Source organism: Lipophrys pholis (assembly GCF_963383615.2).
Source record: "Lipophrys pholis genome assembly, chromosome: 8".
Taxonomy (NCBI): Eukaryota; Metazoa; Chordata; class Actinopteri; order Blenniiformes; family Blenniidae; genus Lipophrys; species Lipophrys pholis.
The window spans coordinates 29,810,458-30,090,200 of NC_137630.1; the positions used below are offsets into that span (position 1 = coordinate 29,810,458).

General features: G+C 44.3%; 24 protein-coding genes and 1 long non-coding RNA gene across 40 annotated transcripts in view; 15 read left to right on the forward strand and 10 right to left on the reverse strand.

Annotated features, from left to right (window-relative positions):
• The window catches only part of acvr1ba (activin A receptor type 1Ba), a 13,009-nt gene extending 6,369 nt beyond the window's left edge, over positions 1–6,640 (forward strand). Inside the window, exons 2-9 of the mRNA XM_080470167.1 lie at positions 1,572–1,808; positions 1,902–2,162; positions 2,251–2,481; positions 2,574–2,741; positions 2,828–2,984; positions 4,034–4,158; positions 4,259–4,389; positions 4,768–6,640. Of these exons, the coding sequence (XP_080326293.1) occupies positions 1,572–1,808; positions 1,902–2,162; positions 2,251–2,481; positions 2,574–2,741; positions 2,828–2,984; positions 4,034–4,158; positions 4,259–4,389; positions 4,768–4,893 (1,436 nt within the window). The 3' untranslated portion in view covers positions 4,894–6,640. The remainder of the gene's footprint in view (positions 1–1,571; positions 1,809–1,901; positions 2,163–2,250; positions 2,482–2,573; positions 2,742–2,827; positions 2,985–4,033; positions 4,159–4,258; positions 4,390–4,767) is intronic.
• Positions 6,641–8,454: 1,814 nt separating this feature from the next.
• Positions 8,455–35,621, reverse strand: kmt2d (lysine (K)-specific methyltransferase 2D). The gene is made up of 55 exons (XM_080470535.1): positions 35,523–35,621; positions 32,742–32,824; positions 32,516–32,627; positions 32,222–32,424; positions 31,971–32,080; positions 31,708–31,870; positions 31,174–31,345; positions 30,924–31,038; positions 30,610–30,788; positions 30,223–30,524; positions 29,997–30,104; positions 29,093–29,877; positions 28,840–28,953; positions 28,594–28,707; positions 28,386–28,490; positions 28,123–28,304; positions 27,685–27,849; positions 27,403–27,512; positions 27,236–27,280; positions 26,959–27,147; positions 26,709–26,879; positions 26,491–26,613; positions 26,167–26,288; positions 25,939–26,074; positions 25,756–25,842; positions 25,588–25,665; positions 25,333–25,488; positions 25,143–25,212; positions 24,730–24,968; positions 24,548–24,621; positions 24,248–24,298; positions 22,493–24,139; positions 22,226–22,411; positions 21,937–22,073; positions 19,941–21,733; positions 19,612–19,735; positions 19,304–19,385; positions 19,145–19,211; positions 18,805–19,037; positions 15,854–18,685; positions 15,629–15,778; positions 15,380–15,544; positions 15,149–15,296; positions 14,975–15,056; positions 14,721–14,893; positions 14,305–14,429; positions 14,073–14,208; positions 13,741–13,862; positions 12,263–13,646; positions 12,049–12,185; positions 11,775–11,905; positions 11,378–11,663; positions 11,208–11,281; positions 10,409–10,517; positions 8,455–10,314 (listed from the first exon to the last, which is right to left on the reverse strand). The coding sequence occupies exons 2-55, from the start codon at positions 32,788–32,790 to the stop codon at positions 10,222–10,224; spliced, it is 15,045 nt and encodes a 5,014-aa protein (XP_080326661.1). The 5' UTR covers positions 32,791–32,824; positions 35,523–35,621; the 3' UTR covers positions 8,455–10,221.
• Positions 35,622–40,832: 5,211 nt separating this feature from the next.
• Positions 40,833–46,008, reverse strand: dhh (desert hedgehog signaling molecule). The gene is made up of 3 exons (XM_080469511.1): positions 44,904–46,008; positions 42,321–42,582; positions 40,833–42,233 (listed from the first exon to the last, which is right to left on the reverse strand). Exons 1-3 carry the CDS (start codon positions 45,210–45,212, stop codon positions 41,413–41,415), a joined length of 1,392 nt encoding a protein of 463 aa, XP_080325637.1. The 5' UTR covers positions 45,213–46,008; the 3' UTR covers positions 40,833–41,412.
• A 4,646-nt stretch (positions 46,009–50,654) lies between these two features.
• Positions 50,655–65,590, reverse strand: lmbr1l (limb development membrane protein 1-like). The gene is made up of 17 exons (XM_080469510.1): positions 65,375–65,590; positions 59,657–59,741; positions 57,799–57,832; positions 57,276–57,415; positions 56,805–56,908; positions 56,580–56,703; positions 56,410–56,478; positions 56,244–56,308; positions 55,506–55,578; positions 55,324–55,410; positions 55,137–55,213; positions 54,977–55,054; positions 54,806–54,879; positions 54,025–54,115; positions 53,862–53,928; positions 52,841–53,002; positions 50,655–52,219 (listed from the first exon to the last, which is right to left on the reverse strand). The coding sequence occupies exons 1-17, from the start codon at positions 65,435–65,437 to the stop codon at positions 52,134–52,136; spliced, it is 1,479 nt and encodes a 492-aa protein (XP_080325636.1). The 5' UTR covers positions 65,438–65,590; the 3' UTR covers positions 50,655–52,133.
• A 4,075-nt stretch (positions 65,591–69,665) lies between these two features.
• Positions 69,666–72,409, forward strand: dnajc22 (DnaJ (Hsp40) homolog, subfamily C, member 22). Its single transcript, XM_080470242.1, has 4 exons — positions 69,666–69,741; positions 70,679–71,288; positions 71,447–71,739; positions 72,176–72,409. Exons 2-4 carry the CDS (start codon positions 70,739–70,741, stop codon positions 72,350–72,352), a joined length of 1,020 nt encoding a protein of 339 aa, XP_080326368.1. The 5' UTR covers positions 69,666–69,741; positions 70,679–70,738; the 3' UTR covers positions 72,353–72,409.
• Positions 72,410–75,091: 2,682 nt separating this feature from the next.
• Positions 75,092–78,736, forward strand: ikzf4 (IKAROS family zinc finger 4). The gene is made up of 8 exons (XM_080468854.1): positions 75,092–75,163; positions 75,284–75,338; positions 75,435–75,542; positions 75,649–75,951; positions 76,058–76,225; positions 76,971–77,123; positions 77,218–77,349; positions 77,580–78,736. The coding sequence occupies exons 1-8, from the start codon at positions 75,158–75,160 to the stop codon at positions 78,392–78,394; spliced, it is 1,740 nt and encodes a 579-aa protein (XP_080324980.1). The 5' UTR covers positions 75,092–75,157; the 3' UTR covers positions 78,395–78,736.
• A 13,502-nt stretch (positions 78,737–92,238) lies between these two features.
• On the reverse strand, positions 92,239–95,451 carry wnt1 (wingless-type MMTV integration site family, member 1; the record flags this gene model as incomplete). The annotated part of the gene is made up of 4 exons (XM_080469655.1): positions 92,239–92,730; positions 92,828–93,093; positions 93,301–93,554; positions 95,351–95,451. The coding sequence occupies 4 exons, from the start codon at positions 95,449–95,451 to the stop codon at positions 92,239–92,241; spliced, it is 1,113 nt and encodes a 370-aa protein (XP_080325781.1).
• A 3,128-nt stretch (positions 95,452–98,579) lies between these two features.
• wnt10b (wingless-type MMTV integration site family, member 10b) lies at positions 98,580–101,803 on the forward strand. The gene is made up of 4 exons (XM_080469654.1): positions 98,580–98,784; positions 99,324–99,586; positions 99,755–100,206; positions 100,311–101,803. Exons 1-4 carry the CDS (start codon positions 98,711–98,713, stop codon positions 100,809–100,811), a joined length of 1,290 nt encoding a protein of 429 aa, XP_080325780.1. The 5' UTR covers positions 98,580–98,710; the 3' UTR covers positions 100,812–101,803.
• Positions 101,804–105,291: 3,488 nt separating this feature from the next.
• arf3a (ADP-ribosylation factor 3a) lies at positions 105,292–109,758 on the forward strand. Its single transcript, XM_080470210.1, has 6 exons — positions 105,292–105,340; positions 106,442–106,614; positions 106,701–106,811; positions 107,247–107,371; positions 107,463–107,671; positions 108,775–109,758. Exons 2-5 carry the CDS (start codon positions 106,467–106,469, stop codon positions 107,622–107,624), a joined length of 546 nt encoding a protein of 181 aa, XP_080326336.1. The 5' UTR covers positions 105,292–105,340; positions 106,442–106,466; the 3' UTR covers positions 107,625–107,671; positions 108,775–109,758.
• Positions 109,759–116,378: 6,620 nt separating this feature from the next.
• erbb3b (erb-b2 receptor tyrosine kinase 3b) lies at positions 116,379–129,732 on the forward strand (the record flags this gene model as incomplete). The annotated part of the gene is made up of 28 exons (XM_080468574.1): positions 116,379–116,391; positions 116,438–116,592; positions 116,671–116,857; positions 118,414–118,539; positions 118,637–118,699; positions 118,839–118,957; positions 119,682–119,823; positions 119,959–120,072; positions 120,160–120,277; positions 120,358–120,431; positions 120,753–120,843; positions 122,158–122,360; positions 122,522–122,654; positions 122,731–122,824; positions 123,765–123,922; positions 124,010–124,066; positions 124,826–124,967; positions 125,036–125,155; positions 125,244–125,342; positions 125,426–125,611; positions 125,693–125,848; positions 125,943–126,018; positions 126,104–126,250; positions 126,350–126,447; positions 126,518–126,694; positions 126,770–126,841; positions 128,062–128,359; positions 128,436–129,732. The coding sequence occupies 28 exons, from the start codon at positions 116,379–116,381 to the stop codon at positions 129,245–129,247; spliced, it is 4,230 nt and encodes a 1,409-aa protein (XP_080324700.1). The 3' UTR covers positions 129,248–129,732.
• A 1,219-nt stretch (positions 129,733–130,951) lies between these two features.
• Positions 130,952–137,232, forward strand: LOC308113347 (proliferation-associated protein 2G4-like). Its single transcript, XM_080469570.1, has 13 exons — positions 130,952–131,191; positions 132,422–132,550; positions 132,649–132,754; positions 132,981–133,050; positions 133,362–133,454; positions 133,541–133,604; positions 133,688–133,766; positions 133,886–133,964; positions 134,051–134,184; positions 134,344–134,438; positions 134,529–134,656; positions 134,787–134,840; positions 136,293–137,232. Exons 1-13 carry the CDS (start codon positions 131,104–131,106, stop codon positions 136,350–136,352), a joined length of 1,179 nt encoding a protein of 392 aa, XP_080325696.1. The 5' UTR covers positions 130,952–131,103; the 3' UTR covers positions 136,353–137,232.
• Positions 137,233–138,347: 1,115 nt separating this feature from the next.
• On the forward strand, positions 138,348–139,420 carry LOC308113570. Its single transcript, XR_013935568.1, has 4 exons — positions 138,348–138,397; positions 138,490–138,516; positions 138,716–138,738; positions 139,154–139,420. It is a non-coding gene; the product is annotated as an uncharacterized lncRNA (long non-coding RNA).
• A 3,894-nt stretch (positions 139,421–143,314) lies between these two features.
• eps8l3b (EPS8 signaling adaptor L3b) lies at positions 143,315–151,869 on the reverse strand. Of its 3 annotated transcripts, none has more exons than XM_080468820.1 (20): positions 151,657–151,869; positions 150,877–150,950; positions 150,588–150,703; positions 149,670–149,734; positions 149,425–149,583; positions 148,514–148,657; positions 148,270–148,355; positions 148,087–148,187; positions 147,879–147,997; positions 147,398–147,527; positions 146,465–146,535; positions 146,313–146,387; positions 146,047–146,192; positions 145,484–145,661; positions 145,256–145,290; positions 144,836–144,923; positions 144,480–144,596; positions 144,302–144,390; positions 143,829–143,961; positions 143,315–143,743 (listed from the first exon to the last, which is right to left on the reverse strand). In XM_080468820.1, exons 2-20 carry the CDS (start codon positions 150,912–150,914, stop codon positions 143,702–143,704), a joined length of 1,932 nt encoding a protein of 643 aa, XP_080324946.1. In that variant the 5' UTR covers positions 150,915–150,950; positions 151,657–151,869; the 3' UTR covers positions 143,315–143,701. The 3 variants fall into 3 exon arrangements, with proteins under 3 accessions (XP_080324946.1, XP_080324947.1, XP_080324948.1); XM_080468821.1 differs by having other exon boundaries at positions 151,759–151,856; XM_080468822.1 differs by having other exon boundaries at positions 150,836–150,950; positions 151,657–151,805.
• Positions 151,870–152,120: 251 nt separating this feature from the next.
• Positions 152,121–158,628, reverse strand: atp5pb (ATP synthase peripheral stalk-membrane subunit b). The gene is made up of 7 exons (XM_080468825.1): positions 158,490–158,628; positions 156,852–156,888; positions 156,599–156,744; positions 154,688–154,851; positions 154,463–154,588; positions 153,450–153,629; positions 152,121–152,375 (listed from the first exon to the last, which is right to left on the reverse strand). The coding sequence occupies exons 1-7, from the start codon at positions 158,515–158,517 to the stop codon at positions 152,298–152,300; spliced, it is 759 nt and encodes a 252-aa protein (XP_080324951.1). The 5' UTR covers positions 158,518–158,628; the 3' UTR covers positions 152,121–152,297.
• A 1,460-nt stretch (positions 158,629–160,088) lies between these two features.
• Positions 160,089–166,569, forward strand: traf3ip3 (TRAF3 interacting protein 3). The gene is made up of 14 exons (XM_080468826.1): positions 160,089–160,346; positions 160,777–161,214; positions 161,288–161,423; positions 161,505–161,610; positions 161,962–161,989; positions 162,184–162,213; positions 163,103–163,198; positions 163,781–163,852; positions 163,970–164,110; positions 164,735–164,875; positions 164,952–165,087; positions 165,164–165,309; positions 165,871–165,987; positions 166,258–166,569. The coding sequence occupies exons 2-14, from the start codon at positions 160,810–160,812 to the stop codon at positions 166,456–166,458; spliced, it is 1,755 nt and encodes a 584-aa protein (XP_080324952.1). The 5' UTR covers positions 160,089–160,346; positions 160,777–160,809; the 3' UTR covers positions 166,459–166,569.
• A 1,997-nt stretch (positions 166,570–168,566) lies between these two features.
• On the forward strand, positions 168,567–171,709 carry dnase1l1l (deoxyribonuclease I-like 1-like; the record flags this gene model as incomplete). Its single annotated transcript, XM_080470168.1, has 8 exons — positions 168,567–168,710; positions 168,809–168,897; positions 168,973–169,059; positions 169,405–169,526; positions 170,895–171,007; positions 171,133–171,290; positions 171,381–171,477; positions 171,564–171,709. The coding sequence occupies 8 exons, from the start codon at positions 168,567–168,569 to the stop codon at positions 171,642–171,644; spliced, it is 891 nt and encodes a 296-aa protein (XP_080326294.1). The 3' UTR covers positions 171,645–171,709.
• Positions 171,710–172,143: 434 nt separating this feature from the next.
• LOC308113793 (uncharacterized protein) lies at positions 172,144–175,387 on the forward strand. Of its 8 annotated transcripts, none has more exons than XM_080470261.1 (8): positions 172,144–172,273; positions 172,363–172,541; positions 172,631–173,362; positions 173,462–174,328; positions 174,411–174,477; positions 174,560–174,626; positions 174,720–174,839; positions 174,925–175,387. In XM_080470261.1, exons 2-8 carry the CDS (start codon positions 172,502–172,504, stop codon positions 175,039–175,041), a joined length of 2,010 nt encoding a protein of 669 aa, XP_080326387.1. In that variant the 5' UTR covers positions 172,144–172,273; positions 172,363–172,501; the 3' UTR covers positions 175,042–175,387. The 8 variants fall into 8 exon arrangements, with proteins under 8 accessions (XP_080326387.1, XP_080326393.1, XP_080326389.1 ...); XM_080470267.1 differs by having other exon boundaries at positions 174,557–174,626; positions 174,925–175,383; XM_080470268.1 differs by having other exon boundaries at positions 172,158–172,273; positions 172,634–173,362; positions 174,557–174,626; positions 174,925–175,383.
• Positions 175,388–175,894: 507 nt separating this feature from the next.
• Positions 175,895–181,520, forward strand: LOC308113098 (uncharacterized protein). Its single transcript, XM_080469073.1, has 7 exons — positions 175,895–176,262; positions 176,525–176,623; positions 178,492–178,523; positions 178,795–178,823; positions 178,895–178,972; positions 179,052–179,132; positions 179,695–181,520. Exons 1-7 carry the CDS (start codon positions 176,181–176,183, stop codon positions 179,903–179,905), a joined length of 612 nt encoding a protein of 203 aa, XP_080325199.1. The 5' UTR covers positions 175,895–176,180; the 3' UTR covers positions 179,906–181,520.
• An 88-nt stretch (positions 181,521–181,608) lies between these two features.
• Positions 181,609–188,490, reverse strand: LOC308113879 (uncharacterized protein). 4 transcript variants are annotated; one of them, XM_080470415.1, is made up of 8 exons: positions 187,989–188,490; positions 186,386–186,424; positions 185,991–186,299; positions 184,634–184,942; positions 184,105–184,419; positions 183,234–183,383; positions 183,076–183,149; positions 181,609–182,028 (listed from the first exon to the last, which is right to left on the reverse strand). In XM_080470415.1, exons 1-7 carry the CDS (start codon positions 188,017–188,019, stop codon positions 183,106–183,108), a joined length of 1,197 nt encoding a protein of 398 aa, XP_080326541.1. In that variant the 5' UTR covers positions 188,020–188,490; the 3' UTR covers positions 181,609–182,028; positions 183,076–183,105. The 4 variants fall into 4 exon arrangements, with proteins under 4 accessions (XP_080326541.1, XP_080326542.1, XP_080326543.1 ...); XM_080470416.1 differs by having other exon boundaries at positions 181,609–181,962; positions 187,989–188,399; XM_080470417.1 differs by having other exon boundaries at positions 181,609–182,071; positions 187,989–188,399.
• Positions 188,491–193,098: 4,608 nt separating this feature from the next.
• Positions 193,099–201,270, reverse strand: slc25a33 (solute carrier family 25 member 33). Its single transcript, XM_080468921.1, has 7 exons — positions 200,933–201,270; positions 197,936–198,109; positions 196,342–196,419; positions 195,359–195,459; positions 195,206–195,272; positions 193,999–194,267; positions 193,099–193,892 (listed from the first exon to the last, which is right to left on the reverse strand). Exons 1-7 carry the CDS (start codon positions 200,971–200,973, stop codon positions 193,693–193,695), a joined length of 930 nt encoding a protein of 309 aa, XP_080325047.1. The 5' UTR covers positions 200,974–201,270; the 3' UTR covers positions 193,099–193,692.
• A 4,925-nt stretch (positions 201,271–206,195) lies between these two features.
• spsb1 (splA/ryanodine receptor domain and SOCS box containing 1) lies at positions 206,196–216,247 on the reverse strand. 2 transcript variants are annotated; one of them, XM_080468923.1, is made up of 3 exons: positions 216,053–216,247; positions 210,115–210,999; positions 206,196–207,381 (listed from the first exon to the last, which is right to left on the reverse strand). In XM_080468923.1, the coding sequence occupies exons 2-3, from the start codon at positions 210,806–210,808 to the stop codon at positions 207,254–207,256; spliced, it is 822 nt and encodes a 273-aa protein (XP_080325049.1). In that variant the 5' UTR covers positions 210,809–210,999; positions 216,053–216,247; the 3' UTR covers positions 206,196–207,253. The 2 variants fall into 2 exon arrangements, with proteins under 2 accessions (XP_080325049.1, XP_080325048.1); XM_080468922.1 differs by having other exon boundaries at positions 206,202–207,381; positions 210,115–211,008; positions 216,053–216,245.
• A 23,683-nt stretch (positions 216,248–239,930) lies between these two features.
• On the forward strand, positions 239,931–244,963 carry gpr157 (G protein-coupled receptor 157). Of its 2 annotated transcripts, none has more exons than XM_080470371.1 (4): positions 239,931–240,532; positions 242,616–242,829; positions 243,684–243,878; positions 244,241–244,963. In XM_080470371.1, the coding sequence occupies exons 1-4, from the start codon at positions 240,162–240,164 to the stop codon at positions 244,436–244,438; spliced, it is 978 nt and encodes a 325-aa protein (XP_080326497.1). In that variant the 5' UTR covers positions 239,931–240,161; the 3' UTR covers positions 244,439–244,963. The 2 variants fall into 2 exon arrangements, with proteins under 2 accessions (XP_080326497.1, XP_080326496.1); XM_080470370.1 differs by having other exon boundaries at positions 240,039–240,568.
• A 5,159-nt stretch (positions 244,964–250,122) lies between these two features.
• Positions 250,123–257,352, forward strand: LOC308113856 (solute carrier family 2, facilitated glucose transporter member 5-like). Of its 2 annotated transcripts, XM_080470383.1 has the most exons (12): positions 250,123–250,449; positions 252,287–252,385; positions 252,464–252,624; positions 253,149–253,273; positions 253,351–253,503; positions 253,664–253,789; positions 253,867–254,054; positions 254,303–254,413; positions 254,499–254,600; positions 256,129–256,204; positions 256,317–256,444; positions 257,026–257,352. In XM_080470383.1, the coding sequence occupies exons 1-12, from the start codon at positions 250,441–250,443 to the stop codon at positions 257,248–257,250; spliced, it is 1,503 nt and encodes a 500-aa protein (XP_080326509.1). In that variant the 5' UTR covers positions 250,123–250,440; the 3' UTR covers positions 257,251–257,352. The 2 variants fall into 2 exon arrangements, with proteins under 2 accessions (XP_080326509.1, XP_080326510.1); XM_080470384.1 differs by lacking the exon at positions 252,287–252,385.
• Positions 257,353–259,156: 1,804 nt separating this feature from the next.
• Positions 259,157–269,108, forward strand: LOC308113380 (solute carrier family 2, facilitated glucose transporter member 5-like). The gene is made up of 12 exons (XM_080469637.1): positions 259,157–259,207; positions 259,340–259,438; positions 259,517–259,677; positions 260,313–260,437; positions 260,515–260,667; positions 261,945–262,070; positions 262,148–262,335; positions 264,055–264,165; positions 264,251–264,352; positions 266,375–266,450; positions 266,782–266,909; positions 268,743–269,108. The coding sequence occupies exons 1-12, from the start codon at positions 259,166–259,168 to the stop codon at positions 268,965–268,967; spliced, it is 1,536 nt and encodes a 511-aa protein (XP_080325763.1). The 5' UTR covers positions 259,157–259,165; the 3' UTR covers positions 268,968–269,108.
• Positions 268,992–275,012, reverse strand: ca6 (carbonic anhydrase VI). Its single transcript, XM_080469636.1, has 10 exons — positions 274,649–275,012; positions 273,994–274,173; positions 271,930–272,078; positions 271,546–271,641; positions 270,767–270,833; positions 270,533–270,690; positions 270,327–270,453; positions 270,145–270,228; positions 270,032–270,064; positions 268,992–269,958 (listed from the first exon to the last, which is right to left on the reverse strand). The coding sequence occupies exons 1-10, from the start codon at positions 274,737–274,739 to the stop codon at positions 269,324–269,326; spliced, it is 1,620 nt and encodes a 539-aa protein (XP_080325762.1). The 5' UTR covers positions 274,740–275,012; the 3' UTR covers positions 268,992–269,323.
• Between the last annotated feature and the right edge of the window lie 4,731 nt (positions 275,013–279,743).

Below are 279,743 nucleotides of genomic sequence, written 5' to 3' on the forward strand. Positions count from 1 at the left end.
TATCAGGTCCTGCCTGCTTCACCTCTGTGTAATCTGCAGGAAATTCCATCTGCATGCAAGCTTCAGTGAGTTTGGACACAGTCAGCCGAGAGTTCCTGCCACTTTCTCTCTCGCCTCCTTTAAGAACAAGACTCAGATAAACACCACACACACATGTGAAATATTACAAGTGTTTCACATTTCCAGTTACCGCTGAGTGAGCGAGCGTCATCACGTCAGTTCCCACACACAAATCGACGTTCAAGAGTTCAGCCTTCCTGTGACAATCTGGGATTGTGGTTTTGGACACTTGCACGTTACATGCTGATGGTGCAATCGGTGTATGAGGCATTTTTAAGCATTTGCTAATCTGAACCGCCCTGAGAAACGGCTCCGCTGGTTAAAGATTGTTTAGCAAGCGGAGAGATCGGTGGTCACAGAAGTCCTGAGTGAAAGACGCGGCGGATTAGTGGACTCTCGCCACTCTTAAAACCCGTCTTCTCTCTACTTGACCAGACACTGTCAGGAGTCCAAGTGACGCTGAGCTTCTTTCTTCTTCTTTCGCTGATTCGACGGCGACTGAAGTGTTTTCAGTTTCTCGGCTTGTTGGGTCTCACTCGCAGCGCAGTTGTCAGTCACACAGTTCAGCGTTTGTGTTTCTTTCCCACGTGAAAGAAAAAGCCAAGCATCCTAGTCACACCACTACCTCATCGTGCCGGCCCCCCGCTGTGCATTGTGGCGAGAAGAGCCCCCCCTTTGTGCCGGCCTTGTTCTAAATGAGAAGCATGTGTGCTATGACTCAAAATCACATTTCGCTCCAAATCGAATCAGTTCTGCAGTTCCTGGCTCTGCGGGTTAGACCTGCCGGTGCTGGTTTTGTTTTTAGATGTGGCAGATTTGTGCCGGCTTTCTTGCACTGACCTCATTTGAGCGTGTAGATGGACCGGAGTCGTTTTATTACGGCGGCTGCAGAAGTTCCATTGTGTCACATTTAATAGGCCGCCGTGGTGGCGGGTGCCGCGTTTAATGAAACTCTTATCTCATTAGCTTAAACAGTGGCTGCTCTCTGTGTCAGTCGGAGGAAGACGGAGGAGAGGAGCAGGATGCTGCGTCGGGCGTTTGGCAGGAGCCCTCTCCCCTCGTCGGGTTTCACTTCGTGTCCCACTGGGCAGGTCCGTCTCCACCCTGCGTGTTTGGGTTCATCTGCAGTGAAGGATCTGATTTCAGGGCCGCCGGGGCCGTCTGGCTGTTTCTGCTGAACTCAAAGCTCTGTGTCTGCACGTCATGAAATGCCCACAATTGATTGGAAGAGCTTTTCATTTGGTCGTGAAATTCTGGGATCAGTTTGCCCCCTGCTGGACAAAACCGAGAAGTGAAGAAGGGAAAAAAAAGAACCTTTTGTTACTCTGTTGCATGGTTTTATTTTGGTAATTGTTGACAGTTGTACAATGAGGGAGTGCTCCTCCCAGAAACTCTGGCAGATTAAATGATTCAGGAGTTTTGCAAACGGGAAGAAGCAATGAAAAGTGTTCATCTCTATTCCTTTATCAAATGAATTGCTATTTACTCTGCTCTCCGCTCTTCCCCCTCAGCTTTACGTTGTAACTGCACAAACTGTGAGAAGACGGGCTACGAGTGCGAGACGGATGGCGCCTGCATGGCCTCCACGTCCTTCATCCAGGGCGAAGAGCAACACGTCCGCATCTGCATCAACCAGGAGAACCTGGTTCCCCCCGGGCAGCCCTTCTTCTGCCTGAGTGCTGAAGGCCTCCTCAACACTCACTGCTGCTATGTCGATTACTGCAACAGTATTGACCTGAAGGTCCCAGGTACGTCGCCGCCCGAGATGTCCTCTCAGCAGCTGCTCTTCAGTCTGCAGGGTTTGAATGAATGAATGACCAACACGTCTGTTTCTTCTCCAGTCCCAACAAAAGGGGGGGACTGGTCGGGCTCGGGAACCAGCTGGGGACCCGTGGAGCTGGTGGCGGTCATCGCGGGGCCCGTGTTCCTGCTCTGCGTGCTGCTGATGGTGGGCGTGTTCCTGTTCCAGTATCACCAGAGGGCCTACAGCCACCGGCAGCGGCTGGAGGTGGAGGACCCGTCCTGCGACCATCTCTACCTCGCCAAGGACAAAACACTACAGGACCTCATCTATGACATGTCCACCTCAGGATCGGGCTCCGGTCAGTCGACGCCACCCATCCAAATGGGTTTTTTTTTTCATGAATTTATCGCAGTCTAACGTCCTTGTCTTTCTGCTGCCCCCTGCAGGTTTGCCCCTGTTTGTGCAGCGGACGGTGGCCAGGACAATCGTGCTGCAGGAAATCATAGGAAAGGGTCGCTTCGGGGAGGTGTGGCGGGGGAAGTGGAGGGGAGGAGACGTGGCGGTGAAGATCTTCTCGTCCAGAGAGGAGCGCTCCTGGTTCCGGGAGGCTGAAATCTACCAGACAATCATGCTCCGGCACGAAAACATCTTGGGCTTCATTGCAGCGGACAATAAAGGTGAGGGAGGCTGTGCATCACAATGAAAGACACTTTGTTTTGGGGAATCCCTGAAATAATCCTGAACCACTCCTCCTCCTTTTGTTCCTCAGACAATGGCACTTGGACTCAGCTGTGGCTGGTGTCGGACTATCACGAGCACGGCTCGCTCTTCGACTACCTGAACCGATACTCCGTCACCATCGAGGGGATGATCAAGCTGGCGCTGTCGGCCGCCAGCGGCCTGGCACACCTCCACATGGAGATCCTCGGCACTCAGGGTGAGACGCCCCCTCGTATCAAACAGACCAAAAGGCAAAGTGAAAAAGGCGCTGACGTTCTCCTCTGCTCCCCCCCCCCCCCCCAGGTAAACCCGGCATCGCTCACCGTGACCTCAAGTCCAAGAACATCCTGGTGAAGAAGAACGGCATGTGCGCCATCGCCGACCTGGGCCTGGCAGTGCGCCACGAGTCCATCACAGACACGATCGATATCGCTCCCAACCAGCGCGTGGGCACTAAGAGGTAAGTGTTTCCAAATGGATACGGTACACCGGGGATCCTTCTTAGCCGTTAGCACTCTGCCCACTTTTCTTCCCGTCGGCGAATCTCCGGGATCGACTCCGAACAGTGAACATGATGGTTGTAGTGGATTCTGAAGAAGCGGTAATAAATCTCTCCCTGCTGCAGGATCCACATGAAATAAGACGCCGTCTTTAAATCCACCATTTAGAGTTTTTTTTTTTTAGTTGTGGCGAGTATTCGTGATGAAAGTGTTTATTTTTATTTACTTTAGTGAAAATGACTCAACATGAAGCCAATTTGAATGAAACCTTCTGCTGCAAAATCCAGTGAAACTCCAAAATCCCTCTATGGATGTTTTTACAAACTCAAAAGTTTTATTTAAATTCTCTTGGTGGTTTTGGATCGGAGCCTGTTACAGGCCGGTTTTAGCCCGTGAGCCTTATGTTGGACACCGCCGTGCGTCCCGAGCCCACTGCTGTTTTGTCATTTTTTTCTCTTTTTGATTCGTCAGCAAGGCGACTTTACATGTACGACACAGGTGCTTCACAAAAGCAAAGAAATATATAAAAATGCCATTAAAATCGTAGAAATACAAGATATTGAGAAAATAAAAGCATTTAAGTGACGAAGGGAATTAAAAGGGGAGTTTTAAAAGTAAACACTAATAAAAATGCATTTAGAATAGTGAAGAATTAGAATGATTGAAAGTCAAATCACAGATATTCTATATTGTTATATTCTTTAGAATTAAACACGAACCTGGAAAGGAGACGTGATGCTCGGTATCTGAGCGGTGGGTGTTTGTGTTGCGGCCGATCCAAACGAGACATTTCAGATCCTCTCCTCGGTGTCCCTCTGTCGGTGTTCCTCTCCTCGGTGTTCCTCTCCTCGGTGTTCCTCTCCTCGGTGTTCCTCTCCTCGGTGTTCCTCTCCTCGGTGTTCCTCTGTCGGTGTCCCTCTGTCGGTGTTCCTCTCCTCGGTGTCCCTCTGTCGGTGTCCCTCTGTCGGTGTTCCTCTGAGGCTCTAACTCCTCGCCTGCTGCCGTTCAGGTACATGGCTCCAGAGGTTCTGGACGAAACCATCAACATGAAACACTTTGATTCCTTCAAGTGTGCCGACATCTACGCGCTGGGCCTGGTGTACTGGGAGATCGCTCGCCGCTGCAACGCCGGAGGTAAAAGCACAAACATTCCCTTTTTTTTTTATATATTTAAAAAAAAAAAAAGGTTTGAACTCTTGTTTATTGACGGCGGGTCTCGGTTCCCGTCCCCCAGGGATCCACGAGGAGTACCAGCTGCCGTACTACGACCTGGTGCCCTCCGACCCGTCCATAGAGGAGATGAGGAAGGTGGTGTGCGACCAGAAGCTGAGGCCCAACGTGCCCAACTGGTGGCAGAGCTACGAGGTATTTCTCACTGCCGACGCCAGCAGCTGCTGTTTTCTAAAAATATTGGGCCTCGGCGGCTTTGGCTGAACAAAACGTCCCGAGCAGGAAACCAAACCTCCGGCCGTCTTCGCTGGTCAACGGCGGCGCCGCCACGTTTCTCTTGGCGTGATTTTTACCGTTTACTGAAGTTAGTGACGGCGACCTTTTGCATCGAATGTTCAATAAAAGGTTTGAATAACAAATCGCCTCCCGGGAGGATTTGGATCATGTAAATAAACGAATACTTACGATCATGTTTGATCTCTTAGTTGAAGGAACTTCAGAGGGAGAAAATATCACGACGGGTCTTTTCGATTTGATCAAAACAAATTCAAAGTGTGACCGTTTCCTCTGCAGTCGCTGCGAGTGATGGGGAAGATCATGAGGGAGTGCTGGTACGCCAACGGCGCGGCGCGGCTCACGGCGCTGCGCATCAAGAAGACTCTGTCCCAGCTCAGCGTGGAGGAGGACGTCAAGATGTGAGCGTGCGGCGGCGGCGGCGGGACGACGCGCTGGAGACGCACAAGCGGAAAACACTCCCACATAGGAAACAAACACTAAAGACAGACGTGAAGTGAAACCCTGCCAGTTTTAAAGCCACACTCCAAGTTGTGACAAGGCCTACCTCACCTTTTTAGCCAAAACTACTGAGAATCAAACCCCCGTCCCCGACCCCCCCCCCCCCCCCCCCCCCATGTCTCCTCCGCCCCTCCCCCTCCCCCTCCCCCCTCCACAGGCCACAACACTACACCTTCTACCACTGTTAATATCATGACTTTCCACCTCCTTGTGTTTTCGTCTCCCATGGCAGGAATTCTGACTCTTGTACAGCGACAGGAACTTTTTAGTTTATTTTTATTAAACCTCAGAAATTTGAGAAGTGGCGAAGGAAGGGTGGAGCTCGCTGCAGGTTTTTCCCTCGTTAGGAAGAGAAAATGTCCCACGTGTCTCTGAAATGTGTGAAAGAGAGGCTGTAGCTTTGTAACCCCCCCCCCCCCCTCCCCTGGTGTTAGTATGACTTGTGGCAGGGAAACAGTTTGGGATGGTTTTTGTTTTGTTTTGTTTTTTTATTTATTTGTTGATAGTTTTTATTACGTTATTGATGAACACTGTGAGATGAACATTTTTAGTGGTTAGTAGTTCAGTCCGATCGGGGGGGGGTCGTTTCCATGGCGACATCGTGCACACTGAGCAAATAAGAAGCGTATGAAATGGCAATGGAACATAGTCTTTCTTTCTTTTTCTTTTTTAAATGTGTTTGTAGAGACATCCTGATGAGACACTACTGATGATGGGTACATATGATTTGTATATAGAACGTGTGTTTTATTTTATTTTTAATGCCACAAGCTTTTTTGTTTTGTTTTTTTTTTTCTCGCCTGGACGGTACTTTCAGAAGTTTTGTTCTGATCTTGGAAAGGAACTGCTGGAATTTATTTCTCACTTGCTCCTCATTGGTGGTACTACTGATCCCAGATTATTTTTGCTGCAATGTCTTTTTTTTTTTCTTTTTTTAAATACGTGTATATCTATCTGTAAGAATACATCTGTTGGAATCCGTCTTTATAGACGTCCTCTGGGGTAACATCTCTCTCTCTCTTGTCGACACTGGAATACTTCAGAGCGTCCTGTAAACTCTTGATTCCGCCTGCGGGTGTTTGTCGCTCGGGGACGCAGACGGGTCAAACATTCAGATGTGAAATGTAGAAACGTTTTTTTATTTTTTTCCTCCCCAAAGACAAAGTGAACCTGCATGTTTTTCGTTCCGTCTGCAGACTATGAAAGTATTACACTGACGTTTGTCTCCCGCGGGGCTTTGCACTGTTCGTCCAGGAATCGTGTCAGTACCGGGTTCTGCATGCCGTCTCAAACACTGGCGCCTCGGCAACGAGGTTGAGCAACTTTTTTTTTGTTTTGTTTGTTTCCGTTCAAGTCGTTGTCTGCGTACCCCCCCCCCCCCCCCCGGAATGTTGCTGCTACTGTTGACACGGGGAGAAGTTCAGCAGCCGGATGGAAGCGGAGGCGAAACCCGTCGAACCAAAACTGTCAAAAAGAAAAGAAAACACTCCTGTCCGTGTTTGGTTTGTTGCCATGGTGATGTGACCATCAAGACATCCTGTTCATAGGTAATAACTAAGATTTCAAAAGTAATATTGTGCAGATCTTTTCAGAATTAGTTGAAAAGTGTGTATATAGATGATATACAATAAATTCCTCTTTCTTTTTTTCTTTTCTTACCCGTGTCTCCGTCTGGTGTTTCTTCAACGTCTCGTCTGCTTAAAGGGCCAAAGTTCATTTCATCGATTCGTCACATAGAGATGTGATGCAGCGCTCACTTCTGGGAAGAAGAAAGGGGAAAAAAAAAAAACTAGAGAAACTTTCTCATTCAGCTCAAATGTGATTTTACCTCGTTTTAACTTTTCAAATAAAAGTTTTTGATGTCAGATTTTCACAGCATGATGTATAAATTAGATTTTTATTTAGATATTTTCTTCTGGTTCAGGTTCTACAAACCTAATGATCATAAACCAGGGAGAACATGCAAACTCCAACTCCCAGGAAGTGATGTCAAACGTAAACATAAATCAAGTCCAAATTTTAACTTTAGATTCTTAGATCATGACTCTTATTGTGTAATCAGTTGAGAATTTACTGATTTAAAAAAAAAAATTTTTTTAACCAAAATGAGAAATTCTACATAACCGGACGAGACGGCACGTGTATTTAAAATGCATTTTTATTTTCCTTTTACAAGAAACAAAAAAGCAGACAAAGAAATAAGATGAGGGGGGAGAGGGAGCGGGAACCAGTATATAAAGAGATGCAACCTCTGGCGTCCTGAAAAAAATATGTACAATTCAAAATAATATCCATACAAAACATGCCACATACAATAAAAATGATCATTATATTTATTCATATTCCCTAAAAGTATCTCTGCTGTACAGATGCAACATCTTTTTAAAAAGTAGGTTGAGGTTTTAAAAAAAAACCTTCAATTTTTGAGCAAACCTTTTAAATCGTATTTAAATTATAAGATATGCAGAGAACTTAAATTAAGATTCAGAGAAGTTAAAAATCATTTAGGCTAAAATCCAGTGAGCGTCATGTCTCGTCATGGTTCTTCCCTTGAAATAGAAACATACCAAAAAATATATATATTTATATATATATATAGAATATCAACTGCTTCGGATACTTGATCAATATCTACCACTTTTAGAGAAGTTCTCTGTTATACTATGAGAGTGCAATTCATTACCAGGTTAAGTATGGGATTAACTTTGAGTATTACATCATAACATACATTAGGCCAAGTAACCAGTTCACGAGGTTTTACCAACACATTCACTTCTATAGGGAAGATATATATATAAAAAAAAAAAAAAAGAAACATCCAAAAAAAAAAAACACTAACGATATTCTAGGGAGTTCAAGATTTTCCATTCAAGACTATAATAATCATCCAATTGTGACCAATCGAGGGTTTTGGTAATCGACAAGCAGTAGCATAAATAAAGAGGAAAAATAAACACGAACAATATTACATAAATACAAATGCTATGCACCATTGTACTGCTTTATGCAAGAAGTGACTTCTTTTTTTCTTTCTTCCATTCATTTTAATTTATTCATCTCTAATTGACGACTCTCCAAGCGGTTTCGGTGATCGACGGCTTCCCGTCGACTCGACTGGAGAAGAGCAGACTTCTTCTCGCACCCGGTTTTATTTAATGTTTTTTTTTTTTTAAGTTTTTTTTTTTAAACAAACTCGTCTCTCAGAGCTTATAGCAAAAAACACTAAATAGAAAAAACAGGTCAAATGCAAAAAACACTCTGGTTCATATACATAAAGATATTAGTTTGCCATTTTACATATATTTATATTTATATACAGCTTTATCTTTGTTAAAATGATATCCAGTGGTTGATTTTTTTTTTGTTTTCTTTCCATTTTTTTTTCTACACTTTCAACTTTATTGATTACAAAGGGGTTGAATAAAGAAGTTGCTGTCCCCCTGAATGCATATACGATATTTACAGTTTGTACAACTTTTGCATTTTTTTCTTTAATTCTTTTTTTTTTTTTTTTTAAATCACGTGAGGTCTCAGTTTCTGGGGGGTGGGGGTGGAGGAGGAAACAAAGTAGTAATGGGAAGGTGGAGTTTTAGTAAAGCTCCCTTTAAAGAATTTTTTCATTCATCTTTACACAGAAATGAAAACAAATGCCCTTTTTTTTTCCCCCAATAAGTCTTTCCCTGCCATCAGTTCAGCCTCGACGACAGTACCAGCACTAGAAAAGCAGAATGCAGGGTGGAGGTGGAGGGGGGGGGGGGGGGGGGGGGGGGGGCATAGAAACACTGCAGGCTGGACTCAGGCGGAGGAAGACTTACTACAGTAAATTTTACAACAGTCCATTTAAATAATACAGAGAAAGGAAGAGGCATGATTCCGATAAAAAGTGTTAAACGGGACAGTAGTCATGCGTCCGCTGGCGGCGGCGGCGGAGGAAGCGAGCAGTTTTAAAAATCTTCTGCACCGTCACCGTCTCAAGCAACTGAAAAGGTGGATGTTATTGTGCTTTCACACAGCTAATCGCATGGATCCAGATGCATAAATTATTTAAAAAAAGAAAAAAAAAAAAAAAAAGTAAAAGCTACATCAATATCCAGGATGATTCGGTGGCAACACGACACCCACTAAGCTTGATTGTGATTTTAATGCAACATCTTATCAAAAAAACGGTTTCATATATTTCCTCTGTATAAATAATTATGTTGGCTCATTATTGTAAATCATCATCATCATCATCATCATCAGCATAGAGTAGATAGAGCAAACCTGCTGCTTAAAGATTCCCTGCTTGTCCGACAAGGCGAAGCCCGTTTAAAAACACCCAACACACACACACACACACACACACACACACACGCCCCCCCCGCCTCCCCCCCCAGCCCCTCCCCCCACAGAGTAATTCCACAGTAGCAGTTAATACGTTTTTATACAAAGCAGTCACTTCCCGCTAAATCAGTGAGGTAGACTTGAGACTCCGCAGTCAGCAGATCTGGAGCCACAGATCAATAAGCAACTCAAATTTTTTTTGTTTTTTGTATTAGCTTCTGTCTGTTTGTTTGTTTCTCCGTTGATCAACGTGTAGTTCTTACAGAGCCACATCAAGATTGTCTAGCTAGCCAATATCCGTGTTGTTGTCATGAGTCTTTAATGGGGGGGGGGGAAGTGCCTTTTCTGAGAGGTGAGGCGGCGGTGGTGGGAGGGGAGGGGAGGGGAGGGGAGGGGGTGTGGTCAGGAGGAGGGTGGGACAGGAAGTAGGTCCAACCTGAAACAGGGAAAAAAAAAAAAATAAAATAAAAAATGCATCCTCGGTTCAAATGGCTTTTTCTTTTTGTTTGTTTGTTTGTTGACGTCGGAGCTCCGGCTGAGCTCAGCGCCGCGACGCCGGAGGGTCGGGATCATTTGGTAAAAATGTGGAGGATTGTTTTCCAGCTTATTGAGACGAGAACAGTCCAGAGGGTCGATTGGCTGAGAGAAACGAGTCCAAAACAACGACAGTCGGTCGTCGCGGAGACGCGGCGGCTGCTTTTAATGATTAATGCTCTTCAAACCTTTGGCTACAGGTATCGTGACTATGAGTCTCTCAGTAGCGGAGGGAAGCCTTCCTCCGAGTCTCTCCGAACAGCTTATGCACTGGCGATGTAGGATTCAAAGGCTTTGGCGCAGGAGTGCTCTGGTACCAGCGAGACGGCCGTCCTCCTCCTCCTCTTCTTCTTCTTCTTTTTTTTTTAAACTCTCCTAGTTCATCCACTTCCGGCAATTCCAGGCTCCACAGTGACAGGGGATCTTGTGCTGATCGTCCTCAAAGTCAAACTGGTAGTCGTACGTCAGCTGGAGGGAGCAAAGAAAAAAACTGTTAAAAGCTGCAGATTAAACTAAATAAAAGAATAAACTGGTGGAGGTAAGTTTCTTCAATGTGCTGCACCTCTTCTCCTTTCGGGATCCTGCGGCTGGAAATGATGATGATCTTGTCTTCTTTGTCAAATGTTACGACCTCGGCAACACAGTTGGGGGCGCAGGAATGGTTGACGTAGCTGAAGAAGAAGAAGAAAACCGGTTTGCTGGAGACATGATGGGATCCCGTTTACAATATAATTTATGCTTTTCCCACCAGCTCCTGCTCAGCCGTACTCGCCTATAGTACCACCGCGGCGTGGGCGGAGTCACCGGAACGTTTCCCCGTCGTGTACACCCCGATATGATGCGGAGCGAACGTGCATGGGATATCAGCTCAAATAATAAATAGTATATATATATTTTTTATAATATTACAAAATGTGGATTGTTACGATCGTGCTTCACTGTCTGGTGTTTCGGTTTCACTGGTCCCCCTGTTAACTGGTGACTTTGGCCACCAGTCGTTAGCCACAGCTCATGTTAGAATAAGAAACAAACGATACGATACTCTAAACTTTAATGGGAATGCAGATAAACGGCGTTCAGAGAACAAAAGGCTCTAAACATTAACAATAAGAGAACACGGACATTCTAGTGGACAGACGACCAAGTTGGATTGTTATTACAGTGACTCAAAATAAAAGTACCACGTCCAGGAGAATCTGGGAGTCATGACACCACGGAGGTAAACAATGTTGTTATTGTTTATCTACTGAGCATGTGCAGAACAACTAGCTACTACAGCTGTGATGCGCATGACCAGTAGCAGCGTTTTAAGAAAAGCAGAGTTGTCTATGGCTGCATCGTTGTCGTGGAAACAGACTCACCGAGCCGGGCCTCCTGTCAGAGTGGCATCGATCACTTGCTCGTTGTTGATGCGGAACATGTAGATTCCACGGTTCTGACAGGACAAGAAGAGAAACTTTCACTCTCACACACATTATTTCCCTCAATGATTTTTTTTATTTTAAACCTCCTTCTGTCCGCTCTTCAGTACCTGCGACTCGTAGATCTTCTCCCGGCGGTTGGCCACCTCGTTGCGTATGACGGTGCCGATGTACTCGATGACCATGGTGTGCTTCTCCAGGTCCTTGGCGGCGTACAGACCAAGGCCCTGGATGCGGGAGCGGGCCAGGTACACGTTGTTCTTCCACTCGGTCTTGAGGCGGCGATACTGAGATGACTTGGAGTGGACGAACTGCTTGCTGTACGGCGTGTTGAGCTCCCCGGTGAACGTGCTCTGGTAGGCCTTCGACACGCTGGTGCTGTTCAAGGTGTGAGGCCTGAAGACGGTGAGGAGTCGAAGACGAGTTGCATTATTAAGTCACTAGTTTGCCGGCCCGGCCGACTCAGGATGAACTTGGACTGTATATGAGCCCTGATATGAGCGTTACCTCTTGCACTGTGTGGGGACTTTGGGCTCGGAGCGAGCGCTGCCAGTGGGATTGATCATGAGCGGGAGCTCCATCAGAGGGTGCCGACCGTATCTGAACTGGTAGTTCTGGCAGTTCTCCACTCCGGGCAACTAATACATAACAGAAACACACAGATTTGTGCTCAAGAAAACCGCTTCAAACCCGAGAGTGGATCGGTTTCTGCCACCCAGCTTGAGATAAAAGCAAACGTGAGGAAAGATGTGGAACATCAAGACTTTCCTAATGCTCTTACCGACTCGGTGATTCTCATGACGGCGTGAATTGTGAGGCCGTACATCTCCTCTCCCTTCACATGTTCGGTGAACAGCTTCAGCATGGAGGATTCGTCTCTTAGTTTCGCCACCTGATGAACCACCCGCTCCCAGATCCCTGAACACAAACGGTGAAATACATTTAGAAACCAGATCTTGTTTATTTAAAGAGAAGCGGTACAACAAAGTTTTCACCCTCGGGAGTTGTGGCGCGGTACTGAAGATCCTCCATGCCGTGCTCCAGGACACGCACTTCAAACAGCGGGCGCCCGTCGTCCTCACTGATGCGGCAGCGGTAGCGGCAGCGCTTGTTTGGGACTCGCGTGCTCCAGTAGATCCGCGTGGCCTCGTAGCCGACGGGAAAGATGGCGGTGGCCGAGTGGAAGTTGGCCATCTGAGAAGGGAGCAGCTGGCCGATGGCGTGGAAAATGAGGCCGCCGACACGGAACAAGTGGATCCGGTCCCCTCGCTGCAGGATGCTGGCGATCTGCTTCACCTCGTCTCGCTCGATGTAGACGCGCCGCAAGACGGCGAACGTGCTGAGCTCGTCGTCGCTGGGGCCCTTCAGCTTGTGCTGGGTGCACAACATGGTCTTGTCCTTGAAGAACATGCAGCGCGCCCGGATGGCGCAGGCGAAGTGGTAAACGTTTGGGCACCGCAGCCTGTTGCAGCTGTTTGTGGCTCCCGTCTTCTGGCAGTATGCGCAAAGCGTCCGGAGTCCTCGGCGCAGCGCAACCTCCACATTGATCAAGGCCCCGCCCTGCGTCTCGTACACCTCCGTGGACCACAGAGCGCAGTTGAGGTGCACCCAGAGGTCCACGTCGATGTTGAGCAGGCGGGCGGGCCCGTCCGTGGCACCGTCGCCCTCCTCGTGGCAGAAGCAGCACTTGCGTTTGTCCCGGGGAAGCTTCTCTGGACGGAGTGTAATGCGCAGACGCTCCATGAGCTCCGACACCTCGCGGCTGCTCTCCTTCTTGGAGCCACCTTTGCGTATCGTGATGACGATCTGAAGCCGCTTCCATCGAATGCCCCTCCACTTCTTCACTTTGGGCTGAACCACCTCCATGTCGGGCGACAGAGGCCTCCGCTGCTTCACGGCCTTCGGGGAAGACTCCATGGTGCAGGGAGAGCCTTCAGGAGGCTGAGCTACATCAGAGGCCACGTCCTCCTCCTTGACAGCAGCACACAGATGTTCAGCAGCAGCAGCAGGATGCTCTGAAGCTTCAGAGGCAGCAGCTGGATCGGCCGCCGCCTCCGGAGCGGCCTCCACAGACGCCGTGATGTCAGCTGTGACGTCGGCTGGCTGAGCAGCATCAGTCGAAGGCTCGGCATCTTGCTCAGGCTCGGTCTTGGGCTGGAAGACGGTGGGAGTGGCAGGCGAGGGCGACGGGGGAGCAGACTTTTTGGAAGGTTTGGCGTCACTCGCTGGGACTGGGAGAGGCGTTGAGGGTCGAGGAGGCGAGGGCGACGGGGGTGGAGACTCCTCCACGGGTATAACAGGAAGGTGGCGCACATCCAAATCACTGACATTAGTTGTGTAACAGTGCTGCACAGGTTTGTCCTCCTTGTCTGGGAATTCCTGAGGGGGGGAAAGAAAAAGAAACATGAGATCCACAACTTTGAAAGCTTAATCCCAAAAGAAGAATGATTCACTCGGTACCAGTGAGGCCGACCTGTTTAATGAGTGACAGAATGTCCACCTGTTTCTTCAATGTACAGCCGGGGAGAGAAACGTCAAACTGCCGCAGCCACTCGTCCTGACTGGGTGAAGCACTGTTCTTGGTGCACAGCACCCCTGGAAAATATCAACAAAACAACAGATATATTAAATGTATATTGTCGGACTGGTTCTGTACCACGACCCTCATGTTTGACACCCCTGCAATAAATCCTAATCACCGAGCACAGAGCAATCAGATTCTTCATTGCAGCGTCGTACCCTGAGGTTTTCCCAGTAACAATATAACAACAGTAAAAAGTAAGAAAGCAGGCTGGAGACAGTTACCTGACTGTCCGGGTCCTTTTCCGGGCTGATCCACACCAGGAAGATCAGCGTTTTGTGGAGGGAACGTGACCTCGTAGGAACCCGGCATCCTGATGTTCAGCAGCTGGGCCATGGCCAACATCACGTGATTCAATTTCTGGAGATGTTAAAAGTTTGTATAATGTTTATTCAAACAATGAAACGGTCAAAAAAAGAAAATAATCTGTTGTATGGTTTATATCTAGTTTGGTACCTTGGCTGCAGCGGAAGTCAGCGTGAAGGTAACAGACACCTCGTTGTTTTTGGTCTTATCCCACTGGTTGGATGTGGAGAGGACTTTCCCATCGGGAGCTTCGAATGGTTTGTTTTCAGGGAAAGCTAAAAACAAGAACACAAATTCCAACTTTTACGGGCATTCAATTCTAGTACTACGAATTTATTCCTGCGGTCTATCAATTTCAAAAGTAGTAAAACACAAAATGACACAATTCAGGTAGATTGTTCCAAGAAGATGATGTAATAAATCAACTGTCAACATGCTCCTGAGCTCCTCCTGATATCAGCTTGGACAGTCTCAGGCTCCACAAGCATAACTTGAAGAAAGTGTTTATAGTGTGTGATAGACGACTGCTGATCTAATGATACGACATTCACAGGACCATAAATTACCTGGTATGGCAGTGCGAGGAATGAGGGGTATGATGGGGGATATCGCCCTCTCCGTCTCCTCCTCTTTCGGCTCCCGCAGGTTCGGGAAGCGTGGCGTCTCATCGCCGACGTTGCTCTCGGGGGACGATGCCGGGATGATGCTTTCAGGTGCATCTTCATCATCACTCTCCATCCTATTTTTTTCAAAGACCAAACTAATCAGTGAATTCTCAAAAGACACGGTGGAGAACAGAAGTCAGACTGAGCAGCTGTACCTGATGTCCTCGTTCTGGTTATGTGGTGGTGTGGGGAGAGCTGCGAGAATATCTACACTTTTTACCTCCTCTGTAACAGAATCTGCAGAAGGAGGGAAAAAAAAAAAGATTATTGAGGGAAGTTCCTGACGCCAAACTTGTTTGGATTTAGAGCTTAAATGAGAGCAAGTTTACCTAGTGGCCCCTTTGTTGGCTCTGTAACTTTCTGCCCGTCAGGCAGATCCTCTCCGGGGGTTACGCCATTCAGCAGTTTGTGTTGAACCGAGGGTGGAGGAGTCGGTGGCAGGGAGGATGGGGGTGTTGGGGGGTTGCTGAGATTACTCTGTGAGGAAACAAACAATAGATCAGTTCAGAAAAAGCATTACACAAAACAAATACATAGCCCACGTGTTGACTCATGCATACCTTGGTGAGCAGCTGAGAGTAGTAATCTGGAATATTATCCAGCACTGCATTTCCAAACGATCCCTTGAGCTGGGCTTTGCCGTTGGCCGGGCTACTTCCGAACGGAGCGAATAGATCCAGACTGGCAGTGATTGAAGGCTCCATGAGGGGAAGCAGAGAGAGGCCCTGGAGGGGTACAAGCCCATTCACTTACATGACGGAGAATAAATCCTCAAAACTTAAGAAGTCAGAGGCATTTTATCCACTTACCTGTTTGAGTTGTTTGATCAGGGCTTCTGCACTTTTTCCAACTTCTTCCTTCTTATTTTTTTTCCGTGAGTTCGGCCCTCGGTCTCCAGAAGCTTTGTTAGTGCGCTTTGGCTTTTGAACAGGAGCCCTTTTTGTCAGAGACTGTAAATCCTGTGGAGTTTGAAAAAATTAAAACAAAATGTTCCCTCATAAAACAGTGAGAGGAAAAGTAAAGAATGCACGTACCTCCATATTGCGTGGAGTCCCTTGAAGTTTCTGCTCAAGCATCGCCAGTTTGCTGTTGATGTGCCCATTGATCTCATTGTGAATGCCCTCTGATGGCCGCTGGCCAGCGAGCTGGAGGTTTTTGGTTCTCAACAGCTTCTGGAGGAGCTGCTGTCCCGTCTCAGACCTGGGGCCTTGAGTCCCAGAAGCGACCATCTCGCCCATCATCTCTCGCTTTACAACCCCGTGATGAGCCTCTGCGGCACCGTCACACTGGACCTCTCTCGGCTCCTGTTTGATGTTTTGCAGTGCCATCTTGCAGACGGTCCCTTGTTGTGTTTGAGTGGCATGGCTTTCTGTGACCTTTTGTGGCCCATTAGGCATAACTGGTGCTGCTGAGGATGCATCCATCCCTGAAGTCTGAGTTTCTACTTTCAGTCCTGGACAATCCAGTGGGCTCTTGGCTCCGGGTGATCTGAGAGGAGATGCCCTAACTTGGCTGTATGGACTCCCCCTGCCAGCTCTATTGTCTGCAACAGATGGTGAAGAAACGTGATGGGGTGAGGCTGCGTGAGCCGGGCTCATGCCAAAAGGTCCTCTTGGAGAGTAAGCCTGGGATGGAGATCCCTGCACACGGCCCGCTACTGCTGACATCAGTCCTGGCTGCTGGTTCTGGTTGGGAGTGGGTGGACGCATCCCCATAGACTGATTAAACATGTGTCGCTGATGATCCCCAGGGGAGCTGGGTAACGGCTGCCGTGGAGATGCGGGCCTCATCATACGCCCCTGGTCCATAGGGGAGCGTGGCATCGATGTCTGCCCTCTCATGTGTTGCTGCATCATCTCCCCAACTTGTGGCTGTTGTCCAGGGACCATCAGGCCTTGCTGTATCTGAGGCGCAACACCGGGTTGTTGGTTGATCATGTTTGGCTGCTGCTGACCACCCACTGCAGCAGAGTTCCCCAAGGCTCCATATTGCATCTGATGGGCTTCCATACCGTGCATCTGCTGGCCAACATGTGGAGCTTGTGGCCTCAACTGACCTTGCTGGCCTTGGCCTATCGACATCCGCAGCATCTGCCCTTGCTGGAGCTGCCTCTGTGCTATCATGGCTTGAATATGTTGGATCTGCTGGTTTGGGGGAAGATTGCGGAGCTGAGGGTTCTGAGCAATAATAGCCTGGATATTAATCGGCGTGCGGATCTGTCCAAGTGGAACTCCGGGTCGTTGTGCCATCATCCCCTGCTGCTGGGCTCTCATCATGCCCATCATAGCCTGTTGTTTCTGCTGCTGGGCCATGAGGGCTTGCTGTTGGGGATTATGGCCCATCACAACAGGCTGTACCTGGCCGGGGTGATTCTGGGCTATAACCTGCTGTGGCTGCTGAGTGGGATTCTGAACAGTTTGCGGTTGTTGATGAGATAAGAAATCAACAGGTTTCCCTTCCTCTTTAATAACCATCAAACTGGGCTTGTCAGCGGTGACAGATCCTTGTCTCTGAAGAGTAAGTGGAAGTTGCTGCTGCTGCTTTTGTTGCTGAAGTGAACCTGTTTGGGGCTCGTGTACAGATTGAGGATTTGATTGTTGCTGCTGAGTTATATAAACTTGGTTCTGAAGCTTCTGCTGTTGTATCTGTTGTCGAGCCAGCTCTGTTTGATGTTCATTTGATGAGCTTATCGGGGGCATTTGATTGGGGGTGGAAGGCCCAATTTGCTGCGGAGGAGTTTTTGAATGAGGGCTGAGGAGTCCACTGTCTTTGGGCCCTGAGTTTTGGCTGTCTACAGAACCCTGTGGTTGCGGTGTGTTGCTGCCTGCTGAAGGCGAGGATCCCATTTGAGGAGTCGAGGGTTGGGAAAGTCCTCCTTGCTCCTGGCTGGACTGATTTGTCAACTGTGGTTGTTGTCGTTGCTGCACCATTTGCTGTTGCTGAAGGTGAGCGAGATTCTTTGCCACATTCTGTTGTTGCTGTTGGGATACAAGCATACGCTGAGCGAGGACATTCTGCTGTTGTGGAGTTAACTGGGCTTGCGGTGCCCTGAGGCCAGTATGATCTGGAGAACCAACTACACCCTGCTGACCCATCATGAGCAGAGGTCTCTGTTGCTGTGATGGTACGATCTGCTGGTTACCCATAATCCCAGGCTGGGCTGCGATCATTGCTTGAGTGTGGTTAATGGGCTGCCCTCCGACAAGATTCTGGGGTGGTGGAGCCACAGATGGGCCTCCAACCATTCCTTGGGGAACCTGCACCATGTTCTGCTGAGTCGCCTGATTGGGTAACATCACCTGCTGTGCATTTACTGGTTGTTGCGTCATTAATTGATTTCCCATCATTCCAGGCTGCGGTTGAGGGATTAAACCAGGCTGCTGATTTGGATGTGGCATTGGCTGCTGACCCATCATCACCTGCTGCTGCTGCTGCTGCTGCTGCTGTAACTTTGCCATCTGCATCCGGTGTTGCATCTGCCTCTCTTGAAGGAGCCTGGGGTCTGCGTTCTGCATCCCTTGTCCCTGCGGGAAGAATCCTGCTGGAGCTCCAGGAGGGCACGGGGCCCTGGCGTTACCCGCTCCAAGAGCCGCAGGAAGCTGTGACGGGCCTCCTCCGATGAAGGGTTGCCCCTGGGGCATTCTGACCGCCATTCCACCTTGGGGCATCATGGCTGGGTGCTGGCCCATTACAGGTGCTCCCTGCTGGCCCATCAACATCTGACCGGGCATCTTGGGAAACACGTGAGAGGGGCCACCCTGAGCAGAATGTCCCGGGGCAAGAAGACCTGAGCCCTGCTGATGCTGCTGCTGCTTGCTTCTGTACTCCGCAATTAGGTTAGTATGCTCCTTTTGTTGCTTCCGTACCTACAGGATAATGATAATCGAATATCATCATGACATCGAAAGTCAGTGAGACAGGTGATTTTGTTGCATAAAACAAGCTTTTTCAGGTTGTTCTTCATAGGTTTTTAAAAACTACATACCTGGTCAAGTTGTTTCTGGATTTTGCTTTGCTCCTCTGTAACCATCTTCAGTTTCTCTGCATCGGCCTCAGCAAACTCTCTGCCAGCTTTCTTAGCCGTGCGTTGCTTAGCACACAGCGCCTTGCGTGATTTACGGTGAACTCCGATCTGCTCCTCCAGGAACTTTAACTGCATTTGGAGTAACTGCTGCGTATGAAGAAGCCATTCTTCATATTGGTGCTGTTCTGCGTCGTCTGTGATAATCAGCAAAGGAAGAGTTACATCATCTCTAACAGGTGAGACAGCGACACAGCATTTTTTTTAAATGACAAACTATATTAGTAGTATTGGTAAGACATACTGATGATTCCTTGCACAAACTGAGGAGGGTTGGGTCTTGTCTGAGTGGGCTCACTTGTTTCTCCCTCCTACGCACAAAAACAATGCACACATCATTATCAATATAAAACCTTCAAATCATATTCAATTAAAAATGCAGGGAAAAAAAATCATGACATACTTTTGGAAGTCCAGATGCAAGTTGAGCCTGGTCTGTGCCTGGGCCAGAGGCCAGCCTCTGTGCCAGCAAAGAAACTTGCTGCCTGAAGTTAAAGCAAAACAAAAGTTAATTTGTACCTCAAGCGTAGACCCTAACAAATGTAGACATAGTTTGAGCTGTACTAAGACAGTTAGCAATGCTACTCTAATAGCCAAAAAAAAAACAATTCTGTCAAGACTACTGTAAGTTTTTGTATTTTATAAAACTTTAACAATATTGAAAATGAACTTTAAATAAAAATCATCTCCAGCAGTGTAATCTAAACATACCTGTTAATACCAGGAGGACCACCCATTGGATCTTGTGCCAAAACTCTCTTAATACCTTTAAGTGCAACCATTTTTGCTTTGGCAATAGGATCCATTATGTCATCAGCAGCAAATTTGTCCAAATCTGCAAATTATCAGACACATTTGAACAATTGTAAATGGAATTTAAAAAGAGCAACAAAGAAAACAACATCTGCAGCCTCAAAGCACTTTACAAGATCAAATGTTCAGACTGAAAGACAACCTGTTCTACCAAGTGAGCAGCAGAACAACACAGAAAATCCACAACACAGTACTTAGTGATGACAATTAAAGGCTGTGGTTCTTACCTTTATCTGGGAAAAAGCTGTTGGCCAGTGGCGACTGTTTAACCAAAGTTTGTGGCTGATGACCAACACCTGCGTGGGCCCCTGGCTGCCCCGTCCTCATCATAGCTTGTGGCTGTGCCATGGTCATATGCGGTGGCTGCACCATTCCAGCTGCCATGAGCCTTTGCTGCTGCTGTGGTTGTGTCTGTGATTGTTGCTGTAGCATGTGAGGAGGACGGGGTACCATCCCAGACTGAGTCATCATTCCTTGAGGTGGCGGACGATGGTGGTGTGGCATCATTATTTGCCCAGGGGCCTGGGGATTCGGATGTTGACTTGGGATGACAGGAAAATGAGAAGCCATACCTCCCTGGTGGAGGGAACTGAGTTGTTGCTGTTTCTGTTGTTCTTTCTTCTCGTGTTCCAGCAGATCTTGTATCAGCAAAGGCAGTTCACCATCTAGTGAGCTCTCGACCTTTGCGAGATCTACAGCTGGTGAGTGCTGCCCACCTACATCGGGTAGGCCTAGCGGGTCATCGACAATATCGCCATGTGGGGCAGCTGGGGCAAATGGCAAAGGCTCAGCTTGGCCTGGTAGGGGGTATGAAAGCCCTCCTAATCGAACAGAACTGAGTGAGGCAGACTGGCTTTCTGTTTGGCCAGACTTGTCTGTTGCTGCAGTTCCAGCAAGTAGCATTGATACGGCTTCTCCCATTTCATCTTTGACTACAGTTTGTCCCGGCTGCAGCTGAGCAGTCAAACCTTGGTCCTCCACTTTGATGTTGGAGGAAACAGTAGTTTCTGCAGAAGGTAGCAGCTGAGTGGCGGAGTCCTGTCGATTAGCAGGACCTGGTGGCTTCTGGGCCGAATCCATTTTGGGTTTCTTCTCCATCTTAACATGTGCAGCTCCAGAGGAGGATGAAGGCGTTTCACTTTCTGCTTCTACTAATCGAAGCTGGTCTGAGAAGACATCTTTAGGATCTCCTTGGTCAAGTTCTGGATCGGTGTATGCGAGCAGGTCAAACTCATCACTGTTTAGCAGATCATCTAGATGTGGGTCATTTGTTTCAAGGTTGTCCAGGTTGCCCAAGTCATCATCGCCTTTGTCAGGGTCCAAGTCAAGAGCCAAATCATCTTCATCCTCTACACCTCCATCGCCTGGAGCATCTCCCAGTCCCTCAAGGTCAGCCTCTGGCAGTTCATCACTGTTTTCTACCCTTGCAGTCTGGGGCTCTGTGACTAAGTTTGGTTGTGAAAGTCGATGCTGCTCGGTACCGGAAGAGTTCGAAGTCGAGGTAGCTGCCTGAGGCTGCAAGTGGGGCTGTTGGGGGACTGAACCTGGAGACTGTTGAGGCAGTAAAACTGACATCCCACTCTGTGGTAACCCCATCCGTGAATCACGGGTTCCCTCCGTTGGAATTCCTCCGCCTTGAGAAATGGGGTGGTGCTGAACAAAAGGTTGCGTCATGTCTTGCTGAGGGACGAAGAGGCGCGGTCTGGGCTGGGGACCATGGGGCATGAATTGGGGTCGTAGTGGGAGCCTCTGTGAATTGTGCCTCAATTCAATGAAATGTGGTGGGGGTCCCTGACCCAGTGGCTGTACCGTCTCTCCTCCATGTCCTGGCATCATGGTGTGAGGGTTAGCCATGCCTTCCATACCCTGAATGTTGACACCAGGATTAGGATTGTGCCTTATGCTCATGACCTCGACGCCAGGCTGGGGGAACCTCCTTGGACCTGGAACCTGCCCCTGCCATTGAGGAGGGAATGGTGGACGCGCAAACATGCCCTGAGGTCTGGGGGGCCCAGGAAGCCTGTAAAGAAAGGACGACACAAAGTAAGACACAAGTACAATTTGCGAGAGGTTACTCGATAGGTTGGCCAAGATGTATGAGGTTGCGACTAGTTTGAGGTGCCATTTTGTTTTTGGGTGCAAGGGATCTTTTGGACAATCATTTTGTCCTCATGGGATCGCTGTGTTTGTTTATCATCAAAGTTACTTGAGTGACAAGCTTGCCTTAGTGCACTAGGATCCACAATAGCAGGCGTTGCTGTAGGTGGTGGACGAATGATCTTATCATCCATGCCTCCAACAGCAACAGGCATCTTCCCAGCCACAGGGGCGGGAGCTCCAGCGGCAGCAGGAACACGATCCTAAAGGGAGGATTACAAGCAAAAAACATAAGTGCGATTCCATTTTATTTCCTATACTTTTCAAAAGGAAGATGATTCTTTATACAAGACATATTCCTATTCATCTGCGAGAACATATGTAAGGTTTGTGCCATATTGCTCTCGCTTTGTACCTGTGGATATGGTGGCGGTGCTCTGTTTGCCTTATCTTGCTGAAAGGCCCCCATCTCTCCTCCAGACCAGCCTGGAGATGCACTGCCAGCAGCGGCGGCTGCAGCAGCAGCCGCGGCCTCTTTTTCTTGTCTTATTGAATTCCTCTGCATTTGTTGTCTGATTAAGAATTCTCTCAATTTTTGGCGCTGAAAACAACAAAAATCATGAATTAGAAAATCACATAAGAGATGCAGAGATGGACTTTCTAATGGCTATTATTTTCATACCTGTCTGTGCTTCTCCAACTCTGATGGGCTGAGACCTACTAATGAAGGGTCCTGCACTGTGGAAATGTCAGGCATTTCCTGGGTGCTGGGCAAGGACTGTTGATGAGGTGTGTCTGGAGGCTGGACAGCTGGTAGTTCTTGAGCTCCAGAGGGAGGTGGCACTCTGGAACCGAGGCTTTCCCCTCCTAGAGTCAGCTGAGTTTGTGGCTGTGGCTGCTGATGCTGCTGACCCTGAACCATCTGAGTCTGCTGTTGGGTTATTTGGAAGCCTCCCGCACTGGGGCTGCGGCTGAAAGTAGGAGGTGTTTGGTTGGAGGGTTTACCAGAAAGGGGATCCCCTATTGAGCTGTTGGTGAGATGGGCAGTCGGAGACTGATTAGGATGAGGTGAGGTTTTGTAACTTGCAGTTCCCTCGGGACCCAGAGAAGAAGCACGAGGGGGTTTGTGGATGTTAGCATAAGGGTCTCTAGACTGCGGTCGGGAAGGTGGCTGAGAACAAGGATCTGGGGAGTGAAAACGAGGAGTAGCGGGAGACTGAACAGAGTAGGCATCATTGGACAAACCACCCGGAGTGTGGGGAGACTGAGAGCTGCCCTGGGACTGCGGGCTGGAGGGGACTCTGGGACATTGTTCTTGTTGAGGTACAGGCTGTCTCTGGGGTCCGAGGGAACAATTATCACCTGATTGCGGTCTGGGAGTCAGCGGTTGATGGGCATGGGGGTCAGAAAATGTGTGGGAGGGGGACTGCCTGTAGCCTTCAGAAGGGTGGCCTGGGGAAGCTCCAGGATGAAGTCCTCCACCCTCTCCTTGGTGCATCCGTGGTGTCATGGGTGCCTTGAATAAGCCGTCTCCTGACTCCATCATTCCAGCGGGCGAGCCAGCGGAGAGCTCAGGCCGTCCAACAGCAGAGGAACGTGGAGAGGGTGCGCTCATGTCAGCCCTGTATTGCCCTGTGCTTGCAGGTGAGGAAGCCACTGCCGAGGGTGACGGGGATGAACCATAATCTGATCGCCCCATCCCTTGTTGGCCTCTGAAAGGTTCTCCATAGTGAGTGTTGTGAGATGGTGAGAACATTGGTGAGTCCCCAAGCCCAGGACCTCTTGAATGAGGACTTTCTGGAGGTCCTAAGGACTCGTGGGAGCTTTGCTGTGATTGTGGTAGATGACCCTGTTGTTGCTGATGCAGCTGTGACCTGAAGTAGGGGTCAACCTGCTGAGCCCGTCTGGGGGTTCCAGGAGTTCCTGGTTGCATGTCAAAAGGGCCAAGACTGGCTGGCCGTCCCTGAGGAGGACCCTGTGGGCCGGAAGCGGAATAACCTGAGGAAGAGGCTTGTAAGGGGCTGGCCCCAGCATGAGAGAAGGGCGTGGATGGGTGTGAGTGAGAATGAGGTGACTGAGGAGGAAGCTTGGTCAAAGGATCAGTTCGTATTTCAGCTGATGACGGGGTCTTAACAGGTCCATCTGAGAAAAAGACTGAGGATGATCCGGAATCTGGGGGGAAGGGAAATGGGCTTTCTGCAGAGCTGGGTTGCGATGATATCGACGTGGAGCCTGAAGGTGGAGGGATCTGGAGGTGGAGGTTTGGCCGTTCGCCTTTCACACGCTGTGGTTCTGTCTTGATTGGCCTGCACACCTGACTTTCTGCCTGCTGTGAGACCAACAGGACGCAAGACAATCAAAACATCAAATTACCCCAATCAATCGAGAATTGAAAGTATTAAGACATCACTTCATGCAAAACACATATTTAACTCACCTTCTGTGCCTTGTTGATTCTCTGAGCTGCTCGATTATCTTTGGCCTTTTGCTACAGAATAGCATACAGCAAAGTATTAATTGCAGAAATGTATTACGTTATGCAAGTTAAACTTAATCTTAAGCTCTACAACTTAAACTGGTAAATGTCATATCAATGGTTCAAGAAACTTTTGTGTTTTTAATTAATGTTGCAGAACTACAACCAAACAAAACGTTTACAAACTGGCAACATTTTCGAAATTTGAGAAGAACTTTAGGGAACAGAACCAACTGTGAATTAAGAATAGAGAGAACCTACCAGATATGGAGCCTTGTCAGCAGCCGACACCTTCCGCCAGATCTTCATGATCTGCTTACAGCGACTTGCCCAATCTGTGAAGGAAGAAGTACTGAGCAACTTCCACTAAAATGAATATGTGAACCTGAATTTGAAAGTTATGTTTCTAGGAAGCTTGATTTAAAGACTTATTTGACACTAACCTGGGTAGTCCTGTTTGAGATTAGGGAAGTTGGTATTAGCATAAAGCACAGGGGAAATGGTTGACAGCTCTCCCAGCTCCTCGTCTTTCTCCCAGCGCTGAAGACTCCGCTGGTTGTAAGACAGCCCGTCACCCTCTGCCTCTGTGGGGGTCGGTGGAGAGGAGGGGGTCGCTGGGGTAGACGGGGTGGCCCAGGGGCTCTCGTCACCCCCATCTGGACTGAACAATCCTCCTCGGTCCCTGGATATCAAATGAAAAAGCAACTTTTTAAAAAAATAAATAAATAAAAATAGGGCTTTCAAGTTTATACAGAAATTAAACAAAAGAAGCTATAATAAAAAAAAAAAGCTGCAAACCATTTGATGTACAAAGATGATCCACACGGTATAAATGACAATAGTAATGAAGTCTTACCGAATATCATAGAATGGTGACTGTGAGAGGCCTGGAAAAGCGTCCATCATTCCAGTTGAGGGAAGGGACCCTGCACAAGAATTTCCAAATTTGAATTCTAAGCCAACCACAGTTCTCAAGCACTGCACAACATGTATGGTTTCCATGGTTGGTAGTTTGTGACAAAATGAGCCTAAAATATTGTGCACACCTGAGAGGAGAGCTCTTTGTGGCAGAGCACTACGATTTTCTCCCTTACTGCCCTCTAAGATGGGCTTCATGCCACCCAAAGAGGAGCCATCAGACACTCCCAAAACTTTCCTAAAGAATTGCTCAGAGTCCTGACTCTCAACCCCTTGTGGAAGACCTGTCGCACAACGACAACAGGCAGAACGTTAAAAATGTGTGTTCTTAAGTTAAGCCTAGCACACTAGAGAAGAACCAAAGTAACACATCAGGTAATTACCTTCACTTTTTTCTGCATCAGAGTCATGAAGATCAGTTGACATCTGGTCCTTTTGCGATGAGGATGGAGTTGGAGTTGCTAAAATTGAAACAGACAATAAAGAGAACTCTGTATTTTTCGGAAAATTGAAAACAATTATGCAGCTCTGTGGCATGTACAAATACTTACCTGTACTATCTCCCTGAGCCTGGGGGGCCTCGCCCCCTTCTTGCTTGAGAGGAAAATTACTTTCCATTGTCTGATCCTTGGCTTCAGCTAGTGAGAGAAGCACAAACACTTTGTACCACCACATTCGACATGTAGTACCACAAGTAATTTGATGACTGTCATTGATTAGGTTAGTGTTCCTACTCTCTGGGCCAGTGGACTTCATCCCTGCCGGTGCTGGTAGCGAAGGTCGGACAAGGCATCCACCTGGCCTCTGCCCCGGAGGAATCATCACAGCCTTCTTGCTCAAGTCTATTAGTGTCTTGCCAAAGAAAGCCTCCTACAAGGAAATTCAAATAAAACAAGTATTAGGCAACCTAATAGACTTGAATTCCAATACTGTTAAAAACAGTGATAATAAAGAGTAAGAACCTGGAGATATGTCGGGAACATGTCTTCAAGTTTACTCTTCTTACGGCCCCGACGTTTCTTGGCCTGTTCTTCACCTTCCACAGGCTTGGGATCCATGATATTATCGGTATCGGGGTGGGGTCCTACAAGGGCAGAACCATAAAGCTCAAGTTTCCCAGCTTTATAATATTCACAAAAAAGATAATCCGGTTCACATGCACATGAGAACTGAAAATATTGACAGAAAATTCATACTTTTCTATTGAATGATACCGATTCATTCACTAACCAATATCTCAAATTGAAAACAATTTTAGAGTTGTTCAGTTAGCTGCTGGCACGAACCTTCTTCGATGGTTCGCTCTATTGGCTGACCATCCAACATCGTCTCTCCAGCCAGCTGGGCAAAAAACTCTTTCTTCATCCGTGTGTGACACTTCCTTTGTCGCACCATGAAGCCTCCAATTCCTGAAACAAACAATTTGGATAAAAGTTTATAATTCAATCGTTCAATTATCCATTTAGATGTTAAAAACTAGGGTATAAGAGTCTGTATTGTTCACCTGGCCTGTAAGGTTTTCGCTTCCGTTTTTTGCTGTCTTCCATCTCCTCAGCCCCGCCTTTAAGACCCTCGCAATCAGCCATGCCCTCGGCACCTCCCTCTAGACCCCCGTCTCTGTCTGGACTCCCAGGTGGCTCCATCTTGGTGTCACAATCCATCGGTTCACCACAACCTGGAAGTATAAATGAGTGTTAACAAAAAAAGCAAAACAGACATGAAAATCACCCACATACGAACAATCAAGTTCCAACCTTTTCCGTCTTCCACATCTCCTTCCATCTCCCTGAGATCCATCCCATCAGGACCTCCTTCGCTGCACAGAGTGCCGAGACGGGAGCGCCGCTGTCGTCGCTTGTGCAAAGGAGACATGGAGATGCTGCGCAGCAGGGACATGCCCGATTCCGTCAGCCACACGCCCTCCAACCGGTAGAACTGGGGTTCTATAACGTGACATTTGCAAACCTCAGTGACTCAGCCATTAAAAAAAGTGTGTACAAGGATAATTAAAAGTAGGAAAGATCCACCAACCTGGCTCTTTGATTTTTATTGAGGCCATAATTGCTGACTCTACTACTGTGAGAAAGGCAAAAAGCAGAAAGAGAATGAAGAAATGGTGTTTTGTGAGACATTCTTTGCACTTCTGGAGCCGTAATGTTTTCAGTTATAACACATTTAATAAACGTTCTGTGACTTACCCACTGGTTTGGGAACATATGGGCTGCAGGAGGTGCATGCAAACCCTTCGTCAGAAGCCTGCTCCACCTCATCTTCTGTATACAGACTCTCACAAACAGCATGGACCCATCTGCAAAGCCACACAAAAATACAGCTGAGCACATTCTCGACCAAAAAACAACTGATAGAGCATTTTAAGATAGTGAAATCACATAATTGAGCATTTCCTGACTGTCTTCATTAACAGGGCTCTGAGGAACATCAGGGTCTGAGTATGAGTAGTTTTGATAACAGAAACCCACCGATCACAATATTGACACTGCAGGAGCAGTTCCTCCTCCATGAAGTTCTCACGACACACTGGACAAGTGACGAGGCTGGCACAGGGGCCACAGTGAGTGTAGTTGTTTTGCCACTCACAGTGGAAACCTGGTGAGTTGGAGCCACACTGCACACAACACACACACCTGGACAGAGAGAACAAAAAGGGTTCGCTAGATTTATCCACCTACTCTGCACAATTTATAAAACAGAGATGCAAATGTGAGCAGTGTTCTATTTCTTGTGTTGCTGCCGAAGTAAAAGGGAGAAGGGCAGGCCTGTGAATCGCTTCTGTGAGGCTGAAGCAGCAGAGTTTTACATAATATGCAAATATGCATGTATTCATTTCCATTTGACCTAATTCAAAGCTACAAGGCTGAACAACACAAAGTGCACTTAAAGAGGCTTTTTTTTTTTACCATTTGCACTTCCATCCACCCTTGGGTACAGTGTGCAGGGGTGGGTCCAAGCAGTAGGTGTGATAGCTGACATCGCAGTCGTCACACAGCAGCAAACGGGACGGATCTGACGCCTTGCCACACATCTCGCACACAATACATTCCAAACACCGCCAGCCTTTACGGAGCATGGTCTTGGTGATCTGAAAAAGATACTGAGGTGAAATGAGCTGGACTGGCCAAAAATAAACTCAGGAAACAGAATCAGAAGACACTGATCGTACCTTGCTGTTCACACAATACGGGTGATAACACTGCGCGCACTGAGCACAAGCCAGCAGCTGTCCCTCCGCTCCTTTTCCAAAACTGCCACACACAACACACATATCCTGAAAAAGAAGAAAACAACGCAAGTTTTCAATGAATTCCAAAATGCAACTCTTGGTGCAGCAAATCGTCAAACTGTCGACTAAAGGAAGTCAAGAGCTGTACCTGGAGAAGGACAAATTTATCAGTGTTTGAGAAGAGAACCACTGTGTTCTGCATCGTATCATCTTCCTCGTCTTCTTCCTCCTTATTTACTCCAGTGTCTGTAGTCATGCTCAGCTGCAAAGGGATTACAAGTACATCAACAATTAATAATAATAATTTTTAAAAATGAGTGAATATGACAATTTCATGCATGTAACAAAAAACCCCACAGGGAGATATTTGATTGATGTGCAACGAAGAGCTCACCAAGAAGGCATCAATGCAAGAGGCCATGGCTTTGAGGCGTGATCTTCCTCCTCTTCCTCTCCCTCCACCACCCCCTCGAGGTCGACGCTTGCCGGGAAAACCACTGCTCCGCCCCTGTAAGTCAAGGAATACACACTGCTTTTCAGTCTGGAGTAATGGAGAGACCTCTTTACCTAATGAATGAAATAAAGCGTGTTTTTGCATGTTACATTATCACCCAACAGACGGGTTAAACTGCACAAAGTGAACTCACCTGTTTGACCCGCGAACGGCCCGGGGATCCTCTACGTTTTGCCTTCTCCCCGTCACTCCTGAGGGGTTCGAATGGAAGCGAGTCATCAGTCTCAGTGAGCAGGTTATCCGTGTGTGAGCGACCTGCAGGCACAAGACCAAGCTCCATGGAGAGGTGAGATTCGGGTTCTCCTGGCGAGCCCAGAAAGCCGCTGCTGCTCTCATCCCCGTGGCTCATATTGGACATTTCATCCAGCAATAATTCAGGCTTCACGTCTTGCTCCTGCGGTTCCTGCTTTATGTCAACAATATGTCCTTTCATTTGCTCATCGTCCTCCTCTTCCTCCTCCTCGTCAGAGTGAGGCATTAACCTCCCCTCCGTGTCCTCACCAGAAAGGCTCTCGTGTGTGACTGCTGATAGAGGAAGTGGGGGAGTCAGGGCTTCCCGACAGGGGCTTCTTTCCTGCCTGTTGTCCACAGAGAGTGTAGATGCTGGCAACCTTTGTGGAGCATTGCTCGTTGGTTCTGCAACGGAGATGTCATCAGATCCAATCCTTTCATGGCATGGTTCTTGCTTCACTGAGAGAACAGCATCTTGTTTTTCCTCCTTTGTCTCCACCTCCATGTGTTCAGGGCCTTGCTGTGACACTGATGTGAGCTCAATTTTTGAGGTGCTTTTAGAGTGGGTCTCCACCAGTGACTCTTGGGAAGGGGAGGCTTGAATCGTGGGGTTGAGGACTTCTTCCGTCTTCTTTTCATCAGCAGGTAAACAAGAGCCTCTCTGTTCTGTTGTTGCATGTTCTGCATCTGAGGTGAAAGAACATGTCAATATTATTATCACTTATTACAGCGAGTACTAGTTATGGTATTTGCAAGAAAACTTAAGACACTGCTTCATGAATATCTATGACGACTTCTGAGTGTACCTTTGGATAACAGCGGAACAGCTGGTCCCTCAGAAGTGGATCCTTCTGTCGCTACCTGTGGCTCCGCCTCCCTAACATCTGCTGATTGAACATCTTCAGACTCTTCTCCTAAAACCCAAAATAATGACTTTAAAGGCAAACCTTTCAACCATAAGACAATTTTTTATAAAAATTACAAAAACAAATCTTATGTGAGGGCAGATATTTATTTATTGTTTTGACAAACCTAAATCCATTGGTGTCTCTTTTTCAGGTGCCTCTTCAACTTGAGCCATATCCGACGTGCCTTCCTGTCCTGGTGTCACCTCTTTCTGCCCCGTCTGCTCTTCCCTCACAATTTCAGCATCCATTTGGATTGTCATTTCCACCAAATTTTCGTGCCCTTTGGTCTCTTCAGATGACTCATTGGCCTTTATCTCTGGCATTGATGGTTGGGCACCAGGCTGCTGATCCTCCTTGCAAAGCTGGCATATCACCTTGGCGTCTGGGAGTTCCCCGGCTAAAGAAGCACACTCACTGTGCACAGATCTAAAGCAAATAAAAGTAAATATATTAAGAAATCATTGCCACAGCAGCACAGAAAAATGCACCTTCCCATGTATGACAAACTGACCTCTGGCACGTGCTGCAGCATTGAAGAGGAAGAGATGGGTTGGCAGCTTTACTGCACACACCACACACAGAACTGCGCTGTTGCTGACATCCCTCACACACGGCGTACTTATCGAACCACTGGGCAGAACCCGGTAGCGCCAATCCATGAACACCGCACTCCGTGCATACACGACACCTCTGGCGTGACAGATTACAAAGACATTGAGTAAACCACATATAAGGAAAAAGATCTCATCAATGAGTTCTATTAGGAATTTGAGAGAGAACTAAGAATTCTATAAACTGTATTTTGGTAAAAGTCATGAAACTCACTCTGCATTTCCAGGGGTCAGACGGAAGAGAATCCATGGCTGGCTGGAGACAGAAGGTGTGGTACCCCTTATCACAAGAATCGCACACCAACATTTTGGAGTCTTCCCCAGGTTGTCTATAAAAGAAAAGCCAAAAAGAAAACTGAGAACAAAGCTCAAGTCAAATCGAACAAATGTACTGAAAATGTATGACAACATTCACTGTCTTGTGTGGCACTTTGTTCCACTCAAAGGAAATGAATAGAAGTCACCTGCAGGTCTGGCACACTTTACACTCCGGGCACTGCCATCCTGCCCGTTGGATGGGCGTGGCACCAATCTCCAGACAGGCCGCATGATAATGTTGGCCGCAACTTGTACAAAACAGCAAATCTGTGAGCTCTCCAGCCGAGTCGCACACTGCACACCAAGCCTCTTCACCAGCTGTGAGACAAAATTGACAAGTATCACTGACACGTCTTCCCGAGCCTCAGCTTCCTAATGAAGTCAATGATATTATCAAATTATAAATGCTAATAGCAAAAGCACATTATATTAAAATGATCTCAAGACAACATATATGATGTGTTCAAAGCTTCAAAATCAGATGTAGGAAATGGATCTCCCATTGGAATTATGACTGTGATGTTTCAGCCAATTTGGAGGACGACCTATTCAGCTGAAAGCGCTGCAGTGAAGCGGTGAGACAAATGAAACAAACAAGGAAGGATGCACTAAAGCTGAGGAACACTACTCGATAGTAAAAATAGAATTCCATTTCAGAAGCAAGTGTGTAGATCCCGTACCCAGCTCCTCTGCCTTGTCTATGTGCTCTGGACAGAGGAGGACCAGCTGCTTCATGGACTGGAAGGAGCCGCTGGCTGCCGAGCAGGGGAAGTGGTAGAACCGTGAGCAGCCCTTGGCATGGCATCGAATGGTTGCACCCAGCCTTTTGCAGTATTCGCAAAGCTGAAACAGACCAACAGCATCCAATTAATTTTGAAGGGTTTAAAAAGTCTTACCGTCATCATGTTATATCTCGTGCATGGATATTTTACAGTGTTCTTACCCGCTGTGTCCCTGAGATAACGGCCTTATCCACGTTCTCCAGCTCCTCATCCTCTGTCGGCTTCACTTCGTCTGACCACACCGCACACCAGTGGTGAACCCAACAACCCCCTGCTTGTTGTGAAGTCCCAAACCAGAAAAAAAACAATTGTCAAAAATTTAGGTCTATAACTGTTAAATACACTATGAATGTAACCTAGGCCAGCCTGATCAAACTATCCAACTAATGAATTGGATAAACAATTGTTCTACCTGAGTCATCAAGGAGTGCCGTCAGACAAGAGGACTCAGAAAATCCAATGGAAGACAGGTCATCATTTCCGGGCTGTGGCAGTGGGGAAGCTGATGGCTTGAGGGTTGGCCGCTCAGAGGATGGCCCAAAGTGTCTCAGTTCCCGCTGCCCATGCAGACTCCGCTCCACACAGTTGCAAAGCGCACAGGCACGAACGCTCTCTCTGCAGGGTCAAAGACAGCATTGCTTGAAGCAAGGGAAAAATACAAAGACAGTGCAAAAATCCTTTCAACAATCAGATTAAAGAAACTTACACAGGTGTGCTGGAAGAGGAAGCGTTACCATCAGACTCATCCGAAGCAGCAGGAAGGGCCTTGGACTCCTCCTCGGAAGAGACAAGCTTTGTTGCAGTGGCACTGTCATCAGCTACAAGTGAAAACCAAATATTAAAAAATGTTTTTAAAAAAGAAAATATCAATTCCACAAAGTTTAACTTATTTCACTTAAAATGTGCCTTCATGTAATTAAAACAAACATTACCTGTTGGTTCAGAGTCATTCTCTTCGCAGTTGGATTTCTGCTCATCCATCCCCTGCACTAATTTTGACCTCCTTGACAGAGATCTGCACATGGAAACATAAAGCTCGCATCAGTTTCTGAGTACTGGACATATGTTATGTGCATGTCCAAGACACACGCAGCCTGCCACGTTAGCTTCCTTTTTTTTTTTTTTTTTTTTAAACATTTCGCTTCATTTCAACCTTTTTTTTCCAATACTCTTCTTTTCTTTCTTCCAGGTGTGTTGGTGAGTTCTTCTCTGCTCAATCCATGTTTTAACTGCCACTCAAACTTTTTTTTCACTTTCATATTTTAACTTCTATTCTATTCTATTTAATGTGTGTGTTTTCTGTGCAGAGGAAGGCTACATAGAATTTCCGTGTGTCGTTTGCATGTTCTCCCCGTGAGGGCACAGTGGTGTGGTGGTCTGGTTTCTTCACACAACCTAAAAACATGCACGTGAGGTCAATTGGTGACCCTAAGTAAGTGCCCCCTAGGTGTGAGCATGAGAGTGTGTGGTTGTTTGTCTCTGTCCGTCTGCCTTGTGATGGACTGTCCGGGGCGTACCATGCTCACGCTCATAGCTCCTGCGTGCCTGAACAGGATAAAGTGGTATAGAAGATGGATGGAGTAAGAAAATATTTATGAGGCAAACTTTCAGTCCCACATCAGAAAGCATGCCTGAAAGTAATGTTTTAAAAAAAACGAATAAAACTTTACAATATATTGGTGCCCAAGTTCCTTTTTTTCCTTATTCCCTCTACATGACAAGTTGACCATCTCTAAATAAAACCACTAACATCAGATTTGCCTTTAAATCACACTCCACACATGCCTCTCTACCAACTCAGACTCTTTAATCAAAAACGGAGTAAAACCAAAACAAGTGATTAGAAACTACCCGTATGCCTCGTATTAACATGACACTCTTCTGTTAATCTAAATGAAGTCTTTAGCTCTCCTGCACTCGAGCTCGTCGCAAACTCGCGTTAATAGCGCGCAGGTTACATTTCGGAGATCTTCAAAAAGCACTTTTCACTCATTCGCAATATTCACCCAGCATTGCATAATCCCGATCGGTGATGCTGTGGCGAGAAAAGTCCCAAATCTGACCACTGAAACGATGTTTGGCGAAATAAAACAGCCATAAATCGGGATACACAAAGAAAATACAACTTCCGTATGCAGCACTTCCTGTTGCAGCGGTGCTCCTTTCGTGCAGAACCCAACTCCGCCTCGACATAGTTCCGCTACGAGACTCACGCCATTAAGTACAATAATGTCAAACAAACAATGGAGGACTCTCCATATTTATCACACACGCCACAATCCCGCTCTGTTCACTCGTGTGTAATCAGATTGCTTGAAGTCGTATTACCACGGTTACAAAATGCAGCCCGATCGACTCCAACACATGATGTATATCTTACGTATGCGTTTGCCCCCATTTGTAAATCAATATTTAATCATATCGATCAAACACCCCCTGATGTTAGATACGCCGAAGAGAATGGTCTTTTTTTTTTTTAATGCAACCGAGGAGAAAGACAATAAATGTGACATTGTAGCTTTGAATAAGTCCACTTGAAACGTGTTTCTTCGCGACTTGTCAACGCAGTTTTATAATAACAAATAAAAATCAACAACTTTATATCAACACACACGTATTTCGTAAGCTTTCTTTTGCAATATTCACCGAGGCAATGGGAAGCAGCTTGTTTAATGAACCGGAGCCATTACAAAGCACATAGCATAATCTACAACTACACGATCGATACTTTATCCATGCAGATTAGGGGTGATTTTAACGCATTGGTACGCTATCCTTAACATATTTTGAAATTAAGTACGTCTGGTCCAACAGGATGAAATAGAACACGATTAGAAACGGCATGGGAAGCTGTGAACGGTGGATTGTGATTCAGTGAAGCGGCTTCATGCACTGTACTGATTTAAGCGATACAACAAACGAACTCGATTTCACAGCACACTCTCAAAACTAAGACCCCCCAAACATCAACTGAAGCAGCCCACACAGGTTAAATAGACGTGCTTTGACGCGATCTCGAAGTTGGAAATGCTTAAAAGTAACTATACACACCACGATGTGACTTAACGTATTCTCATCATGGGTTAGCAAAGTTAAAAAAAAAAAAAAAAAAAAAAAAAGTGTTTAACGCTGTAAATCAAGGTTCAGTCAGTTCTTCGCCTTTACATTTCGTGGACAGGCAACGCCGTCGACTGTGTTGCATCCATTCAAGACCGTTAGGTTTTTTTCTTTTTCTACGGTGGAATAATCGCGGCGCTAAGCACTATTTCTCAATGTAAACATCGACACTTCAAAGGGGCTGATGCTGCCCAGACAATAGACGCAGCCATTTGACTGGCGACAAGCCTGATACGGACTGGCTTACGACTACAAACGGTGACGTAGCAGCAAAGTCACCAAAAACACGCAAAACAACGAAAACTGCACGAAATTGCACGCACGCGGACGGAGACGTCTCGGAACGCGAGCCAGCTGGCCGGTGTATGACATCGCGCGAGCGGCCGGCGTGAACATATATCAAGCCAAAGTTAGCGCCCAGGTAACACGGCTAGTTTCCCAGCGAGTAGACGGCTCCGGCTAGCGGCTACATGCTACCAATAGCACAGCTAACACCCGGTCTAAGGTCAGGGTTGGCGTTGCCTCTTACCTACCGTCTTTTTTTGCAACAACAACAACAACAAAAGTTAAACGGGCGGACAAACGAAGCGGCTCACCTCACAAACACAATGTCGTCTCCTCATGCATCAGCAGAATCCAGACGGCCCCACAGCGTCCCAAAATGCTGCTGGTCGCTTCATTTTCTGCACCGGACTACCGCTGCGGCTCGCCGGCTGGAGGGAGAGAGTGGGGGAAGTGCACGTCGGCGGAAGGCAGTGCCGTGCAGAGCGGAGCGGCGCTGCTACGGCTAGCTGCTTAACCGCACGGATAATGCTACGATTACCTAGCCGTGCCCCGTAACCTGAGCTTTTGTGTCGAGCGTTTTTGTCGTTTTACTGCCGGGGGGACGAGTCTCCAGTGTCCCGCGGTGAAGCCAGGCTCCCTCCGCTTCCGTCGTCGGGCTGGGTTTAGCTTTAATGCTAATATGTTAGAGTGGCTGCCTCTGTTCTGGAATCTCGTTAAAAAGGAAGTTTGAGCAAAAAATAAAAATGTGTATCTAAAATAAGAAAAAGACGAAAGAAAAAGAAAACGTCAGGCATACATTTTGTTGTCACTCCAGCGAATATATATATATTTAATGTGAGGTTTTTACTGCACACTTTCATCCACCGTGAACTTTGCATGGTGATGTTGTTGGTCAACACTTCGCGGAGCTAACGATGCTAACGGCTAGCTCATAACAACTACGTCAAAAAAAATCATAATCCATGCACACTGACGAGCCCATTTCGGAATTTATGTTTTTATATCACTCGACAACACGTTAATGTGTTGCACAATGGGGAACGGTCTGCTCACGACGTGAGATTATAATGTGCGGATCGCTGGAATATGGTGGATGTGAGATATTAGGTCATTAGATTCTTTCCGTTCCAGGGAAGCCATTTTTCATTAGATTGTTGTGATTGTAAACCTACAGTTGAGATGACATGCCTGCTTATGAATGGTGCTCTTGTTCTGCACGATCTGGCCAGTTTTTCTGTTTGTTTTTTTAATCCCCATTTGTTTTCATTATTGCACGTTGTTCCTCTCATCCACGACTCTAATCTGACACTTGTTTTTTTATTATTATTACTCTGTGAAGGATTTACTTTTGACTGGGGAGCAAAACCACAGGCTTCAATCCGACATAAATCTGACATAAACCCAGTCTTAAGTTTTTAGCAGGTTCGCCCATAAATACAGAAATCTCCACATAATATTTTGCTATTAAAGCTGTAGATTCCCTATTTAAATTTCCATCAAGCAACATGAAGCTTCTTTTTTTTTCCTCCAGCAGACATTATTATTCCACTCATATTGAATCATTTCATTTATTAAAGAATCAATGAACTATTAATGCATTTCAGTTACGATTTGCAGATAAGGCTGAGGCACAGTAGTAATGTGAGGATACCACAGACCCTGGGGGGGGGGGGCACAGATATACTGTTGTTAACCCCTGGATGCCTCTTTACTGGGGAACTTCAGTGGCATGGATGACCCAGGGAGGAAAGGTCTGAGAAAACAATCCTGACAATGTTATTTTTAAGACAAGTAAATTATATGAATCGCAGAAATTAGTCTGGGATATGAAGTGCATCAAGATGCACTGTGAGGAAGATTTTATTTATGTGTTTAGGGCAGTTTGAGGTTAGAGAAGCGGACTTGGGATTGAGAGTTTGCAGGTTTGAATCCCACGGCTTCACATGTCACTATATGGCTCCGTGAGCAAGACCTTTGACCCCCCCATTAGCTCCTGGGAGCGCCATAGTGTAGCTGCCCACCGCATCCTCGAAATAGGATGCGTTAATGCGGAAAAGAGGAATTTCCCCAAGGGGATTAATAAAGTATGATTAGTTTAGCATTTATCTCCTGTGCAACATTTGATAAATATTTTATTTCGTTCTGCAGGCAGTCCGGCTGAACCATATTTATTCTCAAATGAAACCACCGGTGTCTTCACGCCATCTTCTCATGTATCCACACTGACAATCCACGTTCCCGAGGGTGGTACACATGTGCGTTTCAAAGCCCCGATGCCATTGAGATGATCCCGCAAACTTACAGAAAAATCAGGCTGAGTGACAGTCTGTCTCATGGCGAGAAGGTCACAAGTTTAATCCACATCAGCTTCTGCATATCACCTGTCATGTCTTAGAGCAAAACACCTACTGTTACAGGTAAGTAGCTTATTTAGGCCACAGCCCAGCACACTGTGCAGAGAAGCATCTGCTGAATGCCTCAAAACTGCCGTTGATGTGGGTGATTTCACATGGTTCCTTCCTGTTTATTTGCCTGCGGATAAGCACACTGCAATACGCCGTCTGTTCGTTTGAAGGGAAGGAGCAAGCAGAGCCGCTCTGTAAACCTTCTGTGGTGCTGCTTATGTTTAGAGGTATCTCAAATATGCTCCTCGGGGCTGGAATGAGACCACTGAAGAAATGCAACGTGACTGATGCTTGTTTTCGCATGGTGAACGCTGTCACCGCTCATCAGGTGGACGTCGGCGTGTCTTCTAAGATATACAGCGGAACTTATCTCTTTGAACTATTTGGAAGCATGAAAATAAAATATTCGAGCTCCATTTATAAGATCAACGCAAGAAAAATAAGTTTGTTTAGCAAAGATCAACGTGGCTCTGAGGCGCCATCTTTAGTCTTTGCAGAGACTTGTTTGTGGTGTTTTTGTTTTGTTTTTTCCATTCAAGGGCATTAAAATCCATAGTGACACATTAAGAGTGTTTTTAAAACCCAATTACACCGGTTCTTCGACCCCAACAAAACCACTTCACCACATAATGTGTAAGTTTCTCAGTGTTTGAACGTGAGCTGTCCATGTTTTCATCTTGAAAATAGGTTATTACTGGACCCCTGACAGGATTAGTTAACTCCACATTCAGCTTTAGAGAGATTGGATTAGATTTTGGGGTTGGGGGGCTGAGACTTGCTGAAAGACTGTGACTGATTGGCCTGTGGACGTAAACAGAGGGTGGTATTAAAACTCCAGTCCTCTCCGATTGGCCAGTCGGGGAAGCTGGTGCTTTCCCATCTGCCTCCTGTATCTCAAGGATAATCCCCTGGTGTACCTTCACAGATGTTTACAACATAACATAAACTGAGACATGGAAAATAAGAGTTTATTCCCTCCGTTCACTATTTTCCAATTATACATACATCACGTGTATAAAACATAATTTGCTATGTCATTATCAAGAGGTCATGGGTCTAATATTCAATACAATTATGTGTAAATTTGCTTATAACAAAGAGGGGAAAAAAGATATCTGTGTATGTTGGCAGACATAGATAGAAATACAAAGAAAAACAAGCTTATTAGTATATACTTAAGCATTATTTAGACTCATTACAACAAAGCAAATAAGAATCACTAAGGTAGCAAGTAGAAAATGCATGAAATGGAGAATGAATAAAGTAAAGTGAGTGAACTAAGTTGAATTTGATATTTATTGGAAATATTAAAATTTTGAAGCCCTGATTATAAAAGAACAGTGTGTGAGCAGTCTTCAGGTGTTCAGGAAGTTTGTTCCACAGGTGAAGAGCAAAAACAAACAGAGCAGTTTGACTCTGTTAACACTGATTAAACCTCTTCCTGAGGATTAATGATGTCTCATTTTGTGCACGTGAATCCCGCATCTATTCAAGCTGAAAACAATTTGAAGCTTATTAGACAGTGCAGAGATTGAAGCTCATGTTCTCCACCCTCTCGATTGTTATAATAATCTTAATTATAAGGCCCAGCATCACCGCGCACACACACATACACACCACACACACACACACACACACACACACACACACACACAGACACACAAAAGAACCAGTTCAAATGACTTTAACATAAAATGTGAAAACAAAATAATTTTAATGTAAATCAAAAATATATCAAATTTAAACACGAGCTGCAAACATATGATCACAAGGAGACTAAAGGAAAACGTAAAAATTGACTCTATCTTAAGCTGTTTTCTCAACCTGGCTCAAATATATTCTTCTCTTACACGAGTTTGTTCCAAACAATCAAAATTACATGTTGCTTCTCCAAAACTTGTTTTTCTTAAACCTCAAAATATTATAGCAACGCATAACATTTAACTCTCCTACCTCCTGACCAGAGGATCTCTGGTTTGAGTCCAGACTGGAACGTCTTTCTGTGCTGAGTTTGCATGTTCTCCCTCCGCATGAGTCCGTTTCTCCTGAAATCCAAAAGAATGTGTTTGAGGCTACTTGGTGTTTCTAAATTGCCCCGAGGTGTGAATCTGATCGTCTCTCTCTCTCTCTCTCTCTCTCTCTCTCTCTCTCTCTCTCTCTCTCTCTCTCTCTATCTATCTAGGGTCCAGGTTATGCCCTGCCCTCTGACCTAGGACGAGCTTCAGCTCAACAAGACCTTGAGGCACATGAGGTGACAAACCTCCCTGCTGCAGTCAGACTCTTCAACCAAGCCTGCGCCCAGTAGACCACTGACACACCACAACCGGACAATATCACTCCACTCCAACTGTGCAATAATCTATAAAAAACGTATTTACTATTTACTATGTGCAATACATCCACCCCCATATTCTGTACATGTCCACACTTATAGGCACCGTGTGCATATTTTTATTATATTGTATTTTTATCTGCTTTTTTAGTTTCTGCTATCTGTGCTTCTCTCTCTTTGCTATCCTGTTGTACCACTGCAAATTTCTCCACATGTGAGATAAATAAAGGGATATCTTATCTTAAACATGTAAGGATGGTAGGATTTACGTTGATGCTCGTCCACAAGGGGGCGTATAGGTTCACACTGCTTGACCACAATACAGTTGCACACCTTAGTTGGCAGTTTGCACCAAAGCTATTTCACTTGAAACATGTTTAAAATGGAGCAATTAAATATTGACAGTTCAGTTTCCTCCGGGAAAAGCCGGACTGTGCTTGTTCAGAGCTCCATATACTTTGTTGCATAATGGAAAGATAGTGTGCACATGGTAGAACAGTCAACAGAGACACATTTGTGACCGGAATGGTTGCAAAGGGAAGCTGTCCTTTTTATCATGCCTCCCTAAAGTAGCTCTTAAACTGATGGAGTCAAAGTGTGGGCATAGTGCGGAGAATATTAAGTACGTCTGGGCTTTTCATTAACTCAGCAGCTGGTTACACTGGATTTCCACAGAAGGTTGCATACTATAACAAATGGTTTAACTTTGTGCCCTGAAAATCATCACTTTATGTGCCTGATTTTCACAGAAGAGAACTTTTCTCTTTAAAAAAAAGAAACATATCCATCAGTTTACCGTTTGTAAGTCAGGTGACTCCACACAATATGAAAAACTATATACCTATGTATGTTTGCTTTTTGGTTATCTGTAGATTTCATCATTTGTAAATGGCATCACAATGTGTTTATTCGTGATTACATAAATTAGACATTCAACAATACACTAAAGTTAAAACAGGAAAAATACTCCAGACATGGCCTTCCAAAAAAAAAAAAAAAAGAAAAAAACTGTGTCATAAAATTACAGTTTAATCATTTTGTACATACATACAAGTGAAAGATATACAGTACAGGCAGTGGAAATGTTATAATAAAAATGACCCATTTATATATTATGATTCAAAGTACAAAAATAAAGATTCTATTGTTTAGGGAATTAAATCTGATCCCTTTGAATAATATATTTAACAATAAAAAGAAATGATACAAAGAAATAACATATATAGACAAACTATGATACTTTTTCAGATTTTTACATCAATTTGCTTTTTGTTTTGTTTAAAGTGTCATCACAACGGTAGCATTTGTATTGTCACAAAAAGATTCTTCTAATAAACCACAGAGGGGAAAAAAAAGCAATAAAACCTTTCCATTATTTTTAATTTAGTGAAGAAAACCACAAGCGTTAGTGAAAATATAGCAGAGTTGCATTGTGACCTGCATGAATTCTGTAGCCTCAGACCTTTAAGGATGAAATGTGCCGGCGTCTAAAAAGACTCGTCCAATGCTGTACAGTAACCGAGCATACCAGTGCACGTGTGATATCCGTCTCTGTGAGGAGTGATTGTTTTTCATTTCCATCCTCAGTGGTTCACTCAGATTGTCTTGTTTGTTCGGATTAGTCACATAAACAGTTGCTTTGTTCTTTGCGGCCAAAGTGCTAAAATGCATTGGAGTCTTGGTGGAAGCTCTCTCGTCGTCACTGGCCTCGCGCTCTCTTTTTGTCGTCGTCATTCCCGATACGAACTCTTTCAACAAGGAAAAGAGTCGCATGGGTCCAAATGCCCAGTGTGCAAGCCCGTGGTCCTCCACCAGAGCGTAGCTGGACGCAAGCACCCCGTCAACGAATAAAGTCCCAGCTTCTGTCAAGGGTGCATACACTCCCACGCCTTCAATCACTGAAACCGCCGTGATTTGAGAAGGATGGACTTGGCCTGCAGCGGTGTGGATCAGAACACAGTCTCCAGCTTTGGCTTTGCCGGCAAACTGAGCCCGATATTCACTGCTGTCACACCGGCAGCGCGGTGCTAAAAACACCAGGTGATGCGGAGTGAGGGCCAATCTATGGCCATCATCCGTCTCCAGGGACAGAAAGGTGGACCGGCTTTCTCGGTCATGATGCAGAAACAGGAGGACCTGGCTGTACACAACTTGGCCCGTCGCCGACAACGCCATGACCACGTCCCCAGGAGCCAGGGATGAGAGCGTCTTCTGCCTCCCTCCAGCCACAGTCACCCGGGCCCAGCCGGGGAAACAGCCACCTTTTTCCACAGCGACAGAGTGATCTGCATGAGGACCAACAAACATGATTGCACAACTTTTGTTTTAATTATCCCATCAAACGTACGTTGAGATGATGTGGTGTCACTCACCAGCTTTCACCGAGCAGTGGATGTGATATTTGGACTCGTAGTGAACCCAGTCGAAGCCGGCCTCCACAGCCAGCTGGGCCAGGAGGCCGTACTTCTTGGTCTCCTTATCGTCTGTGGTTATATCCACGGCGCGGCCTTCATAGTGCAGCGAGCCAGGAGGGTGGTGTCCGTCCTCGTCCCAGGCCTCCGTCACGCGAAGGTGCACCCCGGGCCACTGGTTCATCACTGCGATGGCCAACCTGTTCAAACAGTCCTTACACCGCTGGGGACGGGAAGAGGCAGAGGACGGGTTCAGCTTGGAGCAGTACCAGAGCGACATTATACATTAGTCACTATTTATCTGACAAGTATTGACAGGACATGAATGATTTAGATGCACGTGGTCAAAAAAGCATGAACTAGCAAGGTGTAATATATTATAATTGCATCTTTTGAAGCAAATCTAATCCATTCAAACGTGATCTGGGGCCAACACGACACAAATATCTTATTAAAAACAGCTATCGGCCACCAAATTGTTAGTATTATGTTGACAATTAAGAAACTTGTAGTAGCATCAGCTTGTTGCAAAGTATTTTAAGCATCAAAGAAAGTGCCCATATAGAATACTGTTGGTTTTCTTTCACGTTGTAATACATTTTTAATTGACTCAAGTGTTCATCTATGTGTAAGAAATTATTGTGGATTAATATGTGAACACACAGACATGGTCAAGTGTAATTCCTATTGCTGATGGTATGATTATCAGTGGCTTCCATCTCCGATTATTTGAGGATATTAGTAGTCTATTCAAAGGAAAAGGTTCTAAATTCAGTCACTTGGTCTGCAAGCAAACTCGATGCACTGTTCAAACCAAACCCAGGTAGAAAAGAGTGACTCGTAATTATTTATTAACAGCGGGAAAGGCGCCGAGTAAGAACACAAGAAGAATGTGGAGTATGTGCGTCGACACTTGAGCATACAGACTCATTTCAGCGAAACTCGACGCGAAACAACCCCGGAGTTTCAGCGCTGCCTCCGACTCCCAGGTTGTGCTTGTTTATCTGCTGGCAACGTCACACAATTCCTCCTCTACTCCGCTAAAGGCCATCTCAACCTTGCTCAAACAATCGCAGCACAAGAACAAACCTACTGTAGCCAGTTTGGTACATTCCTTGGCCTTTTCAACAGGGTGACAGAATAATCAAGGCCATTCTCCGCCTTCCCAGATTGTTCCAGACTTGAGTTTCTCGGTTTTCACCCCTGAGACATTTGATCAAATATGTGCACAGTGACTCTTAACACCCCCGTGGGCCATAATGTTGCAGACTGTGTCGGCATTGTCGCAAAATAGCAGACTATAAAAGATGATGACATCAGCATCTGAGGTGATACACTCATTTATCTCCTGAACGCATTTTCACTTGTGACTGGTGCTGCGGCCTATAAATAAAACCAAACTGAGCTTTTACTGCAGATTAATGGAAAGAAAAACTGAAAAAAGAAGAAGTGACCGAAAGGGATGAGGGTGAGAGATCGAGTTGGGTCGACAAGAAAGCCGCCTGGTCAGAGGGCCGAGGTTGGGACTACAGAGAGAGAGAGGGCAGAGGGGAAGAATGTATGGGCACAGACTTGGGAATGTGACAGCAAGAGTGAGAAAGCGAGAGGGACAGAAAACAAACTGGCCACATTTCTCCCGCGATGCCATTGAAGAGAGGCGTTTCATTGTCACAACTACAATAGTGGCTTTTCCAACGGTGCCATTACTTCAGCAGGCGGGAATTTTGTATAGGCGACCCCTCCAAGTCTCCAAATGATGCACAAAGAGCGTCTTTCACATCTGGGTTGGGGGGGGGGACTTGCACACGTACACACACTCAAACTGGGTATCAGAAAGGGCACACGTATGCAACCACAGATTTCCATCATATGCAATCACTCTGGAAGGGGAATGAACACACACCGGCATCCTAAACAATCAGAGGAGGACACAACTGAGCAACGTCTGAGACTCCAGATACCTCAGGGTAACAGTCTGGAAAAAAAAAAAATGTTTTTTTGTTTGTTTAAAAGTTATTCATTTCACTGTCCAGACAAAATTTTCCTCAAGACGAACTGTTCTTGAGAGGAACATTTCTGGTAAACGATCAGGAATTCAAGTGCCCCATGCCATAATGAGGACGTGACATAGAAATCTTTTTATTGCCGATAACAAAGACTTCAGTTAAAGATTAAAAGGAGGTGTTCCTGTAGTGAAACTCACTCTCTTAAGGAGTAGTGTTGAATTACATCCTGATCTTTTGATCTTTAAAAAAAAAAAAAAAACTCACACAGCCTGTGCAGACACTTGGTTTTTCTATTAACAAACCCAAAAAAGGGCAGGTTATTTAGACTCGTGCAAACAATGGACGGGATCATATGATTTCATTCGAAGGTGGCAGCATAAAATAAGCACGCTATTGTTTGCTTGTCCACATATAAGTAGATAATTGTTAATCCAGTTGAGAAACTTTCTTGAGATGAATCCAGAGACTTTCACACGTGTTGAGTAGACATCACTAAAATCAATAGAATGCCATCCCTTCTTCCAAACAGCAGTCTCACCTTGGTCATGAAGCGGTCAGCGTTGGTGTTCTCCTCATCTTTGAAGACAATGTCTGGGTTGTAGTTGCACACCAGTTCATTGAAGCGCTCAGAGTTGCGTGTGATCTTGCCCTCTGCTCTCCCACTGGCCCCGAGGTTATTCTCTGAGAAGTTGGGGAAAAACTGCTTGTAGTGCATCGCCGTGAGTTTCCTGGGCCTGGGGCGGATGCCGTATCCCGGACCGGGCCCGCATCCCTGCACCAGCCACATGCAGGTCCACGCAGCAAGCAGGCCGAGCTGTGCCAGGCGGCCCCACCAGGACTGCTTCATTGGGGAGGGTTGGGAGTCAGAGGCCTGCAGCGATCGCCCAGTTCCAGGTGTGTAATAGTAAGTGAATGAGGGTCAAATCTTGGTCCATTCCAAGTCATGGATTATAATGATGATGCTTTAAATGACAAAGTGTTGGCACATCTGGAGATATTCAGTCCTGTTCAGACAATAAATTTTAAAAGAACCTTAATCCGGCTTTTGGTGTCTAATCGAGCTGCTCAATGATAATAATTTGACTGAATGAAGCCTGCAGGTGAAAAGTCATCCGTCACACGTCCCTGACCAAAGGTTTCACCAACTCTTTCTAGAAATGAAAGTCATCCTCTCATGTCCTCTGGAGGTACCTGTCTTGACACAGGTGTCTTGGTGGATTTCCTCTCACTCACCGCTTCTCTGTGCTTCTCTCAGCCCTCCTTCTAGAGAGAGAGAGAGAGAGAGAGAGAGAGAGAGAGAGAGAGAGAGAGAGAGAGAGAGAGAGAGAGAGAGAGAGAGAGAGAGAGAGAGAGAGAGAGAGAGAGATCCTCAAACTGGCGCGCACTTTAACGCACCGCAGCTCCTTCTCTGCGCACTTCCTCAGAAACCTGCTGTGGCGCTCTCATCCTCGAAGTCCATCAAGAAATGTCTCTGTCCGAAATTTAATTCCTTTTCTTCTTCTTTTTCTTCCTCCTCCCTCTGTCCGTCGTCCACCGTCTCCTGTCGCGTTTCAGCGCTCCTGGCCACCTTGCGCCAGCCATTGGGTCTTATTAGCGTCCGGACAAGATTGCCCTCCCTTCCTCTTGCGCGCTCCCTGCGCCACAGCACACGCCTCCAATTCAAGCACACAAAGAACATGTGATTACTCGACTGATGTTAACACAATGACCCCAACCCATTCACCTCATCAGATACTATGAGGCACTTAACACACTGCTTTCATTCAATTCATTCTAAAAGTAAATAAAAAAAAAAGTATATGATACCTTTAATGACCTAACCATCATCTTCAAAACTTCAGCATCAGCATTTTTATGTTCAAAGATAATCACAGTGCTTTATAAATGACTTGCACTCATCATGCCCTTGCTTGTGTTTGCTCATCCCACCCATCAGAGTCACGCTCTGCTGTTATTAATAGACCGAGTTGAAGGTGAGGACCCAAGAGAGCACAAGTGTCCAGCCTTGACACCCTTGACTATGACTTACAGTGGTGCCTTCCTGTGTTTGGGGAGCCGGCTTGACCCTCTGAACCCGGTGCACCCGAGACTTCTTCGCTGGAAACACCCGCTGACCACATCAGCCACTTATTATTTTTATCCATGTCAGAACAATAGCAGGGAGACTCATAAAAACGTCTCTGAAAAGGCCACGGACTGAGCACAGACGACTACAATCATTGTGTCTGATGCCTGTAATCGCTTATGGAAGCCTAAATTATGGTCAGATTAAAGGTCAACCGTCCCATCTCCATCTTCCTGGACGACTTATTGAGTTGATGCCAATTTCTTCACAAAGATCCAATAAAGTTTAAGCCCATTCAGACGTGCTTTATACTTTATGACCGTTTAGTTTGCATTTATTTAATACATTACTAATGATACACTCTCTTGATGAGCAATGTGAGAATTTAAACCAAAAAAAGCCAATTTGACACGTTCACCAAACAGGATTGGTGGTGTTCCCTTGTGTGGTGTTGGAGGAGAGGTCACTGAGCTCCACGCTGACCATGGAAAGGCATCCTTGTTGAGGAAGTTTCCAGATGATCCCAGGATGTTGTGGGGAGGGGTGGCAAGGCGAAGCTGCATCTTCCTGTCCTTATGATAAACATTGAAGGAAGGATCAAGTCTGGCCCGAGAAGCACAGATGAGTGATGTCAGCCGTCGAAACAAACGGACGGAATGACTCAATCAAAAAAAGAAAAAAGAAAAAAGTAACAAACACTTTCATATCTACAATTACCCGGACCAATGTTCCTCCTCAAAGCCATAAGAGAGAGAAAAAAGATCTCAATCGGACATGAAAGGGAAAGGAAGGAAGCAAACATCTGTGGGTTGGAGATGAAAATAAAGTCATTATTATTGGTTTTTATTTTGGTGCCCCTCCACCCCCCCATCCTCTTCCCTCCTCCTGCCTCCTTCTGGCTCTTAGCATTTCACTCCCCCAATGCAGGATGGGAGTACATGGCTGGGTGAATGGTTTGGTTTCCTGCAAAGCCACAGCACAGAAAACGAGATCTTTCCTGCTTGGGTTCAGCCGACTCCGCTTTGTTCCGTCCCAAAGGATTCCTGTGACTTTCACCTGAGCCGCCGCTCAGACTCGACCCGTAGCTCATGTTGGGCTGGTCTGCAGGTAAACAGTGAACAGAGAATGTTTACAGGAGCAACCAAGTCATATATCCTGTAAAAGAAAAAAAAACAAAAAAACTGCTTTTTGACTTTAATATTTCAGGGTTTGTCTTTTCGAGCTGAATGGACTGTCCTGCAGAATCCACTTCCTCAGATGGAGGCCATTAGAAGGCGAGTGGAGGGAAAGGAAAGTCAAGGAGCTGACCCCCCAACCCCCCCTCCAAAAAAACACACACACATACCCCGTGCGCACCGCCCATTCCACTGTCCCTCACTGCGTTATCAGTGCAGGAAAAGGTAGGGTGGTGCATTCTGATGTGACTTCACGAACACTGGGTGATTCTTGGCTTCTTGTGCTGCAGTGTTCGAACCCACGGAAAACTCAAGTATCAGATCAGGAGCTGGTCCTGTTGACTCCAGGTGCACCGAGCACAGAGACGTGAAACGTGTACAAACGGTTTCTGCGCCGTGTGCTTTGATGTGGCCGATGAAAACAGTGGCAGCGGGCGAAGGTTAAGGCGATGCTGCGCTGAGGTGGACAATAGAGAGCGAGAAGGGTGGAACTTCCTGGCTGCAGACAAGCAGGTCAAAGGTCAAATATGATGTCTGAGGAACCCGACCCAAAACAGTGTTTGCACTGTAAAGAGAACTTATTAGTCAATATGACAGATTTTTTACGACAAGTAGAGATTCACACCAGTCGGCGGGGTCGTACCGACCAAACAGAAGCCGGTGCCAGTGGAGTGTGTGAAGCGAGTGTGCCGTGAGTGTGCACACAGGATGGCGGGCGGCTGTGGCAAACGGACAGCGTGGCCCATTATCAGTTGATTAGCAAAGCGCGTCTCGCCTTTTCCTGAGCGATTCTGTATTTGCAAGCATAGAAAAGAGGGAATAACAGCGCTTAATGCACTTTGGCACAAACTTCAAACGAGCGACTGTCAGGAAAGCTAATCTGTGTCGTCGTCCCCCCCCCCCCCCCCTTCATTCTTATGTTTTGACAATAAAGATAGCCTATCTCATCCCATTACAAGCCGTCTACTTCCCGCCTTGTCCCCGATATGCCCAGCAACTAGTCCTATGCAGTGTGTTACCCAGCGGAACCACTGGGACACTGATGCACTGCTGCTGACCTTTACTTTCTGCCGGGTGAGGCGCCGTCACACCTAAGGTGCTTTTTTCACCCGTTAAATTCAAGGTCAGATTCTTTCTGCATATGTTCACAACACACCTCGGTAGAAGAAACAAAAACCCAACTAAAAAAAGATAAATTACATTCATCAAAGTGTGAAAAATCCCAAAGAAAACATTTTCAATGAAAGATGTTTTTCCCAGTTTGTCTGTTGCAGTGTTTTGATCACATTTGCCGACATAAAACGAGATTAAAACAAAGAGCCGATGCTGCAGTGACAATTAGAAATCTGTGTGGGAAATATATTATATTTGAAAGATGGCGGGAAACCGACATGCCAAATAAACCTCATGGAAAACTTCTGTGAAGGTGCTGAACCATAAACCGACTTCAGATATGCCGGATAATATTTGTAAAAAACATTTTGTACATTTAAAAAATGTATTCTTAAAAAAAAAAAAAAAAAAAAAAAGCAAGCCCGTGGCTTCAGTTTTAATGTCTGTAATGGCTCTCAAACGTGATGTTCGGCAAGTTTTCGGGGTAACAGTTAAGTTCTGCTCATAAAGAGGCTCAAATTTTAACTTCCCGAAATTAGAAAATCAAGCAGACGCCTTCAAAACGAGAGGAAAACAGTTGCGTTCCAAACATCCCGTCACTTCCACGTGTTTTAAATGGATTTATTTTTTGTAATTGGCCCCCCAGTAGGTTGAACATTAATCAAAAACATTAAGTTTAGTTGAACACTGGACAGGCGAGTTTGTGAAAACATGCAGAAATCCTGCTACTTTATTTTACTCATATTATTTTAAAGAGAATCAATTGAATGATCATATTCTGCTTTATTTAAAAAATAAAAAAAAAGCAGCATTAAATGTGAAATGTATTGGAATTTACTCCAAAAATAAAAGGGAATACTTTGGAGTTTTCATGATTTATGTTTGTCTTTACTAGTTTTTGTGACTGTTTGCTTGTGGTCTCTTAATCCTTGGAGCATAGGAGTCAAATTCATTCTAATTAAGTTTCAACTGCTTCAGTGCATTTGTTTAGATTTAACTTTACTTTCAGTGCTCGTTTTTAGCATCGTGCAGTAACATATAGTAACTATATGTGTCCTATACAGGCTTTCATTTCACAACTGAAGCATTTCACATCACATTCAAGCATTTTCATTTGTCTGGATTTGTTCAATCACTAGTCACAACGAACAAGCTCCCTGAAAATACACTTAAAAACGTTATCCAGTGCATGTGTCACTGCAGCCTCCAGATGTGCTGCTGATGTTACAGAGACATGTTGGCCGATTTCCTTTTGGCAAAAGGAAACGCAGTGCAAAACAAAACCTAAACCAAATAAGCTTAATTACAGCACCCACCAAAACAAAACCAAAAAAAATGCAAACAAAAAATCAGGAGGGAGAAATTAATCAAAGCTGGGGCTTTCTTCAAAAAACTGAGGAGAGGAAATGAACAATAGGCAGGGGAAAGGAAAGGAAGAAAGGAGGAGGGTGGTGTGGACGTAAAGCAGCGGCTGAGTGAGTGTCGCTTCTCTTGATTTGAGGTTTGTTTGTTTTTTATCTGGCGTTTGCATCGGAGTGGGGGGGGGGGGGGGGGTGAAGCGTGGGCTCTGTCTGGAGTGGCGTCGGGGGTGGGCACCGCTGAAAGGCAGCTCAAAATATGGCTTTCTTCTGCTTCTGATTAAAGAAGTACGACGAGAGGGTGGAGGGACGCAGAGGACAGATGTCCCGACTAGTCACACACACACACACACACACACACACACACACACACACACACACACACACACACACACACACACACACACACACACACACACACACACACACACACACACACACACACACACACACACACACACACACACACACACACACACACACACACACACACACACACACACTTCAAAGAACAGTCACCTTGATATGTAACCAAAAAAACACAAAGAAGTCAAAAACTGATTTTCTTTTTTTTTTTTAATAGTATTCGGCTTATAAAACAGTGAAACAACGTGGGTTAAGAAATCAGTTTAAGAAAGTCTGAAATATGAGCATTTCTTTTCTTTAAAAAAAAAGAGTAAACAATAAACACTTTTTTTTCTTCTATCTTAGACAACTTTTAAACATTCTTTTGTCTCTCACGTGTATCACATTAATCTTTTAGAGTACTGAGCCGTAAAGTATGAATCCCCAAATGTCCATAAATAATAATAAAAACAACACATCATAAAAGTTCCAAAAATCCAAAAATAACATTCCCCCCAAAAAAGTGAAATGAGTCAACCTCAGATTTCTCCAGATACACTGAACAGAACCAACACCACAGAGGGTGGTGTTGAGTGTGAGATAGACTGCCCCCTGCTGGTCAGAACGCCATTAAATTACCTGCTGATACAGCAGCAAATACAAACGCTGACACAGGGTCGTCAACGAGAAACCTCTGATGCATTATTCATAATATTACTCAATGTGAGGGCTTGATACATGAAACTAGAAGCTGGTGAAAACTTTAAGGCCTTTAAGTCACAAATATACTGGAACTATTCAAAAATGTCTAAAGATTGACAAAGATTTAAAAAAAATACACAAAAAAAAGGCTTTTGGTGATGGTGAAAAAAAAGTGTGCTTTTACTAAAGATATTGCACTTTCTCCCAATTAAAAAAAAATTTCACAGTTTGATTGATCGAAGGCAAAATCTTCAGTTTGTGAACGTCACATGGCGTTCAAAGGTCCTGTGTAAGACAAAGTGTAAAGCTTTTGCAAATCATACACCAGTTTTTTTCCCCCCACCCAGTAAACTCACTGTCATCAACACGGAGACCATTGCATTAATCTTGTATTCCCTGGATAACCCGCACATCCACAGACAACCAAAGTACTCTGTGTCCCGTCTGCTTCCAAAAACAACATCCTCCTATTAACTAGCATTGCACTGCTGCAAACCGGACAACCAAACACACGGAAGCAGACGATTCCCGATCTTAAAATAGTGGTCTAACCTAAGAGGAAGGAGTGGGGAGGCCGCATTAGAAAGAGAGAGCACTCATCGACCTGAAGGGGGAAGAGGAAATTACATCACAGTTACAATGCGATATTACAAAAACTAATCTGCTGACAGCAAACTAAAGATCCTCTTTAAAAAAAAAAAAAAAAAAGACTGTTCAGCATGGTGCTCCTGCAAATATGGCAGAAATCCCTTTTCCTGTAGTTCCAGCCATTCCCATGACTCACTCAACGTATGTGCCAACACCCGCCTTTGCAAATATTGGCACGAACTTGGACCCTCGTTTGATGGACGTAGTGCAGACGTCTCACTCGTTTCAGTCTCTTTACATGAGGTCAAATATCCAACCAAAAAAAGCCCATGAGGGCAAACATCGGCAGCGCGACAGGTGCGCTGGTGCCGCGGCTCAGATTCTCATGGTTAGGGAAGGCAGCATCAAGGAGAAAAGCAAAGTCACTGGATCTTAGACAGTCCGCTGGCCAGGAGGAGTCGGAAGGGGACGGTGGAGCGCGACACCGTCAAGGGTAGTTTGTGAAGACCTGCAAAAACAAAACAAAACATCGATAACATGTCAGAGAAATACAAGGTGGAGCACAAATTTTGCAAAGCTAAGGAAAACCGTGTTTTTGGTGAGATGAAAATCTCTTAATCACGGAACAAAAGTACGTTGGGAGGTAATGGGAAAGTGCCGCAGAACTGCCACGGTGCCGAGATGCTATCTGCACTGTGAGGAAGGGAACTCTGTGTGTGTGTGTGTGTGTGTGTGTGTGTGTGTGTGTGTGTGTGTGTGTGTGTGTGTGTGTGTGTGTGTGTGTGTTTGGCGTGCCCATGCTCCGAGTGCTTGTTTGTGTTGGGTGGAGGTTTCAAGGGTGTGTGTGTGCGCTGTTTGGGGTCGAGGGCGGGGTTCCCCAACGTCCCCAAGGGGACCCGACTCTCCTCTTGTCCCTTTACAGTTTCCTGAAAGAATTGTATTCTTTCTATCTGAGGAAGAGGGTCCAGCCCACGGGGAAGTCGGGCCAAAGGTGGGGAGACTTGGGACGTAAGCTTTTTACCAACCCAGTGCATTTTAACAAAAAGAAATCCCACATGTAGAACATTGCACACACACACGCCGAGCACTTCCAGCTTTCTTTGTGAATGTGAAGTGAAAGCAAACTAACCGAAGGCACGGATGAGCTCTCTCTGCACCGCCCAGGTGACGGTTTTTATCAGGGAGGCGGAGGTGAGTCCAGCAAACAGCATGTTGTACATGAAGACGATGTAGAAGTTCCCCAGCCAGTTGTACCGTCCAAAATCTCCCAGCAGATCGAAGCGAGTGATCCCTAAAAGAACACAGTGCAAGTAAAGAAACGGCTGTGAGTGAGCTGTACAATGCAGGTACAGTATTCAGAGTAGACTGCCCTCGTGTGGGCATTTTTAAGAACTACATGTTTACTGTTAATTTAAGGAGAAATTACAGTTGTCAAACATAATTTGCCTTTTTTTTTTTTTAATACTCTCAACACTAGTTCACAGATTATGAAAACATGAGACAAAGTGAAATCCTGAAAAACAGTGTCTGCCATGCCATTTGTGTGAAGAAATACAGAGCAGTTAACTAATTTGTATGTTCTTTATCAAGGGTGACGGCTCACACAGTCTCATTCGATCTCAATAGGACCAGAGCAGTAAAATGACAGGATACCCTAGAAATACAAACTATTTCAAGACTTTCCCTTTTGCTTTTGAAAAGTGTTTACTTTTAATGCATTTGCCCAAAATTTTAAAACTTCCTCCTCTCAAAATTTCTTTAAAAAAAAAAAACTACCAAAAAACAAAACATGTGTCCGATATCCTCTTGGCCACAGTTTGTCCTCAAACTCATATTATCTCTTAGGCCACAAAATTTCTGCTGCCTTCAGCAATAATTGTCATGGATTAACTCTCCCAGTATGATTTGGCTCTCTGATGGTGCAGTCATAGTCTATTTTCTCTCTGGCAGGCTGAGTTTGGATTTGACACCCCCGTTCTACATTGTGACAAAAACAGAAGTACTTTTCAGCATGCATACCACATTTACAAATCAGTGAATGCACCACAAGCTTCAAAGCCAGTTTAGCATTAGTGCGTTGTGTAAAACTGTTAAAAAGCCGCCACGTGCAGGTTATTCGTGTTTCACCTCGTTTGTGCAGCAGTTCTTACCGAGTGTGCGTGAAAACACCGGCAGTGCAGAGCTCAGGATGAGCAGTGAAACACAGTTTGCTATAATCTGAAAGAGATGCAAACATTGGCATTACCATCCTGATCAATAACCTCTTCTTCTTCTTCTCACTGCGAGATTAAAAAAAGAAAGAAGCAAAGGTACCTGTGTGAGGTTAGTGTCTTGTGCACGAGGCAGGAGGGTAGTGAAGAGAGGAGAACTATAAAAACCCACCACTGAAGACACCATTAAGTAGCTGAAATCAATTTAAGGACAATAAGGACTCACTGATGGTTCGTCTCACATACAGATTGGTTCTTCTGAAGCAATCGCTCTGTATTTTTAAAGCTTTTTTCCCCCCATACAATAAATGCAGCAGAAACTGAACCACACTCTCAATGTCAGATAGTTCCAGTGGTTGCAACAGGTACTGTGATGCAGCTGTAAAGTAGGAACTGGAACATGAAACTACTTCATATTAAGAAACAGCATTCATGGTTTAATAAAGCAGCTCAAAAACCAACTTTTATAATGATATTTTAAAATAGCTTAGATTTATCACATCATTAGGATTTATTGTGTTTTCTTTTATTCTCTGAAATTGACTTAATTGATTTTTCAACCATTTTTACTATCTGGTATTAAGTGCATATATGAATACATGTGCATATGGATTTATATAAAAACATTTTTAAAGCTCTATGAGTGGCATTTAATGTCAGAATGATTATCTATCCATCCACTTTTTATCTTGATTTATCCGGTTCGACTACGAATGAAGTCAGGAAGCCGCCGCAGGGCGAACCCTTACGCATGAGAACATGCAAACTATACACAAAAAAGGCCTATATTTAATTCTGCGAGCGTCTCGTGCCACCGTGCAAGATGATGCTGATAATTGTAAATATTATTAATACAAAGATTAGCGATTGGCATGAAAGGATACAAGATGAGGACCACTTGCACTGCTGCCCCCAGCGAGCCGAACATAGAGAAGGAGGCCATCCCCAGGTGAGGGTCCTGCAGCACACAAAAGTTAATTATCAAGATTATTAAAGATGACGCACACACAAGCATGAGGTCTTCAGATGAGCCCTTATCCCCACGCCTCCCCCACCTCCATTCCTCGGGGCATCGCCGTTTCATCCAGCAGCAACTCCAACACGTTGAAACAGACCATCAGAACACACATCACCTGTGGAAATCACGTCGGGATTGTTAGAACGAGCAGGAGAAGCTTCATCCAGACAAATGATGAATGCGTTTGTTAATTGTACCGTCAGAGCGAGAAGCATGAGCATGGCCAGAGGGTATCCCAGGTTCCTCTGCCATGGGGATGCTTTGGTACGGGCCTCTGTGGAGGGGACAAAAAGGAAACATGACAACAACAAATGATTTAACACAGTGGAGGAAAGAAAAAAGAAAAACCACCAGCAGGGGAGCAGCATGTTTAGTTCCTCTTACCCAGAGCGACCCGCTTGCTCTGCACTGCTTGATATTCTTTTTTCATGGCCTCAATGTTCAGCCTGACCCAGCACGATGCACCGCCGCCTCCAATCAGACGCAACGGAGACAAAACGTCAGTCACTTTTTAAATGAACGGCGGGGAAGGTGGGGAACGAGCGCGAGCGCAGTCGTCCACTTACATTTGAGCTTCCTGGAGAGCGAATCTTCCTCGAACGCGGTGCAGCTCAGTGTGTCTTCTACATCTTCCAGCAGCTGAGGAGAGAAGGACCAGTCAGTGGTGAAGGGAAATACAACTCACAGCTACAATTAAAATTCCCAACGTGTAAGTGGTTCTAAATTTAAGAAGAAATTTCTGTTGTGAGTGATTTTACTACTAAAATTCAACTATTATGAGGTCATATCTTAATACCTTTTAATACCTCTGAAACCAATGACACACCATTTTCTATTGCCTGGAGCGTCTTAGTAAAAATCATTGGAGTAATCGTCAACAAAATGTGTCTTCAATTCATTCAGTATATATGTGTTGCTTAGCCATCATGAGTGTGCTGCTCCGGTCTGAATTCAATATGATGCACATCGATGAAATTGGAGGCTCTTAAAGCTGATCCCAAACAGGTTTTCAGGATTAAACTGTTCGCGTCGGCTCATTTTTTCACCATCATCCACAGTTAATTTAAATAAATTTTTGTTTACACATCGCAACGGGAGCACAGACCAGAGGCCCTCTCAGAATCTGATCATAGTTCATGTTCAGATCACGTTATAACTCAACAAGGTGCTTCAAACAATCTTAACGGTGACCCCAAATTGGTTTGGATCGCTTCAGTTAAGTCTCACAAAGCGGTTTCTATGAATGATTTTTTTTTTTTTTTTGTTGTTGTTGAAATTCCCAACATGCAAAGCACATGACTCACCCGCGGTTTGACCAGCAGGCTGCCTGTCACGCTGAACATTCGAGACAACCCGAATGGAGTGCACACTGAGGAGAGACATAAAAAGAGAGGATGATGATGGTGATGAAAGGTGAAAGTCATCCAGCATTCATGCTACTGCAGTAAAATGTCAGAAGAGTATGCTTACGCAACAGCAGCAGCACTCCAAACAGAGAGATGCCCGAGTACAGGTAGGGGAGGTAATACTCCCACAGGTCTGCAATTCAGGAGGAAATGATAAGAAACTATATGGTTAAAAAAAGAAAAAGAAAAAGAAGTGTCACCGAGAGGCATATGGGTATGATGCAAGTGACTCACCGTACAGACTCTTCCGGGCCATGTTGTCATGGAGGAGAGCAGATGCCACCCACACAATGCCCAGCACAAGCAGAGCCAGCAGCAGCAGCAGCACGACGGCTTCATACACTCGCGCCATGACGCCCTGCAGAGCGAGAGCCGACGTTTAAACGCACATGACAGAACCCGAATCAATGGATTTCTATTGTGGAGCAGCAATCTGTGAGTGAACATTAAAACTGGTACCTTTTTAGACCCTGCAAAACCCTCAGACTCGGTGAAGAAGTAGGCGAAGGGCATGAGGAAGACCAGGGACAGATTGGAGAACAGAAAAACTAGGTTCCACAGTCCTGTGAAAAAAAATTGAAATCAATAAAAAGGAGGAGAAAATTCACAAAGGTCAGATTAAACATTCCTGAATTAAAGGGGAAGATTTCGGTAGTACTGCTTTCAGCCACCGTGAGGCACAGTCCATCAACAAAATGTGCAATGATTTAAAAAGAGGGGAAGAATTTTAAAAGGTGAAATCATCACCACAAAGTTTAATACAGAAAAAAACAAAAAGATAATAATTTGTTTTCACTAGGACATTTATTTAAAAGAGTTCAACCTCCTACACACCAGGGTCTTTGGAAACTTTCGAGATTATCCGCAGTGATCAAACATTGACCGTGAACCATTTCATACTTTCAAGTAAACAAAAACAATGCTCTGTACCGCGAATGAGAGATCCATTGAGCCACTGCATGTAGTAGCTGTGTGGGAAGGTGAGCAGCACCTCATTGGACACAATGGACATTGGGAGAAGGAGAACAGCACACACCGCCACGGACAGAGTGAACGTGCACAACCACAGCCTGTGAGAAGGAGCAAGGAAAAAAAAAAAAAAAGGATAATCAATGAATGTCACATGTTTGTGTTTAGCCAAATAAAACAAGCGGGTGAAAGGCTGGGGCGGCTCTGGATAAGGTGAAGTGCCAGCGTGTCGGGACAAAGGGCAGAGCAGCAGTTAATCAGCCTCATCTGTACTAGAAGCCGTATCAACACAGGTAAGGTGGGGCAGTAAAGCTCCAGGTATCAACACACAGGTACGGCAGGGCAGTAAAGCTCCAGGTATCAACACACAGGTACGGCGGGGCAGGTACGGCGGGGGTCCCGGGTCACTGCTTATGTCACACCGACTACTGCTCACTCAGTCAGTGAACAGCGGCTGCTAATCAACTGTTCGACTTTGACTTACGCAATCTTGTTGACTGTGGCATCTTCGGTGTCATCTGAAAGAAAGCAAACAGATTACAGTTACTTATATATATGTGTAATCTGTTTTATTAGTAAAAAATATTACTATAATACTCTTCAGGGGCACTGTGTGTGTTTGCTATGTACAAACACAAACAGGTAAATATAGGGAACGTGTAATGGAAGGAGCCATGGAGAGTGTAAAAAAAGAAAAAGCAAAAGTCACACTAGTGTCAGAGAGGGGAGCGAGTACGGGGGAGCAGCGTGTTTGGAACATTTTGTTCATGCAAATCCAAGACCAGTAAAACTGGAAACCAGAATCTTTCACCATTTGTAATTCACACTGTTTGTTAACCCAACAGATCCGTGTGAAAAGACTTCAAACTGTCCGCTGGACCCGAGGAACGATTTCTCATCACGCGACTCACCGACAACACAGCTTTTGTGCTAATTACTCTCTCACGCTTCTTCTACAGATGTTGGAACAGCTGGTAAATTATGAAGCGCAATAGGAACCAGTTCTCTCGCTCCTTGTGTCAAAAACAACCGTGTGGAGTTATTGCTCAATCGTCACCTCGTTGCAGGGCACAACTGCCGGCTTGTTTTGATACACAAGACAAGTCTTCAGCCACGAGTCGATAGCGAGCGTTTCCTCGTCTCCAATAACGAAAAACAAAACAAAATCAAAATGAGCTGGCTCTGTGCCAAGTTCAAGCCCTGCCTCGATGAAGCACACGGATCTGCTTAGCTCAGACATCTGCTTCCAATTGTCGCAACCTATTGGATATATTATATAACCGTCAACGCTTTCATGCCGTCAGACTTTAAAAGTTAGTCAGTTTTAACAGCTGAAGGCCTCCAAAAGTACTTGATTCTTATTTATCACGCGCACGCCAAACATGTCGGGACAAAAGGACGCGCTCGGTCACACGACGTTAAGATTCTTGTGCTCGTGAAGAGGTGATCTTATGAAAGTAGGGGTTACTCTGCAGCTCTGTTTATGTAGCAACATTCTTCACCTCCCCTCTCCCACCGGCACGCTGTCTGAGGAGGTAGTTACACGTTACGCAACAGGACTTCTTCACCTCGAGGCCTCTCCAGCCAAGGTTCAGAGCATTTACTGTCCAGTAAGACTGCAAAACCCGGGAGACACGTGCATGGAAATATCTCTTTTTACAAATACCCTGCAGCTGGTCTGAATTAAGACGGGTTCTACTATCCTGAAAGTGGGTCTGAAAAGGTGGGCTTGTCTTGTGTGTGGGGTTTAATATTCAGCTGTTTTGGGAGGACTCTGCGTACGCCTGAATGACGAGGCCAAACGACACAAAAGGCTCACAAAAAGTGCTGGAAGTTGTTGTAAACAAGCCATGCAAAGGGTTTAAAATGCTCAATGTTAAGGCAAAACTAGGAGATGTGTGTGAAAGCCCAGGACTGTAAACAAACTGAGTGTAGTCAGGAAATATCTGAGAAGTTTCACAGTTCAAAATGTGCATTCTCAACTGTTTAAAAAAAAAAAAAGAAAGTAAAATCTTTGATTCCATTTTCTATATTTAATAAAATAAAGTTCATGTCATATAAAAAGAAAGATGCAAACAAGATGTTCTTTGTGCAATAAACGTCTTCAGTGTTTTTAAGTTTCAGAAGGAATCTTAACGTGACAAAAAAAAAAAAAAAGTTTTTTCATAGAAACAGAAAGTCACTTTAAAAATGCAGCCCACAAACTCGCAGAGAGAAATTCCACTGCGCAGATGTAAGCAATAAGCTTGTCACCACCGGCGGTTCCCCCCCAGGCGACTCTCCGCCGGCCTGTGATGAAACCGACTGAAAGAGCTTCCAGTCGGAGGCACTTCAACACTCACCTGTGACAAACTCCGCGTTCTTCCTGAAGTGTGTGAGGATGAGGTAGGACACCATGTAGAGGCATGAGAACAGGAGCACACAGATCTGCACAGAGAGACGAGAAAGAGGAGATTAGTAAAACAGTCTTGTCGCGGTGTGTTTATTCGGTTTGGCTCTTCATCCATAAAGTTTACACTTAAAAGTTGCGGTGGAGCTGCAGCACAGATATCAAGAAACATTCGGAGGAGTCAGAAGACAACCGGGAGGGAAGGAATAGAAGAACTAAAACAGTGGAGACAGATGGAGTCTGACGATTACCCCTTTTTTTCTGCAACAGAGAGTGGAAAAACTGAGGATTAAAGCAAAGAGAAAGGGGTTATTACCACTGGGGGGGTCGGTCTCATGCTGGTTTAAATCTCTATTGGTTGACTTGACATTAACTCTTTATGAAAATGTAGGTCACATCATTCACTGAGGCGTCTGTTGTCTGGGCAAAATACTGAACCGCCTCCGTCAATCTGTAAACTGATTGGCCAGCACATGCAACCCCCCCAATCTTTAGGGGTTTAATTTAAATAAAAAAACATTGTGTGACGTTTTTACCTGCCATTTTATCAAAAAAAGGAAATAAAACTCTGACCTGAAAGGAAACGGAATAGAAAGCGGTTGCGTAAAAAAAGAAAAAAACAAACTAACCCTAATAATAATAATAAATAAAACAACTGTAATTCAGAAGGAGTTCACTTAGTTGTTGTAATATTAAAAAGAAATGTCAATCATCACTTTTGGTTCTCTGGCACATCCTCTAAAAAGGTTCTTAACCCTTTGTACTCAAGTCAAGCGCTTATGAAGCAAGTTAACAAACCAAGTCAAAATTCTAAGAAATGCCACATCTTTGTGGAAAAAAAAAAGGACTCAACCTGAGACAAACTGTTCTCAGGCGATCTGCAAACAGCATTTGCTGCTTTCACGAACACGAAAACTCCTCCGCTGGACTTCCTGGGCTTTGTGAGCTCAACAGAAGCTTCAATTCATGTGTAAATTACACTTTAGGTAACGACAGTTACCGTCTTGATCAATCGCGACAAATCTTTTGATTCAGATTGTGCGCCGGAGCGTCGAAGTCGCTGAAGTCGCTGCCAGGAAAACAAGCAGCAACCAAACATTTCTGCCCGAGGGGCTCGGGGGAAGCTGGATATGCGAGGAGAGACTGAGACGTTTGTCTGTCAGCTAAAAGCAATAAATCAGAGGGAGAGGCGTACGGCACGCCAAGGGGCAAAAAAACCTGTTTGTTAAAGAGATGACACAAAAAGGTAGTTATTGACTTAAGTTTAACACGATCGCTGTGAGAAATCCAATGTCAGGAAACTGTGTGATCAAAACCGTTTATGGCGGGACGAAGTACACTTATATCAGCGTTCACAGTCGTTAACCTGTGGTAGCGTTAATGGTCGTCCACTGGTTGGGCAACGGTATGAAATGAAGCGAGGCGTTCCCAACGAGGCCGCATTGCCCCCGCCATTGTTTCTGACCGCGCATAAAAAGGTTCTCCTGTTCAGGAATACTCGGTGAGCGTGATGAGTGGCGACGCATCAGCTCCATCATGCACACATCAACTAATCTGCTCAGTCTACATGTTGCTCATTAATGCGGTCTAATTTAGTAACCAGGCCGCCGTGGTTAAATCCAACAATGAGGAAACAAAGGACGAGGTGTTGAGCGGAAGAAAAGAAAAAAGAAAAACACATTCCAGGGCAGAGGAAAGCCACCTTTGTGAGAAGAACACGTGCTGGTGGGCAACGTCAAGAGGTGGCCGCACATAGCAGCCATTGAGGGGAGGGCTTAAAGGATTTCAGCATCCAGAGGGACGTCTCCAGAGGGACAGGAGTCCAACAGCAGAGCAACAGGATTAGATATTCTGGAGACATCCTGGACCGCCAGGCCACTGGTCTACTGTTACAAAATGAGACATTTTCCACCGTGACGCCAGTTTAAGGTGCGCGGCGTCACGAGTGGGAAAGATCCTACTTCAATGCATCTTACAAAATCGAACTGGGAACTTCCCACTGGGAAAGTGGGAGCTTTTTGTCAGATTTTACCAGAAGCGGCTTTCGCATCACATAAACAAGGCAGCCGCTTTGGTGAAAGCGAAGAAATGTCCACACTTACTTCTCACTTGTATTAACACGCATAAATCCTCGCTGTTCGCACTTCAGTGGAACAGATTCACCGTTTTGAGCTATAAAGCTTTATAGCAACAGTACAGGTCGATAAATTCTAGTTTAGTGACGTTCTCTCTCTCTTTCAGGGCTGCGAGAGCTTCGCTTCCCTCCCTCTTGGTTTGGGAGTTATCCAGGAAGAACTTTTCTCTCATGTGGCGTTTGACCAGTATTTTGAAGTTGGTCACAGTCAAAGTGTTTTTTGTTTAGTTTTTTTTTTTTTACCAATTTCCTTCCAGGAAGTCTCTGCTCGAGTCTCACGTGAAGTATGAAATGTCCTGGGAAGAAAAACGTTGTTCCTTCCACCCTTATCTTTCACATAAATCCTTAATAACAACTGCTATCACAAAACAAAAGCATCATCTGTCGCGAAAATGTGCATCAATTCATACCAGCATAATCACAACCATGATGTAAACTGATTTTTGGCTGCGTGCCTCAAATACCATGAGCGACTCTCGGCCACCACCAGCCACAAAACTTTATCCTCCTTATTAACAGAAAGCAGAAAATAACCATCGAGATATTTTCGCAGTGACGTAGTGGATGCATTAATCTTTCTTGCGTCAGAAGACACAACGGGCACGACTTCATCTATTCAAGAGCCATCAGAGTCTTATTGTGCCAGAGGGCGCAGTCATCGGAGGTATGCACCGACAGCAGCTGGTATGTTGCTACTGCGTCATTTAATTCAAGATTTCTTTTGTGTTTGCTTCCAGAGGCGCATCAGCACACAACTTGTAGGCACTTTGTAACTTTAACAAAACGACAATGTTAAGTTAGGTTTGCTTCCAAAAAGGCCAAAACATGACGTCTTGTAACTCCTCCACCGTTTCCCCAGACCTGGATGTAGGTTTACCCTCACCAGAGTCAACATGTGAAGCACATCTTCATTGTTTCAGCTGAGACCAATGGTGGTGGTGCACGGAGCTAAAATGCTGGAGATTCCAAATATGTATTGACGTTTTATATAAAAATGCTTAGATTGAGTGAATCCTGGTGCGGCTACACAATCTTTCCTAGCGTGACTGAATCTTAATGAGTGCCGATACCGACTGTCCCACAGCTCCAGTGTGAGCTCGTATCATGACCTTTTATTCTGCCAGATAGTGATCCTAGTTGATCCCTCTAGGTTGTGGGTGTGGGCTTTACTGTCGTCTATAACAACACCACCAATTAATCTTATCTAATATGGGCGATACATGAACTTCAAGATGCAAGGTACCAAGTGTTTTCCTTTAAAAAAAAAAAAAAAAAAAAGGAATATAAATATCAAACTCTAGTTTTACTGTTTACTTTTAGGAACCTGACCTACTTTTCATTGTCATGAGAATCCTGACAAAAAAGCCTTTTGCTTGCACTCATCAGTGATGGTAATGGAAGCGAGATGAACCGTGGGGTTTAACGACAGGCCTGCCCTTAATAACTGAAGGTGCCGTGGCGGCTGATCTGTCTGGGAGGGAGCGCTGTGAAGGGGCGGTAAGCTGCAGACTTGAGGCTCGCCAGTGGCTAATAGCCTTAAGGTGAGAGGGACAATGACAAAACAAAGGCGTGACACAAAACACAAGCACAAGCACCGAGGCTGATGCTCCCGGAAAGTTAATCCTACAAGTAGCACGGCTGAAAGTGAGTAACTCCTACCACATTTCTTTTTTAAAAAGAGAAACTTCCTGAAGATTATCAACTCTGCTTATGATCGTTAATGTGGGTGTACAAAAAAAAAAACACCACACAAATGACTTCAATGTTTGGTTGAGTCAGCCTACGACTTGATATGAGAAATGAAAAAAAATTGATCATATGATTCCTCCCTTGAAACGGTGTGTTTTCAAACTATGTAAAAACGACTATATAAATCAATATCTGATATGGGCTATTTAAACTATAATCTGTGGTTTTCCTACAACGTTTGCATTTAAAAGGCTCTTTGTATTCATTAAGTAAATCCTCCATATGACCTGCAACAGGGGAGAGCCACTAACGTTCTAACTTTCCGGAGTCAAGTCCAGTAAATAAAATATATATTTAGTCATTATTCCTCTTTTTTTCAGCCGTGAAACACTGATTTTGTGAGATAATATTTCTAGTCAAGATGCTAGACCCAAGCAAGAATGTAATAATGGCCAATAACGTGAAGAATCTCACTATTTTATACACGATAAAGCCAGTAACAACAGCAAATTTGATTTAATTTGATTCAGGATTTCCCTGAATGTTGGTCAAGCAAAGCTGAAGAGCCACATATGGCCCCTGGGCCTTATGATGGCCAGGTCTGCCCTACGAGGGTCTCTCAAAAGGTCAAATATGTTTTTATGTTTAAGTAAACTGATACACCAGGAAAAAAAAGAAAAAATATTGTGAATGAGACAAAACAGTAGTCCTGAAGTCGTGTCGAACGAAAGTGTGCGAGTTATGAGATCAAGGTTCAACTTGCGTCAACCTGTTTAGTCTTGCAATACAAGTTTTCACCACAAGATGGTATTTTGAGTCATAAAAAGGCAGCCAAAGGAACAGGTAACAAGGTAATGAATGAAGCTCTAGTTAGTTAACGCATAACTGGAAAACGCACCCATTAAACCAGGGGTCCCAAACGCATTTTAGTACAATAGCCGCATACAGCATCAATTGAGTGCGCTGGACACGTATAATAGTGCCATGACAAACTTTACATTTTTGAAGGGTTAGGGTTATACGTGATGAAAATATCCATTTTCTTTTTTTTTTTTTTGCTAAACCAAACAATTACTACTGAAAATTGCAACAATGCCAACATAAAGCCATTTTTAATGAAACCTTTTGGTGCAAAATACAGTGAAATTACCAAAAAAAAAAAGCTTCTATAGCTGTTGCATTATGGGTGTTTTCACAAACTCACCCTGACAGCGTGACGTTCGAAAACAATGAGGTACTGACACTCCTGCACTTGTATGCCATTCAGAAAGCACAAATAGTGATCTAATTGTTTCATGGCGTCATTTTAGTAGAAACAGTCATCTTTGAGATGCAACCCTTCCTTTCGGCCAGCAGCTTGTAGGATTCAAGTTATCTTCCTGTACAGGACAACCTGGACCTGAGTTCTTATCCACTCCTCCAGAGTGATAAGTCAGCAGAATAAAAAAAGAGGTCTGTTGAATGATACTCTCTATAATAATGGTGAAAGATCTCCAGTCTGAGGAAGTGGACTGTGTGAGCTGCTCTGACGGGACATCGAGGGGTTAAAGGTCAGCCAGATGTGTCCTGCTGCTGGGACTGACCCGACCTTTGAGCAGGGCAGGTATTTACACTACCAACACTCGAAGCCAGTCCACGATCTGCATCAATGAAATCTATCAAAGTGTGCAAAACTGCAGATCTCAAAGGCTCGAACACGTCACGTGAGAATCCCGTCACTTTTTGTTAATTAAATTTTCTTTTTTTAAGTAACGTGAATTAACGTTACTTCCGTCGGTGTAGTAAGTCACCAGCTTTGTTTCAAGCGGCTCTCCTCCATAAGCACATTAACCGAGTTTCTTTACTTACGATGGTCTCGCGGACGCGGTTGTGGAAAAGTTGCTCCCTAACCGACACGTCGTCCGTTTCCATTGTCCGACACCATTCCAGTGTCCTGAAGCCACGCCGACGGTTCAAGTGTTCAGAAGAGACATTTTCTCTCACAAGCGAGCTGCTTTTTAAAACAGCGAGAACAACTGCGGCTGCTGCTGCTGCTGCTGCTGCTTCCTTCACGGAGCTCCGCTGAAAACTGAGGAGGAGGAGGAGGAGGAGGAAGGAGAGGGGACACCAGGGGGCGGGACTAAGCGGAGAGCACGCGCCCCACGCAGCTGTCAATCATCTTTCTACTTAACGCTTCACCAACATTCAAATTAATCTCGATTTTAAATCCACATTGTCCTTTCCTACCAAGCGTTCTCTGTGCTTCTGTCACACTAGAACAGAACAGAATGGAATAGAATAGAATAGAATAGAATAGAATAGAATAGAATAGAATAGAACAGAATAAAGCGTTTTCCCCGCACAGGATAGAACGTAGAATAAACAGATATTCGTATAATCCATATATTCTATTTGTTCTTATGATAAATACAAATATTAATAAATAATGAAACATATAAAACTGATTTGACACAATTAACAGAAGACAAGAGTTAAAATGAGACAGTGCAGATTTCCATTGACAACATTTGAAAGATAAAATGCAGATTTTGTAAGGCAAATTAAAATATGGTCCAGCAACATTTTAAGGCAAAGAGAAGAAGAAGAAGAAGAAGAAGCTGTGGTTGCTGTGTTCTCTCTCAAAGTCGTAGCGTTTGTCCAACAACCCAGGCGGGGCCATAGAACGCGGCCATAGGTATCCAGCCCATGGCAGCCCTGGCGGCGTCCATTCCCTCCAGTCAGCTGTCTCTCCAAACTGTCACATGGACCCCCCCCTTACATCGTTAATCACCTATTCACACACACACCAATGGCGGCGGCGACCATACAAGGCGGCATCTCGTCCATCCGCTGGAAGCAGTTTTGGTGTCTTGCTCAGGGACACTTCAACACAGGTGGAGACGGGGAATCAAAAACACAACAAATACAATTTACAGAGAGGAGCTGTAGAGTCCATTGGCCACAGGATGGAAGGATGTCCTGTGGCGCTCTGTGGAGCACTTGGGTGGTGTTAGTTTGTTGAAGAAGGTGCTCCTGATCTACATCATGGAGGGAATGAGAGACATTGCTCAGGATCCTCAGTTTGGACCGGATCCTCTCTGCGACCACCTGTACGGAGTCCATCTCCACCCAAACCACGTCACTGGCCTCTCTGACGATCAGGATAATCACCCGATAAGAAGCTTTGAATGTGCCAGTAGGTTTAAAAGCTTTAACAATTCATATCAACACTCATCAAGATACCGATCTCACTGTTAAATTTGAAGAACCTTTACAGCTGGCAACTAAAGGAGATTTAATATTTTAACAGATCCAGGATCAGTGGTTCCCAACCACTGAGCAGTTTCCTGTTCTATGATGACAAATGACGAATCCATGCTTGGGATGGCCCCAACACCCCTGAGGGAGTTTATCAAAAAATAAAGACATAACCTTACTAATAATACCAGGTCCACCAGGGGTGATCGTGAAAATAAGATAGAAAAGTCCTCCTTTGCCCAGAATGCCTTCTCTGTTTAAAGTTACAGAAACTGGAATACCATATCTCCAGTTATCCGAGAAAGCTCCACCTTTGTCGGTTTTAAAAAAAAACATCACAAGATATGGCTGATGAACAACTAAACTCTTGATCATCAGGACAATCATGCACACAAAAATGGCACTTTACCTATGTCAGACTACCGAGTAAGCACTTTAATATTCACACTTAATGGAAAGATTTTTAGGAAGAATCATTTTATCATCTTTGTCTTTGTTTTATCGTTTTGTTTTTATATGTTTTTATATGTTTGTGACCTTGTATGGTTTTATGTGGGTCAACGGATGGAAATTAGCCTGGTGCTCAATCCGGCATATCTACCGTAACCTCATGAAGAGATGAGCCTGATCACCGATGAGCACCGTCCCGTCCAAATAAACTAATAAATGAATTGGCCTCTCCTTTCACCTGCTGGTTTCGTTGGATCTCCATGCAGGACAGGTACGGTTTGATGAGACAAGTCTCTCAGATCACCGTGAGCAGGAACCTGTTCGGTCGACTCGCAGGACATCAGAGGACGAGTCAGTCACACATCCTGCTTCCTGTGTTTGAGAGGCTTTCCTCCTGCTGCCCGTTCTGTAGGAAACAGGAGTGTGTTTGTTCCCAGTAAACCAGACAGACAGACAGACATGTCTTCTCCTCCTTCATCTCCCTTTTTAATGCATAAACCTGACATTTAACTACCCCTTGTCAGAAAAAGTTTTTTAATTTCATATTCACGTTTTTAATATACACATTTTTTTATTTATTCTCGAACTCAAACATTTTTATACACTGTTTTTCGTGGTTTTAATGTATGTATGATGTTTATTTTGTGTATCTATATGTTACATATATTGTATTTTTATCTGCTTTTTGTGCAATACATCCACCCCCATATTCTGTACATGTCCACACTTATAGGCACCGTGTGCATATTTTTCTATTATATTGTATTTTTATCTGCTTTTTTTAGTTCCTGCTATGTGTGCTTCTTTCTCTGTACTATCCTGCTGTACCACTGCAAATTTCTCCACATGCGAGATAAATAAAGGGATATCTTATCTTATCTTATCTTATCTTATCTTATCTTATCTTATCTTATCTTATCTTATCTTATCTTATCTTATCTTATCTTATCTTATCTTATCTTATCTTATCTTATCTTATCTTATCTTATCTTATCTTATCTTATGTGTTTATGCTGCCTTGACTTGTCCTTCTGGAACAAATAAATTGATTAAAATAGAAATGCTAATTTTGAATTTGATGGCAGCGAAAAACGTGTCAACAAAGTTCTGACATTGTGGGGGAAAAAAAGTTATACTAAAACAATAATACTTCAATTGAACCTTTTGCAATCACTTAATTGGTCCATGAGTATAAAAATAGTCTGTTAGAGAAGCAGAGTCCATTAATCTTCAGACCTGAAAACCGAAAAACTTTGGATTAACTTCTATAATCCCAATTCTACTGTTCATTATATTATCAAATGCAACTGGACCTCTGGATGAATATTTTAAGGACGAAGTGGAGGACAGGGCCAGAAGCCGATTGAAGATAATTGTGATTTTTGGGTACTTCTCTATAAAACAGACATGATTCTGTGTCAAACATCATCGTCTGAGGAACACCTACAGAAATATTGTCTGTTCTATTAATAAACTATCCACTAATGTGATGCGAAAAAGGACCGTCTGTACATATCTATACAACAGGTTCCACTCTCTTCTGTGAACTTAAAGCTCATTTAAAATATTAAAATAAACTGTTCAGTGGCTCATTGGTTTAAAATGTGAAAGTCTTTCTAAAAACATTAAAACCGTCTCCTCAGGATTTATAAAGCGAGGGACCATCTGGACTTTAATCAGTTCTCTGATGGTACCGAGCTAAATTAATGCCTGCGGCATGGGAAGTGCACAAAACTCTGAAGGAAAACCAAATGATAAAAACTATAAAGAGATTTTATAACATGCTCTCATCCAGACAAGTGAAGGTCGGGCATTTTTCAGCAAGGCTGCGTTCTGCATTTCACCGCAACTTATCAGAAGAGTTTTGCTGCCTGTATATTAGACTTTTCCAAAACATTATGCGCACCATAGAATAGAAAATCAGACGAGCACAGAGGAGTTGAGCAGCCAGAATGCTGAAACATTTCCCTGCCAAACTTCCAGCAACCACTCCCTTCACTTCCCAGAAATTCACACCAACCAGACAAAAAGCTACACAATGGTAAACTCGCCCCCGTCAGCCTTTTTTCTGAGATGTAACTTTCTTTTAGGTGAGATTACATTAGATTAGATTATCCTTTATTTGTTCCACAATGAGGAAATTAAAATTCTGGGGATGTGGTTGGAGCTTAAGACAAACAGTCCTTCACCGGCAGGAAGTTGTTTATTCACATTTCATTCCTTCTGCAATACGTTTTGAATTTGTTGGCACATACGATGGATTCCAGCTTAAAGTAGTATTACAATGAATCTCCTGCTATTAATCTGTGCTTTAATTGTTAACAGAACAAACAGACAGGAGCACTTGCTGAACTTTCTTCTCACTTTATCAGTTTAGATGATCGTAGGCACATGTTGATAGTGTGTCGACGGCTGCAACTCCATTGTCATAATCCAAAGTCCAATAGTTGCAACAGCTTTCTGCAAATTCAGCAACGGGAACCACAGGAAGGGATTTCTCGGGATAAGGATTTGATATTTTGGGCTCAGTAAGTACCTGAATCTTTTTAGGACAAATGACAAACAGTATTTGTTTGAGAAGAACTCCTTAAACTTTTGTTTACGGAGAAAAGGTCATCGTTTGTTTGGAATTCGGACTTCTTCACATATCAAAGGTTTTCTGTCAGAAAGAAACTGCTGTGCATCACAGTGTTGACTCCATTTAAATGACATTGTCCATCGAGAGCTAAGATAAATCCGTCTTATATAATATATTATTCAATCAGGAAAGTGAAGCACAGAGATTGAAAATCCCTTTGCGTGTCCTGGCTGAGATCCACATCACAGAGAGCACTCATAGTAAGGCATAGCCTTGTATGAGCAGCGAAATATATTGACCATTTAAACAGACACGAGAGGCCCTGGAATTTATAAGTCAGCCGTGATAAAAGCCCTACTAATCACATGTTGATGAAAATACCTGCACTTTTTAAAATCAAACAAAGAAAAACAATAAAGCAGATAATCTAAGGATGAATTAAATTAAATTAAATTAAATTAAATTAAATTAAATTAAATTAAATTAAATTAAATTAAATTAAATTAAATTAAATTACATTACATTACATTACATTACATTACATTAAATTAAATTAAATTTAATTTAATTTAATTTAATTTAATTTAATTTAATTTAATTTAATTTAATTTAATTTAATTTCGCAATCCAAACCCTAATAGAAATTAATAAAATTGCAACTTCATAATCATTCCATACACAATCATACAACATCAACAAAATGAATTCTTTAGATTACATTAATTTAAGAAAAATCTAAATCAGGTTAAGTTTATTTATCCCGAAGGAACAATTAAGATATTACTAGTTAGATTATTAGTCCTGCAGCAGGAAAGAACAACAGATGTGGAATTATGTTCCCATCATTTCAAAGTGTAAGACTATGTTTTTGTGTTACTTCATTGTAGGTACATGTCAAGAATGACTAAAATTGACGTGAACAGGTCCTGATCCACTGAGGCGACAGGATGGTAAAAAGTGTACTGCTAACCTACATCCTGTGGGCCGTCGCTGGTCCTTTGGGTCTTCACCATCTGTACTTGGGAAGGGACAGCCATGCTCTGTTGTGGATGCTCACTCTGGGAGGATTTGGGTTCGGCTGGATCAGAGAGGTCATACGCATCCCTGCGTACGTTCAGGAGGCCAATCGAGATACAGAGAAAGAGAGAAAAGGCCCTTCCGCTGCAGAGCCTCCATCTCTGGGCCCCGTGAGATTCGCTGGGCAGGTGTGTGTCGGGATCTACTTCGGCATTGTCGCTATGATTGCACTGAACTCCCTCAATTACTTCTACCTGATCGTCCTGCCGTTGTCTGTGGGAGCAGGAGTGCATCTGGTGTCTAGTGTCGGCCCGCAGACCTCCAACCTCCAAAAAACTTTGACCGCTTGTCTCATAACCTCCCCGATATTCTACGGCAGCACGTTTTCGCCTCTCCCTATCAGCGTGGCTGCCAGTGTCACTGCTGCGCAGCATCGCAGGGTCAAACCTCCGCGTGCTCCTGGTGACACAGAGAAACTGAGTGAGTGGACTGAATAGAACACATGAAATGTTTCAGAAAGAACATGAAATGTCCTGCAGCTTCAGTTGGCAGTGGAAAATAAAGGAAAACAAATATATATCTCCTGCTTGTGTACCCCCGCATTGACTCGAATAATATTTCGCCCTTCTTTTATGCAGCTCCACGGCTTTACAGGCTCGGTCTGGCCTGGCTGGCCTTCTCTGCTCCAGTGGGTTACTGTATTTTCCACAACACCACAGCCACGCTGTACTACCTGTCTGACTGTATAGCCGCCCTGCTGGATATCTTCTGGTTCCTGCCTTGGCTCAGAAGTGTGTTGGAGTACATTCTTTTGATGCCGTATCGGATCCTGTGTTTGCTGACTGGAGGGGGGTACTATGAAGAGGCGTGGAGGAAGGTTCTGGAAATACTTCTCAGGGAATACACACAGAGGGAAAAAGAAGCACTGCAGGTAAGTGCCGCTAATACTCTAAAAACATTAAGGCTCACCGGCCAGATGTGGCCCGAAGGATGGCGTTTGTGTTTGGACAACCCCTTGTATTCTGCACCCTGTGGCCTCATTAATATGGGATTTATATTGGGATTATTGAGATTAAAAGTATTTTCCTCTAAAAGAAATTCCAATTTGGGGGGAACAATATTGGTCTTTTTGAAAACATTCTGCACTGAAACAAAAAGGCATTTTGAGTAGTCATAAAAAGTGCATTTAACAGTTATTGTGGCACTTTTTCAGTAGCCTGGCCCAAATCGGATAAAATCACAATGTATCTGGCTCTGAACTGAGATGAGGTCAACGCCTCGGCTTTCAATCATGAATTATTAAAAGTCACTCCTCAGCATGAATCCTGCCTCATCTGATTTGTAACCTTGGTTATTTCATTTCACAGGTGCTGTCGTTAGAAAAAGGCGCCTCTTATGAAGAGATAACTCGGAACTACAGGGAGATGGTGAAAGCATGGCATCCAGACCACAACCACAACAAGAATGCTGAGGAAATGTTTGTGAAGATTCACCAGGCGTATGAAGTCCTCCAGAGATGGCACAGGCCCAATCGATTCCAATAGTGGACCCAACTTTATTTGAGACTTTGTATTTTTGTGTATTTTCTTGCAACAAGAATTAAAAAAAAAAAAAAAAACTCACGTACAGACTTGCACTGCTTTGTCAACATCACTTATTCATGTCATACTTTTTAGTTGTCAGACAGCTTTGAATGCTGCGAGTGAAGAATTTGACAGTTTGCTGCCACCTCTTGGAATCTTGGATGTAGTGTCTCCATGGACCATATTACAACAAATTCAACCTGCTTTTGGTTTATTACCTGCATGCTGTTATATACGGAATGTGTTCAAATGTAAGCGTGTGTGTGTATGTATGAATACATATGGTGTCAATATGCATCGTGTATATGAATATTCATGCACGGGCATCCGGTGTATGATAAAAACCTGCCAGTCACTGGCATTTAAAAAGATAAATACCCATGCGCAGCAGCAGTCTGTGTTTTTCTGCGCTTTGAGTTCATATAAAAGGTATAAAACTTCCGCACATGTATTCCTCTCACATGCATCGATGCATTCGACGATCACCGAATCAAGAGCTCTGTTGTACAATTATTCGGTCTGTATCCCAGCATGGGCCCGGAAGTTGTTTGGGATTCCCAGGTAAAAAAAAAAAAAAAAAAAAAAAAAAAAAAAAGGAGAAGAAGAAAAAAAAGAAAAAAAAATCCAGGAGATGCTGTCGTCGCCTGGGAAAACAAACAGCGATCCAGACAATTAAGAAGAAAAACATCCGCCGGCGGGCAGGTAACGGAGGAGGCTCGTGGACCGGACTGCGACACTTGGTGAGCGCATCCATCGAGGTAATTTTGGAGGCAAGCGCATGTTTTTGAGGAGTTGCTGGGGGTGAATGCCATTTGTCGTGTGGTCGGCTGCCATAGCAACGGCTCACGAGAAACACTGTATCGCTCGGGCCACTTTGACGTCGGATGACAGCCGCGTTCATGCGGACAAATTCGGGACGAAATGCCCGCAACTCTTTGCAGCGGATTGCCGTTGTGTCTGGTCGCTGTCTCGAGCTGACTGGTGTCATCACGGACCCAAATCCACAAATCCAACCGCGCGGCTTAAAACTAACTGGCCGCGGATGCGCGTGAAGCGGCGGGGATAGTTTTTTTTTTAATTTTTTTTTTCTAGTGTTGGTGGGAAATGCATGTGTTTGGACGCACGGAAGGCCATCTGAGGGCAGGTAGGATTGTCTGGCGAGGGTCGGCGCCAGTGCGCGTCCCCCCCCCCCCCCCTTTTTTTTTTCTTTTTTTCTAATCGCCGTGCCCTGGTGTGACTGGCGCGTCTCCGGCTGCATCCGCGCCTGTTGCGCGCCGCCAATGCCACGAAATTAATTTTCCCCTCAGATGTGTTGTCTCCGCCCCCAGATCGCTCCAAACTCTCCCCTCACCATCCATTAAGGTGCAGCCTTTTTTTTTTTTTTTTTTTTTTTAAACACCTCACAGGCTTTTATTTCCCCTCTTTTATTCTAGATTTGATTATGAGCGCGTCAAATCTCCTCTGCTCCTTTAAAACGCGCCTGCTGTAGGTCTGAAGACGTAACTCAGCAACACCACTGTAGTCTGGTCTCGGTGTAGTCTGCATGCTTCACTCTGGCTGTTGTGGAATAACCGCTTTATGTAATGTACAGTACACCCTCCACACACACACACTGTTGCACGGATACACAGGGTGGACACATTAATAGGAGCAAGTAATGAACTGAAGCAAAAGAATAAGTTCAGCTGGTTTTCAGTATTTTAAGCTTTGTTATAATATATTTATTAAGCCGCTTAAGCAAATGCAATACACAATATGAAATTTACAATTATTCACAATGAATTACCTCGTTTTTAACTGCTTTTCTCACCTGCACACCCATCAATATGTGGCATATCCCTTCAAATGCACTCATGTACAAAACTTTCACGTGCACATTGAAAAGCTGTATCTGTTTTTACATTTCCACATGCCTAATATACTACTACACAACTACACACTGCCATAAAATGCATGTATAAAACAGACGTGTGAGTATTTTAGGCCAAAAAGAGACAAAAATTCTTTTCACTAAATATATAAAACACACACACACACACACACACACACACACACACACACACACACACACACACACACACACACACACACACACACACACAGACAAACTTTTTTCTATAAAAGTCATACTAGACATACTAGAATAGAATGGAATTAAAAAAAACATGCTTTATTATTCCTAGAGGGACGCTCTTTACACACAATAGAATGAAACATAATAAAACCTGAATGTAAGGGTGAAGGCTTAAGCACACACCAGTCAGCTTTTAATCTACACGTACATAAGTAATATACTTAAATCAAAATCTATACTGATAAAAGTATACAACAAAAAAACAATGTTTGGGGGGAAAAAAAACCCCAAAATGGATAAATAGCTAAAATGGACACTATTATTATAGTTATTAATGAAATTACACAAAGCATCAACCAACATTACATTATATCAGCGTCTCAATCAGAAAAAAATCATATATATATATATATATATATATATATATATATATATATCTGTATTATTGTATTTCAGAACACATCAAGTCATAAACTGAAATATATTGACAGTGGTTAGTGCTGATGTTTGATTAGATTGTTTTAGAGGAAAAAAAAGGTGTTGCCACTGGTTTTTTTTTAATCTTGATGCTGAAGTTTTGACTCCTCCTTAAATACCCTGAGCCATTAACTTTCTATTGTGGAGCCGCACATATTCAGTTAACGCTTGAGACGAAAGAAGTGTGAATCTTATTGACATTCTGACCTGAAATTATGAAGGTATATGCTTTCTGGGTTTATTGCAACTGAAATACATATTCATACAATCATGTCAAAGTTATAACTGGGTTGTGAAAAATATTACCGACAAAATGAAGATAATAAGTTGTGTTTTTGCAGGGATCTGGTGAGAGAATGAATGCTGATGACTGTAATGGACGCTCATATGCACAAGGTAGGTTTGTGTACGAGCGCGAAAAGGCACTATTTGTGTGTACTGTCTCTGTATAGCAAGATTTACTTTAATAACCTGTGTATATTTGTGTTTCAGGTAATGGTGGAGAGTTGTCAACAGAGCCAGATTTTTATGGCGCGATGCAGGCTCCTTCTGCGAGATCTCCAAACAGTCAGCAGTCGTCTCCACGTCGCTCCCACAGCGGTCAGTCATTAATTCATGTGCTCTCACGTGCTGCGTCGCGCCTTCGACGCACATCATTTGGGGGAAATAAGTGTATTTCTTTTGAAAACATTCCCCGTCTATACAGCAAACTCCATCAAGGTTGAGATGTGCAGCGATGACGAGTCGCCGGGAGCTCCACTGCCGGAGAACAAAGAGACCGCGAGGGACGAGAGGGGGAAGGATGACAGAGGAGACCCCATGGAGGAAGGGAGTGTAGAGTTCGCCGTGTCCGGAAGAGACCGCGCCAACATGTACAGTGAGATGGCCAGTCCAAATTCTGGATCCCCGGGACCTATTCGGCTGCCCAACGGCAAGCTGCAGTGTGAGATCTGTGGGATGATCTGCATCGGACCCAACGTGCTGATGGTGCACAAGCGGAGCCACACGGGTGAGAGAGGAGCGCCAGTTTAAGGTCGTGTAGGCCGCTACGACGTGCCGTTCACGCCAGGATTTTTTCTTTTTAAAATGACCGTCCGTAATCCACGTGTTCATAGGTGAGCGGCCATTCCAGTGTAACCAGTGCGGAGCCTCCTTCACCCAGAAGGGAAACCTGCTGCGCCACATCAAGTTGCACTCAGGAGAGAAGCCTTTCAAATGTCCCATCTGCAATTATGCTTGTCGCAGGAGGGACGCGCTGGCGGGACATCTGCGGACACACGCCGGTAAGTCGCCGAGCCGCCGCGTCGCAAACATTGCACTTCTGTAAAACTTAGCTCCGTCCTCATTTCTTGGTGAAGACAGATTCTTCATGATGAGGCGCTACACTCACATCCGGGCCTGTTTTGATGCGTTCAGGATATTTCGTCGAAGTAAGAAGACAAATGTGGTAAACAGTAACAGGTAAATGTGAGAGACTGCAGTGGGGTTGGGCTTCATTAGAAAGGTCCATTTCCTCTGCCTTTGTAGACGAGGGGAAATCTGTAAAACACAACATAATGACATTTAACAGTACGTCGAAGCAGGAAATCCTGTTTGTGTTTTCAATTTTCTCAGCACACGTTGAACAGGTGTTCATGTACAGAGTTGGTACGGTAGGCCCTGGTCGATCTTGGCGGCTCTCGGGGGTTCATTTTCTCAGAAAAGACGATTGCAATGTCAGCGAATTGACGTCACTCTTTCCGACAGCTTACTCAGGTGGAGCGTTGCGGTGAATCGCTGGGCGCTTGTCTTGTGTCTGTGACGGCAACACAGACCAGTTTCAGGAATTTTCAAGTAAAGGGGAAACCCAGTCTCCTTGATGGCACTGAGAAATTACCAGTTTTATTTCCTTTAAAAGCGACCGTACTCAAATTAGAACAAGTTTTTTTTTTCTTTTCTGAAACTTCAGATGCGTTTGAATGGGAGATGATTTTTACCTGAAATCAATTAAAACCTTTTTTTCTTTTAATTTTTCTTCTCGGATTGCAGTTTCCTCTCCGACTGTAGGAAAGCCTTTCAAGTGCAGCTACTGCAGCCGGAGCTACAAACAACAGAGCACATTGGAGGAACACCTGGAGCGCTGTCACAGTTACCTGAAGACTCTGGACCCTCCGGCGGCCGTCAACACGCAGACGAGCCAGGGTAACGCGTCACACGAACGCCAAGCAGCCCCAGCATCACGTACCTATTTACCATTGACCTAACGTGACGCCTCACCGGATTGTTTCGCTTTCAGGCGACGAGTCAGTGAAGATGGAGACGATTACAAAACCTGCACCTCAGCCATCCAACAACAAAATTCACTTTGTGGACAGACTGTCTATCAGCATCACCAAACGGAAGAGGTCAACGCCACAGAAGTTTTTAGGTGAGTTCAGTGTAATGAGATACTGAAGCACTCAGACCTGTGTTGTGTACAAGCTGGAATACAGTTGTTTTTTTCGAGCGGGGTGCTATATTTTCTGGTGGAGACAAGAAGTCATCAGCTGTTTAGTTTTTTTCGGGTTCGTGTTCATTAATACAAGCGGCCAATAAGTTGTATTCATTTGATGGGACGCCTCATCTTTAATCTTTCTGGGGGGTTTTTGTTACCGACAGGTGAAAAGCACATGCACCTTGACCCACCGGAAGCACCTTATGAATTGTCCTCCGGCTCTGAGAAGGAAGGCGACCTCGCCAGCTCTCATTCTGCTGGCGAATCGCTTGGTTCACGTCTCCGCTGCGCCCGGAGCAAAGGCGACAACCGCGAGTCGCCGGCGCTGTCTCAGCTCCACCCTGCCTTCCTGTCGGAGCTCCGCACGGTCATGGGCTCCCTCAACAGCAACGCCACTCCTCAGGGCCCCCGGGGCCACGGCGGCGGAGGCGGGCTGGCCGCCGTCTCTCTCAGCCTGGCCGGGCGGGAGGCGGGCGAAGGCCGCGACGATCAGCCCTCAGCACACAGCCATAACACCTCACCCAACGGCTGCCCCGACTCGACAGACACCGAGAGCACACCAGAAGAGCAGAGCACAAGGGCCGCGGCCCCGACTAGTACCTCCAGCAACCACCACCTCCACTACCAAATCCCAGCGCTGCCGCGCAGTCACCCCACTTCCAGCCCCGGCCAGGCCAAAGACTTGGACCCCGAGTGGGAGAGAGCGTGTCCTGTGCCCGCCGCCGTGGCGAAGAGGAGCCCCGCCTCGCCCCTCACCTCCAGGGACACCGTGCAGGTGCTGGACCGGGAGGGCCGGGCCGTGCGCTCCTTCCACTGCCGGCACTGCCGCATCCTCTTTCTGGACCACGTCATGTTCACCATCCACATGGGCTGCCACGGCTTCCGCCAACCGTTCGAGTGCAACATCTGCGGCCACCGCAGCCAGGACCGCTACGAGTTCTCCTCTCACATCAGCCGCGGCGAGCACCAGGTGGGCTGAGGGGAGGCCGGGGGAGGCGCCGCGCCACGCGGCGCCGCGCGGCGGGGAGGCGACTGTCGGTCCCTGGAGTTGTGGGCTCACGTTTGTTCTGCACCAGATCAGTTGCTTTAAATTCCCAGTACAAGAATAGAGGTAAAGAGAATCCGCAATTTTATTCTGAGAATATTTATCACGCCGAGACAGAAGAAGCCAGCGAGAAGTACTTTCACTGCGGCCAAGTCAATGTTTAGTGGAGGCAAATTACATTCTATGATTGATTGCGCTCCCTCTATCAAATCGTTTTAGCGAAACTACCGGTTTTGCTTCGAAAGTGCCTTCTTTGGGGGATTCCTCTTTACTTAGAAAAAAAAAAAAAAAAAAGAAGATAAAAAATAAGAAATGGAGGTGGGGAACTGGTGCTGAGAAATCTCGACTAGCCATCTTTTCCTAAGTGATTTTACGTAGTTAGCACTTTTAGGAGATCATGTGCGGCCGGTAAAAGCGTGGCGTGCACATTTCAAGAACGATATTGCTTATATTGGCGTGCACTGAGAGCTGGGCGTTTTGTGTAGTGTGTTAGGTGAGTTTAATATGCACTGAGAGCTTTTGTGCCTCTGGATTTGGGGGGGAAGCTTTTTGTCGCGGACGGAGCACAGAAATGGATTGCCTTAACTCCCACAGTGGTGCACTGTTGTGGGGATACACATTGTTTACAGCGCGGTTTTTAATGGTGTGTGTGGAGTCAACACTGAAGAGAGAGAGAGCATTCAGGACAAAGGGAGACCTTAGAGGAAGTGGAACTTGAAAAAAAATTAAGATAAAAAAAAAATATATATATATATATATATAGAAACTCCTGAGCGTGAAATGGGAGTTCAGGGCTCAAATATCAAATAGGATTTTGGATTTTAAAGTGAGCCTTAGAATACTGGTGCAGATCAGACTGTGAGCCATGTTGTGTACATTAAAGAGCCTGTCTGAGATGGCCCAGGGTGCTATACCTTAATGGGAATGCACTTTTAGGTTCCCTGCTTATATATGAACGTCTGCACTTGATGGCTTTACAGTTTTATTTTTTATTTCTGTGATTGTTCTACTGCACTGATATCGCATTGTCACGATAAGTGATCCTCTAACGGAGCCCTGCTTCCTCAAGAATCCCACGGCGTCGCACCGGCTCTGCACTCAAAAGTTTGCTGCAATGTGTGTGTGACTGAGAATTTAAATATCAGTTCGACAAAAAAAAAAACAACACAACACAAAAAAATTAAAAAAAAGTTATTTTCTGGGTCTGGCACTGAGATTTTAAACAATTTCCATAATGTGAGTTGAGTTATTTGAAATTCAATCAGCAGCATATCAGTTTGAATCTGTTCAGTTATCACTCGTGATTATCTATTTAGTGTTGTTTGTTTTTTCTGCCTTGGTGTATTTAATCAGCTATATTCCAAATCTTATCCAGCATATTCCTCAAAGTCCATGAAATGTTACCTCCTGCTTCTTTATAGCACCCAAATACCTTATTGCTACAGTACGGTGAGTTATCTGATAATGTTAATATTGGGAACATGAATGAGACCAAACTCAGTATTCTTACTTGTTATTGTGGGTTTGCTGCTTCATAGTTTAACTTGATTTCCTTTAATAGAAGGCAAAATGTACTTGAAACCGTTTGAGAAAAAAAAAGTAATCTCATAAAAATGCACTTGGTTTGATAAGTAGAGAACTGTGTGTGTGAATGGAATATAGCATGTGTGCTTGTCTTTTTAATTTCTGCTTTTACCTGAATTGTGAATTATTTTTTTGAAATGTGAAGTAATTTCAAGAAGTGAAAACGAGGCATGGGATCTTTTTTTTTTTTCTTTTTTTTTTCCTTTTCTTTTTTTCTTTTTTGTCTCCTTGTGTGGACTTAATGTTATACAAAAAATATTTTGTGAATGATGTAACATGACAAAACACTTTACCTCAAAGTTAAAGATGTACAACTGCCTCATTACTTCAAAAGGTCATGTTGCTTTCTGAGATGTTCTTGCAGTTACAGATGCGTGCCCCTCGATATTCTCAAGACTTTTTACTGTCAATAAAGTTACATTTATTGTAAAAGTGATCCTCCGGAGTTTGACTGTGAACGCATCCACGTCTCATTAACTTTCACTTGAAAAATCTTTTTCTTTTGTAATTTATTGTGCAAAAGTTTGAAGCAGCAGCAGTAACAAATCACCGCTCTCATTCGTACCGCGTTACATCTGTCACATCATGAAGAAAAACCTGAACTATTAATTAAATTGGTTTTGCTTATGCATACATTGTCAACATGTTAGGCTTCATTAAATGATTCCTGTGTATCCACATATCTACATCAAATTTGCAGCTATTTCAAATGGATTTTTCTTTTCATATTGATCGTGAAATGTCACATTAAAGTAAGAAGAATATTGTCATAGAAACATCTGAGTGTTAAAACTGGACTTTTACTATCTTAACATGACATTACCTTTGAGACTTTACATTTGTCTGTGTTCTGCAGCAGAGAATCGGGATTACCGTTGAGACATGTAAATCTGAGATGCAGTTCAAAAAGGATTTAAATAAAGACAAACATGACAGTTAAAGATTCAGAAGTCACTTTCAAAAATCACTTTATGTCTACATAAATGAAAATTCATATAAATGTTTAAAAGAATACAAAACAGAAACCTTCTGTTTTTAAGAAAAAGACCAAACCAAACCATCTTGTGATTTCCACTTAATGTGTAAATTTTTTTTATTCTTTTTTATTGTGCAGCACATAAAAGTAAAAAAAAAAAAATTGTACTATTATTTGGGGGGCTTTTGATGTGCATGTTTTGTTTTGTGATTTCCCAAAGCTGTCATTAGATTTTCATCTCAGTTGAAAAAATAACGATGTGGCGTTATGTGCTGCTTGTCGCTTAAAATGCATTTAGTAAAACACGCTGAATGATGCTTCATTTATTGAACTCTCAAAATTGCATCTGTAAAATCTATTTGTCTCTACAGAGTATTACATCTTACTCTGAAATGTGTATTTTCTCACATTACTATTTGGATGAAGGCAAGAGCAAAGAGGTTCAACCCCAAAGGAAATATTCCTGAGGCCTTGATACAACATGAAAAAAAATTTTCTTCAACCTTGTGATCAGACTTTTCACATCGAAAGTGTTAATGCACATAAATCCCACAAATATCACAAGGAAAAGTCTGCAAATCCCATCTCGAACTGAGAATTTATTCACTGTAATGCAAGAGTGCTAACCGCTGCTTATTTGTTTTTTGTTTTTTTATTAATTTATTTATTTATAGTGTATGAGTTTGATGTTGCTCATATGGGCTCCACTGATCAACTGCGAAAAACTGAAATTTCAGACAGAATCTATCAATTGACTGAAATAAAATACAAATGAAAACCGAAAAACGGGCTCTATTTTTGAAATATAATAAATAGAATAAGAATGGTGATTTAAAAAAAAAAATAAATAAATAAAGATTCACAGGAAGGAAGTAGTACTTCCGTCCAGAACCATTAAAAATGGCTGAACTTTCCGGAACCTCTTCACAGTTTCAGGTACTTTTACACACATTTTGCTTTTTTAGTTTTAGATTCTAACACGATATTAACACAAAACATAACGGAGTTTTAGCTCGATTTGTTTTCAGCCAATTAATTAAGCATAACATGTTTCACTAACAACAATCACTTCTGCGATTATTACTTGTGCTCCATTGATATTTTAATTAATGTTTCAGTACAAACAGCTTTAAAAAGATTTCAGGGTTATGATTAATCAAATTTAAAATGATTCGTTAATAATAACGTGGACATTTATTAGATGTTGTGTAATTCTGCTATTCAGCCGCAAGATGGCAGTCTTTTACAACGACTCCGCTATAGTTTTCAGTTTGCCCTCAGTGCTGTCTGAAGGCATCGCTGACGATTGTGGGTGAAAACATTCAAGGCCAAATAGTTGTGGAAAGTGTTTTGGGTGGGATCTGGGGGGAAAATACACTGATACACATTATATATCTGTTGTTCATTTACAAGTAGTTCACTGCTTTCCCATTGCATGTGAGGAAAGCTCATGAGTTAGTATAATTGTCCAATGGAAACCAGTGCGTTCTGGGGTTAAACATCTCACCACTGCTTAATGTGATGTGTACAGAGCAACAGTTTGGGTTTAGAGCACAGGTGGGATTTTGCCACTGTCTTTAATTCCTTGTCATTTGAACCAACATACCAGATGTGCACCTCGCGATGAAGGCAAAGATTGAAAAAGAAATCAGACAGTTATTTCCTTCTCAGCAAAATTATGATTAAAGCACTTTGGCTGCTCGACGGATGAATTTGCTGGTATCAGCATCAAAACAATTATTCCATCCTACTTACACACCCATTTGTACGAAAGACGATCCGCTGCCACTTGCAGCAAAAGTAAAACAAAGACGTTTTCCCACACGCTGGCCGGGGCTGTACACAAATGGGCTGCGAGAGGCTAATGGTATCGATTGATGCACTTACTGTGCCGCTTCAGTTCTGCAAAGGATGAGTTTGTCACTCAGCTGCAAAGTGTCAAGCGAGGACACGGTCAGGTGCGTTCGGAGTGCAGCTCCACTCTTGGTATTGTCTTTGGTTTGTGTGTTAAGAGAGCGTTTAACCCAAAACCGATGACGTTTACAAAGAAACTGTCTGTGTTTACCTCTACTCTCTGGACATTGTCAGCGTCAGACACACGCTGTGTTTAATATCACTAAATTGAACGGTCCATGTACTACACACAAATATAAAATGATATTAAATTGGGGGCCAGAAGGAGGTTGGGTTTTTTTTTTCGGGGTGTAAAATGTATCGAAGGATTGCGGGACCATTTTTTAGGATTGCTCTGGCTCTGGAAGTGATTAGGCCTCAAAGCCTTGGTGGGTATACTGCAGAGAGACAAGGGAGGGTGGGAGAAGTATCTAGTGTGTGTACGTGTGTGTGTGTGTGTGTGTGTGTATATATAAGAGTGAGTGGGACACAGAAAGAAAAATGTTTTGAGAGACGGAGACCAGGGCGGTTCACTTATACAAGCAGTTCTCAGTATGCATGTCGATTGGAAGATGTGTGGCTCCTGTGGTTGGCTGTCCCCTGTGTCACTGCCTTTAAAAAAAAACAAAAAACAAAAAAAAACACTTGCCAAGAGAAATGTCTTCTTTACAGGCTTTGGCTGCCAGATGCTGCGGATAATGGATCGGACTGCAGAGGGAATGATGGAGAGGTGTGTTCAGCCAGCCACACAGACACACTGTTGGGTCACTTTTCTGCACATTAGTATGCAGGGGGGGGGGACACTCTAAAATGCTGGTGTACGTCTCACACACACACACAGTCACAGTCCAGAGATGCCACATTTTGTGCATGTGCGCAAGGACGCCATCGAGGGCAGTAGCCGTGTGCGTCCGCGGCGCTGTGAAGTAACGCGCGGGGCGCCGGAGGTGTCAATGCGAAAAAGAAGTGTGTCTGCAAAGCAGTCCGAGGCAGTGACACAGGAATGTGTCATAGTTCCTGCAAGCCACTCAGCTCCTAAACTGCAGCAAATAAACATTCCTCCGCGGCTGTGTCAGTGCTGAGCCCTCGCCCTCTGTCGCTGTAAAACACAGCCTGTAATTAAAACCAAAAACTTGAGCATTTCTCCTTTTGTTTCCAGCAGCATTACCAGATTACACATAATTGCCGCATGCCTTCGGAGATTTCCCAGCGCTGTGTCGTGCTGCAGAGGTGGCATGTTGTGGTCGAGGGAGCATCACTACCCGACTCATCTTTCCCGTTAAAGAGGGGGGGGGGGGGGGATGCAGTTCAAGGAATCTCGACCTGCTGTGATTTGTAATGATTAAATATGCAGCACATGTGATTTCTCAAGTTCCCAATGACACATTTTGGATGTGGATTGTCGAAAAGTACAAATATTACCCTGAAACAGAAATAACTGTCGCCTACTCTTTTTTTATTCTCTCATTAAATGTCAAAAACAGTTTTATTTCTACTTTAACATGAGAGGAGTTTTCTTTCCGTGGTGCAGAGTTTGAACGTTTCTCCCTGTACGTGCACACGTTTTCTCCAGATACTCGGGTTTACGCTTCCAGTGCAAAAACATGCTTTAGAGCAGGGGTGTCAAACATAAGGCCCGTGGGCCAAAACCGGCCCCTCAAGAGGCTGCGACCTGGTCCATCAAAACACCAAGCAGATGGTAAGAATTTCAAAGGAAACATTGATGTTTTTAACAAATTTCCCAAGAGAAGCAAACCCAACACAACACCGAGACCCGAGCTGAGATATCAGTGATGCTACAAATTGGCTTTATTGTTTGTAATTGGTTTGGTGAAAATATAGACGTTTTTTATCAATTATACTCTGCACCACAACAAAGAAAAACTTTAAAGGTGTCATATTATCCAACTTTTCAACACTTCCTCCTGGTCTGGTCGATCCAGAAACCTTCAGTATTCAAAGTTTCCAGCTCCTCCTTGATTTTCATCCATTTTAATATTGGATCATAGGAGCTGCATTCAGAATCTGCTGTGTCTGTGTGAGCTGGACTGGCTCCGCCCACACATGCCCATCTTGGGAAGAGGAGGAAGTACTTCCTCTCGTGGTGCCATGTGCCAGAGCAGAGCTGCCTCATTGTGGGAGGAGTCAAAGGGAGGGTCTACCTTGATTGTGATTGGCTGAACCCCCGATGACAATATATAGGGTTTGATTTCTGATTGGCTGGTTGGAGCAACACACTTTTTAAAAACTGAAACAAGCCAGGGAGAGAGAGGACAGACTGTCTTCACTTCTGGGGCGTCAGTCCAGGTATGGGGACGATTAGTACTGCTGGAAAACCTTTAGAAAGTAAATTTTACATAATATGACCCCTTTAAAGTTTAAATTTAAAGATTATTATGGTGCTATTTTACCTATCCGGCCCACTTGAGCTGGAATTGGGGTGTTTGACACCCCTGCCACAGAGGCTAATTGATATTTCTAAATTATTTGTGTGATTGTGAGTGTTACACTGGAAAAAGAAAATACTTGGACCAACTTAACTAATTGCTTCAATTGATAGCACCTAAATGAATTAAGCTCTTTGAACTTAAAATAATTAATTACCTTAATTTTGAACTTAATGTAATTCTAATTTTTATTTTATTTTTTCAGTGTGGGAGTTGTCTGTGTTGGCCCTGATGGAATTTCAATTTCCAAAATCAAGATTAATTTCGACCTTTAAAGGATGAAAAGTAACACATAGGGAAAGACGGTTCCTTCGGTTATCAGTATGTTTCCTGTATGGATGAGAAAAAATGTTAACGAATTACATTTTTGACAGGACAGGTAGAGTCTGTAGAGTCCGTTATTTTAAGGTTAAACTGAGTAACAAGGCCAAAAAACAAATGACCAGATAACATTGACCACAAGCAACAAAACAGCCAACAATCATCCCATTCTCATTAAAGAGAAAAGTTAAAACGACTGATAAATACATCCTTCAAAGGAGATTTCATGTTTTCCTGTGCTTTTTGCCTCATCTGGACATTGTGCTACATCATAAAAAAGAATTATAACATCAGTTCTTCACACGCACTATGAGACAGTTTCACATGTGGGTGAGTTGAAGTGTGAACGTTCAATATAGCCAGACACAGATTGCAGCAATTTATCACCGACCAGCCAGTTTGATTTGAATAAACGCAGGCTTCATCCACGCTGACAGGTGAAATTATGCTCCGGCTTATGATGTGTCACGTGGATCCCGCCGCAGTTTGTGCTCAAATTCCGTGTGGATTTCAGAGCTGAAATGTTGCTGTGCTGTACCCATACATTGTCAGATGTCTGTAAACATATTCTACTGTTGGTTGCCCTGGCCCAGCATTTTTTTCGCCCCCCCCTATCATTACGGCTCTGTTTACAGGAGGTCTTACAGTATTTGCCAGCGTATCATCTGCTGGAGAATTTATAGTGGTCTGAAGTCGCGCCGTGACGCACGGTTTTTCCGTCCAACGCGCTCGCTCCCAGCGGAACCCGCTCTGACACGGCACTTTGTCTGTTTGTTGCCACTGGTCTGGTCTGGCCAGGTTAACCATTCACAGATGTGTAACGAGGGAGTTTTTACTTTTTCTCGGTGGATAATTGTTCTCACCAAATTATTGCCCCTGCTCTCCAGAGCTCATGTCTAGGAGCGTTTAAAAGTTGGGTACTGAGCAGCGTGTGATGAGCCGGAGAACTTTTTTTAAGAAAGATTTTAAAGAGGAGATTAGTTTGAGGCGATGTCTTATGGAGATGATGCGTTTATCTCCGTGGCCTCGAGATGATGAGGAGTATTTACCATCGGCGAGAGATGAGTGGAGAGGGAGGAGGCCATCGAGCCTAGACAGTCTAGAGGTTTGTTTGTTTTGTGTCTGTCTCTGTCTCTGTCTCTGCGACGGAAATCGAGTCCCCATAAAGAAAACGATCATTAGTAGGCGGAGAAACATTTCAAGTCACATCACGGTGACGGCGAGAGGTTGGGGTTGAGAGAGTAGCAGTTATGGTCGAGTTTAGAGTAAGTACAGGAAATGAAAGAAAGTCAATGTGCAGTGTGTGTGTGTGTGTGTGTGTGTGTGTGTGTGTGTGTGTGTGTGTGTGTGTGTGTGTGTGTGTGTGTGTGCGTGGACAAACGTGAATTACGCTCCATCAGGTGATAATATATTTGGAGTTATCAGCACCCTCTCACCATGCGCTTATATGAACACACACACACACACACACACACACACACACACACACACACACACACACACACAGGGCGCAGGGCTCGCTCCCCGTCCCTCCCCATCGGGGCACCAGGCCCGACCACAGACATCACGCTGATCGCTCACTGTGGTCGAGCGGTCTCTCCACATCCCCACCCCTGATTCACTACGTGCAGAAAACCCAACAACGGGAAACGGCGGTTTGAGAGTGTCTGTAGGTCTGCGGAGAGCAGCGAGCGTCCTCATCTCCTGTCTCTACCCCAGGACGAGGGGAGCAGACGGATGTTCAGGAATGTCTCGGATTAATAACAGCAGAGAGTTTGGATGCTCCAGCATGTGTGGAATGGCTCGTAAACCTTGCGTCTCGTTTGGTGCGACGGGTTGTGGCAGGCCGGTCGATGATGAAGTGATGGAGATGTTAGGAGGCCACGGCCATTGTGATGCTGGGTGACTGTTTCTCTGGAACTGCCATCTGCCCAAAAGGTCAGTTGCTAGGGGACGACTCTCCTGGACCGTGTCTGCCTCCCAGCTGCCATCCGCACACCACACACACACACACACACACACACACACACACACACACACACACACACACACACACACACACACACACACACACACACAAACACACACAAAGATAGAACTACACACACACATATACACACATTTCTGAACAAAAATGGACAAACTCCGACCAGCAAAATTGACTTGTACTAACCTTCCTGTAACTACAGGTGAAGTTTAGTCGAATAAACTTCTTGGTGAAATATATATGTGAGTATGTAAATGTGGATCTTTATCACTTAATGGCAGCGAACACATGCTTATGATCATTACATGTGCTTCACACGGGTGTTCCAGTAATAACAAGGCCCCCGGTAATTGAAACTTGGCTCATTGCTGTATACAAGGATTACAATCAAACGTTGGGTCAACCAAAAAAAATAAAAAATTCAGATGAGGACCGTGAGCCAGAACCCATGCCACGCACCATTGTCCATCGTCACCATTGTAAGCAGCCTGTCATTCAGCACCGTGACCCAAACCCAAGCCCAAATTCTGTGCCATACGCCCTTGAAATGAAAGCCAACTCCACCCAACAGGCACAATTTCGCTAGGAGTTTTAATAAGACGCTGCTGTGCTCCCGCATCTTTTCTGCATGTCGTCTGATGATGGGGCAGTTTGCTCCATCACTGCGAGGACGACCATGTAGGCAAGTGGTAGTTTTTGTTTAAAATGGAAGCTGGGCTTGTTGTGTCAGGGGATTTCACCGTGAGCTTCGCTGCCACAGTAGAAAGAAACTAACAATGTGATACGGTACATAAAGTATCTGCAACTGGAGGTCTTAGCGTTATTATCTTGACATATTGGCCAAACAGTAGCAGGGAGGATCCAAAACCACGATGAAACTCAACTCAACCGCGCCGTTTTTGTACCATCTCTGTTTATTTTATTTTTATCCCTCCTGTCACTCTTTCCTGCTCGTCCTCATTTTTTCTTTTTTCTTTTTTTTTCTTTTCTTTCATCACACCCTAAACCCCAGCCTGTGCTCCTCCGCCGGCCTTCCACAGAGAGCCACTTTTTGTTTTTGTTTGTGCCCTTCTCACCATGGCTGCCTGCTTGCCGCCTGGCAGCCCCGTGTGTCAAAGGTGGCTGCAGCAGAACAGACTGTGGGAACAGCCGGTTAGCCTCGTTCGGTCCCTCGCTCCCCAACCGGAGGGGCAGCCATCAATCCAGCGCTCCCCCTGTCCCCGCTCACACAAACACACAGTGGAGCTCAAACCAAACTCGTACTCACACACACAAAAAAGAAAAAAAAAACAAAAAAAAAAAACAAACCCTACAACGCTCACACCCTCTCCCAATAATCCTCGGAAGCAATTTCATCTCGACTCGGGTGGCGGCCCATTGTCGCCAGCCCCTTCAATCTTTCCTTATTAACTCTCGCTTTGTCCCGCATCCGAGCTTCTGGACTCATCTCTCCTACATTCCGATCAGTGCTGCTCCCAGCACTCCCAGGCAACCTCCATTCGCTAATCCCACTGCCTCCCCCACCAGCAGCCCCACCCCAAGGAACTCTTACTGTTTTGGTTTTTTTCTTTCCCCTCCCAACCTGCCGATCACCTACTTGCAGAGGAAGGTAGGGGCATTAACTCCACGGGCTTTCTGAAGGCAGAGTGCGAAGGCGGGGTGGGTGAAAGAGGAGGCGGCCACAAAGTGACTCCAGCCCAGACAATTAGAACAATGAGCCGGGCCTGTAGGGGGCTAACTCGCTGCGTCACGCCTGGACGGTGGGGTATTTTGTCAGTTTAATGAATTGTCCGTCAGGCCAGGGCCACATCGCAGGCTGCGCAGGGAGAGGCCAGCAGGGACCCAGACACTAAGTCGGTATTTATTACACTGCCTTTGTCACTAATTGAGCTAATTATCACTGACTCCTCAGCACTCCCACAGGCAGCACCCCCTCCTCTCTCTCTCTCTCTCTCTCTCTCTCTCTCTCTCTCTCTCTCTCTCTCTCTCTCTCTCTCTCTCTCTCTCTCGCTCTCTCTCTCTCTCTCTACCTCCTCTCCCACCTCACTCTCAAGCCTGGGATCTGAACTCTTCTTCCCTCTTTTTTTTTTTATATTCCCCCACTTTCTCTCTCTCTTTTGTTTCTTCCTGCTGCCCATGATTGCTGATTATTCCTCCTTTCTGGCAGATTTGTCTTAATTTTTGGGTGTAATTTTTCGTCAGCATCATTCTTCTCCAGTGCTAAAAGACCGAATATTTGTGTTTTATGAAAAGATCATATGTATTAGTTCACGATCAGTGCAAACGTCTACTTTTCACATATCTGTTTTTAATTGAATCTTCTATTTTGCAGTGCTTCCATTCAGTTTCCTCTTATTTGTTTTGTGCATCCACCTAATCCCCCCCCCCCTACCCCCACCCTCCACCCCTACCAAATCCACAGCATTAATCTCGCAGCTTTCTGTGAGATGTTGCCCCTTTTATTACGGAACACCTCGCCGTGGTTTCATGCATCGGGCCAAGAAGTCGATTATGATTCTGCGGTTTCACACTGTAACATCAAGAATGATTCGCAAAACGTTCTCATCCGTCTCGTTTGCCTCCGCTATGGTTCATCTGAGTGACCCTCCCTGCTGCTGTACCGCGGTGGGCTGGAGAGTGCGGCGCTTTCCAAACTCCTGCGGTTGGTCAGGCTGCCAGGCGATTGAGCCAGACTCTGGGGTTTTAATTATATTTCATAATTTTTCTTTATTTCCTGCAGACATTAAGCAAATGAGGCAAAAACACTCCTCGTACACTGTATAAAATAAGGTTTGTGGCCGGATAAGCAGGACCTGTCTCTGTGGTTGGTAGCACAGATGCAGGGATGTTTTGTGAGCTGGAGAAAGGGTCTGCTTTGGTGGCGGTAATAGGATTAAGCAAAGGACACCCAGGGATAGGCTTATATGTCCACTTGGTTCCCTGTCAAAACTCTCTCAAACACAGAAGCGACAACAGACATAATAGCATCTTTTGACACATTCAGGAGGGCAGCTTAATTGAAAATATAGACTTTATTGTTCTATCATACAGTACAAAACCAAACCAAAGCCTAACTCTTTTGATTAAAATCTAAAATCTCTCGCATCTCTCTATAACAGTATAAAATCCTCAGAAATAAATATTTCATATTTACACTAAGAAAAGACGGTAAATATTCAGTGCATGACCAAGTGTTTTTACATTGAACAAAGGGAGAAAAAAAAAGTGATAATATTCTGTTTCTAGTAAAAAAGTCTGTTTACTGCCAGCTACTTTACACTGAAATGGTATAAAACCCAGAATCTCCTCAAGTGATAGCATATTCTCCAGCCACTGCCAGGCATGTAAATCATTGCGCAAACTTACAATTTATTCATAAATATATTCAGATATTTTAATATTTACAGCATTTTGGTTCTCTTAGCTGATATACAGTATGTTTTTTTCCACAGAAACTTTATTGTTCATAATAAAAAAATGTTTTTTTATTTTTTACAACCTACCTTGAAGTAATAAACCATTTGCCTACTTTAAATGTGGGACTACTTCACCCCTCCACATGAGTATTTACAGGAATTTAGTGTATTGTTTTTTGACATTGATCTTTTAAGGTCATATTTCATTGTTGTTTAGTTTAATATTGACCCTCTGTTTTGCTAAGTCATGCCATTATATTCAGTGTATTGATCATACATTCAGATCACATTGCCTCAGTGAGATCCGATCACTCAGCTTCTGTTTTCCTTGGCGAGCACCGGATCCTTGTCATGTAACTTCAGGACCGTCCTGCTATAAGTCAGAGCGGCAAATCAGGCTTTCAGGTGCGTTCAATTGTGGAGAAATCTAAACCGAAAGGGCAAATGTGGTGAGTAATTCATAAGTGGTTGTGCTGTATCCACACGTTGAGTGAACACGCTGGGAACCGATGGTCCATCCAGGAGATAAACTGAACACCGTTGCATGTGACACAGGCCAAACTTCAGCTGAAGAAAAAAAAAAAAAAAAAAAAAAAAAACACTTTTCTGTTAAATAACCTCATTCTTGTTCAAGGTCCTGACCAGTTTATGAGAGAACATGTTTGTGGCTCCTCGGCCGCAGGAACATCTGCGAAACATTGGGTCCAGTTTCTGCCCTCAGTGGGGGAGAAGAGGTCTATAGCACCACCTCGTCACAGCAATCCATTTTCCCACACCTCCATTTGTCCCTCTGCCTCATTTATCCACAGTGTAAACATCGGAGGGAGGTAATTGCTTTTCATTCAACGTGGATGGCTGTCTCGTTTAAATATTTCATAATGTTAAGCATTAAAGGCAAAGAGCAAGCATATATATATATATAAATATATATATATATATATACTCCCTCTATACCCTGTTCACATATTTGTGCTTTTTCTCCTGTCGTCAAAAACACTGATTGAAGGTTTGTGCCAGAAGTTTCCCTGTATCAGTTTACCTGCCTCAAAGCTTTTGTAACGTCTCAAACCCACTCCTGGCTTCCTCAGTAAACTACCTGCTTTGCTAAGGAGCTCTTCGTTGCTCCTCACACACACCTAAATGTTCACCTTTGATCATAGACACTGGTATGATGTTTGTGCGCTGGTACAGTTCAGGCAGCTCACGTGGCAGCACCAGTGGAAGGTGCAGTGACAACGTTCGGTCACGCTCTCCGTCCGGGTCTTAAACCCTCGTCCACAGCAAAGCAGCTCACATCCGTCGAGGCCCGGAGACGAGCTGTTGCACGTTCTCCCAGCAGTGCCCAAAGTGCCGGTTTTGCCGTTGTAGGAGCAGAAGTTTGGGGATTTCTCAAAGTAGACGAGGTCCATTCCAGACGGGGGTTTGTGAGCCGGGTTTTCGGGCTCGAGGTGGCGGGGGTCGGCTCGGTGGGAGGCGCGGTTGCTGCCCTTGTTGGCGTAAACAACTCGAGATGCACCATCGAATCGGTCCTTGAGGAAGTCTCCGACCGTGCGGAAGCTGGGGAGGCGCATCCAACAGGTGCGTACGGTGCAGGAGCCCGACATGCCGTGGCACTTGCACTCCTGACGCATCTCTGAAGACACTGTCTGCGGGGCGGGAGACCACAAACCTATGGTTACATTTCACCCTCAAAACGCCATCCTCGGATGATAATTGTGGTGAGTTTAAATATGCCAGCCTTACCATTCTGCCAGCCTCGTTATTGTGTAAGTTGGTGAGGTAGCGCAGATCTCTTCCCCTCTCACTGGAGTCCACAAACTCACGGCTGAACAGCCGGCCAAAATCCACATTGTCACTGCAGCCCCCCCAGTGCCAGTCTGGCCCTCCGGGGCCTCGGCGACGATAATCGCATGTGCACGACTCAATGGCCCCTTCTGAGCAGGAGCGAGCCACAGCATGGGTCACTCCTGCGCTGGTAATGGCAAATACAAACGCTGTCTCTCGGCAACCTGAAGCAAGAACATGAAAACTTCCCATCAGAAACTGATCCAAACTTTGTTCACTTGGCTTTACCCCCCCCCCCAAAAAGAACCAAAATTGCCAAAAATTGTGAATTATTTGCAGACAAAAGCTTTTAAATGTAGACAAGAGATTCCATTACATCTTGGCCAGAATCGTCTAAATTTTTCCTGATGAGAAGCACAAGAGACGCTCACCACGATTGACGATTTTGCCAAATACTGCCGGGCTGTGGGTGGTCGGGCAGTTCCAGCGGCGGTTGCGGAACTGCCATTTGCACTCCTTTATGGCGGTGTGCAGCCCAGCGGCGATGGCGTGCAAGATGCCAGGATTCTGCCGAATCAGCCGGCGCTGGCGTCGACTCAGGAGGGCCAGGCTGGGGTCCAGGACCAACTGCACGTTCTTGGAATTGGTGAGGAGGTTGGACGAGGAGGCCACATTGACAATACCCCTGGCACAACAGGACAAGGGAAATCAAGAGTCAAGGGGGCTGGCAGCTCCTGCGTGTTCTGCTAAACTCCTGGCATCCTGCTAAAGTTACAGTTTTTTCTTTTATTTACTACAGTAACAGGGAAGAAATTAAGTCTCTAAATCACACTAAACATTTCAGGCTTGGCAGGAAGCATTAAATGTATTTTAACTCCTTTATTTGGATCTGACACAACTACCTGTCAGGTTCGTAATTAGAACATATACTCTTCTTCTTCTGCTGATTGTACAGCTCATGATGATCTCTCATCATAAAATACACAGTAGAAATACACAGTGAGATGTGGTTGGCACATTTGGGAAAGTCCCTTCAGATGTTGAAATCTCTTTTCCTGTTGACCAACACTGAATCTCATCAAAAATGTGAGAAATCACAAAACAATCAGCCCCCATACACTATATATGGACATTATTATTTAGAAATGTGTTTTTCCGAAGGTAGTTGTAACTTGTGCCAAACATGGCACCTGCTTCTTCAGTGAAAATACAGATTTGAGTTAAGTGGATTTTAATGCATCCATTTGGTGGTCATGGTTTTCAGGAGCTTACTTTAAGTGTTTGAGGACACAGCCTGTATAATTTCCACTTCTACTTTCTACTTCTGGGCATTTTTCTGTGAGATTTCTATGTCGACTTTTTTTTTTTCTTCTTTCAAAACCACGTGGAGTGTAATGGCTGTGTCTCCTGGTAAACATTATCATCCGGAAAAGAGAGCGAGCGTTGGCCTGTTTGAAGGCTGACCCAGACAGTCGTGCGGTGCGGTCTGGGAGCATTAATAAGGAGAAAGAAAAGAAAACTCATCTTTTGGGTGTTTTCATTCTTCCAATACGGAACGGTGTCGTTTTGTTTTTTATTCAAGCTATTTTTCTGGACTTCGGCTGACATTTTTAAATATTTGTAAAACGCGCTGCCGTTGTGCGCAAATACTGCCCAACCAGACGCACCGCAAAAATCTTTCGTTAAATCATTACCTCAACAAACCCAGCCCACAGTTTATGGATTTTTAAACATGCAGGGCAGCATGTTAAACTCTACGATTTTCTTTGCTTTTTTTTTTTTTTCATATCAAAATATCATGCTTTTGGCTTGTTTTTGTTTGAGGTTGCTGTATAGACAAGGGAATGTACAGTATTAGATCAACACGACCCTGGATTAAACCTCGTATAGGTTTCCTTGCAGCTTATGACATAAATCCATATTTAATTCATCCCATGTTGGACTGAAAAATGTTGTCCTGTGTTCAAACCACATTACCCAAAAAGTCGAGGTGGAGTCGGAGTAAGAGAAAATTAAATCTACCGCAAATAAAAGGTGAAACTGTAATTATTAGCCCCCTGAAAAAATAGTTTATTGTTTAATAGTCTGCTGCAGCTGATTTCACTAAAAGAGCAATAAATTAAAATTTGAAGAAAAAAAAGAAGTTAAATTGGTTGTTGAGCTTTCGTGGAGCAGTCATGGAAACGACAGCTGAAATCCCACAAACCTAAATATGGCTTTTTTTTTTTTCTTTTCTTTTTTTTGAACAGGAGTCGTAAACGGATCCAAAACTAACACATTATTTCGAGCATGCATGCATGAAATGTGGTCAGCCAATAAGAAAAACGCTCTATGCTGAAAGCAGTGCAGGGTCTTTCCCCGAATAAACGCGTTTGAAAGGTTTTGAGTTGAGCTTGGATGGATGCTGATAAGCGCAATCAGTGCATCATCATCATGCAGTGCTCGCGCTCGGCTCCATGCGCTCGGGCGCCACGCACTCACCACCACCGGCCGCTGTTGTTGACGGCCCCTGTGCCAGAGAGCGAGGACACCAGCAGGATGCAGGCGGCTTTCACCCCCAACAGCAGCGCCAGACTCCTCATCGTCACTCCAGGTCAACTACCAGGGAGGAAAATGTCACTCGCTTTTGTCAAAAATAAATTAATTGATTAAAAAGTCACACTTTGAGTCACCATTTTACGCACGCAGAAGTGTAAATTAATTATAAGTATTATCCGCCAGTTATTTGTCTTTTGCAAGTTTCATCATAAATTTAAAAATCAATGGATTGCTTAAAACAAAAAGAAAAAAAATCCAGACATTCAGGTTGCATAATTTTCACCTAAACTATTGTAATACTATCATTCTAATGATCTCCTGATGTGTTTACTCACCACGCCAGTCTGATGAGAGGACTTGGAAGGTGAGAGGAGCTGGTAACCCTAATTGACTTAAATGGATCTTGAGTGGCGACAGGTTGCTAAATGATGTGAAGTGTCCAGACAGGATGCTGCTGCTGCTGCTGCTGCTGCTGCTGCTGCTGCTGCTGCTGCTGCTGCTGCTGCTGTCCTCTTCACTCTGTCTCTCTCAGTGATGCTTTGCACGGCGCATTGAACGCGTGGGACCATCCCGAAGACTTGATCCCCTCGGTGACTGATAGGCAACACATTCTTCTCTTATTGAGCGCTACGAGGGGAATAAAAAAGGGATTTGCTGCTCTCATCTCCCTCTGTTTTTTTTCGCAGCCTTTTCAATAGGATTGGAGGGAGGGATAGTTAATGCTCTTCATAGGGCGCACAATGAATAAGGAAACACAACTGAGCAGAAAAGAGAAAGGAAGAGAGGAAGAAAAATAAATCGGGCAGTCCACAGTGTTGCGCATATTACTTGTGGAATCTCACGGTCATCACAGCATTGATCCCCTGTAAAAGTGTGCGCTTCAGAGTATTTTCCCACTGGCCGCGCGTTTCGCTTCCGCATCCAGTCTTGATGAGAGAGAGAGAGACAGAGAGAGAAGTGCCCCTGGAGCAGTGATGTGTTGGTACAGATGCTGTGGGTGCGCCCGCTCTGCTGCTCCGTCGCTGCGTAAAGCTGGTGTCACGGTACAATACAGTTACAGCGGAATATGAGCCATCTGAAGCTGCCCTTTTTACCCGGCGGTTGGATTAGCCTACTCCCTAACCACATCTCCTCCTCTCTCCAAATGCGCTCTCCAAATGCACAGTGACTAAGGCCTCTGCTAGAAGTAAGCTTCCACCCGTTTCCCCCCGAGAGAAAAACTTCTAGAACACACAATTTTCGCATCAAATTAATGATATTTGTCTAAAGGTTTCTCCTTTCTGTGCGCCTTTTGAAATTACGTGAGGTGCAATAAAACTATCATCAGCGCTCTTTATAGTCCATGACGCGCACACGCACACGCACAACGAAACATGAACGTAGAGAGAGAGAAAGAGAGAGAGAGAGGGAGAAAGAGAGCGAGAGAGGGAGGCCATAATAGAGCTTTTGGTTGTCCTAACTCACACTGCCTACTGTGCTACTTAAATATTTTTTGACAAACTCTGGAAGAATTAAATTCGGTCTCCAATCAGAAGTTTTGATGTATGATGAATCAGGGGAAGAAAAAAAAGAGAGGGGGACGAGTAAGGATAAAACCCAGCCCTAACATCTGGCTTGCAGACCTCCCTCGATGCAGTGTAGCCCAGTGTAATCACAGCTTGAGCCACTTTGTGGCATCTCCATCAAACCTCAGACGAGGAGCGAGCTTAAATGTCCCCAAACTTCTGCGTACTGGCTCACGGGGGAATGTTTCATTATGTTTCATTTATCTGCTAATTTGCATGTTCCACATTAGTCACTGCAGCGGTCGTGGGTTGAATAATCTCTCTCTCTCTCTCTCTCTCCCTCTCTCCCTCTCTCTCTCTCGGATGACAGTAAAAGGAAGTAGGCTTTTGTAAAAAGCTTTAATGACAGCCATCCCTATACGTTGATACTCCTGCCTTATATGAAGGTGCTCAAACGGGTTTCCTGGAGCAGTCATGCGACACCGAGCAGATTAGAGCTTCAATCCGGATAAAGGGGGGCCTTTTATATACAAATCAACTTCAAATCACTTTTTAAGCCACTTAGATATACACACCAAGGCAGAATGCTAATGCACTTTTCATTGCTGCAGCTTAGGCAATGGAAGGAGATTAGATGAATTGGTGTCACTAAGCGAACCGTGTTCGAGGGGGGTTTTAACTTAATTTTATGAAAGTAGCACACATCCACCTTTCGCTCCCAGTGGTAATATTAACGCCTCAGTTTGTTCCTCATTTCGACATTAAAGATCAACACTGAATTAATTTATTGCATGAACATGTAAGTACTAATAATTTACAATGCAATATGATTGAGATGGCCCTTTTTTTTTAAATAAATAAAATGTTTTCAGAAAACCAACAAATTCTTTTTTTCGAAAATAATCTCAAACCTAATGAACTTCTATCATTTGCAATTATTTTTGTCAGAGCAAGTGATGGCTCACTGTCAGAAGCCCCATCTGCCACACATTTTATGTAAATAAATCTAAAGTTGAAAAAAAGTATACTGACAAAGTGAAATTGTTTCCAATACAACAATGAGGAACAGCCGCTCTGATGAAGGTGGGAGGAAGGGGGAGCGCATGACTAAAAACAGTATTGTCTGTTAGCAGAGCCGCCTGCCTGCTGCTGCCTCCCTGTCGTACAGTGGAAGCAGAAGCCCTCCCCTCCCCCATTCATTATTTAAAATATCTCACCCCCTTATGAACAAAATCTTTTTGGATTTTCCATATTTCATCTTTCTGGGCGCGTCTTTGTGCCACTTTCTGAAGATGGAAAAAAAACCCTGTCGGATTATTTCACACTTCACCTTATGTCGAGCAACAAGCAATCATGAAAAATAAATACATTGTGTTTATACAATGAAATATGTTCTGGTGGAGCAGTGTTTCAGATTCCATATTAAACCTGAGCGCGCCACGCTGCAACGTTTAGAGAATCCTCGTGCGTAAAAAGTTTGGAGACCTCATTTTACGCTTGGACAAGTGACCGCGTTTTCAAATAATAAAACGATCAACTGGTGATCCAACTTTCACATTGGCCAATATTTTGCAAACAGTCGCCTGTAGAGGCATCTACTCCCCTCCCCTCTTTCTCTCTCCCCCCCCTCTCCCGTTTACTCTCGCCCCCGAGCTCCTCTGTTCTCCGTCTTCACTCGCGCAGTCGTTTGGCGGTGCATCGATAATACTGGACTCTTCTTCCTTTTTTCATATTCTCTTTCAGACCTGGACACTATCACCTGTGTTTTAATGTCACGTCGCGAAACACGCTCAACCAAATGGAGCTATCAAACAAACTCCGCTGGGACCAATTCCTGATTTTGGCAGCAGCACTTATGTCACCTGCGTTAACGTAAGTGCACTTGAGAGCGCCAGGAGAGTTGATGTTACATGCGGGTTTGCGGCTGCACTGGATTAGTCAGGAGGGGTGGAGGGAAATTATTTTGTAATATAATTTGAAGGAATTTTATTTCAAAACTGAAACATCTGCATCAGATTTTTTAAACTAATTTCATGAAATATTAAAACACCCGAATCAGTTTTTTCCTTCTTTTTTTTTTAAACCTTTGATAAATCTAAACTATGTAAGACACTTCAGCTTGAATCTTACAGTTTTCTTTTGCTTTTTATATCTGTTTCTGATAATTCTCATCTACATATTTGTTTAGAATTGTATTTACTAACTTTAGGGAACAGTGATCCAAGCAGTGGTAAATACTTTTACATGTATTTCTAAAATGAGCACATCTTTCTTAAACTTTTAATAATCTGTTAAGTATTGCAAATGACTGCAACAAACTTGTCTGGATCCGAGAAAAAAACTCTGATGATGCCCCCCACCAACCATCTCTCTCTCCCTCTGTCTCTACCTCTAACCCCCCCTCCCTGTAGGGTGCTGTGTAATGATATCCTCAGCCTGAAGGTGGCAGGAGATCCAGTGCTTACCCCCAACTCTGTCTGTCTGAGGCTGGCAGGCCTCAGTAAACGACAAATGCGGATGTGTGTGCGCAACCCTGATGTGACAGCATCTGCTCTGCAGGGCATCCAGGTGGCCATCCATGAATGCCAGCACCAGCTCCGGGACCAGCGCTGGAACTGCTCCTCGCTAGAGGGCCTTGACAAGCTGCCCCACCACAGCACCATCCTCAAAAGGGGTGAGAGTCTCAGGCCAGCTAGGATGAAGTCAGGCAATATGTGAGCTGTGGTTGATGGGAGGAGGGTGTAGTTCCGAGTGTAGATAATGTTTGGTACACAAATGTCATATTTACAGCTACGATAATGATCATTTTTCGGCTATTTGAGTTTGTCCCTCTTGCTCCCAGGTTTTCGCGAGAGTGCCTTCTCCCTGGCCCTGTTGGCAGCGGGTGTGGCTCACTCTGTGGCCTCGGCCTGCAGCATGGGCAAACTGCGGGGGTGTGGCTGCGAGGGCAAGCGACGCCAGGACGATGACAAGATCCGGCTGAAGCTTACACAGCTGCAGCTGCAGACCCTCCAGAAGGGCGGTGTAGGCATCGACGTCACGCGGTCATTGCCCTCGGAGCTGAACGGCCATCGCGGTAACCTGCCCGCTAACCTGCGCTCCGCCCACCCCTCCGGCCTGCTCAAGCCTTTGCCCGATGAGCTAAGTTCCATGCAAGACACCTGGGAATGGGGCGGCTGCAGTCACGACGTGCGGTTTGGGGACCGTTTCTCCAGAGACTGGCTGGACTCCCGCGGGTCCCCTCGAGATATCCACGCTCGCATGAGGATGCACAACAACCGCGTGGGACGGCAGGTGAATGAAGTGCTTCGTCACTTGGTGTCAGCCCTCCCCACCTACGTCGTTATCAAGACTTGTTGTCGCAGTTGTTTTAACTTGATTTATCTTTCTCTCCACAGATAGTGACTGACAACATGACAAGGAAGTGCAAATGCCACGGCACCTCGGGCAGCTGTCAGTTCAAAACCTGCTGGCACGTGTCTCCAGAGTTCCGGCTTGTTGGTTCCCTGCTGAAAGAGAAGTTCCTGTCAGCCATCTTTGTCAACTCTCAGAACAAAAACAATGGAGTTTTCAACCCTCGAATGGAGAATAGCGCCGGTGGAAACTCCGGAGGGCTCAGTGGGGGGCGCCGTCGAAGTATGTCCAGAGAGCTGGTGTACTTTGAGAAGTCTCCCGATTTCTGCGAGCACGACGCCTCCACGGACTCTCCGGGCACGCAGGGACGCATCTGCAATAAAACGAGCCACGGCACAGACGGCTGCGGCTCACTGTGCTGCGGCCGCGGCCACAACATCCTGAAACAGACGCGCAGCGAGCGTTGCAATTGTCGATTTCACTGGTGTTGCTACGTGCTGTGCGAAGAGTGTCGCCTCACAGAGTGGGTCAACGTGTGCAAGTAGATCCCCAGTTGAGTGCTTTGAGCCATCCAGGACTCAAGATGGCGAACCCGTTCCTTTCACCCACTCGCGTTGTCCCCCGCTTTTGTTTTTGCTTCTTGTGCAACTGTTCCACAAAATCTGTTTATCCGCCCCTTTCCTTTTCTCAGTCTATCATCTGGGATCTATTTTCTCTTTGTAGCCGCTGTTATTCTGAAAATGCCAAGTCAGAGATTGACGAGGTGACTCATGTCATTTGTCTTGCCATGGTCTGTTTAGACGCCGGCCTCCCAGCCATGAAGAAAACTGCCTATACCCCTTCTTCTCTATTTCACAAAACATTTCTAGTCCCATCTACATGATGACTCACCTTACTGTACAGTAGCTGTGTATCTTAATGTGCACATGTATATTTGTAAATGTGTTATTAATAATATTATATTTGTATTAGAGCCTGTTGTTTTGATTGCGGCCCGCAGGCTGAGGATAGTGAACCAGCACTGTTAGACAGCAAAGTCTCATTGCAGTATAACAAACATCTTGTCCTGTTTGTATATTTTGCACCTGTATCTCGGACAGAGGAGACTATTTAGCAGTCAGCGTTGGACTCTTTCAAGTTAAAGCTTCTACTAATTTAAGAAGACACAGCACTGCGCTTTTTGAAGGACTGACGCGTTCGATGGAGAAACTCTCTCCCAGTAACAGGACAAATCGCACATGCAGGACCTTTATAAGCTTATCAAAGTTTGTATACTCATAAAAGTCACGATGGGAAAGTTGATATACCTTTGGAAACAATTTCAGTCCTTTTATTTGTTACACTGAACAACTAATCATTCATATTTATTTATATAATGTAACGATTGTATTTACATATGAGAATGGTTGCTTGTGGTCATGTTTTTTTTTTTCCTTTTTATGATTTCATACCAATATAATGCCAGAAATATGCTTCCTCTTGGTATAACTGTAATGTGATGTGTGACACTTTGCTATGAAATCCTGACTGAGCTCTTGATCTTATGTGCTTGCCCTCGTCCTTTCCATCAAGCCTGAGCAGTCTTTAGATTCTTCCCACATGTACGACATGTCAAAGTGAGAGATGGACCTACTTTAGTCTCGAAATGATGCTGAGGGGCGTGTGTGTGTGTGTGTGTGTGTGTGTGTGTGTGTGTGTGTGTGTGTGTGTGTGTGTGTGTGTGTGTGTGTGTGTGTGTGTGTGTGTGTGTGTGTGTGTGTGTGTGTGTGTGTGTGTGTGTGTCTGTTGCTGTGTAAATGGGGGCTAAGCTCCATGCAGTACAGATTTGGGAGGTGAGAGCCTTTTTTTTTATGGCCGCGTCATGCTGGGAGAAGGACTTTTTATGGCTGCAGGATATTGTTTCCTTAAAGTATGACTTTTATTACTGGAGAGGAGCATCAAGAGAGCAGCGAGTGGGGGTGATTATACCAGCCTTCGCTGTGTGAGCGTCAGAGAGGATCATCTGCCCGGAGTTCACAGCCACAGATGGGACTTTGTGAACCACGTGCTGCTGAGACGCCGCATCCCAGTTACCTGGGCGACAGACTACACAAATATAAACACGCACTCACAGATATTTACATCCGTGCATTTCGGTGTGACTGTTTGCAGAAATCCTAGCCACGGATCGGAATCAAAAACATGCACGCTGGTGCACGGACATTTAGCAAAACACTAATGTCATCACTTGACTCAATTTACGATCGCAGCATTCCTGGATATCTCGGCTAATTTAAACTGTCTGCATGCTCTGTCTGCTGGGAAAACATGCCCCACTACACTGGGTTTTAATGCCAATTAAGTGTTGTTTGTATGGACTTTGGTTAAATAAAAAAAAAAACATCCTTTGACTTCTGAGGAATGGCAGCCTGGCGAAGGAGCGTAGAGGAGACAGTGAGCGGTATGGAATGATAAGGGACTGGATTTCTGGTTTGCATTTCTTCATTCTTTTATCGTTTCACCCTGGAGCTGCTGCAAGAGGGAATTTCCTGTCACTGTTTCCCCCCATGTGTGAGACAGAGGTTGGTGGACGGCCTGGGACTGCTCTCAGTCTCTCTCTTCCCTCTCTTTTTCCCATTCTCCCCCCTCATCGCTGCAGACACAGACACATGCATAGCAACACATTGACTTGCCCCCCCCAAGTAATGACATCCAGACTGGGCTGAAATTAAAGAGAGGCAGGCAAGAGAGAGGAAGTTAGTGGAGATAAAAGTTACCCACTTTGATTGACAGGATGATTATATGTATAAAGTAAGGCGATTTAGTGTGTTTAGTTGGATATAAAGATAGCGAGAGAGATCCTTCGCGCTTACGTACAGGAGAGGTGCAGAAGCGAAGGACAAATGGGTTATGGAGAAAGGGGGTGAATAAAGTGTACTCTGTATAAATACATGCCTCAAAACATCTGCTTCTCAACTCCCCTTTCATTTTTTTGATGTGGGTCAGGCAGGGAAGGAGAGCGGGAGAGAAAACACAAGGAGCCAGCTACCCAGGACATCAAAGCCCCTGCCCTCAACGTGCAGGCCCTCATTAGTTCAGCGAGCAGAACCAACCAGACTTGTGATTGTGTTTGCTGGGGTGCACGCTGGCATACACTTCAGAGGGGAAGGCTCCTTCAAGTCATAACTCCCCACCCTACCTCTGCTGCCACCACCCGAGCCCGCCGTAACCCCCCCCGTAACCCTCGCCGAACTCCCCGCGCACACACAAATGCACTCCCCCCCACCCCGCCGCCGCCGCCGCCATCCACTCCACCCCATAATCTGGTCTGCAGCTGCAAACATCTGCTCCCCTCTATATTCCAATGCCTTCGCCGCTGAATTGATAAACACATCTATTACCGGACCACTGACTGACACAAAACAGAGAGGAAGGAAAGAAACGAGGCAAAAGTTGGATTCACTTGTGGTTCTAGGGGCGTGTTGCCTGATCACACCTGGTTGGTTTTGGTTTTTTTTTGTTTTGTTTCTTTTTTAGACATAAGATGGGAAAAACCCAAACTGCTTTGAGGAAAAAAATCCATTACCTCCTCATTTCTGAATGAATTTCCACCTTCAAATCACACAAATATACACCTTGTGTTACCTGATATCTTCTTTTTTGTGTGTTGTCGTTGTTTTTGAATCAGTACTCAAGCTTAAACCTGCTAAAATATTGATTCAGTCTAGGTTTTGTTGCCTCCTGTCACCTCATTATCTACACAGAGACTGCTGCCAGGAAGAATCACCTGGCATCCTATTACAGACTTCCATTAACTTATTCATTAAGATGATTCCTGTGTTAATTATTCAAGCATTTTCCCGGCAGACTCACTGTTACAGTCAATATTGTTTTTCTTGTGGGTTTCCCATAACAGCGTATTTCATTCAGAGATTTAAAGCTGAGAATGTGTCATAGTTTAAAAAAAAAATAAAATTATTGTGAAACAAATGACAAAGCTTTATGGGTCAATGTTTCTTTAATTATTAAAACCAGATGCGTTAAATTCATCAGCTTATACTTGGGTTGCACGGTGGTGCAGTGGTTAGCTCTCTCGTATCACAGCAAAGGTCTGGGTTCAAATACCGGCCGGGGCCTTTCTGTGTGGAGTTTGCATTTTCTCCTCCAGGTACTCTGGTTTCCTCCCACAGTCCAGAAACATGCATGTGAGGTTGACTGCTGACCCTAAATGGATGCAGCTTACACTTTTATATGTGCTTAACTTTTAAAATATTGGGAGCCGTTTTTATATAAACAATTTCGCGCCGTGCAGCTGTATATCTTTACTATGAAATACAAGCATTGACGGTATGTAACTGGAGGTTTGAGTGCTGAAGGCTGAATAAAGCTGATCTCCTTTGATCTCGGTGGCTCCATGTGGAGATCAGTGTCTGTTGACTTGGAGATGCTGGGATCAGTGTCTGTTGCCTCGGAGATGCTGGGATCAGTGTCTGTTGTCTTGGAGATGCTGGGATCAGTGTCTGTTGCCTCGGAGATGCTGAGCTCAAAGGGGATCTTCCTGTGCTGAACTGCTTGATCCAAAGATTTTTTTGTGATTCTTTTCGGAAACGGTTAAAGTAATGAAAAAGCACACAGCATAGCACTCTTCTCATGAACAAGCTGTACGTTTTGGTATTGGTATTTGGAAGAAGTAATAAGAGATTTGGATCACTAATCAAGGCATTCACACAATTACCTCTAAGATTCCCACTATGACTGTCATGCTGCTACTGTCAGAGACTGCCTGCAGAATTTGATTGTATTTTTTGTGCATTATTTTATGACAATGAAGGCATCTCATTTTAGATTTAATCATAAAATAAAGCAAATATATGGTGTACAAAAGAAAGCTCGGGATGTGATGATGCATAAAGGCAGTTTTACAAAGAGTCTCTGCAAGGTTGTTTTTTTTTTTTTTTAAACAAGTGACCGAAGAGGCTCTGGCCCTCCTGATCTCGCGAGATCACGCAGCCTCCCAGCCGCGGCGCATCGCGAGACTTTGCGTGCAGTCCTCCTTTCTCCGGATCCAGCTGGTGTCCTGCCTGCCGTGCACAGGGTAAGTGTGAATGAGATGCAAATTGTGAAAATACTCGGAAGATGCATGCGGGTATTAAAGCTGAATTCGGCGGGTCTGCGCGTGGATCCGTTGCGTTGAAAAGCCTCGGGATGAATGAACGGCCTGTGAGCGACGACACGAGGCCGACTGGTGCGTTTTCTGTCGTGACTGCGAGGGAATTACAGCGTGTAGATTTTTTTTTAATCATTATTATTTTAAGGAATAAATGCACCAGCTGTTAACTAATGGTGATATAGTTCTCAAACGGGAATGTCTGTAATGTCCAGCTGAAATGCAGGTGGTTGTGGTGTTTCTGAGGTCCGGGTGGTCGGACTGCAGCATCAGTCTCCTTCCCCTCGTTATGACAGATGTGCTGCAGCTGCAGCCGCACATCCCATTGAGGAAATCAATGGATGCAGTCAGTGACAGCCTTTCTTACACACTCAAATAATAAAATACATGTTTATTTTATTTTATTTTATTTACTATGGGAGGGGAAGAGTGACGCTCCACTGCAAAAGGTTTTGGGTGCATTTTATTTTATTTTTTTTAATTAATTCTGTTCATCCCCAAAGCATGATGGGAAGAAAACGTTAGCACAAGTTGACAGCCGAGTTGGTGCCTCACCTCTCGATTAATTCACATTCCCTCCTCGGTGCTGCGAGCATCCCGCTCCATCCATTCTGGCGGGTCGTGAGTCACCTAATGTCAAATGAACTGATTGCCCCAAAATTTGCCTGCAAACGGCGTTAAGGGGTGAGTTGGTTACTCGGCACCACATAAAAGCTGATCCACAGGAGCAGGGATCCAGCGTGGCGGCCTGCTTTCCCAGTGAGCTGTCACAGCCTTCCGAGTCGGGTCAGCCGCTTGCCGAGGTGTGAAGTGCGCCTTTACGGGCTTCCCTCTGAGGTGGCTCCCAGCCGTAACGAGGTGGTAATGTTGAGACTGGCTTTTGAAGAGCTGCCGTCTCGCCACAGGGTTTTTCCTGTGTGTGGTTTTTGACTTTTCAAATGTGGTTCGCAGTTTGTTTTTGGGCTGCTTTGTTGCCATGTATAGAACGCGGTCATTTTCAGCTCTCCGTGTGATGTTTCTCCGCTGCAGTCATACCGAGAGCCGCCGGTCAACCATGGGAAACATCTTCGGGAACCTGCTGAAGAGCCTGATAGGCAAGAAGGAGATGAGGATTCTCATGGTGGGGCTGGATGCTGCGGGGAAAACCACCATCCTGTACAAGCTGAAGCTCGGGGAGATCGTCACCACCATCCCCACAATCGGTACGCGAGGAGAGAATAAATCAAAATGAGTTTCTCACGTTCGTGCAGCTGATTGTCTTTTTTTTTTTTTTTTGCATTTGATTAAGGTTTTAATGTGGAGACGGTGGAGTACAAGAACATCAGCTTCACCGTGTGGGACGTGGGTGGCCAGGACAAGATCCGTCCCCTTTGGAGACATTACTTCCAGAACACCCAGGGTGAGTTAGGATGAAACCGCCATGTTGGATATAATCGGGCCTCTCCAGTGTGTGCCATCATGCAGAGCGTGTTTTCCTCCTGAGGGTCAAATCTGACTAATGCTTCAGATGATGTCTTTTACCTTCAGGCTCCAATTATCACGGCCTTAGTCATCCTGAAATCCTGGACACTGAAACAAAGTTTAACAATATGTGTTATTTTTAGCATTGCGATGTCGCGGTGAGTTCACACCTTGGCATGTATGAAAACAAAAGTAAGAAAACATCCGTGAAGCACAAACAAAGGGCAGCAGCAGTGTGCTCTCTGACACAGGCACGCCACAAAGTTCCAGCAGAAAACGCCACAACGGCTCCTCGTTGCCTCCCGAACGGCCCTTCGTAGTTCCACTTTGCCACCTATAACAAGCAGCTTTTAACGCTTTTGCTCCATCTCAGGTTTGATCTTCGTGGTGGACAGCAATGATCGCGAGCGGGTGAACGAAGCCCGGGAGGAGCTGATGAGGATGCTGGCCGAGGACGAGCTGCGGGACGCCGTTCTCCTCGTCTTTGCCAACAAACAGGTGCGGACGTCCTCTTGATTTGCAACGAGCCTCCTCGCCGTCAGAAGTCTCCCGACTTGACTGTTTTTTTTTTTTTCTTCTTTTTCTTCAGGACCTGCCCAATGCCATGAACGCTGCGGAGATCACAGACAAGCTGGGCCTGCACTCGCTACGCCACCGCAACTGGTACATCCAGGCCACCTGCGCCACCAGCGGGGACGGCCTCTACGAGGGCCTGGACTGGCTGGCCAATCAGCTGAAGAACAAGAAGTGAAGGGCCCCGGTCGGTCCAGCGGGGAAGAGCCTGGGTGCCAGCTCCAGGTAGAGGTTAAAGTGGATCCATTGTGTTTACATAGAGAGGAAATGCTGAAAAGCTCCCAGGGGGTGACTCTCACCGGCTTTCTTCCCTCCCAGATACTTCTACTTCATCCTCTCACTTTGATTTTCTTCTTTTCTTTTTCTGTTTGGGTCTGTAGTGAGCATTTTAATTATTTACAAATCCAACTGGTGTCAAAGTTGACCTTAAATAATTTACATTATATAAACTAATGACTTAAATATTGGGATGGTATGATGTTAATGTAAAGGTATATGGATTCCCCCCTGCTCGGCAGTCTTTAATCTTAATTTGTTCGGAAAATATAATGAATCTTAACTCATGGTGGCAAAGCAGCCGCCCTTCAAATACTATGAACTTGGTGTAATTTATAAAGAATGTCCTAATAGTATAGTGGGAGTACTATTACTATGTCAGATTACTATCGCATTGTTTAAAATATATATATAAATATATAGATACACTCAGATTAATGTAATGTCGTAATTTGTTGTCCAAACAAACATTTTCACCAACGTTTGCTGGTTTGGAGCTCAGTTCATGTGTTCATCAAGACACTGGATTTGATTTAAATGTGATTTTTTTTTTTGTTCTTTTAATTTATTTTTTTGTTAAGTAAAAATTCTTCTGACGTCGTGAATAATTCTAAATGATATCTATATTTTTTTCAACATTAATTTATTTATTCATGGCTTTCTTTATTGGTTTTTGTAACATTCTCTCTCTCCCTTTATTGCAATGTGCATTTACTGCTCAGGCAGCTCGAAAAAAAAAAAAAGAAAAGAAGCTCCAATATCGACTGTACATTACTGCTTCCCAGTCTGCATGGAGACCTCCCAGCACCGGCTCGTGGGCTTGTAAGAGCTGTGAACCACCGCAGGCCGCTGCTGTAAATAAAGATTTGTTCTTAGTCGACTTGCCCGGCTCCTTAAGGGTTAAAACAATTTGTCTGGCATCAGCGAGGCGCGACGACGCAACCGACACGGGCGACGGAACGGGCGCACCGTACCGGCACCGTGGCCTCCTGCACAGCATGCGATGGGCAGATATTAGAGAGCTGACATGGTTCTGAATGTTTATTTTATAGGTCCGTTTGTGCGAGCGGCTGCTGCACCGCGTTCGTCAGAAGAAACTCGCATTGCTTATCAACCTGATTTAATCATCCCCGACTGGCGTAACATCATACGTGTTCCTTGTGTTTCACCACATAACTGGAGATGCATTATTGTTGTATAAAATGTAACGTCTGTTATTTCTGGTGTGTGTGATCGGAGTGTTTTCTTTCACTGGTTGTTTGTGCCGTTTTTTGTTTTGTTTTCCATTTTGATTTGCAAACACATATTTTGGCAGATGTCTTTATGAGTTTTCATAACTTCAAAACTAGGAGAGCGGATGATAGTAATACTGCTTCACGAGGCATGTTAATACTGTACAAGATCTGTAATAAAAGTGAATTATAATAGCCTGTTTTCCTCGGACTATATTTGTTAGTCTAAATCACTGCTGCTGGTTGGAACAATGCTGTACTAATAAATGTCATGGATTTAGTGTAAAGTTTACCGAACAACCTTCTAATATGCAAAAAGCATGCTTTTTCTATGTCAGCGCAGCTGTATATATGATTATGTAACGAGAAGAGTATACCATGGTTAAAAATGAAGTGCTGTTAATACACCTGTAGATATCGGGGTCGGTGTGTTGGCAGATACCTGGCAGCAGTGTGTGTGTGCGTGCGCGTGTGCGTGACGTGCCCTCTTATCATGTTCGGTTTGGTGTGAACTTTGTTTTCGTGGCCTTATTTCGCCAAGTGGTTAATTTCTCTTTGATTAACAGGTTTGTATGTAGGAATGTCTCGACGTCGGTGTGTCTCGCCTCTGACCTGCGACACCGACGGCACCGTTGTGGCTAAACTCATTTTGTTCTGTGACGATTGGCAGATCCGCACAACATTCCAACTGACAAATGTGTTTGCATAAAAAAAAAAGTAATTTAACTTGTGAAGGAAATGAAAGCAACACAAACATGTGCAGAGGTGTTAAATGATTTAATGATTCCTGGCACTACATTGATCAATAAAAAAAACTGGAAACATAAGTTTGCTTCGCCGCACTCATTTCTTTCGCTGTGTCAGGGGATGTCAGCTTCCGTGATCATCATATTGATGTGTTTAGGTTTCCGTTTTGCATCTAACACCTGTTAGCTAATGATTCCATGTCAATCAGCGTTTATACCAGGAGTGTCAGCCATAAGGCCCTGTGGGCAAGAGACTCAAATCTAGCCGTCAGATTTCTTAATGGTGAGCGCAAGAAAACACTGAGACCAGAGCTGAGATGTCGCTGATGTATAGAATGTATAGAATTAATCAGTGGCAGATTTTGCTATGGACGATGTGGGCAGCTGGCCTAGGGCGCAAGCTCAACAGGGGCTTGTGACTCCGCCCCCTGTTTGCGCAGACAGCTGTCAGCCCCTGCAGTTAAAACCAGACCAACATCACGGCTCGGACACAAACTTTCTCTTCTATTACTGAAACAGTTCAGCGAAATGTGTTTCTGAAAACAAATAAGCTGTGCAGTAGAAAAAGCCCCTTAGTAGCTAACAGCTTTGAGTGATGCGTTCAGGTGCATCACGTAAAACCGCCCTCTGACATGTTAACGAGCTGCGGGGCTCATACAGTAGCAATGTTACATGCCCAATGATTAAAATCATTGGCGAGCTGGAACACGCATGTGTTGGCGGCGGGAAGAAACATAGACAGACTTATTCACATATATGAGCAATTTAGAATCACCAGCCTCAAGGGCATATTTATGGTCTAATGCAGAGAGAACGTGCAAACTCTCGAAAACTACACCACGATGCAACTGGTCCCACATCCTATTGTTTGTTCATACAGCCATGTGCTAAAGCAAGTTGTCACAATTGTCAAACCGCCTCAATCCTTATGTATTTTCTTACATGATGCATTTAAATCTTGACTCTTGTCACAAAAAATGATGCACATTTAAGGTTACATTTATACTTTAGGTGAAGTTTAACAAAATAAAATCTGAGTGGGTGCACAGTTAAGATGCGTCACAATAAAGATTCAAACCAAGGTGCAAATGATTGGAACCTGTCAAGGAATGAAAAGGGGAAAGATGTGTTAATTAAACTCTGACATTTAGTGTCCACTCAGTCCTTTTCTGCTGAAGTGTTTGCTGTCGTCGTGCCAGGTTGTAAAGAACTCCGCGGGCTCTTTGGGAGAAAGGTTGCAGATGCTTTCGAGGCCGAACTGGTCCAAAGAGAGGGAAAATCATCTGCAAGTGGTGCAGATTTCAAACAACTGTCTGTTTGCCCGGGACTGACCACCTCGCCACATTCGGCCCAAATGCAGTGTTTGATGCAAAATATCCGAGAACCACATATTTAGTCTCAGTGATCTGCTGCGGGCGGCTTTCATGGCTGCTGGTGTCAGAATGCATGTGTCCCCAATCAGAAATTCCTCCTGCATGAGCAGGAAAAGCCAAACAAGAGTCACCGGAGAGTGTGCAGCGAATATTTAAAGTCAGGAAAATAAACTCACAGCGTCTCTTTGATGTACGTCCACTTTGTGAGAGATGAACACGTGGGGGGGGGGGGGGGGGGGGGGGGGAGGGTTCTCTTTGCAGTGTGTGCATGAAGGTTCCGAGCTCACATTTGAACTTGTGCACAATATTGTTCTTTCTTTTTCTTTATTCCTCAATTGCTCGTAATGTCCCACGTCTTAACCTGAGACTCATGACAAGCAAAATTATATTTCCATTCCTACAGCAGGCTTGATGTGCTATAACCAATGCTGATGTGAATTATTCTTTATAATTGAATTAGATCAAGAAAGGACTTCTATTGATGACCAAGTAGGGAATGAGTCAGTCAGGTGGGGGGGAGGGGGGCATCGATCTACTTGTCGGCCTTGTCCTTTCCTAACTGCTGTCATTAGGAGAAGTTTGGCACAATCAGGTAGTTTCCCTGTGCAATTGCTGCACTCCTCAGAGTCATTTTGTCAGAGCCAATCAGAGGTCCGCTCAGGGGAGAGTGCTGCTGTGTCTCCAAGGGTGTGACAGCAGTATGTGAGTCGGAGCTGCTCCCAGGGCCACCAGCCCCCAGGGCCCCCTGCAGGACGGCCACAATAGTAGCCCCAGGGCGGATGCCATAGCTGGGATTCCCACCCGTAACCGGGACACCTTCGCCGGGGGCACAGACACACTGGCAGCAGCCCCACAATCAATTCATCAATCTCTGAAGGGAGTGGCAACTGCAAAAGGCCACAGCAGGCACCCCTCACAAGCTCGCCTTGGAAGGGACAGGGCCACCGGGGCTGACACTGAGGCTGACACCATGGTGGCGTCGTCAAAGTGCCAGACTCTGCAGAAACTGTGAAAAGTCTCCAGACCTTTACTGAAAGACGTCTGGAAATGATTGCCAAAATGCATTGGGTTTTTGTCTTGCTACTCTAAAATTGTGCATTTTATACTGGACAAGATACAAAAAAATAATAAGAACAATAAGAATAACAATAACCCAAATACACAATATATCGTAACACATCAGTAATGATTCTTCTGATTTTTTGGCACAAAATTTTTTGCAAATCCATCCGTATCTGACTATTACAATGAAATGCAATTATTTCAATCAAAGATAAATACAATTTGGACTCAATAATTGGCTATGTTTTAAAAAACAAAAAATCTATATACTATTTGTGTAAACACTGCTTCCACTTCTCACTGGCTCTGAAGCAGCGATGAGATCCTGACGCTGTTCGTCAGACTCTGTCTCCTCCTGCTGGACGGAAAACTTCAGAGAGGAGACAATTTCATTTATCCATCCATCTTCTCTTCTACAGCTCAAAGGGCTGGAGCTGATCTCGGCTGATTGGAGAAAGGAGGTATGTGCCTCCAGTCCATCACAGGGGAAAAACCCACAGAGGGACAGAGAAAACCCCTGTACACACTTATAACACACAAATTTAACTCAGAAGATCCGTAAGACAAGAATCAAACTCAAGATATTCTCGCTGTCAGGTAAGAGTGCAAACCACTGCACACCGAAAAGAGAATTTTGAGTTTCAGTTCACTCTTCAGGCTGACATACGATTAGAAGAACTGATGAATCGTCACTTAAACCAGGTTACATTAAGACACGATTCAATCTTTCTGCATCTTGGTTCATTCAAACATGCTTATCGGAAATCACATCGTTTAAAATGCCTGAAAAACTTCCCAAGTAAGTTTCTTACAAACAAACCGGGAATTGTTCGGCTATTTCAGTCTCTCATTCAGACATGAGGTTAGCAGTACATCTGTCAGAAGCGTTTACCGAGTTTCATCCATTAGAGGAGAGAAAAACTCATTTTCACTCTCAGCTCCGTGCTGAGGAATCTTGCCATTTTCTTCAAATTAAGCATGTTCTTGTTGTGCGTTCAGAAGTCACTTGCCCGTCTGACAATGTGCCCATTGTGGCACGCCGCTCCGCACGCATCAAAGAGGTGATTAACCAGTTGACAGGGCTGCGGGGGACAATACTGCTCTTTACAGGGGAAACAGTACGGCCACTCAGAGCCGCGGCTGCAGACTGGGAGAGCACAGCACCGCTTCCACATGCAGCAGCTGAAAACAAAATAACTGCAGAGACACGGAGGACGTGCCACTCTTTACTCTGGTGCACATCGATTTGCATCTGAAGCAGCTCTTAGCTGTTAGGGTATGCATGTGTGACACTTCAGTCTGCAAGTTGTTCACTCTTGTTTTTTTTTTTAATCTTTTAACTTTATAATAAATCATCTGATCAGATAAACCACTGTCGGTCTCTATTTCTTTTGAATATCACACATTAATCCTGCAGGATCTCATAAAGTGTGTCTCTCACTGAAGCTGCGGCTCACAGTGAAGAAGAAAAAAAAAAATGACGGACCGACCTCTGATTGGTGAATAAATCAAGCTGCTGGCCAATCACGTGCCTCTCTCAGGGAGGGAAACCCCAGCATCAGAATAACATGCAACTTGCTCTTTTCTCAGTGGAGCGATTTCCACTTAGGTTTGAGACGAGCTGCGTTTGTCTTAAACTTTGACTCTTTCTCTCACATTAAAAAAAACTAACACAACTCTGGAAATTATCATAATTTGTAGATCTTTTTTTTTCTTCTTTTTTTTAAATCATACTTTGTGATTCTGCGTCGTTTTTGTTCAGAAGACAACCTGAACTCATGTGATATGCTCAAATCTGGGTAAAGAGGATCTCCATCATCATGGACCGTCGGGGAGTTTTACTACTCTGCTTGTGTTTATCATGGAAGCTGCAAATGGGGTCAAACCAAACACATGAAGGTACAGAAATATTTAACTCCACGTCTAATTATGCTTCTGAAGGGCTTTGGTATTCATCTGTTGGTAAATATTCATCAGCTCCTATCCTGCTCATAACATGCAATTCACTTGTGTTTTGGAATAGAATATGTATAAAGTTGCACAGCTTTTTATTCCTTTAATGTAAAGCTTCTGTCCTGCACTCATACATCAGTTTTCTTTGATGCTGGGAGATTCACTGCATCATGCATGTGAAAAGCTGCAGAGGACAGCGGTGTCTTATCTGAGTCAACCTTTTTTGCCTTATTTAAGGGATTTAGTGGAGTTTGTCACTCGTACGTCTTCCACGGTTTACAGATGTTTCAAGGACATTTTGAGTTTACTTGTGCAGCTTTTCCCATCATTTGCAGTGTTTTAGCATTTATTCAACAGTTTTAATGGAAGAGAAACGCCTTTGGTCTGAACTGGTTGACCCATTCATAATGTCTATAAAATTTGGAATTACCATAAAGGGGAAGGGTCATTACTACATGTGCGATAAGAGAGGAACTGCCTCGTTTGCTAGTTAAGAGTAAATCTTCATATTCTATAGTTAGCTCAACGTTTATTATATCATGTGGCAAAGTTTCGTCCATATATATATACGTATATCTACCTGAATTGCCCCGATATCCAAAAAGATTCTGCTTTTAGATTTACTTAAATTCTGTTTGACATCAGTGGATTTGCAAGAGAAAAAAAATGCGTGCATAGGAGAATGCATAGGAATATTGTTTGTTCGTACAATCAGATACCAAAATGCAAATTCGGCAGCGGCTCTTAAAGATACTCAGGAGTCGTCGCCTCGCTGCATCCCTGCAGCTGGACGCATCAGGTTCATCTGAGCAACACAGACGCAGAGTGAGACTCGTGTTGCAGGTGTGTTCGGGTCGTGTGCAGTTGTTGTCGGGCGGTTTGGAGCTGGTGTGTATGACTCCTTCCGTTCACGATATTTCCCGTCTCGCTGCCAGAAAGTCCAACTCACACACGACTCATTGTCTTCTGGTATGATCTCAGAGGAGCGCACACACACACACACACACACACACACACACACACACACACACACACACACACACACACACACACACACACACACACACACACACACACACACACACACACACACACACACACACACACACACACACACACAGGAGCACTGTCTGTCACTGCATCACTCCTCAGTCAGCGAGACACACTGTCCACATTTATAGCTTTGTCACAAAGAGGCACTTTGTCTGGGAGAAGCCCCTCTTCTTCCTCTTCTCCTTCTTCTCCCTCTTCTCCTTCTTCTCCCTCTTCTCCCTCTTCTCCCTCGACCCCTCGGCCTCCACTCCATCAGCCGCAGGCCCGGACTGGCTTCACGCCGCGGCGACTCCAGCCGGCCTGCTTCACATCACATTCTGCACACGTCAGAGGGACTCATCAAGTCCATAAATACTGGCAGACACAATGCAAGCGAGGGTGAACACATTCCCACTGAGCGTGTGACCTTATTAGGACACTTGCACATTCCTTCCAATGTAATCCACATATTTAATAATTAATTGAAGACAGTCAGGGAGTACAGTATTTTACATTGAGAGATGAGCTCCTGGTATATTTAGCACCTTGCGTGTGAAAACATCTCTTCCTCCCAGTGACGGCGCCCGAGTGACGCTCAAAACTGGAAATCCAAACTTGGGCTGAAAGTGAGAGCTTCACAAGTAAATTTTATAGAACCACTTTTTATATATAAGCTCAATGTTTCTATAAGTCCTTTTTGTGTGGCACTGAGATTAACTCAAGGATGTTAAATACATTTTAGTTCAGGGGCCACAAGCAGCACGAATTTCATCTTGAGGTGGCCGGACTGGTGGAATAGTGAGATAAAAACCTTTAAGTTTAAACTTTTTTAAGAAATTACTTTGTGGCACGTGATGAAAATGTCTATATTTTGCCAAACTAAACACAGAAAATCACTACAATATGAACATAAAGTCAATAGTGTGGAGATCATACAGAAAGAAATCTAATGAACCTATACAATCTAGGGTTTCTAAAGATAAAAATGATGTTGTATGTTGATTTGATGATACATATATGTGGCACATAAGTGTTTGCAATTTTTGTATATTATGAGTTAAAATGTTCTAAAGTATTTCACTTTTTTGTGTTTCCTATTATTTTTCTGCCTTTTCATGTCAGAATATTTCCAATCAGTATAAAGATTCTTGACTATTAGTGTCACCTGATTCTAATTTTGACCCGGAATTGACTTTTTCTCATTCTCGTCCTTTATAAGACATCTCAGATAAAGATCTTACAACAAGCACTCTAACTGATGATACTTCCAAGTTTGTTTAAGGGACTTGAAAACATGCGGCCCTGTTCTCCTTTCAGAGGTGTGTCCCGGAACACAGAACGGTCTGAGCTCCACTGGCTCGCAGGAGAATCAGTACAACCTGATAAAGGACCGATATGACGGCTGTGAAATCGTGATGGGAAACCTGGAGATCACTCAGATAGAGAGTAACTGGGACTTCTCCTTCCTGAAGGTAAAACCCTCGGCCGTCTTCAATCATCAGACTATTTTCTTGCTTTCACGTGCCACGGGTCACCCTCTCCCCCTGCAGACCATCCGCGAGGTGACGGGCTACGTCCTCATCGCCATGAACCACTTCCAGGAAATCCCCCTGGGGCAGCTCCGGGTCATCAGAGGAAGCAGCCTGTACGAGAGACGCTTCGCCCTCTCGGTTCTCTTTAACTACCCCAAGGACGGCTCCAACGGGCTGCGGCAGCTGGGCCTCACCAATCTGACAGGTTAATGGGAGATGAAATACTGGCAGCAGAAAAGTGAAGCGCTGGAAGAAATGTGCAGTTATTCATTCCTTTGAAAGCCGAGCAAGACATAATAAAGAAAACATTTAGAGTAGATCCCCTTTTTCAGCTGCAGCTCGTTGTGAGTTATTCCTCAGTGCCTTTTAGAGGAGTAGAAAAACTGCAGTTGGTTGATTTATTGCAAAGCGTTCATGGATTCAATTTTAGTCTTTCCTCTCTCAATCTCCACTGCCGACATGTTCGACCCCCTAAAACATCAGGTACTTTAAAATCCTCATGATGGACCTGTACCACAGTTTGACTTGTCAAAGCAGGAAAAGTACAAGAATCACTAATATCAGCTCTATACCACTGTTTACACGACAACGAATTCGAGTGTATCCGCAAAAGTTTCTTCACTTTTGGGGGGTCCGTTTACACGGCACCAATTTGCAGATGCACTCTATCCGCAAAGTTTTTAATCCGGCTCGCAAGGTGGAGAGATTCTTTCCCGGCGCAAATTCCTCCTGCGGAGACTGATGGAGGCTACAGAGCCTGTTACTGCGCATGCACATCTCTCCCCCTCCCTCCTGCTCATCCAGTTGTAAACAAACATGGCGGCCGAGTAGTGGTAAGACCCGCTGTCAGTATTCTAGATCTATCGTCCATATCAATCGTTTTATAGTTGAGACTCACCCCTCATAGCATCCGATGCATCATTAGTCCATGCCGATGTCGGCGTCTCTCCATTTTCTTCACGTTTATAGTGTGTTGTTCACTGCACACACGTCTGTGTAGTTTCGTAACAAAATCAAGCAACAGCGCCCTCCAGTGGCCCGGCATACTAACTCCATCGTTGTCCCTGTGTCCGCTGCTGCAGTGCAAACGCCCCCACTTTTATTTTGCGGATTAGGTTTTGTCACGTGAAAGGTTGTCGTGTAAACAGGGCCTGAATCACCATGTTTTCTCTCTGCGAGCTTGAAATGTGTAATACTGGGATCCTAATATCAAAGTTTTTTATGACGTAAACATAAATATGAGCCAAGTTCACCAGAGAACCAAGTAAATTAAAGTGATTTTCATTAATTCCAAGTCAAATGCAAATTCTTTTCTTGAAACGTTTCATAAAAAATCAATCTTTTAAGTTTTGTACTTTAGTGATCAGTTATGTTTATAGATTTATATGAATTATAAGGTGTTTTTGTGGGCAGAGCTACTAATCCATGGGTGTGAAACATACGGGCCGTGGGTCAAATCTGGTCCGAAAGAGGCTCTGATCGGGCCGCCAAGCAACGAGCACACCATGAAGATTTTTAACCAACTGTCTTACAAGGGTGGGAGGGGGGAGTTTGTAAAGATATCTATAATGCAACAGACCTAGGAGACGATTTCTGGACATTTTACTGTATTTTGCACCAGAAGGTTTCATTAAAATTGGCTTTGTGTTGAGATTGTTGTCATTTTCAGTATAAACTGTCGCCACAACAAAGAAAAACCTTGTGCTTAACAGTTCTGTCCTAAACGATGTTTGATATTGTTTTGTCTTTGGTTCTCCACAGAAATTCTGGAGGGAGGAGTGCAGATTATCAACAATAAATACCTGAGTTACGGCCCGTGGATCTTCTGGCAGGACATCATCAGAGACGGCGGCGCTCCGATCGACATCCAGCACAACGGAGAGAGAGGTCGCCGTCTGAATCCTCCCGTTTCGCACACCTCAAATGATTTGTTTGTTTTTCCTCACGCATCCTGTCGGTTGTTCTGCGTCCTCTGCTCTCTCAGGTCCCTGTCAGAAGTCTTGCGGAGGTTACTGCTGGGGGCCGAATGGGAAACAGTGTCAGATCTGTGAGTACCAAGTGTTTTATTTGGGTCCTCCTTGTTTTCCCACCATCCTCTCCTCTCAGACTCATCAGGTGATGAAGATGAGCACACAGAAACATGCTACACTTATATGACCTCTGTTTTTGTCTCCTGTGTGTCTCAGTGACGAAGACGGTGTGCGCCCCGCAGTGTAATGGCCGCTGCTTCGGGACGAGCCCCAGAGGCTGCTGTCACATCGAGTGTGCAGCGGGATGCCGAGGCCCTCGGGATGTGGACTGCTTTGTAAGTGCTTAGCCTGCTTTCTTATTTTCCAAAAGGAACTACAATAAAAATGTGGATGGTCCCATTGGGATGGTGAAAAAAAATAAATCAACGCGGCTGAGATAATAACGAAGAATCAGGATTCTTAAAATGCATTAAAATGTATTAAAAATGCAGACTGCCACTTGTTGCACATGTCTTTTTCATTCAAAACCTGATGTTATGATGTGGACAGGTCATTATTATTATTATTATTCATTTGATTGTATTACCTCCCACACAGCATGGTGTGTATCTTGGCTTCTATTCTATGTTTTTAATTTTTAAAAATGGTCTTTCTTTAAATGTACATTCAGTTCTAATGTTTTTAAATCTAGCTTCTCAATGCACTGGTGGCAGCTATTTCTATTTTTGTCATAATGACTATAAATCTATTTTAGTTTTCTTTAATTTAAATTTAAATTTAAATTATGTGCCATCAAAAAGATTTTTAAAAGATAATTTTTTATTTACTGACTTTGCATGTTTGAATCTTTGGGGTTTATTTTTTTCTATCTTTTATTTAAACAAGCAGTTGCTCTTGTACAGTATTTTTTTTAATGTCATAGGTGTTTTAATGCCATTCCTTACTCTTTATTGTTTTTGTTTCTGAAGTATTTTCATCATTTTGCTTTACTGCACCTTAACATTAGTGTAGACTGGATGGACGTCTCTATGAGATCGAATGTAATTTTCTGTTTCGAAGGCGTGTCGTCATTTCAACGACTCCGGAGCCTGTGTCCCTCAGTGTCCTCAGACTCTGATCTATAACAAGCAGACCTTTCAAATGGAGACCAACCCAAACGCCAAATACCAGTACGGCTCAATCTGCGTCTCTCAGTGTCCCAGTGAGTTTGTCCCTCTCCCTCTTCTTCGCATCAACCTGATTCATTTGTCTTGTTTGACTTCTGAGCCGGCCGCAGGCCCGATAACGAATGTGACCTTTTTCCGATCCTGCCCGTTCCTTCTCTTTCCGGCCGTAGCTCACTTCGTGGTGGACGGCAGCTCCTGCGTGAGCGTCTGTCCCCTGGATAAGACGGAAGTGGAGCGGGACGGTCAGAGGCAGTGTGAGCCCTGCAGTGGACTCTGCCCCAAAGGTTTGCTCCAAAATAATCGTCATTAAATTTCAACGGGATTCAGTGACGGATCGCCGTGGAATTTACACATTCTGATGGTTCTCGCAGTGTGCGAAGGGACCGGCGCCGAACAACGACAGACCGTCGACTCCAGCAACATCGACAGCTTCATCAACTGCACCAAGATCCAGGGCAGCCTGCACTTCCTGGTCACTGGGATTCTTGGGTACGTTTTCGCTTTCGTCTGATAAAATCTTACACGACTTAAGAGTCGTGCACACTTATTGTGTCTCTATTCATTTTCAGAGACGACTACAAAAAAATCCCGCCGCTCGACGCTAAAAAGCTGGACGTCTTCCGCACCGTCAGGGAAATAACAGGTTTGTTGGTGATAAAGTTTGTTGATATTATCATAATGATGATGAATTATGCTTGACGTTGTTGTTTGTTTTAGAAAATGTATTCAACTTAACACAATTTCAGAAATTTGTCATTTCAACAGTTTTCTGTGTAATAAACTGATTCACGCCATTTAAAGTTTGCTGATTCTCTAATAGAGAAGGAAACATCTCTTTACTACAAATTGTGCTGTATTAAAAAAATCTTTACGCAATGACTTACGTTTTTTCAGCCTGCAAAGCGATGTAAAATATGAATGTTGAAATTGTGTTTTTAACATTCTCACTGTGTTATATTCTCAGATATTCTAAACGTCCAGTCGTGGCCCAAAGAGCTGAATGATCTGTCCGTGTTCTCAAGTCTGACAACCATTCAGGGGCGGTCGCTGTACAAGTAAGGCCTCAATCCATGGCGATAAGCAGCGTGTCTAACTGTGTGTATGAGATATTATATCAGCTCACACATCAGAGCCAAGCCTCCTAAGATTCGATCAGCAAAGACATTTAATTTGCTTGTAAAAAATACAATTTAAATACCAGATAATTAATCAGGATTAAATAATATTTAGTTGATGGCCAAAGATAGAAGCCCATAGATCATTCAATCAATCAAAATCAATTTTTTTACTCAAGGGGACCAATGTGCTTTCCAGTAAAATTAGACAGTAAAATAAGAAAGAAAGGAATTAGAATAGAAGAAGAGTAAAAACATAGTAAAATAAAATGAAATGAAATGAAATAAAATAAAAATGTCACCATATTATTGAGTATTAAAAGCCAGTCTGAATAAATGGGTTTTAAGCCTGGATTTAAAGAGGACATAGTCGGTAACGGTGCGTATGTTTCAGATTATCTCTGCTGTGTCGGCAAATGTTTCTGCATATTGATGGAATTTCCTCCCTTCGACGAAACATCCGTCCTTTTCCTGTGAAACGTGAACAAACCTTTGAGCGTTTGTGCCATTTGGGCGGCGTGTTTCCTGCTGGCTGCTCTGGTGAACGACGCCCACTGGAATCAATAACGGAATCGTTTGCAAATTTGGCAAATGACTCAGAATGGAATGATTGAAACCAGGAAACGAAGCAGTTTTCAATTCCCCTCCCTGGTAGTCCTGTTACTGACACAAAGGTCCCTGTTTAGACTCATGCTTGGTGTCTGGTTTAGATTGGGGTTAGACAATTGGTAGTTAAAGTCCAGTGAGTCTGCAGTCTATGTGTTGTCTCAGGGAGGCTTGGAAAAACAGCGTGTGTGTGTGTGTGTGTGTGTGTGTGTGTGTGTGTGTGTGTGTGTGTGTGTGTGTGTGTGTGTGTGTGTGTGTGTGTGTGTGTGTGTGTGTGTGTGTGTGTGTGTGTGTGTGTGTGTGTGTGTGTGTGTGTGTGTGCCCACTGACCTATGAGTACCTAGAACCTGTCATGACTTCTTCACAAAATACTAATTTCATCTTTAAGAAATATTAATTTGAGGCCAATTTTTATTTTTTATGTCTGGAGCTCCGTGCTCAGATTATATAAAGGATGTATAAATAAAGTGTTATGGGAATAACTACTTTTAAAGTAAGTCAGTGGGTAATAAATCCATGAAGCAGGGGTCTGAGACTCCCGGCTGGCAGTCCACCCACTCCTCTCTTCTGGCACGTTTTTATTGGTTTAACTCTTGTTTGTGCTTTGCTGATTGTTGCTATCCGACTGTCTGTGTTCCCTGAGCGAAGGCGCTTCTCCCTGATGGTGATGCGCATCCCCTCCCTCACGTCGCTGGGCCTGCGCTCGCTCCGGGAAATCAGCGACGGCAGCGTCTACATCAGTCAGAATGCCAACCTCTGTTTCCACCACACGGTGAACTGGACGCAGCTGTTCAGAGGTCGCAGGGTTCGAGTCAACAACCTCAACAACAACAGGCCATTGGCGGACTGCGGTGAGGCCACACAAACACCTCGGCGATGGCGGGAAGCGGAGGCCAGGCGAGGCCGCGTCAAACAATCCGCCGCTGAGATTGCTTGTGCACACACGTCACACCGTCAGAACATCTAATTCTTCACCGTTGGACTAAAATGCCGTTTCTCTTCGGATGTCCAGTTGCCGGAGGCCACGTGTGCGACCCGTTGTGTTCGGACTCGGGTTGCTGGGGTCCCAGGTCCGACCAGTGTCTCTCCTGCAGGAACTACAGCAGGAATGGCACGTGTGTGGCCGGCTGTAACTTTCACACCGGGTGAGCACTGAGAGATATTTAAACTCGTGTTGTTTGAGTTCCTTTTATGTGTTAATTTTTTTTGGTTTTTCCACAGGTTTCCCAGGGAATTCTCGAGCCCCGAGGGCGAGTGTGTGTCGTGTCACCCCGAGTGTAAACCTCAGAGGAGCAAACTCAGCTGCAGTGGAGCGGTAATCACACACACAACACACACAACACACACAACACACACTCACATCAATTCATTACTTGTATTGGCTGTTATAAAACTGTTGAGTTGGCAAAAGAGTACAAATATTCCCAGATTACATCTGGGACAGGAGAGTCCTTCACAGAGACACACACACACACACACACACACACACACACACACACACACACACACACACACACACACACACGAAGAGAACATGCAAACTTGTCTTTTACATTATTTTTCATAATTTTTGGGGGGAAACATGCAAGAAATCCAATAATTATTTAGAACCGAGACGTTTTTGTTACTGAACTGTCCACTTCTAGTGTCGATGTGGGAATTACACATACTGGTGGAGGAAATTAAATATTCAACCTCAAAAACAAATGAAGACAAATTTAGAAATTGCCTGGAATTTAAAGTATGTAATTGTAGGAAAACACTGAAGTGCAGGAGGATCATTTTTTCCCTTTATCTTCCTTTTTTAAAACACACATTCTCACAACTGCATTTATTGTAATTATAAAAAAAAAATCTATTGTGGTTGTGGTCTGTGTGTCAGAGCTGCCATTCACAACAAAGAAACACCAAACCAAAAATGACGACATGACTCTAGAATCGGCTCATATTCTCATCATGTTAAACTAAATGTAATTAAAAGTGTACATATTAGTTATTAACTGCTACTGGAAATCTGACATTAAATAGTTTGCAATAAAAATGTACAAGAAATTGTCCTTTAAATAGTAGGACAACAAAATAAATAAACAAACTGCATTATTATTAGTGGATTTTAAGACTGACGATCCAATCTATTCAAAGAAATGTGACGTATATCTTCTTTTTAAAGATCTACAGCATCAAACTTTCATTTTTTACATTTTTGTCATTATCTCATGTCATGTTTTTCTCCCTTTCCTTTCGTTGTCTTTTAGGGTGCAGATGAGTGTGTGTCCTGTTTAAACCTGCAGGATGGGCCCTACTGCATGTCCTCTTGTCCCAGTGGAGTCAACGATGGACAGAAGAGGCTGATCTTCAAATATCCCAACAGGGACGGTCACTGTGAACCGTGTCACCACAACTGCACTCAAGGGTGAGCAGAAATATGTTTTGTTTACATGTTCTGTCTTGCTTTTACCATGAAACTATGTTATGTTATATACGTGTTCATGTTTTTTAGTTGCTCTGGCCCAGGAAGAAATGACTGCGTAAAGACAGGCAGACTGGCAGTGAGCAGGTGAGTGTCTCCACCTGCTGGAGAACATGAAGCACTACATTGAGGTGTATTCTTTTTGCCACTATTTGGGTCTCTAATTTGAGGCCACAAAATAGTATTTCCTTGCCATGAAATAGTACTTTGAATTCAAAAAATGGTCATTTATGGCCAGAAATTAGTCATTTGTGGCCACAAAATAATAATTTGGTCTACAATGGCACGACATAGTCATTTGAGGCCACAAAATAGTATTTCATGGAAAATAAATAGTAATTTGAGGCAACAAGTATTTCCTGGCCATGAAATAGTAGATTGAGTCCACGAAATAGTAACTTCAGGCCAATAAATATTATTTCTTGGCCACGAAATAGTAATTTGAGACCACAAAATAGTACTTCATGGCAATGAAATAGTCATTTGAGTCCATAAAAAAGTAATTATTGCCACAAAATAGTCATTTGTTCCCGTAAAATAATAATTAGAAGCCACAAAATTGTATTTCATGGCCAAACAAAAATACAAATTTGAGGCCTCAAAATAATAATTTGCAGAGACAACATAGTAATTTGAGGCCAAAAAATGCTATTTTATGGCCACGAAATAGTAATTTGAGCTCATTAAATAGTCATTTGAAGCCATGAAATAGTAATGGACCAATGTACCGATCAGGACATGCTCTCCTCCTCCCCTTGTTTTTATATTATTCTCGCATCTGAGTGTGTAGTTGATATTTGACGTCCTCAATACTCAGTCTCTGTGTTGCTCTGCTTCTTCCTGCAGTGGTCAGATCACAGGAATCGCTCTGGGAGTCCCGGCTGCCCTGATCTTCTGCCTGGCGTTGTTCTTCCTGGGCCTGCTCTACCACCGAGGCCTCGCCATCCGTCGTAAGCGAGCCATGAGGCGGTACCTGGAGAGCGGAGAGGTGAGGCTTCAGACATCAGCTGACTCTGCTGCACCTTCTCGTTCTCATCACCTGCCCTGCGTCTCCAGAGCTTCGAGCCTTTGGGTCCGGGAGAGAAAGGCACCAAGGTTCACGCTCGCATTTTGAGGCCCTCGGAGCTGAAGAAGATCAAAGCTTTGGGTTTGGGGGTTTTCGGTTCAGTGCACAAGGCGAGTTTCTGAATTCCAGCCTGATTCCTGTGCCTGCGTGTATTCTCAAACAAAACATGTTGAGACGCACGCTTCTTTCATGTTTCAGGGATTTTGGACCCCAGAAGGCGAGACGGTGAAGATCCCTGTGGCCATTAAGACCATCCTGGATTGTTCGGGTCGGCAGACCTTCACTGAGATCACTGATGTGAGTCTGTGACACGGACGAAGCGACATCTGGACTTGAGATTGGTAGATTTTAAAATGTTTTGTCGTTTTCATTCTGTGCAGCACATGCTCTCCATGGGGAGCCTGGACCACCCGTACATCGTCAGGCTGCTGGGCATCTGCCCCGGCAGCGGCCTGCAGCTGGTGACCCAGCTCAGCTCACAGGGGTCCTTACTGGACCACATCAGGCAGCGCAAAGACAGCCTGGACCCTCAGCGCCTGCTCAACTGGTGCGTGCAGATCGCTAAAGTGAGTGCGACTGGGATTTTAACTTTTCCTTTTTACATCTAATGAGTTGTCAGAGGTGACGTGAACCTGTTTCCTTCTCAGGGGATGTTCTATCTGGAGGAGCACTGCATGGTCCACAGGAATCTGGCTGCCCGCAACGTCTTGCTGAAAAACGACTACCAGGTGCAGATTTCCGACTACGGCGTCGCAGACCTGCTTTATCCCGACGACAAGAAATACGTCTACACAGACACCAAGGTTGTTGCCACTCACTCTGCCTCAGATCCAACGGGTCTGTTTGTTTTTTTTTCACATATCTTAAAGTTTTCCTGCATGTTTATTCCTAAAGCAGACGCCCATAAAGTGGATGGCACTGGAAAGCATCTTGTTCCGAAGATTCACGCATCAGAGTGACGTTTGGAGTTACGGTAGGAGGTTCCGTGAGTGTCGGTTGGCGGTAAATCGACTCTGCCTGTCTGGAGACGTCGGTGAGCCGTCTCCTCCGGTGTGCAGGGGTGACGGTGTGGGAGATGATGTCTTTCGGGGCGGAGCCGTACGCGTCCGTGCAGCCGCAGGAGGTGCCGAGTCTGCTGGAGAAGGGCGAGCGTCTCTCACAGCCACACATCTGCACCATCGACGTCTACATGGTCATGGTCAAATGTTCGTCCAAACTCCTTCTCATGCGTGATGACACTGTGATGGATTTTCCCCTCATGTTGCTCAGCCCTGACACACAACGTGTTCTGTTCTTCCGTTCAGGCTGGATGATTGATGAAAACATAAGGCCAACCTTCAAAGAGCTGGCCAGCGACTTCACTCGCATGGCCCGAGACCCGCCCAGATATCTCGTCATCAATGTGAGCCCGCCACATCTCTGCCGTTGTCGACTCTGAGCGAAGACATGAGAACCTTCCTGTTGTTCTGCAGGTGGAGGGAGGAGAAGCAGCCCCGGGTGAGATCCACCGTCGGGAATCGGAGCGAGGACTCCTGGATGCGGAGTTGGAAGACCAAGACGAGGAAGAGCTGGAGGCTGGTTTGGCGACGCCACCGCTCCAGCACTCGCCGTCCTGGAGTTTGTCTCGTTCGCGCATTAACTCCTACAGAGTAAGGAAATATGAGCTGCACTTGATAGATAAATGAATCCGTGGGTGCAGAGGATATTTTCTTTCTTATTTACAGAGCGGTTCATCTCAGGCCGGACCGGTCGGATACCTGCCGATGACCCCGAGCCCTGCTGACAGCTTACGGCAGGTAACTGAAATACATGCAGATACACACTGACACCCTATAAAGCTCATGCCTGACTGGTCAGTCTTCAGAGCTTCACTTTAATCAGGATTACTGGGACATTTTGCCAATAGTCACCCTGAAATCAATATTACAACCCACTGCTGCAAGTACCTCATTATCTCAGAGAGGAAAACACTTCATGACGATTTATTTTGATGGTTCAAGGGCTCATATTGTGCAAAATTCACTTTCTAAAGGTTTTCCAGCAGTACTAATCGTCCCCATACCTGGACTGACGCCTGAGAAGTGAAGACAGTCTGTCCTCTCTCTCCCTGGCTTGTTTCAGGTTTTAAAAAGTGTGTTGCTCCAACCAGCCAATCAGAAATCAAACCCTATATAGCGTCATCAGGGGTTTAGCCAATCCAAATCAAGGTAGGTCTCCTCCATTTGACTCCTCCTACAATCTTGCAGCTCTGCTCTGGCACATGACACCACGAGAGGAAGTACTTCCTCCTCTTCCCAAGATGGGCATGTGTGGGCGGAGCCAGTCCAGCTCACACAGACACAGCAGATTCTGAATGCAGCTCCTATGATCCGATATTCAAATGGAGGAAAATCAAAGAAAATTTGTTTTTTTTAATTATTTTACCATAAAAACCTTGTTGAGATTAAAGATGTCTTTTTCAAGAGTGTCCTGGCCAAGACAGGCAACAGTACATTAAATTATCAGATAAAACAGGCACATAAAACATATAAGAAACCAAAAATTTAAAAACATGCACATTTGCTAAAAATGAATAAATAAAAATAGCACACAAATTAAAATTGAGTCTGTTATTCAATACATCTGCAGACAGATGTGTCTCTCTCCAAGTCACGAAACAACTTTTTAAAAGAGTCCAATGAACTTTACCTTATTTTATAGACATTGTGTCAGGCTGCCACGTTCTGCTCATATCTATGTACCCTTTCTACCTCAATTCCTGTGAACTAGTTCTGCACCAACTGTAAATGTTCTTTTTTTGCTGTTGTGATGCCTACTGTTTGTCTGTCGAAAAACCTAATAAACAGATTTAAAAAAAAAAAAAAAAAGAGTCCAATGAAACCAGGTTTTTGAAACGCTGGATTTGGGACAATAAACTGTGAATACAATGTTTTTAGACCGACAAGATCAATGTGAAAGTGTTGAAAAGTTGTAGAAGACGACCCATTTATAGTGTCATTTTGTGTCTTCGTCTCAGCTGTGGTTTCACAGGTCTCGTCTGAGCTCGGTGCGTACGCTGCCGGAGAGGTCAGAGGTCAGGGTGGGTGGCAGGGAGGCCGAGCTGGACGGGGATGGTCTGCTCACCGGCAGCCTCCATCGGGCCAGGTTCGGCTCAGAGAGGAGCAGCCATCGCGTTCCCATCGGCCGACACAGAAAACTTTCGACAGCCTCGAGTCCGTCCTCGTACAAAGTGTGGACGACGGAGACCGAGGAGGAGGAGGAGGTGGATCACTATGGCTACGTCCTGCCGGGGTCTCCTGGTACACCTGAGAGAGGTACATCAGTGAGAGGGTACTCTACCGAGCCTCCTCACGACTTCTGTTTAACTTCTCTCAAATCTTCTCTCCACAGCCTCTAGAATCTCTCATTCTGCTCGACGGAACTCAAGACTCAAGAATAATCTGTTTCTCAAGGTGATTAATCCCACGCAGGAGTATGAAATCATGAACACGGAGAGCAGCGCTCCTCCCTGCTCCAGCAGCAGTGCCTCGTCACAGGGGGAAGATCCTCTATCGGCACATGAGGCCTGTGAAGGAACCGTGGCAGAGCAACGAGGCTCCTCGGAGAAGCTTCATCCCACCAGGGACGTTACCAGAGAGTTGAAAGCTGTGGACGACCGCGGAGAGGCGTCCCGGGGCATTGGCAGGTATGAATACATGGACATCAGGCGATCCGACTCCACAGAGGGGGACGGACCGGCAGCGGAGAGACGTGGGAGTCGAACATCTGGAAAGAGTGTGACGCGGACAGAAGAAACAGGCCAAACAGGGGAGGTGGATGAGAAGGAGCTCACGGTGGAGGAAGAGGAGGAAAACCAGAAGTGTCACAACACAAACAAACAAGCCACTCTTCGGGGGGATCCGAGCAGCGCGGTCATACCCGGGCCAGATGTGCCAACAGCTGGGGGAGAGAAGATGGAGGAGTACGAAGAGATGGCCAGATTTGGAGCAGAACCCAGCGGGTGGGAGCTCGCAGAGTATCAGAACCTCCCGGCGAAGGGGAGGGCCGGTTCTGAGGAGACGAGCGGTGGCAGGTGTTCGGGGATCGGGGAATACATCAAGGTATGCGCTGGCATGGGGGAGCTTGGCAGCAGCACATCGTTTGACAACCCGGACTACTGGCACAGCAGGCTCTTCCTCAAACCAGATGCTGTACACACCTAATAATGTGGATTGGGAGAAAGACTCCGCCATAAAGACGCAGTTTCTCTTGGAAACTTTTAGGATTTCTCACCTTTTTTTTTTTTTAATCAAGAGATTGTAAGAGAGAAAAATTAAATGGGATGCACCCTTGGTTTTTGTTTAAATTGTTTTATACGGTAAATGAATATATATGAAGAAACTGTGATGCAATGAACTGCAATAAACTGAAGTTTATTTTAGGCCCATCATGCAGCATAGCGTAGATAAAGCATGTTTGGCATAATGTGAATATGTCATTGGTAAGGCTGTGGAATAAAAACAGTTATGTACCGTTTGTTTTTATGTACTGTTTCTATTAACAATGAATATTACTTAAATTTATCTCATTATTTCACAAATATTCAATCAAATGTGTAATCTGTGTAGAACGGTTTTATTTTACAATTATTTAGATTTTTGTTTTTGAATTTAAACAATAAAAAATTGTTTTATGTTGAGGAAATGTGATGTTTTGGTGTAAATTGTCTATTTTTACTGGTTTACTAAAATAGAAATCGCATCAAGTGACGTAACGCACCATTGACGCACTATCGCGCGCGATTTGGAGACGAGCGGATCAAAGATAAAAATAACGATGTGAGAGGAAGACTTTATCGTACTTCCGGTTTCGATTAAACTCTTAACTTTTAGTCCGATATTGTGACGCAAAGTTAGTGAGATGTGACCAAAATCCATGAGTTTTATGCTGATTTTAGAAGTGGAAAATGTTTCTGATTATATCCGCTTGTTAATCTTTTTTACATTTCATATAACCCAATTTTCGTAAATGATGGGAAGACTAGAGGCATTTTGATGTATCATACAATCATCAATGAGTGTTTATCCTGGACCAGAATCAGAATTATGTTTATGATCAATGTTTTGGAAACGATGACAATACATTTTGCAGCTTTAGCTGACAGAGCAAAATGAATTCCATAAAACGAAATACAGAATAAATTAACGACCTAGTGAGAATCAAAACTAACGCTTTAGGGTTGTTGCACCTCAAATACGAGAGAGACATAAATGTTGGTGACATTGGAGAGGGAGACAAAAAGGTGATCTTGAAAACAACACTGATGATGGGTGAAGAAACTCCACTTTTTAATATCTTCTGCCTCCTTCATCTCCTGCTGCATTTCTTTTTTGTTCTCCACTGCATAACCACACTATGGAGGAGGCTTGTAGTTCGGCCTTTAATCATGAGAGACACAAATTATCCTTGTGCCTGCCATAGTGGCAAGGTGTTTGATTATATTGTGATTTTTCTGCCATTTGTTTTCTGCAAGTCGCTCGTCCCGCACCGTTGGGAGCACGGACACGAAAAGCATAACGTTAGGGAATAGGTTGCTCCGACTTTTGTTAACCATTCAGCTGACCGTTTCTGAAAAGAATTGCAAAAAAACAAAACAAAGAGAAAAAATGTCCAATGCAAAGTGGATGGGAGAGGCGCCTCAAAGAGGACATTATAGGAGATCGGCATCTGTTGCCAGGGAGACGCTGAAATCAAAGGACAGGCAGGCACACAATATTTACTCTGGAATTTTCTAGTTATCATACAATGACACTTTTAATATATTATGCTTTTGAATTAATGCATTGGGGATCTTTTGCGCTGTGACTGCCACGCAGAGGCGGACAGGAGTGAACTATCTTGGCGTGTGTCTTCGGGAGGTGCCGCTCGGCGCTTGTCGGACGGACTCGGGTGGACTCGGGCGGAGTCGGGCAGAGTCGGGCGGGCCGGTGGTGCTCAGAGCAGCGTGGTTCACCCTGTGACTGGTTGACATCCGCCGGGGTAAAAAAAGTTACATAGAGTTCGCCGACACACTGCCAACATGTCCGGAGATGACGAGACGCAGGAGCAGACCATCGCCGACGACCTGGTCGTCACGAAGTACAAGATGGGCGCGGAGATAGCGAACCGTGAGTCTTACCACGCGCCTCGTCTCGGTAGAAGTGTGCGGAGCCGTGTGGCGTCCGGCTAGCAGCGGCAGCTAGTCCTCCCCGGGGCAGCTGCTGTGCCATGTGCCGCAGCGGGGGCACCGGGGCCGGCTCCCGGCGGTACGAAGGCCCCTATCTGACGCCGACACATCGCGGACGTTGTAAATATCTGAGTAGAAATCCTCCTCGCGGCGGCGGCTGCGCGTGAATCGCCACGTCGCTGTCACGGTTAGCCCCGGCGAGCTAACAGGCTAACTAGCAGGCGCTAGCAGCGAGCGCTAACGGAGATAACAATGACATGTGTGGGAATGGAAGACAGCGCGTGTCCGTCTCAGTCTGGGGAGGTTTTATTTTACGTCCACCTGCAGCCTCGGGAGACCTGCACAAATCAGACGACCGCGCACGTTTACCTGAAGGATCAGGCGCCCGATCGTGGTGTAATTTAAGGTCATGATTGTAGTAAGAAGGAACCTGTTAAGCGCTCCGTGTGTGAAGTTACGTGACATCTGATGAGACTTAATAATAGTATGCTCATACGCCACTTCCAGATCGACACCTGTTACCATGAACGAGCTCTCTTAAAGCTTATCTATGAGTATTTCGATTATTAAATGATAGGAAAGGCCACACGGACATATCAACACCTAATAAACCTTTTACCTCAAATACAATGCGTAACTCATCATTATCATTTAAATTACTTACACTACTGATTAATGTTGAATATGTAGTCTTTCATAAAACTTAAAATGCATATAATCTATTGTTATTTCCACCAACTCTCTATAAAGAATAATGTTTTTGCCTTTAAATATGAATAAATGTCATTGAAGTTGCAGGAATTAGAAGAAAATTGCTCAAAACAGCTGGACAATTTAAATCAACACTGTTGATAGTCTAATGCTTACTTTTTACACATCTACTATATACATTTTTACCTTTTTATTTAAAAAGAGACATGGTGCTTATATATGAAAGCTCCTCATATCTGTCCAGTCCTCATGTTTAATCTCAGTTAATCCATGAATTCAAATAATAAATATTTCACCCCCTTTAATATAAATAGATATAGTTTAGATGCTATTTGGAATTGATGCAGAATTAGGAAGTTACAATTTTGAAGCCTTCAATAAGCGACTCGCCACAGTTGGTTTTGATCAGAGTGTTTTTTGCCCCCTGACCTGCATTGTTGCCCTCCTATCTGCCCCCCAGAGGCCCTAAAGACGGTGGTGGCAGCGGCCGCGGTCGGAATCTCGGCGCTCAGCCTCTGTGAAAAGGGAGACGCCTTCATATCGGCAGAAACTGGGAAAATCTTCAAGAAGGAAAAAGACATGAAGAAAGGTGAGTCCTATTCTTTTTCTTTTTTTCCACATTTCACCAGTCGGCGTCGCTGACTCGGCACCACCTCCTACCTCACGCTCTCTTTCTTCCTCTCACAGGTATCGCTTTTCCTACTTGTGTGTCGGTGAACAACTGCGTCTGCCATTACTCTCCTTTGAAGAGTGACCCCGACGTGGTACTGAAGGACGGCGACCTCGTCAAAATGTGAGCTGCTGCTCTCCCTCCTGTCTGGCCTCTGAAACGTTCACACTGTGTGTGTGTGGGGGGGGGGGGGGGTCCACTTTCTGGTGTGCTCCTTCCATCATCTGAAATGAGACGGGCGTCCCAATCCTGCCTGATCAGATTTAAACCTCCACAGTGTGAACGTAGCCTGAGAAGATGTGGTTTTAGAGCGCTGCGCCCTTTGCCTCATGGTTTCTCTCCTCTGCAGCGATCTGGGTGTGCATGTCGATGGCTTCATCTCAAATGTGGCTCACAGCTTCGTTGTTGGAGTGACCAAGGTATGTCTTCACGTCGCAGTAATCACACGGACTTCATATTTGTTTGTGTTTAAAATTCAGGCATCCCATTTGTGACGCTTAACAGGAAAGTTGCGAAGCTTTAGAGAATCTTTGAAAAATTCCTCATTAATTCTCAATCTGAGAAGAAAAGAAGCTAAACGCTGCCGCCTAATATAACAGTTAGGATACATTAAATGATTTCGGTACATTTGGATCATTTTCAGCTCATTTTAATGATCATCACCGGGATCACGATGATGCTGCCTCACGTCTCCTTTGTCCGTCTGTAACTGTCTCATGCGTCCCTGCAGGAAAACCCGCTGACCGGACGGAAGGCCGACGTCCTCAAAGCGGCTCACCTCTGTGCCGAAGCCGCTCTCCGGCTCGTGAAGCCCGGAAACCAGGTAAACCTCCGCCGCCGATTCCGCCGGCAGCTGGAAGCAGCGTTCGCGTCTCATCACACTCACGTGTGCGTCTCTCATCCTATCAGAACACGCAGGTCACGGAGGCCTGGAACAAGATCGCAAAGTCATTCAAGTGCTCGCCGATCGAGGGTGCGTGTCCCGCTGCCACACTGCAGATTCGCGCCGTAATGTCGTTTCTGACTCGCCTCATTTTACTGCTTCGATGTGCGCAGGCATGCTGTCCCATCAGCTCAAGCAACACGTGATCGACGGGGAGAAAACCATCATCCAAAACCCAACGGACCAGCAGAAGTGAGTTTACATCATCTGATCGGTCACCGCTGTGCTCCCCCCCCCCCCCCCCCCCCCCCCACCTCCCCCCTCCTCCCTCCTCCGGTGACCCTCCCCTGTCATCACATTGTTCTTTCCAGAAAGGACCACGAGAAGGCGGAGTTCGAAGTGCACGAGGTGTACGCCGTGGATGTGTTGATCAGCACCGGAGAGGGGAAGGTGAGAGGCGTCGACACGATCCTGCTCAGTCTCGGCTGGAAGGGAAAATCCAGCAGGTTGACGGTTTGGTGTGTTCTGTGACTCAGGCCAAGGATGGCGGTCAGAGGACCACGGTTTACAAGCGGGAGCCCAACAAGGTGTACGGCCTGAAGATGAAGACGTCCCGGGCGTTCTTCAGCGAGGTGGAGAGACGCTTCGATGCCATGCCTTTCACTCTGAGGTAGCTTCTCATTTTCTCATCTTAGGAGCTCTTTTATGTAATTATACAGGTTGTGGTGGGGGGCGGGGGGTGGAGGGGTGTCACCCAAGTTTATGATAAAAATTCAAGTAAAGATAGGGAACTTCTCATCTGTATTTTTCTTCTTCCTCGTGTCTTCAGAGCTTTTGAGGATGAAGCCAAGGCCAGGCTGGGTGTGGTGGAGTGTGCCAAACATGAGCTGCTGCAGCCTTTCAGTGTGCTGCACGAGAAAGAAGGTGAGAGGGGACGTGAAGCGAGGCTCACTGTTTTCTTCTGATTTATCTCGTTGAGTCTTGCCGCTGACTCCGTCTACTTTTCTCGTCCAGGTGAATTCGTGGCCCAGTTCAAGTTCACCGTGCTGCTCATGGCCAACGGACCTCTGCGAATCACAAACAGCCTTTTCGAGCCCGAACTGTACAAGTCTGAGCACGAGGTGGAGGACGCAGACCTGAAGGTACGGTGGAGGGAATGGACTCATCCTTTCTACTCCACTACTTTTAGCCGACTTTGCATTTCTGAAACCATTGTGTGTTGACCTGTTGGACACTGAAGTTATGAATGTCATTGTTTATTTTCCCCTGAAGGCTTTGCTTCAGAGCTCGGCCAGCCGCAAGACCCAGAAGAAGAAGAAAAAGAAGGTGAGTTACAACAGTGAAAAGGGAGATTTAACTGACTGAGTGTTCGGGAGCCTCCTATCTCCTTTCCTATCCTGAACCCCCAGAAGTGTCTAAGTGACGGCCATGATAAGAAACCTTTGAATTCTCAATAAGCTAAGGAAAGGAGGCTCAATGCTTCCTTTAGAACCTCCTTTAGCTGAGGAAACGCTGATGCGTCATTTACCAAAGTAGACCAGACCATGCTGCCCCACAATTCCTTGCGGCGACAACATTGAAAGGGAATGACTCAACGCAGATCTTGTTAAGTTCCCGATGCAATAATCTGCCTTGAACAACTTTAAATAATCTAAAACCCAGATCCCAACTATGAATGTTATGTGTATGTTGTAAAACGAAAAGGGTAAAGTAAAGGTTACGTGCAGCCTATTCTCGGTTTGATTGGTTATTTATTCACCTGGCAGCCTCTCAGTGGTTCGAGCCACAGGGCAAAGTGGTAGAAATGTGCTATTTGTAGTCCATTTTCGGAAATTTGTCGTTTTTTCACCACGGCTGACGTCACTAACCTGCGCCGCCATAGGATTATTATCACGTCACCTAGTGAGAGTCGCCTAAAGCCTTCAGGAAGCCTCCTAACGCCTTAACACCGTTACATCATCTACAGGGTTAAGGAAACGGAGATAGGAGGGACAGTTCCAAAGATTATGATGGGATTGCAGAGATGTTGAAAAGTAACCATATTGGATATCCTCTACATTTCTTCCCTTTTTTTAAGATTCCGATGGATCATTATCTATATTAGTCATGTGTTCCATGTCAAACACTTTAAGTGATGCTTTTAACTTGATATCATCCCACATAGTGTTTTATGTGCAGACCTGATGCTTCGTACAAGGAACATTATTTTGGAATGGATTCATTGTAAAAGTTGCATTTTTAACAGGTTTTGTCAGCGAAATGTTTTTGTAAACAATATTTCAATACTCTCGTTAGAAATCAGTATTTGCTAGTATTTCTTCAAGTGTTTGATTAATTTGTTCTCTCGTGCAGTTATTGAGGAAGTAGCTGTGATGTAAACAAAAATCAAAGTGTGTACTTCCGTCTAAATCTTTTTCAAACAGGCTAAACAACAATCTGATTATCTTTCATTTTCCTATCTGTTGGAACCTTTTTTTTTTGTTGTTTTGGCTCTAAAATAAACAGGAAATAAAAGCAGCCAGTGATTCACATCTGCCGGTTACCATGACAACGCGGTTGCTCGTTAGTTACAGCCAGGAAATGTGTAGAAACTCTAAAGTGAATAGTTGAATGAGGAATAGTTCAACCTTTGTCTGTTTTTGATGAGCTTCATTTATAATTATGTATAATTAAATGCAGGATTTTTGATCTTTCAGGTTATTTTAAACTTTGTGAGTAAAATAAAAAAAGACTTGTTCTCAACACGCACGCTGACCTCCGTCTCTCCTCCCTCAAAAGGCCTCAAAGACGGTGGAGAACGCCACGGGACAGGCGATGGAGACCGAAGCTGCAGAATAGATTCTTCCTTTCTCCAATAAATTGTGGCCGACATCCTGACGACCCAAAGAACAGACGTCGCAAATCTTTTCTTCTGTCCCGGCTGTCTGAGGCACTTGTGGTCAAAACCGCTGTGAATACCTCTGAATCTAACTGATGTCAGTCTGGGATGATGCTGCTCCTAAATTCCACAACTCCACCTTTAACACACACACCTAGTAAATTGTACTCTCCTTGGGGCAGCCCTGTTCTTTAACTGGTCGCGATTCCATCACGAAAGAGGCCATTTCTTTTTTTGTACGACCGCCAGAGCCTCCCATTCATTGACTGGCGAAAGATGTGGAAAATAAAATGAGTTTGACAGAGCAGCCCAGGACGATGAATGCACAATACCGTGTCAGTGTAATCGTGTGGCATTTAGATAACGTCGATACGCCTGACCCCATGCCTTTTGAAAGCGTGAAACATCTCATTTGAACCCCCGGTGTCATAAACGGGGGGGGGAAAGGCATGAAATCGTGAGTCTATTACTGTTGAATTCACCTTAATTACCACATTTCTTCTGCTCTTGTTTAGGTTTGTGCACTAGTTCATTGTGTGTGTGTGCTACTAGGCAACTGTTATAGGTTACTCGACTAATGATTTCTAAAACGGACATTTTAGGACCTACTGCTTGAGTAATTTAACAAGTTAAAAAAAACAAAAAACTTTGTTCTCAGTTGTGGAAGGTGGTAATTCCTGCCAAGGGTTCAGCATCAAGTCTTGCGATGCCACGCTGAGTCTGACAGTCTGTGTTTACATAAGATCTCCATACCTGGTAAAATATATGGATGCTTTTGTAAAACAAACCCCAGTTTCAGAGACTATTTTTGGAAACATTAAAAAACCACCTGACATCATCCGTGTTGGTTTGTTTGTGGTTCAGATGATGGTTGAAACATGCTCCAGTGGTTTGCACACTCATCTCACGATGAAATGACAAGAGTGACCGGTGCTCTGGCTGCCTTACACGAATGTACTTGTGAGGTTAATAGGTGACTGAAGGGAGGATTGTAGCTCCATGTTTAACCTTAAGTGCACCGGTGAACTTTGCACCCTGCTTTTTTCCGGTTTCAGCTAGTAATCTTTCACTAGATTCAACTAATCTGGATGAATCGGGTATAAGAAGGAATTAAATTTTATTTATATAGCACCAAATACAACAGTTATCTCAAGGTATGATTACAGAAAAAAAAAAATTCCGCATGGTCAAGCATAGGAGACGTGGAAAAGAAAAATATTTAACAGCAAAATATTGTTTTACTCCTTTGACATATGGATTTAAGCAGGGGTTTTTAAAGAAAATGGTTCAGTCAGATTTCTACGATGTCACCCAATCTTCTTGACAACTCAGGAAAAGTTGAACTTTAGGCGATTGGTGACTTAATTTACATTTCGTGTTTGTGTGTGTGTTTTTTTTAAGCGATCAACTCAAGAGTTTGAATGATTATTTGCATCCTTATATTGACCCCAAAAAGATTTTTGGAAGAAAAATACTAAAGCATCTGTGCACTAATTTCCTCTTGGTCATTGTAAATATACAAAGTAAGAAAAAAAATGCTATTTGTTTTTATTTATTAAATAATACATGTAAGATCTTGGAGGAAAAGTTTATCACAACACTGGTTTCGAAACTCCAAAATCCCTATCAAATTATTTCTCATGCAAGTTTATTGATATATTGTTTAAATTCCTACACCACATTAGATTTATTCAAATATTTTTATTCTCCATGTTGGTGCCATTGTCGTACCTTTGACACAAGTTTCACTTACACTTTGATGAATTCATAATTTTCCTTGGGGTATTTTTAAACAATAAACGTGTTTATCGTGCGCCGGATGATCTACTGTGCTGCATTTTATTGAAGTTAGAAAGTATAAATAACGACAAAAACGCGTTACCGACCGGAAAACTACATTTCCTATAATAAACTGCGTCGCTTACTGAGTGACGTCATGCGGCCCATATAAATTTGTCGTCGCGTGAATGTGACGCCCTTGGTAGAGACGATTTTCTAGCAGTCGGTGAGTGCAAACATTCCTTACCAAAATCCAATCTAATCCTCGTCTTTCGAGATTAATCCGAACAATCTGTAACACTAAATCTGTCTTTGCAGGCTTCCTTCGTCGATATGAGGGCCAAGGTCTGTATTTCATGGTTTTTAAATTGCATAAATTTCCTTTCAAGTGACGCTAACATTTGTTAGCTACACGGCTATACATGATATAGCTGTTCAGACGAATAGATTTGCAAATGTTGTGTCATGCAAGTAAATTTAAGTCATTTCACGGTAAAAATCTATCCTGAAATCAATGTTTTCTTCTTTTTTTTTTTTTCCGTAGTGGAGAAAGAAGCGCATGCGCAGGTAAGTGTTTTTCCAACACGTTTCTCCCCTGAAGTAATTGGGTGATCAGTTTTAATAGAATTTTGCATAAATGCCCTCATCACGTTTTCTTTATTGAAAACTTAATCGCGTTGATTACACATTCTCTAGAAAGTCCAGTTTCCAAAGCCAACGTTTGCTGTTTTAAACCATTTTGACTGAAAATGCAAGAAACGTTGTTTTTCTTCAATCTGACATTCAAGTTACTGCAGCCCGATGTGGTCAAATCACAGTACATTCGAACCTAGTATTGAGTTTTAATATTTTAACTGAACAACACCAAATGCATATCCATCGATAAAAGTTGAGATATTCAATAATCTCACTTAAACGCCTCACAAACTTTTTTTTTTTATTTTTCTGTGTTCCTGCTGACTAACTTGTGTTTGCGTTCCAGGCTGAAGCGCAAAAGGAGAAAGATGAGGCAGAGGTCCAAGTAGGCCGTCTCTTCCCCCCCCGCGGCTGCCACGGTTCTGACGATTCGTTGTGATTGTGAGCGCAGCCGGAGACGAGGACCATCCCGTGTTGAGCGCCGTGAAGCGCCATTCCACATCTGCTGGACGTCGAGCACTGGGACTTTCTGGACTCTGTGTTCCTAATTCCTCACCCTTTGTTTTGTTTTTGTTTTTGTTAATACTGTGATTAAAAGTTTTTGGTTTACAAAGTCATGAAAATGGTCACGTTTTACTGTGTTAGGAATCCAGTGTTGGTTGTGACGTCGGTCGTCTTGGACGGACCAGAACGCTGCACCAAAACACACAAACTTGTCAAAATGAATTTTAATCTATGAAGTATTTTTGGGAGTATTCCCAGCTAAAATGCTTTGGGCAGACTTCCATAAGCGTGCTATATAAAACTTGCACAATTGGTAGAAACAAATCAAACTCATGAACACCAAAGACGATGAGTAAAATTAGAATTAAGATTATATGTAAAGGCAGGTTGTTATTTTAGGAACAGAGATTGAAAATGCTCCGCCTCCTTTGACATTGTCCCAAAAAAAAAACCACTGGTGCTCTTATAAATATGAGCCATTTGATATAATTGAAATGTATTTGCAATTCACTCAAATTTAAACACTGGTTGTTCACTTTCAAACAAACCCCCCCCATGTGACGTTAACTATGTCTTCTGTTCACACAGGTGAGAAGCTGTAATGTCAGTCTTTTTTACTCGACGCAGGGAGAAATACGTTTTGCTTGCATGCCTGATCTGTGGCGGTTGCGACTATATAAACCGAGGAAGGTTGGAGTTGTGTTCAGAACGGCGACCTTACTCTCAACGACGCCTGCTTATAGTGCATTTCAGTATATCGTCCTGGAATTGAACCCGGAAGCCGAATATCCCAAACTCCAACCCTAACCCAAACTTAGTGAGATGTGTGATGTGTCTGGAAACTGATTCCATTCATCAAAACGTGTCATCCATTTCTCAAACTAAAGGTTTATTTGAAAACAATCGACTAAAACAGACGATGAAGATGTTCTGGTGTTCATCCAAACATGATTATCAGTTGCAATAATGAAACAGGTGATAAATCCAGTGAATGCTCACCAGGAAGTCTTTTAACTTGACAGAACAGAACACATTGATCCATTCCTCAAATCCAAGTGATTCTGCCCCGGAATGTGTGTTTAATGTGCTGCAAGCAGGAAGACCAGTTTTAATGAAGTCGTCAGAAACGCACAAGACTGTATGTGACAAAGATTAGGACCATTAAATTAATAGTTGTTAAAATCACAGGACAGTCCATTCTAAACGATCTCCTTTTATTCCTGGTGAGACTAATAAACCTGCAGTTTCACCACGTTTCAACAAACTATCGTCCAGTACGAGGAGGAGGAGGAGATCGACCGTCAACACAAACTTCTGCAAATCAGAGGAAAACCTCGAATCAAGTTCCACAGAACAGGCATGGATGAACACATATCAATGTGGCTGTTTGGTTTATCCACCGCAGGATGAAGCAGGATGAAGCAGGATGAAGCAGGATCTTGAATCGCCTTTATTCACCAGGGGCCTCATTTCTAAAACATTGCGTAGGATTCTGTCGTGGTCCTCGTCCCTCATCATTTCCCCCGTAGATGTGAAACCACATTAAATCACGTAATTGTGACTATATCGGGTTGCTTGCTGCTTATGGACGTGTGATTTTACACAGGATTCCCTTGATTAATAAGAACATTTAAATAAGCAGCCCGGAATCCGTGTCTTTGTCCTTCTTATTCGACGAACTTCCGCAACAGAAGCAGGCAGCAGGCTGATGATAACTGCTGATGATGATAACTGATGATAACTGATAACTGCACCGTGTTTAGGAGCTTACGGAAGAGTTTTAGGGCCACTGAAGAAAAAAAAAAATTCGGAGTCTACAAAAAAAACAAAAAACCCTTGTGGCCTCATAAAAAGCCGAAAATCAAAGTCGAGATTTCTTTTTTCACGGAGAAAAAAAAAAAGTCGAAAATCAATGTTGAGATTGTTTAGGGCCACTGAAGAAAAACAAATATAGGAGGTAAAAAAAAAAAATCCTCATGTACTTCAAGAAAATAGACGAAAATTGATGTCAACTTTTTTTTTTTCATTATGCTGACTGCTTGTACAAAATGTACGGAAGAGTTTTAGGGCCACTGAAGAAAAAAAAAAATTCGGAGGCTAAAAAAAAAACAAAAAACCTTCGTGGCCTCAGAAAAAGTCGAAAATCAAAGTCGAGATTTTTTTGCTTGCTGCTTATGGACGTGGGATTTTACACAGGATTTCCTTGATTAATAAGAACATTTAAATAAGCAGCCCGGGATCCGAGCCTTTGTCCTTCGTACTCGACGAACTTCTGCGACGGAACCAGGCAGCAGGCTGCTCTGTCTCATATATTATATATATTATATATATATATATATCTTATAATCCTGATACTGATGATAACTGCACCGTGTTTATGAGCGAGATTCTGTCCTGAAGCATCTTTTCATCATTTCATTAAACCGCCTGATTTGCATTTTGAGGAAGCAGTCACACGCGCTGGCATGTGGAGGGACGGACTTTTTTTTCCACCGTGAAAAAAAAAAAAATCACGACTTTCATTTTCGACTTTTTCTGGGGCCACAAAGGTTTTTTTTTTTTTTTAGCCTCCGAAAAAAAAATCTCGAATATGATTTTCGACTTTTTTTGAGGACACCAAGGTTTTGTTTTTTTTTAGCCTCCGAATTGTTTTTTTTCTTCAGTGGCCGTAAAACTCTTCCGTACATTTTGTACAAGCAGTCAGCATAATGAAAAAAAAAAAGTTGACATAAATTTTCGTCTTTTTTCTTGAAGTACATGAGGATTTTTTTTTTTTACCTCCTATATTTATATTTTCTTCAGTGGCCCTAAAAAATCTCAACATTGATTTTCGACTCTTTTTTTTTTCTCCGTGAAAAAAATATCTCAACTTTGATTTTCGACTTTTTATGAGGCCACGAAGGTTTTTTTTTTTTTTTGTAGACTCCGAATTTTTTTTTTCTTCAGTGGCCCTAAAACTCTTCCGTAGCCAATCCTATCTTTTTTCATGAAAGAAATTGCAGATTATGTTGCTGAAATTTGCTCCCAGAGTTTCAGATTGTGACGTTTTTTATAAGAAAACTCACTTTAACTTCTAGTCTGTCCTCCAAATAAGCAGAAACAGCAAATTGTGACTCTAACAAGTAAAAAAAAAAAAAAAAAGAGAGATTTATTGCTGATAAACATCAGACACTGAGCGCTACAGTCAATACTGGCTCCACCTGGTGGCCAAAAGAGAAACTTCCTCCATCGTTTTCAATAACAACATTGAAATATTGTCATTACGTGGAGCATCCACAGGTGGAGCAGGACTGAACCAACACACCCCCACACAAAATTTCCACTCAGTCGACTTGCAGTTTAGTTGATGATTAATTCTGCTCTAGTGAGAACTGTGTGTCCTCTCGCTACAAGTGCCTTCCACTTCCTGTCAGCTACGCCCTCTATATATATATATATATATGTCTGATTACCGCCACCAAGTGTCCAAACAATGCAAGTAAGGCCACGTTGACGTGTACCCGGGTACTGATACTCACAAAAATTGATATTTCCACGTTTACTTAAACAAAAAAAAAGTCAATTCCACGAACCCACATAAGAACATTGTTAAGAGTAACGTGAAGCACAAAGCCACGCTAGCCAATCAGAAACCTGGAAAACCCTAAACACAAACTCCCTCTGCCTACATGCAAACGCCAAGAATGAATTTTACAAAAATCTTTGTTTTTGGTGACTTGTAGCCTCATTGACGTTTAAAGGAAAGGCCCGAACGCATTGCCTTGAAATATCACTGTTCACACACAGACGCAGTAACAGCGCTCCGTCAAAGTTGTGACTTTCATGTCTTTTTAGTCACGTCCAACATATTTTCTCAAATATTTCTTTGTTTCAAAGTTGATGTAGGAGGAAGGGAAAAATGATAATTTGCACTAATACTGTTAAGATGTGGACACTCTTCTACTCAATCGTTTATGTAGAAAACCTTGTTTGACCAAATAAAGTAAATCTTGTACTCGGACTTTGGCTCATCCATTTTGTGGATTTATTCAAGAAATTTCTCTTTACAGTAAATCTTAGCAGAGAGACACAAAATAAAAGAAGCACAGAGGATGTAAGTTAATGGAGCACAAAATGTAAAAGTCATATCTTTGTATTTCATGACATAACTTTGGATATTTCTGTTGAATCACAGGCACAAAGACTTTCATTGACTTGAGACAAGCAAAAAATATATTAACTTTAAGAGTAAAACTGGAGTGTCTGACATGCTGCTGATAAATCACACAACCAAATTACAGGTTTTTTTTCCTGAAACAATTAGGAATTGTAGTAAATCCATGCTCTAAACAGTATCATTAAGACAAAACAGACAGTTTTAGATGTTGATCCCACAGCTGGAGGACGAGGTTTAGTAGTAGCCGTTGTACATGTCTGACGGTTCGCTGGCCAGCTGCAGGAAAACAGACGAAATCGGGGTGACTGACAGTTACTGAGCTGCGGTTTGCACGTGGATACGACGAGGCCTTTTAACTTACTGCAATGGCCGATTTAACAGCCTGAAGCTGGAAGAAGACTCTTCCTCCTTCCTCCGGGCACACGGTCCTTATTTCATTTTTGTTCATTCCCAGGAGGAGGCTCCCGGTCAGGACTCCCAGGCTGGACACCGTGCTGCTCAACACAGAAAACAAAGAATATCTCTGCTCTGGCACATGGCACCACGAGAGGAAGTACTTCCTCCTTTTCCCAAGATGGGCATGTGTGGGCGGAGCCCGTCCAGCTCACACAGACACAGCAGATTCTGAACGCAGCCTAAATGCGTGCCGAAAACCCCACAAATCCTATCGAGATCTTCATTTTGGAAGAGGAAGTCTTCCACTGTTATGTATGCAACTCTGAATCAATTACCTACATTAACACAGTACATGCACTCAGTTACTTGGCACCTCTGAGAATGTCCAACCTCATTCGCCTCTACAGGGGACAGTCGACGACGGCGAGCGTCACTCACATGTTGGAGAAGCCTCGGTGTCGAAGCCAGGCCTTCACCTCTGCAGGAGAGGAGTTCATGTCCAGGGTCACACTGCTGCCAGGGTGCGGCTGTGAGGACCAGACAGAATGACTTCATCACACATGAAACAGGAGGAGGAGGAAGAGGAGGAGGAGGAGGAGGAGGAGACGGAACTCACGGGGAAATCCTCCGGCGGTCCGCCGCCCCTCACCGGCTCCAGGACGTTCTGTGGAACGTTGCCTTGCTCCCCGCGCGAGTTCTCAATCAGCCACCACTGCTTGGATTTCTGAATCACCTGCACCAGAACGCAAAAACACAGTTTATCCACGTCACACGCTGGACGTGTGGAACTCATTGATCGAGAGTTCATTAATGCATCGAGCCGTTTACCAGAAGTCACTTCTGAGTGAGAGTGTGTGTGTGTGTGTGTGTGTGTGTGTGTGTGTGTGTGTGTGTGTGTGTGTGTGTGTGTGTGTGTGTGTGTGTGTGTGTGTGTGTGTGTGTGTGTGTGTGTGTGTGTGTGTTTCGTCTCACCTTCACCTCCTCTCCCGCCATAATGCTCAGCTCACGGTTGTTCCTCGCCACAAAGTCATACATGGCACGCATGTAGAGGAGAGGTTCGCTGGGACACACACACACACACACACACACACACACACACACACACACACACACACACACACACACACACACACGCACGCACACGCACACGCACACGCACACGCACACGCACACGCACACACACACACACACACACATTATATGGCAAAGTATCTTAATATTACTCTCCATTTGAAAAGCCACTGACTTTACAATGGGTACTGACAAACACCACATTTACGATCTAAGAACATATAAGAAGAACACACACGTAGAGACGGTGAAGTCGTGTCTGCCACGCAGATATGACTTGTAGTGGAGAAAGTATATTCACTGTCGGGCAGAAACACTTACGGTGTTGGCGGATCCCATGAGTGGTTGTGAACAGGCTGAAGGAGACATAGAATAGATCACGATGTAATGTTCTGTTGTTGATTTCATCCCTCCTCTGGCACATGACTATAGATATATCACCATCCAGAACATTCTACAACGCCGATGCTTTCGGTCAACATGAACTAGTGAGGAATAGTTACTGTGCTTCAGTCACCGAGCGCAACATTCTACAGTTGGTCTTCGCACCTCGTCCGGCTGCCATTGCATCCCTCCAACCGTGCGGCCACCATCATTCGGGAAGGCGTCGCTCCGGCCCGGCAGGCTGTTGTGGTAAGACGGGGGGACGTATGTGGGGGCGGGCGGCTGCCAGCCGTCGTAGAACTGTGGGATGTAGGGCGAGACGTTGCTGTCGGGCCATCTGGACCTGTGAGGAGGCAGGAGGACCAGGACCCGTCAGCCAGAGCAACATCCAGACGGTTTGTGGGGAATAAAGACGCAGCCTGGTGTGATCATCTCTCTGAGACGTCGAGGACAATGAATCTTAAATATATAAAATAAAATTCACTCCAGATGAATTGGATCAGTTTATCCCTATTAAAATTGATGAGTCTCATTAGACCGACCCATCCCGTCTGAACAGTTCATGTTACTTCTTAAGCTCTACACGATACGTGTATAATTAAATCATTTAAATTGATAAAACCTTTTCCGTTGCCATTTTCTTTTGTCAGACATCGACAGAAACCTGCCCTCTTTTTCTATTCATTTAAAAAACAACAACAACAACAACAACAACAACAACACCCTACCGGGGAACTTTCCAGCAGTCTCCCAAAGACCTCCAGAGCTGGTTCTCCTCCGGGCCCACGACCCGTTCGAGCAGCTCCACGGCGTCGTCGGTCAGCAGGGGCACCACCACGGAGGGAGGGATCTCTGCAGGGTAACGGACGATGATCTGGAGAAGAGAGTGGACGTTCTCTCAGAACCAGGATCTCCGACCGGTGGAACTGGAAGTCTCGTAGTCTGAACCTAACTCGAGTGTAAAAGTGCCTTGAAATGACCAAAAACAACTCGCCTGTTCTAAACTGGTGAAGAAGATGTGGACGTACTCGGCAGCACTGGGGCTGGATAGCGACCCCTCCAGCTGACCCTGCAACATCACAATGTGAGTTCCTTCAGGTCCATAACACCGTCGAAGCACTCGGACCACGACACTGAGGTATTTACCAGCAGATTAAATCCATATTTGATTTTCTGGAGGCAGGAGGCGTATTCCTCCCAGTGTGGCAGATTGGAAGCTGTGGATGGAAAAGAAATCAATACGAGTTTCTCCCGCGTTCCTGCTGCGACGACCAAGAACGTAATAACAACACCGCATACATTATAGTGGGCTGAGGTTTGTGTATGAAACCATTAGATTCAATAACAGAAAAGAGCAATTAGGTTGATTAATAATTTTATTTTGAGTCTATAATTCATACGGTCCGGCGCCTTTATGTTTTCAGACTCTGTGTATTTAAAAATGATAAATCGGATTCAGAAAAAAAGCTTTCCTGTGTGTATTCAAGGGTGTTTTAAACTCAGAGAAGATAAATATTATTTAGGAGGAATGTTTATTTTGGAGTAAAGTGAGAAATGATATACAATATGCATGTTTGTGTTCTGGAAGTTAAAACTCTCTGTTAACTTAAAAAAAAAGAAAAGTCTGTAAAATACAGAATAATTCAGAATCACAGTTCATACTGATGATGATTGAAAGGGAATATAATCTATTATTATATTATTAATTAATATTTTTTTCTTTTGTTTGTATTTTGCTCATATTCTAGGTTTATTCCATAGAATTGATAGGATATATTATATATATATATTAATATTATTATTATATGAAATATTTACATTGGTTTTCAGCCTATTCCTTTTCTTTGTCATTTCCATGACCAGAAATAAACCATTCATTTATTCATAACATAAAACCTGCCAATAATGTAACATGATAATTGACTCACTGACAAAATAATCTCATCTATATATCTTTTTTAAATGCAGTTTTTGTGCAGTTTGTGTATCTAAAAGGGCGAAAACGATTATGTTACTGACAATTATTACACTATGGACAGGCATGAGTGGTTGTGCGAATTTAATCTAGATTTAAATCACCGCTCTTCTTTGATTTCTTCTTCTTGTTTTTCTTCTTGCGCTTTCCCTCTTCAGGAGCAGGCGGTTTTCCCGCGGCCGCCACTTTGGCCATGAAGATCTCAATATCATATATGACATGGTTGAAAATGTCCTGAGGGGAGAAGGAGGAGAGAAGGAGGAGAGAAGGAGGAGAGAAGGAGGAGAGAAGGAGGAGAGTTTGAAACATGCAGACGTGAGCAGTACTGCCTCAGTGGCAGGTTCATCAAGGAGGGAAACGAATGTGTCGAAGCGAACACATCCAGGTTCTACTTCAAACAGAACCTCTTCCCACCGCGCTGAAGGATGTGAACGAGTGAATGACATCAACCTCACAATCATGGCTGATAAGACCGTTTCTGCTTGTTGACCGTGTCTTGTTTTGTAGCTCTTATCTTTCCTTGTTCATTTTCCCTGAACCCCCCCCCGACACGGCGTTAACGCCCAGTCACATGACATCACAGACCGTGTTCAGCTCTGCGTCCACTCTCCCAGGGGCAGAGAACATATCCGGGCTGCTGCGTCGCTCGGGATACGTCACAGGATCGTCCTGAGGGGTGTAGCTCCGAGGAATAGATGCATATTCTGAATGAAGAACAGAACGAATCATGAATCTTATGATTCGATCATTTTATTGAAAATGTCCATGTGTGGACGATGGCGGCTGTTCTTACCCGGCTCCCTGCTGCTCCACTGCGGCTCGTCGGCCGGAGGCAGGATCCTCTCTGGCTGAGTTCTGAAGCTCTGCTGACGAATGATATTCTCAAGATTTCTCCTGAAAACACAAACACACAGATGTCATGAATCCACTGCAGGATTCCTACGTCCTCTGATTTTCTCATATTCTAACACTGGACCTGATGTCCGGCGACTCCCTGTGAGGTTCAACATGACTTCCTCCTTTGCTGACCAACTTGTCCAGATCACTCTTCACAAGATCTGCCTGTTGAAGCGGATCAGATGTTTATTGGAGACATCAGATTAGAAAGTGTGTGGAGAGTGTGTGTGGAGTGTGTGGAGAGTGTGTGTGGAGAGTGTGTGTGGAGTGTGTGGAGAGTGTGTGGAGTGTGTGTGGAGTGTGTGGAGAGTGTGCGGACTCACTCTGGTCTCCTCACACTGGAACATGAAGACTTGCACTCTGCTGCGCTGCTTCACCGTCACAGTCAGCAGAGAGTTGTAGGCACAGCTGTCCAGCACAGCTTTGGTCTGGATGATGGAGCTCAACGGCAGCGCCTCCAGCTCGGACTGGTGAGGAGAGATATGAGATATATTAGACATGAGATTAGAGGTACAAGATGAGATCATATAGACGAGGGATGAGCGATATGAGATGAGATATATCATACGAGATATATTCGACATGAGATTAGAGATACAAGAGATATGAGAAGACATGATAACTATGACATGAGAATTATAAGGTATAAGATGAGTGATATTTGTTGAGAGATACGAGATGAAAGATATGAGATATGAGAGATATGTGATGAGAAATATGACACGAGGAGACGTGATTAGAGGGCTACCCCATGAGAGATAGATAATGTGAGACTAGAGATATGAGATGATAAATGTGAAACATGAGATGAGATATGAGTGATATGTGATGAGAGGCATGAGATGAGCAACATGAGATAAAAGATGAGCTATAAGACATGAGAAATATGAGACCTGAGATGAGAGCGATATAATATGATCTATAGTAGATTAGAGATTAGAGATACGAGAGATGAGAGCCATGACATGAGAACTATGACATGAAAGATGAGAAATTAGAGGTATGAGATGAGTAATATTGGTTGAGAGATACGAGATGAAACACATGACAGATGAGAAATATGAGACATGAGATGAGAGATATGAGATACCATATTATAGGTGAGATATGAGATGAGCGATACAAGATAGGATGCTGAGAAATATAGCAAGAGATACAAAAGGACACAAGGTCACCAACAACCGGTCCACCGTGTCCCCACCGTGTCCCCACCGTGTCCCCACCGTGTCCCCACCTTGGTCTCGATGTCGCTGAGCAGAAGATATCCACCCTGAACATCCAGGATCATGTCCTGAGGCCACAGGCGACCTTTGGTGTCCAGGACCTTCAGCTTGGCCACGCAGTCGTCCAGTGTCCTCATGTCCTTTCCGTCCAGCTCGCTGGTGAAGAGATGCTGCGAGGACAGAGCCGGAGATGAGAGAATGGCGGGGGGGCGGGGGGGTTCTTAATGTTGCGTCGGCTCTGGGCCAAGTCTTTTACCTCCACTCGAACATGAAAGGTCTCCGCCGGGCCGTTCAGCTTCTCTGAGTACTCCTTCCTCTGCACTGAAGGGACAGAAAACCTCCTCAGGCATCGTGCTTTCATATATTTAGGATATAGGATGCAGGCAAATACTCTCGTTCCATACAATGTCAATATTCATCACCCCCCCATCAAAAAAAAATCAAATAAAACAAAAGTCAGAGCTTTTACACTACTATAATGACATTATTCGTCTTACATTTTTATCAGTGAAACATGTTCACAAACTTGGGACGCCGTTAAAAAAGTCAACAAAAGAAGCATTTTCCAACAAATTATTGTATTCTTACTTCATTTTATTAGTATTTTATCTATTAATTTATTTTATACATTTTAGAGAAACTCTTTATTTTAGTGTACAATCCCCCCCCCCCCCCCCCCCCCCGAAAAAAATAAGAAAATTTAAGGAACCTCATTCCACTAATGTGAAATACAGTTTGCTATATTGTGTAACGAGGAGTTAATTCTCTCTGATTCTCTCCGTCTGGAGGTGTTTGGAGGTCTGGGGCTGCTTCAGCTTCAGTTATTCACCACTAACGTTGCATTCAGCTCCAATCCTTGTTTCAATGAAGCAACATTCTATATTCCTCTCCTCGTACACGCCGTTTCTCTTCGACACGTTCATCTTTTTCTCCCGCCATGTTTTCTCCCGCTGCTTGCACATTTCAACGTAAACGCTTGAATTTAATAGTTTTGTGACATAAATGAATTAAATGCTGACTCGTCTATTTTTCGCGAGCCGCCTCCATGAAAGTTTCTGGTGGTGGGGAATCTCTGATTTATTATCCATTAGGATAATTTACGGCTTCATCAGAAAGTCGTTTGACTTGTGTATTCCGCGCTGCATTTAAAGAGGATCTTTCCTCGTGGACGTACTGTATATGGCTCTGCTGCTGGGCCTGAGGTTGCCATTTCTCTGCATCGGCGACGGCTTCAGCTCGTCGTGCTGAGCGGCCCGTCGGTGTTGGGGCAAGTCTTCCGGTGAGAAACCTCTGAAACAAGATTCGCACAGGGTGACGCAGACGCGTGGCTGGCTGTCGCCCATAAAACCTTCAGTGGAGCAGAAACCTGCAGATAATGTGTTTTATCAGGGCAGGGCGACGAACTGGGGTCAGGAGCCACACCTGAGATCAGCTGACCCCCTGACCCCGGAGGTCTCACTCACCCCGGGGAGTAGGAGAACGCCCCCGAGTTCCCAAACATGGTTGATGAGAAAGAAACACCTGGAGCTGCTCAGACCTGAAAGACAAGGTCAGATTCGAGGATTTGCTTTAATCACAAAGTTGAACTGAACACGAAAAACATTCAATTAATGAAACCAGAGCTGTGACTGATAGAGCAGTAATATGTCCCGCTGAATACTTTATATTCTAATACACAAATGGTCCTTGTAACAACTTTTTAAGGATTAAAATGTACACAAATGTGAAGTTTTTACCTTTTGACAGTATTTTCTTTTCACATTCATTGTTAAAGTATTAACCACCAAATGCTCGTTTTAATTATTGAAAATGTTTCATAAACTGAATTTAATGCACAGATTGTGTGTTTATAACTAAAAACAAACTAAATCACTTGTTCTTTACGTTAAAGAGCTCTGTGAATTATTGTGACTAATCGGTGTCACTTTTCAGAAGAAGTTGTGAGCAGATTAAAGATTAGAGACCCCGAATTAGATCTAATCTCTGTGCTGGATTATGCCAATATGTCGAAACACATTTATGGAATCAGTCAATTATGACGGACGGAAAACTCAGCATGAGGTTTCATTTGCAGAAATGATAACAAAGCATTTAGGCCAAATACAGTTAATCAGTGACAGACGCTGTTGAATAATCGACATGTAATTCATTTTATTCTTTTTTCTTAAAACTTTCACCGTTAAGTTTACGTTCGAAAGACAAAGGAAACATCTCACTTTCAGCAAAAGCAAATATTTACTCACAACAGGGTGTACCACCACCTCCACCTCCGCCTGGCAGTGAACACTACTTCAACCTTTTTTTGTTGTAATATTCACAAGATCTTGACAGAGTTGAGTTACTACCGGTCCGCTCCTCTCAGGAATCGAGTCCTTTTAACTCGTTGAAGAAGGTTCTGCTCCTCGATCAGCTTCCCCGCAGCATTTCCTCCACCCACGATTGAGAGCAGCAGGATCAAAGTGCAGCAGCCTGACGGGAGCGCCGCAGGAAAACTGGGCCGGCCCGACTCGTCATCCAAGGAGCAGCGCGCCGCGAAAGGTGGAGGACGGCGAGTCTGAACCTCATTATGAGTCCAAAGGTTCACCCTGATCAAAGGTCACACAGAAAACACTCCTGCATGGCTTTTAGACTCCAGCGCATCGCGTCACGGAAATAAAATGACTAAGAAAAAAAAAAAATGTTTCAAATGAAAACAAAAGAGGCAAAGTTGAATAAGAGAATCATTTATTTTACCATCGGATGACGTGTAAAGACTGTACACACCCAAACTATTGACAGAGACGTGAAAGAGGGAATAGTTTATTCTGTAAAGAAAAAGGTGGCGTCTCGTCCGGGGACAATGAGTTGAGGGTTTCCTGGAGCTTCCTGTCCAGCTGGGGCAACTTTAGACGGCGGCTGTGGCCTGAGCCACCTTGGCCAGCGCCTTCAGGTCTGTGATGCATTTAGCGATGCTCTCCTTCTCCTGAAACACAAAACAAACAAACAAACACATCAGCACTTTGGATCTTAAACTGTGAGTCACAGATGAACAACTGGAGAATATTTAACTGTAGTATTTAACAACCTTATAAAAACAAACCACCGTCAAACAAAAGTATAAATGATCAGCGAAAACTAAAGTCAACACCCTTTTTCAAGGGATCAAAGTTAAAAACTCTAAATTCTCGGCTACAATAGAGACAGAAATCATGAAGACAAAGAGGTTAAGACTCCGTTTATATGACAACACCTAATCCATTAAAAAAAAGGAGTGTTTACACTGCAGCAGCAGACACAGACAACAATGTGGTTACTATGTCGTGCCACAGGAGGGCGCTGTTGCTTGTTTTTGTAATGAAACCACACACGTGCAGAGAACAATAAGCTATAAACGTGAAGAGATGGAGAGAATCTGACATTCGTATGCACTGATGACACATCGGATGCTATGATGGAGAGTCTCAACTATTAAACTACTGATCTGGACGATAAAACTAGAATATGGACCGCGACGCATGTATTCTTACATTAATGTTAATTTTGGGGTCTGAAACGGTTTCAATCTGCTGTGTCCTTTGAGTTTAATGTTTTCTTCATTGAATGAATCAAGATTTGAGCCACTGAGCTCCTCCTCTGCAGATTATCAGTTATTTGCATCTTGAACGTTTCCTGGCAACGTCACAGTGGCGAGACTCCGTTTATAAAAGTGCATTCAGCTGTGAAACGCGTGAGCCCTGATTAAACTGAAAGCTTTGAATCCTGTAAGGAGACTCAAGGTTTCTTCAGAGAAAACAACTCAAGTCATGCCTGTTGGTGGTAAGAAGAGACAAGAGAACACCTTCAGAGCTCGTCGTCTCTACAACAGACTTGAGGAATGGTTAATCCGGTCCCAGGCTGACTTTAAACAAACGCAGGAAATTATAAACTGCCCGGCCATTAAAGTTAACAGTGTACTTAAGGTTTACTACCGTATGTTTGTCCTATCTCATCCTGTTATACCTGGACGCACACAAACCGTCACCAGGAGGAAACAAAGACAAGAAGGAGCCGTGCCGACCTGCTGAGGAGTGATGCTGCTGACCACGTTCTTCTCCACCCAGGAGACCATGTGCTCCTGCGCCATGCGGCGGTGGAGGCCCTGCAGGGCGAGCTGGTAGTCCAGGCGTCTCTTCACCTCCCTGGTCACCATGTGTAGCCTCTCCCTGTAGTTGATCTCCAGCAGCATGGCCACGTTGTTCTGAGCAGCCGGCAGGAGAGAACGCAGATTGTTCAGGAGTCGGTTTTACTGCACTGGACGCAACACGGACGGACAAACACACGGTTCCATGGGCAGGAAGTAGAGGTGGAACGATGCGCCGCCGTACAGTTACAGCTTCGTTATTCAGGGTCAGATACCACGGTGATTTATCCCGGTGAGAAGTGAACGAGCGTCGTAGTACGTAAAACCCAGGGTTAATCTTTGAAGTTACCTTGATAAGAGGAAATCCGGAGAGTTTAGGTTTAGCCTATTGTTTTTCCTTCGCAAAACACAAACGAAGGTAAATTCTCTAGAAGAGGGAAAATACACATACATGGTGCATGGGGGGGGGGGGGATTGCACTAATACTTATTCACACACAAATATAAAGACAACTGTTAAAACTCTGCTGGCCTTCTTTCGAGCTACTATTCATTTCGGAACTCCTACCGTCCTAAATGCACATTTCTTTGATCACTGAGTTGTGACTTTCTACTCATTACCAGTACAAGTTTACAAAGTAAAGAAAGATTTTGGATCCCGTTCAGCTCGAGGAGCCAAATCGAGCAGTTTTTCCACATGCCTTTAAATCAAATAGGTAACTCTTCGACTGTTGATTGCACTGATCACCATCGGCGTAAGAGCAGCCTCACAACTCCTCCCGTGTTAAATTCGACCTGCTTTTGAGCCACTTCTCTGCAGGTGATCGCGGGAATTTTGAAGACAAAGAACAAAAGACATCCGTTTTTCTTTAGGCCAGGACTATAGACAACCTCTCCTTTTCAGGCGCAGTTCCTGTCTTTACATATGTACCAAACCTCAGTGCTTCTTACCCTCTTGGCGTCAAAAAGCATTGACCTTCCATCGACTCTCCACTGCTCCTTCTTCTCATTATCGATGGCGTCAGTCAGGTTGGCTATGGACGTGGCCTTCGCAGCCTCAGCATGCGCCATCTTTTCCTGTAAAACAGTAAGGGGGTAAAAAGTCGGTTATTCATAGTGGTTTTGCTATTGAAGCACTGATCTCTCTCCAGCACACTATAATGGTTTCCAGCTCACGTCGTGCAGTTGGTCAGCGTACGCTGCAACACTTGGACCATATTTCTTGACGCCGTAGACGATTATGGTGCCTATGGTGGCAGCGTAGACGGTCTCGTGGTTGATGACGTACAACTCCTTGGTGAGCAAGTAGGTGACGAGGCCAAGGCCCAGCATGTAGGGTCCTGTTGAGAGCGAAGCCGAGCCATAAAAATGGAGATTTATTTTTCATACATCGCAACAAGTTCGTTGTGAATGTTTTCATAAAACGGAGAGCAAAGAGTCTCGTCTAGACGCCGTTTGAAACAGAGACGATAGACAGTTTCCCGGGTTGACTGATATCCTGATAACAGTTAATACGAAGCAAGTTATCAACTCGCTAGTTCAACCCAGACCTACGAGTTTGCGTTCACATGAGAGGGGCGGAGTTTGCAGTGTCTGACCAATCACACACACACGGGAGAAATCCTGCAGAGCAGTTCACAGATTTACTGAAGGAGCAGTTATTGTCTGAGACCATGAAGAATTAAAAACACATCCACCAGGAATACGGTTGCAAAATTCCAGGAATTTTCAAAGTTGGAAACTTTCCATGGGAATTAACGGGAATTTATGGAAATAAAACAGAAATTTTCAAAACTGAAGGATGGCCCTCAACAGGACACTTAAATATAGTTGGGGAAAATATATTGCAGCATAATCTTGGCTTGGTTTTTTTTTACATTATTACGGGGTAAATATATTTGATCTATTAAAGGTATTACTGTTTAACTTGCAAAAATTAAATAAAAACGTATTCATACAGTAGCTAGCTAGCTGGTAAGTTAGGCGCTAAATGGAAGCTATTTTTCATTTCATTGACCATTTAAGAGGCGAGCTTATTATAGCTACCTCAAATGTGATGCTGTTTCTTCTCCTTTCATTGAAAATTTTGAATGGGACTTTTTTGGGGGTGGGGAGCATTTTACTTTGTGTTTGGGTGGGGGAGTTCATGTTTTTGTTCATTAAAATTATTGATTGTTCAAGAATTATAACTAAAGTTAAACTGTTGAAATGTCATGTTTCTTTAATTGTATTTGTTTACATGGATGTTTGCTTATGGCAAAACAAATATTTACATTTATGTTTGTATAAATTACCCCAAATTTCCAGTTAATTCCCATAAATTCCCAATAATTCCCATAGAAAGTTTCCGATTTGGAATATTTCCAAAATTCTCCATCTTAACATCCCATGGAAAGTTTCCGGAAATTTACCGGAAATTTTCCCCCATAAAAATTCATGTTTCTGCAGTTCTGTCAGGTGTGCTCATTAACCTCATTATTCCAGATCAACCCTCGTGGAGCGGAACAGACTTAGAACAAGTCAAGAACTAAAACATCCTTCAAAGCCTCAGTGACCAGGATTTATTTTATGTCAAAAAGATCTCTAAATTAATTTCTCCTCTCAGCTGCAGCTCAGGGCTGAACCTGCGCACCAATCACCACCATTTAAGAATTAGCAGGTCATTTCCCAAGAGATCTGATTGGTCAGGAGGCGGAGCCGCTCCACTCATTGTGATCTTATAGAGAACGTATCCTGCTCCGGAGCCGGTTAAACATTCAGCGTGAGTTATCATGGTGATTTATCCAGGTGAGAAGTGAGCGAGCGTTGTGGTACAGAAAACTCAGAGTTAATCCGTGAAAATATCGCAATAAGAGAAAATCCAGCGTCGTAGTACAGCCCTCAGGTTTGCTAGCTATCTTATTTTCAGCGCGGACATCATGTTCAGAACGTTGCCACGTAAATGCAAAACTTTTCTGAAACAAAAAAACGATGTGTTTTCTCTTGAAATGTTGTCATGTAAACGGCGCCTTAAGTTACAGAGACACTGTTTGACTCAGTTGATCATCACATTTGAAAAACAAATAGCTACTGTTGATAACTGCCGACCTGTGGCTCCAGTTTTGGGATACAGGAGCTGGAAAAGCTCCTCTGGGAAGATGCCATGGCGGACTTTGCCCCCATACTCTGGCATAGGGGGCAGTGGAGCCAGGCTCTGAGAGGACGTGTGCAGGGAGCGGGAAGCATGGACGACCCTGTGGGACACAGTTATGTTAAAAGACCAGAGTAAAAAAAAAACACCACCACTGTCATCAATGTTGCTCGAGTGTGTAATCATGTCAAAGATGTCAAACACACATACCCAGCTCCGATGGGGCCACAGCCTTTCAAGGCATTGGCTGGAAAAACAAGAGAACAAAAGTTATTTCCCCACTGCTTCCAGGTGTTGCTGATTTGTCTGCATCATACTCAATCGCACAGCTAAATCTCACAAGACAGTTAAAATGAAATTTTCTAAATATAGCAAAATATTGAAGTTGGAGTTTAAGTGCAGCTACACACTGTCATAAACTCATACAGGTTTGAGCAGGATCAAGGGAATCTAGACCATCTACGAGTGACGCTGTTTTCCGATTAAACTGTTGAAAGAGCGGTTCTTTTTCTCTCTGAAAAGGCGTTGTGCACTCCTCCTTTGCCCTCGTCGTGTTGGTTTTCAATGTGATCAATTGCTTCTGTTGCGTGGCTTTAACCGGAGACATTTTAGCCTCTCCTCTACTTCAAGTACACAGTTGGAAGTTTAGGATCCGGGGAAATCTTTAAACTATGATTATACCAATTCTTGTGATCTCTTGGGCATCTTTAACTTCCAAAAACAGCTTTTACATCCAGAATTATTTCAAATATTCATTGAAAATAGCAAGGATGTCAAGTATCGTCATTATATTACAGTAAATGCAGGGGAGTCAAGCACATTTGAATTCAGGGGTCACATTCAGCCCAATTTTATCTTGACCTGTAGAACACTGCCACAATGACCTTTAAATTTAAACGTCAATGAATGTATTTCTTTGCTGGGATGTGAGGTATATGCATTAATAAAAACGGTATTGTCTACTAAACACAGATAAAAAATCTATGATCCGCATTGTTACAGGATGCGAGGGGTTTTAAAACTGTCGTGATAATCTCTTTACCAACTTTAAATTCTAACACAGCTCCGTTAAAGGTTTTTCTGTTAAATGAGCTCTTAGTCAACAAAGAAATTTAACTGAAAGACCTTAAATGTCTGTATGTGGCTCAAATACATTTCCAACATTGATACCAAATATAAGTAATATCATACATTTAAGGATAAATTAATTCATTTTAAATTTGATACTGTTGATAATGTATGTAACCTTCATGAGCTGACAGTTCAAGTAGATTTCAAGACTTTAGTATCAAACTGACTTAAGTTTTAATTAATTGTACATCAGCTAATCACATGTTAAAACAACTTTGACCAGCTGGCTATATACAGTAACCTGAGGTAAAGCGGTATTTACTTTACATGTGAGGCAACACTTTAGCTGGCTCCCAGTAAGAGAAGGTATATGCATTAGTAAAGAAACTAGACATATATTGTGCCCTAAACTCAGACCTTGAAGAGGAGAAAGCTGCTGTGCTAACTGTCAATAAGGTGACATTTGTAGGCGTGCAAAGCTAAGGTTAGCTATGGTAGCTTCAACGAGGATCTCTGCAACCCAACAGTAGTGACATCTGATATAATTGTCAGAAGAGATGACAGTTACAAGAATATATCCGAAGTTATTAACGCAAATGTGCATGCAATAACCTGTATGTACCTTTAGCCAGTTAGCATTAGCATGTCTCATTCAATGAGGCCTTCACTTTACCCTTCAGCTTCACGCGCACATTAAACTCTCCTCGCAGCCACTGGTCAGTTGATAGCAGCACGACAGAGTTGTATCATGACTAATAAAACTCTTTAGATACAGACCTGAGACCAAAACGAGCCTGGAGAGCATGTTTGAAGGGAGAAGTGCGGGGTTGTTGGTACTTCTGGCTCTTCGTGCCCTTCTGAGAGAGCCGCGAGGACGGCTGACACACGAGAGGTCCTTCTAAAATATCGCGAGATTACAGTCAGTGTTACTGTTATTTAAGGAGAAGCCTGCAGAGGCCGCTGCAAGCAAGGACACAATGAGTATCGAGTTTACTGCGAAAACGTTTCCTAAACATATGAAACTACAATAACTAAACAATACACGATGATAATATCATATATAAAACATTTTTTATTAAATATAAAATGGAATATAAAAGTTTTTTTTTTTTTTACAGTACAACTGTGTAAGTGTTTGTCTTGTGCCCCAAAGGGAAAGGTTAAAGGTCAGCGCTCATCTTGACTTCAGAAATCTGGGTGTAATTATGAATTCATATATATATATATATGTGTGTGTGTGTGTGTGTGTGTGTGTGTGTGTAATATATTTCAAGAATCAAAGGATTTTATTTTCAGTATTGTGGAATATTGTACTGTATGTTTACAGTTCTTGGGCCTAAAAACATCTCAGGTTTACTCATGAAATATCAAAGGTTGAGATCCCTGTTGAACTGAGTGTTTCAGAGTGAGAAGAAACAAGGTGGAGCAGCTTTTAGTTCTTCCTCACCCGTGCAACAAACTTCCTGAACACTCACTTCTTTTAAATTACGACTTAAAAAACTATCAAATAATACGTTTCATTTATTATTTTAAAGATTAAAATAATAGTGCTCAAACTTTCCATGGGATAATAGATTTTTCATGTTTTATCAACTGTATTTCCTTGTGAAGCACAGTGAAAAGCCTGAATGGCTCGATGTGATGGATTGGAAACCTGTCCAGGGTGCAATGTTCCCGAGGATTTGGTCCAGTGCCCCGCTATACTGTGCAGGATAGAGTGGTATAGATAGAGGGATATAAATCAGCCTGGCTTTCCTGTTACAATATGGAAATATGGCCAAGAGGGAGGAGATAGACGATGAAGAAGATGGGATCTGGGACAGAACCCTGAGGAACACCGGAGTAGTGGAGTGTGAAGCGAGTGATTGAATGAATGAATCGCCTCTCTGTCAGATAATTCGAACCAGACCAGGGGTGTGGTGGACAGTCTGATGGAGGAGGACGGAGTGGAGAAGGTGTCAGAGGCTGCGCTCGGATCATGGAGGAGGATGAACCTGGATTAAAGTCCAGATTCAGCTGCAGTCAGGACGTTGTTGGAGATTATGGCGAGGGCTGCTTTTGTGCTGTGATGGATGGAGACCAGACTGAAACTGTTCAAAGAGATTATTGTGAACTTAATCAACAGTTTTTTCTCTCCAGCTTCTTTGACACAAAGGATATGGGGGTTGCTCGATTCAATTTGGTGTTATGAGTAATTAATGACACCTTAATGTAGTTAGTTTGTCACAAAACTCACAGCCAGTGTGAAGAGTTGAATAATCAAGTTTAAAATCTGAAGAAAAAAAAATATATAAAGTGAAAAAGACAAAAAAAAGACATATACTGAAACAAACCTGCAGTCATCTCAAAGACACACACACACACACACACACACACACACACACACACACACACACACACACACACAGTCTGTAATCTCGGGGCCCACCCGTGCTGGGCATCAGTTTGCTGTGTGTGGCTGCTGAGATAGAGGAACATATGACGTTGTGTTTCGCTGCACTTCCTGTAAAATTCTGCTCACCAGAGAGAGAGAGAGACACATGTCGAACAGACCGAAGACTGGCCGAGAAAAGAGAGGGAACAGACGACTTGGTGGCGAGTTTTTCCTCCCGCTGCACCGAGATGACCCCCCGGGTGAGTTTTGAGTCTCGTCCCTGCTTATCACCAGCGTTTGTGGCCCCGTTATCTTGCACGTTAGGACATCCACTGCCTCCGCCGGCCATCACCAGAGACTGATCTGTGTCTGTCAGCTGAGCTGAGCCATGTTTGTCATGAAATACAAAGTTATGGTAGCGACAGGATGCTCAGCTTGTGTAATTACTACACTGATCATTCTAAATATGGGGGGAAAAAGAAACCTCTTGAAACTTTGTGCTTGGAGCACCATGTGTGGATACAGATCATCAGTTGGTTCTGTGTTTCAGCCTGTAAGCACTCAGATAGGAACACATTCTTTCAGGGATTTGAGTCATTAATCACAGAAAGACACCAAAAAAACAACCCAAAACAGTTTCCATTCTAAATATGTTTGTGGAGTCATTTTCCCGATGCTCTCCCGTGGCAGGCATGACGCAGCACAGCAGGCAGAGGCGCTGCCATGGACGCCCTCTCTGTCGGCGCGCCACGACTCTCCCCGGCCAGACACTTTGAGCAACTATCAGACATCAGAGCAGAGAAACGCGAGCACCTACGAGGGCGAAACAACGTGACGTCCTGCCGCAGCCCCACCAGGGACTTGGACACCAGGGAGATCAAGAACAAGCTGAAGGAGAAGAGGCACGAGGAGTTTCTGAGGAGGAGGTCGGTGAGCCCGCAGCCCGGTGGCACAGAGTCTACAAGCTGCTCCTCCAGGAGGAAACCTCCAGCCAACGCAATGAGACACCGGCGCGCGGAGACGCCGCAAACAAACACGCCAAAGAGAGCGGCTGCTAACGGACATCCCAGGATGATTGTAACAGCAAACAGCAGTGGAGCAGACGAAGCTCCCAGCACCAGCAAACAGGTGGGAGACATCAAATAAACATCAGATGAAGTTCTGCTGGGACTTTTCAGTCATCTGGATGTTCTCTCCTCAGGATTCGTCGTGGTCGGAGGAGACGCCGGAGAGGATCCCGGACAGGCCTCGTGAAAAGAAACAAGCGTCTACCTCAGCGGGAGACGTGCAGGAGTCGAACCAGCAGCGCGTGAAAGGCCGGCCGAGGAAACAGAGAGGTGAGAGGAATCCCGGCGAAACACTGCCGGGTGTCCACCAACCAGGGAACTTAAAGAACGCTGCCCTTTTCTGTCGCACAGGTCAAAAGATCAGCATCCAAACGGAAACGATTTTCCAGAATCCGTCCGTGCAGAGTCAGGTTCGCCTTGAGAAGAAGGTCCTGGAGAACAGCAGCATGCGGACAGAGTGAGTTTATCTGCACTCAAATCTGCTCCGAACGGGCTGGAATCACACGCATTTCAACACTGGGAGTCAAAGAATGACTGAGCTTCTGATCACAGTGCAGATTTAATCATATGTCTAAGATAAACGCATCAATCAGACACTCTAACGGGGAATAAAAGAGTGTTAATGCTGTTAGAAATACTAAAATCACAGCGATCTCACTACGTGTCTTCACAGTCCAGTACTGTCCTTCATGGTACTGCTGTAAGTGTGAGAGGAAACATAAAGCGACCAGGTGAAATGGTTCTAATCTGAACGCGGCTGTGATCAGTGTTGGTCTTTTCCTCTAATGACATGATTTTCTCCCCACAGGCCCGGATTCATCCTGGTCAGAGAATCAGTAAGTATCAAGCCGCTGCATCTTTTTTTCCAAAACAGAGTCAGATTAGATTCTATAAGTCAGATCTGTGGCGTTAATGCTCATGGTTGATTTACAAAACTGTACAAGTCCTTCTTTTGTATTTCCTCTCAACCTTTGTGTATTTAATGTGAACGTTCAAATGATTTTAACCTTCTCTGTTTCCTCTCCACTAGGACATTGAGAGATTAGCCGACTACCTGGAGGTAAATCAAACAATTTCCTGATTTTCTTCACTGGACTGTCCAGCTGCAGAGTTTTGCTGTTTACCGCCTCTGAAGTTAATGATTTTAGTTAATAAGGAGACTTCGGTCAGAAAACCAAAAGCTTTAGTTCTGTTATGTAACTGACGTTGCTGAAGGTCTCGGTGTTGTTACACAACTTTACTACGTTTGATTATGTCAGGCCCGGACACTTGATTGTGTTTCACTGAGTCTGGTTGCGTAAATATATTCAGAAGATGTTTGGTGTGACGAAGTGCATCGTGGGTAATAACTCATTACTGTGCAGCTCTCGTTCACACTCATCTGCTGTCATGAGTCTTTTTGACTCGCAGCTAAAATCACAACACTTAAAGTATTTGGTTTATACAGATTTTTTTTATATGCATATCTTATAATAATCTATTTGATGATCATTCAGACATCCTGGGATTGTCATTTGCTAAAGTACTTTCCTTTTGTTGAGCAAAAAGTGATTTTTTTTTTTTCATCCATGGCTGTCTGGACTGTTCATTATAGTGACTTCATTTACTCTGATACACTCTTTATTCAGATTTGGTGAAGTTTACTGAAAGATATCTACTCTAGCTGTTACATTGGCACACCTGAAGTCCACCTTATTGGCAAGATACAACAGTGTTACTCTATATTTGACCGTTTTACATCACTTATATTACGCGTGTGTGCATGTTCGCAATTTAGGATGATTAATTATTCCACGTGGTTTCCATATTGAGGCAAATGCTTGAAGCTTTACTGAGACAGATCTCGCCCTTAAGCAGAAATTGCGATGTTATTGATGTTGCAGGAGAAGCAGGCAAACTGTGGCAGAGGATTGTTGACTGTTTGCTTGTTGTTGTGATGCACCTCTCAGGAGGCCCTGTGGAGAGAGGACTCGGTGAAGCAGAAGCTCGCAGCGCTCCAGCAGAGCACGTCACACCTCACCAACTCCTCCGACGCCGTCTGGACCGTAAGACTCGCCGTGCGCCGGGCCGAGTGTCCACGGTCCCGCCGTCCAAACACACTTAAACAAACGTCTCCGACTTTTCACTGCTGCTCTCGGGTTCTGGGTGTCAGGGTCGTTGTACCTGCAGTATATACTGCATCTGCAGCTGCTGCTGCTTCAGGAAGGCCGACGCAGCCTGCGGTTTGACGCTTCCTGCTTCCGTTCTCATCTAAGTTGCACATACAAGCTGTCGTTCTTATAGGCAGGACGTGACTCTCAGTGTCTGCTATACGTGCAATACATCCTCATTAGCGCTCATTTAGCCACTCGGGCTGTAATTAATTAAACAGAATAACTGGCGTTTTAGATTTTCAGGGTGTTTTTTTTTTCTTTTTTTAAACACTGCACATTGAATCTTATTAAATGTGCTTTTAATGTGTGCAATCATTTCTCATGAAGGCGTATTATATTGAAATGAATAATGTGCTCTTTTCCACACTTACTCTCAGTGAGTGCAGCACATGCTGACGCTGTCATCTGAGGCTGCAGCCATTAATTTTCCATTACAGCGCGAGACTCATTGCGTTTTCTCTCTGACCCACGCAGTCTCGCTTCAGTGAAGATCTGCTGAGGAGTAAGATCAAGGCTCTGGAGGCGCAGCTGCACGTCTGCCTGCAGGTGAGCAGCAGCCTCCAGCTTTCACCGCACAGAGCGTCAAAAAAAACAACCCAAAACAACCAGGACTGCTGTGCAGCGCGTCAAAAGGCCTCACGCCGCAGTGTTGTGTCCCTGCAGACGATCCCTTCGGAGGGGATGAAGAAGCTGGTGGTGCAGATGGAGAAGCAGAAGCTGGTGTTTGAGGAGAAGGCGCTGGAAGCTCTGCAGAGGACCACACGGGAGAAGGCCGAGGCCCTCAGCCGGGCCGAGACTCTGCAGGTCAAACTTCTCATTTCAGTTCCAAAAACACAACCAACACACACGTTTTTTTTTTTTTTTTTTCTTTTTAAATAAACACCACAGATTATCACGTTAAGTCCCGGAGCAAGGCCTTCATCCCCCTGCAGCTCCACGAACAAGACATCTGCAGCCTTCATGACCAAACGAGACACTTTCCAATAATAAACATTCATCCAAAGCCACAAAACATGTTTCACTATTAAAGTAGCAAAGCACTTAAAGTTGTATTTTGCTGGATATACATGAACTGTTTCTTTTATCGCATTGATGGACATCTTATCACATTTTTAACCTTTTTCCGCCATCTGAATAGTTTAGTGGGGGAAGCTTCTTTCTTATTTCACCCTTTTAAGCTGTTTTATCTTTTCTTTCCCCCCCTTTGTAGAAATTCTAACCATTTTGACTTTATCGTTTTGAATTTCTCCCTTTTTTGTTGTTTTACTCTTTTTAAAAGCCATTTTTAGCACAAGAGCCATTTTGAAAACCAATCCAAACGCAAGTAAGATAAAAATCTTGTGAAGTCTGGTATGGATGGTATCTAGGTTTTTTTTTTTTTTTTTTTTTTTTTTTTCCCCAGTATGACATGTTCATGTTCGCCCGCAGGAAGCCGTAGAGAGAGAGAAGGCCGAGGCCCAGCGGTGGCAGAGTCGTTACGAGGAGCTCAAACTGAGCTCAGGCCGACTCGAGCAGAGCCAACACTTCAATCACCAGGAGCTGCAACAACAGCTACGCAGCCAAGCGGAGGTACGGGCTCCTGCGGCCGCCTGCACAGATTAACTTTGAAGTGCTTGGGTAAAAACTTCCAGTGTGTCTCGTGCAGCTCTCCAGGGCCAGAGAGGACGAGCTGGAGGAGGAGGTGTCGTCACTGAGACAAGACAAGAGAGAGCTGCAGTACAACATGTGTCTGCTGGAAGAAAACAACCAGACTCTGAGAGAAGAAATCCAGCAACTCAGAGGTCTTTATTTACATTATGTCTCTAAAATGCTGAGAGGTGCACATGCTTCGCGATATTAAAATGCCTCTTTTGTTAGATGGCAGCGACGAGAGCCAGGACCTCCTCCAGCAGGAGTTTCTGCTGTCAGAGAAAGTTGAGCCTCGCCTGAGTGTGAGGAGAGATGCTCAGCTGGAGGAGCAGCTCCGTCAGTCCGAGGAGAAGCTGCAGCTCCGGCAGAGAGAGGTGACGTGGAGACGGGTTTTTTTTTTTTAACAGTGCTTCTCATGAATCCCCAAGCAGAGGTGACAGATTCATTTAAAGGTGCAGTCATTGACATCAACACTTCATCAGGCCAGTAATTTTTGCAGTATCCTTCCAGTCTAACCCTAAACATCATAAACGAACATCGTACACACGAGTCCTCAAACACATACACAGAGCTTTATTCAGTCATTATGCAGGAGGACAGTGCTGCTCAATATCATGTCTACAGAGGTTTGAAACTAGAACATGTGTGATTTCCAGTCATTTTAAAGTGTTTCAACATATTTTATCATGTCTCATGGGCACATCAGGTATTTTACACTGATTTAAAGAATTACAGGTTTGGCATTTCAATAAATACCGTATAATGGTTGAAGAGGGTAAAATATTCAAGGTCATGATGAAGGTACTTTTTGAGGGAGGAGTACACACACACATCAGCTTTTTGCAACTGTACTCTAAATGTGTGTGTGTGTGTGTGTGTGTGTGTGTGTGTGTGTGTGTGTGTGTGTGTGTGTGTGTGTGTGTGTGTGTGTGTAGTGTGAGGAGCTGCAGACGGAGCTGGATGTGATGAAGCAGGAGTGTCACTCCAGCCAGGTCCGGCTGTCGCAGTGCAGAGAGGAACTCCGGAAACTGAGCCACCGCCGCAAGACAAGAGTGAGTCGTGTGTGTGTGTGTGTGTGTGTGTGTGTGTGTGTGTGTGTGTGTGTGTGTGTGTGTGTGTGTGTGTGTGTGTGTGTGTGTGTGTGTGTGTGTGTGTGTGTGTGTGTGTTCTCTGTGGTTGTGACCTCTGCTGATGCTTTGCTGCAGTGTGTCTGTCAGAGCTGCTGCACCAGAAACACCACAAAGTGTGACTCTCACACACACTTCTTCTTCTCCTCCTCCTCCTCCTCCTATCTCTCTCTCTGTCTCTCTCTCTCTCTCTAGACACTATGTGGCTCCTGGTGGAGTGTGTGTCTCGTCTCCTTCCTGCTCCTGGCTGTAGCTGGGGTTGCCATGTTGTGCTTGTGGCATCCCCCTTTCAGGGAGCAAGCGCAGGACCTGTACGCAGATGTCTGGACTCGTATTGAAGGCTATCTCGTGGAAGCGGCTTCTTCTAGACACTCCGGATGTTTCAGACCCATATGACGAATATTTACTTGTGGTTATTGCTTCTGTTTAAAATTTGTTTTTGTACAAAGTAGATTATTAGTATTTTTGTATTCTTTTTAAAAAAAAAAAAAAAAAATGGAACTAAAAGTGTTGTGTGAGAAGAGTTGTGTTTGCATATGGAGGTGTATGTGAGTAAAACAAAACCTGAGTCTGAATGTCAACAGAACAGGTCGTATTAGAAGAAAAAAAAATGTGTTTTTTGTACTGTAAGTGGCTCATTCAGTCAGCAGCACAACAATGAGTTATTAAAATGACTTGAATGGACTGATGGGCTTGTTTGAATTTGTCGGGGGTGAACAAATTAATGAAAATAGGAAATGTCTGTTCGGTTGCTTCCTCAGTAAGTCACAAAACATTTCAGGATATTACATTTTCAGCACAGAAGCTTCGGAAATATCAGTGATGGAAAGCTTAATGAGGTTATCTGAGGTCCTGTCAAATCGTTTTTTTCATTTTATCAGCATTTTATCACAAAAAACATTGGAATCTATAAATAAACAACAAACCCAAAACAGAACCAAAGTTTGAGGTTTCAGGCGCCAGGTAAAAATATTACCATAAAAACCTTTAAATTTAAACTTTAAAGGTTTTCTTTGTTGGGGTGCAGAGTATACATGATGACAATATCTAGATTTTCACAAAAACTAAACAAAATGATTTTTTTTTTTTTTAAATAATCACTCCTGTAGTGGATAAAATCAGTGACATGAGGACTGAACGGAGGTCAGTTCTAATTCAGCAGGAAGCTTCTTTTTGTTTTGTTGTTTTTAACAAAGTTACCATGAAACAATAAGAAAAACCCAGATCAGCCTCATTATATCGACACACAGCAGCCAGATAAGACAGTGGATGTTCTTCTTCTTGGAATTGTTAATATTATTAACATTATTATAGGTAGTAGTAGTGGTGGTATTATTTGTAGTAGTAGTAGTAATGCCTTTAGTAGAGGTAATAGAATAGTATTAGTAGTAGGAATATCAGTAGTAATAGTAGCAACAGTAATAGCTTTAGAAGTAGTAATAAACAAAGTAAATTTATATGGAGAGCACAATTGAGATACAAGGTAATTCACAGCACTTTACAAAGAAACAAAATGAATACATACACTACTAGTAGTGAAAGTAGAAGTAGCTGTAGTATAACAGTATAATAGCAGAAGTATAAACAATAACAAGTGTAACTTTAAATGTAACATGCAAATTAGAATAATTCAATTAATAGCAGTAGAAACAGAACATGAGGAAAAAGAGGTCAAGTATAAGGTGAAAAGAGGTGAAAATTCAGAGTATTTTTGAACTACTAAGGAGATTAAACTCCTTTAGAGAGACAGGTTGGAATATTTCAATTAACTTCTCAAAATGATAGCAAAGTCTTTATTAAGTTTTCCCCAAAAACGGAAACAGAAGCTGTTTTCTGATTTGGCCTGAATAAAACAACCAAAGTCACTCTTGATGAAGCTTTTAAAACAAACAGGATGTGTTCAAATGAAGCTGGGGGCTGTTTCACCAGCAACGTCGAGAATTGTCACAGGTATTAAAAAAAGTTAACAACAAGGCAGAAGCCTTTAGTTTAGGAAGACGTGGACATTCTACACTAACGTGGCAGCGTCCTTTGTCTGATTTCACTCAAACTTAGAGACAAAAGTGGCAGCGAGAGCCGAACTGTCCGAGTCATTGTTCTTTGTATTCAGTGGTTTTAACTGTTCCAGATAGAGCTCCATTCTCCATGCGCCATTCACTGACACACACACACACACACACACACACACACACACACACACACACACACACACACACACACACACACACACACACACACACACACACACACACACACACACACACACACACTCACACCTGTAGCCTCTGTCTTTCACCCACGTTTACCTGCATTGTTCCCCGAAATACCCGCCGAGCTCTGAAGAGATGGACCCGCACTGGCCGGAGGTCAGTCCCGTGAACCGTCTCACTGAAGGTAAGAAGACGAACGCGGCTCGAAGTTTCTCTCACACGTTTCACAACATGACAAATGGGATCTTGCCAAACTCCCTCCTTCAACTCACAGAGCAAACATTTCTCCACAACATGAGGACGGCGGAGCTGCTGGTCGTCGTCGGTCTGTGCGTGACGGCCGTCGTCACGTCGTCCCTGAAAATCTGCGCCTTTAACGTGCAGAGTTTTGGTGAATCGAAGGCAAACAACAGGAAGGTCATGGGGATTTTACTGAAGGTACTCGATGAGTGTGACAATACAACCAGAGAGAAAGTCCTGCTACAGTTAAATGCTGATGTTTGTAATTTTCTTTTCCCCTTTTATTCCCTCCAAAGATTTTCTCCCGATGTGACTTGTGTCTAATCCAGGAGGTCCGAGACTCAAAAGGAGAAGTGATCCAAGCTTTGGTCAAAGATCTCAACAGGTACCGGCTGCTTTTTCTCTGAACACAAGGCACATGTTCCCCTGACTTCATTCTCATTCCCGCTGTCTCTCGCAGACTCGACAAGTCCAACTCCTATTCTTATGTGGAAAGTGAAAGACTGGGGAGGACAACCTACAAGGAGCAGTACGTCTACATTTACAGGTAGCTCCTGCTGTACGTCAACTCTTCTCTCTAAAGGGCTCATATCATGCAAACTTCACTTTCTAATGGTTTTCCAACAGTAATATTCGACACCATTCCCAAGACGGGCATGTGTCGGCGGAGCCAGTCCAGCTCACACAGACACAGCAGATTCTGAATGCAGCTCCTATGATCCAATATTCAAATGGAGGAAAATCAAGGAAAAACTTGATTTGGAGCGATAAACTTTAAATACAACGTTTTTGGACCAACAAGACCAAGTGGAAGTGTTGAAAAGCTGCATAATATGAGCCCTTCAAATGGGCTTCACGTCCCTCACATCCGCTGCTCTCTCCTCATCCTCAGGAACAACAAGCTGAAGGTCAAAGATCAGTATCAGTACCCTAAACTCGGAGGGGAGGGGACCAACAACACAGACGTTTTCTCCAGAGAGCCTTTCATCGTCCGCTTCCACTCCTCCACCACATGTGAGAGTTTCAAATTCGACAGCAGCATCTCGCCTAAAGGCTCCCAAACAAACGAACTGTGCGATATTCGGCCGTCGGGGTTGTCAAATCCTTCACACTGTTCACGACTGTATACGGGACGAATTTAAACTGCGCTCAAAGCCCAAACGATTTTCCCTCGACCCGATCTTTCGTCTCAGACGGCAGCAAATCGCGCCGTTTGCCGAGCCTTTAACTCTGATGACGATCACACAGCAAACAGAGCGATGAGTCTGGATATTTTAAGATTTTTTTTTTTTAACAAAAACGCCACTAAATATCCACAGCGAACTCTTCACACCGACAGAAAAAGTTGGAAAAATGTCAACGTTAGGAGCCGCTTTAACTGGTAATATTGGTTCAGGTAGTAAATACACATAAAGCTGCAGATGTCAGCACTTCTTCCTCCTGACGCGTCTGTCAGACACACGACAGTTTCATATGAAAATGACAAACAATCCTCAACTATTCAACGATTCAAGAAGACTTTACTACACTTTCTTAAACGTGAGGTGACAAAAGCCTTAAAATAAAGTGTGTAGTAAAAAAAAAAATCTTAATTAACATTGAACAATCTTCCTGAACCATAACAAGATAATGTGAAAAAATACTGTTCACAAATCATGAGCTACCTCCTCCTTTCTTATGGTGAGTGTATAGAATATTAATGAGTTGTTCTTAGCTTTACTACATATAAATGGTCTGCTTTTGTTTTGTTTTTTACATTACAGGCCATTAATACACTCTTCCTGCATGGTGTCTGGGACCTTAGCCCATAAAGCAAACAATTCTTACTTTTCAAATTTGGCGAATCACAGTGAAAAAAAAAAGGTTAATAAAAAAAAAAGGGGTTTTTAATAATCTTTATTGCAGACACAGGTCCATATAAAAACATACAGATTCATAGAGAAAGAAGAAAAAGTTTAAAAAAAAGACAGATTCAACATACTAAACTGTGCATATAGAAATTTCAAAAAATTAAGTTTACATTTCTTTTTTAAATAAACAAAAGTTTTAATTAAGAAACATTTTTGATAAATTTTATTTACCCAATTAACTTGAAATGTAGAAAATTTATATTATGATTACCAGACGGCGGACGACTGAGAAACAGAGGGTCGGCGCGACAGTGACATGAAACTAGAAACAAAAACTGCTTTTGATTAAGAGATAATTTTCTTAACGAGGCAAAACTCCAGTCAACTTAAGTCTCAGCCCTCAGTTGTAGTGTTAATATTTATGTGGCCCCTTTGGGAAAATGAGTTGCTCACGGCTGACGTACAGAGAAACACTTACTCTGATCTCTCAATGTTCTATAGAAACGATTATTAAAGACGTGTGTGTTTTCAGTGGTGAAGGACTTGATCCTGATTGGTCAGCACACCAGCCCGAAAAGAGCCATGAAGGAGATTGATGAGCTCTACACCGTCTTCAAATGGATTTATAAGAACTGGAAGACTGAGGTGGGTGAAACCACATTACCATCATGTCATTATGAATCTTTCTTGGTTCCTCTTTTTTCAGTCATACCCTCCGAGCGATTTCATGCTATTCAACTTCCTGTTTTGCTTGATTTCATTCACATCAGAATGTGATGATCTTGGGGGACTTGAACGCCGCCTGCAGCTACGTCACCATCAAGGGCTTGAGGGCCGTGCGCCTGCGGAGCGACCCCAGATTCCGCTGGCTCATCGGAGACGACGAGGACACCACGGTCCGAGAGAGCACGCGCTGCGCTTACGACAGGTCAGGGAAGCACACTGCAGCGTTTTCTTTTTCGTGAAACGTGAGCATCGCGTCCTGAGCGGTTCCGCCTCATCGCTTGGTCTGAAACAGGATCATCGTGCACGGACGGGAGATTATTGCCGGTATCGAACCAGGTTCAGCCCAACCGTTCAACTTCAAAGAGGAGCTCCGTCTCACTGAAGCCGAGGTACTCTTCAGTCCCCGTCCAGTTCACAGTACGCTCAGAATTATGTCCCAGATCTCATTGATTCTCTCCTCTTGATGCCCCTTTAGGCTCTTGAAGTGAGCGACCACTTTCCTGTGGAGGTCGACATGAAGCCCAGCCATCGCTACCTCCTGCGCCATGAGCTGTAGAGTCAACAAGAAGACTTTTAAATTATTTTAGGTTTTTAATAAATGGACTAAAGCTTCCAACTGATTATGGCTGCCAGTTTTTAAGATGTTGTTGGTGTTTTATCTAAAGTTTAGGTTTGAGACTTTTCTATTTAATAAACCTTGCAGATTTGTTGGGTTTGTCTCTGTTAAAAGCACCTAGAAATGACTGTGTTGTATGTGGGGCTATATAAATAAAGTTGAAGTGGTTCCTGACACCTTGAACCATTTCCTAGTGAAGCTGCTATAAGAGCAGCAGAGAGCCACCACCTTTGACTCTGGTTCTGCAGGTATCTTCCTCTTAAAAAGAGGGGTTTTCCTTTCCACCGTCTCCTCTGTTTGCTCACGTGGAATTCTTGTGCATTTTGTTGTGTATTTTGCACACAGTAGAAATAAAATTGAATTGCACTCCTCTCAGTTCTGCGCCCAGCCGTACATGACGTGTCTCTGCACAGGGGAGGTGCAGCTGAAACCAAAAACCACATCAAAGCATGATTTGAGGAGCTTGTGATGGTGCGTCAGTGCAGCAGCAGAAGAAACAAAACAATATTTTGTTGTGAATTCACGTTTTGGAGACTCGGGAGTAATCAAGTTTGTCTTTGTTTTGGGAGGTAGGTTTCCATCATGTAGATGCGTCTTGTCGCAGATTTGAGTGGCTGTTGTAGCCGCGATGTGTAATTTTTACTGGGTCTGTTGACAGGAAACCACTTGCTGCAGCAACAGATGAGCTTTTCTTCTTGCTCTCTTCCTTCTTCAGACTGGAGATCATCAGCGGCAATGCATTGATGTTTTTTTTCTTCAGATAACTTCTAGTATAACTCGCCGATTTGTCTGCAAAGATGGAAAGTTTCACTGATCTCCTGACTGATGCATTCTCAGGTAAGAAGCATATTTTGCATAATTTAAAAAAAATTAAAAAAATTAGTTACTTTTGACACCAGAGTAATATTCAGATATTGATGTTGCAGCAGAGACCTCTGGTCCGTCATTTGCCGGTGAAGATTTGGACTTTGAGAATTTGAATTTTGATGGAAACTGTGAGGAAGACACGGCAGAAAGTGTAACGCCAAGACGAGACGGAGCTCTGCTCCAGGAACCCACTGGCGAAGCTGCAGTGGGGTTTGGCGATGAAGATAAAGATGAGATGTACGCGGCTGAAAAGGTTTACAGGGAGCACGTCGACGACGAGAGCGGAGAGGAGGATTTTGGAGGCGGAGGGGTCAGTCTGAAGGAGGATTACACTAGCTCAGAGGGAGAGTCTGACGAGGGAGGTTCTTCCTCTGGAGACGATGAAGAAGAGGAGGATGTGGAGGAACCGGGGGAGTTGTTGGTGCCGGCCCACTGCACTGATGAGGTCTGTGAGAACGAGGACAGGGTCGATGCAGAAGGACAACCTCTCGCCCCGCAGAGTGCTGGAAACCCTCAAGTTAGTAACAAGGAGCGGGGTGAGGCCGAGAGCGACGAGGAGCTGTCCTACTTTGGACAAACCCCAGAGAAAGGGAGTGACGCCAGTGCAGAGGACGAGCAGGAGAGCGACACTGAAAAGCAAAGGTTTTCACCTGAACCTGCGAGTGAAGGTGTGAGGTTCGAACCGGAGGGGCGCACTGAGCAAGGAGCCGACCGTCCCACCGCAGCAGGGCTGCACTTTCAGTGCTTACCTCCGCAGAATCTGCAGGATCTCATTACTGAAGTAGATGAAGGTGTGGAGAAAATGAAGGAGTTCTCAGGGGAGGAGCACCAGGAGGCAGGTGAGAGCTTTGCAGATTACCCCTCAGACTTTTCCTCTTGTGAATACGCAGAAGGCGGAGTGAGGGATCAAGACAGTGACGGCAAGGCCGACGCCTCGGCGGCTCCGTCTGACTGTGGCCCGTATTCACAGCAGAGCAGGCGCCTGGAAAGACACATGAGCGACGTGACGTGGTCCCGCAGCACTGAGAACCAAGAGGACGCTGAAGAGGCGCATGCCGCCGGGTCGGTGAGCCTGAACGCGGCAGGAATCCAGGAGAAACCAGCTGCTGTTGAGCTTGTGGAGGGCGATGGAGACGAGACGGGCGATGGAGACGAGACGGGCGAGAGCGACTCCTACAGCTCCAGCGATTATGATTATGACGACGACGACGACGACGACGACGACGACGACGTCAACATGAGGAGGGGCGGCAGCCAGGAGACATCGGGTGACTGGGGTCAGCAGGATCCCCAAGGCAGGAGTCAACCGGAGGACTCTCGGCTTCACGGCGGGAGCAGCACAATGTTTTGCAGCTCAGACGACCGTCCACTGGCAAACAGCAGAGTGTATCCAGCAGAGTTTCTCAGCTGGGATTTGCAGGAGTTGAAACAAGACAGACTTCTGTCTGAGTTTGAGTTAACCACAGAGGGTACGCACCAGACAGAAACACACACTTCAGGTGTGAACCGACGTCACACAGACGACGACGACGACTACAACAGCTACTCGATGGTGAAGAGAGAGGACGTCAAAAGCCCGTCCTCACAGGGATCCCTGGATGATAGTTTCTTCTTCGACGTTGGAGTGGAGACCTCAGGGGTCGCCGAGCAGGGAAACAATGAAAACGAAGAGGAGAGGAACTGGGAACAGGAGCAGGAGAGAATCAAGGCTTTCTACGACTATTATGACGACAGCGATGAGGAAACTGAAAGAGAAGGTGGGTGCAAGCAAAGTCTCTATAGCTAAACTAGTTGTCAATGTGCTTCAGCTGATCAGTTTTTATCTGCGTCTGTTCTTAGGAAGACAGACAAAGGTTCAGTTTTGTGCAGATCCACTGTCTCAAATCATTCACTATGAAACTGACAGGTAAGCAGTTCTTCATTTAGCTTCCATTAAAGAAACAGACACATTATTAAAGTTTGGGGGGGGGGGGGGGGGTTTCCAGCAGTGACGGAGATTCACTGAGCAGCTCCACAGACAGAGAGGACGACCAGAGCGCTGCAGACACATCTGATGTAAAGATTAACACACATACACATGCACTAAAATATACCACAAACAGACACACATACACACACTAGTTTCAATGATTTTTTTTAACCACGCAGGAACTGCTGGAGCCAGGCAACACACAGCATCAGAAACCCGAGTGCGATCCTCTCACCGCTCAGCTGCAGGACAGCGAGCCGAACGTCAGGAACACACACATACGTGCAAGACAACACAGGGTGTGTACTCATTGACGTTTTCCTGAATATTAGCTGCTTGCTTGTCTTGTATTTAACCTCACTGTGCTTCTCTGTGCCGCCGCAGTGTCTCGGCATGATGAGGCTGATGTTAAAGATGAGTCTGGTGTTGGTGGCGGGACTGCTGATGTTCTGGCTGGCCACGGACGAAGCCGACTGGCTTCACCAGATTTCCATCTTCTAGATTGGCGGCTCGAGCTTCGATCATTAACTTGTTGATTTGATTAAGATGAGAGAGAAAAAAAATATTTCATACATTTCTTTGAAATAATTATACACGGTGTGAAACCCTCATCATTCAAATGTGTTGAAGTGTTTTGTTGTTTTTACTGTGAAGTTATCTGCTTAATAAATATCTATCTCTGTTTAAAATTATTTGCATTAACGATAGATAGGTCATCTCAATGCAATAGACCTGTAAGTATGAATGATGGCCTTTTATGCCATATTTTAGCCTCCCAACAAGATTTGTTTAATTTGTTTTATCGTCTCAAAATATAAAAACTTTCTGTTGTATGTTTCAATCAACCATTACACTTGCAAATAAGTTATTTCTCTATATGAATAGACCCACGGGGGGAGTCTTATATACTGTATATACATATATATAATTTAGTGCAGTGGTTAGTGCCCCCACCTCACAGCGAGAAGGTTGTGGATTCAAAAACTATCCAGCGCCTTTCTGTGTGGAGTTTGCAAGTTATCCCTGGGAGTGCATGGGTTTCCCTCTGAGTACATCACTATATTTACACAGGGGAAAAATAGACTCAGTTGTTTCAATGTCTTTGTCACAGAAAGAACTGTTCAAAAATCTAAACTTCAGCAGAAGGACATTTATTATTAAGTGTTTTAAAGTAAACTTTCTTCCATTTTCGCGCCACGGGAAAATTGAAAGGTTCGGATCTTTACTTTTCAGCTGTTTTACTAAAGAGTTGAAAGATTGGGTCATTCTAATGAGTAACGTTAAATGTTGGTAGTGCCTCAATAAACCCGTTGGTGGCGCTGCTCAAAAGTGAAGCAAATAACCGTTTAACAGAGGAGTAAACGAAGAAGAACAGCCTCTGACGTAAAACGTACGGTTGAGTTTAAAACGCGCTTGTTTTTTTCACCGGGTTCAACTAACAAGAGCGGAGCTTAGCGTCTCTCCATCGGAAACCCAAGCCTCCTGCTCACCCATGCTCACAAAACGAGCGCATCTTGACAGTCAGTCGGAGGAGTCAATGCTGTTTTCTTTTTCTGGCTTCTTCTGAAACGAGATTAACTGAAACCTGAAGAAGAAGAAAAAACAAACTATCCTGTACGAGATCCCGAACCGAGTCGACAATGTCGTCACTAAGCGGGAAATCTGCGCAGGAGATCAGCGAGCTGCTCGACGAGTTCGGGATCAAACACGGCCCGGTGGTCGGTGAGTGGCCGCGCGCACTCCACTGGACCACAGTGTCCGTTTGAATCAGAGCAACGTCCACAGGCCTGGACACACACACACACACACACAAACACACACACACACACACACACACACACACACACACACACACACACACACACACACACACACACACAAAATGAATAACAGAAATCCCATCCTCTCTCTCTCTCTTTGTGTGTGTGTGTGTGTGTGTGTGTGTGTGTGTGTGTGTGTGTGTGTGTGTGTGTGTGTGTGTCAGATTCCACTAGAAGTCTGTATGAGAAGAAGATAAAAGAGGCCATGGCCAAAGGGAAGAGAGTGAAAGCATCTCCTGATAAGACCTTCTACAGGGAGGAAGGTAAATCTTCACCGAGTATTATATTATTCATGTTCCAGTCTCTTACACTGGTCTGAATACCAGATGTAAAACTAACAAGTGTGTAAACCCTTTAAAACCTTTTTTTCCTGCCATACACTTTGTCTTATCTTCATCTAAATCCCGAGCATAAAGAAACACAATATTCTCAATCTATTAGCCTCTGAAACCTGATTCTGTGTCTTGGTTTTGATCACTCACAGTTCTGTTGGTTCTGTTTATTGGAGTCCACACATTTCACAAGCGCTTTTAACCAACTTAATGGTTCCAAAATAAACAACCTGAACAACTTAAGTTTCTCTTAAACACAATCTGAAATCATTTGGCGTGACGCTGCCGGCGACTCCTCTGCAAACAACAAAATCACTCCACCTGTGCTTGCTGCCCTCCATATTTACTTTCTCCACCCACAAGCGACCCACCAACATAAATACATTACAGGACAAACAAAGAGCATCCATCAGAAGTGTCTTCCCAAACAAAGCCAGTTTACAAAAATATCCTACGGAACATAATTTCAAACATTTGTTTTACTTCTGATGAGCCAGAATTTATTTGTGTTGAATTTTCTTTAAAAAAAGAACAGATAAAATACAGAAAACCGCTTGGCGCTCCTCAGGGTTTGATCCTCGGCCCACAATCGTTTATGTCAAATCAACACAAAAGAGCATTTCATAGCAGACGTTTAAATAAAACTAATTCCAAGTGAAAAACTCGTCGTCAGAAACCCAAAGTCCGATCACTGAAACGTGAAGTTGTTATTACAGCCGCAGGAAGAATATCAAAAACTATGATCCACACTCAAAGATTGAACTGGACTGAAATGATTTATGAAGTAAATTAAAAGATTTGTAAACTAGACAATCATTTATGCAGACTGTAGACTGTCTTTGAGTATCTTGAAAAGTGCTACATAAATAAAAATGTATTATTTCTATTATTAAGAGGAGATAAAAACATTGTTTGAGACGAGACCATTTGAGCTCAGAAACATGAGCAAAGAACACGTAAACAGAAAACTGTAGCCGATGATATTATAGAAGAAGATAACTTCTTTTTTTTTTTTATTCTTCCAGGATATTTGTTTCTGTGTGTCTCCTGAAAGACACTAATATGCGACTTTTATACAAACACTAGTTTAACTATTGTAATAAAAACTACGGAAGTCTAACACTTTTAACACAATTAATTAAATACATTCAGAGCAAACTGTTCTATTCCTCATATTTCAATGTGATTCTTTATTTCTTTTTAATTTGGCTGAATTCAGCTGAACTTAAGTGTTTTTTTTTTTTGTCTGTTTTGATCAGATTTTTAATGGCAACAACTAGGGCCGGGAAAAAAAATCGATTTAATAAATTTATTGAATTTGTAGCTAAAAATTATTTTTATTAAGCAAATTTGTTTTTTTTCACTCCCAGTTTTTTGACAATTCTTCGCGTTGCGTTCCACCATTTCTTATGGGTTTCCGTAGTTGCCGTAGCACTTTTGCTTAAACCGGGTTAGAGCTTGAATTTGTTGAATGATAGAGCCTCATTTACTTTTAATTTTGAGATCACTTACATTCATTTTAACTAATTTAATTAACAAATTTAGGACAATCACAGCAGTCAAGTTGTTCTTTTGACAGTATATCTGATGTCTGCAGCCATTTTTAAGTGCATTGAGGGAAAAAAATTATCGAAACTCGAATTTTTCTTTAAATCATATCGATATTTTTCTTTTCTTTTTTTTTACAACAATCACATTGAATTTTTATTGGAAACCTTTGACAGTTAAAATGTGTCTGGGAGAGCTTTGGATCTATTTACTGTGGTTGTGTTCACCGGGATGTCTGCGTTTCCTTTCAGAGGAGGAGGTCACGTACGTGTACAGGTCGCCGGTAAGAACTTCTCCTTTTCTCTCCGTCTTCTCCTCTTTAGGACGATAGAAGACACATATCTGACCAGCAAATACACGAGTGGCTCAGAGAAACAGTTTCCTAGAAATCACACACACGCTTTTCAAATTCTTATTTTTGAGTTTATTTATAGTTCAAATTCAGATATTTCTTTTAACTAGTAAAGTCTTTGTTTTGAGCCGAGCGTGCCGGACATGACAAATAAGTGCAGTAACACTGCAGTAATGTTCCGCTGTTTACCGTCTGTGTGCAGGTCAGAGGGGACGTCGGCGGAGGAGAGAGGTCAGTTCCTTCATCCTCTTGTTCTTCATAAAGGGACATGTTGACAGACTGTGTGTGTCTCGTCTCTCCAGAATGACCAACGTGAGGCCGAGACCCGGGTGGTCGGAGAGGGAATACGAGCCGGAATACGAGCCGGAGTACGAGCCGGAGTAAGTTACAGCCGCACGAACTCTGGCGACAGGAAGTAGAAAACCCAGCGTGTGTGAACCGTCACGTGTGTCTCAACAGGACGTCCTACTCGGCCTCGTACTCGTCGTCTCAGCTGAGGTCCCGGCCGGAATACAGAGGAGGACGGGACGTCGTTGATGAGTGAGTCTTATTTCCAGTTCAAAATGTTTCATACTGCTGCATGTATATGAAGCTTCAGACTCTTTTCTACAGTTAACGACAAAACTAATGACAAAATCAGACGTTATTAGAAAGAGACAATAAAATAATACATGTTAGCAGGGATTAAAGAGTGACGTACAATCAAACCTCTTCTCTAGAGATTTAAATATTTTCAATTACATCTCACTCTTTGAATAACGAATGTTTTTTGTAGCAAAATATAAACGTGTATCTTTTAACAGAAGATCATAAGACCCAGAGAAAGAACGAGACAGAGACACACGCAGAAAGACGAAAGAGAGACACACACAGAAACACAAGAGTGAGAGACAGACAGACAGACACACACACACACACACACACACACACACACAGAAAGACAAATGAGAGACACCACATCGTTTTTGCCGTTTCCATGTAAACGACATCGTTCTCAAAACTTCTCTTAAAAATGAAAGCGCAGACGACTCTTGACCTGAGACGTCGCCGTGTGGACGGGACCCGGGTCAGACTGACGCGCCTCGCTGTGCTTCCCTTCCAGCCCTCACATGTACGACACGCCGGCCTCCTACCGGAGCTCGTATCTCCAGTCGACGCCGGTGAAAGCGACCCGAGCCGCTCCGGCCGCGGCCAAGTCGTCCGGCCTGGTGCCCATGTGGCTGCAGCTCCTCGTCTTCCTGCTCCTGGCCGTCTTCCTCTACTTCGTGTTTTCCAACATGGAGACGGACGAGTCCTTCCAAGGAATAGAATAACTTTTCCCCCGCTTCTCTCTTCCACGCCGAGGGCCGTTTGTACTTTATTTGATTTGCGTTTTAATTTTGAGCAATGCATCCTGGTCCGCGCTTCGAATTCAAGCTTTGCTACTGGGGAGGCTGACGCGATATTTGTATGGATTTTATAACCGCGGTTTAATTGGCTTGCTTGTGCTTTCACGTGACGGATAGAAATGACTCGCGGCTGCGAGAAGATTCAACCACTTTCCTCCTGGAGTCGCTCCCGGATGTAATCCAGCGACTGTCCCTGAGGTCTGTTGAGGTTTCAGGTATAAACACGAGCAGCTCAGACGTGTATGAAGACGCTGTGTGACTTGAAATGTTTTCTTTGTTGTTTTTATGAATGTATGCTTGCCGTTTTTGTTTTTTTTTCTACTTTTAGCCTCTTTTGGTTACAGTAAATTTCACTGTCGCACAGTTTGTCCACACCAAAAAAACTTTACATTTATACTGGGAAAAGAATTCATTCAATCAACTTTTAAAAAAAAAAAAAACGTTAAGTGTTTTTTAATAAGAATTTATTAGACATGTTTTTTTTGTTTGAGGTCAACATAAAGAGCTCTGGAGTTTAAAATACAACAACACTTCCTTCTTTCGGAGATTTCAAACCAGCGGACATCAAAGTGCCTCCGTGTGTTTTTAAAAGAGATAATTGGAATAGAATTGTTTTATCTGATTAAAATGTTGTAGAATGCACTAGATGAGCCATTATGTCAGTGCTTTGCTCATTTATATTCGGGGTTGTCAGACGTCTTTACTTCTGATCTCACTGAAATGTTCGACTAAACGGAGACACGGTTGCAATTTTTAGTGTTTTGAATGTTTTATTTCGATGTCTGGATTTCTAAGGTGAAATGGGAAGCCTTGTGTGTTTACAGTTAATCCCTCCAGCTCCTCCTCGAGACGTCGTCTTTATTATTCGTACACTTTCTGGAAGGTCACCGTGTGCCGGATTAAACTTCCCCTCGACGCCTCAAGAGTGAACTCTTTGTCATCCGAACTTCACGTGCGGCCACATCCGCTGCGATTCCTTTTCTATGGCTGTTTCATAATTAAAGGTTTGAAAAGTGTGGAAGTCTCCATGAAGCTTTTAGAATATGTAATGCAAATTTAACATTTTGTTTTCATTTTTAATTTTATGTGCAGCTGTTCCAACAGAGTAGTCGGAATCACTAAAAGTACAAAAAGTCTATTAAAAAAAATGGAAAAAAGTATTAAAATTAATTAAAAAATTTTAGGAAAAGGAAAAACTGAAAAAATATTAAAAAAGGGAAAGTAAATTTCAAAAAATAAAGAAAAAGGAATTGCCAGTTTAGTTAAAACGGTTCTCATCATCAGGAAATGCAGAGTGGCGAAAGAAAAACAGCCAAGATGCATAAAATGGCTAAAGCAGGAAAAACAATCTTTAAAAGTAAAATAATAACACATATCAACAGTTTTTTGTATGTATAGCTTCATGTTTTTTGGCTCCAGATAAATTGTATTTTGGTGGAAGATAGTGAAAGTGGTTCTTTTGGTCATAAAGGTTCCAGACCTCTGGCACAGGGAGGAACATCCGGTTCTTTGCAAATATGAATAAAAGTGAGAAGCCTCCAGTCACGTATTGGCTCAACAGTTTCTCGGCTGGTACGCTCCGTTTAAAGTTTAGAACCGCCGCTCGAACACACGACCGACTGACACCAGAAGTTTTAACAGCTTTTTAATGAACTACCGCTACTATTTACACACTTTAGTGCATGAATGTACTACAGTTATTGACATACGATGCATAGCAGTGGTAATGAAATATATAAAAAAAAAAAAGTTCCTCTTGATGGTGGAAGGATCATTGATCTGTGGGTGAGTCTGGTCTTTAGAGTTTGATCTGTTCCTGACTCACACCTAAAAACAATCCGTCTTCTGTGGCGGCTCCACGCTTTATTCTCACCGTCATGCAGTTTTCCAGCGGCGTCACTGACGTTTGGTCCACTGCAGCGCCGCCCTGGACACTGAACTCGGTCCGGCTGGCGTTCTTCCTCAAAAGCCGTTTCCATCTCCTGCTTTCCGTGTGTGTGTGTGTGTGTGTGTGTGTGTGTGTGTGTTTAGGACACGGCAGGAGAACTCTGCTGATACACACACACACACCCACACCCACACACAAAAACACTTTGTCATTTCACGATGAAAACATTTTGTTTTAAAGAGGAAAATCAGACGAGTTCACAAGTATTTAAACTTATTTGACACTGATGAGCAAAATGATTATATCACAAGTGACTGCGAGTTGAAAAACACATTTCCTACATGTTTCACTTACAGCGAAGTGCTAAACAAAATTCTCGTGGGCAAAAACCGGATCGCAAGAGGCTCCAATCTGGTCCAACCGCCAAAAGATTCGTACTTTTTTTTTTTAACTATTGATTTTCTTAATTTTTTTCCTCCCTCAAAAAAAATTTGTTAAAATGGCAACAAAAAAAAAAGTAAGCGTATAGACAGCTGAAGGCTGAGATCAGTGATCCTGTCATGAACAGTTAAACTAGCATTTGGCCTCAAAGCCACGCTGTCACGGTGAATTTGTAAAAACCTGCAGAATGCAACAGGTATACGAGAAGTTTTCTTTTTGAGATATTTAACAGTATTTATGACCAAAATGTTACATTAAAATTGGCTTTCTGTTGCGATTGTAGTTGTTTTTGCAAGTAATGGTTTGGTTTTTGCAAAAAAACTTGATGTTTTCATCACATACATTTTGCAAAACTTTAAAGTTTGAATTTCTAGGTTATCATGGCACTGTTTTACCGGTCCAGTGTGTGGCCTGAGCTAAAATGCCCTCGACAGCCCTGACTTACAGTAAACCGGTTTTTAAATCCACTTGATGAGTCAGCAGAAAATCCGTGTGCATCCAGCAGATTGTAGCACAAATTATCAAGCAGCTCATGCAGGCAGTGTCTCACAGCTGCTTCGGCTTCACTATGTGTGGATTACTTGTTGAACTCTATTTTCTATGGAAACTGGTAGATGGAAGTTGGATGGAGTACATTAAAAAAAAAAAAAATCCACATATTTCAATCAGAAGCGGTGATGAATCCTCCAGCCAGCAGAGGAAACTCATTTCAGACGTCTCATCCTTGGAGAGGAACCAACACCTGTATATTGTATATTTTCTGTACCTTAATGCTCATGTTGCTGGGCGCATCCAATCACAGCTTGTTGATTGATAAGGCAACGTAAGTGTTGTCCACACCTGTGAACAGAGACACACACGCGGGTCACTGTGAGCGCACACACACACACTCTCAGCTGAAACCACAACACTGCCAAGACTCACAGGTTCTGGTCTCTCGCTCCAGCTCAGACGGCTTCTTCTCCTTCATGCACAGCACCTTGGCCACGATGATTATAATGACGACGGCCACGACGAGCGTCAGGCCGGACACGAGCCAGCTGATCACCATCGGACTCAGGACGGGGTCTGGGTCTGAGAGGGAAACGAGTGGCCGGCAACGTTTCACACGCGGGTTTCTAGCAACTTGTCCACGTTCACACGACGACGTTTCAGGTGAAAACGCATCATTTCTAAGTTTTTGGTTCAGAAAAGTTAAAGAAAGGGAACGTTACATTTTAAAGATTCTAAAACACAAGCTAGATTAAAGAAAAAAAAAAAGATTGAAGCCAGATTATTATTGAAATACAAAGAAATTACATACGAGTTGTTTTTTGTCTGAAATAAAACTGATATAAGCACGAGCGGCTACGTAAGCCTCTCGGACTTTATCATCATTGTTTGTTATTTACTGTTTGCTTTTAATGTTCAATGGAAAACGATTATTTGTAATAAAGGGGCAGAGTATATAAGTTTAAATTTCTTTCCGTTCCCTTTCATTCAGGAATATGAAAACTTTAGTTCAGTGGCGTATTGAATTGATTTTTGTTTTTTACAATGAATGAAATAAACTACAAAAAAAAAAGAAGAAAAGTTTTGCACTTACAACAAGAGACACTAAAAGTAGTTTTCATGTTGAGCCACAAGTTGTACATGCACACAGACAACAATCTGCTCTAAACATTAACAACGGGAGAACACGGACATTCTAGTGGACACACGACCAAGTTAGATTCTTATTACGGTGACTGTCAAAATAAGAGTACCAAGTCCCAGGGGAATATGGCGTGGGAGCCTAAAGGCGCTGCAGCCTCACCTCTGATGGCTATCGGCAGGGGCTGGCTCTCTCTGGACAGGAAGGTGCGTCCACCCAGCTGGACCCGGTACAGGCAGTAGTAGTAGCCCTCGTCGGCGCTCCGAGCGCTGGGAAAGGTGAAGGTGACGGACGGGGTGAGGGCGGGCAGCGACTGGCGCACCGTGCCGTTGGAGCGGATGAGGCGCAGCTGGAAGGAGCCCCCGGGGTACTGCTGCGGCGTGGAGCAGGTGATGTTGAAGCCGTGGCCCTTGATGACGGCGCCGGCCGGGGCCTCGGCCGACGTGTTGTACCAGTGCTGCGGAGTCAGGAGCTCCACTGGAGGAGAACAACACGGACGCCAAATGTTTCCATCAAAACAAAAGTAAAATGTATGTATTCATTTATCTCATTCACTGCAACATCTGCTCCACCTTCCTTGTGCTCTTTTGGATAAAATCTTTTTTTTTTTAATTCAGCAGGCCTGCGTCCATCTAATCGTCTCAGTGTGTTCTAACTCTTTACCCGGTGGTGCAGTGCAGCGGTGACTCACCCACAGTGATGTTGATGGAGTTGCTGGGCGGAGAGCTGAGCAGCTGAGAGGGGAAGCCGCCCTTGATCCTGTAGCGGCAGCTGTAGCTTCCCTGGTGGAGCGTCTCCACGTCGGACAGCGTCAGCTCCACTCTGGTCTGCGTCTGGTCGGCCCGCTGCGTGACCAGCGGCGTGGCCACGCCCTGCTTGTACAGGTGGAAGTCGCTGAGGTGGTGTCCCAGCAGGACGCTGCAGCCGAAGCGGACGGACTCCCCGGAGGTGAACACGGTGTGAGGCGACAGCAGGGTGAGGGTGGGCGATAGAAGGCTCCCTGAGGGTCAAAAAAAAAAAAAAAAAAGTGTTGCTGTATTATGACAAAGTCACTTTTTTCCAGTTTCTCCCACGACGTCAATTTATTCCAACATGATCGTATAATAATGTAACGTTTGCCTTTCGGTTAATAGCTGCTATCAGAATCAATCACTGTGTTTTTCCTTTTCTCTCTCAGTGCCGTGCCCTTCTGCTTCTTCCCTTGAAAAAGTAACGGGAGGAAATTTAAGTTTTGAAGATGTTTCAGTTCCGAGAGACTCAAGTGAAAAATCATCATTTTTGCATTTCCAATTCAGTAAAGTTTCACGTTTACCTGGCCACCTATTGAAAAATGTTTACAGAGAAATGGCAGAAATGCTGAAAACAATGTTTTGTTCTCTGCTGCGCACACATGCAGCAGAGAACAAAACAACTCTTAATAACAACGAGAGAACAGGGACATGTCCCCGGCTAGCTCAGCTGGTAGAGCATGAGACTCGCAATCTCAAGGTAGTGTCCCACGCCGGGCGCCACCTTCCGGTGCAATGTGATCTGGGTGACAGTGCTCAGACTGCCGCCCCGGTGAACTGGAAACGGATAAGCGGGAGAAAATGGATGGAACACGGACATTCTAGTGGACAGACGACCGAGTTGGAGTGTCATTACGGTGACTGCCAAAATAAAACTACCAAGTGCCAGGACAATATGGACTGGGAGTCATGACAACATGGAGGAAACTTTGTTCTTATTGTCCATCTACTGAGCATGTGCAGAAGAAATATTCCCACGGCAGTGGTGCGCATGCACAGTAGAAGCGATACAGAAAAGACGTGCTTCCACCTGTTTCTATTGAGCCGAAGCGTTTTCAAAAAGTGTCACCTCAAGAGCCGTTCTAAAAAAAGACGTTGCTTTTCATATGCGCCAAACGATGGTGTCGTGTCACGATGGACACTACTTTGTGTGTATTATTGGTGGGAGAAGTTAAGGTCACTGGATTTGCTGAGACGAAATTCCAATCCAATCACATTATAGTGACAATATGTCAACATCTCAGCGGAGAGCAGTCTCACCTGAGCATCTGACGCTGGCGTCGTTCTCATGCGTGCAGTGGAAGTTACTGTGGAGGACGACGGCGCAGGACGTCAAACTGGACTCGTGTCCCGAACACTGGACGTGATGCAGCCAGATCTCCCCCCGGCCGGCTCCGTACGCCGCGCTGGGGAGGGCGGCCTCCGCCAGACCGCAGCCCAGCTGCAGACACACCACGTAGGCCTCGCGCAGGTCCCAGCCGTGGTCGCACACGGTCCCCCACTGGTCGTGGTGGCGCACCTCCACTCTGCCGGAGCACTTGTTATCCCCATCGACCAGTCGGACCCCGCCTGCGGAGCAGAGGGAAAGCCTTTAGCGGCGCCAAGTGGAGGGGAAGGCAGCGCGTAGAGGCGGTTTGTGTGAAAGTCGGGCTTACCAAGAGCAGCTACTCCATCCCACAGAGCACCGAACAGGCCTGGAAGGACATCACAAACATGGAGTTCAGCTAAAAACATCAATTAGTAGAGCTGTGGCCGCACACAGTGACGGCAATGAGGCATCACTAAATATGATATCACTTCTCAGTGGCTTCATTTCAAGCACCATTAACTACAACCTGCCAAATGACCAGTTATTGTAAACATCCCGCATCAAAACAAACATCACACCCTTCAGGAGGGTAGTGTCACCTCACAGCAGGTCTCATATGTAAAAGCCCCCCCCATGGCTGGATGCCGTACCCCCCCACAGCGCCACAAAGTGAAGATCGCAACCTTCTTGTGTTAATTGTTTGTGTAACTCAGGTCTTTGTGGTTCTGTGCTTCTGGTAGTAGATTTATACCCTATGCTTGACTATACCTCAACTCTGTTCTTGTTTCGCAGTATTTCAGTGTTAGTACTCTTAGTGTTCAGCTGATATTTCTGTTTGGTCTCTATCGTTATTTTCTGAGTGTTAGTGGTCATTGTGTCTCATTTAGGTTGTTCTTCTCTATTTCTTTTGGGGGGTTTATCTCAATTGCACATCACTTTGAGGATTATTTGTGAACACCCGTTTCTTTATGGCCATTTGGTCTCTTTTTGATCGTGAACATGGAAAGAGGTTATGATTTTTTTTTTTATAAAGAAATCACTAGGTCTGATTGTGCTTGTTTTGTGTCCGTTTGTCATTGTTGTTTGTGCCAGTTGTTGTTTTTTCTCCTGTTAATGGCAGTCCCGTGCCTGTCAGTGGTTGTCTCATACCTGTTGGTGGTAGTTTGTTTTGTGCCTGTTAAAGCTCTTTTTGCTCCTGCTGATGTTAGTCCTGGGCTTGTTAGTGGTTGTGTCCTACCTATGAGTGGTAATCCCGTGCCTATTTTTGGTAGTTTCATGCCTCTTCATGGTAGTTTAATGTCAATTTATATTTGTTTTGTGCCTGTTCGTAGTGTATTATGTGTGGTTGTAATTGGTGTTGCATGATAGTGGTTGCTTTTTGTGCCAGTTTGCGGTTGTTTTGTGCAAGTTAGTGGTGTAGTTTCGTACCTGTTAATGGTAGTTTTGCTATTGTTTGTGGTAGTTTTCTGTCCATTTAAGTTTGTTTTGTGTTTGTTTCATGTCTGTGGTTGTTTTGTGCATGATAGTGGTTGTTCTTTGACAATCTGTGATCGTTCTAATCCTCTTCATGGCCACTGTGGGAAACTTTTTTCTTTCAGTCTAAAATGTGTTCCCTCCTTTTAGGATTGTTTCTCGTCAGTATTTGTCCATTTTAAGGATTTACATTAATTCTAGGGTCTTTGTGCAGCAGTTTAACGTCTGATTCGTGGTTCTCTGGTCCACTGCGGTATAATCCCCCCGTGGCAAGAGAGGAATGTTTACATATAAACAACAAGTCCATAAATCACACAAGTTGAACAAATCCTTTCCCAGACTTGGATAGCTGAGTTATAAGAACAGTCTGAGTTGGTGAAGTTCAGCCTTCATCCTATTAACAGCAGCTACTTTAGCCTGGGGGGGGAGCGGGGGGGGGGTACCGGGCGGGTTTATCCTGCCCGGAATGAGCTTACCTGCCAGGAGGAAACGGAGGAAACTCTGCATCGTTCCCCGTCACCCTTCCATCAGACGGCCGGCAGTGAGGAGAGCGTATAGTCCAAACCGCCCCGGCGGACGGAGCCGGGAGGAGCCGCTGAAGGCTAATCAGTTAGCGGCTAGCAGCAGTAGCAGCGGCGGCGGCTCGAGGCTCGAGGCTCGCGGCTCGCGCGCAGCCAGCACCGGTCGATACCTGCGTCCAGAGCCGCCCGGGGGAACCGTCACAGCACCATGCGGCCCATGTCCGGGTGGCAGCATGCCTCCGGGCCGCCCTGCTCACGTCAACAGTCAGGGAGTCGATCCCGGAGCGGAGCCCTTCTCCCTGCGGCAGACAGAGGTCAGCACAGCCGCAGAGCTGATGCTCCAGCGATTATCCCCCGGTGGAGGTCACCTCCTCCCGGCCAGGGCCGCAGCGGCAGCGTGCAGGGTCCACAGGGTGGGACGTTTACAAACCATTATATCTCCACCATTTTCACTTATACAGCACCATACTCACACATAGAGAGCCCACACAACGGTACATATCCACCATATTCACCTACACACATTATTATTAGTATTAGTATTAGTATTAGTATTACAATTGACATTTCACAGAATCTGAAATTCAATTATAAACATCTTACATTCAACAAAAATTCACCTCCATTATGGAAACTCTGCCTTGTGACATTTCAAAAAGAAACGATTGAGTTTCACCTCCACACGTACAAAACCACACAAACACTTATAGCTTCACCACATTAACACATGCAGTACATAAACACACATATAGTGGAGTTATAAGGGTTGACCTTATAACTCCACTACATAAATTTCTACACTACATAAAAACACATACGGGCCCATACCAACCCCCACAAACCTTTACCTCCACTGTATAGCACCTACACACACATACATCACCTTTATATCTCCACTTGACCATCCAGACACGTGCAAGACCCAGCGAACTCTTCTACCACCATTCTCTCACATACAGGGCTCAACAAACTCTTTTATCTTCACCACATTCACGTCTACAGCCCCTCCACAAACCTTTCTAACGCCACCACATCAACAGTGTACAGCACCTAATGTATATACATGACCACACACACCATTATATCTACAACATATTCACTTCTATAGCACATCCACACACGTACAGAATCCCACAAACCCTTATATCTCAAATTATATGCAATTAACATTAAGAAAGAAAAAACAAAATTTTGAAAATGGTCATTTAACAGGTAACATCGGAACGCAATCAAGATTTGATTGGAAAAGTCCTTAAACACCCAAAATTAAAATTGAATCAATGAAAAGATAACATTAAAACACAAGCAATAAACTCAAGGTTACGACAGAGGATAGCAATAAAAATTTTTTAAAAAAAGGCAATATTAAAACAGAAGTAATGGACATCAAGTGGATTAAATGAAAAAGAGTGTGGAGGTTAAAAGCTAGGGCAGAAAAATCCCTCTTCAGCTCTTTTTTTAAACTGTCAGCAGAACCTGCCTCTCTTTTATGAGCTGGACGTTTGAACAAGCCACTGGAACATAAAATCATAGCAAAATCAACACAGATAACCCAACAAGCCAACCAAACAGGAGATTACGTTGTGTTTAGAAGCATTTCCATGTCGTTGAGAGCATTTGCAAAATGGGAAAGATGACTGTCCCTCTCAGTAAACTGGAGAAATAGGACTTTTTGTTTCACATATGTTGAATGAGCTGAAGCTGAGGGTGTCTTTTTTTTTTATGTACTTCATAGTTCACAAACCCTTAAGTTTTTTTTCTCCTTTGACTAAAATACAAAGATTTATCCTTAACATCAGAAAGAGTCCAGTAACTCCAGTTTTTCAGGATGTACAGCTTCAGCCTTTTAGTCAACGGGACCGTTGGAAAGTGACCGTTTTTTTCCCCTTCCTGCAAAGTATAATTGATGTTTTCACGTGTAACTAGATTACAGGCCATTGCCTCTGCTTTGCCATTGCTGCAGTTTATTCCTTTGGTATAAGCATGTCCATGACAAAAGAGGAAATCGTTGATTCATTTATATCCCAGCAACCAAATTTTGTAACTTTTGTTGTAATCTTTATAGAACATTATTGAGAAATTTTTCTGTGACTGAAGATTTGTATTTCTCAGCAGAAAGGCCTGTACTTTCCTGTCATGGGTTCGTCATTTCACTGCCTGCATTGTTCAGATCTGACGCGATGATATTGTCTGGGATTATTGTTGCCTTGACATCCTTTTATCCACTCAACACATTCATTATACGCTGCCTGCCCATTACAACACGCATTCGCTGTGGCGCTTTCTCGATAAGCTTCTGCAACGTCACAAGTTTTATTTCCATCCAGTGTTGCATTCATTTTCCACCATGATCTTGTATTGATGATGGGAGAGTCTGACCACAGCGTAAAGCCTCTCCAGCACATCCCAAAGACTCTCAATGAGGTTGAGGTCTGAACTCTCCATGTGTGAAAAAGCTGTCTTATGCTCCCTCAACCACTCTTTCACAATCTGAGCCCCATGAATCCCTGGCATTGTCATCTTGGAATATGCCTGTGCCATTAGGGAAGGAAAAACAATCCATTGATGGAACAAGCTGGTCAGTTGACCTCATAATGTTGCTGAACCTCGACCTGACCAACTGCACCAACCCCAGATCGCAGCACTGCCCCTACAGCCTGGTAGAGTAGGCACTCGGCATGATGGGTGCATCACTTCACCTGCCTCTCTTCTTACCCTGATGCCCCCCCATCACTCTGGAACGGGGTCAATCTGGACTCATCAGACCACATGACCTTCTTCCATTCCTCAGGAGTCCAATCTTTATGCTCCCTCGCAAACTGAAGCCTTTTTCTCTGGTTAGTCTTATTGATTAGTGGTTTTCTTACGGTTACACGGCTGTTCAATCCCATTCTCATCACTTCCTTTCGCATTGTGTGTGTGTGGAAATGCTTTTGCTTTCACTATTAAACAAACTCCAGAGTTCTATTGTTGTTTTTCTCTGATTTGATTTAGACAAACGTTTAAGTGATCGCGGATCGCAATCATTATGGATTTATTTCTGACCACATTTCTTCCTGGGAGACAACGGTTCCCCACCATCCTTCCAGTTTTTAATAATGCGTTGGACAGTTCTTAACCCAGTTTGATCAGTTTCTGCAATCCCCTTCGATGTTTTCTCTGCTTGATGCGTGCCAATCATTTGACCCTTCTTAAGCAGACTAACATCTTTTCCACGACCACAGGATGCTTCTTTCTCCACGGTTGTTTAAGAAAAGAGAAGCTACTAATTGCATCAGCTGGGCTTAAATAACCTGTTGCCAGCTGAAAGATAATTGCCCATGCAGTAATTATCCAATAGGAGGCTTGAACCTATTTGCTTAGTTAAATTCAGGTGGTGACTTTTGTTTTTGGCCTCAGGTGAATGAATGTCTTGCAGTGCCCTGCCCTTTTATTTTGCATTCCTCCTTCAATGTTCAGTCAGAACAGACTTCAATGTATTTGTGTACTAAATAGACTCTTAACTTCAGTTTGTAGGTCAACCAGGAAACATGAAACGCTGCTTGTATTCACTGTGGGAACCTTAAAATGATGGTTTTGTCAGTACAGCAGTTCTCGAGCTGCATTGACTCATCTTTTTTTTTTTGCTTTGTCACAGTAGGAAACAAACTCACCCATAATTGTCCTCGGTTGAGCTCATTGATCCTCTGTCAGGATTTATTGGGACAACTGATAAAACTGCAACAAGGTCAAGTCACACCATGAAAACTGGCTCGTCGATATCAGTTTTTCTTTGTATTGCATTAATCTCTTGGGGCCGAACCAGAGCTCAACCACAGAAACATTTCAGGGTTGAGGTGAGCAGCAGCCCGAAACGGATGACTGTGACTGTCCACAGACAACAATGAGGATCATACAGGCCGGATGACACCGGACGATGACATGTCCGTCCGGACTGATTGTCTCTTTAAACAGACTCTACAGCAGTTCAGCTCTGCACTGACGCAAAGTGGAGGTTTTAAATCTAATAGACCATTTTCTCTGAGGACTCTAGTACAGGGGTGATAAACATAAGGCCCGTGGGTCAAAACCGGCCTGCAGGAGGCTCCAATCTGGCCACCAAACTGTAAAAAACATAAAAGTAATTTTATTTTAAACTTTATTTTTTCAAAATAAAAGTGGAAGTAACACAATAACAAGACCCACGTCTTGACCATTGACCAACGTCAATGAAGGCTTGGCTACAATGTGTATTAATAATTCACATGATTTTTCAACTCGGTTCTGTAGCAGGAGGTAAAATTGAAATTGGCTTTAGGTTAAGTTTACAGTAATTTTCTGTTTAAATTTAAAAGTTATGTTACTATTTTATCAGTCCGGCCTACATGGGCTCAAATGAGTTTGACACCACTACTCCAAGATATGAAATATTGTTCACCTTGATCAAGTGGGTTTAACATAACGTGTGTGTGGAGATTGACAAGTTAAACTGGTTCTCCGTGAAAAACTCTAAATTGTTTCTTATGGGAACCTCAAGTTTCAACACAATGGTATGAGATTTTCCAACCAGAAGACAACGCAAAATCCCTTTATGAGTGTGTGCAGCCGCTCCCGCTGCCGTCCTCCCACTCCTCCGACCGGCTGGAAAAGACAACGAGAGTTCAAACACGCTTAGCAGGAAGAGGACGTCTCCTGCTGAGTCACGTCTCTGAGGAAAGGCCTCGGGGTGACTAACCAATTAAAAACCACAAGGTATTCTTACTCATTTCCCGAAGGCTTCGGAACATTTTGTTAGAAAGTAGAGTATAGAGCAACTCTCTGGTTTTAAACAAAAAATAAATAAATAAAACTGACTCAGCTTGTGCACTTCAGTCACAGGAATGGAAATGCAGGATCGGTATGACGGGAAGCAACACAGGATTTACTGGAAATGAGGTGACAAAATCTCCAGATTGAATCAGACTACGAATCATTGACCAGATCCTGGCCTCCCATATACCAAACCCATAAGCTCTTTGTGCGATCAAAGGGCTTTCTACTCGTGCTCCATGAGGACAGGTCAATATAATTTTTGTGTTAAACACCAGCGTTTCGATGCATTTTATTGAGCAGCTGATAAAATAAACAGCCAAATTCTCTTTATATTGTAAAAGGTGACCATTATTTTCACAAACATAACAAATAAGCCTCCATCTATGTACATATTAATGAAAAATATGATGCATTTCTCTGTAACTTTAACTTCAAATACAGCAGAAAATCTCAAAGTGTGCATTCATCACAATCAAAGAGCAGCACTGTGACCAGCGCTGGTAACCCTTCATTAACTAACCAAGTCTGTGTGAGTGTGCATTCACTTCTGATAAAAAGGAAACAAAACACTGTGGTGAAATAACAAAAATAATTTAGTTAACTTAAAACTAGTCCTCTTACACAGGATGACCTTTTCACAGGCTCAGAGTTCCAGCACGTACCGCCACAAAAACTACTGCGTTTAGCTCTTTGGACGACAGTACAGCCTGCTTCAGCTCCAACTGTCTCTGCAGCACCACATCAAAGAAGAAGAACAACAACAACAAAAAAAACGTGTGTGCTACATTTTCTCTTTTCAAAGTCTCTTCAGTGACATTTTTCTCTTCTTCTCGTCTTCCAGGGAAATCCCAACTTTCAAGTTTAGTCCTCACTTTGAGTCTCCCAGCAGATGGACTATCAGTTCGTACGAAGAGAGGACGATCGCCGTGTTGGGGATTTGCCGAATTAGCTGTGGAATGAGTCCTCTATAAAAAGCTGCGCAGCCTTCCTCCATGGCTATTAACCTCCCCGTCTGGAAGAAATACTTGTACTTGCTGCCTTCCTCTCGCAGCCTCGTCCGAATGACCTCTGCAGAGAGAGAAGCACATAAGTCATTCCTCACATTTAAAAACAAACAAAAAAAAACCAAACAAAGTTCTTGTTTGGCTCTCTGAAGAAAGTAAGGAAGCGTTACCGTGTGGGTAAGCTATGCAGGACGCACAGCCCTTTGAAAATGCAGCTGCCAACATCAGGCTCAGGAAGTCCGAGGCTCCCTTCTCGTTCTGGGGGAACTGGTTCTTGGCTATTTGCTTCTTCAGCGTCTCGTAGATCAGAAAGCAGATCATGGTCTCGGAGATGCCAGCGTAGGACGCCGTCAGGCCGCGGTAGAATCCCCGGATGCCCTCCGTTTGGTAAACGTAGCGAGCACACTGCAGTGCGTTCATCTTCTTTTCCCCTCTGGCTCTAAAACAATACAGTTCGGAGGTCAATATGACATCTTATTCAATAGTTTCAGGTATTCTGAAACAAAGCCAGTTGAAACCATGAGGTTATTTGTCCTTTTAAGGAATACATGCAACCAGTTTCACTTCACTCTCAACTGATCTTTGGCTAAGCCCCGCCCCCAAGCCGTCACAGCTGACTGCATGTTTATATGGCAGCCGTCGGTGTAGAAACCAGACGGGAACAAGCACAAGGCAGTGCTTAGCCGCTTAGCTTGGTAGTTTTTTGATATATGATTAGACTATACAGACATATCCTCACTTTGGAACAAGTGCAGACACCTTTGTTTATAGTTGTGGCATCCAGTTTGCGTGTTCTGCCACACAGCTTTCTCCACAGGAGACATTTGTCCAAGTTATGTTTTGGAAATGGGATAAAGTAAGCCCCGTTCTTTATCTTTTAAGGATACCTCATATCGCAGTAGCATGTGCTTCAGGCACCCCCGAGTCCGGCGGTTAGTAGTTGCTTTATTAGCATTTGGGTGCGGGGCTTAGCCAAAGGTTAATCGTACAAGGAAGTGTACCTGAATGTACCTGAATAGTTTTAATGAGTAACTTGGTGTAATCTCTCAAGTGAATCCTGTACTCCTTCCTCATTCATAAAGCCACAAGGCTTAAGGACAGGTGACATGATACTACTGCCCCCGTACTTGGCAATGTAAATATAGACTCTGGGTCCTGCGTGCAGGACAGTGCGTCAGCACTGTTTATTTATGGCGGCAGGTCACACGCTTGGGCCCCTAAACCACACAACCCAAGGACAGTGCAGTGACAGAGGGTTCACTTCACTTTATACCGAGTCCTTTCACACCAACTACGAGCCCGAGTAACTCTGGCCGATACCACAGATCTCAATCATTTGACTAAACAAACATCAGTTGTGACCAACACCGCACGTACTTCTTCTCCAGCTGCATCCTGGTCTTCACCATCCAGATGGGGTTCATCAGGGAGTTGGTAACAAACGCTGTGGAGCAAAACGAGCAGATTAGTCTTAACCTGAACCTCTTGTGGTTGAACTGGACCGCCTATAAAAACAGAGACGGGACTCACCAGCAGATCCAGCAGACGACATGTGCACAAACCCACTATTGGGGACCAGCAGGTTATTGAAAACCTCTTTAGATTTGGAGTACGTTGCGAAGTAAATGGCTCTGAAACACAAGAAAGAAAACGTCATTCAGGAGCAGCAGTGAACATTAACAAGCTGTGCCTGAACGTTGATGTATTGGCACAATGTGGCGGCATCATAATAGTTTAATGATTCGTACTGAGCCGTTTCCACAACAAAGTATTCGGTTTACCGGAGCCGACTCGCTCTGCCTGGTTTCTGGAACCCGGCAGGCTGAGTAAGCACACACACACATACATACACACACACACACACACAAACACACACCCACCCACCGAGCCCGCAGCCAAGTTAGCAAGTAAATCAGAGGGGCAGTGGAATGGCCGGGCAAAGGAGAATATTGTGACTACTGTGGTGGAGAGAAAACAAGGGCAGTTTTTTTTTTTTTTAAATGCATCTCAAAGTCCAATCAACATCTGAATCGTGTATCCAGACCTGTGACAACTTGTTGGACCGTAATATAAGACGCGCTATGAGGAAATGGGGCAAAGTACAGATGACTTGTTTGAGCTGGATAGAATAACTAAAGTCACCAAGTGAATTTCAGTTTCACTCTGTCATAATCGTTTCTTTATTCACGGGGGCTTTTTATGCGTTTGTGAACGGCTGCACGTGCACAATGAGGAAGCTTCCTCGTGTTGACGAGTCTGCCGCCCAGACGAGCCGAACATCTCTAAACTCTGGAGGACCGCAACTTCCTGTTTGCAGAGCAAACCGAAGCTTTCAGCCATCAGCTTTATATCAGCATTTTGTGTTTGGAAATCCTCGCTGGAGTGTCTGAGCGCGTCACAGAAATGAGGAATGAAATTAATATCCCATTTCTGGGCTTTATTCGAATGAAACGATGGCTCAGTGTGTGAAACTGAACCATGTCTGATCGACGTGAACAATGAATGATTTGTACCTTGAAGGGGCGACGCCAACAAGGTTGGGCCCAAGTCCACGGAAAAGAGATCTTGGTCCCTCCTTTTCCAGAATTGACCTGAAACAAAAGATTTTTTTTCCCTCGTTAAAACACCGTAAAAACATAACATATGTGTCCTGGCAGAGACCTTTCAGTGTGTTGAAGCGTTGCTATATTAATAGTGCAGGATGATCCAGGCTCTACCAGGTGAGTGGATGTGACGCCGCTGGTGTAATCATTCTCAACAGTTACACCAGCGAGGTTTGTTGGCACTACACTTTGTGCTCGATGTGGTCTTTGAATCCTGACGTCAGCCGCGGAGGCTTTCACCTGTTTGTCAGAGGTGACCTTGAAGCTCCAGGACGGAGCGTCCTGCCTGTGTCTGAGCGCTGCACTTTGGGTCATTATCTATAATTCGCCCCTCTCTCGTGGGGCTCGTACACTAAAGTGTTTCTCTGAAGTGACATCAAACACCTCCACACTGACCTTAAAAACACGTCATTGACCTTGTTTGAGGTCAGATTATTCTTCCCTCCTGAGGTTTCAGTAACGTGAGGAGGACAATTTGTTTACGTTGCATAACAGCAGCCGCTGCAAACATTTTCCCCCAAATCAGTCAGTTTCATCTTTGTCAGTTTGAAGAAAGCTGTTGTTTAATTTTAGCTTGATAAAGAATTAATTGTCCTTCAACGACAGAAACAGTCTCTTAGACATTTGTCACATTTACAGCTTGCAGCTGCAGCTGACACCAGTCCAGACCGGTTCAGTCTACAGCCTTGTCACGCTCAGTGTAACACAACACCGACGCAGCACCCTGCACAAAAGCATCCCTCGTTCCTGGAGCCCCACCGGGGCAGCTTCTAGTTTCTCCTATCTGAAGACCACTCATTAAAAGGTTTATTTTAACATCGGCCATAAAAATTGTTTGAAGCACAACTTAACGTCTGGAGGAAAAAGTGTGGTCTGTGTCGCTCGTCACAGCCGGTTATAAACTGGAAATATGAACAGGACACTGTGTTCTTAATCCTGGATTTATGTGGGACGGGATTACACACATTCATGTCGAGACTAGAGAGGAGGAATAACAGGCTTTTTCCAAACATCAAAAGAATTTCCTCCAGGGATTAATAAAGTATTTCTATTCTATTAAAATAGCAAGAACCACAAAAAAGTTGATATTTCAACACATTTTTTTAACCTCAACCTTTGACTTCCACATTCCTCTCAAACATCAACTGATAGTGACACAATACAAGAGGATGAGTGTGTGTGTGTGTGTGTGTGTGTGTGTGTGTGTGTGTGTGTGTGTGTGTGTGTGTGTGTGTGTGTGTGTGTGTGTGTGTGTGTGTGTGAGACACATGTGAGCTTGTGAAATTCTGCACTGCATCAGAAGCCCAAAATTAAAACATTGTGTGATTGAAACATAATTTCCAAGAATATAGCTCCCTAAAGGGTTAAAGCTCAGGTGTTTACACCAGGTATGACCTCAATGTGGATCAGTTGTATGGAGGAACACTTTGTTCTACCACAGGCAGGAAAACAAAGACGGCCCAAGGGAGGCTCTCCCAAAACACACACAGACAGACAGTCTCACCGTAGGACCTGCAGCAGCCCCGGTGTCACGGTCCCCGGTCTGATCACCCCGGTGCCGCTCAGGGTGCCCAGCTGGACCTGGAAGACAGGCCGCAGGGTGATGCCGGAGGACTGCAGGCGCGTCTTCAGCACCTCCAGAGGGCAGGTCACGATGGCGCCAATTGTACCACTACATCTGCAAAATAAGACGAGACACCGGGGTTAATGGCCGCCGAGCAGCAGTACAGGGCAGGAGGTGCACCGGGTGCCAGAGAGTTCAGGAGGCCGGCAGTCCATCACCCCTGACAGATTATATCACACGGGGCAGATTATTTTCAGGCAAAACTGAAGAAAGTCCAGCTGCTTCACCTGCTTCACTCTATTATTAGCAGGGTGCCTCACAAGGAGAGTGTGTTTCCAGCATCACACAGCCAAGGAAACTCCAACCAAATGCAATGAACAATTATGGTCAAAAAGCAGTCAGAGTCGACCCAAAGATGCAGCATCGGAGAACGCTCTTAAATTTAAATCTACACTTCTCTCACTGGCACTGTCTTCATTAACCATTTAACCTTGGCACTGATGGGCTTAGAGGTTTGGAACAGATTAGATTAAGCCTTCACACCGTTGAGCGGTGTCTGAAGGACGGCGTCAAACATCTCAAATATAACACCTGACCCAATTGTCCACCCATCACCAGTTACGTCTCCAGAGAGCAGAGACCGAGCGCAACTTTCATTAAGTTCTGCACGTAACGTATTGATCCGACAAACAAACATGTTGAAAGAAGATGTGGCGTGGAGTTGTTGTGACCGTGAACGATGACCATGAAAGATAAGAACTGGAGGGATGCGTGTGGCAGAGACGGACAGCCGTCTGAAAATAACAATACCCACAGTGCATCAACATATAGGATTGTTTACGTGCTGAGTTGAAATCGGTGTCAAGTCGTCATACAAGTTTCACTGGTTTTCCCTTCCAGTGTTGAGTCAAAACAAATGTGTGTGTGTGCACACTTTTAGTACATATTGTTCTATAATCGATGAACAGTTATGCCGATTTCAATATTTGTCGTTAAACAATTCATCATTAAACACTGACATGGTGTAGTGATCGGCACCATCAAAGCAACAAGGTCACCAGGTCCAGGTTGGGACTTGGGGGGTGTTTGGTTAGCGTCTGCATGTTTGGGTTTCTTCTACAGTGATTTTAAATTGCCCCTGGGAGAGAAACTGGAGGGTAGGCTCTCAGGTTGTAATGTCACCTGATCTGCAGTAACTCAAATCATCTGTTGGCGAGTCAGATAAAGAGGTGCAGAATACAACAGAAATACTTTATTTTGTAGCGTTGGTCCACACTGAATTTATCAGAAGTTATGATATGAATAATATAGAATAAAAATTATATAAGCACTATTATTATATGCAGGGCTAAATAGTTACAAGTAGAAGATGTGGAACTTGCGAGTTAATTTCTCATCATATGACAGTGTATTTACATATGTTTGACATGTTGTGGCTTTGAAGAATGTATTTTTCTGGTATTGTCATTTGTCTATTTTAATACCAGTCACTACTTATTTAACTTTATCCTGTCATTGATATTTCAACCATTTAATCTGTGTTGTTTTTTGTGTGGAGTTAGGATGCAAGAATCTTTCTCAGGGACTAATATCGTATTTCTATTGCAATAAATCTTGAAATATGTAATCCTCCTATGAAGTACATGCCTATGAATTGTGCTTCTTTTGGCAGGTAAAAAAAATATATATCAGAAGACACTGTTGTTTATATTGAAGTATGAAGTGAAACAACATCTCATAGAAAGAATCAACAGATCACATGTTGACACTGAAACCAAAGCGGTGTTGTTAAAATGTTACCTAAAATACTATCGGGGCAGGAATAAGAAGTCCTGCCACCTAATTATATCACAAGCTTACATAACCACGACAGAGGGGCTGAGATGTACCGCTGCCCTGTGAGAGATCTGCAGACTGTTACATAAGAACAAGCCGCAGCTGAAGGCTAACGCCGCTGCTAACGCCGCTGCTACTGCTAAAGCCGCGCAGCTAAACGATAACACAGTGCGCCGCAGCTAAATGCTAACCGCTGCTAACGAAACGCCGCTGCTAGATGCAATCACCACGTCGTCCGTTTCGAACTCTGGTTATGTCGCTTGGTTCCCGCCGACATTTCAAAAACATGTGCATCGTCTCGCTGTTCACAGATAATAAAATTCATACTCAAACAAACAGAAATATCACGAATATTACACGTGACCGTGACACATGACTGAAGCCAGTCTCCGACTCGTCACAGCGCTAAAACGCTGCATTACAGCGAGATAATAAACCCCCCAGAAGCGTTTTCAACACAACCTTTAATGTTCCAACACCTGCAACTTACACATCTAATGGAAATCCGCCCGTTGTTGTATTGGGGATTCGTGATGCTTAAACGTCTTATTTCTGTAAGCATTTGTTTTTTATTGCCAGGGCATGTGGACGTAAACTGACCTTGATATTTTCTTCTCATATTATCTAGACAAATCAGCACATTGACTGTCATAAATACAAATATTATTCGTATGAATAGCCTTAAGGAGCGAAAAAGATGAACAATGCATTTAAAAAATGTGAACGTTGTCCTTTAACAGAACTACACTTCTGAGGCGAACTTCAAGGTTTCCGGCTAACGTCAGTTGAGCGGCTTCAGCGAATTTGAACAATAAACGTCCTTAATTAGTGAGTTATCTCATAACCAGCCAATATACGTTCCTCCCCACTCGTTCGGAGAGTGATTAAATACACTTTACTCGGGTTGCTTTACAAAAACCGGAGACACGTCGATACCTCGCCACGGTGCTAACGGGAGCTAGCATCGCGGAACTCGGGGAAACGTATAACGAAAAGGCGACACGGACCAGTTTGTGGTGACACGACTCCTTTGGACATAACACGACATGATCATCCGCGTGTGAAAACGTGACAGTAAAGACGGGAATAGACGTGACTCACCCTCCGGCGAAGAGATGCAGCAGCGTGTCTTTCTGTGCCATCTTCAAGCGGACATCATATTCTGACAACACCGGGAGAGAAACGCGTCTGAGACCGAAGTGAGATTCCGCCGGGCTGCCGGTACCGCTCTCTCTCTCACCGCCTTTCTCTCTCTCTCTCTATCCTCCCAAGAAGTGCGTGCGCGTCTCCCAGTTTCAGCTTTCACCGGCAGGGTGACCTGAGCGGCGGCTCATATTCACGTCACAGGGCCGGACGGGGGTGTTGTCCGTGACGCGTGTGCCGCGTGCTCCGCCGCGTCTCATTGGCCCCTCGCGGGCAGTTGCACAAGTGCAGCGACGCTAAAAAAACAACAGGAGGGAAAAAAAAAGAAAAGGCTGCGTCTTTTCTGACCTTCAATAATTCCGCTTACATACAAGGCAGGACTATTCTGCACCGCAGTGGACACTGCGTCATGTGACAGCTGATTCTGAGGCCACACGGTGTCATATATTGCTCATTTCTACGGTAAAATGTATTTTAAATGTCACATTTTAGGACCAAATGTCTTTTGCCTGTCTGACATTAATGAACGGAGATGAAAAGTTGATTCGTAACTTTGTGACAAGTAGTCGGCAGCGAGAGGTCAGGCACACAACATTCCCTCTGAAATGTTCTAGTTTATTATATAATGCACATTTCAGAGATTAATTGTATTCTATAATGCACATTTCAGGGGCATATTTAATCCTCTATTGCACATTTAAGAGGTGAATTCTGTGGTATATTTCACATGCCTGGGGTATAATTCTATTATTTATTGCACATTCCGGGAACATAGTATATATTGCACATTTCGGGGGTTTAATGTCTTATATATAGCACCGTGCAAAGGTATATTGTATTATATATAGCACATAGATGGGGTTACATTTTAGAGGTACATTTTTATATATTGTACATTTCAGAGGTATGTTGTCTTAAATATTGCACATTTCATGAGTTTAGAATCGTGTAAGTACATCAGAATTGACAGAAAATCTAATTTTGCCATACTCTCATGGCCCTGAGTATTAAAGAAGGAAGCCATGTACGGTGCCAAAGGGGCAAGGGTTGCAAAGAGACACAACATGGCCAAAGCAGAGCACAGTGCTCACAAAGCAATACAAAAACATCACAAAGAGACGTGAGACGTGCGTAAGAGACACAACAACCAGACACAGAACTAACACACAGATAACACTGAGAGGCACAAAGTGAGCAGAGGCATGCAAAACTACCGCAAACCATATAATCCTCACGGAGAAAAGTACCCATAAGACACATCACTACCCCCCAAAAAAGGCAGAAAAACAATATTTATCTATGTAAAACTACACAAAACAGACACCGATTAAACAACCAAACATCAAAAGTTCTGCAGAGACGCAACAACTTGGACAGAAAAGTGAAATCTGCCGGGCAAAGCTACAGAACCAGTGCAGCACGAGGACAGCGAAAAGGTACAACAAAGGTAGATATAAAAAAAAAGAATAAAACAACTTTGAAAAGCACAGCGAACCAAAAGTAGAACTGCAGAGCTGCTCTGAAAAGACTCATGCAGCCATACAAGGAGGAAGGAGAAATAAGATTTCTGTGTTCTCAATGGGAGTTTGTCTGAATAGAAACAAAACTGAATCTGTTGAGTAAAAAGTTAAATATTAAATAAATGTCACTTTACGTGGTCCACTGATAAAGTCTGGGCACTGTGAAACGTCTACTTTTATGGCTTATACGCCGTCAATATTGTAATAGACTTGTTTGGAGTAAACCCAGTCTTCAGGCTTTTATGTTTTTAAAATAACAAACAGTTTTTCACATTGTGTATTTATACGAAATGAAAATAAACTCAAGAGGTCGTCACGTGGTGCTGCGGTACATGTTGTGCCCGTTTATCAATTATCTAACATTTATGACTTCCTGTCACAGCTTCCAACCAGCAGCTTTGTTTTTCCACATTCAGTCCGCATGTAGAGATAAAAAAAAAAAAAAAAAACATTTCTATCATGACAATAAATGCCTCAGGTTCACTAGAGTGAGAAAACATCGCACCCTGCCCTTTACGTCTGTCGCCATTATGAGCTTGACAGGAGCTTCAGCCTCCTCCTGTCAGCGCGAGGTTCTTCTGGCCTGAGACGCAAATGTGTTGATGTGTCAAAATAGTGTTCAGGAGCCACGTGCACTCAACACAACATGCACTTAATCTGCAGCAGCAAAACCAACCGGCAAGAGGCTCCAATCCCGTCGAAACACCAAGGCATTTGTAGACATTTAAAAAAAAGAAAACTAGAAAAGATTTTTTTAGCTTCAAATACATGAAGTTTGTTAAAAACGTGTACAATGCAACAGGTTTGTTTTGAACGTTTTGCTGTTTTTTTTACGTTATTAAAATTGTCTGTGTTGAGATTTTTATTATTTTTCATAGGAATTGTTTGGTTTTGTTAAAACATAGACATTTTCATCACGTGTACGACATCACGCTACGACAAAGAAAAACTTTAGAAGTTTGACTTTAAAGGTATTTTGCTGGTAAAGCCCTCTCTAGATTTGGTTTATATATTAAATAAAGTCAATGATAGAAAAAGATCAGATGCTTTTTTAATGAATAATTTAAACAGCAGTGATTTGAGGTCTGATTCTTATTCTTCATTTCACCATTTGTTTCTCCTCCAACCCTTCAAATGTTTACAACTCACTGAGGAGATATATGATTGCTGCACGATTCAGATATGTTTATCAGAGGTCAGAGTTGTCAGTGACTCACGAGGAAAATTCCAGCAGAAATATGAAGATTAACCAGTGAGGTGGAAGTGCTTCTTGTGAGGGAGGGCCTTTGCATGTTTCTCCCCGTCAGCAAGTCTTTTTCTCGCTCCGATTTCCCCGCAAAGTCTAAAAATAAGCATCGGACACTAGTTAGTTTGCTCGCTGGTGACCCGTCCAGGTGTAATTCAAGTCAGATGGGTGGATGGAGTATAGTTGACCTTCCCTGGGCTGACAGCGTGTGACCCAGAGAGGATTTTAGCAGATGCTGACATCAAGTGACCAAAGATGAAACCTGCAGCGGCAAGTTGGTTTCTCTCACAGCTCTTGAAATATTTCCCTTACTTGGTCCTGGGAGACTTGTACTTTAGTTTAGATCAGCAGCACATGTTATTGATGCTTTTGGAAACCTCTGTGTGTGTGTGTGTGTGTGTGTGTGTGTGTTAAAACTGCCCATCTGTACTTCTGGTAAACCCGAAGCTCACAATAGAGACGATGTCACACGTCCAGTCACTCTGCTGCTTCCTGCAGACGCTTGACTCCAGTTTCAGCTCCTCAGAACTACTTTCTCACTTTTAAGTCTGTATTGTAATCTGGGCGGTTTGTAAGGATCGAGATACATTTAAAGACATTATACATAATGTGCACACATACTTTATAGTTGACCTCACTTGCCTGTGGGAGGAAAGAGGAATACAAACACAAGGGAAAACATGCAAACTCCACAGCCAGCAGGTCCCGACTGGTCCCAGACAGTCTCACCGTGAGGCGAGGAGTGTTGATCTCCACCCCGCCCTGCAGCCTCAATGACAAACACCATGATTATCAGGAAGCACGTTGATTTTTTCAGGAACACAGGAGGAAGTGCAGTTTGCTCGGAGGACTTCTGAAGCGTCTCACCGACTTTCAGACGGGTTTATTACCGTTTGTTACCCTTTACAGCGTCAAGGATCCGGTTTAGGAGCTGGTTGACATATTTTGAGTTTGATTCCTCAGTGTGTGTGTGTGAATATTCAGTGTCTGTGAAGCAGTCAGCTACTGGAACAACTGGTACAGGCAGTTTAGTCTTATTTATTCTGGTTACCGGTGAGCTCATTCTCTGAACCAATCAACCCAGTAAAAAAATAAACTGTTGCTTACAAAGCTCTGGTTCAGTCTGATGATCTATTTTGGTTTCTGGGTCATTTATTTACATTTTGCATACCTCGTACCTGCCCGTTACATAAAGCATAACTACCTTGTGTCAAAGTCTTGCGGCAAAAAGAAGCTTGTTTGTGTGAAATGTAAGACACAGGAGTGTTCAGGTTTCTTCTCCCCGCCTGATAAGGCCTCTTATCAGGCTATTACTGTAGCCACCAGATACTGCCGCCGTCTTTTTTCTCCCTGACAGGAGGAGAGCAGGATCCAGGGGATCAGACCCAAGACTCACAGAGTGGAGTTACCACGGTCCTACTACCCGACCCCACCACAGCACCGGGACCCCACCGCAACAGCACAGCCCTTAAACTCCAGACTGAGATTGGTTCATCATCAGACCAACGCTCATCATAGACTTTTCTTAGTATTTGTACTTCTCTGGCCTGTCTGCCTCTCTCTCTCTCTCCCTGTCCTATCCCATGTACTTCTCCCCCCCAACCGGTCAAGGCGGATGGCCGTCCTTCCAGAGTCTAGGGTCCGCCCCACGCTTTCTTCCTGAAGAGGGACTTCTTATGAACTTCTCTCCATGCGAGGGAGTTTTTCCTGGCCACTGTTGCTTGTTACACCTGCTGCTTTGGAAGGGTTTAGTTGGGTCCTGTTGTACTCCATCATTGTAAGAGCGCTTTGAGATGTTTGTTGATGTGATTTAGCGCTTTACAAATAAAATTGAATTGAATTATCCAGCTGCACAAGGTCACGGGCTGCTCCGCGCTGACGACTAAAGTGCAGCTTAACTTGTCATAAAAGTAACGACCAACAATCGGACGTGGGAAAGTAGAGCGGGTTTATGACACAAAACAAGTCCTGGTGACGTTTGTCCTCGTGGACCAGGACAAAGTGACGATGACTCAGAACACAAAGCACACACACACACACACCTGAAGCAGCTAAATGGAACCCAGCCATCATCGATGCCTGGTCTTCAGGGTGAAAACACGCATGGGAAAGTCCAATTAAGAGCAAGTTTAGAGGAGCACAGTGGGTGTTTGTTTGCACACCGACCCTTAACAAGTGAGTCACGTCAGGCACAACAAACAAGCCCGTGCAGGAGGAGAGTGGAGAAAGCAGACACCTCGAATACGTTCGAATTAATTCATGACTGGAGAAACTCTCAGGAGTCGTCGCCGCCGATCACCTCCAGGTCTTCCCAGCAGGAGGCGTCAGTCTGGCCCAGAAACCATCAAGCAAAATGTTAAGACATTGATTTTGTTTAAGACAAATGTTTGTTTGACCCGCTTCACGCTGAACGAACCTTCAAGGCTGCAGCATTAAATCACCACGTGGCACGATGGCTCATTTGAAATAATCTTTAATTGATAACAAATCTACAACAAGGAATACAAATAAAGTGGAAGCTGCAAGCAAGGAGAAGTAAGGAGTCTCAGTCCGCTCACGTCCAGCAGAGTGCTGAACGCCGACCACGTCTGTACGTTAAAAACAAATGACTAAAGTCAACCTGTCTAGGATATGGCATTCGACATTATGTTGGCAATCTGACCTTTTATTACACGTGTGCAGCACTTTGTGGATTGTCTTTGTGAATTTAAAAAAAAAAGAATCTGTATAATTTGCTTTAAAATCCAAGTTTTGCTGATTTAGGCACCAACATAGCAGCCCCCCCCGTCAACACAAACACTACATTGATGGTTGTCCGCTATGAGCCGCTGGAGCCCAAGAGGAGCGCCACTTCAGTCCAGTCAGGAAAATCTGTTGATTTGTTAAGAAACGCTCTCCTGGGCCTCAACGGCGTGTTTGAAAACTACCGCACTACAGAAAGCAGGAGGGATGAAATCATAGAGACGTGATTGTATTGAGAGAATTAAAAACTTCCTGCAGATGCATGCTACAAATAAATCACAGTGACATTACCTTTCCTTTAAAACCTCCTGTCGGGTGCCGGACGGCCCGTGATGGGACGGAGAAACCTGAGAGTGCAGTGCGTCCGTTCACGCTGCGCCGCAGGCTCTCTGCTGGCTGATCAGCACCTCCTCTGACTTACCAATTAAAAATCCTGATATTTAAAAAACAAAAAACAACCCACTGCTCACTGATGGACTGGCTGACGTGTGCGTGCTGCCACCTTGTGGCAAGATACTGGCACTGCAAAACATAAAAAAAAAAAAATCCTCAAGCTGTAGTTTGTCTAATTTCATTTCTAAATGACGATTGGAGGTTTCAGGAGAGATGCTGATCACATGTCTGACTAAAAACTGGAGGCAGTGCACCGCCGCCATCGCAGCACCGACAGGACCAGCGTGTGCATAGTGCTCAGTGTTTCCTGATTTCATAAAGTTAGAAGCGTGAGAGGAAGGAGGGAGTGTGGTGAGCGTGTGCCGACAGTCAGCGTCGTCATTGGTACAGCAGGTAGTTCTTGAGGGAAGCCGGCAGGGGCAGTCTATGGATTTCAGTCAGGCGGTCCCGTCCTAATGCCACCCTCACCGAACGCCTACACAGGTCCATCAGAGAGAGGGGTTCGGCTGCGGGCGGGGGGGGGGGGGAGAAAGAGGAACGACAGGATCAGACAAGCAGAACGTGTGATGAAACAAACCAGCATAACGCCCAAAGAACACATTTTTGTAACCAAGAAGTGAAATCTATTAGTTTGTGCTCGTTTCTACATCACGTCACATTTAGGAGCCAAATCTCTTGACTGTGTTGTGTTTTATTTAGGGACGCACTAATACCGATAGTGTCGGGTCCGATACTCAAGAGGTTCGGGGGTCATGCACCAGCGATGCTAAATGCTAAACATGATGAAAGTCTGACTGATGAGGTCAACAGCGAGCTGGAGGTGCACGCAGCATTATGGCATTTTAATAAGTACGGGTATCGGCAAGTAACTAAAGCTTAGTCTTCATCTTAAAAAATGGCCTCGGTGCCCCCCTAGTATTTTATGTCTTTAACTCCAGTGTGGTTTTGGGAACGTCTCAAGGTCTTTAGAGTTTTTTGTTTTGCGATCGTGAGGAAAAAGGTGCTTCGGTGTATCTGACATGCAGTTTCCAGACAGAAAATACGTCCTTGTTCACGTCTGGCCTCCTGAGGAAGGTTAGTAAATACTGACACCATGTCTGTGGTTCACTTCTTCCTTCAGCTTTTTTTCCCCAATATACGTTGGAGAAAAGTAGTAAAATATTGTGCTGTATCAGCGTTTGCAGTTTTTTTTATCATTTACCAATACTGAAGCCATCAGAGGTTGAAATACCAAGCAGTTTTTCAGGGTTTTACACGTGCGGGGAAAGCAGTGGACTTAAAAACTATTGAGTCAATAAGTGTTGCCCACGTTTCAATTATATGGGCAGCGCTTCAGTGGAGCTGGAACTATAATTTGATGATTCGAGTGCGACACTTCAGCAGAATTCTCCTCACCTACTGGTGTGTATCTTTCTAACGTGGTTGTAGCTTCAAAGCTGCACAATCACGACACGTTTTACTCTTATTTCGTGTAATCAAAACATTTCATCAGCTTACACTTAAGAAAAACCCCAAAAAGGGTTTCTACGCCACATTTTAATAGGACACAATAGATTCGGGTCCTGACACTATCCTGGGTAGGTTTACATTTACTCTAATCTGGATCTCGTCACAAGTTCAGGCTCCACGTCGTCAGACTGGATGTTTTGGACAAGTTGCTTTACATCGTGAGTAAAGACATCAAACTCACACGGGCTTCATGCACATCACACAACCAGAAGCGGTGCTTTTCACACAAGCCTAAACTAGGTCGAGGGATCTGAGCTGAACATAAAAATGTAATGAGCACAGAGCACTTGGGAGATGTGGATAGAACATGTTTTGATAAGCACCGATGTTTCCCCATTGAGAGCTCATGAGCCTTTCACCAAGGAATAACCAGGATTAATCCAATTGGAGTTATCTTGCGTTGGGGGGGGGGGGGGGGGGGGGGGGGGGGGGGGGGGGGGGAGACAAGAAGCTTGTGTTTTTGGATCAAGATTCAGGAAACAGGGACCACAGTGTGAAAACTAAGCCAGAGTAGAGTTAATGATGAGCTAGAACAGTTTACAGGGAGACTATTTGCACCGTTTGCTAAAACCGAGACAGCGACAACCTGATATGAGGAAAAAAAAAAAGTGAGCCGAGAACACAAACAGCATTTTCATTTAAAGATATTAAATGAGCTTCCAGACAGTCTGAAGTTATCTGTAGACTGGAACACTGTCTTCAACCCCCCCCCCCAAAAAAGAAAGTGACATTTGGGAAAGTCAGCTGTGTCTATATTAGTCTGATTCAATTGTTGTATAATGCATTTTAGGATTCCAAGTGATAAATAATTTTAACGGCTATTGCTCATGTTACTCCTTTGTACTGTAGGCTATTATAGTAATAAGTATTATGTTGTTGTGTGCTTGCCCAGGGACTGCAGATGGAAAAACCAGCAAATGGCTAAATCTGGTGCAAAGCATCTTTTCTTTAAGATTGTTTTTGTACATGACCCTGAAAAACAAACATTTACATAGTAGTTTCTCAGTAATCCGTACTGTGAGGTCTGAATACAAATAGTGTGGCGTTATGGTGTCCAAACTTTTCACTGTGGCCCCCGTTAACGTGACAATGTCATGGAAAAGATGACAGTTTCTATTAAAAAAACCCGAAACGATGGAGTTAGCATACCAGGCCATGAGTTGGTGCCGTTAGTTGTTTTTGTAATTAACCCACACATACGAGCACAAAGAACAACAGGCTAGAAACATTAACAACCGGAGAACGCAGACATTCTAGTGGACAGACGACCAAGTTGGATTGTTATTGTCGTGACTGTCAAAATAAAAGCACCAAGTCCCAGGAGAATATAGACTGGGTGTCATGACACGACTGAGGAAACAACATTGTTATGGTACATCTTACTCGCGCATGTGCAGAAGTATTTACCAAGCCCATAGGGGTGGGGCTGCACAGCCGCAGCGCTTCCGCCATCTACTCGGGACGGAGCCAAAGCATTTTTGAAAAATTCCACCGTGGGAGCAGTTTTCAAAAAGTTGAGTCGTCAGTGGCTTTTGAGCACCGTTGTTGTGAAATCGGATGCCGAAAAAGAAAGTTTTCTATTTTCACCTGAAATCATTGCCATGGAACCGTGGAATATCTTATTGCTTCATTACCTCCCTCTACTGGTTTGTGGGACAAAGTGACGACACGCATGCTGCTGAGGGAAAAGAACACTGGCAGCGTTTGAAACATTAAAAGTTTATACTTACGGTCGAGCCCATTTATGTACCGGCTACGAATTTCACAGTGTCCCCACACGGCACTCACAATCGGGTACAGCTTCCTGCCCTTAAGGCCTCTGAAAGCCACTCCTAAATAATGTCCGTCCACTATGTAACCTAGCGTCCCCTCGTCCATGTCCAAGACCACCAGGAGGGAGTCCGGGATAATAAAAGTGTCGTCCGGATCGAGGAAGGCTGGGTAGGTTTTTCCTGGGTGGTTCTTGCCGTCGTGGTAGAGTTTACTCCTGCACAGGTCCCACCCCCACGATTCGGCGTTGCTTCCCACCAAAGCCGTGTAGCCCACCGAATGCAGTGGAGCGTCGCTGGTCGCCACGCCGACCACGGCGTGCGTGCCCCTCTGACGCATGGCCCAGCTGATCTCCCACACGTGCAGTCCCCTCGTGTAGCCGACGCGTCCCCGGATGGCGTCCGTGCTCTGCGCCACTGGGTGCCTGTGGAACACCAGCTTGTTGTCGTCCTTGACGAAGATGTTGAGGGAGCGGTCGTCGTTGTTCCACGAGTGCTGGACCTGGACGTCGGCGCCGGCGGGCGGCATGTCCAGGAGCAGATCCAGTCGCGATGGCTTGGTGTGACTCAGGGCCTGGAGCTCCAACTTCAGGGGGCTGAAAGCTGGATCCCGCATATCAATGGTTTTGATGCCACCTGGGACTTTCTGCCCCATGCTCCAGGTGGGTATAGCAGCTTCCTCTTCCCCCTCTCCTCCTCTTCCTCCCCCCTCCTTTCAGATAAATGGGGGGAGTAAATCAGCCTCGATCCCTCTCCTCCACGGTGCTCCTGCGATCTGAGAAAAAGCGGGTTCGTCCTCCTGCGTCAAGACAGCCAACAAGGAAGGACCGAAAGATTGGAGTCTTACTGGAGACACTGGAAGAGATAAAGAGAAAAAACAAATCCGACATAAGGTTTGATTATGTAGATCCACTAAGGCTCAACGCACGCTCATTATCCCTATGACCACTTACAGCAGCTATTACCTCCTCACATCATTTTCTGGAAATACGACTGATTTCAGTCACTTCACCCATCTATTTTATTAGCTGCAGGGGAGTTCAGCTGCCTCAAACATGCCTTTTTTTCCCAGCTTCCTGAACAAAGACGCCAGTATCCAGTGACGCTGAAACATCAACCGGAACAGATTCAAAGTGATAACTATCAACACCAGTAGGGAGCCTTGATAATGAAGATTGTAAAGGTCATCATGATATGTTTAATCTCAAGTTGAACGCGGTCTTAACACAGTATGGTGTCGTTTTACTTCCTACTTGTTCCCCCAAGAAAACCAAGAAATACGGGCCCAACAAGTTTCCGTCACTCAAAAGTCAAATAGACAGATGGACAATGAACAGAGTAAATGACCTACTTTTGAAGTCAGACTGAATGCGAACCACTCAATATTTAATAATCTACAAGTATTAGGTGGAGTGTGCAGTCTTTAGGAACAGATGAGGCCATCATGTGAGAGTTCACCATGAAACACTGCAAGCTCAAATTATGTTTGCACTGAAACATTGTGTAGTCTCAGACGACTGAAAATACTCAACATTCTGTGATAATTTTATAATTTGAATACCAGCTGTATTAAGCCATGACTTAAAATTAAATGAAACATGACACAGCTCTCCTAAATCTTTGCAGAATAACTTCTGACTTTGTTCCTGCTTTACCTTTAGCCCAGTTAGGTTGCTCAACAACAAACAACCTCGTGATCGGACTGTGCTTCACTAATTCAATTTGCATGATGAGAATTTTCCAGATGTGCACTAAGTTGACAGTCAACATGCGCCGTCTACGACCGTCCATCTTGACGTGACGACAGTCGACCTACAAACGATGTCAGAGATTCACGATGAGGCCTCGTCGATAGACGACCACTACACAGAATATAGATCTGTCCATTGACTGTTGGATCCATACAGCGCTCAGAGCTCTACACACATTAGAGTAAACACAGTATGGTGTGTTCCTGGATCCAAGTGATTGGGTCTGGAATTATGTGCATTACTTTTTTTTTTTTTTTTACCTACTCCTGATAAAGTTCCAGTTAAAAACAGGATAGATCCCAATCACACCACAAACTCCCCAGACTTGACTAGTACTTTAAAAACTGAAAAACACCACAGAGGAGCAAACAGTATATGTATGGTTTCATTCAAAAAGTTTTTATCTCAGTCTTCGTTCCTGGGAACTTCACACTAAGGCCCCCACTTACACGATGCTGAAAACAACTTTTTGAAAACTGCTCACAAGGTGGAACTTTTTCGAAAACGATCAGCCAAAAAACAACACTTTCCGGAAACGCTTGGGCATCCTGAGATGGGGGTGAAAGTGCTGCTAATGTACATCTGCACATGTGCAAAGAAAAGAACACCGTTTCCTCCGTGGTGTCATGACTCCCAGTTCATATTCTCCTGGGACTTGGAAGTTTCATAGTCGACAGTCACCGTAATCCAACTTGGTCGTCTATCTATACGAATGTCGGCATACTCGCCATTGTTAATGTTTATGACGCATTGTTCTTTGTGCTTGTATGTGGTTTCATTACAAAAGAGAGAAAAAACAGCACCAACTAGTGGTCCTACAGGAAAACTACAAAATTTTCAGCATTTCCGTGTAAAGGGACGTCATTTTCAAAAAGTTGCTGTGTAAACGCGAACCTCTTCTAAAAACAGAAATGCAATAACCATGCGTTTTCACTTAAAATATCCAGTAAATGGGGCCTAACTTTTCAAGAGCAATGAGATACTTCGAAAATGAAGTAAGAATCCTCGTCTGGGCTTTCTGTTAAGTGCAGGTGCCGTCGGTCCCGGGTCTTCCTGGTTCTGCCTGCGTTGCAGCCCGGCTGTGGAGAGCATTGTGCAACGTGGAAAACTGCTGCTGGGAAGGCCACTCTAATTGAATTGTAGACAAGAGTTCATTGAGCAGTGCTTTGGCTCTTTATCTAATGCAAGTAAACAACCATTTAAATGGGTCATGTCTTTTCAGTGATCGGAAAACAGCAGGGAAGAAAAAGCAGGCAGCGGGTGGCCAGCATCTGAATGTAAACAATCTCTTTTTCAATGGCTGTCCAGCATTCAGGGAGAGTGAAACATGTTAATTTGCACACTCTGAGCCAGGATCGTACCATTCCTCCTCCCTGTGGCACAGGAGCTGAGGAGGGATTTGTCAGGCTGGAAATTGGACCCGAGCCGTTTTGGGGGTTCCTTGGGAAGTGATTAAAATGCAAGAGGAAGGATTCACTGGACTTGCTGAGCCAAGAAGAGGCTTGTTGCTATTGTAGGGCTGAATTTAGACAAGCCCTACCTGAACTTAAGCCCGAGCATGTTTGTTGACCTGCTGAGAACAGAAAGTTCAAGGTTAACAAACATAGTCATCCATTGCCGAAGCACAAACATCAAACGTGCTGCTGAATTTAACAACTGCCCAACTTGCCCTAAAGTAAATTTTAATTGACCTTTCAGTAGTATACTTCCCCCGTGGGCTCACCACCCGCAGGAAAGGTTCTTAATTGGTGCAATGTGATCTGGGTGACAGTGCTCAGACTGCCACCCCCACGACCCGGAAACGGATAAGCAGGAGAAAATGGATGGATGATAGTATACTTCCGTTTTTCATTGTACAAGTGTCATATAACAGGTTATACTCCGTCTTTGTGGACACACCTGGCTCAAAGGAACAACAGAATCACAGACATTCATTATAACGCTTAATCAGTTTTACCTGACTCACCGATCACAACACAATGAAGCAGAAGTATATACAAGCATTCCAGATGCACTTTATTCCTAACAGTAATGGGATTAACAGAAAAAAAAGATAAGAGCTTGAGTAGAAATATTGCATGTTACCGTGTTGGGAAGAAACGGTGCCTGTGTTTAAGTTAAAAGTCATGTCTAATAGTGGCTTTAAAAATGGGTGGATAAGTCTATCCCCTATCAGGAAACCTGAATGGCGAGTTTACACCTGTGGCCTCAAGAGGAAATAATGTGAGAAGGACTGAAGTTCACCTCAGCACTATAGTGAAATATCTGCTCAAAAGCATAGTGCCTTGCTCAGGTGCACGTTAGAGAACGGTGTCTGTTAAAAGAGCTTAATGTGCATAGAACTCATGGTTCAAACGAGCCCCGTATTTTAAATTACAAAGGTTTATTCATCCCACGTATGTTATCACATATTCTGTGGTTGAAATCAAGAGCAGATCTTGATGCCTTTATACATCCATGACGGTACACCGGTGTTTTGGACAAAGGAATCGAGCCTTTTGTAGAAGCACTTTGTGGGAGACACCAAGGAAAGAAACATTGAGAACCACCGTCTTAAGTGTTTAGCCCAGGTAACATGCTGCATACAGTTGAATATCGGCCTGTGAGAATTTATCCAAAGTTAGTCGACATTGGCCTCAACTTCCTGCAACCCTAAAGGTGAATAAAACAAGTACAGAAGTCGATTGAAATCAAGGTTTTGCTTTGAGCAGAATAATTGCAGCCAAAGGATGACATGAAGGGGTCATATTGGAAAAGCGGTATGCAGAGTACCTGCAATCCAAAAGTAGTCAGTCTGATCCCACATCTCGTGTCAAGTTGTCTTTGAGCAAGACATTATAACCTAAAGGTTTTGCATATTGTATGTGAAAACCTTGCATGGCAGCCATCACTACTGCTTTACAAGCGTATCAGTAAATGCTAAGAGTGAAATAGGTTGATTGAACTGAAATAAACTTGAAGCTTTAAGCAGACATCACACCGTTGACATGATTAAGACAACTGATGGGATCAAGTCAGAGTGGAAGTGGGGGGGGGGGGCGGAGTAGTGCCTCATCAAAAGTGATGCTATTACCTGTTTCGAGATGTCAGAGATGTTAGAGAAGCAAAAACAAATTGGCCGTCATATCGGGATCGGCCATAGAGTCATTAGTTTAAAAAAAAAAAAAATATATATATATATATATATCAGTCCAACAAACAAAAGTGCCCTGAAATGAACAATCTGTGTAGGGGGGGGGGCTTTTTGCACACTTCCTTCAGGCTTAAAGCAAGAAACATGCGGCTCGGCGAGACATGTTTATAGTAAGGACAAATACATTTTCATATTTCATGCACATGAATGGTACAAAAAATAAATTCACTTAAGTGAAAGTAAAAATTGTTCAAATTCACTACGTAGATCTATTTTAAACTGATTATGAGAGAAGCTTTGTTTTACACATGACATACATCGGTATAGGCCAAATGTTTTATATAAAGTGATGGGCTTGAATTCAAGTTCACGATAACACACAGTGTGGATGGAGGGGGTCAGTAAAGCCACCCTACCTGAGGGGTGTGGGACATCAACAAATGAAAAAGGGGAAGCTCCAGCCTGACAGGTCCAGCTCTCTACATTTGTTTTGCTTGTACGGTGTTATTTAGGGTTGTACTGTAAACAGACAGATTGAGTGGTTGGTAAGGCTGACAGTTCACATACAACCAGACCTGTTGTGAGGAGAGCTCCACGGGCCCGGGCTGCACACAAAGCTGGATTAGCGCCTCTGTGGAGCAGCTTTAACGGTGTAAACCATCAAAAAGTGTGAATAAGCCCAGTGAGAGCCGCCTGCTGTCGGTAGTTTGCTCGTCGGTGAGCGTTCAGGCCCGTTACAACCGCCAGTTAGCTTCATGCTCGCGTTAGCAGCCGGGGCCCCGGGGGAACCGGCCGTCCTCTCCCGGCCTCCGAGAACCGCCTCCAGCCGTTCAAAACGGGATGTTTCAACAGCTTCCACGAAACCAAACTTCACTTCTTTTTTTTTTTTAACTGACACTCGACCGAGAGATGACGGGTTACACAACAAGCAGCCGTCCGGAGCCGCGCTGCTAGCACAGACTGAGGGTGGAGGAGGAGGGGGAGGTGGGGGGGGAAGCCCCGGAGGAAAACTCACCTCCCGGAGAGGAGAGACACGGCAGGCCGGAGCGGGGACACCTTCCGCGGGCTTCACCTGCCTTCACTCCATCGTGGACGCGTGTCTGCCCGGAGCCTCCTCTTCCACCGCGCGAGTGTGGACATGAATCAGGTGAAACAGTGATGGCTGCTGCTCTCTAACATCTCTCCCCGGTCACGTGCTGCTCGCGCTCACAGCTGCGACTCGATTAGCCCCGCCCACCGCCGGCTGCAGCCTCTGCCAGGCACCAGCAGCGCCATGCATCTGCACCGCATGCTCCTTTTGCTCTATTGAAAGTCATTTTTCAGGTCTGTGCAATGGCCGGTGCTCACATTCACAACACATATTTCTCACAAACATTTCCAGATTTGGTGATTAACACTGTCAGCGCTCGATATGTCATTAAAAAAGAAAGAGAGAGAGAAACAATATGCATGTTTTTAAATGACATTTTTAGATTTACGCTGACTAAATTCTTGATGTTATTCTGTGGTTTCAAAACTGGATAATTCGTTCAACTAAAGATGAATGCTGAGGTGAGCCAGAGGTGAGCACAATTATCAAGAGCTGGTCTGGAGATGAAAAAAAAGAAAGTCAAAAATTACTTCCATCCATCCACCCATCCACCCATCCTGTGCAGGGTGGCAGGGTGCTGGAGCCAATCACAGCTAACTATGGTCGAGGGCAGGATACACCCCGAACAGGCTTCTAGTCCATCACAGCACAAACACAGAGAGCCAGATACTCACATTCACATCTCGGAGCAATTTTAGGATCACCAATTAACTTCACATGCATGTTCTCAGACTATGGGAGGAAAGTAGATTACCTGGAGGAAACCCCACACAGAAAGGCCCGGCCAGCATTGGAACTTATGACATTCTCACTGCGAGGTGACGGAGCTAACCACTACTCCACCGTGCAGCCTCAGAAATGACTGTAAAGGCTTGTTTGAGTTAGACCTTGAAGTCTCAATTTACATGAGTACTGGAGAAAAGCAATCATAAAGACACTTCCGCTCTGAAAGAGTGACTTAAACAGGAAGTTATCGTGCACATGAACAGGAAGGTTCAGGAAACCTTCAACCAACATTATGGCCTATATAGTATTTTGAACTGTCATGAGATGCAAGCTCTTTATTTGAACACAATCCTAGACTGAAAGCCTAAATCTGTTTGTTTGTTTTTGCCTGAGCCAGACTCTGTCCTCCTCTGGTGAAACCGCCTCTGTCCTTAGTTGATTGTGTTGTTTTACCCCCACAGAGTATAACCATTTCAAAAGTGCAATGTTGACAGTTTTATCAAATCAGACAATATTACCACAAACGAATCCTGTAAAGAAAAGTGAGAAAATGAGATATTTTTTGTTGTAACAATGCTAATACCTCTTCTCTGAAAGATGTTTATTTTCCTTTTTAAGCGGTTCCACATGTCTGGAGCGTGCATTTGTGGGATGAGTATATATAGGTTGCACCAACAACAGGTTTTCTTTCTGCTACATTCTTCTTTGGATTAGATTTCGATCAGTTTGGGGAAACTGTGATAACTTTCAAATGGTATCATATTCCAATGGAAATCAAACAAGAGTAAAAAAAACAAAAAAAACCTGAAAAGTATTAATGACATAAGGGGTGAAGAGATTTTATTTTTTTGCACGTATGCAAATCATACCAAGGAGTGGAGGAGGAGATAGAACCTGGAGACAGAAATATACTTGTCAAACATGATTTGCTCCACCATTTTCAGTCTGAATATTTATTTGTTCAATTACAGTATTTTCATGAGGGGGGGGGCTAACTTGACTTGATTGCTTCCTCTATTTTATTATGTAGTCTAAACTGCAGGTAAAATGAGGCTGATACATGCTGAACACTGTTCATTCATTGCCTTGTGTCCCACTTTTGTGTTGTTGGGTTTTTTTTCCCTTTAGGATATAGGCTATAAAGGGCTCTCTTATAGCTTTATATTTGCTAGACCAGAAATCAATCATATATTTCAGTTGTGGGTTTTCTCTTTGAACGGATTTATTCTAAGGTCATGCATATGATATTTCAAAGGAGCTATAATTGATCATTTCCACGCGTGAGACACCATATGACCGGTGTCTGCCTGCGCGCTCACACAGCGAGGCATTCAGAGCCGCGCTGACACACATTTTTGAAGCAGTGAATGATGCAGACATGAGTGGAGATCCTCGACAACAGTCACCATCACAGGCGTGCCCTGCCGACCCCCGCCGGGGTCGATTGTGACTGATGGCTGATTTGGAGTGAACACAGTGACGCACCCTGCAGGCACAATCAATCATTCAGATATCATCATTAAAAGCAGGTCCAGTCTCAATAGGAGCACAAACTGGTCACTTCTTCAAAAGTGCAGATGCCAGTCAGTGATTAACGTCTTAATATTTCCTTCATTAACACACTGAGTTCTCCTCCAGGTCTGCACACAGTGGACTCTGGGAATACTGAGGCACTGCTGCCATCTAGTGGATTCTCACGAACTCTCAGCACCCGCTTGAGATGCACGAGCTCACGCTCAGTCTGCACTGAGGTGTACTTCCTCCATTTAAATCTTCTGAACAATAAACCTCTGGAGGAAAATCTTAATGCGGGAAGCTCACGGTTGCGTGCACACTTTCATCCTGAATTATGAGCTAAAATCTGCTCGAATGGGCGGATCAATCCAAAAATCAATACCTACGTTAGTATCGATATCGAATGATACCAGTGCAACGAGATCAATACTTAGTTTCAGAACCTGAAATGATATTTTGTTCTAAATTGTTCTGGAGTGATAGTTTCGAACACTTTGTTTATTTAATAAAAAAAATAAAAACTCAGATGTTACAATGTGCGGGAGAAAATAGTTTTGTTACTGTTGTTTGAACAAAAATCTTTATTAAAATAATATACTAATAAACTTTTACAAATTCTGTTATAGGTTTAAGTAATTAATGAACCAAAGGAAAAATCATAATAACACTCTAAAGATCATGAAAATTCATTCAGATTTAGCAATTTAATGATGCATTAACCTTGAATATTGAAAAGTATTGGTATTGGCTCGGTATTCCGACGATACTGGTCATGTATTTACTTGGTATCGGATCAATACCAAATCTTGCAGTATCGCACACCACCAGTGTGTATCAATAGGCTGAGCGCTGATTGAGCATCCTCCTCCGCCTCCTCCTCCTCCTCCACCTCCACCTCCTTGTGCATATTTTCAAATCTGGCATCTGATTTCTCAGACTGTCACGGGCCGGAACCAACAGGACTTTTCAAATGACCTTATTTGTCCACTGTGTGAGGCGTCTGAAGGTAATGCGGCTCGTTTTACATCCTCGGCGGGGAACATAGCTCGGCGACTTGAATTACCTTCCCCTCAGCTCATCTCCCAGTGAAAATCCCATTTTCCCATGCGGTGATGGTGCAATGTGCTGAGCTCGGTGATATCTCATGCCCCCCCCCCCCCCCCCCCCCCCCCCCACACACACAGCGGAGGAGGGGCACGCAGACATGCTTACTGCCTTCCTTTTAGAAACCATCATTTCAGCAGGATCGATAGTACGTCCCACTCCACGGCTGGCAGAGTGCACTGCCTCTATAGGGTGTGTGTGTGTGTGTGTGTGTGTGTGTGTGTGTGTGTGTGTGTGTGTGTGTGTGTGTGTGTGTCGGGGGTGGGGTGAGGGGGCATGTATGGACAGCTGCACCACGGCAAGTACGAGCAACGCAGGCAGTCAAGGTGAATGATCGCATGCTGCGTCAGACACTCTGCTCCTCACTTGCTCCGAGATGCAGTTTCTGAGGTGGACCAGTGGGTGGATGCTGTAGCAGACAACATACTGATGAAGAACTAGTTCTGCCATCAGGTACTTTATGTTCCCGGTGTTCACTTCTGTCTGCACGCCAACTCAAATCACACCACGCATGGAGATGAATGAAGAGCTGCAGCCGGTGCATCTTGCATGAAACTCAATGCACACACACACACACACACACACACACACACACACACACACACACACACACACACACACACACACACACACACACACACACACACACACACACACACACACACGCACACGCACACACACACACACACACACACGTCCCAGACCCCTTTGACTACGAGTCCTTAGACAGATCTGCTCTGTAGGTGAGAAGATGTCTCATGTTTCAGTGGATCGCTTGCAATTCAAGACCTGCTCAGTCCAGGCGTATGAAGCAGAAACCCTTACACAGCAATAAAAAACAAAAAAAATCTCTGCCAGTTAGAGTAGCGTGCACGGACAGAGAGACTCAGGAAATTATAGTAGGTTATTGTACGGTAAAATCTGAAAGAGGCCGAGGGAGAAAACGGCTCACGCAGATGTATTTTTCACCCTTTGCTCTATTTAATTTTTCCTCCTGCTCATATTTCTATCTGGCGTGCTGGCGGATAAGAAATACACCTCACAATGATCAAAATTACAAACCCACTATTCACTGTCAACCATTATCCTGCTTTCATCCTTGTGGACAATAAAATACAACAAAACAACTAAAGTAACATTCACAACTTTAATTAGAACGTGAGTCTGATCACTTTGCTGCATTACAAATAATCCTAAAGTAACACATATTTCATCAATAAAGATAGAAATCTAGAAAAAAGCAGCAATCATCTCATGAGGATGTTAAAACAAAGTATTTGGCAAAAAAAAAAAAAAAAAAAAGACTTCTATGAATCAATTCTAAAGGTTTGAGTTCTGATCTCATCGGACAATTTGCTTGACAAAATGATAAAACATGGCCTCGGTGAAGAATTAAAACACAAGTCTTGTTGTATGTCAACGTATCGGCAGGCGTGTATTTAGCGTGTATCCTTCTGGTGCGACTTTGAGAGCGGAGAGGGCGCCGGTCGAGAGAGGTGAGTCACTGCAGGACGGGGAAAGTGTGGATGGGACAGGATGTGTGGTGCAGTATAAGCATCCCCTCCGCTCACATCGCTGCTCATTTGTCAAGTTGCCTGCAGACTTGAATGGTGCATTGCTGCTAAAACACAGGGAGAGGCAATCAGCAGTGGAGGAGCGCACCTCCATGCAGGGAGGGGTCTCAGGTGGACGCCAGTCTTTTTTTGGGGTGGTCTGCAGATCAATAAGACCCTTTTTTTCCCCTCAACAAAACACATTTAGGCAGAGGGTTCAGCTGAACACTTTGTGAAGAACAGTTTGGTTCAGAATTTTCCCAAAGGAAAAATTCAATCTGAGCGAAAAAGGTGTCCAGAAAAACTACAACCGGCTTTTAGTTTCAGGAATGGACTCTCAGTTTGTCCTTCAAAAGAGAACAGAATGTCATTTTCTGCTTTTTCGAAGTGACACGCTACACCGTCACCCGACTCTGTGTTTGCACACGAGCAGCACGGACGTGCATGGAAGTCATGTAAGGTCACGGCTCTGATGGTATCCGGGCTTGGTGAAAATCCACGGCGCTCGTCCGATAAATCAGAGCCAGAGACAAAGCCCGCACCCCGGCGGGGGGGGGGGGGGGGGGCTCACGGCACATCGGCGGAAACCGTCCTGCTCCTCTTGTCGTCCGTCAGGCAGCGGTTTGGCAGATGGCGGATACAGACGGTCACGTGGTTCAGGTTGGCCCGGCTGCGTGTGTCCATGAACTCAGCGTGGGACTCGTCCAGAGGAAAACTGGCAGCTGCTGCTGCACCTTCCAGGTACGCAGAGAAAAAAACAAAAAACACAAACACAAATCAATGGAAGGTAAAGTCTCTAGTCAGACTCATTTCATCCAAAGAAAAATGAAGGCGGACGTATTTAAGGTCACAGATGAATAGATTTCATGAGATCAAAATGTGGGTTTGGTGCCGGGTTGTGTTTTCATTTACCTTCATCACTATGGTTGCATTACTATGGATGAAATGATCCACATTTTCCATTCCTAGCTAGTCAGAAATCGCAGCTCAGGGTATCTGCTGATACAGAATACTGATACCGGAGGGGTTTCTTTATATCTCACTGCCAGGATCTCATCATTCCCTATCAGTTAACATGAGGCCGGGGATTGCTGCAGCCTGATGTGACTAACAACAAAACCAAAAAAAACAAAAACGTGCTCTGATAATGGTGACATGGCATTTTGATCCAAAAACTATGACTAAGTAAATGTAAACCCCTGATCATTTCAACGAGGGGTCAGTATCCAGAGTAATAATGAAACGACATCAGTTAAACAGTAAATGTGTTCAAGTACAATATTATATCGGTGTCAAAGCTAAAATGAGTCCATGTCACAGTGAGTTAAGACATCAGGAAGTACAGGTATGAGCCGTGTCTTTGCAAATTGATTAACTTTGTATTGTTTAACTATATTCCTCCATATTTACATTTAAAATCTGATGAGATTCATCCTTTTACTTTTATTCTTTTGGTTCACAAACACAGTTACCAATAAATAAACAGCAATGTGTCCATTCCTCTAACAGTGAGTCAAAAACATGGGATCATATATAAACGTCTATCTTCTAATGAAGATCTCTAGTGTCTCCTTTATTTATCCAACTCAATCAAAAGTGCAGTCCACCGCAAATAATTCACACTAATGCACGTAAAAGACGCTGCTCTCCCTCTTGTGTCGTAATCTAAGGGTGAAAATATCGTTTCATGGATGTATGTTTCCTCCTGCGGTCATCCCGGTCGTATCCGAAGCATTTCTGACTGCCCCACCTAAAATTCTGCGTACTCCGTCAGCGACTCGTTTTCAAAGATTGACATCCTCGCAAGCAGCACGAGGCGCCGGTTCGAAAGCCACACGCAGGTGGAGGAAGACGGAACGTGCTACATGGACGAGCGGAAAGCTTGGCTTTGTTGACAACGATGCAAACACACTGCAGAACCCAAGCTGCATCCTGGTCACAGGATTTAATCACAGGTGAACGTCACTAATTCAAACCGAAGGTGTAGAAGACAGAGTCGCACCTTGTTGGAATGAATGGAAGTGAATGCAAACACTGCGTCTGCATTCTTTTACCTGTGAGTGTGAGTGGGCTCCTCGGCTCCCTCATTAAGCAGCAGACGTCTCAGTGTTGTTTCTGAGCCGCTGGTGAAGATGGCACACGTGTCAGGAATCAGTTGCTTCCTGCTGCAACGTCTCGTCGGCTCATATAGACATCAACAGGCCGCTCCGGAGGAGCCGGGAAGTTATCCGTCTCTGTCTGGGTGCGCTCTGCCCAGTTTTGACGGTAACAAATGGCAGTGGTGAATGTAGGCCAGGAGTCAACACTCATCTTCTGATGACACGAGGCGTTGTGGAGGATCTGCAACACTCCTCCAAGAACACGCTGCACCGCGGGGGGGGGGGGGGGGGGGGGGGGGGGGGGGGGGGACACAAAAATAACAGGGAGCTCACCGTCTCTGCAGATGAAATAATGAATAATGCTGGAGATTTGTGGGGTTTCTTTCACGGTCCAAAAATAATCCAGCTCTCTGCTTCTGTTTCTCTAAGTCAGGTTCCTCTGTGAAGGATACGTTAGGTCCTCCCACAGTCCAAAAACATGCTTGTGAGGTTAAGGCCTGGTTTACACGACGTCTTCAAGTGAAAACACAAAACTTTCTTAGTGTTTTAGGTGTTCGTTCACACAACAGCAGTGGTCAGACGCATTTCGTGCCTTGAAATTACTATTTCTTGGCCTCAATTTTGTGGCAACAAATGTTTTATTTCATGGCAACAAATTTCAAATTGTGTGGTCACAATTTAAAGGGGTCATATTATCCAGCTTTTCAACACTTTCACATGGTGTCATTGGTCCAAAAACGTTCAAAGTTTATTGCACCAAATCCAGGATCATAGGAGCTGCATTCAGAATCTGCTGTGTCTATGTGAGCTGGACTGGTTCCGCCCACACATGCCCATCTTGGAAAGAGGAGGAAGTATTTCTTCTCGTGGTGCCATGTGCCAGAGCAGAGCTGCATAATTGTGGGAGGAGTCAAAAGGAGGGACTACCTTGATTGGGATTGGCTGAACCCCCGATGACACTATATAGGGTTTGATTTCTGATTGGCTGGTTGGAGCAACACATTTTTTAAAACCTGAAACAAGCCAGGGAGAGAGAGGACAGACCGTCTTCACTTCTGGGGCGTCAGTCCAGGTATGGGGACGATTAGTACTGCTGGAAAACATTTAGAAAGTGAATTTTGATAATATGACCCCTCTGAAGATTTATTTCAGATGTCATGTCTGGGGCTCCGTAGAAAACAGCTCCAGTCCTATGATGGTTAAAATTTATAATTTAATTTGTTCATAATTGTTTTATAGGCTTCCACACATAATATAAAATAAAATCTCAAAATATTGTTTTCTTGGAAAGAGAAACAAAACCTGCAAACGTCATTAAAAGCTTTCAAACACTCAAGTTTCTGAAGAGAGATTGAGAATACGACTCAAGTGACTTTTTCTTTCCACCGTCTATCCTGAATATTACAAAGCGAGCTTGAAATTGATAGCGTAGCTTTGTGAGGGCCTAATCAAGGCTTCCCAGCTGCAGCCTCCCTCACTGCAGGCTGATGTGTGCGTTCTGCTCTGCAGAGAGCCGACCGGCTGCTGCTGCTGCTGCTGCTGCTGCTGCTGACACCGCCAGCTGACGGAGCCGCTGCTCCTTCACCACCACGGAGCAGCCAGCCGTCAGAAGTTCAGCTGCTCGCTAAAACGTCAATCCATTGCAGAGTTTTTACAACCGCCGAGTGGCTGATGGCCTTTCCTCGATTCACGCGCGCAGCTCTTCACCGCCACGCTGAGCAACGCTGTGCTTTAAACGGAACAAAAAGACTCTTTCATGACCTCCATCACCTGTTGTCGATTCACAATTCTGAATCTAAGGTTGTTTTTTTTTTTTTTTGTACAACTGTGTTTGACTTGTTTCATTGTCACACTATCTTTTTCACTCCGCTTGGCCTTTAGAGGAATATGCTTTAAGAAATGAGGTCAGCGAAAAAGCACTGGTGCAATGAAGCGCACACACACACACACACACACACACACACGCGCACGCGCACACGCACGTAACTTCTCCACGTTCGCATAATTCAGTCCATCACAGCAGCCAACTCACTGAACTGAGCACAGAAATTTTTTTGTGAAGTTAATTTATTGCTACGTCGCCTCAATTACCTCCTTTCTGACTCTATTTTTCATTTTCAATGTCACGCTTCTCCTGAGACCCGAGCCTTATAACCACCTAATCACTTATGCTCCTTGAAATCCTTTTTAGTTACATCTCATTGGAGTTTCGGGAAATAAATTCTGCTGCGTACCGAAGAGAGAATTCCCACAAAGAAACCTGCAGCTTTAGAGACGCTGGAGCCGGCTGTCAGTCAGGACAATTCTGCTCTCTGACTGAAGACTACTGAGAATTAGTCTGAACTAATGGGTAAACCAAGCAAAGCTGCTGAGCTGGTGAATCAATGTGTCTATTATCTTTTGCGGGCAGATCAATGGAGCTGAGGAATGAGCTGTGAATGGCCCAAAAAAAAAAACCCTCACGTAAACTCAACAGCTGATGGTGAGACTTCAATATCTTGAGAGACAACCTTTACTCGCTCTGATTATCACAGTTTTGTTATAGCCCGAAGACATCAAACTGAACTGGCGCTGAAAAAAAGAAGAAAAAAAAGAAAAACATTTGAAGAAATTTTTCAGCTTTTATCGTGGGCTGATATTCTCAAACCTGCAATGAACTGCATGTGACTCCAGTCTATTTCCATATACTCAAATGATGCGCGAGCCTTTCAGCACGTTACCACACCGTGCCCTTGACTCGGCTAACAAGAGGGAATATCGAGTCGAAGCGATGACCAGAGGCGGCGAGGTGACAGCAGCCAGGTAAAGCACAGCGAGGTAATCTAATAGGACACGTAAAAAGGGCCCCTCCTCATGGCTTATTCATTACAGGGGATGCCATTACTGAGAATGGTGCTGGCTATGTGAGGGATATGCTGGCGGGGGCATTTTCCCCGGTGTCACCGAGTACGGAGGAGAGGACAGATGCCGCGAGGCTCGGCAGACTGATGCAGCAGTAGCAGCAGCAGTAGCAGCAGCAGCAGCAGCAGCAGCAGCAGCAGCAGCAGCAGCAGCAGCAGCAGTAGCAGCAGCAGCAGTGCTGAATGCAGATCTCACGTGCAGCAGGAGGACGCTTCACTCTCAGCTGATAGATAACAGTCTTCATATGACACAGCTTCACACTGACAGATTGATATGGATGGCCTCGTGGAGCCCACTCCCAATAGTCCATTATGCCAGATTTGCTGATTCAGCAGATTTGACCCCAGCAGGTGGGACAAGGTAATTGGAGAGAAAAGCTTCATGTGATATACAAACTCTAATGTGCTTAAAACCAGGAAGCACAACCTTGGCTGGATGCAGTCTGGGTTAATGCCAGATGCATGCAGCTCCTCGTTTTTTCCTGGAGGATCACAGGGTTCAAGTGGGGGCCCAGGCAGTACAAAGTCATGAAAAAAAAAGAAAAAAAAAAAAAAAAAGCAGAGGCTCCCGCTCCTGCAGTGGGAAGCAGAGAAAGCTGCACTGCTGCAGAGAATAGGCAAGTCGCCGATGCCTCAAACGCAGAGAATTTCTAATGGGGACGTCATTATCTGAGCCCATGCAGCGTGCTGCAAATGTCATCGAAAGTTGGGGAGTGCATGAATAAAAAAACCTGCAAAAAGAAGAAGTTTAACCTTTAACGTTTGACTAAATGATGGATGATCTCACTCTCACGGAGTTGTGCAACGCACAAAAGACGAATTCGGCTGGTCAAGATCTTTCTATATTTTAGCGCACTGCAGAATAGCACCGGGAAAAGCGGTGCATCGTGGGTAATGAAAGGTGGTTATTAGGGATTGCAGATTTGAGGACATTTTTTTTTTTTTTCTTTAGCTGAAGGGGATTTTTGCACCTCGGAGAGTCGTGAAACTTTTGCGAGTTTCAGACGGTGACATTCACTTACTGGTTGCATGATCGTTGCTCATTTGTCATCATGTCTGGTGACACTGCGCGCAATAGTCCTGTGGCGTGCTTTGTGTTGAAATCCTTAGTCATTGCTTAGGTTAAAACAGATCAAGTTTACTTTTAAACCAGCTGACGAAGAGCTATCTGTTGAAATAATCGTCTCCCACGTTAATCGGATATCTTTAGATTTTAAATTTTGTTTCCTTTATGAATGAATTCCAGAAGATTTCAGGGTGTTAGTTTGGAGGCCTCTCTGTGGAGCGAGCTGGGCCTCACTGAGGTTTGAGAGCACCCTCATATCTCAAAGCAGCTTTTGCTGTGGTGCGAAAACGAATAAAGGAGGATGGAGGGTTACGAGTGTGTGGAGGGGGTCTCTCTCTCTCTCTCTCTCTCTCCTGTGAGGAGCCCTTTACACTGATGATTCTCCAGGGTGTTAAGGAGGAAGAGGAGGGGTTGCTGAGGACAGGGAGAAGAAGAGGGCGCACCGAGGATGCTCTCACACACACACACACACACACACACACACACAAACACACACACACACACACACACACTGACCCGGGAGGTTGCGTTCCCCTTTAAAAGTCCCATCCCACTCAGATACGCAGAGCTCATGCAGGATCTGCTGCGGCAGTCGGGGAACACTGCTGAGCTGTGCAGTTTATGCTGCCAGCGAGCGTGCAAAGAAGAGGAGGGGGAGCGAGTGCGTACGGGAGGAGGAGGAGGAGTGAAGGAGAGAGAGAGGGAGAGGGAGAGAGAGAGTGCAAACAATGTCATTCTGTTCAGGAGGCAATGCTGCAGTCAACTTTGCCGCGCCATGAAAGCACATCACCAGCAACCCAGAGGCTCAGAGTGAGTGCAGAGAAGTTTTCCTGCTCTCCTCCCTTCCTGCGATGCCGTCCGACACTCAGCTGCAGGTATACATCTCTTTCTCTCTCTTGTCTTCTTCACACTGTATGTTGATCTTCCTCCATGCCTTCCTCTCTGCGAGGAACAGTGTACTTGTTTAAATCTTTAAAGCAGACTGTCGTCGGTGTGCATGCCTGCAGTGCTGGAGCTCCCGGCGGCTTCTGCCTCATCAGTTTCAGCCTCCTCTGCGCCGGCGATAAGCGGGCGGCCAGACAGCCAGCCGGTTTGCAGTCAGGCTCCGGTGCTCCCTCATCCATGTTTAACGCATGGTACAGGCTGGAAATAGCAGCCGGCGTGTCAGATAGCGGCTGGTCCCGAGCACCCGGGTTCTCTCCACCGGAGGAGACTTTCATCTTTGCAGCTTTTTGACGAGCAAAGATTTCACTGCCTCTCTCCTTTCATCAGTATGTATTCTACAAAATGTGTTTATTGTGAATATGCTGCTGGACGTATCGTACTGCTGATATGGTGTTAGACTGTGTGAGCGTTGAGCGAGGCTGCAGTGGCCTGCATGGGACAGGGGAGCTGTGGTGCAGTGATGAAGTTGTCCTGTAGCCACCAGGACTTTTCTGCCATGCTCTGAGCAGATGATAGGGCAGAGTGCTGCTCCCTGAGATTCTTTTTGGAGACTTCTGCAGAAAAACTGCGTGAGACAAGGTATACTAACCCGTTTCCTTTTTGCATTTAGATATTCGTGCATGTTCTTTTGTTTCTTGGATGTAAACAGAAATGAAAGGTTAAACAATGTAGAAGCATTGCTGCAGCAGAGCAGGCGGCCCACTCTGCCTCCCTACGCTCCAAAAGTCTATGTATCTACTTTTCTCTTCATGCAGTGTCAAGCAAATCTTTTTCAGCGTTAGTTCATGGGGGGGGGGGGATGTCCTGATTTAAAAGTGTTGATATGCAAGATTTGCGGTTTGGCTGTCGGGTCAGTCGGCCTGTGCGCTGCAGGCCCAGTCAGATCAGAGTTCACCTCAGGTAACTGTGCTAAGACCTTGAAAAAAAAAAAACCTGCCGGCCCTGCGTCGTCAGCTGCTTCTCTGCGAGGCGCCGGTCCAGAACATCTTTCTGGACCTTTTGCTTTTCTCCTCCATCTGCAAGGAGAACAATGAGAGCGAGCTGCACTCGAGGTCCCTGCCACATCAGGAGCCTGACATCATCTCCCAACATCTGCAGTTCTCCTGCTCGCACTTTTTTCACTGAGGGAGGGTGCTGCACTGCCGGCAGAGGAAACTGCCGCACTCACCTGATGTTCCTTGCACCTCACTTCTGCCCTCCCTCCCCCCACCTCCCACCCTCCCTCCCTCCCTCCCCCTCCTCCTCGTCTCCAATTTCTCTACTGTAGTCTCTCCTCTCCGAGGTACAGTTGCCCAGCACTCACCAGCATGCTTTGCACCTCTGTGATTCTGCCCCCCTCCTCCTCCTCCTCCTTTTCATCCTTTCTCCTCCTCACCCCCCTCTCCCCTGCTGAAAAAGTATGCAGCACATGCTCTCACCATCCTCCTTGAGCAATTTGCCTGAGTGAATAGAGAGAGAGAGAGAGAGAGAGAGAGGAGAGAGAGAGAGAGAAAAGAGCCAGCGAGCCGGCAGCAGCACAGCAATCCTGCAGTGTCCTGCAGCAGCTGAGTTCCTGCAGTGCTGGCCTCTAATAGCGTGCGCACGCACACACACACACACGCACGCACACACACACATACACACACACACTCAGACAGTCCTTCAGTCACGTGATGCCGTGGCGAGGCAGAGCAGGCCGTCTCACTCTGTTGGACAAAGATGAGTTTGTAGGCACAGGAAAAGAAAAAAATACATAAACACACACACGCATGCACTCTGCTCGCACATCTCACGGATATTAGACGATTGCACCCCCCACCCACACCCCCACCCCCCACCCCACCCCACCCCCAGTCTGATGGTGCATTGTCCCATTCTAGCTCTGCCGTCCCGATGATGTAATCAATGCAGCAAGCTTTGAACTTGCTGGTCTCGGGGTTCCTTCCTCCCTCCGACTCCTCCACCACCGCGAGGCCTCAGTCTGTGTCTCAGGTAGAGGGATGAATAAATCGCAGTTTCATGTGGCGATTTGGCTACCAAAGTGCAGAAAATCATTTCCTGCGAGCGGAGCCGGTGGGACTCCGGCCATTTCTCACTCTTGAGGCAAACAGATAAATTAGCAGCCAAGCCACTTGGTGAAACTACAGCTGGCACTTTGTCAGAACGGCTACAGCGCGCTGCAGTGCCGCATCACCACTTCCAATAAATTAAAGCGAGTCTCTGCAGGCGGCTGCGCCTCGACCGGCTCTTACACTAAAAGTTGCTCTGCTCCTCTTGCTGCTGTCAGAGCGAGTGAAGACAAACCTCAGAGCGGCGCTCAAAGTGCTCCCAGTTCATTCCGGCTGGAACTTCGCAGTGACTTTGCTCCTCCGTTGATAAGGTCGTGGGTCTGTTGACAGGCTGCAGTCCGATGATGTACAGTTACGGTGCTTTGGAGATGCTCGGGCAGCCAAACTCGGACCATATTGTAGCAGGTGAGTTTTTGCTGAGCTGGCGCCTGCTGCTGTACCCAGGATCTGCCTAGTGATCAACTTCCACTACAGCAGGGACATTAAGAGCAAAAATAACCAAACAACAACAACAACGACCACAAAAAGAACGACTAAACATCAGAGCAGGTCTGAATCATTAGAATCTTGCACATTTTGATGCAGTTTAATGCAAACGAGCACACTGTGTACATTTGTACGTACATGTGTCTGATCCATCAGATGGAGGATTCACTCCCAGCTGCACCAATAAATCGTTTTGCCATGCTGCCGCTCGAAGAAAGAATGAATATTTCAAAAGCGTTTCTTATCTTTGCTGATGCATTCCCTGTGATTTTCACTTTTATAATTCATACTGACGGGCTTCATCTGTAATTGATGTGACCTACTGAGAGTTACTGTGTAATGTGATTTGATGAATCAGCGCCTTTCATTAGTAAGCTGTGCCGGTGCTCGGTTACGGCGTCTGTACACTATTCGTTCTGCCGTGGTAAGGATTAGCTGAGGAGGGGGTGGGGGGGGGGGGGGGGTGGGGGGTGACATGCTAATACGATCATGTGTGAGCTGCAACACCGCTGGAGCCGAGTGCAAGAATCTCCAATCACTTTAATCATTTCAAAGATTTCCGCCTCAGAAGGTGAACTTCTACGTTGGCGTCGCATCTCTTCAGTCGGCTCTCACCGTCCCTCCCATCCTGTAAATAAATCCATTCACCGACCTAATGTGGCGTTTAAAAGACACTAAACTCCACCATGTGTCGGAGGTTTTGAGCCGCGCTAACTGGCTGGAGCAGGCTGAGTCATGCTGGGGCTTTTCTGGGTTTCCCCCCCTTTTCCCTGATCCTCTGCTCCTCCCCCCTTTCTGTTCTGCAGGCTCCTGCACCCGGTCCGGCTGTTGGTGGCATGTTGGAACATGCCTTGACTTGTTGTGCTGCCTGAGTGGAGCAAAGAGAGGAAGAGAGAGAGAGAGAGAGAGGAAGAGGCTCAACACTCCTCCCAGTGTGAAGTGACCAGACACACTCCAGCTGACGTCCACTGCACACACACTGGATGGATGGATGGAGCCACGCCGCGGCCCGGTGAGTGTCAAACCCCGCATGCGACTCAATGCCATCGGACCAACGCTGCTGTGGAGCTCCAGCTTGGTGGCTGCTGCTCATCTCAGGGTCTCTGATGGGGCCCGTGGGCTGGCTGCAAACTGAGCGTTGACTGGCAGCTTTGGTGTCGTCTCGGTGACGCTATGGCAACCACACTCTTCACGCGGTGGCACGGTGACCTCGGGGCAGACAGAGCGCCGACCCCGGCACGCGGAACCTTCTCGGACATCCACCGTTTGTAGCTGCTCCTGTTGTTGTTTTGCAGAGAATGAAAGTTCGCTCTCCATTCAGGAGACCCTCTGCCACATGATGAGGAGCTTTCAAATGACGCTGAGAGAGGCGTCATCAGTGTCCCAGTCAAGAATAGAAATAAGATCTCACACACACACACACACACACACACACACACACACACACACACACACACACACACACACACACACACACACACACACACACACACACACACACGCGTCAATCAGTGTCCCAGTCAAGAATAAAATAAGATCTCACACCACACACACACACACACACACACACACACACCCACACACACACACACACACACACACACACACTACACACACACACACTGGTATACAGGGCTGTCCACGTTGTCACATATAATCACATGCTACCGATAAGCCCTACAGAAAAAAGAAAGGAAAAAAACGTAAACTTTGAAAACTCAAATACTTTACTCCCTTAGTGACTCAGACGATAAAATCCCTCCGCGTCTCCTGCCACTATGATCTGTGAGTTTTACTTTTGTGTGGTGCAAGCAGATAGTTACTGGGGCAACTGTGTTTTCAGGTAATCTGGTGCGTAAGATTCAAAGGGCCTTTAATTATTTACAGGCTGCAGTTTGACACTCGGTGCTGGTGGGTGGTGTGAGGTGAGTGAGAGCAAACTGGATGAATTCAGACACTAACACTGTTGTTACCAATGAAACGTCTAGAATGTGAGATTTAGATTGATAATACGGGACTTGAATATGGGGGTGTGTGTTGTGTGTGTGTGGGGGGGGGGGGTCTCTCGTGCCACTCGACCCTCCGTAGAGGCTAAGCTCGGGCCGTCAGCGTGCTCGTCATGTGTAGGACTGTTCAGGAACACGGCTCGACAGGAAATACTAATGTCATTGTTGGCAGGTAAGATGATTAGGTTTGTGGAATGGGGCTGAAGCGGGGAAGCATGACTGCTGGAGTGTTGTTCACCGACACTGGAACAAGCGAAGGAACTGCGTGGCCGAGGGGAGAGGAGGAGGAGGAGGAGGAGAGGAGGAGGAGGAGGAGGGAGGAGGAGGAGGCCATCCAGGATTCAGGAGGGCATTTGGGTGTTTGAGTTTTAAAGAAGTTTAAGGGAGAATCTGCTTGTTGTTGGTGAGTACCTGCAGTTAATGTTAATCTGAGTCATTACAGTGCATTGTGGGTAAATCTCTAGATGCAGTTTGCTCTTAAACATTATTAAACATTCAGGTGGGTTAATACGGATTCAGATCTGTACATTCACCGGTCACGCAGCAGGTTTACAGGACAGTCTGCTTCACCGCCTCACAGAACAAACCTGCTCGCTCTCTTCAAGTTTGTGTTTGTTGTACAATTCTCTTTAATACTGCCGTCTATAATACGTGGATTAGTGGAAAATCCTCACAACACACTTGCTTTGCAGTGTGAGACATATATATGTCCCCGAATGAGGATAAGCTCCTTAACAAGGCCGCAAGTATACAAGTACTGTAGTAGTGATACAATGGGTATCACAATACACACGCCATGCTTCAATATACTGAGATACAGCAACGTAATGGGATTTAAAAGTTTTTTAAAGAATTTTATGGAAATTGTGGATAAAAATCTCTGTTGAAATACACTAGTCATGCAAATTTCATTATTTCAATCAATTTCACAAACAAAAGAACTAAAAACCGAAGCATCAGCGAGGAATCAAGACTTTATAATACTCAGGTGTGTCAGTATCATCCTCTACTCCTTAATAACCTCATCAGAACCAGAACCTGATCAGTATTTGAGGTCACAAAATAGTAGATGTATGTTGAACGTTAGATCAAAGAGGCGGATCATACACGAGCCGCAAAGCAAACAATATTTCATACATGTTGAGCATAACCGCAAAGTTGGGAACGATTAATGATCGGTTTTAAATATTGGTTTAATCCACCTCTTCGACTGTTTTCTGTCGTTTGTTGTCACAGTTAACTTAAATTCACACTGCATCAATAATAGTGATTGGAAAAAAAAAAAGTAAATCCAAACGGATGATTTGAGATTAGTTCTAAAGCGATTTACTGTTGTTATCTTGGGTAAATATCACTGAAGCAAGAAATTAAAATTTGACCCCCAAAACACTTGAATATTTATCTATTTGCCTTTGTGTGTGTGTGTGTGTGTGTGTGCGTGTGTGTGTGTGAGTGTGTGTGTGAGAGGAGTGTTTTCTCCCCAAAAAGCACCTTCATCATGACCTTCATCATTATTACACTCTCTAACTATTATAGGTCATTTAATGAAACTCCAAACCCAAAAGGATCCGAGGCTAATTTAATCCTTTAAAGTGAAAGTAAAATATGACGTGTTAATCACACAACATAAAATATGTTGAGTTACACTGACAGGAAGTCACACACACGAATCACAATTTCTAGCATGAGAACTCTGCCTGTGTTGTGTTGAAGCAATTCATTCATTCATTCATCAGCAGGGTTTTTGATTCCACTGGCATTCCTCAATCCTGCATTATGGATTTACATCAAGACCGGAACAGGAGAGCAAATTCCTGTCGTCATGTGCTGAACAAGGGCACACACACACACACTAAGGTACACTGGTGTGAGTGTGAGGCGATGTACATTCTCACTAAACTGCTTCCTCCGGGGAACATTAATCTCATTGTCATCAGACGAGTACAAACTGCTTTCATCCAGAATCAAGCTGAGGAACTTCCAGCAGCAAACCTACAAATAGTCACATTTCAGCAGGCAGCACGGCGCTCATCCTCAAACTGTGGTGTTCTACAGCCATTGCTGTGTCCTTCATAACGCCCCCCCCCCCCCCCCCCCCCCCCCCCCCCCCCCCCCCCCCCCCCCCCCCCACACACACACAACACCTTCCACACCGGTTTCTGGTATCCATGTTGTCCTGTCAGCAAAGCAAGTCCGCGGGGAGAGGACGGTATGGAATGGTCAGCCGGCCTAAAATAGCACTGCGGTAGCAAACGCTACCGATAGCCCGGGGATTTCAGCCGCCGTCCCCGAGGTGCGCGCACACACACACACACACACACACACACACACACACACACACACACACACACGCACACAAAAATAGACGGGAGCTAAATCAAACTTGCTTTTTTCTTTTTTGTTGCAGAATCATGAGTCATGGTAAGTCTATTCTTAGTTTGCGGGTGTTTTTTTTTTTTTTGTTGTTGTTGTTGTTGTTTGCCCAAGATATATGCACTTAAAGTGAAAAAAAAAGAAAAGCTACCAGAGCATCCAGACTCTGCTCCGGAGCGGCAGATTTATCAGTTTGGGCCTCCGCACATGTGGATGAAACCTTTTCCAAAGCCGATTGTGTTTATTGCATAAAACAATTGTTACCTAATGATTTTTTTTTTTTCTTTCTTTCTTTTCTGCTGCTTCTTTTCCAGAGCTGCTGGCAGATCACTGCACCACCCTCGGGGTCTTTTTACCGCGAGGCCTTCCAGCAAACTGCCACTGCAGAGCGGCACAGCACTCGGGATGACGCCGCCGGGAGGAGGGGGGAGGAGGGAGGAGGGGGTGGGGGGTGGGGGGGAGGGGGGGACGGCCGGACGCAGGCGGCTGCTGTGGGTGTTTCTCTGGCAGTGTCTTAGCTGGTTGTTGTGAGGAGTGAGAACGAAGCAATCAGCAAGTATACTGCCGCAGAAATTCTTCGCAATAAGAAGCCCCGGGATCGCAGCCAAACGCAGGGGGGGGAGCCAGGAGGAGAGGGAGCGTTCGTCATCCCTGAAGATCCTGCGGCGACTGTAAGTTTTTTTTTTTTAATTTTAAGAATCTAAAGCAGAGACGCCTGAAGACGACAGAGAGCGTGGCCTTTGTGTTTTACGGAGCAAAAGCATCAACTTCCACGCAGTATCGTGAGCCTCTGCTGCCATCTGGTGGCCGAAGCGCCTTCCCAGCATGCATTTGTTCATCCGGCACTGCACCAATCTTAACTTAAATCTTTTTCACTCACAAAAATCGGGCCTGGCTTTTCTCTGACTTGAGGATTTTACTTTGAAACTTGTTTTTTTTTTTTTTTTTTCTAATTAAATGTTGATTTTTTTTTTCTTCTTTTCATGTTAGATTGTGAAAAACACAAGTGCGAATAAAAGTTGCATAAAGACGGATTCATCTCGTTTGCCTGGTTTGTTTTTGCCTCACGCGTCTTGTAATGCCGGTAAGCCACTCGAAAACACTTTGGGGGGGGGGTCGTTGCCCTGCGAATGCAGACGAGCTCATGAGCGCCGGCGGGGCCACGTCCACGTTCATTTCAGGTTTCTGCGGTTTAAAGTGCCGGACGCTCCGTCGACTCCCTCAATCTACCGACGTGAAAAGCGCTCGCGAAAACTGTGTGATTCTGATGATTATGCAGATGTTTCTTTTCTGCTGCAGACTGCAGTAAACATCCTCCACTGCACTGCTGCAAACACACACTACAAAAAAAAATAAAAAAAAGGTGGTTGCAGGTTTCTGGACCGCAGCAACGCAGAAGCAGTCAACTTCTGATCTCATACAAGGTCACAGCCTCGCCGGCTCCACACCTTTTGTCCACTTCAGCGGTTTGATAAAACTGCACTGACACGTAATTAACTGGACACAAAGTGCAGGAGAAGCTTCTCATTAATTATCACAATGCTTTTTTAAAAAAAACAAACATTGGAATTATTACAAGGCTCAAGGGGCCGAAAACTGTGATTTTGAGGGGGAAGGTGAATTTTAAAATGCAGATTTTTAATATATTGTTCCACAATGACCCGTAAATGTGGAATACACACGTTTGATGATTTTGTATGTTTTAGTGTAGAAATTTGCAGAATTCATATTTTAAATTAATTCCATCAGTTTGTTTTTAATATAACATCACTATTTACGATTTGCATTTGACAATAATTATAAAATTTCTAAGTATTTTTTTACTTATCTCTTCAGACAAGCCTGTTCTTCTTAAAACTGTCAGTCTATGCTTGTGTTTAGTTTTTATTGCCACTAATGTGTTTCTACTTGTTTTTAACTGCAATTTTAACATGTAATGTAAAGTGACCCTGGTGTTTGAAAGGCTCTAAGAAATAAAAGGTATTATTATTATTACTATTAGTAGATTCAACGCACCATTTTCACGTTTCGACTGGATTCTTTGTCAGAAACTCGGTGGGTTGATAAATATTTATAGGTGAAAAATAGGAATAATAAAACTAACTTAACTATTACGAGTTAAAGTTTATAATGTCGTAATATCAGTGGTTTAAAGTTTTAAAATTTAATTTTGGGTTCACCAGTTTTCAATCTGGGCTATCTCGTGAAGATTAAAGTAGTTTTGATGCTCCTGAAATTCACCGGCAATCTCTTCCTTCATCCGGCTTTTTCTTGTAATGAAACGACGTAAAAGAATAAAATATGATATTTCTGTCTTGAGTTTCAATACGACAGTGAAAACAATTCAGATTTTGACCTGCAGTCAAGCAGTTTGTGCACATTTTACCTACGTCTCCTGGAAAAATCTGAAGGCATGAATATCAAATGAACCGGTGACTGAATCGATGCAGGAGTGAATTTGTGATCCAGACGATTTAACCCAGATTAACAAATTATAAGCTTCAAAACCAAATTTATTTTTATTTTTTTTAAAAGCTGTGAACCACAAATCGTGACAAAGTTAAACACCTTTAAATAAGTATGGACAAAATGTAAGTCGTACATGGTGGAGTTATATTTAAAACGGTCACCCAAATGTTTCCATTCATTGAAATTATTAATTCTACAGATTTGACTTTAACAGCTCTGGATTAGCCTTAAACTCTAATCTCTCCCTTCTGAGAGCAGAAACCTTTAAAATAAATTCTTAGGAATCTGAAGGTGTGAACAAAACTTCAATTTCAGCTCTTAAAATAATGAGAGATCAACAGAACATAACTAGTGAATTACGAAGTGGCTCTTTTTCGGGGAGGATGAGACGTTTGTGGAGGACTCACGTTTACGGTAGGACTGGACTGCAGAGTTAAACACAAGAACTTGCGTCCATCTTCTCTGATATCGCTTCATCCTGTGGAGTCGAACCCAGCTTCCTGTGGACGAGGGGGGGGGACGACGACACACCTGGACAGGTGCATCACAGGGCAAACACAGAGAGACAGACAATCCACACAGTGAAAACGTGCAAACTGGTATTCGAACCCAGGACAACACCACTGTGAGGCGAGAGAGCAAACCACTGCTCCAAAAAATCACTTCAATGATTTCCTTAAGTTCGCTGTTAATATCCAAATATATATTAATTTAAAAGTATATTAGTATTGACATAATAGATCTCAAAACTCTTCCACAGTGATTAAAAAAAGATAAAAACCTTTATAACTCAGAAGAGTGCATGAAACCCATGAGCCGTATTCCAACGTGGATTAAATACATTTTCCAACCACAAGCGCTACTGTTGTACACGTGGTTTTTAAGATTTTCACTCATCATACAATTGAAAACGGTGATTTAAAAAACGTTTTCACGCTGTCATCATGTCATCGTGAGTTTAAAAAATTATTCCATTAACTTCTATGATAATCTTCAGCATCTAAATCTTAAGAAAAACATAAATATCTGGTTTCTCTGCACTGGAAAGAAAAACATAAAACTCACCCAACAAAAGCATGAAGAAGAAATAAACACAATGCCCCCACGTGCTTCCTTGACGCACGTAAATTGGTACATGCGTAATATTACGTCACTGTGCGTAAGGTTTCTTAGTCCTGTTGTCCAGGTGAGGTAATGTCGTATATATTCTTCTATCGGAACACAAATTCTCAGTCTTTCATCAAAGTCATTTAAAAAAAAAATCATGATTACAATTTCATTGACATTAAAAAAAAAAAAAAAAAATACTTTCCTGGAAGAATCTGTATGGCTTCCACGTGACACACTGTACAACACTGCCCCCACCGGTCAGCAGCGGTTATGTTCATAACGTCTATATTTCACTTCCTTAATTCAACATTACATATTATAAATTCTAGGTGTAAACTACGGACTTGTCCAATTTTCATTAAAGAACTAAATTCATTTTGAATCCAAGAGTCTCAGTTCTTCATTTCTTTTGTAAAAAAGTTTTTCTAAGGAAGTATAATTTTAAACACTTCATGATATACTGTATGTCCTCCTGATGAATTTTTTTAAATGTAGATTAAATGTTCATTGATTGTTTCTGTGACAAAGACGCTGAAAAAACATAGCATTTATTTTTTCACTATAAATAAAACTTCCATAACTTTTTGGTTTGCAAATCTGACCTGAAAAAACCCCAACATATTTTATTTACTTGTTAGAAATTCCATTCATAATGCGGCGATTACCACAATTTATATTACTGGAAAATTCTATTATGCAAAAATCTTTGCAGACTATGGAGGACTAAATGTACCCAAAATAAATAAATAAATAAATAATTAAATAGTGAAATTATAATAATAATTATTTTCAATAAAATGAATGTATTTTAATAAATTAATGGCACATTTAATGACATTTCTATGTTAAATTCTGATTTTAATTAATTAGTTACACATTAAATTAATTATCTAATGGTGTATTTATTTAATTTTGGCACATTTAGTTCTCCATAGCTGACAGCATATCAGAAATGTGAAATTTTGGAAACTTGTATGTATTAGTAAACCCACAAACACCAAACCTGGACATGCACCATGTTCCAACATGTGTGGCTGTGCTAGGACCAGTTCAATGCTGCTTGCAGCTTTAATTTAAAACTTATAATAATAGAATAAACAAAGAGATTCCTGATTTATTATTTCTAGTTATTCTATTATCTTGTATTTCGGGATGCTTCTTTATTGCCTTACAAAAAAGTAAAGTAAAACAACGTTATTTTATAAATTACAATTTTGTTCAATTTAACAAAAACTAGAATATCATAATATTAGTATACATACAGTAAAAATGTTTAAACTTCACAGTTTATGGCGTGTTTGACTGACATGGTGCCACAATAGAGCCTCTATCGTTCTGGGGATTTATTCTAAAACTACTTTAAAAACATGTCAATAAGTTGAGGCTGTCACAACACACACACCATGTATGAACCAGGGTCACACTGCAAAAACACTCCAGAAATAGAGCTCCGTCCGCCCACCGACCAGCTGACCCACTTCTGCTGAGGAGGAGGAGGAGGAAGAGGAAGAGGAGGGCGCACACACACACACTCGTTGGGGAGAAGTTTGAGAAGTCCCTCCAGGAAATGTGGGGCTCCTGACCCAGACAGGATGTTGGCGGCCGGGGAGTAGCAGCAGCAGCAGAGCCGCGCCATGTCGAACCGGACCGAGGTGTATCTGTCCGAGCAGGTGGTCGTGCTCTTCTCCTGCGCGCTGTCCTTCCTCGGCTCCTCGCTCATCATCCTCACCTACGTCCTGTGGTCGGACCTGCGGACGACCCCCCGGAAGCTGCTGGTCTTCCTGTCCGTGTCGGACTGGCTCTCGGCGGCGTCCTACGCCTTCGGGGTGTGGCGGGTGTTCCGCTCGGACTCCGCGGACTGCGTGGCGCAGGGCGCCGTGTCCACCTTCTCCAACACCAGCTCCTTCTTCTGGACGGTGGCCATCGCCGTCTACCTCTACGTCTTCATCGTCAGGTGTAGCCAGAGGGCGGCCGACAGCCTGGTGCTCTTCTTCCACCTCATCAGGTCTGTGCGCAGAGGGATTCACCCGCCGGGTCAAAGGTCAAGTCCTGCCGGTGACCTTCTGGGGTGGTGGGGGGGGGGAGCATATGCTGCTGCTGCGTAAAATTACGCAATTTATCATTAGGCAAGGCAAATTTATTTATAGAGCAACATTCAGACACAAGGACATTGACTGTGCTTTAGAAATAAATAAAGGAGATATATTAAAGCTTAACAAAGAAATAAAAAAAAATATACTTAAGTTTTATAAAGAAATACATTAAAGTTTTACAAAGAATTAAAAGAAACACAAAAGATTAAGAGAGAAATCACAGTCGCACAGTTCTTGTTGTGTCGCACAACATTTTTCATTCATGTTTAACGTCCAGGACGAGGTCATTTTATTCCCGCCGTCTTCTACTTACATTGACCTTTTTTTTTTTAATTCATCCGTCTGACCTGGTACTTTAGTCTGGAATCACCTCGTATTCACTAGTACCACACATTCAACGGAGCAACCTCATGGAAGCACTATGGACGGCGCAGAATGGAAAAATGATGCAAAACAGCAGTAAAGAGAGTTAAAACATCCAAAAAGTCAAAATTTGTCTAAAATGGGTGAGACTGCGACGAAATGTTTATTAAATTAATTGTAATTGAAACTTCAGTAGTTTGTTGACTTCTGCTCGATGTCCATCTTCAATCCCAGTTTACTACACACACACACACACACACACACACACACACACACACACACACACACACACACACTCTATACTTTCCCAGATCTTAAAGTATAAGAGGACGAGTGGGGTTCCCCACATCCAGCAGTAATTTATGGGTGAATTCCAGACTAATCGCTTTATTCTAAGATACTATTGTGAACAGCTGTTGGGATCCAAACACTAAAGTGGCTCCGTCTCGCCAATGGAAAACAAGCAGCACAATCCAGCTTCACTTCCACTTATTCTCTGTGCTCGTGGACACATACCAGCCATACCGTAGGTTGTGTTTTAGAGCTGTTTACGCTGGCGGAGCACCGATTAAACCAGAACAACACACGTTGTGTTTTTCGCCCTGGTGGAATCCAGCTGAACCAGCAGCAGGGAGGCCGTCCTGTCATTATGAACAATATATCATGATAAGTGAAGGGTTCTGGATGCTCTCGTCACATCGTCCACATGTTCCTCATGTTTGCGGCACCGACATACTTCAGCCCGGACGGTCAACACAGCGGAACCAAAGGAAAGTGACGTCATTTATTTTGGCAGGACCCCCGAGTGCCGAACTTTTCTTCTTGTTCTTATGGAGTATGACTCGGCCTTAAGAGATGCTCCTCTAACTTAAGCTGATGGGGATTTAATCCTCTTCTCTTTACCAACCTGCGTCGGTACCATCGAGGCAAAACGAGATATAGAGATGAAAAGACAAACAGAATAAGGTCAACAACGTTTCAGTGAAAGATATGGATGAACCGTTTTCCTCTTTCAGTTCTGTAAAATTGGCACTTTTTACATTGCTGCATAAACCAATGAACGCCGCAGCTCTGCAGAGATCTGTCGGTAGTGTAAACTTCATGTGTTTCTATTCAAAACGTAAGAGGTTGAACCAGTGTAACGACTCTGTTTGGTCCTTGTGGTTCATCTCCATGTGTTGATCCATTCTGCTCACCCCGCCATCTCCTCATCTGTCATTCTGCAGTTTCTTCTGAAAATCTCAAATGTGCCATTGATTTGAGGAAAACACAACGGGGGCCATTCATTGCCGGCCGTATGCGAACACGCGCACGAGCGGGCCTTAAGCTGTGTGGTATTTATAACCATCTGCCATGCAGTGCCATTTTCTCACTTAAAATGTAAAAAAAAAATCTTTTTAGAGAAGTGAAAACGCGTCCCAGGGAAATTGGCGGACAAAGCTTCCTAAATTTAGCAGACGATTTTAGTGGTATTATGAAATTTAAAGGAACTGAGCTGCTGTTTGCACCAACATGCGAGATAATCTCTCACATGGTGTCACATGGTGCCGGCGTTCAGGCGCCGCAATGTGTTGTTGGGTGACGCAGCGGGGCTGTTGTGTTGAACCGTGAACCTTTTGTGTTGTGCCTCAGCTGGGGCGTGCCGCTGGCCATCACCGTCGCCGCCGTGTGCCTCAACAAGATCGGCTACAACGCCTCCGAGGTGTCGGTGGGCTGGTGCTGGATCCGGATCCAGGCCCCGGACCGGGTCCTGTGGATGCTGCTGACCGGGAAGATCTGGGAGTTCCTGGCGTACCTCACCCTCCCCGTCCTCTACGTCCTGATCAAGAGGCACATCAGCGTGGCGGTGAGGATCGCACCACGTCTCGCTCGTCCACCGTGTGGAAAGTTTGACTCGGGCAGATTCTCTTGGTGCCCGAAGGGGTCATATCGTCCAGCTTTTCAACACTTTCACTTGGCCTCATTGGTCCAAAAACGTTGTTTTCAAAGTTTATCGCCCCTAAATCCAGCTTCTCCTTGATCTTCCTCCATTTGAATATTGGATCATAGGAGCTACATTCAGAATCTGCTGTGTCTGTGTGAGCTGGACTGGCTCCGCCCACTTTGGGAAGAGGAGGAAGTACTTCCTCTCGTGGTGCCATATGCCAGAGCAGAGCTGCCTAATTGTGGGAGGAGTCAAAAGGAGGGCCTACCCTGATTGTGATTGGCTAAACCCCCGATGACACTATATAGGGTTTGCTCTCTGATTGGCTGGTTGGAGCAACACACTTTTTAAAACCTGAAACAAGCCAGGGAGAGAGGACAGACTGTCTTCACTTCTGGGGCGTCAGTCCAGGTATGGGGACGATTATTATTGCTGGAAAACCTTTAGAAAGTGAATGTTTTCATAATATGAGCTCTTTAAAAAGACTTTACGTAAACGACCCCATCAGACTGAAAACACGTTGTTTCTACACTTTGAAATGTGAGAGATCCTTTGAATAAGTGAGTTAATGACAATGTGTGTTTATATAAACCTGAACAGTTCCAGAAGGTTTCACACGGCGACAGAACCCAAGCATCTTGGGAAAGGTTCTGCCGGCATTGGAACCCGTGAGGCGAGCGCTCCGGCCTCAAACGTGGATTAACGCGTCACCGTCTCTTGATCTTGATGGGATATTTCTTTGTTTCCTGTCTTGTCGTGACTCCTGCGGGACGCAGCACGCCGCCCTGTCGGAGTACCGCCCCATCCTGGCCAGCAGGCCGGCGTCGCACCCCTTCTCCTCCATGGCCGACGTGAAGCTCACGCTCATCCCCGTCATCTTCATCTTCCTGCGCATGTGGAGCACGGTGCGCTTCGTGCTGCTGCTCGCCGGCTCCCCCGTCAGGCAGCACCCGGTGCTGGTCACTCTGCATGTGAGTGTGATGTCAACAAACCCCCTCGTCTTCATCGCTTCACTGTGTGTGAACACACACTGTAAAAAAAAAAAAACAGAGTCATGCTGTAAAGGGAAACTCTTATCAGATGGAAAGTAACGCAGCTTTTTCAGGAAGTGCAGTATAAACGTTATAATGTTGTTTTATCACATCGCATGTGTAGAATTCATTTTCTAAAGCAGGAGTTGATATGAAACATCATTTTATTGGTCAGTTAAACTGATTTATTTTTCATTACATAAACCTGCACTATGATCTTTCCTCTTCATCACTTCAAATGTCAGTTTAACAACTATTCTACGCTCCACCTTTGTTTTGTTTTCTTGTTTTCCCCCCCGCAGGGTATCGGCAACACCTCGCAGGGAGCAGCCAACTGCATCATGTTCGTGTTGTTTACCCGGCCGATCCGCACGCGCCTCTGCGCCACGTTCTGCTGCTGCTGCTCGTGTGGAGGGGAGGAGGCGGCGCGCCCAGACGGCGCCCCCCGCGGGCCGCCGGCGGATCAGGACGCCTCCACCCAGAGAGAGGAGGACAGATGATCCGGAGGCGGACGGACGGAGGTCAGCGCGAAGGGAGACGCGTTCTCGTTTCTCTTTGGGCTTCGTTACAGCGAGTCGCCAAGGATGTTTTGTCACATGTCTGCACTCCGGGTGGCGGGATGACGATGACGATGATGATGATGCTGCGCATCACACACGGTGCTAATCACTTGTAGGGTTTCCTGCGCTCCATGCAGGAAGATCTACCGCCTCCTTTTATCACGTACTGTCCTGAAGTCTATATTTGTAACAAAGAAAGAAAATGGACGACGCTTCCTCTTCTTCTGCAGCGTTCCACCAGAACGTCTCTCCTGGGAACTTGTTTCCTTTGACAGTCACAGTTTGTGGCATTAAGAAAGCGACTGCATGGCAGAAAGTTTCCAGAGTGAAGAATGATATTGTCCTTGGTAGCAGCGGCCGTCAACTTTGTATATTTTGGGTTTCACTGATTTTTGTTTGTCGTGTCACTAAATTATTAAAAGTCAAACTCTTGTGTGATCTTTCATTGAAACACTTGAACCCGTGATGCTCGTATCTGGTGCCGTTTCTCCTGATGACTCTTTTTTTTTTTTTTTTTTTTTGCCGAGTCAAGCGGTTTTGACACATTAGAGGCCGTCGGACGTGACACCCGAAGGAGCCGCTGTCAGTTGATCACATGTCATCCTTCCTTCTTCAGAGCTTCACTTCTCCTTTGACGATCTGCCGGCGACTGAACGCGCCAAACAACCTGCGTTAACCCTCGAATGTCTGCAGCTCCTTCACCTTTTATAGAGACGCTCATCTGTGGGAATAGATTTGACTTTCAACACATTAAATATCCTTTTTAGAGGATTTTTGTTTGAGGAAAAAAAAAAAAAAAAAAAAGCTGCAAGATCAGACATGTAAACCAGAGGTGTCAAACATAAGGCCCGTGTGCCAAAACCAACTCGCAAGAAAATTGTAAAAGTCTCAAAGAAAACTTTATTTCTTAGGATTAGTGGACACAACATTAAGGCTCCATGTACACAACGGAAAACGCAAAACTTTATGTTTTGGGTCTCTGCATGAAAACTGCTGGGAGTGACTGAAAATGGAACTTTTCGAACATGCTCCAACTCTTGTCTACGTGGTGAGTTTGTAAAATAATTCCTAACACAACAGCTATTGGAGAAACTCCAATTTACTGTTTTTTCCACCAGAAGGTTTCATTAAAATTGGTTTTTTGTTGAGATTGGAGTAATTTTCATCACGTGTCACAACAAAGGAAAACCTAAAAGTTTAAATTTAAAGGTTATCGTGACACTATTTTAAGAATACATTTAATTTATAACGCATTTCATTTCAAAGTGCTACAGGAAAAAAAACTACAGTTCTGGTCCATTAAAGATGAAATTGGAACGTTTGTGGCCCCTGAACTAAACATGTTTGACACTTTTCCTTTATAAAAAAAAAAAAAGGATTTCTGGACATCTGTTATATTTGATACACTCCTGATAGTTGCTGTATATAAAGATTTATTTGAGGGGAAAAAAGTGAAAATGTGAGTTTAAGTAAAAAAAACTATCATGCAACCAAATCTTCACAAGCCTTTTAAAGTTTCAGAAATGACCCGATGAAGGATTAAACTCCTCCAGTAGCAGTGATTCATCGCTGTTGGTTTCTCAGGCCTTCCTTTGGTCTGGTTCGTCTCTCCGTCCTCATGGAGGAAAACCTATTGGGCCTTTTCTGTGCTCCGGGTCTCAAATCACAACTTCCCATGCCTCCGCTTCCATTTCCACCGTTTTTTCACAGAAATGATTAAAAGCATAACTCAGCAGGTTGACGTGCCTTCCATCAGATTGAGTTTAAAGTAACAGGAGTGCAGAGTTCATCCTCTCAGAGCATCAGTAACGTGGCCAGCGGGCCTGGGACCAGGGACCAGGGATGGAAGTCAGTCTTGTTTGTGCTGGTTCCATGAAAAATGTCCACTGAGCAGTTTTCTGTCCTTGTGGACGACAGAGGACACACACACACACACACACACACACACACACACACACACACACACACACACACACACACATGGCCCACTCTCACTGTATTTCCTCCAGGAATTAATCCACTGAATAACTTTTGGCTGACATTGAAATTTTCTGGCCACTTAAGAAACAGGATTTAGCTTTTTTTTTTTTTCCGTCCACTGGCGCTCTGCCTATTTAATTCATTAAGTTAAAGAGCACCTCAGGGCGACACTGTACTACCAGGGCTCACCGTTCACCACTACACTTAATGGGAGTAATTCTTTTTTCCTTTCTTTTTTTCTTTCTCACTACACCGGCTGTTCACTCATTTTCAAACACACACTGTCCGTCACATGAGCGGGGACCTGCTGTGATAATGCTGGATGGTTATAAGCTGCTGGACTCCCCGGTGAAACCGGCCGTTGCCCTCGTGTGTGAGAAGTGTCCTCCTCTTTTGAGTTGTGCCTCCTTCCATCACTCCCCTGGAGTCTCCGTGGACAACGGAGCGAAGCAGCGATGATTCAGGTGTCTGTCACTGCTGAATGTCAGGTGACTTGTGTCACTTTGTGAAAACCTGCAGAGGTTTCAGTGAACTGGGCAAACCTAAACTTGTTTCTTTGTTTTGGCTTTTTAATGTGTGTGAAATAGAACGCCTCTTTCATTTCCACTTTTCTTTCTGTGGCTGAAGTAGATGTTACATGTTTGTGCTCACATCAGGGAAAGTGGGAGATTTCTCGCCTGCTGTATATTGCTGTGTAATCATTTTAAATGCATTTAACTAATTATGTAATAAATTACTAAAAGTGTAATAGGATAATTGATCCATAGGTTACTGAATTAAGGGGGAAAACAAATCCTTTTAAAATATAATGATGGCAGCTGATAATATGATAATACATGAATACAGCTGCATATTTTGGAACGAATTATATATTTGCAGGGTTTAGGTTTAGTTTGTTTGTCAAAAATATGTATAGCAGATAGCATGGTCGTCATAAAGGACATTTAGCACTCCTCGAATTGTGGTTGTAAACATAGTATTTTATTATATTATTGGCAAGTTAGTGGCTTTATTCCATTAATGGAAGCTATTACGTTATTGGCCATGAGATGCACAGATGCTGTTGTGTTGAGTTATATCAAGCTGTTGGAAGTTTCCCACATTCCCAGTGGGAAGTTACCAGTTCTGTAGTACTCAGAGGCACTTTCCCCAGACTGAAGCGGGACCTTTCTTTTCTTTTTGAAATCAATGGCATGAAGACGGCGGAAACGCTGCTACTGCACGTTTGGTTTCATTACAAGAACAGCCAACAGCACCTACTAGTGGCCCAACATAAAAACTGCACCGTTTTCAGCGTTTCTGCCGTTTCCTGGACATCGTTTGCACTTGAAACGTTGTCGTGTGAACGTGGTTTCAATAACCGCAGCCTTATCCTTTTTTTGTCTTCTTTTTATCAGGTGGAAATTAATTATGTCATTAAAAGCCCTGCTGGTTAATATTCGTGACTTTTACCTGATTAAAGCCAACGTAGAAGATGGAGGCACGAATCCTTTTTCTTATCTTCAGATTATCCAACTTTATGTCATCAACTGAAGACTGTTCATGATTTTTTTTTGTTTGCCTCCTCAATCTTGATTATTCATTGTGATATTCTTGTGATGTAGCCGAAAGGGTTTCTTTGTTTATTAAAGAAAACCCGTTGAAAGCATCTTTTGTTTCGGTATAATGTTATGTAATTTTAGACTTTTCGATTAGATTTAGTCTTATTTGTTTTTTTGTTGCTCTGAACACAAATAGTTGTAATTGTGATCACTCCCTTGGTTTATGTTATTCTGTTGAAGTGAGGTCAAACGTCATCCAGCCCAAAGAGCAAACTGCCTCGGAGACTTTGTGTTGGCAAAAGGCCAAGCAGCACATGACGAGCTGGAGGGAAGACAAACATTAAAAAGCAGTTTGCGGAGCTTTGCAACCAGGATGTCTCTGCTGAAAACAAAGTCCAGTTCAACCGTATGATATCAGATGAAACCTTCAAAGAAAAGGGAAATCGTCTCTCGCTTTCCAGTTTTGCAGTGTCATTTCTGCATGAAACTTGCTTTGTCATGCTGCTGGCAGGATATAAAAGCACTCGCTCTTATCTTTTGATTCGTTGCTCAATCGCAGCAGATATCAACGCTTGGTTGGGGGAATTATTTATGCTGACCTGTACGTCCCGAGAGCACCAGTCAACACGAGCGCAGTCACTGCAGCAGGCGTTGTGCAAAGTCCTGCAAGAAGTGTGCACGCCACAGTTTGTTTCTCAAGCGTCTAATGAACGAGATTCATAGATACCTGGAGTTTGAACCCTCAGCTACTCAACCAACAGTGTTACCCAGGTACAGTAACTGGGTGCTCAGAGAGAAAATAGACGATTTTGCCAATCTAGTAGCACTGAAATATATCCCGATACCTTGAAGTAATGATGCTTCTGTTTCTGCTACCAGACCTGCAGGAATCTGGACCCGGTCAGGAGTGATCACACAAGCCAGGATGTGCTGTTGACTCTGTGCGTCCTCCATGCAAGAAGCACATTTTTGTGCTTCTCTTGGTTGGACTGGGATGTTTTATCTGGTCAAAAAGCAAATCAATAGGCAAACAAGGTGTTTTGATATAACGGAGAAAGAATAGTGGTTTGGGTCTTGTACAGTCATGTGCTTGAACTACGTCAACTGAGCGCACAACAGTTGAACAAACGTCCTGTTCAAAGTCTTGAAGGGATTCTCCTGATGGTTATAGGGGATGGTGCGGGAGTGAAGGACACCAGACAGCTGTTTGTTCTCAGCTACTGTCCTTCCTGACTCGTTCTTAGTCGGGTAGAACTGGACAAAATGATTGAAGGACCAAACGAGGAACGAAGCAGACTTGTAACCGTTAGTGAAATCTTGTTTTTGTCTCATAAACAATGATGGGTAATATTGCAGTCTGTGTTTCAAGGATGAATCTGTGTCAGCACTTTTGGAACCTCTGTGCTACTTTTTGTAACCTTCAGAGTCTACAGAACAGGAAGCACGTGGAGCTTTATGAGAACAATTCGGCCTTGAAGAAGGCTGTCCGACTTCACAGTTAGACAAACTCCTGGACAAACTCCTGGACAATCATGCAAAGGCTGTACTGTGACTTTGTCTCTTCTTGCACGAATAATCTAATCAGATTGGGCTAAACGTTTTAAATCATGCTCGGCTTGATTCCTGTGTATTCTGTCTCCCTAAGGTTTTAACCACATGCACTTGGTTCGAGATGCTCAAAGGGGGCATTAGTTGTCATTAGGTGCTTTCTCGGGAAGGCGTGGACGCTTCTGTTTTAGACACTGGCATTGGCGGACGACATCATGTCTAACGTCGTATTGCATTGTATTGGTATGCACCCCCCATATCAACATGCAGATGTTTCAGCTACTGGGGAGAAGGAAACTGTTTCCTTTGTCCTACCTGGTGGTGCAAAATTCCCTTGTCAAGTGTGAGACTATTCATGTGATGGTCAGCGACTGAGGAGGAGAATTGAAGGATTTTGATAGAATTACGGAGAGCAGATGATGATGAGGGTCCAGTCTGCTCAGACGGGCTCGGTTCCTGTATGGCTGAAAGAGTGAAGTGGTGAGAGGACTGAACCAGAGCACCGCAAAACAGATTGAGGAAATGATCCAACCGGGAGACAAATTCAATGCCATCATATCATCATATCATGGACTGGAACGAGGTCAGAGTCATCCACGCCGAAGACCACCGCCACAATCGTTGGATTATTGGAGTACAAGAAGTATAAGTATAAGAAGCGAGGACGCTGGACAAGGACGAGGAAGGATTCATGTTGTCACACACCTGGAGCAGCATCCTGATGGAGCGGACTGATAGCAGAGGGCGTGACCGATCCGTCAAAAGTGACGGTCCGACCACGCCTCAGTAACACCAGCTTATAAAAAAAACAAAACACATGTGAGACAACATCGGATGACGTTTCTGATGAAGACGGAACTACTCCACTGAAACATGTCGAAGGTATGTTTAAAAACAGGTTGTTCTGACTCAAAGAGATCACGCTCCTTTGTCTGCACAGACAAAACGTCTTCAGCTTCAACAGTTGAGTCAGTTTTGTTCATCAACATTCCTCTGAATGCACCAGGTTTTATGATCTTAGGCACGGTCTGAAATATCTCTGACTCGGCAAAACCTTCCTGTGAAACTCATCAATCTGTCTACAAAGGCGATTGTATGACATTTCACAACCAATATCTGATCTATGTCCAGCATTCAGCTGAAACTCTGCCTGGAAAAAGACTTAAATGACTTAAATAGTCCAGAAAACAACAAAGGTTTCACCAGCTCTAATGCTTCTCTACAGAGTTTTACGCTGAGAATGTCCGAGTCGGCTTTTCTGGCCAGTTGATAGGTGAAGGCTATTGGTTCCTTTGTGTTCGGGGGCGGGGCTTAGCCAAAGGTCAAGTGTCACCAGCACCAAACCGATCGGGGAATCGGGGAACCGTCACATGTAGGTGAGAATCACAACAATCAGTGTCTTGCTCCAACAAGCGCCATTTTATTACTCCGCCAGAGTAAAAGCTTATCATCTTTATCCTCGTGGGAATCTGCGACGGTACAAGCGCCATCTACTGACATGTTTTGTTGCAACATTTCTTCAGATTTAAACAAAAATACGGGGTGATGGATTTGTTTATATAAAACCTATCGTGGCATTTCCAACCCACTACACATATCTATTTGGACCATTAACATGTTTATTTTTCCCTGAAATCAAGATTATGCACCAAACAGTTGAGATGACAGTCAGTAAAAGAAAGGTCAGACAGATTCCATCCATTCCAACCAAGTGGTTAAACTTTTAACACCAACAAACAGCCTTCCTCATTGTGTTAACTTACCAAATGTTATTATGAAAAGGACATAGATATCTAACCAGAAAGTAGCTCGTGAACAGGAAGTGTAAAAATAAATCTATTATGTCCATGAGCTCACGTTGAGGATATTTCTGTATGAAAAACTGAAATAAATGTTGCACCATGTGATCAGGCTTGAATAATGTTGTTATTGTTGTTGTTGTTGTTGTTGTTGTGCATCACTTCAGCTGAGTTGGCTTCTGTTCAACAGCTTACTCACCACACTAACCAGATGTTGAGGAGAAGAATGTGCACAAAGGGACATGCCCAACCATGAACAGGAAGAAGTTATATGCAGCCTCTTTACTCATAGAAAACATTGAGGTCGTTGACAAAAGCAAAATGAACCGCTGGAGCCAAACGTATTTCACCATAGGAGAAGATTCACAGTATGCAGATGTGATAAAAGAACAACTAAAAATCTGTTTCCTCTCTGTAAAGTGTAAATATTAAAGCGAGACATCAGTGGCAGTCTTGAAATTCACTACTCATATGCTCCCAAGCTGAACTCTGGGTTCCACTACTTCTGTGTACAGTAACTCTCACATGTCCAAATTAGTGTTGCCCCCTGCTGGATCGATGCACAAACTACATATTAACCTTCATAACAGTGCACACGTTGAGGAGGAGGGGGGTCCTGTTACCTGCAGCCATGCAGAAGTGAGCGTAACACCTGGCTGTAAACCAGTGTCTGCTCTCTGAGCTGGTGTCCAAAGGGCAGATAGAGCCCAATAATAACAAAGTCTGTTGCTGCAAGCAATTAGTCTAAACACAGCCATGGGAGAGAAAGAAGCATGGGGCAAGACAGAGAAGAGAGGGGTGAGTTACAGCCCAGGAGGAGGGGGGGGGTTCTCCACAGCTCAGCCCCTGCTTTGTCTGTCAGTGTCCAAACAGTGCAGCAGTGATGGATGATGTTGTGAACGTGCGCTCTTCATACACAGAGGTTAACTGCAGTCCTGGCGCTGGCGACGCTCATCTCTGCGTTTGGTTCCTCCTTCCAGTACGGCTACAATGTGGCGGTCATCAACTCTCCGTCGAGGGTAACCTGAGCACGCAGGCAGGACCCTGTAAACTGGAGTCGCGGCGTGTTTCCATCAGCATTGTCCTGCTCTTTTCAGTTCATGCAGCAGTTTTATAACACCACCTACCTGGAGCGTTATGGCATGCCGATGGAGGGGAACTTCCTCACGCTGCTGTGGTCCCTGTCTGTGTCCATGTACCCTCTGGGGGGCTTCTTTGGCTCTCTGATGGTGGCTCCTCTGGTCAACAGGCTGGGGAGGTAAATGTCCTCTTTGGTATACAGGCAGAGTACACACACTAACCCTAACCCTAAAGCAAGAACATCCCTTCATTGAGGCCGTTTGTGACCCTAAAGAAGTTGGAAAGAATAGAAGAACGATGGATGGATTTTAGTCCCTTTAAAGGATCTTTTCTCTTGAAATTGAACTTCCTGTAGTTCTTGAGTATAACACAATTTTCAGTATGTTCTCCACCTCGACCATCGGTGTTATATTTGACACTTGCCTAAGTCTTGATGATAATCCAGCCATCATTCATACTTTGTAATGTCTAAATTAGACTTCTGTAATGTCCCTTGATCACATCTGATAATGAGGTGAGAGTGCTCTGTGAAGTTATGTGCGATGGTTATGAAATATACAGACTGTTGTCTTTTCTGTTCGTTATTGTCTCCATTGAGGTGAATAATTTCAAAAACATTAGGAAAGGAAACTACAGCTACTTTGAAATCACCTTCTCTGTTTTATCTCCATCAGCATCGTTCTTTGTGTTCCTCTATGACAGGAAGGGCACACTCCTCTTCAACAACGTCTTCTCTATCGTCCCTGCCGTGATGATGGGAGTCAGTGAGATTGCCAAGTCTTATGAGATCATCATTGCGGCCAGATTCATCGTGGGCATCTGTGCAGGTCAGCTCCAGCACTCCAGGTGGAGTAGATGTGTGTAGAAGCTCGTCTCATACATACACCTTTCCCCTGGTCTGCAGGTCTGTCATCCACCGCCGTTCCCATGTATCTGGGTGAAATCGCTCCCAAAAACCTGAGAGGTGCTCTTTGCATCATACCAGAGGTCTTCATCGTTCTCGGCATCGTCACAGCCAACATTATGGGCATCAGAAACATACTGGGCAACAGCACAGGTTCTCAGTTCATTTGTGATCTTGTGTGTCTCTCCGTGTTCTCTTGTCCATTAACAGTTGGGAGTAGCTCCAGCTCACCTGACCCTCAGTTTGACGTGGAAGATGGATGTATAATAGCATATTGACCCCCCAAACCCCTCCGTGTTTCCTCTGTATCCAGGCTGGCCCATCATGCTGGGCCTGACTGGGATTCCCGCTGTGATCGAGCTCCTGCTGCTGCCCTTCTTCCCAGAGAGTCCGAGGTACATGCTCATCCAGAAAGGAGATGAGAAGACGGCAAAGAAAGGTCAGGAAACCCCAACACCTCTTCTCACCGTGGGGAGCAGGAGGCAGTGCTTGAGCTTGGTGAGTTTGTGTTTTCAGCACTGCAGCGTCTGCGCGGCTGGGACGACGTGGACTCGGAGCTTTCTGAGATGCGTCTTGAGGAGCAGTCGGAGAAAGCTGAAGGCCACCTGAGTGTCCTCACGCTGCTGTCCCAGCGCTCTCTACGCTGGCAGCTTATCTCCATTATCATCCTGAACATGGGACAGCAGCTGTCCGGGGTCAACGCGGTGAGACGTCTTTGTCATCCGGTGTAACACAAAGTCTCCAGGCTGCAGCTTTCGGTCTGGAGTTTTCATGTTCTAACTGTAGTGCATTGCAGTGCTCAGCTCTGTTTTACTTGGATTTTAATATAAGTGAGGTGACCCCCCCCCCCCCCCCCCCCCCGCCTCCTTCACAGTAAATCACACCCTCAATGCATCTTTTTCTTCAGTTTTCTCCAGGCCGTAACATCATGTGTTTCTCTCTGCCTTCTCAGATCTACTACTATGCAGACAGCATCTTCACTATAGCAGGAGTGAAGCCCGACGACATCCAGTTCGTCACGGTGGGAACAGCAGCGGTCAACGTCGTCATGACCATCGCTGCTGTAGGTGTCCTGTTGGAGCTGAGGTCTGCAGCGTGATCTCCTGACGAGGAAACAGTGGTGCTGATCACGGGATTTGTTTCGGCAGGTCTTCATTGTGGAGGCCTCGGGCCGACGGCTGCTCCTCCTCTGTGGTTTTGGGATCTGCTGTGGAGGCTGTGTGATGCTCACTGTGGCTCTGAACCTGCAGGTACATGATGTGTGACTCTGCTGCCCTCTGCTGGTCCAGGTCGATAATCAGAGGAGGCAGAGTTTATCAGTGCAGGAATGAAGCCATGAGTTATCAGAACTGAATCTTTAGAGATAGATTTATCATGTGATTCCTCACCAAATGTAGAATTAAAAACATGGAGCGATGGAAGATGATAGATATACAGCGCACTCTGAAGCTCATCACAACGGTAATCGTTAATGATTGTATTCACCTTTTACAACTAGATGATTATGTCACAACAATATAAGAAACATTCACCACCCAGAACACGTGCAGCTTCAGACAATAAGATCTTAAGACAAGATTGGTCATTTTCATATGTTTTTATGACATCATGTTAACATTTTTGCACTATAGACACTAGAAAAACAATAAAAGATTTACATCTTTTATTGCTTTTGACTCATAAAAACCATTTCCATCACTAAACATTGTTGAGTGCGATTTTTACATGTAGGATAACATTCAGGGGTGGATGGCAGGAGTTCCTTGACAAGACAAGGAGGACTCCAGCCCCCAATAAGAGTCGTTCTGGACGACCTGACTGTCACCACCACATCAGTCCCAGGCAGGAGATGGATCCTAAAAGGCCTTGAGAAACTCATCATTTGGGCAAGCCTGCAAAATCAAAGGTGCGAGTGCTCAAAAGAGGAAAAGCTGTTGACAGATTCGGTTTCTCATCGTCTGGAGTCATCGTCTCATCCATCACAGAACAAAGAAGTACTTTGACTTCAGTACTTAAGATTCTGCTTCGATTCAAAAGACCAGCAAAGAGCTCAAGGACTGGTGGAGTCAGATCTGTCGGGACAGATCAGGGTCTACCAGGGAGGTTCAAGGCCCCGGATCCTGTGGACTCTGCTAGCGTACGCAGTACCCATGACTAGAGTCAAGGCCATGGAGGGAAAAATCAGGAGCTACCTGCAGGGATGGCTGGGCCTACCACACAGATTGAGCGGTTCCACCCCATATGGCACCGGCAACCTCCTGCAGGTTTCATTCAACGGTTTCTCGAAGCGGAAAGTCCTCACCTCCGCCACCAATTGGCAAGTGGAAGTGGACCTGACCAAACAGCTCAAATTCCCAGCCAGCATAACACCAACACAACTTCGACCAGACGTGATCATCGAGTCAGATTCCACCAAATAGTTGCTCATTCTGTAACTTACACTGCCCTGCAAAGAACACATGGCCAACAAGAGGAGGCGCGCCAAGTATCAGGAGCTGGTAAAGAAGTGCAGGAGGCCGGGCTGCGAACCTCCAGAGGTGAGATGTAGATGATTTGCGGGGCAGTCACTCTGCAAAGAGTGCACACGTGGCAAAGAAGAAAAGCAACAAGGTGGTTTATCGATCAAGAGGACAGATCCATGGACAAACGCTGGGATGCTGGGACACAGACTGGAATCTTAGAAAAGTCGCTGCTACTTCTTTCACTTCATCAGAAGCTTGAGATGATCAACACAACCAGGAAATCATTACAATCATTAATTACTGTTTGTGTTCACAGGACAGCGTGACGTGGATGCCCTACTTCAGCATCGGCTGTGTCATCGTCTATGTCATGGGACACGCCATAGGACCCAGTGAGTCTGCCTCGACCTGAGCTTATCTCCACTTACACTGTTTACAGCGGGGGCGGGGGTCCAATAGCTGAGGACGGATGATTGTTCTGACTGCCTGTGTGTGCTCCTGCAGGTCCCATTCCTTACGTGGTAACCACCGAAATGTTCAGGCAGTCGGCCAGGCCCGCGGCCTTCATGGTGGCGGGCTCCGTCCACTGGCTGTCCAACTTCACCGTCGGCCTCGTCTTCCCCTTCCTGGAGGTCGGTTACATAATTGTTCTGGAAGCTCTTGACCTAACAGGGGAGAAGTCCACAATTTCAGAATATTGATTTGTGACATTTGTCTAGCTAGCTCAGCTGGTAGAGCATGAGACCCGCAATCTCAAGGTAGAGGGTTCATGTCCCACGCCGGCCGCCACCTTCCTGTGGGCTCACCACCTGCAGGAAAGGTTCTTAATCGGTGCAATGTGATCTGGGTGACGGTGCTCAGACTGACACCCCCGCCACCCGGAAACAGATAAGCAGCAGAAAATGGATGGATGGATGGATGGACATTTGTCAGTTCGTGACTCCACATCCATTAGTGATGTGATTACTTGCGCTGCTCATACCTTTCTTAAGACCAAGGCAATATTTCAGTCATTGAATCCTCCTTAAATGTCAAATCATATCCTCATTTTTAATGTGTTTCAGTTGCAGGAGACAGAACAAAATATGTTTGTCCAAGTCGCATATAAATCACATTCTGCTGTTTTTATCCTCCCGGCTGGCATATTCACAGCGTTTCATCCTGGGGACACACGGATCACGTTTCCTTTCTTCTTCCTCCCCCCCCCCTGCAGAGCGGCCTGGGCTCCTACTGCTTCATCGTCTTCTCCGTCATCTGCCTGATCACTCTGCTCTACATCTGGCTGATGGTGCCGGAGACCAAGAACAGGACCTTCCTGGAGGTCTGCCAGATGTTTGCTGAGAGGAACAACGTGGAGATCAACCTGGGTGACGGCGATCTTCCACTGAAAAAGAGCAGAGGAAGTCTGGAGGAGGTGTTGCAGGTCACGGCCCTCTGAGGGGAAATGAGAGGAAGCTGGAATGGACTGAATGAAGTTTTTATTTAAATCATGTTTTTATTCTCTATGTAATTATTGAATATATTACAGTTTGTGCACTTTATTTGTGAGTTTTTGTGCATTTCATTGCCTGTTTTTGGTGAGTCACTAAACACACCAAAAGGCGAAAATACACTTTTCAGAATCATAAAGGACAGAGTTCTTACCACTTTGATTTGACTAAATTTATCTCTTTTTAAGACCAACAAATCACCCACTTGAGTGTTTTTTGCCCAGAGACATGACAAGACGCTCAAGCTTCCTTTGAACTTACGGGTACTTATAAAACCTAAAGAATTATTCAAATATAATAAGCCTTTTATTATAAAATAGTTATCAATTGAACAGAAAATAACAGACTTGTCTTCATCAGTTTAACCCATCATGAAGTCAGTAAAAGGATAGAAACCAAAGACTGAAACTTAATGTGTTAGTGATGATCCTTCATTACACAAAACAAAATGTGTTCAGACATTGCCAGCTGAACTACGCTTTTTTAATTTGTTTGCAAACTGCCTCAGGGACATTGCTTTGGCGAAATGCCTTTGTGGAGATTGGCCAATCACAGCAAATGATGAACTGGAGGCAAGACAAACATTAAAAACAGTTTACAGAGTTTCACAACCTGCTGAAAGTGAAGTCCGGTTCAACGGGATGAGATGAGCAGTAAAATCCTTCAATAAACAAAGAACACTGAAATCTTCTCTCGCTTTCCGTTTCAGTGTCATTTCTGCATTAAAGCTGCTCTGTGATGCTTTTGGCAGGTTGTGAAATAACTCACCCTTATCCTGATTCGTTATTTAATCGCAGCCTTGACTGTCGTCAAAACGGCGCAATAAACCAGAGCAGATAACAACACTTAGTCCGAGAAGCGTGTATTATCACCTGTCCGTCCTGAGAGCACCTGTCACAAACACGAGCGCAGTCACTGTAACTGGTGTTATGTAAAGTTCAGCGAAAGCTGTGCACACCACAGGTTGACTCTCAAGTGGCTGAATGCCAGAAATGAAACGGATTAACAGGTATCTGGAGTTTGAATGGATTAATTAGCTGGGTATTCAGATAGGAAATAGATGATTTTGAAAAACTGTGAAATTTACTCGCACTGAAATATATCCTTGTATTTAATGTAACTGAAAGTAATGAGGTCAAACACACATATTTTAGCTTGTTTTCACAGTTTCTGTGTAGATTTTATGCACTTAGTGTGCACAATCATGGATAAAATCTTCAGCTATCAATATATAACAATAATCTAATAATGAAATACACCTCAGCTGAACCGACTTTATGTTCCAGAAATAGTTACACTTTTAACCTGAATACCACAGAGCTTCCCTGGTGCAACCCCCCAAACATCAGATTATCACCACCACCCAGCCATTGCTGCTAAATTACCAAATGTCATATTAAGAAAAGGACATACATGCCCAACTGAAAAGTAAATAGTTGAACAGGATGTGTAGAGATGCAATTCTCATGAGCTCACTTTGAGGCTATATGAGGGATAAATACAGTAATTTATTAATTTAAAAGTGTATTTCCTCTCAGTATAGTGTGAATATTAAAGAGAAACAGCTCAGCAGCCAGAATTTTCACCACTCATCTGCAACCCAGCGAAACTCTTTTCTAACTTAAATCCCACGTGTCCAAATTTGTGTTGCTCCCTGCTGGATCGATGCACAAACTGCAAATCCACCTTCATAACAGTGCACATGTTGAGGAGGAGGGGGGTGCTGTTCCCTGCAGCCATGCAGAAGTGAGCGTAACACCTGGCTGTAAACCAGTGTCTGCTCTCTGAGCTGGTGTCCAAAGGGCAGATAGAGCCCAATAATAACAAAGTCTGTTGCTGCAAGCAATTAGTCTAAACACAGCCATGGGAGAGAAAGAAGCATGGGGCAAGACAGAGAAGAGAGGGGTGAGTTACGGCCCAGGAGGGGGGGGGGGGGGGGGGGGGGTTCTCCACAGCTCAGCCCCTGCTTTGTCTGTCAGTGTCCAAACAGTGCAGCAGTGATGGATGATGTTGTGAACGTGTGCTCTTCATACACAGAGGTTAACTGCAGTCCTGGCGCTGGCGACGCTCATCTCTGCGTTTGGTTCCTCCTTCCAGTACGGCTACAATGTGGCGGTCATCAACTCTCCGTCGAGGGTAACCTGAGCACGCAGGCAGGACCCTGTAAACTAGAGTCGTGGCGTGTTTCCATCAGCATTGTCCTGCTCTTTTCAGTTCATGCAGCAGTTTTATAACACCACCTACCTGGAGCGTTATGGCATGCCGATGGAGGGGAACTTCCTCACGCTGCTGTGGTCCCTGTCTGTGTCCATGTACCCTCTGGGGGGCTTCTTTGGCTCTCTGATGGTGGCTCCTCTGGTCAACAGGCTGGGGAGGTAAATGTCCTCTCTGATATACAGGCAGAGTACATACATTCTTCTCTTAAGGCGCTGACATGGTTAGTACTCTCTCCTTAACACAAGAATATTGCTGGTTCAAGTGGAGATGGGGGATTTTCCATGTGGAGTTTGTGAGCCTGAATTTGTCAACAGTAGAAAAAAGATGAATGGATTTCCATTCCATATTTGTCTTAGTCTTGAACTCCCCACTAACTAAACCGAACCAGCAGCTGGAAACCAACCTGAGGGATGGTTCACGGCCTTAACAAAGTCTAAATGCTCACAATACTGTATTTACTCCTAAAAACTTTACGTTTGATATCTATTCAGCAAACCAAGATCCATTTATTTTCTATCCTAATCTGTCCTTTATGCTTGTGAGAGGTCTAAATTAGACTTCTAAACTGTACTGGATCCCATCTGACTCGCGATGAGACGTGAATGCTCTGTAAAGGATGTGTGACTGTTGTTTTTCTGTCTGTTATTGTCTCATCCATTAAGGTTAATCATTCAAAAAAGATAACAGAAGTGCGATGGTGTTGAAATACCTCACCCAACACCAAGCCCGTCTGTTTTTATCTCCATCAGCATGTTTCTATGATCTGGACTGACTTTGTTCCACCCTGTGACAGGAAGGGCACACTCCTCTTCAACAACATCTTCTCTATCGTCCCTGCCGTGATGATGGGAGTCAGTGAGATTGCCAAGTCTTATGAGATCATCATTGCGGCCAGATTCATCGTGGGCATCTGTGCAGGTCAGCTCCAGCACGCGAGGTGGAGTAGATGTGTGTAGAAGCTCGTCTCATCCATGGACCTGTCCACTGGTCTGCAGGTCTCTCGTCCAATGTGGTGCCAATGTATCTGGGTGAAATCGCTCCCAAAAACCTGAGGGGTGCTCTTGGCATCATACCACAGCTCTTCATCACCATCGGCATCCTCAGTGCCCAAGTACTGGGCATCAGAAACATACTGGGCAACAGCACAGGTATTCTACAACGTGTTTAATGTAAAGTTTTTGTCTATACTTGGTGGGCAAGGAAAGAGTTGCCCTATCTTTTCTCTATCCACCAAGAACTTATCACTAAGAAATGCCCAAAACAATCCACAGTCGACTCCTGTTGGCCAAAGGGGGGGTCTGAACAATCTAAGGTGAGCTGGAGGGAGAACTGCTATTTTTGGAATTTGACATGCTTGACACTGTGGTTGATGGCTGATGGATCGCTCGGCGACCACACAGACTCCAGAACCTTCTTCTCATTTTGCTCAGAACACGCTCTGATCCTGGGTGTGGCAGTATCGCCATAATGCTTGTGAAGAACTTTGGTTATTGGGTGTTTTGGGTCCAAAATAAAAGGATGAATGTTGTCATGTTCAGAGGCCTCTGCTCTGAATTTCTGAGTTCATCAACAGTTTTTTGTTTGGCATTTATCCATGGCTTGGTTGGCCCGGAAATGGTGTCCTGTGTGAGGAAGGAAGGACCTTGAGTCCATGTGTTTTTCAAGAGAGAGTTCATCGAGTGTCAAGACAGCTTTTTTGGCACTTGAAGAAGAGGGATGGCAGCTCTTAACAGTGGAGTGATGTTCTACATTACACCATCGATTTTCACTTCAGTTGTTTTAGAATGGAGTCGATTAAGAATACATGTGTCTTGGATCAACCTTGTGGTCGTCATCATATAGATTGGGCAATGCGTCAATCCGCCAGAGTCCTTCCACATTTCTGCGAAGTTCAACTTTCAAGCAGATAAAACTGAAGGAGAGACTATTGTGGGTTTTGCTTAAGCTGGCCGCTCCATGTAGAGCTCTTCCAAACCTGGTATGCACAGCCAATGGTCCATCAGGTGGCCCCATAAGTGTTGGTTTAGTGGCTGTAGCAAGATGGGCATAGTCTGAACCACTAAGGACAAGAGGTCAGAAGAAGGGGTGGCGCTTGACCGGTAGCCACAAAAGGGAAGATGGATTTAGTTTGTGAAAACTGCACAGGGGGGGAGTTCAGAGAGGTTCAAGACGTGGCTACATTATTGAATAAAGGTAAGGTCTTGAAATCTTCATCCTGGTGATCAGAAAGATTGTGCCTGATGAAGGTTGACACAAAATAGGATGATTCTAGTTCATTTCTTTCATACAAATACCTCAATGTGTTCTCTTGTCCATTAACAGTTGGGAGTAGCTCCAGCTCCCCTCACCCTCAGTTTGACGTGGAAGATGGATGTATAATAGCATATTGACCCCCCACCCCCCTCCGTGTTTCCTCTGTGTCCAGGCTGGCCCATCATGCTGGGCCTGACTGGGATTCCCGCTGTGATCGAGCTCCTGCTGCTGCCCTTCTTCCCAGAGAGTCCGAGGTACATGCTCATCCAGAAAGGAGATGAGAAGACGGCAAAGAAAGGTCAGGAAACCCCAACACCTCTTCTCACCGTGGGGAGCAGGAGGCAGTGCTTGAGCTTGGTGAGTTTGTGTTTTCAGCACTGCAGCGTCTGCGCGGCTGGGACGACGTGGACTCGGAGCTTTCTGAGATGCGTCTTGAGGAGCAGTCGGAGAAAGCTGAAGGCCACCTGAGTGTCCTCACGCTGTTGTCCCAGCGCTCTCTACGCTGGCAGCTTATCTCCATCATCATCATGAACATGGGACAGCAGCTGTCCGGGGTCAACGCGGTGAGACGTCTTTGTCATTCAGTGTAACTGGTGCCTGGTAAATCTCCAATGGGAGGCGACCAGGAGGCATCCTAATCACCTGCCAAACCACCCCAACTGGCTCTTATTAATGTGGAGGAGTAGCGGTTTGACTTTGAGTCTCACCCGGGTGGATGAGCTCCTCACTCTATCAGGCAGAGTGATGCCAGCCACCCTACACTAATCTTAGCCACTTGTATCCATCGTCACATTCTTTCGGTCATGACCAACAGTTCATGACCATAGGTGAGGGTGGGGATGTAGACCGACCGGTAAGCAGAGAGCTTTGGTTTACAGCTGCATCACTGCTACTGCCTGTCCAAATCTGTCGCCAATCTCATGATCACCCCTACAATCACTGGTGAACAAGACCCCAAGAGAGTTCCCCAACCTGGAGAAGATACTGCTCCTCTTTCTGGAGAGAGCATGCCATCCTTTTCAGTGAGAGGACCAGGGGCACAAATTTGGAGGTGCTGATGCACATCCCAACCGCTTCACACAACAGCAAACTGTTCGAGTGGATGCTGGAGGGCCACATGCGACGCTGCCAGGACAACATCATCTGCAAAAAGCAGAGGTGCCTGTCTGGCCTTGACTATACCTGAAGATCACAAACAAAATGAATGATAAGGTAGAACCATGGAGTCCAACTCACACCTTGAACAAGTTTGACTTAATGCAGAGTATATGGATGCAGTTCTCACACCGGATAAGGTTAGGGTTAAGTACTGGATAGACGCATCAGAGTACTCTATACTCCCAAAGCACCTTTCACAAGACATCTAGGGGGAATAGACCGTAGGCAATAGCATTGTTCCTCCTGTATCTGAGGTTTGACTATTGGTTTGAGTCTCATTCCTGGTACCCTTGCATGGACTTTCTCAGGGAGGCTGAGAATTATGGTACACAGATAACTGGCGCACACTCTGTGGTCCGCCATTTTGAAAATAAGTACCACCACCCCAGTCTGCCAGTCCGAAGGTACGATACCCAAGGTCCATGCGACGCTCAAGAGGTGTGTCAATCAGGACAGCCAGACAATATCCAGAGTCTTCAACAGCTCCGGGCATATCTCGTCCACTCCTGCCACCATGGAGTTCTTTGACAACCCCAGTGACCTCCACCAGGGAAATGGACGAGGACCCCCCAGAAGCCTCAGGCCCTGCCTCCTGTTAGGGAAGCATGTCCATTGTGTTCGTGAGACCCTCAAAGTGTTTCTTCTACCTCTGGATGATGTCTTCCTGAACCTCCAGGGTTAGGGATGCGGTCCTTTTCGCCTGCCGATACCTGTCTGCTGAGTCCAGAGTCCCTGAGCCAAATAAGCTTCACGAATCACTGATGTTCCACTAGCGTGGATTAAATTATAACTTTTACATTTTACAGTAAAAACCTCTGCCAAGCAGCCTTTAACAAATGTAATTTATGAGCTCTGGATCAGCGATAGCCATATCTTATATGAAAACATAAACAAATCCAGAATTCAACCTAAATTTTAATTCTGCTGTCAGTTAAATGATGTGAATTAAATATTATTTGGATGTATTTCACTCTGTTTTACTATATTTGATGAATTTATTCTGGTCTGCTGGAAAAGTGGCTTTATTCACTGAGGAGGGGAGATCAATCTTATCAACCCGTGCAGTAAAACACATCAGATGTATTCCCCTCCGAACCATAACGTGTTTCTCAATACCTTCTCAGATCTACTACTATGCAGACAATATCTACGCCACAGCAGGAGTGAAGCCGGACGACATCCAGTTCGTCACGGTGGGAACAGGAGCGGTCAACGTCGTCATGACCATCGCTGCTGTAGGTGTCCTGTTGGAGCTGAGGTCTGCAGCGTGATCTCCTGACGAGGAAACAGTGGTGCTCATCACGGGATTTGTTTCGGCAGGTCTTCATTGTGGAGGCCTCGGGCCGACGGCTGCTCCTCCTCTGTGGTTTTGGGATCTGCTGTGGAGGCTGTGTGATGCTCACTGTGGCTCTGAACCTGCAGGTACATGATGTGTGACTCTGCTGCCCTCTGCTGGTCCAGGACGATAATCAGAGGAGGCAGAGTTTCTCAGTGCAGGAATGAAGCCATGAGTTATCAGAACTGAATCTTTAGAGATAGATTTATCATGTGATTCTTCAGATTGATAGATAGATAGAATAGATATATAAAGTTCACTGGGAAGTTTATCACATGGTAACAATTAATCATTATATTAAACATTTACAACTTGACAGTAATGTAAAAACAATATCAGAAACATTCATCACCCTGAACAAGTGCAGCTTCAGACAAATAAGAGCTTAACGCAAGATTTGTCATTTTCATGTTGTGATTGATCACACTGATGTTTCTATTACTGCGATCATGTTGTATTGAATATTTCGGCTCTCTAGACACTGAAAAATTACCAACAAACCTTGAAAAATTTACATATTATCGTCCCTTTGACTCATGATCACTTAGAATAGTAAAATTTTGATTCTAAATCTTTGTCAGATTGTTTACATCTTTGAATTTCTCCCACATTTAGACTTGAAGTTGACCTTTTTCATCTATTTCCACCCTTTTGGATTAATTTCATTACTACACATTAGTTTCTTTTGAAATAGTTCAAACTGGTTCAGATCTATTAATCAACAAATCAAACTAAAATAAGAAAAATACCCAACTTTTGTTTCATTTAGATACTTATTGCTGTAGTTTAGATTTTTTATCAAATTAACTGCAGTTTCTTAAACGTTTTTCAGCTACTTTAATATTGTAAATACACTTTTCGAGTGAGATTTCGACATTTTCAGACGCAAACGCTGAGTAAAAGGTGACTGAGCCAACTTGTTTTTCCTCTCCTCTGAATGATAAATGTGTCGTCATTATGTTGATTTTTCGGCCTCCCCTGAAAGAAAAACTGTTTATTTCTTCACTGCCGATGTGCATCAGTGTGTCAGAGCTGCATTAAGGATGTTTTCCTAATTCAACAGAAACTCTCCCAACAAGCGAAGCCACTCCGACTCAATTATCTCTGATCGTTGAGAGGAAAAAGGGTTTGCAGGGTCACATGTCTGCTTCGTATGAAATTAGTGAATCATACTTAAAATTGTAGGCGTGAATTATTCATGCTGAGGGCCTTTTTTTTTATATTTTAATATTTTGCTTTCACGGATAACTTCACATTTTTATCCTCTAAAACAGCTGGAACACTGTCATGGCTAAAGGATCAAAGATATCCCACATGTGTATTTCATATTATGATAATTACTCGTTTATATTGAGTTTTTTTTTATCTTCACAATGAACCAGAATCAGATCCTGACAAAACCCATGTTTTATTATCTGTCACAGGAACGACATGGATGAGTAAAATCAAGCAGTTATGAAGGAACTTATATGGAAAAGAAAGTATTGATGAATTGCAAATTATCCACCCGTCAATCAAACAAAAGTTATTTTTAACAGCAGAATACAATAGAAAGAATTGAATGTTCTAATACAAGTTCATTATCTCATTTATCTAATCTATGTTCTTTTGTCTGTGTTGTTTTTGTTTTTCGTCACTAAAGGAGTGAGCCTGATGTTTCTGCAGAGTAGCCGTTGAGTCCTTGGACGTGACTAAAATGTAAACTGAGTGAAGAAGCCTCTGATGATGAAAGTGGCGTGCAGGTCGGAGTTGTGATAAGCTGGCGATAATGTCGGGGCGGAGGCGGGGGATATCTGCCAGGAAAAAAAAGCTGCTAAGCTGAAAGAATTGCGCTACACTTGTAATAACATCCCACGTGTGCAGTTCTGACCATGTGGAGGGTGAAGTGATGACTTGGCGTCTCTGTTTGCTGAAGGTCATGAAATATTTGAGACAGAAAAACTGAAAGAGCCACCAAAACCACATCTTTACCCCCTCCGCCTACCTCCCCCCCCCACCCCCCCGACCCCCAAGCCGGTCAAACAAATACGAGCTTTAACCTGGACTCTCCTCCCGATGATCAATACGACCAGTAAGTGATTACAACAGCTGCCTGTTTGTGTCGACAGGACAGCGTGACGTGGATGCCCTACGTCAGCATCGGCTGTGTCATCGTCTATGTCATGGGACACGCCATAGGACCCAGTGAGTCTGAGCTCATCGCCGCACACACTCACTACACCGTGGGGGGGTGGGGGTGCGGGGGTCCATTAGTTGAGGTGTTGTTTGGATCGTAGCAGACGTGTAATCATATATTTAGTAAACTGGCCGTGACTTGTTTGAGACATGAGCATCCTCGCCGTGACCCAGAGGACTGATGAGTGTTTTACTTGTGGCTGACCGCCTCCGTGTGTGTGTGTGTGTGTGTGTGTGTGTGTGTGTGTGTGTGTGTGTGTGTGTGTGTGTGTGTGTGTGTGTGTGTGTGTGTGTGTGTGTGTGTGTGTGTGTGTGTGTGTGTGTGTGTGTGCTCCTGCAGGTCCCATTCCTTACGTGGTAACCACTGAGATGTTCAGGCAGTCGGCCAGGCCCGCGGCCTTCATGGTCGCAGGCTCCGTCCACTGGCTGTCCAACTTCACCGTCGGCCTCGTCTTCCCCTTCCTGGAGGTCAGTTGCGCAATTTCCTCTTACGCCGAGAATTTCACGATTTCAAAATGTAAATTTGTCACAGATGGTCTAGAAGTGTCTCCACATCCGCTGCTCATACCTTTCATTCTGCCCCCCCCCCCCGAATGCAAAAACAAAGTATTATTCACTTGAAACGTTGTCATGTAAACGCATCCTTTTTCTACTCCTGTTCATCCTGTATAATTTCCTCTCAGAGCTCATCTATGGATCTGAATAAGAGAATGAAAATATTATTTCCTCTCATCATCTCACTTGACGTCATCAGTCAACGTGTGAAACGAATTTTCGTTCAGGGGTCACATGCAGCACAATTTCATCTTGAGTAAACTACTGCTAAAATAACCTTTAAATTTAAAGTTTTTCTTTGTCGTGTTGATGTTATGAAAATGTCTATATTTTCACAAAAAACTAACAATTACGACTGAAAATGACAACAGTCTCAACATAAAGCCAATTTCAATGATAATTTCTGTTGCAAAATACAGTGAAATGTTAAAAAAGCTGCTCAGCTCGGGTCTCAGTCTTGTCTTGTGTCTCTCAAGAAATTAGTTTTAAGAAAACAAATCAATGTTTTCTTTGAATTTTGTTTACAGTTTTCTTGCAGGTTTTGGCCGACGGGCCTCATGTTTGTACGTTATAGATGGTTACATGGACACATGGTGGCGTAGTGGACAACACGCTGAGGGGATCTCCTGTTTGATTCTGAACCTTTTCATGTTTGCAAATGTGGGATTTTACCTCCGGCCATTCAAAAACTTGTATTATGTGAATTGTTGATCGGTGTGAATGTGTGTGTGTGTGTGTGTGTGTGTGTGTGTGTGTGTGTGTGTGTGTGTGTGTGTGTGTGTGTGTGTGTGTGTGTGTGTGTGTGTGTGTGTGTGTGTGTGTGTGTGTGTGTGAGACCTTGTTTGTGGACATTGTTGCTGCTTTTCTTTATAAACCTGCCTGAATTTCCTCCTCAGTCACTTTGCATTGTTCTTCTAGATGAAGAAATGCACCAATATTCATATCATTGATGCTTTGGTGGGTTTCCAACAATCGAGAAGTACATTCTAATTAAGTTTGCATCGATTGAAACTTAAAAAAAAAAAAAAAATGTATGTAATGATGAACTTTTATATATTACAAAATATGTCACTATTGCATTTTAAACTGTTAAAAATATTAAGAAAATGTACAATATGTAAAATTTTCTGATGTTTTTTTTTCTCTTTTCTGGAGAAATGCATAAAAATGCAAAAGTTACCATTGTTGTGATGATGTTGAAGTGTAGCGTGAGTTCACCAGGTGACCCGGTTCTGGAGGACGGATGCGGGTCATGTATTTCGATGTGGTTATTTAGAGGTATTTATACAGTCACAGATGTCGTCATTGTGGCTTTGCATGATAGGTGAACGTGTCAAAGTGTCATTTAATAGCAGGATGCTGTTATTTTAGAAGCCATGTGGTTCATCACGCGGCCGAGATACGATGTGGGAACGTGAAAGTAAAACACTGATAACGGAGATTTGAATGACGTCGGAAACATCTTGAATCCACCGTGTTTGTAAAACCAGGTCTTTTTTCAAACCGGATAATCTTGTTTAAACATTGTGATTGTCTTGTTGCTTGCTTCCTCTCATGTCTTCATTTTTAACCGAATGAAAGAGGAACGTGTTTGAGTAACAGGAGACAGAAAAAGAATCTGCTCATCCAAGCTGCTCATAAATCACATTCTGCTGTTTTTATCCTCCCGGCTGGCATATTCACAGCGTTTCATCCTGGGGACACACGGATCACGTTTCCTTTCTTCTTCCTCCCCCCCCCCTGCAGAGCGGCCTGGGCTCCTACTGCTTCATCGTCTTCTCCGTCATCTGCCTGATCACTCTGCTCTACATCTGGCTGATGGTGCCGGAGACCAAGAACAGGACCTTCCTGGAGGTCTGCCAGATGTTTGCTAAGAGGAACAACGTGGAGATCAACCTGGGTGACGGCGATCTTCCACTGAAAAAGAGCAGAGGAAGTCTGGAGGAGGTGTTGCAGGTCACGGCCCTCTGAGGGGAAATGAGAGGAAGCTGGAGTGGACTGAATGACGTTTTATTTAAATCACGTTTTTTATTCTCGATGTAATTATTGTTTTTTGTGTATTTTTATTGTCATTAAAAAAACAAGTCTCTTTAAAGGCTTTATTGGAGAGGCAAATATTTGAATACATATATGACTGAAGCAGTCTCACACACACACACACACACACACATACACACAAATTAAATATAGACTCACTGTTGCTCGAGAAACTTAATCTGTCATCGTACATTTCATAAGAGTTTCACCAGCAGCCGCAGTAGCAGTGATATTTTGGTTTATTGTGTCAAACAAGAAAACAACAAACGGAAGAAGTGAGTTTTACGTTCTCAGAAGCATCGGTACTGACTGTCCAGCTGCACGCCGCCGTACAGGCTGAGCTTGGTGGAGCCCCAGCTGAACACGTTCCCCACCGTGGTGCTGTTGCTCTCGCACGACATCTGGTCGCGGATGTCTCCCGTGGTCAGCACGTAGTCCCACACGTTCACGTCCGTCATCTTCCCCACGAAGGCGTCGGCGTTGGAGATCCCCAGCAGCCCGTCCTGGTCCTTGCCCAGGAGGAAGACGCCGCCGGAGCTGACCGTGTAGCCGCTCTTCAGGTAGCGCTGTTCGCCCACCATGCCGTTGATCCACAGCTCGGCGCCGCCGGTGTGGGACGACCAGGTGACGCAGTAGTTGGCCCAGTCGTGGGACTTGAAGTTGTGCGGCAGGTTGACGAACTCGTTGCCGATCCAGAGGCCCACCTCATTCCCTCCTCGGTCCTCGCCGATGGAGATCATCAGCTCGTTGTCGTTGCCGTGGCTGGAGTAGGAGATGACGGTGTGGACGCCCACCACCTGCGGCAGGACGTGCATGCAGACCGTGAAGGCGTCTAGCTCCATGGGGCGGGTGAGTCGGGCCAGGGCGTAACTACCGGCGTTCCTCTCCTGGAAGTTGAGCACCAGAGGGTACAGATCTCGAGTTTCTGAGGAGGAAACCAGAATCAGAGCGAGAACATCCGCCTCCCGTCATTGACCTCTAATCTCAAAAACACTCACGATATCTGGTGGGCTTGGTGTTGCGAAGACCTCCTTCAGAGAGTAGCACACAAGAAAGTTAGTAAGACATTCATTTGACCATATTTCGCCGTTTTCAGGACCAAGACCATCACCTGAATGAATGTTTTTTCCCAGAGACGTGATGAGACCCTCGATCTTCAGGAGCTTGGACTCGATTTCGTCTTGTCGGCAAAAAGCTGCGGGGACAAAAAGTGACGCCAGATGACATCAGTTCCGAGGAATACTGGACACTGACGCTCTTGGGGCTTCCCGCCGCCACCGCAGGCTTACGCACTTCCTTTCCCGAGGCGTGGGAGAAAAGACGACTCCACCACTCGGTCGTTGAGAGGCTGGGCCATGCGGTAGTCATTCCACAGCGTCTTGTTGTCCATGTCCATCAGCGTGCTCTCCAGCTTCCTGATCTGCAGAGAGCAGAGACACGTGTCACTCACCGAGTGGGCGGCGGTGGTGTCTTACAGACGGGAGCGGCGTTGGCCGTGCCTGGTTGTGTGAGAGCGTGATGGGGGTGTCGAACACCGTCCACAGGATGCTCTCGTAGCAGGGCGGGGTGGTGAGCGAGCCCTGGTATCTGAAGAAGTGGTTGAGGTTCTCGGGGAGCATGGAGCGCACGTTGATGTCCGATATGTGCATGGACTGTCCTGCCGGGCGTCACGAGAGAGGTTAAAATGTGGAGGTGACCTCCTGTTTGATGGGCCGCAGGTCGACTTTACTCACCAGCGTATTTGATTTTTTCCAGGTTGGAGATGAAATCACTGTAGTAGGTGTTCTCAAAGTGGCCATCCTGAAAAAACAAAAAACAGAACTGTGTCTCCAAGTGTTTTCAGTCACTATGATTTGATATTTATGATATAAAACATTATAATCGCTGAAATATTTTACCTCAAACACCAAAAGGTTTGAAATGGAGATTTAAGATGAGTCAAAGCACAATACAAATCTAGTTCCTTTCCAAGAAACCCAAGTTAAATCTCTTAATCACAAATTATATATGATAGATTGGTATGAAAACAAACAAATGAAAGTGAAAATGAAATGAAAATAGCAGAATTACAAGAAAAACCTCTGAACCTCCAGCTGCCTTCATGATACTACGAGATATTAGGATTAAAAACCGCCTCGTTAACCAGATGAAGCTCTGAAAGTTCACAATGATTCATCCTGGAATGAGTTCCACTGCAGGCTGTGCTGCTATCAGGGCGATGACAGGTCGCCGTGGCTTCGACCTCTCTGAGGAAAGGAAGCGTCTCGCAGCCAAAAGAGCCAGCGTCTGCCCGAGATCCAGGAAACAAGCGCTCCTTCAACGGGGACTCAATAGAGCTTTCAGCGCGGCAGGATGACCACAACAAAGCTTCCCACACTTCAAAGGCCACTGAATCATTTGGTAAATTATAAGATTTCACTACAAAGACCCTCTGAATCGGACTCGGAGTCGACATCCTGTGTGGATTAGATGAACATTGTGCTGGAACAAAGCATGTGTGAGACTTACGTACATCATAGAAAAAGGCCAACACGGCCAGCCCGTCCGGCTTATCTTTGGCTTCGGTGAAGCTGGCGTACTTGTCAGAGTTGTAATGGACGACGTGGAGCTGGAGGAGAGACGAGCCACAGGTTAGGTGTCGGTCAACAGCGACGTCTGGAACAGCTTTCCAGATTAGGCTTGTTTAGAGCGGCACAGGAATGCATCGGCAGCGGAAAGAAAATGTGCATGTAGGCGGCTCGGACGCGGAAAAGATCAATTTTCACATTGAAGGTCGTTGAGAGTTCTGCTTTCATCGTTAACAAAATCTGATCTGCGCTTCGACGGTCTGTTAAGATAATTTATCGCTCTCCCTTTTCCCTCCTGGAGGCAATTTTCCACAGTTTTTTAAGCCGACCTCTGCCATGTAGCGGATCCCGTCGATGGTGTGCTCCGCCCCGCTGGCCTCCAGGTCCCAGCCGCCCCAGTGCAGGTGCATCTGCACGGCCGTGTACTTTCCGGGGAGGCCCTTGGTGATCATCATGGTGGGAGGAAGATCGATTTGAACTGGTGGGAATAACAAAGCAACCGGTCACAGATCCTCAACGCCTCACCTTTCTCCTGACTTGTTGACTGGATGTTCCACACTGACTTTAAAATGGATTGTTTTCTTTTTCAACTTTGTCAAATCTCTTCTTTATGAAACAGCACAGCACCATGTTTAATAAAGTAACTAAGAAACAAACGTTTCAAGTGAAAACGCTTAATTTTTGTGTTTTTTGTTTGGGAAAAGTTTTGCTTTTACATGCCAACGGCAGAAACACGGAAAACAAGGTCATATTCATGTTGGGCCACTAGTGGGTGCTGTTTTTTTTTTTTTTTTTTTTAATGAAACCACACACATGCACAGAGAACAATACACTCTAAACATTAACAATAAAGACCAGACCACCAAATTGGATTGTTATTATGATGACTGTCAACTATTACAATAATAATAATAATAATAATAATAATAATAATAATAATAATAATAATAATAATAATAATAATAATAATAATAATAATAATAATAATAATAATATATAGCGCTCACTGAAACTATAAAACTACCAAGTCCAGGGACAATATGGACTAGAAGTCATGACACTCTGAAGGAAACATTGCTCTTATTGTTCATCTACTGAGCAAAATAATTTTTCACTACTCCCGTGTCATGCAGCATTTCCGCAATTTACACGAAAACACAGCCAAAGCATTTCTAGAAAGCTGCATTTTCACTTGAAATCGCCGCCTTGGAAATCGGCTCAGAGTTTAGGGAAACTCAATCATGGTCTTTAAAAGAGGAATTTGTCAAATTTGGGAACAACTCACAGCAAAATAAGCTGTCAGATCTGAATCTGTTGGTTAGATTTGTTTCCAGTTCTGCATCAAATACAGTCAAACTGTTGTGTGATTGTTCACATAAAGCAGAGTGTTTGAAAGAGACAGAGATGTTCCAGAAGAGGTGTCAAACACATTTTAGTGCAGGGGCCACAGACATTTCATCTTGAGTGAGCTGGATTGTTAAGATAAGCCATAATCAACCTTTAAATTTAAACTTTATGGTTTTTCTTTGTTGTGGCGCTGAGTACACGTGATGAGGATGTCTGGATTTTTACAGAAACCAACCAAGTACAATCTGAGGTTATTTCAATGTGAACATAAAGCAACTTTTAATGAAATTGCAGAATTCAGTGAAATATCCTTAAAACTGTTGCAGCATGTTTTAACAGACTCGTGGCTTTGAGGCTAGTTTGATCACAGCGAAGTAACTGTCCTCCATGACAGCGTCACTGATATCTCAGCTCAGGTCTCAGTTTTGTGGTGTGTCGCAACTCTTCATGAACTTGTTGAAAAATCAATGTTTTCTTTGAAATTTCAACAATTGGCCAGATTGGAGCCTCTTGCGGGCCACATTTAGCCCACGGGCCTTATGTTTGACAGCTCTGTGCTCCAGGAAAACAGTGAACAACAAAAGTCAGGCTGTCCCCGGAGCTGAAATGTGAAGCGGCAGAGACAGTTTGCTGGAGCTGAAATATGAGCTATTATTTATTGATTCGTCTTTGTGTACTTTGCATTTCTATTTCTGGCTCTGTCGTGTTTGTGTTGAATATGTTTCACTACTTTATTGTATAACTGTTAGAAGTTTCCCTTATCTCTTGTTTGTCTGTTTTATTTGAACTATCTGTACACTAATAAATGTGCAGTACTTAGGACTTTGCGCTAGGAAGTTATGTTTGCCTCATATTTGTCCACATTCATATCCGTTCTGTTCAGCTTCCAGTTTCTTCAGAAATGTGAGTGTGCTTCACTTGGAAATGAAAATGCATTTGATGGGGAAATTAGGGTGGATTCCATCTACATGTCCACCAATCACAGTGCAGTTTACCACCTGCTTATGATGAGTCTGAGGTGTTGAAACAGGCTGGATGTTTCTTACCAGAGTGTCCGTTGTTGGACATGAGGAAATTGCCTCTCTGCGCATCATATCCACTGAGCTCCAACTGTAACATGTCCGGGTTGTGCCTCACGCCGCGTCTCTGGATGTCAATGGGAGACTGCTTCTTGCCTCCACATGCAGGATACTTAGTTGGCCAGTGCATTTGGTCCAAAGCTCCTTCTGTTGTGAGACAGAAATAAAGGACCGGTGACAATACGCACGCATTTAGGTGAAAGTTACATCTGCGCGCAGTGGAGAAAGTGGATGTTGGTTAAAGTGCCAAGCACAAGACTTGCTCGACTGGATTGACGTACTGAGGTAAATCACTCCACAAATATTTATGACAGAAGTGTCGTATGCACCCAAATATTCTGATGAGTGTTTTCTTCGGCGAAACAATCAGGGTCATCCAAAAAGATTCATCCAAATGGAGAACGCGTCACCCACAAAACTCAGCCGCTTAAAATACAGAGGAGCACCCAATGACAATTATCGCTTTTGTTTGCTTAGAAAATGTTCTAATTATTTACTTAAAGCCTGCCTCAAACGAACCCGTGCCATTACGCACGTTTTACGCACGAAACTTAAATGTCAGAAAACGTCTTTTTTATTTATTTAATCAAAACTTGTATTTTTAATACTGAAAAAAGCCCACCTGTATATGTCCAGTGTATGTCATCATGGGGGACCCCCGCACTGACCACAGAGACCATCACAGCGCAGACGAACGCAGAGAAAACCTCCATCGCTGCGTCTCCGCTCAGTCACGCAGGACACTGACACCTCGCAGAGGTTTTCACTCTGGATTTAAACTGCGTGTGAAGGGAGGTGTTGAAACCTCTGCTGAAAACGCCCAGAGCGCAGCAGCAGCCCCATAGTGACAGGAAAGCAGCTACTATACCAACCAACAGACCCACTGTCTTAACCCTGCAAGGCTCTGAAAAACACATCAAATATCAGGCAAGGAGACGCACATTTCTACAGACGTGTTGCTCCACTGTGGCACATCAGCCATTCCTTGTGTTTAAAGCACCTTCTAATATTTTAAACTATTGCTACAAGCTCAATAAGGGAACCCGACTAAGGTGTTATTTTAGGAAGTGCAACAAAATCTTATCTGATTTCACCTGAAACCCACATATGAGCTCCGTCATGCTGTGTCACATTAGAGCTGAAACACACCTACACAGGACAAACAAATGGCTGCTGATCAAACTAAAACACAATAGATATTCCTAAATGGAGCATGTGAGCAGCAGTAATCAAATACAATATCACACATCACCTGCTAAACCCTCACAAGTTGCAGCATGTGGCTGAATGTCAGAGCTGTCAAGCTCGGGAGTGTGTGTGTGTTTTCTTTGAAGGATCACGGCTGTTTACAGAGGAGCAACACAAATGAATGTAAAACTGATGATATATAATTGTGTTACAATTAGTGATCTAAAATGATGCAGCAAACATTCACTGGACATATGTGCTTCTACGAGTCTAAATGTGGCATGAAAACTACAGATATCTGTGTTTTCTTTGTGCTTTTCACCAACTCTTTTCTTCAAAACCTGTGAATTCTGAAAACTGAGCTACATGATGTCTTTAAAAGCAGCAGCAGGCCAAGGTTGGAGGACAATTTTCTGGTTTAATGAGTCATTATGTGCTGAACTTTTCTCTCAGAGAGATGATGCACCTTCCTTTAGTCAGAAAATTTCAGAAAAACTCCCCAAAGAAATTCACAGTTACTGTCCAGAAGCAGTCCTGGACCATGGTCCTGTGAAGCTGCAGTCATCGTGAGTTTTAAAGGTCAGAGGTGAAAGATTTCAGCTGTTTGTCTTTATTTTCGGTCCTTTAGACGAGGGTATTGCTTTGCCTAGAAGTTTAAAAAGAATAATTGTGAGCAATTAAATCAAACACTTGAAGAGAGCGAAATTTGAAATCAGGAGAAAAAATGTGAAAAGGGCAAACAAAGTCTATGTGTGTGTATCTGTGTGTGCAAAGACATGATTCAATTACAAACTGATCAAAGACTCGTCTCATTTAAAGATTTTCACTGTTTCCTTCCTCTTGATTAACACCAGTTGTTTTTTTTTCTCTGTTTTTTTATCCAGACCTCCACAGTGGCTTTAAAGAATCTGTTAAACAAGCCCAGGTGGATGAAAACACACAGAGAGAGACGCTTCCAGACCGAGATCATTAAGGAGCCACAGATATGATGCCTGTCGGCGCTGACCTTGCAAACAACAGCACGTATAAATTAAGCCAAGCTGTCTCCTTCCTCAGTAAATCAGCCGGTTTCTCTCGGCCCCCGAGGACAATAATAGCTTTTAAGGTCTTTCGGAGTTTAATAGTGATTGCGCCAGCCCTGGGCGGGCTTGTCATTTAAAGCTCACACATGGTGGGGCAGGTATGTAACCGTATCATTCGGCTGCAGACGGTGTGCAGGTGGTAATGAAGGAAAAACACACGATAACCGTCCTTCTCTTTGATTGAAAACTGAGAATTTGGAGGTGTGCTTGGATGCCAAAACGTGGGATTCAAGTCGCAGCTTGAGCGCAGGAGAGAGGAAGAGCAGAAGAAGTGGTAGTTCAGTCAGACAGCCTCCCACGTGGCGAAGGCTTTCGATGGCGAGACGATTAGGAACGGGACTGAGACTGAGAGGCTGGAGGGTCAATTTCAGTCAAAGTGGTGACCGCGTCGTGTTACTCAAGACTGCTGCTCAGCAGAAACTGATGAGACAAACACAACAACACTGCTCGGTCATGAATCCTGCAAAGCCCGAGTGTTTAAAGGTGTCGTCCATACGTCTGTGAAGGCATGGCGCACCCGGCACGGCTCACAGGACCAAAGAATTACCTTGATAAAAATCCAACGCATGCATATGGAAAAACATGGAAAAAACCCAATCTGAACTGAGTGAGATTAAATATTGACATTAGTGTGGGTATTCATCCACTCGCTTTGGGTTCTGGATCGGTGAGTCGGAGTTAGTTTAACCTGCTGCCTGTAAAAAAAAAAAAAAAAAAAAAAAAAGTGGTTTCGATGGATTACGGAAACAAAACGTCTCACTTACCTGGAAATATGACGACATAAGCCTCGTCTTTGTGGCGTGTGTCATGAAGCCGTGATAATGACAGGATTGGAAAACCAAAACAAGACGGTCACTTTCCTCCACTCAACGGCGTCATCACCACTCGGACAAGATCAGAAGAAAGAGACAGAGATCCTGGTGGAGGACAAAACAGCCCCGGTGTCCAGCAGGCTGCTATCCGGTCTGCAGAATGGACACTCTTTGATTCCAGTAGAAAGGATCAGTGGAAGAACCCCCACGTCTAGCAGAGGAAGAAATTCAAATAAAAACTATTCTATTTAACCGGTTGATTCACCAGACGACTGACCCCATATAAACCTTTCACTTCTGTCTGACGTCAGGAGGATGAGGAGGGACGCACATCTGGATTTTAAATAGGACATTAATGACTTGATCTTCTTCATTGAACTACACATCAGCTCCACAGTGATTAGCAGGCCGCGGTGACTTTGTTTCCATATCCTCTCACTATCATATCCCGGACAAAGAAAACAGCCGACCTGTTCTTTTAGAGGTGTCAAACACATTTTAGTTCAGGGGGCCGGACCGGTAAAATAGTCCCACGATGACGTTTAAATTTAAAGATTAAAAGTTTTTCTTTGTTGTGGTGTTGAGTATACATGACGTAAATGTTAATGTTTTCACAAAAACAAAACAATCACTACGGAAAATGACTATTTTTTTTAACATAAATCCAATTTTAAGAAAACCTTTTGGCGCAAAATACACCGAAATGTCCCAAAACTGTATCCTGTTGCATTCTGGGTGTTTTTACAAACTCACCCTGACAGGATGGATTTTTAGGCCAATGCCAGTTTGCAAGTCAACATCACTGATATCTCAGCTGAAGTCTCAGATTTGTCTTCTGTCCGCCACTTCTTGTTAAATTTGTTAAAAAAAAACATTCATGCTTTTAATCTATATTTTTTTTCAATATTCTTTAAATTTGGCTGCACTACTGCCGCATCACATTTCCAGCTTTTTACGTGTGGATGTTCAACGTGAGTGTGTTTTTTTGGCAATAAAGACTTCCTATTTTTGACATTGAAGTTTGTAGGTTTCTGGAGATAAACCGCCTCAGAGCCGCAGTTCTGGTTTCAACATAGAAAAAAAGAGTTTGAGAGTGTCCTGGAGAAAGGAGGAGGAATTTTGTCACGTTAAGGTTAAAACGTGCAGAATTGTGTCATTTTGTCTGTCATTTTTTTTATAAAATTTTTTTTATCATTCATAGTGAGAAAGCTCCTTCCTCATGCACACTGAAAGGGGAACCATCACCTGACGGTTCACGGTGACACCGGTCATTTCGACTATATCACAATATGCTGACTGTTGGCTTAAGAAATTCCACCAGCATAGGGAAGAAGTGTCTTTATTTACTTTTTCAGGAAGCTTGCAAGGAGCATTGAAGCTCTTTCCCAGCAACGCCCTGCTCACACAGTGGCAGGCGGTCACACCTCAAAGTTGGCCAGTCCAACCACCGTCTGACTCAGTCAGCAGCAGTTAGTCTTCAGGACGGCTCATCGACAAGGAGGCATTTTTATAATAACACGCTGTATAGAAAGAAAATAACAAAAAAAACAACTTCTATAACTGAATCTGGTGCATACGGTCACAATGTTTGATTTAAATTGTCGATGTGACTTTTCTATTAGCTGTGGTTGTTCGTCACTGCAGGTTTGTAACTCCTCCACGTGTTGAAGATAAAAAACAATTTTCCTGAATGTGCTTCAGGGTATAAAGCAGAAACCAGTTTTCATGCTCATTTAACCCTTTATAGGGCGCTAACTGTTGTAATGTGTGTTTCTTACCCCTATGTGTTGGTTCTTTCACTTTAAATCTGTTTTTTTTTCTTTAAAGCAGTATAAATAAATGTCAATAGATTATGTCAGTATGTCATAAACTCTTTAATATTGTGCAAAACTGAGAAAAAATATGTGTTTTTTCACAACTTTTACTTAAAGAATACATTGTGTACTGCCAGTGTCCTTCAAAAAAGTGAATTTTTCTGAAAAGGGATGTATTATGTAACTGTGCAACACCACAACAATGAAGGGACAAAAACCAACAAATAGCCACAACTACATTAATACTAACAGTTAGTAAACAAAACACTTTCATTTTTAATCTACAGAATCTACACAAACAAAACACTTCTAATTTATTTATTTTTAATCTACAGGATCTACACAAACAAAACACTTCTAATTTCAATATCTATACAAATACTAAACGTATTATAAGTCAATATTTACACAATTTACACATTTCATTGCAGCAATAGTGTAGAAAACTACATAAGGTGCACATAAATAAATAAATAAATAAATAAATAAATAAATAAATATTTTATGAAATCACATATGCACAAAAAATGTTTCCCTGAAAAAAGAATGCAGAAACGACCATATGAAAGTCACTTGCACTGTAAAGGGTTTTAAACTCTCTCACACGTGCAACTTCACTATCTGGGCAGCAGATGGCGCTCTTGGATGTGAGTGAATCAACAGACCGTGTCAAGGTCACTGCAGCAGCTCGGATCTGCCATGAATGAGAGGATAAAGGGATGGAGGGATGGAGGAATGGAGGGATGGGGGGATGGAGAAATGGAGGAATGGAGGGATCGAGGGAGGCTGCACTCAGTGAACCGCAGCGCTGCATGAACCCA

Coding starts and splice junctions, on each gene's coding strand:
- kmt2d (XM_080470535.1), bottom strand. CDS start 32,790: ATGGATGAGCAGAAATCCAACTGCGAAGAGAATGACTCTGAACCAACA. Junction 27,850..28,122: donor GGTGGATGGAAGTGCAAATG/GTAAAAAAAAAA, acceptor CTCTCTGTCCAG/GTGTGTGTGTTGTGTGCAGT. Junction 18,686..18,804: donor TCCAGAAACAACTTGACCAG/GTATGTAGTTTT, acceptor ATTATCCTGTAG/GTACGGAAGCAACAAAAGGA.
- ikzf4 (XM_080468854.1), top strand. Junction 75,543..75,648: donor TCCACGTCGCTCCCACAGCG/GTCAGTCATTAA, acceptor CCGTCTATACAG/CAAACTCCATCAAGGTTGAG. Junction 76,226..76,970: donor ACATCTGCGGACACACGCCG/GTAAGTCGCCGA, acceptor CTCGGATTGCAG/TTTCCTCTCCGACTGTAGGA.
- wnt10b (XM_080469654.1), top strand. CDS start 98,711: ATGGAGCTATCAAACAAACTCCGCTGGGACCAATTCCTGATTTTGGCA. Junction 98,785..99,323: donor CTTATGTCACCTGCGTTAAC/GTAAGTGCACTT, acceptor CCCTCCCTGTAG/GGTGCTGTGTAATGATATCC. Junction 100,207..100,310: donor ACAACCGCGTGGGACGGCAG/GTGAATGAAGTG, acceptor TTCTCTCCACAG/ATAGTGACTGACAACATGAC.
- LOC308113856 (XM_080470383.1), top strand. Junction 254,055..254,302: donor AGCTGTCCGGGGTCAACGCG/GTGAGACGTCTT, acceptor CTGCCTTCTCAG/ATCTACTACTATGCAGACAG. Junction 254,601..256,128: donor CTGTGGCTCTGAACCTGCAG/GTACATGATGTG, acceptor TTGTGTTCACAG/GACAGCGTGACGTGGATGCC.
- ca6 (XM_080469636.1), bottom strand. CDS start 274,739: ATGGAGGTTTTCTCTGCGTTCGTCTGCGCTGTGATGGTCTCTGTGGTC. Junction 274,174..274,648: donor CATACACTGGACATATACAG/GTGGGCTTTTTT, acceptor GTCTCACAACAG/AAGGAGCTTTGGACCAAATG. Junction 270,229..270,326: donor CCCACGCCTCGGGAAAGGAA/GTGCGTAAGCCT, acceptor TTGTCCCCGCAG/CTTTTTGCCGACAAGACGAA.
- LOC308113793 (XM_080470263.1), top strand. CDS start 172,502: ATGGAAAGTTTCACTGATCTCCTGACTGATGCATTCTCAG. Junction 172,542..172,630: donor CCTGACTGATGCATTCTCAG/GTAAGAAGCATA, acceptor TTGATGTTGCAG/CAGAGACCTCTGGTCCGTCA. Junction 174,627..174,719: donor GCGCTGCAGACACATCTGAT/GTAAAGATTAAC, acceptor TTAACCACGCAG/GAACTGCTGGAGCCAGGCAA.
- eps8l3b (XM_080468820.1), bottom strand. CDS start 150,914: ATGTTTGGGAACTCGGGGGCGTTCTCCTACTCCCCGGG. Junction 148,658..149,424: donor TCAGCGACATCGAGACCAAG/GTGGGGACACGG, acceptor TCTCCTCACCAG/TCCGAGCTGGAGGCGCTGCC. Junction 143,962..144,301: donor CACCGAGGCTTCTCCAACAT/GTGAGTGACGCT, acceptor TGTGTTGAGCAG/CACGGTGTCCAGCCTGGGAG.
- dhh (XM_080469511.1), bottom strand. CDS start 45,212: ATGAAGCAGTCCTGGTGGGGCCGCCTGGCACAGCTCGGCCTGCTTGCT. Junction 42,583..44,903: donor CTGACCGCTTCATGACCAAG/GTGAGACTGCTG, acceptor TCCCGTCCCCAG/CGGTGTAAGGACTGTTTGAA. Junction 42,234..42,320: donor CCACTGCTCGGTGAAAGCTG/GTGAGTGACACC, acceptor GTCCTCATGCAG/ATCACTCTGTCGCTGTGGAA.
- dnajc22 (XM_080470242.1), top strand. CDS start 70,739: ATGGTAAAAAGTGTACTGCTAACCTACATCCTGTGGGCCGTCGCTGGT. Junction 71,289..71,446: donor TGGTGACACAGAGAAACTGA/GTGAGTGGACTG, acceptor TCTTTTATGCAG/CTCCACGGCTTTACAGGCTC. Junction 71,740..72,175: donor GGGAAAAAGAAGCACTGCAG/GTAAGTGCCGCT, acceptor TTCATTTCACAG/GTGCTGTCGTTAGAAAAAGG.
- arf3a (XM_080470210.1), top strand. CDS start 106,467: ATGGGAAACATCTTCGGGAACCTGCTGAAGAGCCTGATAGGCAAGAAG. Junction 106,615..106,700: donor CACCACCATCCCCACAATCG/GTACGCGAGGAG, acceptor CATTTGATTAAG/GTTTTAATGTGGAGACGGTG. Junction 107,372..107,462: donor TCGTCTTTGCCAACAAACAG/GTGCGGACGTCC, acceptor CTTTTTCTTCAG/GACCTGCCCAATGCCATGAA.
- LOC308113347 (XM_080469570.1), top strand. CDS start 131,104: ATGTCCGGAGATGACGAGACGCAGGAGCAGACCATCGCCGACGACCTG. Junction 132,551..132,648: donor GGAAAAAGACATGAAGAAAG/GTGAGTCCTATT, acceptor TTCCTCTCACAG/GTATCGCTTTTCCTACTTGT. Junction 133,965..134,050: donor TCAGCACCGGAGAGGGGAAG/GTGAGAGGCGTC, acceptor TCTGTGACTCAG/GCCAAGGATGGCGGTCAGAG.
- atp5pb (XM_080468825.1), bottom strand. CDS start 158,517: ATGCTCTCCAGGCTCGTTTTGGTCTCAG. Junction 154,852..156,598: donor TCCCAAAACTGGAGCCACAG/GTCGGCAGTTAT, acceptor CGCTCTCAACAG/GACCCTACATGCTGGGCCTT. Junction 152,376..153,449: donor GCAGCATCACTCCTCAGCAG/GTCGGCACGGCT, acceptor TTTGTGTTTCAG/GAGAAGGAGAGCATCGCTAA.
- gpr157 (XM_080470370.1), top strand. CDS start 240,162: ATGTCGAACCGGACCGAGGTGTATCTGTCCGAGCAGGTGGTCGTGCTC. Junction 240,569..242,615: donor ATTCACCCGCCGGGTCAAAG/GTCAAGTCCTGC, acceptor GTTGTGCCTCAG/CTGGGGCGTGCCGCTGGCCA. Junction 242,830..243,683: donor AGAGGCACATCAGCGTGGCG/GTGAGGATCGCA, acceptor TGCGGGACGCAG/CACGCCGCCCTGTCGGAGTA.
- LOC308113098 (XM_080469073.1), top strand. CDS start 176,181: ATGTCGTCACTAAGCGGGAAATCTGCGCAGGAGATCAGCGAGCTGCTC. Junction 178,824..178,894: donor GACGTCGGCGGAGGAGAGAG/GTCAGTTCCTTC, acceptor TCGTCTCTCCAG/AATGACCAACGTGAGGCCGA. Junction 178,973..179,051: donor GAGCCGGAGTACGAGCCGGA/GTAAGTTACAGC, acceptor GTGTCTCAACAG/GACGTCCTACTCGGCCTCGT.
- LOC308113879 (XM_080470415.1), bottom strand. CDS start 188,019: ATGCAGAGTTTCCTCCGTTTCCTCCTGGCAG. Junction 184,943..185,990: donor CGCCAGCGTCAGATGCTCAG/GTGAGACTGCTC, acceptor TTTGACCCTCAG/GGAGCCTTCTATCGCCCACC. Junction 184,420..184,633: donor CTCCATCAACATCACTGTGG/GTGAGTCACCGC, acceptor GTTCTCCTCCAG/TGGAGCTCCTGACTCCGCAG.
- slc25a33 (XM_080468921.1), bottom strand. CDS start 200,973: ATGGCACAGAAAGACACGCTGCTGCATCTCTTCGCCGGAGG. Junction 195,460..196,341: donor GTTGGCGTCGCCCCTTCAAG/GTACAAATCATT, acceptor CTTGTGTTTCAG/AGCCATTTACTTCGCAACGT. Junction 194,268..195,205: donor AGGATGCAGCTGGAGAAGAA/GTACGTGCGGTG, acceptor GTATTGTTTTAG/AGCCAGAGGGGAAAAGAAGA.
- traf3ip3 (XM_080468826.1), top strand. CDS start 160,810: ATGGACGCCCTCTCTGTCGGCGCGCCACGACTCTCCCCGGCCAGACAC. Junction 164,111..164,734: donor GCCGGGCCGAGACTCTGCAG/GTCAAACTTCTC, acceptor GTTCGCCCGCAG/GAAGCCGTAGAGAGAGAGAA. Junction 165,088..165,163: donor AGAAATCCAGCAACTCAGAG/GTCTTTATTTAC, acceptor CTCTTTTGTTAG/ATGGCAGCGACGAGAGCCAG.
- lmbr1l (XM_080469510.1), bottom strand. CDS start 65,437: ATGGAAACGGACGACGTGTCGGTTAGGGAGCAACTTTTCCACAACCGC. Junction 57,416..57,798: donor GCCACAGTCAACAAGATTGC/GTAAGTCAAAGT, acceptor TCCTTCTCACAG/GCTGTGGTTGTGCACGTTCA. Junction 56,479..56,579: donor GGCCCGGAAGAGTCTGTACG/GTGAGTCACTTG, acceptor CCTGAATTGCAG/ACCTGTGGGAGTATTACCTC.
- LOC308113380 (XM_080469637.1), top strand. CDS start 259,166: ATGGGAGAGAAAGAAGCATGGGGCAAGACAGAGAAGAGAGGG. Junction 262,071..262,147: donor TGAGAAGACGGCAAAGAAAG/GTCAGGAAACCC, acceptor TTGTGTTTTCAG/CACTGCAGCGTCTGCGCGGC. Junction 264,353..266,374: donor CTGTGGCTCTGAACCTGCAG/GTACATGATGTG, acceptor TTGTGTCGACAG/GACAGCGTGACGTGGATGCC.
- spsb1 (XM_080468923.1), bottom strand. CDS start 210,808: ATGGGGCAGAAAGTCCCAGGTGGCATCAAAACCATTGATATGCGGGAT. Junction 207,382..210,114: donor GTACATAAATGGGCTCGACC/GTAAGTATAAAC, acceptor CCCCGCCCGCAG/CCGAACCCCTCTCTCTGATG.